General features: G+C 49.7%; 7 protein-coding genes across 13 annotated transcripts in view; 3 read left to right on the top strand and 4 right to left on the bottom strand.

Moving 5' to 3' along the window:
• Nucleotides 1-9,338: 9,338 nt before the first annotated feature.
• Nucleotides 9,339-51,333, bottom strand: LOC127586998 (pre-mRNA-processing factor 39-like). The gene is made up of 14 exons (XM_052045086.1): nucleotides 51,175-51,333; nucleotides 41,085-42,283; nucleotides 37,885-38,010; nucleotides 33,443-33,561; nucleotides 31,221-31,388; nucleotides 29,575-29,746; nucleotides 28,105-28,212; nucleotides 23,812-23,976; nucleotides 23,298-23,424; nucleotides 20,906-21,174; nucleotides 18,543-18,727; nucleotides 16,212-16,286; nucleotides 13,565-13,718; nucleotides 9,339-10,631 (listed from the first exon to the last, which is right to left on the bottom strand). The coding sequence occupies exons 1-14, from the start codon at nucleotides 51,233-51,235 to the stop codon at nucleotides 10,569-10,571; spliced, it is 2,991 nt and encodes a 996-aa protein (XP_051901046.1). The 5' UTR covers nucleotides 51,236-51,333; the 3' UTR covers nucleotides 9,339-10,568.
• Nucleotides 51,334-57,037: 5,704 nt separating this feature from the next.
• Nucleotides 57,038-108,935, bottom strand: syvn1 (synovial apoptosis inhibitor 1, synoviolin). 3 transcript variants are annotated; one of them, XM_052045099.1, is made up of 16 exons: nucleotides 108,726-108,935; nucleotides 106,591-106,904; nucleotides 100,675-100,767; nucleotides 95,392-95,544; nucleotides 91,734-91,782; nucleotides 88,936-89,039; nucleotides 81,914-82,040; nucleotides 80,347-80,446; nucleotides 77,820-77,885; nucleotides 75,989-76,105; nucleotides 71,905-72,044; nucleotides 69,802-69,963; nucleotides 66,063-66,209; nucleotides 64,381-64,567; nucleotides 62,892-63,052; nucleotides 57,038-60,173 (listed from the first exon to the last, which is right to left on the bottom strand). In XM_052045099.1, exons 2-16 carry the CDS (start codon nucleotides 106,720-106,722, stop codon nucleotides 60,022-60,024), a joined length of 1,890 nt encoding a protein of 629 aa, XP_051901059.1. In that variant the 5' UTR covers nucleotides 106,723-106,904; nucleotides 108,726-108,935; the 3' UTR covers nucleotides 57,038-60,021. The 3 variants fall into 3 exon arrangements, with proteins under 3 accessions (XP_051901059.1, XP_051901060.1, XP_051901057.1); XM_052045100.1 differs by having other exon boundaries at nucleotides 108,690-108,813; XM_052045097.1 differs by lacking the exon at nucleotides 108,726-108,935 and adding an exon at nucleotides 107,165-107,477.
• Nucleotides 108,936-109,257: 322 nt separating this feature from the next.
• On the top strand, nucleotides 109,258-123,629 carry LOC127587009 (speedy protein 1-A-like). 3 transcript variants are annotated; one of them, XM_052045113.1, is made up of 6 exons: nucleotides 109,258-109,282; nucleotides 112,718-112,966; nucleotides 116,837-116,895; nucleotides 118,687-118,772; nucleotides 121,959-122,130; nucleotides 122,290-123,610. In XM_052045113.1, exons 2-6 carry the CDS (start codon nucleotides 112,747-112,749, stop codon nucleotides 122,593-122,595), a joined length of 843 nt encoding a protein of 280 aa, XP_051901073.1. In that variant the 5' UTR covers nucleotides 109,258-109,282; nucleotides 112,718-112,746; the 3' UTR covers nucleotides 122,596-123,610. The 3 variants fall into 3 exon arrangements, with proteins under 3 accessions (XP_051901073.1, XP_051901075.1, XP_051901074.1); XM_052045115.1 differs by having other exon boundaries at nucleotides 109,281-109,310; nucleotides 122,290-123,629; XM_052045114.1 differs by lacking the exon at nucleotides 109,258-109,282 and adding an exon at nucleotides 109,575-109,846.
• Nucleotides 123,630-134,197: 10,568 nt separating this feature from the next.
• On the top strand, nucleotides 134,198-139,156 carry LOC127586931 (maestro heat-like repeat-containing protein family member 1). Its single transcript, XM_052044960.1, has one exon. It carries the CDS (start codon nucleotides 134,198-134,200, stop codon nucleotides 139,154-139,156), a length of 4,959 nt encoding a protein of 1,652 aa, XP_051900920.1.
• A 5,677-nt stretch (nucleotides 139,157-144,833) lies between these two features.
• LOC127587002 (glycogen phosphorylase, muscle form) lies at nucleotides 144,834-233,673 on the bottom strand. The gene is made up of 20 exons (XM_052045096.1): nucleotides 233,178-233,673; nucleotides 216,258-216,359; nucleotides 207,397-207,475; nucleotides 206,561-206,664; nucleotides 193,043-193,174; nucleotides 189,660-189,771; nucleotides 187,233-187,315; nucleotides 185,514-185,657; nucleotides 178,668-178,760; nucleotides 176,825-176,971; nucleotides 175,143-175,306; nucleotides 172,338-172,452; nucleotides 168,567-168,668; nucleotides 167,738-167,885; nucleotides 164,157-164,215; nucleotides 151,109-151,250; nucleotides 149,395-149,602; nucleotides 148,106-148,240; nucleotides 147,269-147,335; nucleotides 144,834-145,806 (listed from the first exon to the last, which is right to left on the bottom strand). The coding sequence occupies exons 1-20, from the start codon at nucleotides 233,418-233,420 to the stop codon at nucleotides 145,654-145,656; spliced, it is 2,532 nt and encodes an 843-aa protein (XP_051901056.1). The 5' UTR covers nucleotides 233,421-233,673; the 3' UTR covers nucleotides 144,834-145,653.
• Nucleotides 233,674-242,440: 8,767 nt separating this feature from the next.
• LOC127586932 (maestro heat-like repeat-containing protein family member 1) lies at nucleotides 242,441-247,330 on the top strand. The gene has a single exon (XM_052044961.1). It carries the CDS (start codon nucleotides 242,441-242,443, stop codon nucleotides 247,328-247,330), a length of 4,890 nt encoding a protein of 1,629 aa, XP_051900921.1.
• Nucleotides 247,331-247,840: 510 nt separating this feature from the next.
• Nucleotides 247,841-257,500, bottom strand: part of LOC127587008 (malate dehydrogenase, cytoplasmic-like) — a 26,417-nt gene continuing 16,757 nt past the window's right edge. The window contains exons 8-11 of one of the 3 annotated variants that reach the window (XR_007958735.1): nucleotides 257,004-257,093; nucleotides 252,664-252,784; nucleotides 250,691-250,891; nucleotides 247,841-249,213 (exon numbers count right to left, since the gene is read on the bottom strand). Coding sequence is in view for 2 of the 3 variants with exons in the window: in XM_052045109.1 (XP_051901069.1) it covers nucleotides 250,881-250,891; nucleotides 252,664-252,784; nucleotides 257,004-257,093 (222 nt within the window). In the remaining variant the exon portion in view is untranslated. Of the gene's footprint in view, nucleotides 249,214-249,367; nucleotides 250,892-252,663; nucleotides 252,785-257,003; nucleotides 257,094-257,500 lie in introns of those variants that run through there. The other 2 variants (XM_052045109.1, XM_052045110.1) reach the window with 2 other exon arrangements.

A 257,500-nucleotide genomic window follows, 5' to 3' on the forward strand; every position in this document is an offset into this window, starting at 1 on the left:
ATCCCTTCATTCTGAGTCTGTGCCCTCAGATCCATGACTCAAGCCTCCCTTCCTCACACCTCTCTGTCCAGTGCCCATCCTTTGGAAGTTCTGATCCTCCCCACAGAGTCCTGGACCATCGCTGTCCACTCCCCTCACCTTTGCCTTAAATCTCTATCCCCAGTCCTCGTACCGTGTGTCAATGGGAACGGATTCCCTCCATGCCCGCCACCCCCCCCACCCCCCCCAAGCCAGCCTACCTCTATCAAGCCTCTCAACTTTCGCTGCTCTAAGGAGAACGACCCCAAACAAAACCAGAAAATGCTGGACGCGGTCTGTGGAGAGAGAAAGGGTTAACGTCTTAGGTCGAAGAGACCCTTTGCCAGAACTGGGAGCAGTTTGGCTTTGCTTTGCCACGGAGTTTAAAAGTATTGCTACAACTTTACAAGGTGCTGGAGACTTCACCGAGAGAACTGCGTGCAGTTCTGGTCTCCGTACTTTAGGGAGGGATGTGTTTGCAAGAGAGGCAGTACAAAGAATTCTCATCAGGTTATCCATCAGGATGACGGCCTCGACGTAAGGTGGCCCAGCACTGATTGGGGTTTAGACAAATGAAAGGTGATCTTATTGACACTTTCAAGACTGAGGACAATTAACAGGGCTTACGTTTACCCCCTCTCCTCATGAGGGGAGAGTTTCAGAACATAAGCATTCCAGACAAGGATGAGGAATTTCTTCTTGGAAGTCATTGAGGCAGATCTTTGGTCAATGGGAGAGTTGATGGTGCAGGAAAGTGGTGTTAGTATTGGTGTTGGTTTGTTATTGTCACTTGTACTGAGGTACAGTGAAAAACTTGTCTTGCATACCGATCGTACAGGTCAATTCATTGCACAGTGCAGTTACATTGAGGTAGTACAGAGTGCATTGAGGTAGTACGGGGTAAAAACAATAACAGAGTACAGAGTAAAGTGTCACAGCTACAGAGGAAGTGCAGTGCAGGTAGACAATAAGATGCAAGGTCACAACAAGGTAGACTGTCAAGTCAAGAGTCCATCTCATCGTATAAAGGCGCTGAAACCAAGGTCAAAATCAGCCATACTCTCGGGGATGGTGCTGGAATTGTTAGCTGTACGGGCTACTCCTGTTCCTATGTTGTAATTTCCTCTGCTGGTATTGGGCACTGAGATGACAGTGGTTTGCTGTTTGTGGTAAGCGATCACATTATCAAGATCAGACATTGACGTGGTTTTCTCTGTGTTCGATTGTGGTTAGCTGTTTTCTGAATAATAGAACCGGTGCATTGTGAAACAGCAAGAGGGCTGGTTTTCCCCCAAACGCTGGTTCCTTCTGAGGAAAAACCCAACGTTTCTCCAAATTGGGGATGCTGGAAATCTGAAATAAAACCCGAAAATGCTGGAAACACTCAAGAGGGTCAGACAGTGTCTGTGGAGAGAGAAACACCGTTAACATTTCGGGCTGAAGACGCTTCATTCCGCTGGTCAGCCTGCACCCGTGGAGAGAGAGAGAGAGAGAGAAATGTTTCTCGGGACGTTACCTCTGCTTCTTTCTCCGTGGGCGCCGCCTGACCTGCTCGGTGTTTCCGGTATTTTCTGCTTCGATTTTCTGAAACTGCGCAGGGCAGAAGCAGCTAAAATTCCGCTGGTTCCCAACAATCCTGGACAAACACTGGAAATGTTTTGCAACTCCAAAAATGATGGTGAACGTAGTCCGGGAAAAAGAGCCAAACTAGAGTCAAATTAGAGCACACAGCACGGAAACAGGCCCTTCGGCCCAACTCATCCACGGTGCCTTCCTGAGCCAGTCCCATTTGCCTGTGTTTGGCCCATATCCCTCTAAACCTTTCCTCTCCATGTGCTTGTCCAAATGTCTTTTAAATGTTATACCTGTCTCTACCACTTCCTCTGGCAACTCGTTTGTCTACCTGCCATCCTCTCTGTGGAAAAAGTTGCCCCTTAAGTTCCCTTTAAATTTTTCCCCTCTCATCTTAAACCCTTTAGCTATTAGATTCCCCTAAAAGAGAGGGTGACAATTCGCCTTATCTGTGCCGCTCATGGTTTTATAAACCTCTGTAGGCTCTGTAGACATACACTCCTCGCTGCCTAATCAAAGACCCCACCCACCCGGGACATTCTCTCTTCTCCCCTCTACCATCAGGTAGAAGATACAGGAGCCTGAGGGCACGTACCACCAGGCTCAAGGACAGTTTCTACCCCACTGTGATAAGACTATTGAATGGTTCCCTTATACGATGAGATGGACTCTGACCTCACGATCTACCTTGTTGTGACCTTGCACCTTATTGCAATGCACTTTCTCTGTAGCTGTGACACTTTACTCTGTATTCTGTTATTGTTTTTACCCTGTACTACCTCAATGTACTGTGTAATGAATTGACCTGTACGATCGGTTTGCAAGACAAGTTTTTCACTGGACCTCGGTACAAGTGACAATAATAAACCAATACCAATAAGTTCACCCCTCAGCCTCCTTCACTCCCAGAACACAGTCCCAGCCTATCCAGTCTCTCCTTATAACTCGCACCCTCCAGTCCCAGCAACACTGTGACCCAAGGACAGTAACCAGATTTACTCATAGAATCATAGAACAGTACAGCACAATACAGGCCCTTCGGCCCACAATGTTGTGCTGACCTTTAAACCTCACCTAAGACTATCTAACCCCTTCCCCCCACATGTCCCCCTATTTCAAATTCCTCCATATGCTTATCTAGCAATCTCTTGAATTTGACCAATGTACCTGCCTCCACCACCACCCCAGGCCCCAACCACTCTCTGGGTAAAAAACCTCCCTCTGATATCTCCCTTGAACTTCCCACCCATTGCTTTAAAGCCATGCCCTCTTGTATTGAGCATTGGTGCCCTGGGAAAGAGGTGCTGGCTGTCCACTCTATCTATTCCTCTTAATATTTTGTACACCTCTATCATGTCTCCTCTCATCCTCCTCCTCTCCAAAAAGTAAAGCCCTAGCTCCCTTAGTCTCTCCTCATAATCCATACTCTCTAAACCAGGCAGCATCCTGGTAAATCTCCTCTGCACCCTTTCCAACGCCTCCACATCCTTCCTATAATGAGGCGACCAGAACTGGACACAGTACTCTGTGTGGTCTAACCAGAGTTTTGTAGAGTCGTAGAGTATTCTAAGTGTAGTCTAACCAGATTTATTCCCACTTCCCTGTTCCTTTCCTCTGTCCCTGTGACATTTCCCCTTCAGGTACATATCCAGGGGAAGCTCCTATTGGATGTGGTCTCACAGCTAGTTCATGGACTGTGTACAGTTGAAGGTAGCTTCTTGTGGGACTGAAGCACACAAAATCTGGTAGATAATAAACAAAAATTCTTCCCACACCCACAGCCAAACATTGCCCAGAGGCAATAAGAGCAGGGAACGTTCTGTGCTGGTCGTTTCTTGTGAGATGATTTAAGTGCAAGAGTAAAGATGTCTCGCTGCAATTAGGTAGGGCAGTGGTGAGATGCACCTGGGGGATTGTGGACGGTTCTGGTCACCTTACACCTGGGGGATTGTGGACGGTTCTGGTCTCCTTATGCCTGGGGGACTGTGGACGGTTCTGGACACCTTACGCCTGGGGGACTGTGGATGGTTCTGGTCACCTTACGCCTGGGGGACTGTGGACGGTTCTGGACACCTTACGCCTGGGGGACTGTGGACGATTCTGGTCACCTTACGCCTGGGGGACTGTGGACGGTTCTGGACACCTTACGCCTGGGGGACTGTGGACGGTTCTGGACACCTTACGCCTGGGGGACTGTGGACGGTTCTGGTCACCTTACGCCTGGGGGACTGTGGACGGTTCTGGTCACCTTACGCCTGGGGGACTGTGGACGGTTCTGGTCACCTTACGCCTGGGGGACTGTGGATGGTTCTGGTCACCTTACTGAAGAAAGGCTGTACTTGCCACAGAGAGAGTGCAGTGAAGATTCCCTAGTCTGGTTTCAGAGATGGCGGGTTTGTTGTGTGAGGAGATATCGAGTGGACTGGGACCGTATTCTGTGGGGTTTGGAACAATGAGACATCCCATTGCTTACAAAGTTCTGACAGGGATGGAGAGGCTGGACACAGGGAGGGTGTTTCCCTCAGTTGAGGAGTCTAGGACCAGGGGAGGGATATGAGGACAGGACAAGGTAGGTGGTGAGGTGGTAAGGTGGTAAATGGGGGAGCAGGGCTCAAGGGGCCAAAGAGTCTCCTTTTCTTGGTCGTACAGCAGCCCAGAGTTGATGTTTCGAGATGGTTGCTCTATTTGGAAGGGGGGTGGGGGGTGGGGGTGGCAGGGATGTTCCGGAAACCCCTGCCCGCTGACGATGCGAATTCCTCTTCCCGCAGACCGCCACCTGGGTGAACTTCTTCCTCTGGCTTCTGATCCTGACTGTGCTGATCGTCCAGCGGAGGAGGGGCGACACTTTCCGGATGCTGTCCGGGGCCGATCCCGAGTGGAGCACGGCCGTGACAGGGGGTGCGACGGCTTCGGGGCGAGCGTCCGAGACGGACCACCTGATCCCCTCGGGACCCAAACCGTGAAAATGGCCCAGGAGCAGTGGGAGGGGGGAGAGGGCTGCCTCCGTACCATCAGCCGAGCCACGACGTGGGGGTGTCCTGGATGGGCGCTTCTCTCTCTCACCCAGAGGGTCCTAACTACTGACGGGTGGGTGGGGAACTTCGACTGCAGGCCAGCCTGTGCTGATATTACTGACTCTGTGTGTGTGTGTGTGTGTGTGTGTGTGTGTGTGTGTGTGTGTGTGTGTGTGTGTGTGTGTGTGTGTGTGTGTGTGTGAGAGAGAGAGAGACTGTGCATTGCTGACCGTGCCCAGCACTGTGAGCAGGTCTGACACTGTGCATGTGTCTAACTGTATGTCTTTTTGACTGTCCAGTACTGCGTACAAGTCTGTTCCTGTGTGTGTGTGTGCAGGAGGTCTAACTGTATGTTTGATTGTGTGCGTGTGTGAGTGTGTGTGTCTGACTGTATGTCTTTCTGATTGTATCTGGCACCGTGTGTGCATGTATATCTGTCTTACATTCTGTGACTGTTTGCCAGGTTCTAACTTTTGATTGTCTTGGTGTGTGTGTGTGTGTGTGTGTGTGTGTGTGTGTGTGTGTGTGTGTGTGTGTGTGTGTGTGTGTGTGTGTGTGTGTGTGTGTGTGTGTGTGTGTGGACACCATCTGATTTGAAATGTTGCTTGGTGCAAATGTGAAGATCTAACCTGTGAATCAACCTACGGGAGGGGAGGTGGTCGCAGGTTGAGATGAGATTCGGATGCTTTGTGGTGGAAAAGCTCCAGCATTTGAACGGGGGTCCCAGGGGAGTGGGGCAGAGGCGGACCGGGATGGAGGGAAACGACCCGGCTCACCTCTGAGCCCCGTGGAGCCGCAGTGTGAACGGACACACGGGAACCAGACTGAAACATTGAACCGGCCAGCAGGTCACAGGACAGGGTGCGGACAGATTATGGTAAAGTCACCGTCCTGGCTGCACTCACCACATCTTCCAGCTCCGAGGGACAGGAACCAATGCAGTGAAGGGGCTCTCATTGCGTGACGACCTTCTGCTGCCTTGCTGAGGGTCTCTATGTGATAAAAGGCACAGGAAGGGGAGGCAGAGCCAATGGCTTTGAAGGATTTTGCGATCTGGTGTGGAAGGAGGGGTGTGGGTCCTGGATGGAGGGGCGGAAAGGAGGGAGCGGTGGGCTACAGAAGGGGCAGTGAGGAGGGAAGGACAGTGCTGAGGGAGTGTCACCCTGGTGGAGTGTCAGGCATCCTGGACTTGTGGAAAAGACTCTGGTCCTTATCGCTTGGGGCACGAACTGAAATGTCACTTTGTGTTTGACAAGCAGCCGCGGGAGACCATCTGACCTTGACTTCGAACTGCCCCAGCGGGTCCCACTCCCGGATCACAAGGGGGGTGGGGGGAGAAGCAGAGGGAGTGGGCCAGAGGTCGGGACTAGCTGCTCACCTTTCCTCACTGCGATAGATCCTAAATCAGACTCCAAACAGGGTAGTGAGTGGGGCTGGATGGGGAGGGAACCCGTGTCTACAGGACAACAGCATTTAACGTGGAGCTCAACAATCTGTATGTTCTTGAGGTTATTGAAAATTCTTGAGTTGTAATCCTTAAATGTACAAACCAAATGATTGTATGAGAATAAAATGTTCCTTATGATGCTACCTGTCTCATCAGACTGCACATGGTTGTTGAACTGACTGGGTGGGGGAGGGAGGGAGGGAGGGATGTAGGGCACAGGATGGCAGCAATGTATCGAACGCCAGAACTGGAGGAATTCTCGGAAGCTGTTGAGAAGTTTACAACAGGGGCAAAGGCGGGTTGGAAGCCAGTGTCAGGCAGGCAGCTGAACAAGACTCAAACTCTTCCCTGGGGCAGAGGGTGAAAGAGAAGGTTCAAAAGTGGAGAGTTAACCTGCTCCTTCACCCTCTGCCCCAGGTAAGAGTTTCTCATCATCTCCTGGGGTTCACTCAATCATGAACTCCATCTTCTTGTCATCTAGTCAGCTTTCTCTTCAAGACCAATACTTAAATCTTTGAGTGCCATCAGTTTGTGATGTCTTTGGACTTTGCCTTGTGACAAGATTATTAAAAATTAGCATACATGGATTTAATGGTTAACAATACTGGCATAGGCTGAAGATTGGTTAATGTACACTAACACAGAAGGATCGTTTCTGGGTTATGAGGCTGTGACTAATGACACAGGGATCAGTGCCATGGCCCCAGTTATTAACAACCTATTAGTGATTTGGATTAGGGGATCAAGTGTAATATATCCAAGTTTGCTGATGAGCTAAAGCTGGGTGACTGTTTAAAGGTGCGTGGAAAATTCAAGAGGCTTCTGGAGGGGGAACGGGCTCAGAGAATGTGCAACGACGTGGCAGATGGGGTATAAATGAGGTTATCCACGCTGGTAGATGTATTTCTCAAATGGTGAGGAACTGTATGAGGAGCTACAGCGAGTCAGTTACGAAGATGAATTGGCCTTTACTGCAAGGGCAGACATGCTGTGCTCCCAGTGGGACTATACCCAGAAGACTGTGTACAAGGTCTGGATCCCCCTACCCAAGGAAGGACATACATGCAGTGTGATATTGACAGGTGGGTCTGTGGGAAAAGTCTGGCCTACGGAGAGAGAGAGATTAAGCAGGCTGAAGTTTAAGAGGAGAGACTATTTCATTGAAACACAGAATTCCTACAGGGCAACAGAAACTGCAGAGAGTTGTGGACACAGCTCAGCACATCACAGAAACCAGCCTCCCCTCCATGGACTCACTTCCCGCTGCCACAGCAGAGCAGCCAACATAATCAAAGACCCCACCCACCCTGGACATTCTCTCTTCTCCCCCCTCCCATAAGGCAGAAGATACAAAAGCCTGAAAGCATGAAACACCAGGCTCAAGGACGGCTTCCATCCCGCCATTATAAGACTATTGAACAGTCCCCTCATATAATAAGATGGAAGTTTTGACCTCACAATCTACCTCATCATGGCCCTTGCACCTTGTCTACCTGCACTGCACTTTCTCTGTAACTGTAACACTAACACTTTATTCTACACTGTTATTGCTTTTCCCTTGTTCTACCTCGATGTACCGATGTGATGAAATGATCTGTATGGATGGCATGCAAAACAGTTTGTCACTGTATCTCAGTATGTGACGATAATGAACCAATTTATGTGAGTGGGTCAATGCTTCCCACGGTTGGGTTATCTAGAACCAGGGTCACCATCTCAAAGGGACTGAGATAAGAAACTACTTCACCTGGGTGTAGCCAATCTTTCCACTTCGCCACTGAAGAGGGCTGTGTTTTCAACTCATTAGGTACTAAGGAAATCAGGGGACACAGGTACAGTGCAGGAGAGTGGTGCTGAAGTACACCAGATGTGATCCCATTGAACATAGCTCCCTGAAATGGCTGCACAGGTTGACAGGATGGTAAAGAAGGCGTACGACACGCTTGCCTTTATTAGTCGAGGAACTGAGTTCAAGAGTCAGGAGGTTATGTTACAACTATAAAACTCTGGTCAGGCCACATCTGGAGTATTGCATTCAGTTCCATTACAAGAAGGGTGTGGAGGCTTCGAAAGAGGTTCACCAGGGTGCTGCCTGGATTAGAGGGCGTGAGCTATAAGGCAAGGTCGGATAAACTTGGGTTGTTTTCTCTGGAGTGGCAGAGCCCAAGGGGGAGACCTGATAGAAGTTTGAGAGGTGTAGATAGATAACTGGTATCTTTTACCCAGGGTAGAAATGTCTAATACTAGAGGGCATGTATTTATGGTGGGTGGGTTCAAAGGAGATGTGTGGAGCAAGTTTTTTTTTACACACAGTGGTGGGTGCCAGCAGTAGTGCTGGAGGCAGATATGATACAGAAGTGTTTAAGAGGCTCTTAGAAAGGCACATGAATGCAGTGAATGGAGGGTTATGGCCATTCTCTTGGCAGAATGGATTAATTTAGTCAGGCGTTTAGTTCAGCACAACATTGTGGTGTACATCGTTCCCACGCTGTACTGTTCCATGTTCTAACAGCAGATCAGCTGAATGGCATCCTCCTACCTCTGTTGCTTATGAACTCGCCCTTTTGTATAGTCTGTTCACTATCAGCAGAAAGTATGGGTTCCGCCTCACTGCACCTTCAACAGGAGTTTTCAGTTGATAAGCATTTTTTTTAAGACTGAGCAAGTTAACACTGATCCACAGCGGGTCCTAAGCACAGAATAAAATCACCACAGTTCAACAAACCCCAGCAGTAAGATTTCCAATTGCCAGGTAGGACTGCGGAGCAGAGATCACTGTATATTATAGGAAGGATGTGGGAGCATCGGAAAGGGTGCAGAGCAGATTTACCAGGATGCTGCCTGGTTTAGAGATTATGGATTATGAGGAGAGACTAAGGGAGCTAGAGCTTTACTCTTTGGAGAGGAGGAGGATGAGAGGAGACATGATAGGTGTACAAAATATTAAGAGGAATAGATAGAGTGGACAGCCAGCGCCTCTTTCCCAATACTCAATACAAGAGGGCATGGCTTTAAAATAATGGGGGGGAGGGGAAGTTCAAGGGAGATATCAGAGGGAGGTTTTTTACCCAGAGAGTGGTTGGGGCATGGAATGTGCTGCCTGGGGTGGTGGTGGAGGCAGGTACATTGGTCAAATTCAGCGATTGCTAGATAGGCAAAAGAAGGAATTTAAAATAGAGGGATATGTGGGGGGGGGGGGGGGATGGGGAGGGGTTGGTTGGGTTTTAGGTGAGGTTTAAAGGTCAGCACAACATTGTGGGCCAAAGGGCCTGTATTGTGCTGGACTTTCTATGATTCTATGATATTATCTTCCAATAACCCCCAGCCCACACTGAGACTGTGTGTTTTAACAAACAGAAATCACTCTACTACAGGAACGCCCTTAAACAATTCTAAGGGTGGCGTCTGCTGCATGTCCCCACAGAGATCGGCATACCTGATGATTCTTTTATTTACACCGTCTAGTCAAAAACAAAATGGAACATTACATTCATAAAAAAACGACGCGCAAAAATGCTTTGCTCCAACAAGAATCTGTACAGAAAGTAAAAGGTTGGCGTCGAGTTGTTTGGTATCTGTGGTCGATCTCCACGGCCTTGGCACAGGGTAGAGATGCCCCGATAGACTGTGTGCGAATCGTGGACGAAGGTCGATGCCAGCGCTCTGAATGGGCAGGAGCCAGTGTAAGTGTTGAGGGTGGGGTGAGGGAGGGTGGTGGAGTCCCTACCTCCTGTGAGAGGGCAAGGACTTGCACAGAACACCAATTGTTTGCCTGTGGTGTTGGTCAAGGTGAGGACCACAGCTCTTCTACATTAGAAAGCTGCCAGAGAAACAAGTGGCAGTTGAATTGTGCTTTACCAGTGTTTTAAAAATCCAGTGCTGATGCACACAGTGTGTCTGCCCGATGCAAACCCCCCCCAAAAAACCAGCTGGGAACCTTGGGCACCACCCTATTTGAGGTGGAAAGTCTTCAGCTGACCACCACCCTTCATTCCTGTGGGGCGGGGGGAAATTCAGCTTCAACCAGCCACGATGCCCTAAACTCTAGCAGAACAAACCTGACCACACCACAAACCAACACCGCAATGCTTTAAAACCGTGCAGCAGGCTCTACGGGACTGGTCGGTCCCACCGGCAGGCGGCTTGGGATTCACAGGTTTTTTTTTCCTGTTGGGATGTAGAGGGAGGGAGAGAGTGCTCCAGCTACAGGGAAGGTGGGGGGGGGAGAGAAAGAGGAACGGCAGGCACCTTGTAAACGGGACTGCACGGAAAGAATCCCAGCCCTTCCAGAACTTCACATTTTTTCGGGATCTCGTTACACCCAACAAGATGGACTCAACACCTCGCGAATGGGGGAATCCAATCCGGCTGTGTCTTGGAGCTCGTCAGAGCAGAGAGATGATGTTTGATGGCCGAGTTTAAAGACTGTGGGGGGGGGGGGGGGGGGGGCGGAGGTGGTGGAAGAAACAAGTCCCTTGGTTTTTGTATGTACACAGTTCCCATTCCTTCAACTGGTCTCAGCTGTGTGGGTAGTACTGACTGTAGTTCCAAGGGTTCTGATACCCATACGATCCATAGGGCTGCATGGACAGAGAGAAACAGCCAAAATTAACAAGGGTTCGTCTCAAATTCTCTGCCCTATTCCCAAGTCACCTACCTGTAATTTACTTTCTTTGGAGGTCTGGCCTGCTACCGAACACGCTAACAAACTTCTACAGATGTGCTGTTGAAAGTATCCTGACTGGTTGCATCAGGGTCTGGGACGGCAATTCAAATGTGCAGGAATGCAAGAAGCTGCAGAGAGTAGCAGACTCTGCCCAATACATCACGGGCACATCCCTCCCCACCATCGGGAGTATCTACAGGAGGTGCTGCCTCAAGAAGGCAACATCCATCATCAAAGATCCCCACCATCCGGGCCGTGTCATCTTCTCACAGCTCCCATAGGGCAGGAGGTACAGAAGCCTGAAGTCCCCACACCACCAGGTTCAGGAACAGCTACCTTCCTTCGACCATTTGGTTCTTGAACCAACCGGCACAACCCTAATCACTACCTCAGTACAGCAACACTGGGACCACTCTGATCACTTTGCACAAAAAATGACTTTTTTGTTCTAATTATGTTCTTTCTTGTAAAATTTGCATATAATTGATGTTTTTCTTGTGAATGCTGCTTATCTGATGCTCTGTGCCTGTGATGCTGCTGCAAGGAAGTTTCTCATTGCACCCATGCACACACGTACCTGTGCATATGACAATAAACTCGACTTTGACTTTGTTATAACAAGTCCCAACGCAAGCTTCGAGGAATAACACCTTAACTTCTGCCTGGGGGCACTGCAGCCTTTGGGGCTCAACATCAAATTCAACAATTTCAGGGAATTTCCTTTCCCTGTTTATAATCAGAATTATCTGGGTTTAACTGTTATCTCAGTGTTTCTCTCTCCACAGACACTGCTGGATCACCTGGGTGTTTCCAGCATTCTGCTTTTAGTTCTCAGAAACAACTCTGAGCTGTATTGAGAGCAAAAACTGAGCTGTTGGAGGAACTCAGGCAGTATCTGAGGGAAATGCAAACAGTCGACATTCTCCTTCTGGACTGAAGGAAAGAGGGGAGATATCCACTATAAAGAGGTGAGGGGGAGAGGTGAAGCACATTACAGCTTTAACACATCTCTTTCTGTTTTCGATGAGATTATTGAATGGTTCCCTTATACAATGAGATGGACTCTGACCTCACGATCTACCTTGTTGTGACCTTGCACCTTATTGCACTGCACTTTCTCTACAGCTGTGACACTTTACTCTGTACTGTTATTATTTTTACCTGTACTACATCAATGCACTCTGTACTAACTCAATGTAACTGCACTGTGTAATGAATTGACCTGTACGATCGGTTTGCAAGACAAGTTTTTCACTGTACCCCGGTACAAGTGACAATAATAAACCAATACGTCTCATTAAACTATCAAGGCAGCTTTGTAAATAGCATACCAGCAGAGCAACTCTGGCATCCTATTAGGAGCATACAGCATGGATATAGACCCTTCAACCAGGCATTCACACCAATCCCATTTCACTCCCCCCACATTCCCACTAAATACACCCCCCCCCCACCCCTTACCCACATCCAAGGGTTCATTTTACAGCGGCCAATTAACCCACCGACCCCCGCACGTCGTTGGGATGTAGGAGGAAACCGGAGCACCCGGGGGGAACCCACGGGGTTACAGGGAGAACGTGCAAACTCCACACAGACAGTGGCAGAGGTCGGAATCGAACCGAGTCATTGAAGCTGTGAGGTGGTTGCTGTACCCAATGCGCCACTCTGTTGCTGCCTAACAGAGATTCCCCGTTTATTCAGCCTTCTCATATTCTCTGTGCAACTTCAAAGTAATATTTCAGTTCTCCAGCTACGATAACAGGTCTTTGAACCAGGACATTAACTCCTTGGGGGTCCTTCGCAAGGACAATCAAAGAGTCAGAAAGTTATTTGAGATATTAGAGAGAATTTGTACTGGTCCAACCACGTAGATGCTACGGCCAAGAAAGCTCACCAGCATCTCTACTTAATCAGAAGGCTACGGAGATTCGGCATGTCCCTGTTGACCCTCACCAATTTCTATTGATGTACCATAGAAAGCATCCTATCTGGATACATCATGACTTGGTACAGCAACTGCTCTGCCCAAGACTGCGAGAAATAGTAGAAAGATGTGGACACAGCCCAGTCCAGCGCTGGAAATCACTCTGTCTACCCTTCCCGCTGCCTCGGGAAAGCCACTCCCACCCCGGACGTTCTCTCTTCTCCCCCCTCCCGTCAGGCAGGAGATACAAAAGCTTGAGAACACGTACCACCAGGCTGAAGGACGGCTTCTATCCTGCTGTTACAAGACTCTTTAGCAGACCTCTCGTACGATAAAAGATGAACTCCTGATCTCTCAATCTATCTCATCGTGGCCCTTGCACTTTGTCTACCTGCACTGCACTTCCTCTGTAACTGTAACACCATACTCTGGGGGGGGAGTCGATGGGAGTGTGGGGAGAATAAAATGGGATCGGTCTAAGTGGGTGGTTGATGGTCGGCACAGACTCAATGGGCTGAAGGTCCGTTTCTGTGCTTTTCCATTTTACTACCTCAATGTGTTTATGACCTGCCTGGATGGCATGCAGACAAAAGCCTTTCATTGTATCTCGGTACACATGACTACAATACACCAATCCAATAAACCAACCCAGATCCAGCATGGAAACGGACCATTTGGCCCATCGAATCCGTGCCGACCATCAACCACCCACTTAGACCGATCCCATTTTATTCTCCCCACACTCCCATCGATTCCCCCCCAGATTCTACCCCTCACCCACACACTGGGGAAGGGGGTGGGGGGGGCGTGTGAATAAACCTACCGACCCCGTTGGGATGGGGGTGGAAACTGTAGTGCCCAGGGAGTGGAAGCGTTTGTGGTTTACACCCGGCGCCACAGGGGGAACCGCGCCCACGCCGTACCTGATACCATGCGCTGTAGTTGTACGCCGCCTGGCCGCCACTGGCATCTCCGCTGACCAGGGCGGCAGTGCTGGTGGTGGTCACGGCCGTGGTCGAGGCGATCACCGCGACGCCGTCCTCTGCCCGCGCTTTCTTCTCATCTGGCTCCTCCATGCTGCAAAGGGTCAGGGATACATGGAGTTCAGAGGCAGCGCCTGGACGAGGGACGAGGCACAGACTCCGAGGGAGCACAACCACCCACCCCCCCCCCCCCCATCCGCACCCCCCTCAGGAGAGAGAGTGCGAGAAGAATGCCAGCCCACGGGAGGGGCAGCGCCCAGCAACACAACCCCAAGGTTGTGCCTTCCGTCTGATGAGATTGTAAAACAAGAACCCCTCTTCCCTCCCACGGAGGTCAAAGATATCTTCATTAGTCACATGTACATTGAAACACACAGTGAAATGCATCTTTTGCGTAGAGTGTTCTGGGGGCAGCCCGCAAGTGTCGCTACGCTTCCGGTGCCAACACAGCATGCCCACAACTTCCTAACCCGTACGTCTTTGGAATGTGGGAGGAAACCGGAGCACCCGGAGGAAACCCACGCAGACACGGGGAGAACGTACAAACTCCTTAAAGACAACGGCGGGTCACTGGCGCTGTAATAGCATCACACTAACCGCTACACTACCGTGCCTATGTGATCCCACAGCCAATGAAGATCAGGGAGTACAGGGCCAGTACAGATCCTTCAATCAGTGTGGACCATGGAGGAGAGAAGATAGCGTTATATGGGAGAGAGATTCAGTCAGGCTGAGTCTGAAGCTTGAAGGGACGATGTGATGTGGGACTACTTGGACATTTGGTTGGTGTCAGTGTAGAAACATAGCTACAGTAATTTTCTACCAGAGACAACTTTACAGTGCTGTGTGTTTTCCCCCACTATCCCTGGTACAGACAACTACTGTCTCCCGGGGACAGTCCTGTACAAGTCTGAACCCTGATAACTGCGGACCAGGTAGCTCAGGTGCTTATGAGAACCAGCAAGAATTTTGAAAGGTAAGCACAAGTGGAGAAGGAGGTGACTTATAAGACCATAAGACATAGGAGCAGGATTAGCCCATTCGGCCCATTGAGTCTGCTCTGCCATTCGATCGTGGCTGATTTATTTTTCCCTCTTGACCCAGTTCTCCTGCCTTCTCCCCAAAACTGTCAACCTCCGCTTTAAATACACCCAATGACTTGGCCTCCACAGCCGTCTGTAGCAATGAATTCCACAGATTCACTGCCCTCTAGCTAAAGAAATTCCTCCTCATCTCAGTTCTACAGGGACGTCCTTCTATTCTGAGGCTGTGCCCTCTGGTCCTAGACTCTCCCACTGATGGAAACACCCTCTCCATGTCCACTCTATCCAGGCCTTTCGATATTTGGTAGGTTTCAATGAGATCCTCCCTTATCCTTCTAAACTCCAGAGAGTACAGGCCCAGAGCCATCAAATGCTCCTCATACGTTAACCCTTTCGTTCCCGGGATCATTCTTGTAAACCTCCTCTGGACCGTCTCCAATGCCAACACATCCTTCCTTAGATACGGAGCCCAAAACTGCTCAAAATACTCCAAATGTGGTCGGACCAGTGCCTTATAAAGCTTCAGCATTACATCCTTGCTTTTATATTCTAGTTCTCTGGAAATGAATGCTAACATTGCATTTGCCTTCCTTACTGCCAACTCAACCTGCAAGTTAACCTTCAGGGAACCCTGCAGTAGGACTCCCAAGTCCCTTTACACCTCCGATTTCCAAATTCGCTCCGTTTAGAAAATAGTCACCACCTTTATTCCTTCTGCCAAAGTGCGTGACCGTACACTTCCCTACGCTGTATTCCATCTGACACTTCTTTGCCCATTCTCCCAACCTGTCCAAGTCCTTCTGCAGACTCCCTGCTTCCTCAGCACTACCTGCCCCTCCAACTATCTTTGTATCATCCGCAAAACCTGGCCACAAAGCCCTCAATTCCGTCACCCAGATCACGATAGCCAATTATAATTGGCTATAGAGTCAAAGCAATGTCTGGAAAGTTTACGATGTATAAAAGGGTGCCTCGATAGCCATAAACCCAACGATCGCAGAGGAAGATCCCTGAGTCAGGGAGGAACTCGCCACATCGAATCCTGGCCAGGAGGGGATAATGTCTGAATAGACGATGGGTTTTAGGGGGTTGTGAAGCTGCTGGAAGAGTTGTGTAACCGAAGAGTTATCTTCAGTGCTGAACTAATTGTGATTAATGAGGAAGTACAGTTAATGGACAAAGTCATTGCCTGGCGTGCTGTAATTAACAACACACTACAAACCAGTCACTAATCACACACAGCCAGTGGGATCTTGCTCTGCTACATTCCCCTGTGTACATGCAGGTCTGGCAGGGTGTTGAGACACGCAGAGGGTGTGAACGCGAGGCAGCGTTGCCTGAAATGTTACAGGATCCCCCCCTGGCGTTGCCCACGGCCAGTGATGGGTTAACCCAGGGTGCCTGCAGACACGCCACTCTCACCCGGAGTTTAATGTGTGGTCACCAATGGCCACAGAGCAGCGGGTGTTGACAGACAGGCCAGCTGCCCGCTGCCCTCTCACCCCGCATGGTCTCGGGGCGGCACGCACGTGCGCGCTACTCACCCATTCTCCGCTGCCCGCTTCTTACTGGAGTTCTGTTTGAGGAGTTTCTGGTGTTCGTCGTAAGCGTGGAGTAAACTGTGGCAGGGGGTGGAGGAACAAACAGGACAAAGTTAGCCACCCACACTGATTCACAAGCCCCAGAGCACTGGGCGACTGAAGCAGCCCTCATGTCACTGGGGTTTCCTCCCCTGGAGCGTAGGATGGTGAGGGGTGTCATTCGACAGAAAATATTCACAAGGATGTTGTCGGGACTGGAGGGCTTCAGTTATAAGGGGAGACTGGATAGGCTGGGGCCGTTTTCCCTGGAGCGAAGGAGGCCGAGGGGTGACATAGTTTATAAAATCACGAGGGGCATCGATAAAGTGGATGGTCACGGTCTTTTCCCCAGGGTAGGGGAGCCTAAAACCAGATGGCACAGGTTTAAGGTGAGAGGGCGAAGGTTTACAGGGGACCTGAGGAGCAACTGTTTCCATGCAGAGAACGGTCAGTATATACAGTGAGGAAGTGGTCGAGGCAGGTAGGTTAATAACATTAAGCAGACATTTGGACAGGTATATAGATGGGAAAAGGGTTAGATGGATAGGGGCCAAACGCGGGCAAATGGGACTAGTTCAAGTAAGCACCTCGCTCGGCATGGATGAGTTGGGCCGGAGGGCCTGTTCCTGTGCTGTACGACACTGAGAAGGGGAGCCTAATGTTGCGCAGATATCTCGGAGAACATGGTTAACACAGCGGGGCCCGATTTCTGGCAATAGGCAGCTGCTGCCACAAATCCCGGGAGAATTCAGTCCCAGGGGCTGCTAATGGCTTCCTGAAAACCACAGAGTTCACCTGCTCCCAGAACGACCCCCAGCATCCCAGCTGCACACCTGCCTGTCTCTTGAGAAACCAGATCTGTTCCTTTCTCATGTCACCCCACCAGCAGCTTCCTCTCTCCCTTGTGGTTTCCCCCAGCTTCTCATTAAACCCTTGTCTGGTGCTCACTCCTACCGTTCCCCTATAGGATGTTTTCACATTCACCCTGCTCCCTGGGTGAAGAAATTTCACCCAAAGTCTTCATCGGGTTTAATTACGGCCGTCTTACGACGACGGTTTTTGCTCTTACTGAGCGAGTGGGAATACACTGCCCTCTGCTCTGTTAAAAGGTTCCCACAGCTGCCTTCCTTCCCCAGAGGATGCCTCAGCTGTTGAGTCTTGTGTGACGAGTACCACACACACAACCCACGGCAGATCCACACACACAGACCTGCTCCTCCAGTCGTGCACGCACACACACAGACCTGATGGTTTGGAATCCAGCCCACCACGTGACGTCCGCCCTGGTCCCTCCTGGTTTACCTGTGGCCTCAGTTCTCACAGCTCCTGTGCTCCCTTCCCGCTCAATGGGTTCACTGGAAAATGGGCAGACACAAGAGACTGCCGATGCTGGAATCTGGAGCAACACACAAGATGCTGGAGGAAGTCAGCGGGTCAGGCAGCATCTGTGGAAGGCGATGGACAGTCGACGTTTCGGGTCGAGACCCTTCATCTGGACTGCAAGATAGAGAGGAGACGGCCGGTATAAAGGGGTGAGGGGGAAGGGGTGGAGAAAGAGCTGGCAGGTGATGGGTGGATCCAGGTGAGGAGGGGGTGATGGGCAGATGGGGGAGGGGAGAGTGGGAGTAGCGACAGAGGCTGGGAGGTGATAGGTGCAGGTGACAGAGGGCTGCAGATGGTGGGATCTGATAGGGGAGGGAAGGTGGGGCACGGAACCAAATAAGGGAGGTGGGGAGGGCAGGTGGGAACAGTGGGGGGGGGGGGGGGGGGGGGGGGGGGCGGGGACCCAGTGGGAGGGGTGTGTGGGTGATGGACAGATGGAGTGGGTGGGGGAGGGGAAAGAGAGAGTGATTTGGGGGGGGGGGGGGTGGGTGTAGGAGGGACTGGGTGGATCAGGGGAAGACAAACAGAGGGGAAGCAGGTTACCTGAAACGGGACGATTCAACGTTCATGCTGTCAGGTTGTAGACTGATCCTCACCCCTCCTATCACCTGCCAGCTCTTCCCCTCACCTCTTTATACTGACTATCTCCCCTCTATCTTCCAGTCCAGATGAAGGGTCTTGATCTGAAACGTCAACTGTCCATTTCCCTCCACAGATGCTGCCCGACTTGCTGAGGTCCTCCAGCACATTGTTTGTCACTGCAAAACTTAGTAAAATACAGTGCAATATTTTTTGGGGGGGGGGGGGAAAAGAGTGTTGGAATAGCATTCAATAATCTGGAAGCCCTGCCAAGTGTGCTGGACTAATTGGAGTGTCACTGCGCACAAGTGCAAAGTAAACGCCAACGCTCACCTGCGCACGCTGCAGCCAAAGTCCTCAAGGAATTCCACCCTGCGCTGGGAGAAGACGATTTTGATTTCCAGTGGGAGGGAGCTGGAGAGCACTTGGTCGAAGCAGCCCAGGATGTTGCTCTCGTTAGCTCGCACGTCGCAGCTGAACTCCAGTTCCAGGAGGTTGAGGTAGAGCTTCACATTATCCTGCGGGGGGGGGGGGGGGGGGGGGGGCCAAAGGATCCGGGTTAGAGCGCAGTTCAGGCGGAAAGGGCAAGCAGCTTCAAGTTCCTGGGCGTCGACATCTTGGAGGACCTATCCTGGACCCAGCACACAGATGCAACCATGAGGGTGCGCCAGTGTCTCTACTTAGAAGTTTGAAGAGATTCGGCACATCATTTTGGTAGGTCAAATATGTTGGCAGAATATAGTCTTAATGGTAGGACTCTTGGCAGTGTGGAGGATCAGAGGGATCTTGGAGTCCGAGTCCATAGGACGCTCAAAGTGGTGGCGCAGGTTGACACTGTGGTTAAGAAGGCATATGGTATATTGTCCTTCATCAATCGGGGAATTGAATTTAGGAGCCGCGAGGTATTGTTGCAGCTATATAGGACTGTGGTCAGACCCCACTTGGAGTACTCTGCTCAGTTCTGGTCGCCTCGCTACAGGAAAGATGTGGAAGCCGTAGACAGGGTGCAGAGGAGATTTACAAGGATGCTGCCTGGAATGCGGAGCATGCCTTATGAAAGCAGGTTGAGGGAACTCGGCCTTTTCTCCTTGGAGAGATGGAGGATGAGGGGGGACCTGATAGAGGTGTATAAGATGATGAGAAGCATTGATCGTGTGGATAGTCAGAGGCTTTTCCCCAGGGCTGAATTGGTGGCCACAAGAGGTGCTGGGGAGTAGATATAGAGATGTCAGGGGTAAGTTTTTTTTTACTCAGAGAGTGGTGAGTGCGTGGAATGGGCTGCCAGAGATGGTGGTGGAGGCTGATACAATAGGATCGTTCAAGAGACTGTTAGATCGGTATATGGAGCTGAGAAAAATAGAGGGCTATGGTTAAGCCTAGTAATTTCTAGGATAGGGACATGTTCAGCACAGCTTTGTGGGCCGAAGGGCCTGAGTTGTGCTGTAATTGTTCTATGTTCTATCAAAGACTTTGACAAGTTTCTACATAAGTGCAGCAGCAAGTATTCTGACCGGTTGCACCATGGCCTGGTGTGGAAACTCCAATGGACAGGAACTCAAGAGGCTACAGAGTGTGGTAGGACTCAGCCAGTCCCATCACGGGTACAGCTCTCCCCACCGTCAAGGACATCTACGGGGGGTGGGGACGTCTCAGGAAGGTGACGTCCATCATTGGGGACCGCCACCGTCCGGGCCTTGCCCTCTTCTCGATGCTGCCATCAGGCAGGAGGTACAGGAGCCTGAAGACCCCACACCTCAAGGTTCAACGATAGCTTCTTCCCCACTGCCGTCAGGTTCTCGAACCCACCTGAAAAACCCCAATTCTACCTCAGACTATATTTCCCTCAACTTCCACTAGAGTCGTTGTGTTTATTCTGTTGTGCAGGTTATGCATGATTTATTTTAAGTTTATGTAATTTATGTTTGTATTGTACTGCACTGCTGCTGCAAAGTCAAAGTCGAGTTTATTGTCACATGCACAAGTCCATGTGCGCACGGATGCAATGAAAAACTTACTTGCAGCAGCATCACAGGCACAGAGCATCAGCTAAGCAGCATTCACAAGAAAAACATAAATTAATCATAAATTGTACACAATTTTTACAAGAAAGAACACAACCAAAGTCCATTTTAGTACAAAGTGATCACAGTGTTGCTGTACTGAGGTAGTGATTAGGGTTTTGCCAGTTGGTTTAAGAACCGAATGGTTGAAGGGAAGTAGCTGTTCCTGAACCTGGTGGTGTGGCGACTTCAGGCTTCTGTACCTCCTGCCCGATGGGAGGTGCGAGAAGATGGCACGGCCCGGATGGTGGGGATCTTTGATAATGGATGTTGCCTTCTTGAGGCAGCGCCTCCTGTAGATACTCCCGATGGTGGGGAGGGATGTGCCCGTGATGTATTGGGCAGAGTCCTCTACTCTCTGCAGCTTCTTACGTTTCTGCGCATTCAAATTGCCGTACCAGACCATGATGCAACCAGTCAGGACACTTCCAAAAGCACATCTGTAGAAGTTTGCTGGAGTGTTCGGTGACAAGCCGAACCTACTCAACGTTGTAAGAAAGTAAAAACACTGACCCTAGGTATGTATGTCCGTGACAAAAACAACACATCGTCAACCCACCGTACCCTAAAGTAGTGCAGGGACATTGGTTTAAACAGAGACTGGAACCCCACCCTCTCGGGACCCCTGCCCCTCACCTTGTCCCTGTCGATGGCCTCCAGAAGCACCTTCCTGGCCTTCGTCAGGTTCCTCTGCACCTTCAGGAGCTGCCTCGAGAGCTTGATGGCAAAGAAGGAGGCGAGCGGCGTGTCCTGGTGCTGCTCAATGGCCTCCCGCAGCAGCGCCTCCGCCTGGTCCAGGTTCCCACACCGTCGCTCCAGGCTCACCCGCCGCAGGAGCACCATGGCCAGGCCCGGCATCACCATCTGGAAGGACTTGAGGATTCTCCGGGCTTCTTTCAGCTCACCTGGGGAAATGGGACGAGGGGAGGGAAGATCAGGGCAGGCCGTTGAGTGGAAGCAACCATGGCAAGCTGTCATGCAAAACTCAGTGTGCCTGTTTTATTGGCTGTTTGTCATGTGTTCTCCTTCAGAAACTTACCAACAACTCAGGTAGTGTTTTAGTGGGAATTCCATACATCTTAAACTGGGATTATCCTGTGGAGACTGAAGGAATATTGCACCATCACAGATACTGCCACTAGGAAGTACAAGGCACAACAAAGGCCACAAAGTCATTGGACAAATCAGTCTGATTGGGACTCAGGTGGGGAACAAGAAGGTCAGCCTGTGAACTGTTGGCTCCTCCACTTACTGACACAGCATCAAATCAAACCAAGGCCCAAACCAGCTGGGGACTGGAGAATTCCTTCACGGGGCACCTGTACCGACCACCAATACGCACCCGTTTGATCTGCCAATTCCCTTCAAAATGCTCTATGCTCCCCCCTCCCCCCCCCCCCGAAATTTGTCACTCGCTGCTCTGAGGATGCATGCGTGGAGTTTGCACTCTTGCCCTGTGACCATGTGGGTTTCCCCCCGGCTGCTACGCTTTCCTTCCACATCCCAACCATGTGCGGGGTCACTGGGTTAATTGGCTGCTGTAAGTTGCCCCTCGTGTGTGGGTGAGGGGTAGAATCGGGGGTGGGGGGGGGCGGAAATGTGGGGAGAATAAAATGGGGTCAGTGTAAATTAGCGTAGCGGTTAGTGTAACGCTATTACAGCGCCAGCGACCCAGGTTCAATTCCGGCCGCTGTCTGTAAGGAGTTTGTACGTTCTCCCCGTGTCTGTGTGGGTTTCCTCCGGGTGCTCCGGTTTCCTCCCACATTCCAAAGACGTACAGGTTAGGAAGTTGTGGGCGTGCTATGTTGGCGCCAGAAGCGTGGCGACACTTGCGGGCTGCCCCCCTGAACACTCTATGCAAAAGATTCATTTCACTGTGTGTTTCGATGTACACGTGACTAATAAAGAAATCTTAACTGTAACACTATCTTTTGCATTCTGTTATTGCTTTTCCCTTATATTACCTCAATATAGAAATGTTGTGAAATGATCTGTATGGATGGCATGCAAAACAAAGTTTTTCACTGGACCTCGGTACATGTGACAATAATAAACTAATTACCAATTAACCATGCCTTGTACAGTCTCAGCTTCCAACAGCCAATTTACTCCTTTCTGTGGCCTGACAGCCACCTGCACAGGGCTGCAAGGAGCATCATAGAGTCATACAGCACGGAAACAGGCCCTTTGGCCCAACTCGTCCGTGCCGACCGAGTTCCCTACCTGAGCCAGTCCCACTTGCCCACATTTGTCCCATGTCCCTCTAAACCTTTTGTATCCATGTACATGTCAAAATGTTTTTTTTTTAAAATGTCCTAACTGTCTTCACCTCTACCAATTCCTCTGGCAGCTCGTTCTATACGTGTGTGGAAAACTTGCCCCTCGGGTCCCTTTTAAATCTTTCCCCTCTCACCTTAAACCTGTGCCCTCTAGTTTTGGACTCCCCAATCCTGGGGAAACAGACTGTGCCCATCCACCTTATCTTTGCCCCTCATGATTTTATAAACCTCTACAACGTCACCCCTCAGTCTCCTACATTCCAGGGAAAACAATCCCAGCCTCTCCTTATAACACAAGCCCTCCAGTCCCAGTAACATCATAACTTTCTTCTGTACCCCTTCCAGTTTGATGACATGCCTCCTCTAGCTGGGTGACCAGAACTGCACGCAGAACTCCAAATGTGGGCTGTATATCTGTACAGCTGTAACGTGACACCCCAACTCCTGTAATGAGTCACGTAGACATAAGGGAGACTGCAGATGCTGGAAATCTGGAACAACGCACACACAAGATGCTGGAGGAACTCAGTGGGTAAGGCAGCGACTGTGGAGGGAAATGAACAGTCGACGTTTCGGGCCGAGACCCTTCATTAGGACTTCCGATGAAGGGCCTCGGCCCGAAACGTCGACTGTTCACTTCCCTCCACCGATGCTGCCCGACCCCGCTGGGATCCCCCAGCGCCTCGTGCGTGCGTTGCTCCCGTAGCGGACATTCCGACGTGGCGCGTGCGAGACCAAGAGCTCCCTACCTTGCTGCTCTTCGAAGGCGGCCCACAGCAGGTGAAGGGTGGGCTTCTTGGGCAGGTGGACCATACAGGCCCTCTGGAAGACGTTGCGGACAGCTTCCACGCTGTGGTTCTCCAGGTACTTGGCGTACTGTGGAGAGAAGGAGGTCAGAGAGGGATGAGGCCAGACAAGCACCAACCTACTCCGACGCCACTGCGCCGTGTTAGAAAATAAAAAGACATCATGGTACAGCTTATTGAGAACTGGAGGGGGCACTCACAGTGATAACACGCTTACACATTTCTTCAGCAATCCCTTAACTTCTTTAGTTTGAAGCAACACGTGCAGATAAAACAGCAATGGAATTAAAAGATTATGTTAGAAGTCAGATCATCAAAGTAAAACGTGAAATTCTTTTGTTGGAACACTTGCAAAAGAAAACAACAAACACAAATTAAAAAAAGCCCGAGAAGCCGCTGGTGGGAGAGACCGGCAGGGTCTGTCTCCCGGGGCGAGCTTCCGGGAAGGGGGGTTCACCTTGATCCAGAAGTCCTCGTACAGAGCACAGGCGATCACGCAGCGCTCGAACAGTACCAGAACTCGCTCGTTGGTGCCGCTGGCGATCTCGAAGTCCAGGTAGTCCTTCCAGTTCTTCAGCTGCACTCTCTCGAGGGGCTTGACGTGGAAGTACGGGCGCTTGATCTGGGGAGAGGGCAACGGAGGCGGCGATGACAAGAGGGTAAAGCAGAGCGCGGGCTACCGTGTAGAAACAGACCTGTGCGCTCCTCCGATTCCGCTCTCTCCCGCATCCTGTCGCAATGCAGTTCCTTAACTTGTAGGGACCCCTCACTCAACCTTCCTCCAATGTAACCCACCTCTCTGGGGGAGCTCAAGTGACTAGTGTTAATTTTTATAGAACACAGAACTAGCAAGCTCTGTGTATCTTGCAAATTCTTAATTGCCCTTGAGATATAGGATTATTTTCATAGAACATTACAGCACAGTACAGGCCCTTTGGCCCACAATGTTGTTCCAACATTTTATCCTGCTCTAAGATCTATCTAACCCTTCCCTTCCACATAGTCTGTCATTCATGTGTCTACCTAAAAGTCTCTTCAATGTCCTGATGTATCTGCTCCCACAACCTCTGCAGGCAGTGCATTCTATGCACCCACCACTAATAACTTACCCCTGACATCCCCTTATACCTTCCTCCAATCACCTTAAAATTATGTCCCCTCGTGTTAGCCATTGTCGCCCTGGGAAAAAGCCTCTGACTGTCCACTCGATCTGTGCCTGTTATCATCTTGTACACCTCTATCAAGTCACCTCTCATCCTCCTCCTCCCCAAAGACAAAAGCCCGAGCTCACTCAACCTATCCTAAGACAATTCTTTTCACTAGCCAGTTCTTTATTTCTTTTTTTGTTTAAAATACAAGAACATAAAACAGTACAGCGCAAGAAGAGGCCCTTCGGCCCACCTTGTCTGTGCCAACCACAATGCCAAATGAAACTAATCCCCTCTGCTTACAGTATATGTGATCCATCTCCCTCCATTCTCTTCACGTCTAAATGCCTCTTAAGCCCCACTGTTGTATCTGCCTCCACCACCACCACTGGCAGCCTGTTCCAGGCACCCACTACTCTCTGTGTAAAAACAAAACTTGCCCACCCACACCTCTTTTAAACTTTACTTCTCTCACCTTAAACACATGTCCACTATAATTTGACATTTCTACTCTGGGAGAAAGACTCTGACCGTCTACCTATCTACGCCTCTCGTAATTTTATAAACCTCTATCAGGTCTCCCCTCAGCTTCCGCCGCTCCAGAGAAAACAACCCAAGTTTGTCCAACCTCTCCTTGTAGCTCACGCCCTCTAATCCAGGTGAACCTCCTCTGCACCCTCTCCAAAGCCTCCACATTCTTCCTGTAAAAGGTCAAGAACACAACACTCCAAGTGTGGCCGAACAGAAGTTTCATACAGCTGCAACACAACTTCTGGACTTTTATACTCAGTGCCCCGACCGATGAAGGTAAGTGTGCCGTATGCCTTCTTTACCACCCTACCTTCCTGTGTTGCCACTTTCAGGCAGCTATGGACTTGGAAGCCAAGATCTCCCTGTACATCAAATTTGATATTTTGGCTTAGAGTTTTAGCTGTGAAGGCCCATTGATTAACAGGTGCTTATTGGAAAAACTAAACAGATATTCCATCCAAAAACATTGTGAGGTTTGGTTATCATTCCAATTGTGCTTGCTGCGTTGTCACAGAGATATACAGCAAAGAAACAGGCCCTTCGGCCCAATTCACCCATGCTGACCAAGATGTCCATCCAAGCCAGTCCCATTTGCCTGCATTTGGCCCGTATCCCTCTAAACCTTTCCTATCCATGTACCTTGTCCAAATGTCTTTTAGAACACTGTAGCTGTACCCACCTCTGCCACTTTGCTCCATGCACCTACCACCCTGTGTGTGGAGAAAGTTGCCCCTCAGGTCCCTTTTAAAATCTCTCCCCTCTCACCTGAAATTTATGCCGTCTGGTTTTTGACTCCTGGGAAGAGTACTGTGACTCAGGATTTTATAACCCTCTATAAGGTCACCCCTCAGTCCCCTACGCTCCAGGGGAAAAAAAAGTCCTAGTCTATCTTATAACTCCAGTCCTGGCAACATCCTCGAATCTTTTCTGTGCCTTTTCCAGCTTCATGACGTCCTTCCTATGGCTGGGCGACCAGGACAGCATACGTTACTTATAGTATGGTCCTTTCAATTCCTTTAAGCAAGTCTTTGCGCTCGGCTAAACCTGTAACAGTCTTGATCTGGAGTCATGGGTTTAAACACGTGATCCTGTAATCCAAGCCAGCACTCCGAGCTGGGCTGTTATAGATCTCACAACGCTATGGTATCTCAGTCAACACTCCTCCTGCAATCACCACCAGAAACAGGTTAACTGGTTATTTAACACCCTGCTATTTGTGGGATTGTGCTCTGTGCAAACTGACTAGGAAAGAGTAACCAGTCTTGATGCAGGATTCTGGACCCAATTCCACACCTAGTAAATGAATAAAACAAAGGAAATCACATGTTGTGACGTGCTTTGACAGGACTGGGACCTTTGGGAAGTCCAATTACATTTTATTCTCTGCTTCACTGAACATTTGTTGCCTGTGCCAGGTTGGGAAGACGAAGGCCAAGGTGCAAATTCTCCCTTAGAATCCCATCCCTCCGATTCTCCACTGGTCTGTGACTTGCCCCGTGAAACCCCACCTTCCTTTCACCCTCAATTTCTGTCTCTCTAACCCCTGAATGGCACACCCAGAGAACAGTTTGCAATCTGGGCTGAGAGAGGAGTTGAACAGGAAGTTCCGCCAGGTTCAAAACTGCCATTTCCATGTGACAAAAGGCCATTTGGCCCATCTCTGCTGGCTCACAGAGAAATCCCATTCCCCCACCAATGCTCCCTGTATTCTCGCCTATTTCCGTCTATTCTACCTCTCACCCACACATTAGGAGGCGATTTACAGTGGCCAATTAACCCACCAACCCCGCACATCGTTGTGATGTGGAGGCAGAGGTCAGGATCGAACCCGGGTCTCCGGCACCATGAAGCAGCATCTCTACCTGCTGTACCACCCCCATGAACGACCTCTCACATTGACGTCAGAACATCCCTGAAGAGGTCCATGCAACACTTCCTTGGTGCTGCCATTTGGTGCTGGTTTGAAGCCATCTCCGTCTAACTCGGCTGTATCTACACAAAGCCGGCAGGAGAGGAAACACCAGGAATTGTTTGAGGCGTTGGGAGGGTGTATTGTGGAGGGTCATGGCTGTCACGTGACAGCACTGCCCCCCCTACCTGGTCGGAAGACACACCACTGCCAATCAAGGTTTGGCCCCGCCCCACCCATCTGCGCACACCTGACCATTGGCCTTTGTAATCGATTGGTCCTTGCTGGCACTGGGCCATTGGCCTTTGTAAATTACCTGGGCTGGACCCCCCCCCAGCACTATAAAGAGCGCCACATGTGCTTGGCTCTTTCTCTTCGAGGGATCACCCTGCTTCACTCCAGGCTGAGTACCGTGGAACGGCGCTGGAGAAGTCATTGGTGAAGTGTGCACGGTTAAAGGGTTGGGAGCATTTTAGTGTCCCTACTAGCATAGAGCTGTGCCTGCATTGAGTCAAGGGGTGGCGGGTATCACATTGCTTTTCCTTGATTGTATGTACCTAGTCGCGTGTGTGTGTGTGTATCTTACCCCCGTTGTGATTTTCCCACACTCGCTATAAACCGTGTGTGTGTATCTTACCCCCGTTGTGATTTTCCCACACTCGCTATAAACCGTGTGTGTGTATCTTACCCCTGTTGTGATTTTCCCACACTCGCTATAAACCGTGTGGGTGTGTCTTACCCCCGTTGTGATTTTCCCACACTCGCTATAAACCGTGTGTGTGTATATATCCTACCCCCGTTGTGATTTTCCCACACTCGCTATAAACCGTGTGCGTGTGTGTGTATATCTTACCCGTTGTGATTTTCCCACACTCGCTATAAACCGTGTGTGTGTGTGTGTGTGTGTTATCCCTGTTACCATTTTCCTTGCTTGTCTTTTGTAAATAAATGTGTTCAGAGTCCTGTTTCACAACTGTGTCCTGTTTCACGAATCTGTTTCACAACAGAGGGGCAGCTTCCCTCTGAAGGGCGAGCCAACCTTCCCCCGCTGCTGCCTGCCCCGTGATCGGGCCGACGCACTGCTGCCCTCACTTCCGACACAGCTGTCGGAGGCAGGCACGACACTACACCTGGAACGGTGGCAGCTCGGCTGCAACCTTACCGCCTCCTCGAAATGCCACCTCTTGCTGACTTCCTCTTCGTTCAGGAGGTACATCTCGTGCCGTGTGGCCTCCAAGTGCGCCCTGATCTTCTCCAGCTCCGTGTCGGCCTGGACAGGGTGGGGGGTGGTGGGGTGGAGAAGGGACGCAGGTCAGCGGAGAGGACGGGCACAGCGCCTCGGTACACAGTGCAGTCACAAAACCTCACAAAGCAGGGAAACGGCCACCCCTGTACAAGCAACTCACAGCTTGGAAGATATAGGAAATGCTGCAATCTTCTGTATCTAACTCATTGAGCAGTGAACAGTGCAGCACAGGGACAGGCCCTTCGGCCCGCAATGTCTGTGCCAAACATGATGCTGAATTAAACTAAATTGTACCTGCCTCCACCAGCTCCCCTGGCAGCCCGTTCCCGGCACCAACCACTCTTTGGGTTTAACAAAAAAACTTACCCCACATATCTCCTTTAAACTTTCCCCCCCCTCACCTTAAATGTACGTTCTCTAGTACTTGACACTTCTAACCTGGTAAAAAGATTCCACCCTATCTATGCCTCTCATAATTTTATAAATTCACGTTGCTCCTGGGAATGTGTGTCAGGCAAGTGTAGAGGGAGAGTTTCTCCATATCCAACCTGTGCCATCCCTGCCTTGAAGGTGTGTAATGGGACTATGTGGAGGGTACTTTACTCTGTAGATCGTGAAAAGCAGCCTCCCCTCCGTGGACTCCGGCTACATTTCCCACTGCCTCGGTAAGGCAGACAACAGATCCCACCCGCCCCAGACATTCTCTCTTCTCCCCCCCCCCCCCCCCCCCCCCCCCCATCAGGCAGAAGATACAAAAGCCCGAAAGCACGTACCACCAGGCTCAAGGACAGCTTCTATCCCATTGTTATAAGACTATTGGATGGAACTCTTGTACGATAAGATGGACTCTTGACCTCACAATCTACCTCGTCGTGGTCCTTGCACCTTATTGTCTGCCTGCACTGCACTTTCTCTGTAACTGTAACACTATATTCTGCATTCTGTTATTGTTTTTCCCTTGTACTATCTCGATGCACTGATGTGATGAAATGTTCTGTATGGATGACATGCAAAACAAAGTTTTTCTGGGATAATAACAAACCAATTAGATACACCTCTCCTGAAAAGGCAGTTATGTCACACCACAGCCTTTGACAGCAGAGTCAATGAGCTGACATCGCCCTGTGATTCAAGGTGACATGTTGGCGGACATGACCTTGGGACAATCAACGTCGCACTGCTCTTACCGTGTACGCTTTTAAGCGAGCTGTAACACGCGAGTCAACAAGAGCGACTGGCTTTTCACCCAAGGCACCATCACCGCTCACCTCACAGATAAAAGGCAGGCAGAAAGGACAGAGATCGACTGCGAGACCACAAAGGCTGGGATCATCGAGCAGTTACGATCCCCTTAGTCCCAGAGTCAAGTAGTATTTGTGAAGTCACCTTTTCTTGGTCTGTGCTCCCGACGCCTGGCGGAGGGTCGTCGCCGGGTGGACCCTCGTCAGAATCCGCCTCAGTTGCGGCTAGGCTGGTCACCACCTCCGACCTCAGCCTGAGGAACTCGTCGGTGGAGAGGATGTCCTTTGGCGAATAACTCTGCACGTGCTCCTTGAACCTGTGCGAGCGACAGAGCTGCAGTTAGAGGCCAACTCCTGGCTGTGGCGAGAGGGTCGCCAAGGCGACCGACGGCAAGGGTAGCTCATTCCCCTTTGACACCCGCTTACACTTGACCTTGCAGCCCTGCATCCCAAAATGCACGGAGTCTCCACTGCCCTCCAACCCCACCCTGCGTCCATGGACCAACAATAGACCCCAGTGCACCAAAAAGCCATTTTAGATTTCTTGCCCAGACTAAAAGCCCCCTGCAGGCTTCTCCCCTGACTTTACAACCCGTGCAATCATTCTGCCTACCGAATTTTAGAGGTATGAAGTCAACACAAGAAAATAAAGCAGGGGTAGGCTACCTTGCTGTATTGTGAAGGATCGTGGCTGTCACGTGAGAGCACTGCTCATCACCTGGTCGAAAGACATCACCGCCAATCAGGATTTGGCTCCACCCACCCATCAGTGCACACTTGACCATTGGCCTCTTTAAACACCTTTGTACTTGGCCCCCCCCCCCCCCAGCCCTCCAGCACTATAAAGAGTGCCACATGTGCGTGGTTCTCTCTCTCTCGATTGCTTCGAGGAATCGTGAGACAATGCTGAAGAGACCATCGGTAAGAGTGTGCACTTCCACAGGGTTAGGAGCGTCCTAAGTTAATGTCCGGTAGTGCAGAGCCCTGCCTGCACTGAGTCAAGGGGTGGCAGGCATCGTATTGTTTCTTCCTTGATCGTTTGTACCCAGTTCGTTGTGTATGCATTTTACCCGTTGCGATCCCCCCATGTTCGCGATCACCAGTGTGCGTGAGTGTATGTGTGTTGCTCCCGTTATCCTTTCCCGCATTTGTTTTTATAAAAAAAATCATTTTAACTCCAAAGGGTGTGTCCAGAGTCCTTGCCCTTCGAGACCTTTAGAATCTGTTTCACAACACTGGCCCCTCAAGTTGGTGCTTCCTTTCAACTCCATTTACCCCATTGAGACCAGGCCAACCATCTCCCACCCACTTACACTGATCCCATTTTATTCTCCCCACATTCCCATCAACTCCCCCTATAGATTCCAACACGCACTCTCACACTAGGGGCCCTTTACAGTGGGAGGAAAGCCACGCGGTCACAGGGAGAACGCACAAACTCCACACACACACACACATAATGCCGAAGGTTGGGTTTGAACCCGGGTTGCTGGAGCTGGGAGGCAGTGGCTCTACCCGCTGCGCCACTAGGCTGCCCCCCTTCGTTCACCATAGAAATTCTGACATGCTGCAGAACTGTGTCTCTAAACCTCTCCACCTCCTTTAAGACAATCCTTATCTGGTTTTGACCCAGTCTTCCCAGGACCGCCTTACACAGCTACGCTAAGACCGACTCTGCACTGTGACCCACACATCACGCTGGGAAGCAGTACCTGTCCATCCATCACACCGCCCGTTAAGCGCACAACTGCCCACTTCCCCACCCCACCCCCCCCCCACCCCCTCACTCACTTCTCGAAGTGGTGGCTGTACAGTTGGGTGGGTATGGACAGCAGCCGGTCATAGATGGCGGTCACAGCCTTCAGCTGCCCCTGCTCCTTCTCCCAGCTCACATACAAGTCCCAGAGTCGATCGGAGCGGAAATCCGTGCCGGCAGCAGCCAGCGCCATCTCAAACACGCTGCGGAAAAAAAAACGAGAACCACTTGTCAGGCGTGACGCGGGGGCAAAGGAGTAGTCCTCAAGCCCAGCGCAGAGTGGGGAGTTTAGTACAGGCAAAGCTTATTCACCTACTCGAAGTTAAATCTCGACTGGGGAACAATAAGGACTTCCAACCCCTTCCCCACCCATTGATCATGACCGCTGTGCCGTCTGGGGCACGTTCATTTGTTTCCGAGTCAGAAGCTCATAGGTTGGAGTCCATTGCCAAAGACATTCCTGGTGCGGGACCGGTGGATCACTGTGCTGTCAGAGGGGTTGCCTTCCCCAGTCACCTGTTCTCCCGGGCGGATGGATAAATAAATATCCCACAGCACTATCTTGAAGAGGAGAGCTCGGACATTTATCACTCATTTATCAACATCCCTGAAGCAGATTTTCTGTTCGTTAACCTCGCTGCTGTGCTCAGGTTGGCCGCTGTGCTCTCCCCAAATGGCTGCATTGCAGAAGAAGTTGTCCAATGCAGGGGACCATTTTGAGATGTTCTAATGACATGGACACTGTGATGGAAGTTTAAGTCATAGAATTACACAGCACGGAAACCAGCTTGTCCATGCAGGCACGGCAGTGTAGCTGTTAGTGTAATGCTTTACAGCGCCAGCAACCCAGGTTCAATTCCCGCCGCTGTCTGTAAAGAGTTCGTACGTTCTCCCCGTGTCTGCGTGGGTTTCCTCCGGTTTTCTCCCACATTCCAAAGACGTACGGGTTAGGAAGTTGCGGGCGTGCTATGTTGGCACCGGAATCATGGCGACACTTGCGGGCTGCCCCCAGAACACTCCATGCAAGAAATGCTTTTCACTGTGTGTTTTGATGTACGTGTGACTAAAGATCTAATATCTAAGCTAGTACCATTTACCCATATTTGGCCCATATTCCTCTAAACCTTTCCCATCCACGTACCGGTCCAAGTGTCCTTTAAATGTTGTTAATGTACCTGCCTCAACCACTTCCTCTGGCAGCTTGTTCCACATACCCACCACCCTCTGCGTGAAGAAGTTGCCGCTCAGGTCCCTTTTAAATCTTTCCCCTCTCACCTTAAAACCAATAGTTTTTGATTCCCTTTCCCTGGGAGAAAGACTGGGAGCCAACTCCATTAGCTGCATTCACCTTATCTATGCCCCTCACAGGTTTTATATACTTCCTCAAGGTCACCACCAATCTGTCTCCTACACTCCAATGAATAAAGTCCTAGCCTGCTCAACCTCTCCCTATAACTCAGGCCCCGAGTCCTGGCAACATTCTCGTAAATCGTCTTTGCACTCTTTCCAGCTTAATAACGTCTTTTCTATGAGAAGGCGACCAAAACTGTATGCAAGACTCCAGGTGCAGCCTCACCAACGTCTCATACAACTGCAACATGAAGCCCCCATACTCAGCGCCCTGACTGACGACGGCCAGCGTGCCAAATGCCTTCTTCACCACCCTGTCTATCTGTGACACAGGGAGCTATGTACTTGTACTCCCTAGGTCCCTCTGTTCTACGACACTCCTCAGCCCCCTACCATTCACGGCGCAAGTCCTACCGTGGTTTGACTTTCCAAAGTGCAACACCTTGCACTTATCTGGATTAAACACCATTTGCCATCCCTCAGCCCACTTACCTAGCTGATCAAGGTCCCCTTGGAATATTTGATAACTACTGTCTACCATACCACCTATTTTAGTGTTATCTACAAGTCTATAATTTGACAATACCTTCAGTCAGCCTCCAAAGTAAGTGGCATTTACAAGCACTGGAAAACCCCACAAACAACATGTTTACAGTGGTACTCGACAACAGCTACCAAGGCACTGCTCTTCTTCCAACATCCATTTGAACCGTCTCCTTCGATGGAGCACCAGCCCGAAGCCCAGAATGGGACTCGCACCAGTGTTCCACTGGCTCGAGGGACGTGGGTGCTAATGACCGACCCCAGGAAAGATATCGTCGCCCTTGTTGGGGAGACGGGCTGCGTCACTTCTGGGACGGAAGGTCGCCTCCCGACTCCCATTTCCCTCCCAACCTCATTAGCTTACCTCCGGAGTTTCACTGAGGTATCAGGGCTGGTGGGCTCAAGGACTTCCTGCAGGAAAGCGATATAATGGATCCACAGATCCACACTGAGTGGGATGGACTGCAACCCCCGCTGATAAACCTGCACCAGAAGAGCAGCAGACAGTAGCTGTTAGACCATTGGACGGGGAAAACTGGAACTAAGGCATGCCAGTTTGACAGCACAGAGGGAGCTATAACTGTACCTAATCCCTCTGCACTCACTCTGAGTGTTTAATAGGACACAGTGGCGCAGCTGGTAGAGACACTGCCTCACAGCTCCAGAGACCCAGGTTCAAACCTGACCTCTAGTGCTGTGTGTGTGAGAGAGAGTTTGCACCTTCTCCCTGTGACCACGTGGGATTCCCCCCAGGTGCTCCTGTTCCCTCCCACATCCCAACGACATGAAAGGGTCGGTGGGTTAATTGGCCGCTGTAAATCACCCCTAGCGTGTGGGTTTGAGGGATAGAATCTGGGGGCAGTTGATGGGGATGTGGGGAGAATAAAATGGGATCGATGTAGATGGTCGGCACGGACTCAAAGGGCAGATTTCCATGCCGTCTCTCTCTATGACTGCAGAAGGAGCTTCATTCTGCACATAACCTGTATTTTACTACTCTACCATTTGTTTTACATACAGGAAAGATGTAATAGGCTTGGGAGAGTGCGGAGAAGATTTGCGGGGACGTTGCCGGGACTTGGGGACCCGAGTTGTGGGGAGGGGTTGAATAGAACCATAGAACAATACAGCACAATACAGGACCTTCGGCCCACCATGTTGTGCCGACCTTTAAACCTCGCCTAAGACTATCTAACCCCTTCCTCCCACATATCCCCCTATTTTAAATTCCTCCATATGCTTATCTAGCAATCTCTTGAACGTATTAGCCTCCACCACCACCCCAGGCAGTGTATTCCATGCCCCAACCACTCTCTGGGTAAACCTCCCTCTGCTATCTCCCTTGAACTTCCCACCCATTACTTTAAAGCCATGCCCTCTTGTATTAAGCACTGGTGCCCTGGGTTAGGACTTTATTCCCTGAAGCACAGGAGAATGAGGGGAGATCTTATAGAGATATACAAAAGTATGGGGAGTATAGATAGGGTGAATGCATGCAGTCTTTTTCTGCTGAGGTTGGGTGAGACTGGAACTAGAGGACATAGGTTTAGGGCGAAAGGTGAAATATTTAAGGGGAATCTGAGGGGGAGCTTCTTCACTCAGAGGGCAGCGCGAGTGCAGAATGAGCTGCCAGTGGAAGTGGTGGATGGGGGTTCAATTCTAACATTTAAGAGAAGTTTGGATAGGTTCATGGATAGAAGGGGTTTGGAGGGACATGGTCTGGGGGCAGGTAGATGGGACTAGGCAGAAGATCAGGCAGCATGGACTAGATGGGCCATAGGGCCTGTTTCTGTGCTGTAGTATATCTATATTTGGATACCCAACCTATAATACACCAGCCCTGGGAGGGTGTGACAGGATACTGTAGAGGGAGCTTTACTCTGTACCGAATTGCTACCGTCTCTGGCCTGCAAGTGTGTGATGGGATGGTGTAGAAGCAGTGTTATAGAGTTGTACAGCACAGAAATAGGCCCTTCAGCCCACCACGTCCATGCTGGCCTCTTTGCCCACCTACACTAATCCCATTTGCCTGCATTAGGACCAGATTCTTCTATGCCTCGCTCAATTAAGTGAAAGTCTAAATGCCTCTTCGACATAATGATTGCATACGATCCCAGCACCTCCTCTGGCAGCAAGTTCCAGATATCAACCACTTTCTGTGTCAGAAAACGTACCCTCTATCTCACTGTAAAAGGTAACTGGAAATGTAGGGGTTAAACTGAACATGTAAGGGTTAATGGTGTGCAGCTATTATTCCTTCAACCATGGGGTGACTATAGTTGTGGCTACAAGTTTGCAAGTGCTGGTGAGAAACAAAGAAATGTTGAAGGCATATCTTGTTTTGCTAAAAGTTTGCTGTAAGCAACTGCCCCAGTATGTGCAACTTCCCATGGAGGCTTCCCATGGATTAAGTATTAAAGAAGGGACACTAACTGGTAAATCTCTGAGTGGGGATCAGTACAGAGCTTGGGTTACACTGTTTACTCTTTCCTTGTGTTCCTCACTCCCGCTAGTGTTAAACTAATAAAGCATTAGTTGTACGCTCCTTGGTTCTGCTGTTGTCTGCTTTATTACAGCGCAGGTCGACTTTCACATAACCTGTGCTACCCCTGGAAGCTTTTGATGAGGCAGTTATCATGAAAGTTGGTACTTAACAGTACATTTGGCTGCAGTTGATCTGAAGTGGCTTGATGGGTGGGTCTTCAGCCTAAAGCTCTCCGAGAATGAGGGGGAGAAAGGATGAGTTTCACAGTGATATATGAACATACCGTCACAGGGAATACTTGACTAATAAATGGGTAGGTAGTTGTGTGGGTCTGAGGCATGGGAGAAGTTCAGGGAGTGTGACTAGGTTAGTCTATCCAGCAGTTTGCACGTACACAGACCCAACGTTCAGAGTACAGTGCTCTCGTTTAAGGACTATTGTGTTCGGACTGTTGACAAGATGTTTGAGTGCCACCATTTTCAAATTTGTTACATAAAATTGATAGAGGTGTATAAGATGATGAGAGGCATTGATCGTGTGTGGATAGTCAGAGGCTTTTCCCCAGGGCTGAAATGGTTGCCACAAGAGGACATAGGTTTAAGGTGCTGGGGAGTAGGTATAGAGGAGATGTCAGGGGTAAGTTTTTTTACTCAGAGAGTGGTGAGTGTGTGGAATGGGCTGCCGGCAACGGTGGTGGCGGCGGCGGATACGATAGGGTCTTTTGAGAGACTTTTGGATAGGTACATGGAGCTGAGAAAAATAGAGGGCTATGGGTAAGCCTAGTAATTTCTAAGGTAGGGACATGTTCAGCACAACTTTGTGGGCTGAAGGGCCTGAATTATGCTGTAGGTTTTCTGTTTCTAAAACTGCAGCAAAATGCTTTTTGCAATTACAGAACTACCAGACTGTAGTGAAAAGACACCCAAGTTCACTAGTGACCTTGGGGGATGGAAATGTGCTCTCTTTACCTGGTCTGGCCTCGGTGCATGTTCAGACCCACCAACGTGCTTGATGCTTAATCACCCTCTGAAATGGTGCAGCAAGCCCGTGGTAAATGAAGGATGGACAATAAATGCTGGCCATCCCAGCAGATACCTACACCCCATGAACAGGGAACATATGCACACTGGCTGCCTCCCATGCTGGCAACTCTGAGGATCTGAAGCCTCCAGTGTGAGGAGCACAGGAAAATGGAACAGCACCTCATCTTCTGTCTGGGCATTTGCAGCCTTCTGGACTCAAGTGCTGAATTCAACAATTTTGGGAAACTTGTTTGCATCAGAATTGACCACCCCTGCTGTAGGTCACAATCTGTAACACTGGCATAGTTCTTCTGCTCTCCACAGCGTCTGATGCATTGGGTGGCTGCTACAGCTTTAACATGTTCCTCCGCTTGTGTTATGGTACTCTAACTACCAGCTTATCACCATGGCAACCCTGGCCTTATCATGGCTTGGTACGGCGACTGCTCTGCCCGAAACCGCAAGAAACTGCAGAGAGTTTGTGGACGCAACTCAGCACATCACGGAAACCAGCCTCCCCTCCATGGACTCCGTCTACACTTCCCGCTGCCTCCGTAAAGCAGTCAATGTAATCAAAGACCCCCACCCACCCCTGACAGTGTCTCTCCTTCCCCCCCACCCCCCCCAATCGGGTAGAAGATACAAAAGCTTGAAAGCACGTACCACCAGGTTCAAGGACAGCTTCTATCCCGCCGTTGTCAGATTATTGAACGGTCCCCTAGTATGATAAAATGGACCTTGACCTCACAACCTGCCTCGTTATGACCTTGCACCTTATTGTCTGCCTGCACTGCACTCTCTGTAACTGTAACACTATATTCTGCATTCTGTTATTCCTTTTCCCATGTACTAAATGCACAGATGTAATGAAATGATCTGTATGGATGGGATGCATAGAAGTTTTTCACTGTACCTTCTGTCCCTCTCCTGCCCTCTCTGCAACTTGTTTGCTCCCTTTCCCAGTACTGACGTACGGTCTTTGAACTGAAATTTTAATTCTCTTCCCACAGGTGCTGCTTGACCTGCTGAACGTTTTTCAGCATTTGGAGTTTTTATTTCAGATTGCCAGGACTCGCAGTTTTTTTCCACGCAATTTTCACAAAGAAATGGCAAGTGCATTTCACCTGAGGAGGCCGGCTGTTTTCCTATTGCTACTTGGCAGCAAGCCCAGCAGCCACATGATAAATAACCTTCATGCGTAGATTCCAGTCAACTTAATCACGCAGATATCCTTACCAGTGTGTGATTAGTCATCGGGTTAAATAGTAGCAAGGAACAGAAGCCAGGATCAGCTCTCACCTCCTCCGCCTCTTTGGTGAATCCCAATCTCTTCTCTATATCGGCATACTTCTTCCAGTAGCCATAACAGTACGGATAGCGAGTGAAGAACGAATCAAATGCCCTCCGAACGGCCCAAATGTGATTCTGAAATGAAGCATGGTCCAAGCGTTAGACTAGCCCAGATAATGAGCCCTGAGAAACACAGTAAAATTGCACAACTTGTCCATGCCGACCAAGATGCCCAACTAAGCTAGTCCCATTTGCCTGCATTTGGCCTGTATCCCTCGAAACCTTTTCTATCAGTATGCCTGTCCAAGTGTATTTTAAATGTTGTTAATGTACCTGCCTCAACCACTTTCTCTGGCAGCTCATTCCATATATGCACCACTCCCTGCGTGAAGAGATTGCCCCTCAGGTCCCTTCTAAGTCTCTCCCCTCAAACCTACGCCCTCTAGTTCTTGATTCCCTTTCCCTGGGAAAAAGACTGTGTACATTCACCTTATCTGTGCCCCTCATGATCTTATATACCTCTATCCCTCAGTCTCCTATGCTCCCAAGGAATAAAGTCCTAGCCTGCCCAACCTCTCCCTACAACTCAGGCCCTCGAGTCCTGGCAACATTCTCGTAAATATTCTCTCCACTCTTTCCATCTTAATGACATCTTTGCTGTACCTAAACTGTACACAGAACTCTAGGTGCAGCCTCACCAACATCTGGTACAAATGCAACGTAACGTCCCAACTCCTATACTCAAGGGCCCTGACTGGCGAAGGCCAGCGTGCCAAACGCCTTCTTCACCACCCTGTCTGCCTGTGTCTCCACTTTCAGGGAAAGTGCTCTGCTCCAACCCAGTTTACTAGCTGAGGCTCTCACCCACCCATCGAGGGCAGCCCTGCTGTTTCAGCTGATCAGACTTCACCCGCAGCAAGCATGGGTGATCAGACTGGGGTTCGGTGTTTAATACCTTTCTTGCTCTGTAGCTAAAGCCGGCAGGTTTCCACATAATAGACAGGAGGAATCACTCAATGAGACAAACAGGACTGGTGTTGCTAGTACTGTAAGCACTGGCTCAGTGAGTTGGAGCATTGCTGGTCTTTTTATCTGGGGGGGAACAAATAGCCAGGAATCTGGGGCACACTACAATACGGCCAAATGCACAGGATACAGAGACATGAGGGACTGTAGTGGTATTGGTTTATTATTGTCACTTGTACCGAGGTATAGTGAAAAACTTGTCTTGCATACTGATCGTACAGATCAATTCATCACACAGTGCAGTTACATTGAGTTAGTACAGAGTGCATTGAGGTAGTACAGGTAAAAATAATAACAGTACAGAGAAAGTGCAGTGCAATAAGGTGCAAGGTCACAACAAGGTAGATCGTGAGGTCAGAGTCCATCTCATCGTATAAGGGAACCAACCATTCAATAGTCTTATCACAGTGGGGTAGAAGTTGTCCTTGAGCCTGGTGGTACGTGCCCTCAGGCTCCTGTATCTTCTACCCGATGGAAGAGGAGAGAAGAGAGAATGACCCGGGTGGGTGGGGTCTTTGATTATGCTGGCTGCTTCGCCAAGTAATCTAGAGCAACAAACAAACAGCCAGAGGAACTCAGCGGGTCAGACAGCATCTGTGGAGGCAGAGGGATGGTCAACGTTTTCAGGCGGAGATCCTGCAACCTCTTGTGTTTCCATTTATCACCTTCCAGCCTCTGTCTCTACCCCCCCACCCTCACCACCTCCCCACCTGGCTCCTTCAGTTCTCCCCTTTCTCCTTACCCACCAAATGCACCCCTCCCGGCTCCATCTGTCTGTCATCTCCCTCTTCACCTGGTTCTACCTATCAGCTACCAGCCCCTCCCCTCATCAGTCTGTACCGGCCACCTCCCCTCCACACTCTCAGTCCTGACAAAGACTCTTGACCCAAAATGTCGACTATACATTTTGCCTCCACAGATGCTGCCTGACCCACAGAGTTCCTCCAGCAGTTTGCTTTGCACAGAGGATCTACTGAGATTCAGGGTCAAGCAGAGTGGGTAGGATATAGAAGGCATATTAATATTGGTTTATATGTCACATGTACCAAGTTACAGTGGAAAAACTTTGCATGCCATCCAGGGAGATCATGCCATACATTAATACATTGCATCCTATCTGGATGTATCACAGCTCGGTCCGCCAACTGCTCTGCCCAGGACCGCAAGAAACTGCAGAGTTGTGGACACAGCCCAGCGCGTCACGGAAACCAGCCTCCCCTCCCCGGACTCTGTCTTTACCTCTCGCTGCCTTGGCAAAGCAGCCAGCATAATCAAAGACCCCACCCACCCGGGTCATTCTCTCTTCTCTCCTCTTCCATCCGGTAGAAGAGACAGGAGCCTGAGGGCACGTACCACCAGGCTTAAGGATAGCTTCTACCCCACTGTGTTAAGACTATTGAACGGTTCCCTTATACGATGAGATGGACTCTGACCTCACGATCTACCTTGTTGTGACCTTGCACTGCACTTCCCCTGTAGCTGTGACACTTTACTCTGTACTGTTATTGTTTTTACCTGTACTACCTCAATGCACTCTGTACTAACTCAATGTAACTGTACTGTGTAATGAATTGACCTGTACGATCAGTATGCAAGACAAATTTTTCACTGTACCTTGGTACAAGTGACAATAATAAACCAATACCAGGTTACAGTGAGAGGTTGGGCAGGCTAGGACCTTTTACCTTGGAGCGTAGGAGACCGAGAGGTGGTCTTACAGAAGTGTATAAAATCATAAGGGGCCTAAATAGGATGAATACACAGTCTTTCTTCCCAGGGTTGGGGAAAATTGAGAACTAAAGGGCATAGGTTTAAGGTGAGAGGGGAGAGATTTAATAGGAACTTGAGCAATTTTTTTCATTACACACAGAGTACAGTACATATATGGAACGAGCTGCCAGAGGAAGTGGTTGAAGCAGGTACATTAACAACGCTTAAAGCACAGTTGGACAGGTACATGGATAGGAAAGGTTTCGAGGGATATGGGCCGAACACAGGCAAATGGACGGGCATCTTGGTCGGTAGGGACCAGTTGGGCCGAAGGGCCTGTTTCTATTCTGTATGACTCTAAAATAGAATACAGAGGAAGCACAGTGCAGTAAAACAAAGTGCAATACAGGAGCAAACAAGGACGCAGAAAATGCATTTGCAGAGCAAACGGATAAATGACACGAGTGATTTACCTCCTGCTCCACGTACTGAAGCACATACGTCCACCCCGTGAAGTCATACGGATTGTCCTCCACAATCTTCCAGTATTTCTCGAAGTCCGCCGGATACGGCGGGACGCCGTCGTCGGACTCCACGGCCTCGTAGTCGCCGGCGCCACCCGGCTGATAGTGCGCCAGGCCGTCGGCGTACTCCGTGTCATTCGAATTCGCCAGTGCCTCGCCAGCCGCCGGCTCCAGCCCGCCCGTGGCCTCCGTGAAGTGTGCGACGGCCACTTGCCTGTCAGACAGCAGCAGGTTCGAGGAGTCCGTGGGCAAGTCTTCGGTGGTGCCCCACAGGCTGGGGAACGCGACGCTGGGCCCTCCCACACCAGGCACGTCCGTTTCCATCTCTACTGCGGCGCAGGGATGGTACGGAAGGTCAGGACTTTGCTCCAGTTCTTGTGCTGCAGTCAGACCAGCAGCAACATCGAGGTGGCCATAATGGACACTGGTCGACTCTTCCTCGACTCCATTGCTGTTGCACGGGATGGGGCTTCTGCCTTCTGGGACCTCTCCAGTTGGGCCAGAACTATCCTCTGTTGGCTCTATCCCAGTGTCCCCACCACAGGGGCCAAGACCATTCTCCGCCAACTCCCGGAAGTCGCACGGGCTGGTACCGTGGGCCGTTGGCTCTCTCAAGTCCCGGGTGCACAGGTCAGTGTCCCCATCAGCTGGGCCAGGACTATCGACCATTGATGCCCGACTCTCTCCATCACGTGGGACCAGACCAACTGCTGCTGCCTCCTCAGTACCACGCGTGTCATTGGTACTCGTGGAATCGGCAGACGAGTCCTCTCCAGTCTCTCCGTCGTTCGGGCCTGGACTATCTCCCACTGACTCCTCTCCCGTTTCGGCATCTCCCGGGCCAGGGCTGTCGGCCGCTGATTCCTCTCCCGTGTCCGCGCCCCATGGGCCAGGGGCCTCGAAGGCGTCCATTGCGCAGGGGGCAGGACCGTCGGCCGCCTTGCCGGCCGGGTCCCTATTACTCGGGCTTTGCGTATCTGCCACGGACTCCTCTCCCGTCTCTGTGCCACAAGAGTTGGGGCTATTGGGGCTACCCGCAGTGGCCTCGGTGGCATTCTGGTCACCGAGGGTGTCCATGGGCAGGGTCTGCATGATGAATGGACTGTTCCCATTCAGACTTCCTTTGTTCAGTAACATCTGTTCAGTATCTGTGAGTAAGAGACAAGATTAATTAAGTCATATGCATCTGGAACCATCATAACTTACACAGCAGAAGATCATCTCCACAGGAAATGAGAGATCCAGTGGTAAGCAGGACCAGAGGAAAAAAAACATAAGTAGAACATAGAAAACCTACAGCACAGTTCAGGCCCTTTGGCCCACAAAGCTGTGCCAAACATGTCCCTACCTTAGAAATTACTGGGCTTACCCACAGCCCTCTATTTTTCTCAGCTATCTAAAAGCCTCTTAAAAGACCCTATCGTATCTGCCTCCACCACCGTTGCCGGCAGCCCATTCCACACACTCACCACTGAGTAAAAAAAACTTACCCCTGACATCTCCTCTATATCTACTCCCCAGCACCTTAAACCTGTGTCCTCTTGTGGCAACCATTTCAGCCCTGGGAAAAAGCCTCTGACTATCCACACAATCAATGCCTCTCATCAGGTCACCCCTCATCCTCCGTCGCTCCAAGTTCACTCAACCTGTTCTCATGAGGCATGCTCCCCAATCCAGGCAACATCCTTGTAAATCTCCTCTGCGACCTCTCTATGGCTTCCATATATACAGTCCACATTGTGTATAGTTCTGGTTGCCCAGGTATGGGAAGGGTGCCATTAAGCTGGAAAAGGTACGGCAAAGATTCACAAGTGTGTTGCTGGGACCGAAGAGTCCGATTAGGCTGGGACTGTTTTCCCTGGTGTATCGGAGGCTGAGGGCTGACCTTATAGAGGTATGACGGGCATCGAGAAGGTAAATTGCCACTGTCTTTTCCCCAGGGTAGTGGAATCTAAAACTGGAGGGCATAGATTTAAGGTGAGATGGGAAAGATTTAAAGGGGGCTGTCTTCTACACAGAGGCAGATGGGGATATGGAACGAGCTGCCAGAGGAAGTGGTAGAGGCGGGTACAATTACAAGGTTTAAATAACATTTAGAAATGGGCCAAACGCAGGCAAATGGGACTAGCTCAGGTCAGGCAACTTGGTCAGCATGGACGAGTTGGGCCGAAGGGCCTGTTTCTACATTGTTTAACTCTGACTCACCTGCACATTGTTTACTCAGCTGTAACCAAGTGAGAGTGTCATCAACAGCTAGAGAAACAGTCAATATTTCAGGTTGAAACCAAAAACGTTGACCACTTCCCACAGAGGCTGCCCGACCTGCCGAGATTTTCCCCCAGCACATTCTGTTTTTTTTTAAATCTCAGTTTTCCAGCATCTGCAGGTCTTTAGCTTTTCATTATCAAAGGCTAGGCCTTACAAGCTACGAGGGCACGTGGAGCAGAGACACAAACTCTGAAAGCCCGCGGATAAGCCATTAAAGTTTTGAAAAGACCAAGGCTCGATTTGCATGACATTCTGACAATGAGCTGTTGCGGGGAATTAGACTGCTTTTATCTGCAGTGAAACATCTTCTGTTATTACCAAAGTTGAGATATACCTACAGAGGCCAAGAAGTTTTAGTTTTAAATTGTAGCACTAAATTGGTCATAGCTTCTGTAGCAGGCAAGAACCTTAATTCATCACCTCAATCACATGTTCCAGTGAAAGATCTCCAACCCTTAATCTGTCCCAGTAATGATGTAAAGGAGAACATGGTCACTAAATGAAAGCAGAGTCTCAAAACCCAGCTCGTTTTTTTCTGCAGAATTTTGGTTTTTTTGTAAGATTATTTTCACGCAAAGCCCCTGACCCAAGCTTCAGCGAGTTCTGATTATCCTTTCACTCTCAGGAAGGGACATGAGGCGTGGTTATTTCAGCAGCTCTGGGGAATAAGCAAAGCTAACCAGCTACCAAATATTTCATCCTGTAACAGAGGGAATCGTAGAAGCATGAAAAAGTTGCCCCTTGGGTCCCTTTTAAATCTTTCCCCTCTCACCCTAAACCTATGCCCCCCTAGTTTTGGACTCCCCTACCCTGGGGAAAAGACTGTTACCGTCCACCTTATCTATGCCTCTCATAACTTTAAACACTTCTATAAAGTCGCCCCTCATTCTCCTACTTTCCAAGGAATAAAGTCCTAGCCTGGCCAACCTCTCCCTATAACTTAGGCCCTCGAGTCCTGGCAACATTCTCGTAAATCTTTTCTGCACTCTTTTCAGTTTAACCACGTCCTTCCTATAACAGGGTGACCAAAACTGTGCACAGTGCTCCAGGGGCGGCCTCACCGACGGCTTGTACAGCTGCAACATAATGTCCCAGCTCCTGTACTCAGTGCCCTGACTGATGAAGGTCAGCGTGCTAAATGCCTTTGTCACCACCCTGTCTACCTATGATGCCACTTTCAATGAAGGTTCCTCTATTCCATTACACTCCCTAGTGCCCTACCATTCATAGTTTAAGTCCTACACTGGTTCAACTTTCCAAAAATGCATTACCTCACACTTATCTGTATTGAAATCCATTTGCCACTCCTCTGCCCACTTCCCTTACTGATCGAGATATCTACGATAACCTTCTTCACTATCAACACCTCCAATTTCACACGATCGGCAAACTTGCTGATCAAGCCTTGTGCATTTGCACCCAAATCATTTATATAAATAATGAATAACAAGGGTCCCAACACCGACACCTGCAGCACACCACTAGTCACCAGCCTCCATTCTGAGAAGCAACCTTCAACCACCACCCTCTACTTCCTATCCGAGCCAATGTTGAATCCACCCAACTCTCTTTCCCTGGCTTCCATGGGACCTAACCTTCCAGACCAGCCTGCCGTGTGGGACCTCGTTGAAGGCCTTGTCCAAAGAGACAACATCCACTGCCCTACCCTCACCTCCCTTCTTCATTACCTCTTCAAAACACTCTAAAAGATTCGGCAAGCACGACTTTCCACGCACAAAGCCATGCGGACTCCTCCTAATCAGACCAGCTATCCCAATGCTGCTTCCTCCACTACTGAGTTGCTTCCTTGAGTAATGGAACCAAAACCTGAACCTTTAATGGTCGAATGCCTGCTTCCTCAATGGTTCAACAACCGATTGGAGAAGTGCTGTCTATTACCAAGGAAAGAGCAACATTTTCCACTTCATCCTATCTGGATGCATCACGGTTTGGTACGGCAACTACTCTGCCCAAGACCTGAAGAAACTGCAGAGAGTTGTAGACACAGCCCAGCGCGTCACAGACACCAGCCTCCCCTCCTTGAACTCTGTCTTTACCTCTCGCTGCCTTGGTGAAGCAGCCAGCATAATCAAAGACCCCACCCACCCGGGACATTCTCTCTTCTCTCCTCTTCCATCGGGTAGAAGATACAGGAGCCTGAGGGCACGTACCACCAGGCTCAAGGACAGCTTCTACCCCACTGTGATGAGACTATTGAACAGTTCCCTTATACGATGAGATGGACTCTGACCTCACGATCTACCTTGTTGTGACCTCGCACCTTATTGCACTGCACTTTCTCTGTAGCTGTGACACTTTACTCTGTACTGTTATTGTTTTCACCTGTACTACATCAATGCACTCTGTATTGACTCAATGTAACTGCACTGTGTAATGAATTGACCTGTACGATTGGTTTGTAAGACAAGTTTTTCACTGTACCTCAGTACGAGTGACAATAATAAACCAATACACACAAAAGATTCACACCGAATGACAAAGAAATTATTATTTGGGCATCGAAGGACAGGCACAACACTTGCAAAGTCTGAAGACTGCATAAGGGATGAAGGGCATAGAGGGAAAAATCAGAAACAGTTTGTCCTCTTCTTTTAATGATAATTCTTTATTTGGGACATTGGCTGTACTCACTAGAATTTATGGCACATCTATAGTTGTCCTCGATGCAATCACAAACAAGGCATGCCAGCAGCTCGACTTTGTTTGAGATTCGGTATGTCACTAAAGGCTATTATAAATTTCCATAGATGTACGGTGGAGAGCATTCTGACTGGTTGCATCACCGCCTGGTACGGAGGCTCCAATGCACAGGATCAAAAGAGGCTACAGAGGGTTGTAGACTCAGCCAGCTCCATCACGGGCACAACCCTCCCCGCCATTGAGGACATCTTCAAGAGGCGGTGCCTCAAGAAGGCAGTATCCATCACCAAGGATCCTCACCACCCAAGACATGCCCTCTTCACATTACTACCATCGGGGAGGAGGTACAGCAGCCTGAAGACCCACACTCACCGACTCAGAAACAGCTCCTGCCCCTCTGCCATCAGATTTCTGAACAGTCCATGAACAAACACTACCTCGTTATTCCTTTGTAATCGCACTATTTATTGATTTTTGTAATTTATGGTAATTTTATATCTTTGCACTGTACTGCTGCTGCAAAACAACAAATTTTACATCATACAAGTCAGTGATAATAAATCTGATTCTTGAGAAGGTGGGGGTGAACTGATCCCTTAAACCACGATATCCCATTTGTGAAGGTGCTCCCACGGTGCTGTTGGGGGGAGTTCCAGGGTTTAGACCCAGTGATGGTAATGGAACGGTGGCATATTTCCAATTCAGAATGGTGTGTGGCCCAGAAGGGGTGGTGCTGCCCTTAACCTGCTGCCCTCGCCCTTCCTTCTTGGGCAGGCACGGTAGTGTAGTGATTAGCGTAACGCTTTACAGTGCCAGAGACCCGGCTTCAATTCCGGCCACTGTCTGTAAGGAGTTTATACGTTTTCCCCGTGTCTGCGTGGGTTTCCTCCCACATTCCAAAGATGTATGGGTTAGGAAGTTGTGGGCATGCTACGTTGGCACCGGAAGCGTGGGAACACTTGCGGGCTGCCCCCAGAACACTACGCAGAAAGATGCATTTCACTGTGTGTTTCGATGAACAGGTGACTAATAAAAGATATCTTATCTTACAGCAAAGACCACGGGATCAGTCAACATCCTTGCTCTAGAAATCAAATCACACAGCATAGAAACAGGCCCTTCGGCCCACCATATCAATGCTGGCCACCAAGTACCCACCTATAACAATTCCCATTTTCCAGCAATACAGCCCGTCCTCCCTTGTCGCAACTGAAGATTCTATGCTGAGGGAAGTTCTGCTGCCAGCCCTGCCCATCTTTCAACCACAAGGGTCGAGAGTTCAAGTTCCCAGGTGTAAATATCACCAATGATTTGTCCCGGTCCAACCTCATAGACGCCACGGCCAAGAAAGCTCACCAATGCCTCTACTCCCTCAGAAGGCTAAAGAAGTTTGGCACGTCCCCGATGACTCTTACCAATTTTTAAACAATGCATCATCGAAAGCAGACTATCCAGAGGCATCACGGCTTGGTACAGCAACTGCTCTGCCCAAGACCTCAAGAAATGGCAGAAAGTTGTGAACACAGCCCAGTCCGTCACGCGAACCAACCTCCCCTCCACAGACTCCGTCTATGTTTCCCACTGCCTCGGGAAAGCAGCCGACATAATCAAGGGCCCCTCCCATCCTGGTCACTCTCCCATCTCCCCTCTCCTGTCAGGCAGAAGTTACAAAAGCCTGAGAGGACATACCACCAGGCTCAAGGACAGCTTCTATCCTGCTAGAACGGACCTCTTCTCCGCTAAAAGATGAACTCTTGATCTCTCAATCTACCTTGTTGTGACCCTTGCACCTTATTGTCTGCCTGCACTTTCTCTGTAACTGTAACACTTTATTCTGCATTGTTTTCCTTTTGTACTACCTCGATGTACTTACGTATGGAATGATCTGTCCGGATGGCACGCAAACAAAAGCTTTTCACTATTTATTTATTGGTCACATGTACATCGGAACACACAGTGAAATGCATCTTTTTGCATACTGAGAATGTGCTGGGGGCAGCCCGCAAGTGTCGCCACGCTTCCAGCACCAACTTAGAATGCCCACAACTTCCTAACCCATACGTCTTTGTGGAATGTGGGAGGAAACTGGAGCACCCGGAGGAAACCCATGCAGACACACGGGGAGAACGTACAAACTCCTTACGGACAGCGGCGGGAATTGAACCCAGGTCGCTGGCGCTGTAATAACGTTACGCTGACCATTACACTACCGTGTACGTGTGACGGTAATGAACCAACCTCTGTGACAGCAACAATATTATATTCTCATAAATCATTATTCCCTTTCAGTTCGTCTGCTTTACTTGTCAGACTCCTTGTGTTAAAATGGTTACAATTCAGTCTCACATCCTCCCCTGTGCCTTCTCAGGTCTACATCTGCTCTATCTATTGGACTGACTTAGATTTCCTTCTATATTTGGTTGTTCCTCAGCCCCGACCTGTTCTCCTCCTGTGTCCCATACACTTGCCAAATTAGCTGAAACCCTCCCCAAGAGCACCTGCAAACCTCCCCACAAGAACGTTGGAGCTGTTCTGATTATCCCAAAGTAGTCCCTGTCATCCACAAATCTAAAGACTTCCTGCAGCAAATGACTTATTGTCTTCCTGTTCCTGTGCTACGTGCTGGACAGTATCAGAAATAATCTGGAGAATGCAATTTTAGAGATTGTGCTTTGTAATCTGCTGCCATAAATTCCAAATTGCTGGACCATATGCCTTATTAAATCATGACTGGCATAGATAGGGTGAACACACACAGTCTTTTTCCTAGGGAAGACTAGAGTGCGTGGGTTTAAAGTGAGAGGGGAAAGATTTAAAGGGGATCTGAGGGGCAACTGCTTCTCACAGAGGGTGGCGGATATGTGGAACGAGCTGCCAGAGGAAGTGGTTGAGGCAGGTTCATTAACAACATTTTAAAGACACTTGGACATGGACATGGATAGGAAAGGTTTAGAGGGATATGGGCCAAACGTGGGCAAATGGGACCAGCTTAGACAGGCATCTTGGGCAGCATGGACAAGTAGGACTGAAGGGCACTGTATTACTCTATGACTCCTGTGTCCACAACTCTTGTGGTCCTGGGCAGAGCAGTATCCATACTTTCTGGAGTAATGCCATTCCTCCATTCATTAGCATTCATTTTGTGAGGACTAGAATATAAAGGCATGGATGTACTGCTGAGGCATTATAAGGCGTTGGTCAGACCACATTTGGAAAATCGTTAGCAATTTTGGGCCCCATTTCTAAGGATGGATGTGTTGGCTCTGGAGAGAGTCCAGGGGAGGTTCAGAAGAACAATCCCGGGAATAAAAGACTTAACATATGAGGAGCATTTGATGTCTCTGGGCCTGTACTCACTGAAGTTCGGGGGGAATCTCATTGAAACATACCGAATACTGAAAGGCCTGGATAGACTGGATGTGGAGAGGATGTCTCCATCAGTGGGAGAGTCCGGGATCCGAGGACACAGCCTCAGAATAAAGGGACGTCCCTTTAGGACTGAGATGAGGAGGAATTTTTTTAGCCAGAGGGTGGTGAATCTGTGGAATTCGTTGCCACAGAGAGCTGTGATCACTGGCAATATTTAGAGGTTGATAGGTTCTTGAGCAGACTCGATGGGCTGAATGGCCTAATTCTGCTCCTATATCTTATGGACTCTTTTCACCTAGATTGTGAAGCACAACATCTAACTGTATTCTCTGCCATTTTAACATGTCCTGCAACTATTCTATAAGTTAGAAACTGTGCTCCAGAGCTAGCCAAGTTGTTCCAGTACAGTTACAATGCTGACATCCACCCGGTGGTGTGGAAAGTTGCCGAGGTATATCCATTTGATAAAAAGCATCCAGGCACACACACACACACACAAACGTGGAGCCACCGGTCCTGGAGTCAGGCACACAGCGGGAGAGGTGAGCATCTGGAGATATGAAAGCAGCAGCAAGCTTTGGACTAGACTTTTAGTGCAGGGGTCAGTGTGTGCCACTTTTAATACACAGGTCCTCGCCAGGTTACGGCAGGGCTCCGTCCCCGTGAAGTGTTTATAACCCAGACAGTTCGCAAGTTGGAAATACAGCCACGAACAGAGTTCGCAGACGGCAGCTGATGTGGGCAGCCAGCAAATCCATCTCGCTGGTCTACAAAATGCTCGTTTGTATTTACAGGCTATACATAAGTTGGGCGTTTCTAAGCTGGGGAGGACCTGTATAACTGGTTGGTGTGGCATTGTGTATTTTGGAGAATTTTAAGTAGAATTGAAGACACCGAAAGTTCCCAGGACTTTATTCCATCCCCACTGTACTTGCACAGGGGCCCTGTCTTTACACTATCTGTACAGTGTGAAGTGTCTGCATACAAGAACTTAGTATATTTGTCATTGTCCTGTCTGTCTGGACAGGAGGTAGTCCTCTCACACAAGGGCACTGCCACGAGCCTGCCTGCCTGTACAGAGGGAGACAATGCATGATGGTCTGTCTACTCGTACAAGGGGAAGTGTCCTCATACAGAGACTTGAGGCACATATCAGTCTGCCCCATAGAACCCTCACACACGTGCCCCAGTCTGCCCGCACAGGCTGCGCTGCCCTCACACACAAGCCTCAGTCTGCGCTGCCCTCACACACAAGCCTCAGTCTGCGCTGCCCTCACACACAAGCCTCAGTCTGCGCTGCCCTCACACACAAGCCTCAGTCTGCGCTGCCCTCACACACAAGCCTCAGTCTGCGCTGCCCTCACACACAAGCCTCAGTCTGCGCTGCCCTCACACACAAGCCTCAGTCTGCCCGTACAGGCTGCGCTGCCCTCACACACAAGCCTCAGTCTGCCCGTACAGGCTGCGCTGCCCTCACACACAAGCCTCAGTCTGCCCGTACAGGCTGCGCTGCCCTCACACACAAGCCTCACCCCCACGGCCCGGGCCGCCCTCCCCCCACCTTCCCCGGGCCGCCCTCCCCCCACCCCCCACCCCCGGGCCGCCCTCAGCCCGGGCCCGGCTCTGTCACCGCTCCCGTCCCGAGAGGCCTCGATGCCACCACATCCGCCGTCAATTTCGGCGCCGCCCGCTCCCCCGCCGCCCCCTGGCCGCCGCCCGCCACCCCGCCGCCCCCGCTCACCGGCCGCGGCAGCGGATGCCGGCCGATTCGGCTCCGGCCACCGATCATCCGCCGCCTCCATCACTCCGTCACCATCGCCGGCCTCACCGGATCCGGAAGCCGCCAGCGCTGGCCAAGAGCGGAAGTGGAGGCTGAAGCCTCGCTGGGCCCTGATCTCCCTGCCTCTGCTTCACTGGGAATAAACAGTCTTATAGGGACAGAGTCAGTGGTGCATTCATTTATTCATGCATTCATTTATTCTGTGAATGTTTCATTGGTATTGGTAATTACTGTCACTTGTACGGTGAAACACTTGTCTTGCATACCTGTTCCTGCAGACAGAATTCATTACACAGTGCATTGAGGTAGTGCAGGGTAAAATCTATAACAGAATTATTGGTATTGGTTTATTATTGTCACTTGTACTGAGGTATAGTGAAAAACTTGTATACCGATCGTACAGGTCAATTCATTACACAGTGCATTGAGGTAGTGCAGGGTAAAAGCAATAACAGAATGCAAAGTGTCACAGCTACAATTAGCCTTATACAATGAGATGGACTCTGACCTCACGATCTACCTTGTTGTGACCTTGCACCTTATTGCACTGCACTTTCTCTGTAGCTGTGACACTTTACTCTGTACTGTTATTGTTTTTACCTGTACTACCTCAATGCACTCTGTACTAACTCAATGTAACTGCACTGTGTAATGAATTGACCTGTACGATCGGTATGCAAGACAAATTTTTCACTATACCTCAGTACAATTGACAATAATAAACCAATACCAATACCAATACAGGGAAGTGCATTGCAGGTAGTCAATAAGGTGCAAGGTCAAACGAGGTAGATTATGAGGTCAAGAGTCCTTCTCATCGTATTAGGGAACTGTTCAATAGTCTTATCACTGTGTCATTGAACATGTTTTGTTTGCAATATTTCCCATGCAAATTTGCTGTAATGATGATGGATTATTTATCTTTGGAAATGTCTTCTTGCAGTATTACCTGTGCCAATTTGCTGTAATAATGATGGAATATTGATCAGAATCAGATTTATTATCACTGACACGTGTCGTGAAGTTTGTTGTTTTGCGACAGCAGTACAGTGCAAGACATAAAAATTACTAGAAGTTACCAAAAATAAGTGCAAAAGAGGAATAATGAGGTAGAATTCATAGACTGTTCCAAAATCTGATGGTGGAGGGGAACAAGCTATTCCTGTAACGTTGAGTGTGGGTCCTCAGGCTCCAGTACCTCCTCCCTGATGGTAGTAATGAGAAGGCATGTCGCGGATGGTGAGGGTCCTTAATGATGGATGCCACCTTCCTTAGGCACCGCTTCTTGAAGACATCCTCGATGTCTTTGGAAATGTCTTTTCTTGCAATATTTCCCGTGCAAATTTGCTGTAATGATGATGGAATATTTATCTTTGGAACTGTTTTTCGTGCTACTATTCCCCATGCAAATTTGCTGTGATAACAATTTTGGTAAATTTGTCACATCCCGCAGTGAAAAACTTCTGTTTGCGTGCCATCCAGGCAGATCATTTCCATAAATAAGTACATCAAGGTAGTAAAACAGAATGTTTTGCACGTCATGCATACAGAACATTTCATCACATCAGTGCATTGAGGTAGTATGAGGCGAAATGCAATAACAGAATGCAGAATAAAGTGTTACAGTTGCAGAGAAAGTGCAGTGCAGGCAAATGGTGTATCTTCCGCCCGATGGGAAGGGGCAGAAGAGAGGAAGTCCAGGGTGGGAGGGGTCCTTGGTAAATTGGTTTATTATTGTCGCATGTACCGAGGTGCCGTGAGAAACTTTGTTTTGCATGCCATCCATACAGATCATTTCATCACATCAGGACATTGAGGTAGTACATGGGAAAACAATAACAGAATGCAGAATAAAGTGTTACAGTTACAGAGAAAGTGCACTACAAGTCAAGTCGAGCTTATCGTCAGATGCACAAGTCCATGTGCGCAGCTGCAATGAAAAACTTAATTGCAGCAGCATCACAGGCACAGAGCATCAGATAAGCAGCATTCACAAGAAAAACATAAAGTAAACATAAATTATACACAATTTTTACAAGAAAGACAATTAGAACAAAACGTCCATTTTATTGCAGGCAGACAATAAGGTGCAAGGCCACGACGAGGTAGATTGTGAGGTCAAGAGTTCATCTTATTTTACTGATCTTATCGTACCGTTCAATAGTCTTGTAACAGTGGGATAGAAGCCATCCTTGAGCCTGGTGGTACGCGCTTTCAGACTTTTGCGTCTTCTGCCCGACAGGAGGGGGAAGAGAGAATGTCCGGGGTGGGTGGGGTCTTTGATTACGTTGGCTGCTTTACTGAGGCAGCGAGAAGTGCAGACGGAGTCCACGAATGGGAGGCCGGTATCCGTGATGTGCTGGGCTGTGTCCACAACTCTCTGCAGTTTCTTGCAGTTTCGAGCAGAGCAGTTGTCGTACCAAGCTGTAATGCACCTGAATAGGATGCTTTCTGTACAATGGAATATTTATCTTTGGAAATGCTTTTTTTTTGCTTAATATTTCCCATGCAAATTGGCTGTGATAATGATGGACTATTTATCATCAGAGTTGTGTTAATATTAAGATAGGTTGAGCAAGCTGGGGCTTTTCTCTTAGGAGCAAAGGAGGATGAGAGGTGACTTGATAGAGGTGTACAAAATGATAAGAGGCATAGATCGAGTCATAGATAGTCAGAGACTTTTTCTCTGGACGCAATTGGCTCACACGAGGGGTCATAATTTTAAGGTGATTGGAGGAAGGTATTTGCGGGGGGAGATGTTAGAGGCAAGTTTTTCACACAGAGAGTGGTGGAATGCACTGTCGGCAGAGGTTGTGGGGGCAGATACATTAGGGACATTTAAGAGACTCTTAGATAACCACATGAATGATAGAAAAATGGGGGGCTATGGGGGAGGGAAGGGTTAGATAGATCTTAGAGCAGGATAAAATGTCGGCACAACATCACGGGCCTGTACTGTGCTGTAGCGTTCTATTTCCCCATGCAAATTTGTAGTGATAAACATCGACAACAAGCACCAACGCCCCTCTCCACAAAGGTTTTAATGCAGCAAAAAAATTGCTTGTGATACAATCAGACGGCATCGTGGAGATATCAGGACAAGTGGCCACAGCTTCAGTCAAACAGGTTGATCTTAAGCAAAGTGCCTGTCAGCAAGTCAGGCAGTATCTGTAGGAGAAACAGTTAACATTTTGGTTTCCGGGACCCGTTATCACAACTGGGAAAGAGAAATACAAGTTAGCTTTCAGTAGGTGAGAAAGTGGGGGTAGAATATTTTAAGCAGCACCTTAAATGTGATGAGAGAGGGGGTGGTTTAGCGAGGGAATGCTGGAGCTTTAGGACCTTGGCAGCTGAAGGTACAATGGCAAAAACTGCAAATGCTGGAAATCTAAAGGCAGAAGGTGCTGGTCAGACCACATACGTGGGAAGAGAAGCAGAGTTAATGTTTCAGGTTGAAGACCCTTCAACTGACTTTGTTCCTCTTCCTACAGATGCAGCCTGACCGGCTGAGTATTTCCAGCAATTTCTGTGTTTATTGTAACACAAAAGATTGTAAGGTAGGAGCAATTTTTGGAGAATTGCAGAGCTTTGGAAGAAAGAGCAGGGAAAGAAGTACAGGAAGTCCCCGGGTTATGAACGCCCAACTTACGAACACCCGTACTTACGAACCGACCTCCGAAAGGGCAGTTAGTACAGTTCAGGCCCTCACCCGTTCCTGCGCAGAGCATTGAAATGAGCAAATTAATGGAAACAACCAAACAATTCCTCCAGGTGTAACTGGGCGAATGTGGCGGCTTCTTCAGGGATCGCTGCATTTCACAGAAGTTCTGCCTTTGGAACAGAGCGTGGCATTTTCCAGAGACCTCTGCTTATTCCAGTCACTGACATTTACCCGGGCTGGCACAGACACCGCAATTGATCCTCTTTCTCATAAACTTATTTGATAAAGAAATGCTAATAAGTGTTCCGCGTTCGGTTAACGTCAACCGTGACCCACTGAACCTTAACTCGCTGCATCCCGCACAGAATAAAAAGAAATGTAACGAAAACCGTCGAAATGGGTCCATTTAACTTGAATAATTATAAATACTGTACTATAGTTACATTTATTTTTACTGCATTATTATATGATGTTTTAGGTACAATATATACTATATACTAAGACAAACATTTGACTAGTTGACGCTAGATGTGGACTGTACGTAATTGTTCCGACTTACCTACAAATTCAACTTATGAACAGACTCAAAAAACGGAACTCGTTTGTAATCCAGGGACTTCCTGTATACAAAATTATGAGGGGCATATAATGTAGATGGTAGGAAATTCTTCCCCGTAGCACTAAAACTGTATGGCACAGAAGGGATTTGAGGAGGAATTTAGCTGAATCTGAGCCTGAGTAGGTGGTGGAGGCAAGTATTCTCACAATTTTTAAGAAATATTTTAGCAACACTATGACCATTTTGCACCAGAATGGATTTTTTTCTAATTATGTTCTTTCTGGTAGAAATTGTGTACAATTTGTTTTCCTTGTGAATGCTGCTTATCTGATGTTATGTGCCTGTGATGCTGCTGTAAGTTTTTCATTGCACCTGTGCACACATGTACATATGACAGTAAACTCAACGATGGACCTAGTGCTGGTAAAAGGGTATAGTATATATGGGTATCTGATGGACAGTGCAAGTCAAATCATGTTGGGAATCAACCAATATGGGCTTATAACAGGTTTCAATACTATAGCCCAGTATATCTCCGTCACTGCAGCCTGAATGAAGGTGCTGTAAGGAGTTCCAGGACTCAGGCCCAGCACTGATGAAGGAACAGCAAAATATTTCCCAGCCAAGATGGCGTGGGACTTGGAGGGAAACAGGTGGTGGTGTTCCCCTGCGCCTGCTCTTCTTGTCCTCATGCTGTTGGACTTGCTTAGTGAGAGACTGCAGCACATTTTGCAGATGATGGACACTGCAGGCACTGTGTGCCAAGGGTGCTAACCAAGCAGGCTGCCTTGTCTTGGATGGCATCAAGCTTCTCAAACACTGTTAGAGCTGCATGTATCCAGGCAAATAGGAAACCTTACATCACACTTCTGCCTCGTGCCTTGTAGGTGGTAGGAAAGCTTTGGGAGAGGCAGGAGGTCAGACAGACTGGGAGATACCCAGCCTGCAACCTGTTTCTGTAGCTACAAGTAAGCAAGCTACTGTTCTGGTTGAGATCCCGGTCAATGAGCACAATGGGATCCCGGGCACTTTGCAACCTTCTGCGATGAACATTGAATGTTCCATTAGACTTACATGATGTGAAATTTGTTTTATGGCAGTACAGTGCAAAGGCAAAGTTACTATAAATTAAATAAATAGTGCAAGGAATAACGAGGCATGTTCAATGGACCATTCAGAAAGCCGTTTCTGAATTGTTGGCTCCTGTACCTCTTTCCCGCTGGTAGTAACGAGAAGAGGGCAGGGTTCTGTGCCTGAGAACTGGCTATAACCCAAGCTGTTCACAAGTTAGAATTGAACAAAAGCAGCGAGGGAGAGGAGCACAGAAACAGGAGTGCGCAGGTAGAGGGAGAGTGACCGCCGGTCAGCCTCACTGACTCAACGAGCAAGTCTGCAGTTCTCGCACCCGTGTCACCCTCAGAAGGAAAATTACTTAGAGGACATCCATAGGTGTGAGTGACTGCAATAGTCCATCTGCAGCACCAAAAAGGAGACCATTCAAACCCATCATGCCTATGCTAGCAAACAAGAGGTAAAAAAAGATGAGCAGTGAAGAATTAACTCTTAATGAGAATCACACCCTTGGTTAGAAACAACACAGGCAAGACAGAACCAGCAGATTTTATTGTGCACTATGTACAATTCCAGCTATTAAAATTTTTATACAATATATACAAATTAAATAATCAACCACAAAACCCTCACCCCTACAGAGCTCTTAGACGTAAATGCAAGGAATCTATGCAGAAATCCCAACCTTGAAATGGCAGGGGGGGGGGGGAGGTTATTTCTGTGTCAGTCCATGCCCTACCCCCCCAGCCACACACCTTCCCTCTCCGCCCCCCCCCCCCCCCAAGTTGAAGGGCAATCTGGATTTAATCATCTGGAAGTGATGATGCAGAAGCACAAACTGCTCCCTGCTTAAAACCAGCAGGCAGCCCAGAACCACTATCCTTCATTCACTGCCAAAGTATGTGGCTTGAAGGGTGGGGGACAAAACCAAAGTGTCTTTTCCTCAGGAGTCAGTGTTCTCTTTTGTGTGAGACAGCAGGGCAGGCATCAACAGGGAGAGGATTAAAACCAACTGTGGATCCAAATGAGCAGCAGTTATTCATTAATCCCATTGACCTATCCCCAAGCATTCAGGCACCTCAAGAATACTCCAGCAGAATGAGAGACTGGTGGCACAGAACTGCTGATTCCAACCCTAGGCGTTTCCTGAATGCATGCGAGGACCCCTACACAGGGTAAAATTATTTGGTGTCCGTGTGGGTGATGACATGGGCTCGGCTTGGTGCAGGGAAAACAGACTTGTTTCAATATTGCCACAGATCTCATGTACTACAGCAAACTGTCAATTGCCACAGTAATTAATGTAAATCTTACCCAATCTGTGTTAATTTGCTCTCTGTTCCTCCCCCCATTTGTTCCTCCACATTACAAAAAAAAGCTGCACTCGCACAGGAAGGAAGGGTTTTCCTCAACAGCAGGCTAAGCAGATGTTTGTGGGGTCAAGGATTAACATGCAAATTCAATCTCCTCTGCAGGGAGCAGGAAAGCTTGTCCATACTCCGGAAGTCCATGAAGTGAAGCAAAACATCTCCCCAGACTGTCAACCACCACCTCCAGTCCCCTACACCAGCAAAACTTGAGTGGTAAGCCTCCCTCGTTGCTGGTACAAGCAAGACTGCTCCGAGTCAATAGATAACTATCAAGTAACCCTGAGGGGGCGGTGGGGGAAGGCAATGAAGAAGCAAACCTCAACATCCTGCCATGAAGTCAGTCAATTAAGCAGACTGTGGGAGGGAACTCAAATCTCAAAGTGCCCTGATTCAGTTGGTACCTATTGTTTGGGGAGGGAGCTGGGGGTGGTAATAAGGTGCATACTTTTGTTTAAGTGTTTAGTGAGGCAGTAGTTCCAACAATTCAAAAACATTAACACTTGAAAAATTCATGAGAGGGAGGGTGGGGGAGAGAGAGAGGAAGGAACACACACACACACACACACACTCCCCCTCTCAGATTCTGGTGTACAAAGTATCTCTTCAAAAGAACCCGGGTCCACAAGGAATGAAACATCCCTTTCCCTCCACCCACAATAGCGACCACTTGCCAATCAAATTCCTTTATGCCACACTCACTGACCCTGCTAGTTTCCAACACAAGACACACGCAGAACAAAATCTGTCATCGCCCTGGCCTGACTAGAAAAGGAATGCTTGCTGGGTGATCCTCAGGAGTGGGCAGTGAAAACCAGGTATCCCTGCAAACCCACACCCCCCACCGCCCCCCCCCCCCCCCCCCCCCCCCCCAAGCACCTTGCCCCACACTAAACACATACTATCAAAGGCAAATAATCTACCTTCAAAGTCAAATTTCTTCTACAAAAGGTTTAAACCAAAAAATAAACTGCTTGAAGCAAAAGAAAATTGAAATCAATTTAATCAACCAGTGATCTAAATCCCAAAGTCTGGAGCTGGTTTCATTCTGAGCCAGGAATCATTTCCATTTCATTATCTATGGGCAAATACCTGAACTGTTCACAGTCCCACTCTGGCCCCATTTCATCTCGCAAAATCCTTATCCAAGATTTTTCTTTGATAAGATTATCTGAAGTGCAGGAGAAAGTATTCCCACATCTCCCGTTTTCTCCCCACCGAACTCAAATAAAAATAAAAAGGCATCTACACATTTGTGACAGATTATTCCTCTGACATGGTCATACCAAGGACCCATTTGGAAAATATTTCTGGACCACCAGCTCTATGATTTCAACCAAGGACATTACATTTGTAAAGTGAGGATATTATGAATGACTGATATAGGAGAGGCCTGCGTAAGGATATTTATTGCAGTTTGATCTCACAGCATGCCAAAGCTTGCTGTCAAAAGCAGTTCCAGTGGGTTGCACTGCCAGATTCAGTCAGGCTATACACTGAAGGTCTGGGTTACCAGTAAGCGAGCAATTATAGCAGTTCTGGTCAGGGAGGTTTGGTGGGGGGGTGGGTGGGATGTTGGTGGGGAAGGAAAAAAAAACAGGACGTCACCACCAGATCCGAAAGGGCTGAAGTCTGTTCCAGCTCTTCATGCTGGAACAACGCTGCTGGATTCACACACAGGCCCTGTGTGGATGGGGAGAACCTGCTGGCTTCGAGTGAGAAAGTTAGCGCCGAGAACAGTGTCAAAAATCAAAAAGAAAAATCAGTCGCTTCAGAAAAAGCGAAGCCTCGCTGCGCTTCAGTATGGACGCGAAGCCACGCATGTGGAAAGGACCGGACAGGTGGCAGCTGGTGTACGTTTTCCCTTTACTGGAGACTCTTGATGCTTTCAAACCTGCTGCGGTGGACAGGCCAGTGACAAAACGTGGATCTTGGTAAATCACAGAATCAATGGCACTTGCTGCAAATGCAGTAGGTCAAGGGTTGGTGGGGCGGGGCGGGGGGTGTGGGGTTGGTGAGGAAGAAAACCAGAGGAGCAAACCTCCCCCCTCCTAGCTCAGCTGATTTTCTTGCGCTCACCACCCCCCCCCCCCCCCAACAAATATCACCACCCCTGACCAGCCTCAAGCCGTGCAGTCCAATCCGAGTGGTTAGTGCTGGGTGTCGGACTGCTCAAGCTTCCGTAGTCTCCGTCGGCGCAGCTCAGCGGCATCCGGCTCTCCAAGGGGGTCTTCCCCGTCTTCCAGGAGGTTGTCGGAGTTCGGCGCGGTGTAGCCCACTGCGCCTTCCAGATCGCTCTGCCCTACAAGCAGCAGACACTGGTCACGTTGGCACATAGAACAGTACAGCACAATACAGGCCCTTTGGCCCACAATGTTGTGCCGACCTTTAAACCTTGCCTAAGACTATCTAACCCCTTCCTCCCACATATCCCTCTATTTAAATTCCTCCATATGCTTATCTTACAATCTCCTGAATTTGACCAATGTATCTGCCTCCACCACCGCCCCAGGGAGCGCATTCCATGTCCCAACCACTCTCAAGGATAACTCCCCTGAACTTCCCACCCATTACTTAAAGCCATGCCCTCTCGTGTTGAGCATTGGTGCCCTGGGAAAGAGGCATTTGCTGTCTATCTATCCCTCTTAATATTTTGTACACCTCTATCATGTCTCCTCTCATCCTCCTTCTCTCCAGAGAGTAAAGCCCTAGATCCCTTAGTCTCTCCTCATAATGCATACTCTAAACCAGGCAGCATCCTGGTAAATCTCCTCTGCACCCTTTCCAACACTTCCACATCCTTCCTATAATGAGGCGACCAGAACTGGACACTGTGGTCTAACCAGAATTTTGTAGAGCTGCATCATTACCTTGCAGCTCTTAAACGCGATCCCTCAACTTATGAAAGCTAACATCCTATAAGATTTCTCAACTACCCTATCCACCAGTGAGGCAACTTTCAGGGATCTGTGGATATGAACCCCCAGATCCCTCTGTTCCTCCACACTACCCAGAATCCTGCCATTAACCTTGTACTCTGCCTTGGAGTTTGTCCTTCCAAAGTGTACCACCTAACACTTCTCTGGATTGAACTCCATCTACCACTTCTCAACCTAGCTCTGTATCCTATCAATGTCCCTCTGCAATCTTCGACAATCCTTCACACTATCCACAACACCACCAACCTTTGTCATCTGCACGACGCCCCTGGTGACGCAACAGTGCGGGAACAGGGGTGGGTGGGGAATCCCTGCCCTCTCCCTCCCCACAAGCTACACACTAAAACACTGAAGGAGCCCACTGCAACATCGCAGGGTTATTCCACCGACTCGGAGCAGTGTCTGCATTCGTGGAGGGAAATGGACTGTCAATATTTTGGGGGTCAAGAATCTTCATCTGGACTGAGACACAGCCAGTATAGAGGTGAGGGGGAAGGGCTGGAGCAAGGGCTGGCAGGTGATGGGTGGACCCAGGTGAGGGGGGGGGGGGGGGGAACCAGTGGGAGGAGTGTGTGGGTGATGGGTTGATGGGGGCCAGGGTGGATCAGGAGGAGAGAGGGGAAGGGATCGAAGGGGGGGGGGGGGGGGGGGGGGTGGGGTGGGGGAAGCAGTTTACCTGAAGTTGGAGAATTCACCGCTCATGCTGCCAGGTTGTACACTACACAGGCAGAATCTGAAGTCCACCTTCCTCTCCTATTGGATTCCATCTTCTTCAGCCTTTTGTCACTTCCATCCATCATCTCCTGGCTTCCGAGATCATTCCCACTCCCCCCTCCCACCCCTCCATCTGCCTAGCCACCTGGATCCACCAATCACCCGCCAGCTCTTACTCCAGCCCTTACCCCCCCCCACCTCTTTATACTGACCATCTCCCCTCTTTCAGTCCAGATAAAAGGGTCTCAGCCCGAGGTGTCGACTGTCCATTTCCCTCCACGGATACTGCCCGACCTGCCGAGTTCCTCCTGTGTTTGTGCTGCTCCAGATTCCAGCATCTGCAGGCTTGTGTCTCCTGTATAACCTCATCTCCCTCCCACCCGCTATACTGAATAGCCAAATATATGGATATTAAAGGCATGGGGTTGGAATGGGATCATGGTGCTGAGGTAAACCAAGCCCATGATCCTATCGAGCGATAGCAGGCAAGAGGGGCTGAACAGTCTGCCCAGTATGCTATTCATTTGCACCTTAAGCCACTAACTCCTCACTGCTCCCAGCAACTGTGCTTGGGACGAAGAATTCCCCAAACCTGCCCATTCCCAGATGTGCACCCTTGGAAGTGCAGCGGGGGGAAGATCGCACAGGTGAGATGAGATGGGGAGGGGTGGGCAAAAGCTGTGGTAGAGCACAGGAGCTGGCATGGAGTAGATGGGCAGAATGGCCCATTCTTGTTACAGAAGTGCCATTGCACACCTTGGGATTGACTTTCCCCTTCCTCTGGGAGGACAGAATTCCCATTGGCAAGCTCCGTGCTCCCAGGTACAACCTACTTTCACTACTTTTGTTAGATACACTCAGAACACTACAGCACAGTACAGGCCCTTCAGCCCACAATGTTGTCCCGATTTTATCCTGCTCCAAGATCTCTCTAACCTCTCCCTCCCACATAGCCCCCCATTTCTCTATCATTCATGTATCTAAGTCTCTTAAATGTCCCTAATGTATCTGCCCCCACAACCTCTGCAGGCAGTGTGTTCCACACACCCATCTCTGTAAAAACTTACCCGACATCCCCCTTATACCTTCCTCCAATCACCTTAAAATTATGTCCCCTTGTGTTTCAGTGCATCTGTTTCAAGGACACTAGCTACATGCTAAAGAAATTCAAGCGATTGACAAGCTGTCCCATCAGCATCTGTAAACCTCACAGAGGAGCCCCATCCGAGATTTTCCCCGGAGTTCCTCATCACTTGGTTCTATATCAGAGGAATATACCCTCCTGAAAACATCGAGCTTTGGAAAGGACACTGCTCAGTTTTTAAACATTTATACTTCAGTGACCCTGCACCTGCAGAAAGTTTTACCTATTTCTTCAGGCGTTAGGGTTGGTAGTGTAGAGGTGTTGTCAGCCACTGGAGCAGGAGGAGAGGGAGACTCTGCTGGGGAATCCACCGGTGATGCAGATGCCAGTTCTGCCGACTCTGTGCTTGGTGCTGTACTCTCAGTTGTCGTTGGCCTAGGGGGGCTAGAGAGAAAGGCAGCAGGATTAGCCCTGTACAAAAAAAATAAAAACGGCTCCCCCCACCCCTCCTCGACTCACAAACCAAAGCAGTCCCTGGTCATATCTGCCTCAGGCAAAAATGTAGAGGAATACCACTAACCTGGAAGCTGCCCTCCAGCCTCACGCTATCCCCGACTTGGAAATATAATCACCGTTCCTTCACAGTCGCTGGGTCAAAACCCTCTCTAACAAGCATTGTGGGTATACCCACACCTCAAGGACTGAAGCAGTTCGAGAAGGCAGTTCTGGTCACCTAACTATAGGAAGGACATCAGTAGGATTGAAAGAGTGCAGAGGAGATTTACTAGAATGTTGCCGGATCTTCAGGAGTTGAATTACAGGGAAAGATTGAACAGGTTAGGACTTTATTCCTTGGAGTGTAGACGAATGAGGGGAGATTTGATAGAGGTTTACAAAATTATGAGGGGTATAGACAGTTAATGTGAGTAGGCTCTTTCCACCTAGATTAGGAGAGATAAGTACGAGAGGACATGGCTTTAGGGTGAAAGGTTTAGGGGGAACTTCTTCACTCAGAGGGGTGGGAGTGTGGAACAGGCTGCCATCTGATGTGGTAAATGCAGGCTCACTCAGGTTTTAAGAATAAATTGGATAGATACATGGACGGGAGAGGTCTGGAGGGTTATGGACTGGGTGCAGGTCAATGGGACTAGCGGAATAACATTTTGGCACAGACGAAGGGCCGAATGGCCTGTTTTCTGTGCTGTAGTGTTCTATGGTTCCAAGACAGCTCACCACCACCTTCAAGGTGAATCAGGGATGGGCAATTAAATGCTGGCTCACATCCCTTGAATGAACAGAAGAGCTGTGGGCTAGCAGACTGGGAGGTGGGGCAGGGATGTACAAGCCAGCCCTGTTGTTACTCATGGGGAAAGGAATTAAAGGGACCATCTCCAAGTATTGGAATATGGGTGGCAAATCTCTGGAATTCCCTATAGCAGAGGGTTGTGGAAACTGGGCCACTAGAGGCAAATTTAAGGAGGTAGATACAGTTTTGAAGAATCAGGGAATTGAGGGGAACTGGTACAGCTATTGAGGGCCTGGAGTAGATTATACACGTCACAAGGTGGGAGAGTACGAGTGGCCTTCTCCTGCTCCTATCTGTTAGTACGAGAGACTGCACACTTGGAGGTATGAGCCAAGGAACGTGGATGACTAACCCTCCTGCTTGCCATTGGCTTTAAGGTAAATGGCCCGGACCTGCTCTGTGGCTGGTGAACTCTCACCGAAAGAGCCAAAGGGGGATCTGAAGCCACCACCACCAGTCAGCCTACCTGAGAGTCGCAACAACCGAGAGGTACTGGTGAATCTGGACCATGGCCGCATCCAGCAGCGTGTGAATGTTCTGGAGACACTGGAGCCGGGCTTCCAGGTTCTGGCGCTCCTGCCCTTCCATCGCCCGGAGCTCCTCTTCCGTCAGTCCGGCAAAACCCGATGGTGGCATCGGCATTGGAGGCATCGCTGAGAGGGAACACAGGACAGCAACAGTTCCAGTCAGGGCTTCGTATTGCGAAAACTGTGCCCAGTCTCTCCAGGGATACGATTCTGGGAATCTTAGGTTGGATGGGGAATCATTTCCCGGCTTCTGACATCATTCCCACTCTTCCTGTCACCTCTGCTCCCCCCCCCGGATCCACCGATCACCTGCTAGCTCTTGCTCCACCCCTTTTATACCAGCTAGCTCCCCTCCACTCTAGACCAGATGAAGGGTCTCGACCCCAACGTCAACTGTGCCCATTTCTCTCCACAGACGCTGCCTGACCCGCTGAGTTCCTCCAGCACCGTGTGTTGCCGGGGAATCATTTGTTCAGTTGGCCGTTGCCAGAAATAAGCCGGATTTCCAAGTGTTCCAGAGAGGATGTCCGCCTTCCAGCTGGCGGGTACAACTGATTGATGTGCTACCCACTACCCCTAAATTCTGCCAGTGGTTTGACACCAGATCCCCAAAACAGGTACTCTATTCTGAGCTCTGTCCCAGGGCATGGGATTCAAGGGAGTGTTCAAAGCATCCTTGGAGTAATGCAACACCCCTCACCCAATCCCTGGGAATCTCTGGCCTGTGACTGTTTAAAGAGGAGGAATATTCTGGATGGTGAACCTTGCAGCCATGTCAGGAGCACAGAGGCCCTGTGTTAAGTGGAGGAAGGCACAGACCACCTCATAAACCACCTACGTGCCCACCATGGTGTGGTACAACTCAAATGCACAGGAACACAAGCTGCAGAGAGTTGCTCAGCCCAATACATCACAGGCACATCCCTCCCCACCACTGGCAGTATCTACAGAAGGCACTGCCTCAAGACTGTAACATCTAAAGATCACCCCCATCTGGGCCGTGCCATCTTCTCGCAGCTCCCATCGGGCAGGAGGTACAGAAGCCTGAAGTCCCACACCACCAGGTTCAGGAACAGTTACTTCCCTTCAACCATTCGGTGCTTGAACCGACCTGCACAACCCTAATCACTACCCAGGTATGACCACCTTGCACTCCAATGGACCTTGTTTTATTTGTTCTGATTGTTCTTTGTAAAAATTGTGTATAATTTGTTTAATTTTTGTTTTCCTTGTGGATATTGTGTACCTGATGCTATGTGCCTGTGATGCTGCTGCAGGTTAAGTTTTTCATTGCACCTGTGTATACGTGTACCTGTGCTTATGACAAACTTGACTTTGCCCAGCTGACCCGAGAGAGGCTGTGGATTCCACAATGGCCTCATCAGCCACCTCAGAATCCACAAACTCAGTGAAAGCAAGTCATCCTTGTTCCCAAGGTACTACCTTTGGTGTACATAAAAAAAACTGCATGTAAAAACCCAATCCCTCAACCCTTCAGATAATAAGGCCTCTTTGGAGGAAAGTTGGACCTTTAAGACAGTGCATTGAATGTCTTCCGATGCCAACTGTAGGAATGAAGGACAAACCTCTGCAAACAAGCACACCCAGTGCTCACTCTTACCAAACGGAGGCGGCGGCATTCCCACCCAAGGAGCCGATGGGAACGGAGGGAAGGAGAAAGGAAATCCTGGGATTGATCCAGCAGGCGGTGGCTCCAAACTGGTCCCTGCCATTGGTTCACTGGTTCGTGATGAGTCGCCATTGGCAGCTGGAATTTAAAAGGCATCACACAGGCAGCAATTAGTGGGAATATGCCAGCGATTAAACAGAGGCATGGAGGACAGGCTTGCTGGGATCAGAGTACCTAGTTCCATTTCAGTTCCCTTATTACACCATGCCTGCAAAGCACCAACGTCCTGGCCTCGAGTTTGTCACTTCACATTACAGACCAACAACAGGGAAAGTGGTTACCCGTTGATAGTGGCACCAACGTTACACCTCGGGCCAGAATGTTTCCGTTTCTTCCCACCTTGCTGCAAAACCTGGGCAGGGTTTCCACGCCAGCTCTGCTCCAGACTGACACTTCACAAGCACCTATACTGTTTACGTGTCACATCCTGCTTGCCTGCATCAAAGACTAAGGCAGGTGCAGGACGTATCCCAGTACATGAACTCACACACGGTCACTTACTACACTGCAGCTGTGCCCAAATTGGTTGCTGCATTTCCTCTGCATTTCTGAAGTTACTCGCTGGCTACAAAGAGGGAGAGAGGCATGTAGATGCTATGGCCCAGAAAGCACACTGGTGCCTCTGCTGTCTCATCCAGCCAAGGAAATTCAACAGTTTTTATAGATGCATCACAAAGCATCCCATCTGATGCATCACTGCTCGGTAGGGCAACTGCCCTGCCCAAGGCCACAAGAAATTGCAGAGCTGTGGATGCAGCCCAGACCATCATGAAAACCATCCTCCCCTCTCCACTGACTCACTCTACACTTCTGCTGCCCTAGGAAAGCAGCCAACGTAATCAAAGACCCCCTCCCCTCCTGGAGATTCACTCTTCTCCCCTCAGGCATAAGAAACACAAGCTTGAGCACACATACCACCAGGCTCAAGGACAACTTCTATCCCACTGTTGTAAGACTCTTGAATGGACCTCTTACAATAAAGATGAATTCCTGATCTCAATCTACCTCATGGCCCTTGCGCAGTCTAACTTGCACTGCACTCTCTGTAACCATAACACGACATTCTGCATTATCATCATTTTTGTTTTACTATCTCAATGTACTTGTTTGGAATGATCTGTACAGATGGCATGCAAAACAAAGCTTCTCACTATCTCCACACATGTGACAATAATAAACTAGTTACTAATTACCAAGATGCCATACAGTCTTTGTACCGACAAATTGCTCATCTTTGGGTACAAGGACCAGGACCCCACCCACCCGGGTCACTCTCTCTTCTCTCCTCTCCCATCAGGTAGAAGATACAGGAGCCTGAGGGCACGTACCACCAGGCTCAAGGACAGCTTCTACCCCACTGTGATAAGACTATTGAACAGTTCCCTTATACGATGAGATGGACTCTGACCTTACGATCTACCTTGTTGTGACCTTGCACCTTATTGCACTGCACTTTCTCTGTAGCTGTGACACTTTACTCTGTACTGTTATTGTTTTTACCTGTACTACATCAATGCACTCTGTACTAACTCAATGTAACTGCACTGTGTAATGAATTGACCTGTACGATCGGTAAGCAAGACAAGTTTTTCACTGTACCTCGGTACAAGTGACAATAAACCAATACTAAATTTTCTTCATTGAAACTATGCTCCTGCCTTCAAGTTAACCTTCAGATCCCTTCCCTTAGTTCTCACATTATTCACTCCAGCCTCACTTCTAATCGATTTAAAACATCTTTTAAACAAAGGAGCAACAGACAAAACAGTGAAGGAACTCAGCAGGTCGGGCAGCATCAGTGGAGGGAAATGGACAGTCAACGTTTTGGGTCGAGACCCTTCATCTGGACTGCTTAGAAAAAGAATGAAGTGCTGGACGTGGAGGCTGGTGGGGTGAAAGACAAGGACCAGGGGAACTCTGTCCCTGTTTTGCTTGTGAGCAGGTGAGTGTAAGAGCAGAAGTGTGGAAAATAGAAGTGGGCGAGGGCTTGATCAACGAACAAGTGGGGGTGGTGGGGGCAAGGAGTGCCCCACTTTCCGAAAGAGAACATCTCGGATGACCTGGAGTGGAAGGCCTCATCTTGAGAGCAGATGCAGCAGAGACTGAGAAACAGATAAAAGGAGTGGTGTCCTTACAAGAAACAGGGTGGGAGGAGGTGTAGTCTAGGTAGCTGGAAGGTCCAGATACCTAGACCATTCATGTGTCGAGATGAAGGGTCTCGACCCCAAAACGCTGACTGTCCATTTCCCTCCACAGATGGTGCCTGACCTGCTGAGCTCTTCCAGCGTTTAGTTTGTTGTTTCCGATTCCAGCATCTGCCATCTCGTGTCTCCATTTTAAGTGAAGGAGTTTTTGTCTCACCACTGGTGCACGTTTTTGAGTAACTCTTTGGCTTTGCTGCCGTCTTTTCCCATTTATTGCGATGTCTGGCACTTTTTGCTTCCATTTGTACGTTGGAGAGACTGGGATTGATGGAGATAGGAAGCCAGGGCCCCAGTGCCTGGGCTATTGCCTGGCTCAGTGACATGTTAGAGGGTGTCATCCCTCTGTGACGTCACAAGGCTGCCAGGACCCTGGCTGCAACAGTACAGCAAGAAACACCCTCCAGGCTGCCACTGGAGTGTGCATTCACTACAGGTTTCCTCTTGCTTCAGGGGAATAAGCCAGGGAACCTACACCTGCTCCATCCCCTACCCAGTACCATGCTGTAGGATGAGATGTTATATCAATGCCTAGCCTCCCTTCTCAAGAATCTCATGGGAGAAACATCACAAAAAGATAGAGCCCTTTGCCTAATAGAATTTGCCTAGAAGGTACACCAACCCATAGATCGAGTGGACAGTCAGAGACTTTTCCCCAGGGTGAAATTGGCTAACACGAGGGGGCGTAATTTTTAAAGGTGAGTGGTGGGTGCGTGGAACACATTGCCGGCAGAGGTTGTGGGGGTAGATATATTAAATAAATTTCTTTAGCCAGAGGGTCGTGGATTTATGGAATTCGTTGCCACATACAGCTGTGGAGGCCCGATCATTGGGGGTGTTTAAGGAGGAGATTGATAGGTATTTAATTAGTCAAGGTATCAAGGGATATGGGGAAAAGACCGGGAATTAGGGCTAGATGGGAATAGTTTAGCTCATGGTGAGCTAGCGGAGCAGAATCGATGGCCTGAATGGCCTACTTCTGCTCCTTGTTCGTGATCAGGGACATAAGAGACTCTTAGATAGCCACATGAATGATAGGGAAATGGAGGGCTATATGGGAGGGAAGGGCTAGATAGATATTAGAGCAGGATAAAATGTCGGCACAACATTGTGGGCTGAAGGGCCTTACCGTGCTGTTATGTTCTATGTTAACTCACTGGTGGCCCCACTTCCTGTGACCCCATTAAACTCATTAGAGCAAACTTTTCCTGCTCTCCCTTTAAACTCATTGGGCTCGCTGGAAAAATTACACTACTGTGTAACATCTTAGAATGCAAATTAAAAGTGTGAAATGTGGTGTTAACAGTAGTAACAGCTGATAGTCAGGAAAATCTGCTAGTCAGGCACCACACCAAATTCCCGAGGGTGCCAGATTAACAGGTTTTCACTTTGGTAGTTCAGCACTTTGTTTAAACAATGTTTATCTTCGTCTTCAAACCTGGCCTCAGTGCCTGGAGGCGAGCACCTACCGTTAGTCTGGGCATCTGACCCAGAGGGAGCTGAAGCATTTGGCTGCGGTGTGTTGGGAGCTGCACCTGGAGCCTGAGGGAAGAAGTTCTGGCCCAAGTGGCCCATGGGTGGCCAGAAGGGGAACAGTCCTGGCGGGAAGGGTGGCATCATCCCCGGAGGTACTGGAAGCAGAAGGGAAATGGGATGAGTACGCAACCAACCCAACTCTCCTGTTCCCTCACATAACCATCTCCAACTGTGCCCACCCCATTGTCCCAGGTCCCCCTTGGCTCACTCTGGTAACTGACCCATCGAGATGTTGGCCTCAGGAGCTGAAGGCTATTACTTGCAAACCACTGTAGAATCGAGCCCAGGCAGGCATTCCCAGCACATGGTTGGTGGAAGAGAAAATCTGTGCCTCAACCCACAGAGAAAGGGCAAGGAAGTCTTCCCTGGTGTCCTGGATGGTGATTAACCCTTAGTGCATCACATTGCACTTGTGGGGTTTGAACTCCTCAAGGACATCACTGCACTCCTTGTTTGTGGGAGCTCCTGACGCTTTCTACAAGAGGACACTACTTTTGGATCTGTCAAGGTTGCAGGCAGAGTGCAAAAAGGGGCAAGAACAATAGGGTTGTAGTAGTGGGGGGGGGGGGGGGGGGAGGAGAGAAAGAGGAGGGGTTTTAAACTTTCTCAACATCAACTGGGACTGCCTTAGTGCAAGGGGCTTAGATGGGGTGGAATTTGTTTAGTGGGTCCAAGAAAATTTCTTCTTTGAGACAATGTGTAGAGTCCAACCAGAGATGAGGCAGAACTCACCTTCAGAAATAAAACTGGGCAGGTAGTTGAAGTGTTAGTGGGGGAGAGAGGGGTGGGGGGTACACTTTGGGAACAGTGACCTGTAAGCTTCAAGGTGGTTATGGAAAAGGGACAAGGTTTGTCCTCGAGTTCAGGTCTTGAGCTGGTTGAGTGGGAAGAAGGTGCTGGTTTCATTAACACAGGAGGGGACCTTGAAAAAGGGAGGTAACTATGATTGATGTATGGACGTTGAGGTATTTGACAAAGTCCCATGCGGTAGGCTGGTCCAGAAGGTTAAGGCACATGGGATCTGATGTGAGCTGGTTAATTGGATCCAAAATTGGCTTGGTGAGTAGCGGTGGAAGGTTGCCCAAGCTGACAGCAGGATATCGATCAGACGGAAAGCTGCACAGTGCATTGGCAGATGAAATTTAATCCCAACAAGTGCAAGGTGATGTATTTAGAGAAGCCAAAAAGGCAGAAGACATTAAAGGGTTGGGCACTAAAGAATGCTGATGGACAGAGAGACCTAGGGGTTTAAGATCATATTTCCTGGAAAGTGGCAGAGGTGGATAGGGTGGTGGAGGGATCCTTGCCTTCATAGGTCGGGACACAATACAGGAGTAGGGATGGTAGGTGCAACTTTAGAAAACACTGGTCAGACCACATGGTCCAGTCAGGAGTCTTTTACCCAGGGTAAGGGAGTCCAAAGCTAGAGGGGCACACAAAGTGCTGGAGGAACTCATTGGGTCAGAGGGAAATGGTCTCGACCTGAAATGTCAACTGCCCCTTTATCTGGTCCCTATGAAGGGTCTCGACTTGAAATGTTGACTGCTCATTTCCCTCCACAGATGCTGCCTGACCCCGAGTTCTTCCAGCATTGTGCACTGCTGCAGATTCCAGGATCTGCAGTCTCCATAAAGCTGGAGGGCACAGGTTTGAGAGAGAAAACTGAAGGAAATTTGAAACCAGAGTACCTGGGGGAATCCCACACAGTCACAGGGAGAACGTGGAAACTCTACACACAGAGCGGAGGTTGGGATTGAACTGGGGTTGCTGGAACTGTGAGGAAGTGGCTCTATCCGTGGCGTCATTGTTACTTGTTGGAGGTCACTTCCCAGTTGAGGTTGTGTGTGGGGGAGTTCCAGACTTCAGCAGAGGGTGGCTCGACTCTAAGAGAGGTTCTGCCCTGTTGTTCTGGACTCCCCCCACCACAGTCCTGTCCTTCCACCTGACTTAACCACCCCAATGACAGCCCCCACCCCCCCCCCCCACCCCCGAGGGAGCTCAGCCTGCATGAGCCGTGGGCCCAGACTGGCACTCACTGTTTGGCTGCTGGGGTACTAAGGGCGTCTGCGGCTGCGGCTGCTGCGGTGGGGGTGTCGGTGCGGGCAGCGTGGTGCGCAGGACATCCATGCGACATGTCGGGCACGTCTGCTGGCGTTGGAACCAGGAGCGGAGGCAGCTGCAGGGCAAACAGAGAGAGGTTACAACCAAGGCGGTGTCACCTAGCCGGGTGCCCAAACACGAACCTCAGTGCAGCGAGAACGTTGCGATTTTATTTTGGAGGGTGGGTTAATAAGGGTAGGAGGTATACCACAAATGGGAGAGCCTTGGGAAGTTTGGAGGAACAAAAGGGATCTTGGTGTACATGCAAAGATCTGGTCTTTGCATGTCAACACTGGTCTTCATTAGCTGCAGCATACAATACAGGAGCAGAGAGGTCTTGGTACAACTTTACAGTGGAGCAACGCACCATGCTGGAGGAATTCAGCAGGTCAGGCAGCATCTATGGAGGAAAATGGACAGTCCATGTTTTCAGGTCGAGACCCTTCTTCTGGACTGGAAAGAAAAAAGGGGAGGTGGCCTCCCTCCACCTTTTAAATACTGGCCATCTGCCATGCAAATAGCTTTGGCCCGAGACTACAAAACTCAAGCTCTAGTGGGGGCTTGAGGAAAAGGGGCAAAGTAGTAAAATGAGGGCCACACACGACGTAGACGATATGGCTGTAGATGGATCAGGATAGGCCAAGGTTACTTGCTCCATCTTTAGGCTTCCAGCCAGCTTGGGTGACAAATATTGGGGGAATGGGGAGGGGTTAAGAGAAATAATGGAAGACAGAGGACCCGAGGGGCAACTTCCCCTCTCTTCCCCCAATACAGGGTGGTGGGTATATGGAACGAGCTGCCAGAGCCAGTGGTAGATGTGGGTACAGTTATGACATTTGGACAATTACATGGATAGGAAGGGTTTAAGAGGGATATGGGCTAAACAGGCAAGTGGGACCAGCTCAGTTAGGCAACTTGGTTGGTACTTGATCTATAACTCTAAAAGGAGAGGGTAAAGGCTGCTTGGTGTGTGGGAGAGACAGTAATCAGTTGTTGGATTGGTACTACATGTGATCAGTTTGTCTGCTGTGTGTGGAAGATGGTCAAAGTGGGCAGAGGGGAAGCCAGGGAGAGAAAGGTTCAGAACAACAGTGCATTGTAATCCAATGCTATAATTATACTATTTTATATATGCACTAAAGCAATGGTGTTCTTCAGAACTGTAGTCACTGCAGTAATGTAGGAAACTCAACAATATGTATAGTGAGATACCACAGGCAGCAGTATACCATAACTGGATCATCCATCAGCATTGGGCACTACAGTGATGCAACTTGGAGAGCTGCTGCCTTACAGCTCCAGTGACCCAGGTTCAATCTTGACCTCGGGAGCTGCCTGTGTGGAGTTTGCATGCTCTCCCTATGACCCTGTGGGTTTCCCCCCACCCCCCTGCTTCTGTTTTCTCCCACATCCCAAAGATGCAGGTCTTTGGGTTAACTGGCCAAATTGGGTAAATTGTGAGGGGTAGAATCTGGGGTGGGGGGGGAAGAAGAAACAGTTGATGGGAGTGTGAGGGGCAGGAGGGGATAAACAACAGGATTAACGTAGGATTAGTGTAAATGCGTAGTTGATAGTGAGCACAAACTCGATGGGCCAAAAGGTCTGTTTCCTTGCTCTCTCTCTCTCTCTCTGACTAACCACCAGCAAAACCCTAAGTCAGTACAGTTTAGCAACACTGACCACTTTGCACTAAAATTGATATTTTCCTGTGTTCACTTGTAAAAACTGTGTACAATTTTAACTTGTTTTCTTTTGCTGCTTATCTGTGCCTGTGATACTGCTGCAAGTTTTTCATTGCATCTGCGCACACGTGGACTTGTGCACATGACAATAAACTCCACTTTGACTATCCCCTGACCTTTGATGTGTTGGCTTGATGCTCCATTTAATCTGATGCCCCTTGACATTGCTTCACTAGAGCAGTAACCTAGTTCACCAGTTAACCTCTCTGGAGTGGGCACGCAATCCTCTGATCACTTGACTAAGGCAAGTGCATCAAGGGCAGGCTGCTATTTGGTGGTCTCTGGGAAATGGAGGAGCTGCTGACTCAATGGATTGCTCCACCAGGAGCCAGCACCAGTCTCAACAGGCTGACTAGCCTCATCCTGTGCCATGACAATTCTACGATTCTCAGCTTCATGCCATAAAACCGTAAGATATGGGAGCAGAATTAGGCCATTCAGCCCATCAAGTCTGCTCCACCATTCAATCATGGCGGATTGTTTTTAAAATCTCAACCTTATTCTCCCACCTTCTCCCCACAACCCTTAACCCTACTTACCAATCCAGAACCTATCAATCTCTGCCTTAAATATACAAATGATTTCGCCTCCATGGCAACAAATTCCACAGATTCACCACCCTCTAGCTGAAGAAATTCCTCCTCACCTCAGTTTTAAAAGGGCATCCCTTTATTCTGAGGCTATGCCCTCGGATCCTAGTAGTTTCACCCCCAACAGGTTAAGGAGCAGAAAACAACCTGGCCACAGGTACATGTCCACTGGTCAACCGACCAACATCTCAATACGGACCAACATTGGGAAAGCCATAGCACTTTTCCCCCCATGGTAAATACCTCATTACCTACACTAAAAGAAGATTATGTCCAGAAAGCACTGGATGGCTGCTATGCTCTGTTGAACTCAGACCCAATCTGGAACAAAGAGGTGGGAAGGAAGCTATCTGACCTTCCATAGCATTGTCCAGCACTGAAACAGGCCTTGCACCCCTCCGAGCCCGTGCCTACTATTTACACTAAAACCACATTAATCCCAGTTTTATCCTCTCTATATTCCCATCATACCCACCCCCCCACAGATTCTACCCCTCACCCATGCACTAGAGGGGCAAATTACAGCAGTTGATTAACTCACTGACCTGCACGTCATTGGGACGTGGGAGGAAACTGGAAGCACCCGGGGGGGGGGGGGGGGGGGGGGGGGGGTGGGGGGAACCCACAGTCACAGGGAGAACATGCAAACTCCACACACAGACAGTGCCGGAGGTGGGAATTTAACCCGGGTCTCCGGTGCTGCGAGGCAGCAGCTCTACCTGCTACACCACTGTGCTGCCCTTGTGGTCTGTTGCTTCTGTACCTCAATTCCACTTGCTGTAAGACCCTCCCCACATCCCTTCAATTCTCCCAGTACTCAATAATCCAAACGCAGCTTTGAATATATTCAAAGACAGGATTTCTAGAATTCCAATGGCTCACAACCCTCCTGGTGATGCAGTTTTGCTTGACCTCAGTCATAAATGGTTGATTAAATCAGCCCCAGACTGTGTGGCCTCAATGTGGTTACCCCAAGGATTTCATGCAGCATTAAGTTGTAAAAGATAGTTGGGAGTGCAAGGGTTAACGGCTGGCAATGTAAGGGTTAATGGTATGCAGCCGGTCTCCTGATAGTCAGCTATTCCCATGGTAAGAAGTTACCTCAGCCATGGGGTGACTATAGTTAGGACTGGATTTGGGGCCAGGTGTGGGTAAGAAAGATAGTTATTTTAGACATATTTTGTTTTGCTAAAGCTTGCAGTAAGCAATTGCTGTAGGAAGCGCAACTTCCCACAAAGGTTTCTCACAAAGTCGGTATAAAAGATACACACTAACCGAGGCATCTTCGAGTGGGATCAGAACAGAGCTCGGGCTACACTGTTTACTCTTTCTCTGTAACCCCTCACTCCCGCTAGCATTAAACTAATAAAGCATTAATCGTATGTTCTTTGGCTCTGCTGTTGTCTGATTATTACAGAGCGCGGGCCGACTTTCACAAAGTCACTTTGGTACAGTCAGGCCTCTGGGACAAAAAGTTAAAGAAAATGGCAGTAACATTTACCTGGACAGGCCAAAGTCTCCCAGAGGAACGGTGCGCCATTTAATCAGGGCTTTTAAAATCGAAAAGGCTAGGATCAAAAAGGAGCCAATTGCAGGTGTCTGAGGTTTGTGTAGGTCCTGGCACAGTGTGAATACCAACTTGATGCAGCTCGTAGCTACACCCAGTGGGAAAGGTAGCCTGCACTCACCTAGTGTGGAAGATGTGGTTGCAGGGGAGTCGCTTGGCCCCGGTCACCATCTCCTCCCGGCAGATAATGCAGACGTTGTCCGTCAGCTGTAGCTCCTCTGGGCTGGCATCAGGGTATCTGAAGGAGAGGACAGGTTATACAGATTCCCCGAAAAAGAAAATCACAACACAAAACTGCAGCCACTGGAAATCCAAAACAAAAATACTCAACATATCAGGAAAAGAGAAACAGACATTTCCAAATACCTGGAAATGAAAAGGAGTAAAATGCTGGAAACACCAAGTCAGGCAGCGTCTGCTACTGAAAACCAACTTGTACTTCTCTTTCCTGGTTCGGACAAAGGGTTTCAGCCCCAATATGTTAACTGAGTTCACGTTTCCATGGATGGTGCCTGACTAGTCCACCATTTTCTGTTCACAGTTCAAGTCCACAGCTCCCTGGAAGTAGCTGCACAAGTAGATGGGGTGGTAAAGCCAGCATACGGTACGCTTGCCTTTATTAGTCGAGGCATTGAGTTCAAGAGTCAGGAAGTTATGTTGCAGGTTTATAAAACTCTAGTTAGGCTGCATCTGGAATATTGCATTCAATTCTGGTCGTCCCATTACAGGAAGAGTGTGGAGGCTTTGGAGAGGGTGCAGAAGAGGTTCATCAGGATGCTGCCAGGATTAGAGGGCATTTGCTACAGGGAGAGGTCAGACAAACTAGGATTGTTTTCTCTGGCATGTCAGAGGCTGAGGGGAGACCTGATAGACGTTTATAAAATTCTGAAAAGGCACAGATAGAATTGAAAGCAGGTATCATTTTAGAAAAAAAAGGAGGGCAGGAAGAAGTTCAAAGGAAATGCACAGTTATCTGGAAATGCATTGCCAGGGATACTGGTGGAGGCAGATACAATAGAGGCGTTTAAGAGGCTTTTAGATAGGCACATGACCATACAGAGAATGCAGGGATATAGATCATGAAAGGCAGAAGGGATTAGGTGTCATTAACTTAAAGAGTTCAGCTCAACTTAGTGGGCCAAAGGGCCTGTTCCTGTGCTGTACTGTACTGTTTTATGTTCTACAATAATTTCCCTCCACAGAGGGAGGTGTTACACCAGGTCTAGCACTGAACACGGAGCAACCAGAACATTCACCCCAGAACAAGCACACATTCCCTTCCCTACACTTTCACAGCTACCATTGGGCAGAGGGTACAGAAGCCCGAAGTCCCACACCACCAGGTTCAAGAACAACTACTTCCCTTCAATCATTCTGTTCTTGAAACAGCCAACAAAACCCTAATCACTAGTTTAGCAACACTATGACCACTTTACACTAAAATACTTTGTTTTAATTGCGTTCTTCTCGTAAAAATTGTGTATAATTTGTGTTTTTCTTGTGAATGCTGCTTATCTGATGCTATGCACCTGTGATGCTGCTGCAAGTAAGTTTTGCATTGCACCTGTGCACACATGGACGTGCACGTGACAATAAACTTGACTTTGACCAATCACACACGCAGCAACCCATCCCAGCAGCAAATGTAGACGTCCCCACATTGCAGGCAGAGTGCCTTTTGATGGTTGATTTGGTGCAAAGTGGTGGTGGTAGGGGGCCAGTGAAACCTGGCGTTATCTGTGGGGTTTGGAGTGCAAACAAAACATTCCTGCATTGCACCTTCTTTAAGCGCCTGACAGGTTCCACAGATCTCAAGCAGTCCCATCCCAACGGGCTGCAAGGTGCTACAAGACAACCCTAACATCGACGGCAAATACAATGTCCAGCGTCAACCACCCCCGCCCACCTGCTGGTAGGACCGAGGAGAAAACGGCCAGCAGCCCAGTACTCACAGGGTGTTCATGTTGCGAATAGCTCGTCTTGACATAATGGCATCTGTCACTGCCTTCTTGAATTGCCTAAAGGGAGACATTGGGAGAGCGTCAAGTCCAATCAGCGAGCAGCCAACACCAGCCCTGTTGCATTAGCACCACACTGCAAAGGCTCATCTATAAGTAGCTGGAGACAGAGGGATGAGGAATATTCAGAAAAGCCACTCAGCTTGATGTTTTAACGTTTCTAAGGCTAGTTTAATGGACAGGCCTGGTCCTAGCAGCAGTTCCTGAAGACAGGAATTCATTTGCCATATTTGGCCAGGCTTTTCTAACACATTCTTGGCTTGCGTACGAGGGAAAACAGCATCTGTTTAAGCAATCCTTTCCTGCGGTCGGTCTCTCGCAGAACTGTTTTATCAGCTCTTCTGAACTAGCCCATCATTCAACCACCTGTGTTCCTTCAAAGTAGCAGTGGAAGCAACAGAGAGAAATCTGGGCCACTGATCCAGAGATGAGAGTTTGAATCCCACCAGTGGCTGGGACTTTAAATTCAAATAAATCTGTGACTAAAGTCAGTCTCAGTAAAAGGTGCATGTGAAATTAGAAAACTTACATAAAAACTCATCTGATTTATAGTTTTCCTTCAGGGAAAGAAATCTGTCAAAATGACCCCATGTGGCTTAAAACACGACTCCAAGTGGTCGACTTAACTACACTTCAGGGGTAGTTAAAACACTGGCATTCCTATCCTGTGACTGGATGAATTAAAAAGGTAAAATGCCCTACACAACTCACCCTCCCTAGGTAACCCTACCTGCATTCTTTAGACATCAGTGCAGCACCACCAGACATGCTGTTCTTTGAATCATCAAATCTTACAGCCTACAGAGAGGCCATCCGACCCATCATGTCAGTGACAGCGCTCTCCCAGAGCAACCCTATAAATTCCACACACCAGCCCTTTTCTCTGTAGTCTTACAAAATTTCTCTCTCCAAGCGAGTTTGTCAACTGCTGCCGTAGATGTTCAAAGTTCCCATGACATTAGGGACAGGGAAGCAAGGTGGTTTCTCAGTCACCCAGCCAATATTCCTCAAGCCATCAAAAAACAGATCAGTAGGCTATTTGGCTTGCTTGCGATCTGTACAATGCTGCAGTCAACGGCTGTAGTCCGAGCCTCCCCAACAGAGCTTGCACTTTAAAGCAACGTAGGGAGGTGGCATAGCCGCTACCTCAGCCCTGGCAACCAGAATTCTATCCCAACCTCTGGTGCCATCTGTGTGGAGTTTGCACGTTCTCTCCCCATGACCACGTGGGTTTCCCCACGGGTGCTCCGGTTTCTTCCCACACCCCTCAGACGCAAGAGCTGGTAGGTTCATTGGCCTGTGAAGATCCTGGGGAGAGTTGATGGGAAGGTGGGGAGAGTTGATGGGAAGGTGGGGAGAATAAAGTCAGGATTAGTACACGCAGGTGCTAATTGGGCAGCATGGACCTGATGGAACAAAGATCCTCCTTCCACACTGTACGAATCTAATGGAGGGGCTGTGTAACGAGGATGGATTAAGCATTCAAGGCCCACACTCTAGTTTAAAATACACTGAAAATTCTTATGCACTTGACAATAGACATAGGGATAACTTTCCCCCGGAACCAAGCACCACACTCAAGTAGTTGTCCATCCTAGAAAGAGGGAAATTTCTTCACCTAGAAGTGCAGTGGTTAGTGTAACGCTTTACAGCGCCAGCGACCCAGGTTCAATTCCAGCCGCTGTCCGTAAGGAGTTTGTACGTTCTCCCCGGGTCTGCGTGGGTTTCCTCCCACATTCATAGAATCATAAAATCATAGAAAGTACAGCACAATACAGGCCCTTCAGCCCACAATGTTGTGATGACCTTTCAGCCTCTCCTAAAAACCATCTAACCCCTTCCTCCCCACATATCCCTCTATTTTAAATTCCTCCATATGCTTATCTAGCAATCTCCTGAATTTGACCAATGTACCTGCCTCCACCACCGCCCCAGGCAGCGTATTCCATACCATATTCCAAAGACGTACGGGTTAGGAAGTTGCGGGCATGCTACGTTGGCGCCGGAAGCGTGGCGACACTTGCGGGCTGCCCCCAGAACACTATGCAAAAAGATGCATTTCACTGTGCGTTTCGATGTACGTGTGACTAATAAAGAGATCTTATCTAGTAAATCTTTGGAATTCTTTACCCAAGGAGGCTGTGGAGGCTCAGTTTGTTGAGTTACTTCAACATTGGCATTGAAGAGAGGAGCAGGCAAGTGGGGCCGAATGGTCCACTCCTGATTCTAGTAAGACGAGGGCTCCACTGCACCGTGAGCACCTGTGACCCATTCTGTCCTTGAACATGAAGCCTATGGAACAACCTCTCAACCTCCTCCTGCAACTCAGATAAAACTCATGCCACAAGGAATTAACATTTGGCACTTACTTCACGGTCAACACTTCCCTCAACCTCTCCCCTTGCTCCTACAACTCAGATAAGACTCATTAAGAAGTCAGGAATTAACAGTGGACACTTACCTCATGGTCAGGTACATGGGACGAATGGCGAACAGAGGGAACGTGTGCACCTTGATCATTATGGTCATGAAAGCCATGTAGAGCAGAACCTTAATGAACCCTGAAGGGAAAGATCAGTGTCAGTGACAGTGTGGCAGCCAGAACGTCTACAGATTAAAATGCAGATATAGTACAATCCCCCTCACCGCAGTCAACAGGGCGTGGGTTCAATTCCTCCTTCAGGGACCTGAGCACAAAGAACACGACTCCCGGTGTACCAATTAACTTGAATGGTTTGTTATGAATAGTGAGGGGTTAATATGTATGTGCTAGCAAAATTGACAGATCATTTGTGGCAGCTTCCTTTAGTTGCTGATTTTCCATGTTACGTAGGTTATTGAAAGTATCCCAGCTGTGAAGTGCTTCGGAAAGTCTGAAAGGAATGTAATACAGTCCCAAATAGACTACAGGACCTTTCTGAATGTGCCCACAGTAGGCATGGCCCAGATGAAGGTGTTCCACACAAAGCTGTAGCCAGAGATAAGAAGTTAAGAATCTCATCAGGGTCAGTGAGCAGACCTCTTTCCAGCAAGGAGTTGGCTGAAGAGGTGCTGACTTAGAGTTAAGGACATGGATAAGGGAGTGGATGTACGATTGACAAGCTATCGGTATGGTATAGGAGGCTGAGCAATTAAATGGGAACAGATGTGAAAAGAGAAAACAAGTCCATAAATGGATCTGAGAAGGACGACAGGAGTGGATAGGAAGAACAAAGCAGCTTCTAGAAGATCAGAAGGAAATGTTTATATTAAAAGAAAACAAATTGTCGAAGATATCAGGAACAACTCCGGAGACCAACCGTCACAGAAGAGGTGAACCCGTCAGGGACTCAGGAGAACCCCTTATTGTAAGCCTAGCCAGTTCGCAAGTGTGCGGTGATATCCCAGCTTGGCAATGAAGAGTGGGTGCATGTAAACTCATCAGTATATCCAAGGGTCAATAAAAGTAGTTTGGAAACATAACTCTAGTTATATGACATGCCCAACTCATCCATGCTGACCAACTTGCTGAACTAAACTAGTCCCATTTGCCTGCGTTTGGCCCATGTCCTTCTAAACCTGTCCTCTGATGTACCTGTCCAAATGCCTTTTAAAATGTTGTAATTGTACCTGCCTCAGCCACTTCCTCTGGCAGCTCATTCCATATACGCACCAACCTCTGCATGGAAAAGTTACCTCTCAGGTCCCCTTTAAATATTTCCCCTCTCACATCAAATATATACCCTCTAGTTTTGGTCTTCACTACCCTGGGGAAAAGACTTTGGGTTTCCCCCATATCCACGTCCCTCATGATTTTTACAAATTCCGTTGAATGGGATTATTTGCCTGGAAGTGTTGTAACTGAGAGTTGAGCAACAACTAATACCATGAGAGTCCAGCGCCCTAACAACCTCTGGATGATCGAAGGGTCCCTCTCACACCACTACCAGTTTGTCACTCTACAAACCCTACCCACCTGAGCTGATAGCTCATCCAAAGCATCCCAAACCCCTGCGCACCCCACCACCCCCCCCCCCCCCCCACCATACCAGTCAGGAGTTCTGTGTAGAGCATATAAACAGCCTTGTTGTCCCAGGGGTTCTCACTCTGAAGGTCAATGCTGTGTAGAACGTATTTGATGAAAATGGTCAGTACCATGGTGAGAAGTATGGCATACTGTAAGGAAACAACACCACAGTTAGTGTGTGCACCCCAACAGAACCTCGGGGATAAATTACTTTCAGGAATGATGCAAGGTTAATAATTCTTACACAATTCCTTTATGGGCCAGCCCTTCCACTCCAGGCATCAACCCAAACCTTCTCTGCACTACTTCCAACACAAGCAAATCCTTTCTTAAATACAAGACCAAAATCAGACAATACTTCAAGCTGCAGTCTCACCAGCACCCTATAAACTTGCATTAAAAACTGTCTACTTTTATACAGCATACTCCTTGCAATAACTCAACATCCCACTAACCTTCATAATGATTTAGGACACTCAGCTCCCTATATCACAATATTTTATAACTCAATTTAAATAATAATTTGATTTTCCATTCTTCCCTCCAAACTGGATAACCACATATTATATTCCACTCAATTTCTTGCCCACTTTATATCCTTTAGTAGGCTCTATATATCCTCTTCACAACATGTGAATCTACCCAACTTTGTATCAGCAACAAATTTAACTTTATTCAGCTTCATCCTATTCATAGGAAGTAGTTAAGGCCCCAACACCAGTCCCTATGACTTACCACTAGTTACTGACAGCCAAGCCAAAAATGGCCCATTTATTCTAAGTCTGTATTTTTCATTGGTTCGCCAACCCACTAACCATGCAATGTACTACCACCAACCCCACGTTTCTCTTGTGCGGTAACCATCGTGGCACTTTAATCAAATGCCTTCTGGAAATTTAAATACACCACTCAAACTGAATTTGAAATTCCACTGTGCTAATGGTCACTCTTGGGGGAATTCTTTACAATGAAATCATTAATTAACCCCGTCTCATTAAAGAACATCAGACTTAAAACAGGCTGTTCCCTCTTAAAACATATTGAGCCAAAAACCTTTTCAAATACACACTGGACTTGCCCTCAGGGGTACCCTCACCAATTTGATTTGCCCAATCCATCAGAATGCCCATGAATACCACAGCTTCATTGTTTCTCAATTTATACTCTGTGCTAAAGTATAGCTTCCATTATGGGGGGCTACTTATTACTCCCACCAGTGACATCAAGCTGGAAAGAGTGCAAAGACTTACAAGGATGTTGCCAGGACTTGAGGTCCCAGGTTATATGGAGAAGTTGGGCAGGCTAAGACTTTATTCCTCGGAGTGCAGGAGACTGAAGGGTGACCTTATAGAGGTGTACAAGGGGCATAGATAGAGTGAATGTGCAGTTCTTTTCCCAGGGAATGGGAATCAAAAACTAGAAGGCAGAGGTTCAAGGCAAGAGGTGCAAAGTTTAAGAGCGACCAGAGGGGCAACTTCTTCACAGAGGGAGGAATGTACTGCCGAAGGAAGTTGTAGAACAGTGACAAGACAAAAGTATATGGATAGGAAAGGTTTAGGGGCCAAATGGGACTCTTAGGTGGGCATCTTGGTCAGCACAGATCAGAAGGACCCACTTCAATGCTATATTACTCTACAACTCTACTATTGCACATCTCCACCCAAACCAATTCTACACCTCCAACATGTCAATTACCCAGGAATATCTAGTTCCTAGCTCTGGTCACCTTGTAACCAGATCTCTAATGATTACAAGATTATACCCACATTTCTTTGTGCGTCATCAACTCATCCATCTTGTTACAAACGCTGAATACATTTAGAAAAAGCATCTTGTGAATTTTATCTTTTTGTTCCGTACTCTTTGCTGCTGCACTATTATGCTTGTCTGGTTGGTCCTTCCTGATCTCTCTGGTCATTGCTATCCATGGCAATGCCCTGCACTATGTCCTGCTTTTCCTTCTGAAATGCCCCTTCACCTGTTCCCCAGCTTCGCTTTGACTCCACCCATCCTTCTGCCAAGCTGGCTTCACATCCCCTCCTCAACCCCAAGGAATATTGAGGTACAGCCCATCCAAAGGGCTCTGACGAGATAGCAGTCATAGCAAGAGGGGTCAGCAGTGGGCTCACGACGAGCAGCAAAGCAACGATACAAACTCAGCGCCAGCATTTTGAAACAGTAACATCAGACATTAAGCTAGCACAAGGCAGAGGGAGGGAACTTGGAAGAACATAGGCAATAGGAATAGGCCATCTGGCCCGTCGAGCCTGCTCCGCCATTCAATAAGATCATGGCTGATCTGGCCGTGGACTTAGATCCACCTACCTGCCCTTTCCCCCCCATAATCCTTAATTTCCCTACTGTGCAAAAATCTCTCTTAAATGTACTTAAATGAGGTAGCCTCTATTGCTTCCCTGGGCAGAGAATTCAACAGATTCACTACTCTCTGGGAAAAGCGGTTTCTCCTCATCTATTCCCCTAAATCTTGAGGCCACGTCCCCTAGTTGTAGCCTCACCTACCAGTGGAAACAACTTTCCTGCCTCTTATCTATCCCTTTCATAATTTTATGTTTCTATAAGATCCCCTCTCATTCTTCTGAATTCTAACAAGTATAGTCCCAGGTGTCTCAATCTCTCCTCATAGGCTCACCCCCTCATCTCCTGAATCAACCTGGTGAACGTCCTCTGCACTGCCTCCAAAGCCAGTACGTCTTTCCTCAAGGAGACCAGAACCGCACGCAGTACTCCAGGTGCGGCCTCCCCAGTACCCAGTACAGTTGCAGCATAACCTCCCTGCTCTTAAATTCAATCCCTCCAGCAATGAAGGGCAACATTCCATTTGCCTTCTTGATAACCTGTTGCACCTGCAAACCAACCTTTTGCGATTTTCATGCACAACCACTCCCAAGTCCCTCTGCACAATAGCATGCTGCAATCTTCCACCATTTAAATAACTGAGGTCCTCATTCCCCCCCCCCAATCACATCCATATCATCTCTTTGGCACGTTAGATGTGTCCTCCACCGTGACGACAGACACAAATAGTTGTTCAAGGTCTCTGCATTTTCCACATTACCCAATATTAATTCCCCCTTCTCATCTTCCAAGGGACCCACTTTTCCACTTTTATAAAATATAAAAACAAGTTTTTATAATTGTGCTAGTTTACTTTCATAATCAACCTTCCCTTATTGCTTGCTTAGTGGCTCTGTTGCTTTTTAAAGTTTTCCCAATCTTCCAGTTTCCCACTACTCTTGGCGACTTTGTATGCATGAGCTTTTAACTTGATGCCTTTTTATTTCCTTGGTTATCCAAGGCTGGCTCTCCCCACCCTTATTGTCCTTGCTTTTAACTAGAATATACTTTTGTTGAGCACTGAAAAATCTTTGAAAGCCTTTCACTGTTCCTCAACTGTCCCACCATATAGTCTGTGTTCCCAGTCTACGCTAGCCGACTCCTCCCTCATCCTGTTGTCATTTCCCTTGTTTAGGCATAATACACTGGGTTTAGGTCGAATTACTGCACCCTCCATTTGTTGGAGAAATTCAATCATACTACGATTACTCTTTCCAAGAGGATTCCTAACTACAAGATTAATTTTACCTGTCTCATTGTACGGGACCAGGTCTAAGATGGCATGTTCCCTTGTAGGTTTACTAACATGCTGCTCAAGAAAACTGTCACAGATGCATTCTATGAAGTCCTCCTCAAGACTGCCTCGACCAACTTGATTCGCCTAATGTGGAAGTTAAAGTCCCCCATGACAACTGCCGTTCCATTCTTACATGCATCAAATATTTCTTGGTTTATTGCCTGTGCCACTAAGGTTATCATTCAGTGGCCTATAGACAAGTCCCACTAGAGATTTTTCCCTTTACTGTTCCTAATCTCTACCCAGATGGACTTAACATTCTACTCCCTAGATCTTATGCAGTCTCTCACTATCGATATGACCTCATTCTTATTTAAGAGCACTACCCCATCTCCCCTACCTTCCTGCCTATCCTTCCCTATTACCCAATACCCTTTGATATTTAATTCCTAGTCATCTCCACCCTGCAACCACATTTCTGTAGTGGAGACTAAATTATACCCCTTTGTATTGATTTGTGCCGCAAGTTCACTGACCTCGTTTCAAATACTACTGGTATTCAGATAAAGTGCCCTTACACTCATTGTCCTTTTAGAATCTAGTAACCTTTGTGTTTGACTGTTCTGTACACCACTCTTACTTTTCTTTTTTCTAACTTTTGCTCCAGTCTCTACTTTGCTTCCCTGTCTGTCTTTCTGCATGGATTCCATTCCCCTGCTATATTAGTTTAAACCCTCCCCAACAGCACTAGCAAACAATCCCCCTAGGGCATTGATCCCAGTCCTGCCCAGGTGTAGACTATCTGGTTTATACAGGTCCCACTTCCCCCAGAACCAGCTCCAATGCCCCAGGTATCTGAAACCCTCTCTCCTGCATCACTGCTGAAACCACATTCATCCCAACTATGCTGCTATTCCTACTCTGACTGGCACGTGGCACAGGTAGTAATCCTGGGATTAAAAAGTAGGACCTCAAAGGTGGTAATCTATCTCCTAGCTCCCTAAATTCAGCTTGTAGGACCTCACCCGCTTTTCCCTAAATAATTGGAACTTCGATGCACGACAACTGGCTGTTCACCCTCCCCTTCCAGAATGCCCTGCAGCCACGCTGAGACATCCCCGACCCTTGCACCTGGGAGGCAACACAACCGGGAATCCAATCTGCAGCCACAGAAGCTCCTGTCTATTCTCCTTACCATGGAATCCCCCACCACGATAGCTCTGCCACTCTTTTCCCTGCCCTCCCGTGCAGCAGAGCCACTCGCGGTGCTATGGTCCTGGCTACTGCTGCCTTCCCCTGATGAGCCATCTCCCCCAACAGTATCCAAAGCAGTATATTTGTTTTGGAGGGAGATGACTACAGGGGACTCCTGCACTACCTTCCTGCTACTGCTCTGCCTGTTGGTCAACCATTCCCTCAGCCTTTAAACTGCAGTATGACCAACTCACTAAACTTGTCACTCAAGTCTTTGTGCCTTTAACCACCACACTATGCAACAATTATTGGTGTACCTCCAGCCCTGGTTTCATGGCTAACATTAATGGGTCCACTGATGGCAGACATGCTTTCACCCACATGTGCCACAGGCATTGCCATGGTACAGTGGTTAATGTTGCTGCCTCACCGTTCCAACAACCCAGGTTCAATCCCAACCTCAGGTGCTGTGTGTGTGTGGAGTTTGCACGTTCTCTGGTGTAGGGTTTCCTCTGGGCACTTCTGTCCCCTCCCACGTCCCAACCATGTGCAGGTTGTTTGGTTAATTGGCCGCTGTAAATTGCTTCTAGTATGCAGGTGCATGGTAGAATCTGGGAGGGAATTAATGGGAGTGTGTGGGGATGATAAAAGAATCATTTTAATGTAGGATTCGTGTAAATGGGTGGCTGATGGGCGGCACGGACTTGGTGGGCCGAAGGGCCTGTTTCTGTGCCGTATCACAGTGTGACTCTACTTCATAAGGAGGTCACCAGCAAAAAAAAAAAAGCACTATCCACAACATTCTCAGCATCCCAGATGCTCCAAAATGAATCGACGTGCAGTCCGGTCATGCAGTCCGCCAGGAGCTGCAGCAGGACACCTCCTGCACACGTGGCCATCAGGGACACTGGCAGCCTCTGAGTTCCCACATTGCGCAGGGGGACATGACACGAGTCTGAGCTCACCTGCCATGACTAAAAAGCTTTGATGGAAAATAGACAAAAAAAATAAGAACCTACCCTCGTCTTAGTGTTGCTCACCCTCCTCGCTGAAGCCTGGTATTCAAAGCACACTTAGACAACCAGCAGCACTTTGACCAGACATCAGCCCCTCTCAAAATGGCCACTGCACTTGACCCTAACTTTTTATTAGCTGTTAATAATTAGCCAGTCACCTATTAACTAACAATTGTGTTCCGTTCTGGTTGCCTCCTTATAGGAAGGATGTGGAAGCTTTAGAGGGTGCAGAGGAGATCTACCAGGATGTTGCCAGGATTGGAGAGCATGTCTTAAGAGGATAGGTTGAGGGAGCTAGGGCTTTTCTCTTTGGAGTGGAGGATGAGAGGTGACTTGATAGAGGTGTACAAGATAAGAGGGATAGATCGAGTGGACAGTCAGACGTTTTCCCAGTGTGACAATGGCTAACACGAGGGGACATAATGTTAAGGTAATCGCAGGAAGGGGGATATCAGGGGTAAGGTTTTTTTTTTAAAAACAGAGTGGTGGGTGCATGGAACGCACTGCTGGCAGAGGTTGTGGGGGCAGATACTTTAGGGACATTTAAGAGACTCTTAGATAGACACATGAATGATAGAGAAATAGGGGGCTGTGTAGGAGGGAAGGGTTAGATAGATACTAGAGCAGGATAAAATGTCGGCACAACATTGTGAGCTGAAGGGCCTGTACTGTGCTGTAGTGTTCTATGTTCTAATTAGCTGACTTGCCTCTTAAATTCCTGCAAGTGAAACTCAAGCAAGGAGACTCACTTCTTTCCAATTCTCCTGCTCTTGCTCCAAGTCATTAACTGCTTAGCCTCCACCTCTTCTCACCAAAGCCTCGAGCCAAAGTCTCAGCTCCCCACTCCAACACTGGCACACTCACAGAATGGCTGCTGCCAAGTTGCTGCTGAGTGTTTATATGTTTGGCTTTTTCAAAGTTTTAAATTTATACCAGCCAGGTTAGTAAACACTCCTTTAGATGGTAAGGTAGTTCATATCCCTGCCACTCAGGTAGACACCTTTGGTCGAACAGATGCAGCAAGTTCACCAACCACATCTGATGTTTAAAGCAGGTGTTCAGCCAGATGTGTCCAGGATTTCTGGTTTAAAGCACTTTAACTGGGAAGAAGCTAAGTTCACTAATTTCAGGATCACTTATAGTCACACAACTCCTTTGAAGCCAATTTCACAAAAAGGTATCAGTTCTAGTCAACAGGTCACTCACTTTGACTGATAGCAGTTTAATGTGACCAAGTCTCACCTCAAAGCCAAACACCAGCTGGACAGAGGCTCCTCGAGTGATGATACTGTGACAGGCATGGTTCACAAACAGTAGATCCAGCACAGTGAGCAGGCCCATGAGTGCTGCAGGAGATACAAGAACAGCAGGGACAGGTTTTAGTTACTGAAGCCCAACATTTGAATGTTCTGAACAGAACTCATTTCAGACACTCCTAGGGCACATGGAGAATAAAGCACCCCTCTACACTATCCCATTCCACACTCCCAAAGCAGGGATAGCATTGGGTTGTGGTATCTATTAGGCAGTTGTGTGGTCAGCAGTGTATAAATACCAGTGTTGACTGTTTGGGTCAAATGGCCTGTTTTTCTATTATATAGATGGCCATCAACAAACTTTTCCGATTGTTTCGGCCTGCTCAAGTCAGAATTAGTACCACATCTCCGATTATCTCAGCTATTCCTTGACAATACTGTTAGCCTTCCTGAAGCAACGCACTGAACATACAGTCGAGGATGCTTGCCTGGCCATTTCCTTCTTTTTTCTACCTTCTGGGAGAGAGTATAGGAGCCTGAAAGCGCGGACATCCAGACTCAAGAACAGCTTCTTCCCCACGGATAACAGACTTCTGAACCAATCACCTCCGTCGAATCCCCTTCCCAGTGGTGCTGCCGTGTTCTTGAACCCTTCATTCTACACGTTATTCCATTAATGGCACCTCGGCACTTCTTTTACACTACAATCTTTGCACTTGCTGCATATATTGTATTTATTACCATGCATACTGCTTATTGAGAGCTTCACGCAAGCAAGGAATTTCATTGCATCTTAGTGTACATGACAAACTAATCTGAACTACTTTGTTGTTGTATATCAAATATTACCCTCCATTACACCATCGAATCACACCGATAGCTGTGCAAGGCTTTTAAATATTCCTTTTCACCTCAATCGCTGTCACTTGTGCTCTAAAAGCACAATCTAGTTAACTTTTTAAACCTTGAAAATTTAAATAAAATGACATTTGCTGTAGATTCTTCCTTTTTTTTTATTTTGACTTGAACTGCAGACGTGTCCCAGTGAGTGCACAAGGTGGAGTCAGAGCAAGATACACTGCAGTGTGCATCAAACTTAAAAGGCAATCCTGCTGACTCCAGCTGCAGTGACAGGTGTTAGCGACCTCCGGTGCAGGTGTGTCGACCAGGGTCAAGGCAGCACGCTCTCCTGCAACGCTGCACTGAAAGGCACTCGGCCCACAGACAACCACAAACCCAACCACTTCTCCAGGAGAGACGGCACATCTGACAGGACACGTCAACTTGAAGAAGCATCGTCACGGGGGAGGCCCCTGCATGGCAACTTTTAGAATCACTTATGCAAATCCTGAACAGCAGTTGCATAGGGTTTTTCTTTTATTATATAGAAACTCAGCCCTTCTGATTAGTACCACAGCTCACTGAGCAGTACTCAACAGCACAAAACGCACGCCTACAATCCCATGACTGCACTGATCATCACATCAGCAGTTCCATCTGCTGAAAAAGACTAAATACAGACCTCATCTATTCTCTTGAATGGATGCAAAAAAACCCTCAGTACTGTATGCAGAGTCACTGGCTTATCCCAGTGCCCTGGGGAAAATATTTATCACCATCAGTACAAGAAATGGTCTAGTCATTGTCTCATTACTGTCTACAGGAGCTTGTAATAGCTTCCTATATTACAACATGACCATACATCAGACATAACATAATGGCCTTAAAATACCACAGGGCAAGAGGTTGGGAAACGCATTGGATAATATCAAGGTTCTATTAAACTTCCGTCTTCAACCATTTAACTTGTTCCTCAAGTCACGCCGGACATTTGTCGGGAATTAATGGAGACAAGAGACTGCCGATGCTGGAGTCTGAAGCAACAAGCAAGAAGCTAGAGGAACTCAAGAGGTCAGGCAGCATCTGTGGAGGGAAATGGACAGTCATCATTTTGGGTCAAGACCCTTCATCTGGGCTTGAGGGGAGATAGCAAGTATGAAGAGCATGGAGTAAGAGCTGGCAGGCAATAGGTGGATTTCAAGTAAACTGCTCCCCCCACCCCTTTTCTCTCTCCTGATCTACACCCAGCCCAGCCCCCATCACCCTGTTTCTTTCCCCTCCATCTGCCCTCCCCCACTGTTACTATCTGCCCTCCCCACCTCCCTTCTTTGCTTCCATGCCCCACCTTCCTCTCCTATCAGATTCCCTCTGTCACCTCCACCTCTCACCCCCCAGCATCTGTCGCCACTCCCACTCTCCCCTCCTCCATCTGCCCATCACCCCCTCCCCACCTGGACCACTCATCACCTGCCAGCTTTTGCCCCAACCCTTCCCTTCCATACCGGCTATCTCCCCTCTACTTCGTCCAGATGAAGGTTCTCGATCCGAAATGTTGACCATCCATTTCCCTCCACAGATGCTGTCTGACCCACCGAGTTCCTCCAGCATCTTGTTAATTGCCAGGTATTAATTGCGTTAGAAGTGAATGGGAGGCAAGGACTGAGGGACATCTAAAAAGTGTTTGAGAATTACATTCAGAAATTCTGGCTAAATCCTGAAACAAGGGAGGACAATGCAATGACTGATAGTAGGAACGTCCTTCACAAATCTTTCAGGACATTTTGGGTTCAAAGCGAGGGGGGGGGGGGAAAAAAAAGTGATTTAGCATTGAACTGATTCGACTGAAGTGTCTGTGTGGGCTGCACTCCCACCCGGCTTCAGAGTTAGCCTGCTGACTCCCCCCACCCCCAATGCCACCAGAGCCTCTGACACCACGATACTCACAGGTGACACGGAAGTGAAACAGCACAGAGATGTTTGGACTCCTCTCCATCTGTACAGAAACACAAACAAACGGGTGAGGACAGTGGAACTTATGGGTTAGAAAACTGCAGTGTTGCTACTGACAATACAAACCCTTTAAATGACTCCACAATATTTTAGCTACAACAATACTATCTTAAAATCTACAAGGTTTTTGCCCTAGAATTAAATCTCAAAAAAAGAGTCGAGTTGACTATCCTGCTGGCTCCTAATGGCCTACAGAATACAATGTAATGATGTTACGCAGACTCAGCTTGATAATAGGGCAATTCACAACACAAAATAACCCCAGTTGCTAACTTCAGAGTGTGGAGGTGACAGGAACTCTCTCACTGGCATGGAACAGTCTTGTATCCTTCAGGTCAGAGGGAGGTTCTCCAATGTGCAGTTTCTCTGTTCGGCGAGAGTTTGTTGGGACAGTGTAGACAGGGCTTTACTAACGTCTAATCTGTATTGTACCAACCCTTGCAAGTTCTCTGCACCAGCCCGTGCCCATGTGTTTCATTTGACATAGCCAAGATTCCCTCCCACTGCAAGACCAAGGAATTTTGACCATCAGATTGAACAGGGGAATGATGGGCAGTGTCATCCCGTCATCTCTTTTAATGGAGAGGTTAAAGGACACCTTGCACCAGAGGCAGCAACAGACGGCACAGTCGAGGCTTAGATGGCGCTGGGGTGGGTATTTTAGTCATAATCATAGCACAGGAACAGGTCCTTCTGCTCACCAAGTTTACACCAAGAATTATGCACTGATTTACACTAAGCCCATTTTATTCTCAACTTTCCCTATTGGCAATTTACAGTAGGCAATTAACCCACCGATCTGCACATTGTTGGGATGCAAACTGAACCCGGAGCACGCGGGGAAACCAACTCGGTCACAGGGAGAATGTGCAAACTCCACACACACAGCACCGGAGGTCAGGATTGAACTCTAGATCTGAGGCAGCAGCACTAACGGTGGCTCGTATTTTCTGACAGCCTTTGCAGCATACAAGCACAACAAGTGGCTATCTGCCACTTTACTCCTCTAGTGCCCAATCCTTGCACCAGGGGAAAAAACTTAAATGGGATTGGTACAAATGGATGGTTTACAGTCAGCATGGACCTTATGGGCCAAAGGGCCTGTTTCTGTGCTGAATGTTATTCCATAGAGACAGCAGTCTCCCCGATCTGGGCAACACAATCCCCTGCTTCCAGTGTTAGAGCATGCTAATACTCAGGAACATGCCCTCTTCTCGTGACTACCATCAGGGAGGAGGTACAGGAGCCTGAAGACCCACACTCAATGATTCAGGAACAGCTTCTTCCCCTCCGCCATCAGATTTCTGAACGGTCCATGTTATTCTTTTATTTTTGCATTTTATAGTCATTGTGCCTTTGCACTGTACTGCTACCGCAAAACAAATTTCACAACATTCAAGTCAGTGATAATACACCCGATTCTTCAAACAAATCAAAAGAACTCAGAAGGCCACTGAGTAGTACAAGTGGCAGCTGGATAAAAGCTATAACACAGATAGCACTCAGGGCACCTTGATGTTTTATTCTCAAGTTTGAAACACACATAGAACATAGAAAACCTACAGCACATACAGGCCCTTCGGCCCACACGACTCTGCTGAACATGTCCCTACCTTAAGAAATTACTAGGCTTACCCATAAGCCCTCTATTTTTCTCTGCTCCACGTACCTATCCAAAAGTGTCCTAAAAGACCCTATCGTATCTGCCTCCACCACCGTTGCCGGCAGCCCATTCCACGCACTCACCACTCGAGTAAAAGAACTTACCCCTGACATCTCCTCTGTACCTACTCCCCAGCACCTTAAACCTGTGTCCTCTTGTGGCCACCATTTCAGCCCTGGGGAAAAGCCTCCGACTATCCACACAATCAATGCCTCTCATAAACCTCTATCAGGTCCCCCCTCATCCTCCGTCACTCCAAGGAGAAAAGGCCGAGTTCACTCAACCTGTTTTCACAAGGCATGCTCCCCAATCCAGGAAGCATTCTTGTAAATCTCCTCTGCACCCTCTCTATGGCTTCTACATCCTTCCTGCAGTGAGACAACTAGAACTGAGCACAGAACTCCAAGTGGGGTCTGACCAGGGTCCTATACAGCTGCAACATTACCTCTCAACTCCTAAATTCAATTCCACATAGATGATCATATACTACTCGTGGTACATTTTTCTGCTGTCAAGGATGGAGTGGGTCTTATGTACAACTGTTTGCATTGGCCCCTTTGTTGGACGACCTACGCAGTCAGTCAAACCCCCACTGTTCAGCCTTCAAGCAGTTATCCATTGAATCAGAGTTACACAGCATGTAATCAGGCCCTTTGGCCCAACTCATTTACACCGACCAAGGTACCTACCCCAGCTAGTCCCATTTGCCTGCATTTGACTCACATCCCCTATACTGTCGATGTACCTGTCCAAATGCCTTTTAAACATTGGCATTGTACCTGCCTTTACCATCTCCTCTGGCAGCTTGCTCCACATACCCACCACCCTCTGTCTGAAGTTGCACCTCACATCCCTTTAAATCTTTTCCCTCTTACCTTGAACCCATGCCTTCTGGTTTTAGACTCCTCCACCACCCCCCTCCCCCCCAACCCACCCTGGGGAAAAAGACTGTCCATTCACCTTATCTATACTCCTTGTGGTTGTATACACCTCTACAAGTTCACCCCTCAGCCTCCTACACTCCAGGTAAAACAGTCGCAGCCTATCCAGTCTCTCCTAATAACTCGAGCCCTCCCAGGAACATCCTTCCAAATCTTTTCTGTACCCTCTCCAGCTTAATGACCCCACTCACCCAGGTCATTCTCTCTTCTCTCCTCTTCCATCGGGTAGAAGATACAGGAGCCTGAGGGCACGTACCACCAGGCTCAAGGACAGCTTCTACCCCACTGTGATAAGACTATTGAACGGTTCCCTTATATAATGAAATGGACTCTGACCTCACAATCTACCTTGTTGTGACCTTGCACCTTATTGCACTGCACTCTCTCTGTAGCTGGGACACTTTACTCTGTACTGTTATTGTTTTTACCTGTACTACATCAATGTACTCTGTACTAACTCAATGTAACTGCACTGTGTAGTGAATTGACCTGTATGATCGGTATGCAAGACAAGTTTTTCACTGTACCTCGGGACAAGTGACAATAATAAACCAATACCGATCCTTCCTATAGTATAGCAAGTGGAAATGCACACAATACACCAAGCGCAGTCTCACCAATATCTTGTACAGTTGTAACATGACCTCTCAAGTACTCAATACCCTGACCGATGAAGGCAAGTGTGCCAAACACCTTTCTCAGCACCTTCATGCCAAACACCTGCCTGTGCCAATTGCTTGTTGAAAGTTCATGTTGAATCTGTTTTCACCACCCCCTTAAGCAGCAGGTTACACAGTTAACAATGATTCAGTGCCACTTATCGCTGCTGCAATCAACAGGCTTTTGCAGAACTACTTCGCCCAGAGGCCAATACAAACTGAAGAGCTACAGGCACTGGAATTTGCATACTGGTATTTCCACTTTGACAGCTGCCAACCAAGCAACCCCCACCCCCTACCCCCGAAGTGGCTGCACCAGAAGCACTTACAAAGTCTACCCGGTCCTCAGCCAACCAGTGGAAGCACTTGAGGAAGAGGAGCAGGGTGAAGATGGCCACAAAGCGCGGGCTGAAGTCATCCCTGAAGACGGTGAATGCCAGGCAGGTCTCAGTCACGGCATACCAGGAACGCTCAATTAAGTGCTAGGAAACAGGAAGGAACGAGCCTCATTAAAAAAAATCAATGTCCCATGGTTCTGATTAAACCCCTCCCCCCCTCCAAAATCAATATGTCAGAATTCAGAAATCAGAGGTACTTAGGAGTCCTAGTGCAAGATTCCCTGAAGGTTAACTTGCAGGCTGAGTTAGGAGTAAGGAAGGCAACTGCAATGTTAGCATTCATTTCGAGAGGAGTAGAATATAAAAGCAAGGATGTAATGCTGAGGCTTTATAATGCATTGGTCAGACCACATTTGGAGTATTGCAAGCAGTTTTGGGACCCCATATCTCAGGAAGGACATGCTGGTGTTGCCGAGGGCCCAGAACTTTACTAGAATGATCCCAGGGATGAAAGTGTTAATGTATGAGGACTGTTTGATGGCTCTGGACCTGTACTTGCTGGGGTTTAGAAGGATGGGGGCGGGGGATCTCATTGAAACCTACCAAATATTGAAAGGCCTGGATAGAGTTTCCAGTAGTGGGAGAGTCCAGGACCAGAGGGCACAGCCTCAGAATAGAAGGACATCCCTGAATCTGTGAAATTCATCGCCTCAGATAGCTGTGGAGACCACGTCAGTGGGTATATTTAAAGCAGAGGTTCTTGATTAGTAAGGGTGTCAGAGGTTACAGGGAGAAGGCAGGAAAATGGGGTTGAGGGGGAAAAAATAAATCAGCCATCATCGAATGGTGGAGCAGACTCAATGGGCCAAATGGCCTAATTCTGCTCCCATATCTTATAAGTCACCTCCTCCATCCAGTTTTGGAAAGGGAAGGGCAACAATACAAGCATTCAGATCCTGGATTCTAATTATACAGGAATCCAACTGGAGACAAGGCTGATCGTTTGTAGACAGCAGCATGCTGGTCAAGGTGCTGGAGGAACTCAGCAGGTCAAGCAGCATCTGTGGAGGCATTTCAGGTCAAGACTCTGCATGTGGTGCTGATGCAGGGTCTCCACCTGAAATGTCAACCTTCTCTGCCTCCACAGACACTGCTGGACCCACTGAGTGCCTCCAGCAGTTGTTTTCTCCCCACTCCAGATTCCAGCATCAAGGTCCCAAAACTGCTTGCAGTACTCCAAATGTGGTCTGGCCAATGCATTATAAATGCACCATGCTTTTGATGGTGCAAGCAGCTGGCCATTCAATGGCATGGGAGAGGTTTAGCTGCAGATAAACCTCCTCCTACTTGCTAGTAAGTTTGCAGATGATACAAAAGTTGGTGTTGTGGATAGTGTAGAAGGTTGCTGTAGATTACAACAGGACATTGATAGAATGCAGAGCTGGGCTGAGAAGTGGCAGATGGAGTTCACCCCGGTTAAGTGTGAAGTGATACACTTCGGCAGACTGAATTTGAAGGCAGAATACAAGGTCAATGGTAGGACTCTTAACAGTGTGGAGGAATAGAAGGATCTTAGAGTCTACGTCCATAGATCCCTCAAGGTTGCCGCGCAGGTCAATAGGGTTGTTAAGAAGGCGTATGGAGTGATGGCCTTCAGTTGTGGTATTGAGTTCAAGAACGGCAAGGTGATTTTGAGCTCTATAGAACTCTGGTTAGACCACACTTGGAGTATTGTGTTCAGTTCTGCTCGCCTCATTATAGGAAGGATGTGGAAGCTTTAGAGAGGGCGCAGAGGAGATTTATCAGGATGCTGCCTGGATTGGAGAGCAAGTCTTATGAAGATAGGTTGAGCGAGCTGGGGCTTTTCTCTTTGGAGAGGAGGATGAGAGGTGACTTGATAGAGAGGTACAAGATGATAAGAGGCATAGATCAAGTGGACAGTCAGAGACTTTTTCCCAGTGTGACAATGGCTAACACAGAGTGGTGGGTGCGTGGAACGCACTGCCTGCAGAGGTTGTGGGGGCAGATACATTAGGGACATTTAAGAGACTCTTAGACACATGAATGATAGAAAAATAGGGGGCTATGTCTGAGGGAAGGGTTAGATAGATCTTAGAGCAGGATAAAATGTCGGCACAACACTGTGGGCCGAAGGGCCCGTACGGTGCTGTAGTGTTCTATGGCCTTCTCCTTCACATGCTATCCACGTTCCTGCCAAATCTTTAATACCTCAACCACTCCATTAAAATATCTTGCTTGCTTTTGCCACTCAGATCTTCCTTCAAATCTTCCATTGGGTTTATCAGCAACTAATTCTTGAGAGCCTCTCACAAGAGTATCTCACTTTTAACATTTGCAGTTCCACACCTATAACTCACTAACAATGTGACAGAAGGGAGGAACTGCTTTCAAAAAAAAAAGAAAAGCACTAAAAGAGCAGCCAGCACCAGGAAGCTCGATATGATGATGCCCAGCAATAGCTCAATGCACTATCGTCTTGGGGATCTATCACTTGTAATATTTACACAGAATTGACTTCTTGACCATTTTTATCTTCGGAAATTTAAGGCAACAATATTCTTTTCTGTCCCTCAGACATGGAGTTAGAGACAGAGCTACTTTGGCTTAGGGCAATTCACCGAAGCCCTTGCTCTGGTGATGAATGAAAAATTCATTGAAAGTAACGCTGCTTCTGGGGGGTGGGGGGGGGGGGGGGGGGAGACAGGAGGCAGAAATGGAGTGAAAATTATTAACTAGCATCTGAGCCTGGAAGTCCACCTTCAGCACACAGACTGCAGCTGCTCGAGAAGGCAGCTCACCACCACCTTCAAGGGGCGATTGAGACTGGGGGATAAAAAAAAACACCCACATACCACGAATGAATTAAAAAAAGTGTTCAAATACAAGAGCAGGACTAACTTCTCCTTCATGTCAGTTACTGAATTATGATCAGAGGAGCTGTTCTAATCTTATGGGGTGCTTGAAATACGATATCTTTAGTCACATGTACAGCAAAACACAGTGAAATGCATCTTTTCTGCGTAGTGTTCAAGTGTCGCCACATTTCCCGTGCCAACATAGCATGCTCACAACTTCCTAACCCGTACGTCTTTGGAATGTGGGAGAAAACCCAAGCAGCCAGAGGAAACCCATGCAGACACTGGGAGAACGTACAAACTCCTTATGGACAGTGGCCAGAATTGAACCCGGGTCACTGGTGCTGTAATAGTGTTACACTAATCGCTACACTATATACCACTGAAAATTATCAGGTTCAGGAGGGAGTGAGTGTTGGCTCAGCTATGTGTCAATGTTGATAAACGTTTTAAACTAGAACACAAAGAAGCCGGAATTTACACAGATATGAGGATAGAACAACCCATCTCAGGAGTGTTGTTTGCGCCACACCTTCATTGAAACAGTTGCTGTACCACTGGGAGTGAAGGGACCAGAGGCCCAAGGAACTACGCTAGTGGTATGCAAGGGCAGGAGGAAGTAGTTGGCACAGCTTCGACTGGGTCAGAACCTGGACAAACACTTTGCAGTACAGGGATGCAAGACATTTTCCCCTTCTATAGCTCAAGGGCATGAACCCATGACTAAACAGGTCAGGTGTCCAATCTACACGCATCACTGCTAATAACCGCCCTATGGCTCAAACTGGAAGCGTCTGCTCTGACTCACGAGCAGCCGCAGGGGAAAATTGGTGAGGAGCCAATTAAATAGATTGGACCTCTGGTTTCTCTGCAACTGAAGCAACCTGCAAGACAAGTGGAGTGAAATCTTTCACCCACTCTCTCCAACTAGTGTTACTCCTGGAAGGGGAAAAGACACAAGCCATTAACTAGCTACACACTGGACTATGATCTTCTGCGTCAAACTCATTTGTTATAGCAGTGACCTTGCAAAAGGGCCATTAGTGGCCATTTCAGCAAGGCAGCCCTGTTGACTAACCTTGGTGGCAGGTGATTAGTGATTCCATTTGTCACCTTAGATCATTAGCGTATCAAATAGAACAGGTTAAGTTTTATTTTAGGTTTTACAATGTTCTATTTGCCTGAATGGGACTGAACGGCATTCGCTTGCTGACTAGTTTCCTTGCACATGCTTATAAGATAGTTCATGGATGAATGGCTGTCATCATGTACCAGCTGCGTTAGACCTGCCATGGTGAAGAGGTAGCAACACACACACGCAAAATGCTGGAGGAACTCAGCAGGTCAGGCAGCATCTATTGAGGGAAATGGACAGTTGGTGTTTCGGGCCGAGAACCTTCATCAGGACTGGAAAGGAAGAGAGCAGAAGGCAGAATAAAAGGGGAGGAGCACGAGCTGGCAGGTGATAGGCAAGTCCAGGTGAGGGGGGGGGGGGGGGGGGGGGGAGAGAAAAGGGAATGGTGTAAGAAGCTGGGAGGTGATAGGTGGAAGGGGCAAAGGGCTGGAGGAATCTGATAGGAGAGGACAATAGACCATGGAATAAAGGAAAGGTGGGTAGGTCTTGACAGGGGAAAGAGAAGGGCTGTCGAGGTAGTCCATTAGGTCCACTCCCACTGTCCCGTCCCACAACCCTCACACTTTCACCCAATTCCCTCCGTTACCTCATCCATTAACTTTCAATGGAGCTTTCCTGCAGCAGCCTCCAGGATTTGCAGGTACAGGGGCCAGCTATAACTGGAGGTAACTGTTCTCTGGACACCTCTGCCAGTCATGCATCTATGATTTTGGCTTAGTTTTTCCCTCTCCATTGATATACCCACAGCCCTGTTATTAACAGCCATAACACAAAGAAGCTTTAAGTGCTTCTTGCTGGTACAACAACTTATTTGGTCTCACCCTATCGGAGATGATCCCCTTCTACCCTCCACGTGGCTGAAAACTTTTCTTTTTGAAGACAAGAGATGGCAGATGCTGGAATCTGGAGCAACACAAAAGGCACTGGAGCAACTCAGCAGGTCAGGCAGCATCCATGGAGTTGACACAGTCCAGATGAAGGGTCTTGACCTGAAACGTTGACTGTCCATTTCCCTCCATAGATGCTGCCTGACCTGCTGAGTTCCTCCAGCGCTTCGTGTAGCTCACCCTCCACTTCCACCTTCCGCGCCCCCCCCCCCACCAGGACGAAGGATCCCAGACCTGGAACATTAACTGTTTCTCTCTCTCTACAGATGCTGCCTGACCTGCTGAGTGTTTTCCGGCAGTTGTTATTTTAACTCTATTCCAAAGTTCAGTGCTTCAGGCAGTACCAGCACACACAACACACACCAAGCACTCTCACCTCCATCTCTGCAGCACGCAGCTGCCCAAAGAACACCTTTCGCATAAACTTGCCGATGAGGAAGACCAAGACAAACGCCTGGATGTACAGCACCTGTCCAAAAAAAACGAAACAAAATCCATCAGCACATCAGGTAAATCAACATGACCACCTGTAGCCAGGTCACATTACTGTCCTTATTACTGTGTCACCATCCCAAGCAGGCAACTGGTCGTTCTTTTACTCATCTGCCTGGCTCAAGTCACTCCGGTCTACAGGTTGTAAGTTCAAGTTCTACTTGAGGATCACAAGCCTTTAAACTATGCTTCCAACGCAGTACTAACAGAATGCAACATTGTCACAGGGAGAGGCACTGAGCCGAGGGTGTTTCTCTCTCTCTGGCGGTTATCGCAAAGCTGGCAGTGCTGCTGCTGAAACCACGGGGATGGGGAAAGTGCTGGTGACTGGTTTTCCTCCTCATGTCTGAGACCAATATTCCATCTTAATTATTAAGAAATATTACCAAATTCAGGGCTCTATTTGCTTACAGTTAATTCTACGGATATATACAAGAGAGACCGCAGATGCTGGAATCTGTGAAGCACAAAAAAACTACTGAAGGAAATCAGGTCAGGCAGCATCTGTGATGGAAATGGACAGCTGATGCTCCAGGTCAAGATCTTTCATCTGAATTGGTGCACAGCCTAGTACAGATGAAGGATCTTTATCAGTTCAGCACAACATTGTGGGCTGAAGGGCCTGTTCCTGTGCTGTGCTGTACTGTTCTGTTCTGCGTTCTCTCTCGATCCTAAATGTCGACTGTCCATTCCCTCCTCAGATGCTGCCTGACCCACTGGTTATAAAGCAGGTTTCCTGTGAAATCAAGCTGCTGGAGGAATTCAGTGCTGTATTTTGTAACAAAAAAATACAGTAACACATTGTGTGAAGAGGCAGATTAGTTTGTAACACTCACCCCATGTCATATACTACAGTCTCTTGAATGATTTCTCAAGTGCAAACTCAGGCCTTCCTCATCTTCCTGCCATCATTATAACAGGTATCAGTGACACCAGCTCAGCACCAGTACTTGTAACGGCTGTACAACATCAGCTCATTTTTGCAGAATTTTTAAAAAACTTATTCTGAACTTTTCATTCTGCAAGTGTCGACCTTTGGTGCTAAAGCTCAGGAAGAAAGGTTTGTCCAACATGTAGCATCATTTCCAGAGATATCTTTTACTGCAGTCTGAGCCCCTGCCCCTTTCAAAGTACTAACTCAACCCAACAGATGAAATATTCACCACATTCAGAGGACCCTTCAAAGGTAAAGCTTCCCTCAGTCTGGTGCCCACTCTGATTTGTCTTGGTCTCCTTAAGAATGCTCAAAAGTCTAATTAACCAAAGCCACAAGTGAAACTGTGATGAGAAGGGCCATTCGGCCCATTTTTAGCCACCTGGTTCAAGGTGCCTGACATCATTCTGGTTTTGCAGCTCCCATTATTACAACTCCAGGGTCTGCACACCCCAGTTTAGTTCGGCCTTTCATTGCATTTCCTACTGCCCAGCACCCAAACACCACTTTCAACCTGAGCTCCACCTTTCCCAAATACACCACGTGAACCTACCAACTCGGGCTCCAAGTCCAGTGGCTTGCACGATATCAGGGTGTCACCCTGGCCCTCATCTCCACCCTCCTGTATTCTGCAAGGAGCAGCTGAGCCAATGGTTTGACACTGAAAGTACAAAGGCCAAGGTGCCATCTGGCAAAAGCACCAGCAACCATCTGGTAACAGCACTGGCAAGTACCTCCCTACCTAAAAGTTGGTGTGGTGGCTTTAAAGAGCAACAACAGGCAATACAATGAATGCACACTGCACTACTACACACATTTAGAAGCACTCCCCACTTCAATGGAACAGCACAGTGATGTAGTCAGTAACACTGCTGCCTCACAGCTCCAGTGACCCAGGTTCAATCCCGACCTCCAGCGCTGTCGGTCTGTGTGTGGAGTTTGCACGTTCTCTCTGTGATCGAGACACTTCATCTTGACAGGAAAGAGTGGAGATGACTGGTTGAGGCTAGGGGAAGGGGTGGAGCAAGAGCTAGCAGGTGAGAGGTGGATCCAGGAGGGGGAAAAGATAGCCAGGTGGGGGAGTGGAGAGTGGGAATGATGCAAGAAGCCGGCAGGTGATGGGTGGAAGTGACAAGCGGCTGGAATCTGATGAGAGGACAGTGGACCATGGGATAAAAGGAAGGACGTGACGAGGGGAACCAGAGGGAGGGATGAGTGGGTGTAAACCATTGGTGTCATTTATTGCATCTGGTGCGACCTCCTCCACATCGGTGAGACCCGATACAGATTGGGGAAAAAAAAAATTGCTTCGTTGAGCACTTTTGCTCTGTCTGCTGTAACAGCTGGGATCTCCTGGTGGCCAGCCATTTTAAATCCATTTCTCATTCCCACACTGACAGGTCTGTCCACAGCCTCCTCTACTGCCAGGGTGAGGCTAGATGCAGATTAAGGAAAAGCACCTCATATTCCACCTTGGTAGTCTCCAACCTGACGGCATGAACACCAATTTTGCTCACTTCCGGTAACCACTTCCCTCTGCTCCCACTTTGTTCTCCGTTATCCCACGGGCCCCATCACCCCTCCTCTCTCCCCCCTCCCCCACACTCTCGTTCTGACCACCACCCAGACACCCCCCCCTCTGGTTCCTCCCCTCACCTCCTGCCCTTTCACAAGATAAAGGAGAAGTAGGCCATTCGGCCCATTGAGTCTGCTCTGCCACTTCACCATGAGCTAAACTATTCTCCCATCTAGTCCCAATTCCTGGCCTTTTCCCTCATATCCCTTGATACCCTAACTAATTAGATACCTATCAATCTCCTCAAACACCCCCAATGATTGGGCATCCACAGCTGTATGTGACAACGATTTCCATAAATCCACGACCCTCTGGCTAAAGAAATTTCTCCTCATCTCTGCTCTAAATGGGTAACCTCTCATTCCAAGACTGTGTCCTCTTGTCCTGGACTCGCCCACCAAGGGAAACAACTTAGCCACATCTACTCTGTCCAGTCCCTTCAACATTCGAGATGTTTCTGAGGTCCCCTGTCATTCTTCCGTACTCCAATGAATACAGTCCAAGAACCAACAAACGTTCCTCGTATTGTCAGCCCTTTCATTTCGGGAATCCTCAAATCTTCTCTGAACCCCCTCTAACATCAATACATCCTTCCTAAGATTCTATGGTCCACTGCCCTCTCTTATCAGATTCTACCTTCAGCCCTTTGTCACTTCCACCTATCACCTCCCAGCTTCTTGCATCATTCCCACTCTCCCCTCACCCCCATGTCCCCCTCAGCTGGATCCATCTATCAGATGCCAGCTCTGGCTCCACTCCTCCCTCCCCTTTTATACCGGCTTCTCCCTCTCTTTCTAGTCCTGATGAAGGGTTCCGACCCAACACCTCAACTGTCCATTTCCCTCCATTAGATGCTGCCTGACCTACCGAGTTCCTTCAGCATCTTGTGTTGCTGAAAAAGAAACAGGCTGTACAACGAAGGTAGTATTGGTTGAACAGCTGTCCTGGATGTACCGGAAAGTTATTATTTGGCCTAAATACAGCAGAGAACGCAAGGAGCCACCTTCAAGCAGCAACAGAAGAGGAAATAGAAACAGACCACCTAGAGCACAATTCAGGCCCTTGGGCCCACAAAGTTGTGCCGAACGTGTCCCTACCTTAGAAATTACTAGGCTTACCCATAGCTCTCTATTTTACTCAGCTCCATGTACCTATCCAAAAGTGTCTTAAAAGACCCTATCGTATCCACCCTCCACCACCATTGCTGGCAGCCCATTCCACACACTCACCACTCAGTGGAAAAAAAACTTACCCCTGACATCTCCTCTATACCTACTCCCCAGCACCTTAAACCTGTGTCCTCTTGTGGCCACCATTTCAGCCCTGGGAAAAGCCTCTGACTATCCACACAATCAATGCCTCGCATCATCTTATACAACTCCATCAGTTCCCCCCTCATCCTCCATCACTCCAAGGAGAAAATTCCCTCAACCTGTTTTCGTAAGGCATGCTCCCCAATCCAGGCAGCATCCTTGTAAATCTCCTCTGCACCCTCTCTATGGCTTCCACATCCTTCCTATAGTGAGGTGACCAGAACTGAGCACAGTACTCCAAGTGGGGTCTAACCAGGGTCCTACATAGCTGCAACATTACATTGCTTGCAAAATAAAACTGCAGATGCCGGAAATCTAAAACAAAAACAGAAAACACTGGTGATACTTAGCCGGCAGGCAGTATCTGTGGAGAGAGAAAAACAGTTAACGTATCAGGTCAATAACTCTTCACCAGAATAGTAGGTACACACATGCATAGAGTGAAATTGTCACATTTAAAGCTAACAGAACTTTACTCCAGGGTCAATGCATTCCCAACAGCATTACATCAGCTCATCCCATACTGGATTTTAAGTTTCAGCAACAGCCAGAGAAAAGGCTGGCCTTCCGAGTACCCTACCTGGCCATTACAGAGAATATGATTAAACTCCACCACCTGTGGGTCCAGAGACACAAACAGACCTGGACTTACTTCCATAAAGAACTTGATGCTCTCCCTCCAACCCTTTGGTGGCTTTGTGGTCATCTCTACAGATTTTTATTCCAGGTTTATTCAATGAACTAAATTTAAATTCCACAGAAGGAATTTCGGAATTCAGACCGCACGAATTAAAAGACGCTTTAGAAACTTTTTGGAAAATCAGTGTAAATCTCTGGCACAACATGGATGGATAAGTTCTCCAGCATCACCCAACACAAGCTCTTCCAAGTGGATCTTTCAGCCCTTCGGAACCCCTAACCTGTTTCAGTCCATCCTTCCTCTTTACTGTTACATTGCCAGAAAAAGGTCCCTTAAATCAGAAGGAACAAGCCCATTCAAAACAGCAGCAAAAAGCATATACAATGCCAACACTCAGCACAGTGCCGGGGTGTAAAGAATTGCACCACTGAAAGATCCTACTTCAGATTCCTGGACAAACCAGGCCCTGACTGGGTTCTGTCATGGAAATGCAAGTAAGATCTTCTGGTCTTAGGAGAGCAGGGGTACTTGCCCCAGTGCAATATCTATCCTTCACAAACATCACTCGAAATATCTGCTCATTACCACACATTTTTATGGGATCTTGCTGCATGCAAATTGTTTGCCAGTAGTTTATATTACAACAGCACAAAACTTCCTGCAAAAAAAATCAGTCTATGAAAGGCACTCAAATTGCAAGCTTTAGTTTTATTTTTCCACAACAATGTAATAAAACATGACTGTTGTATCTATTCCCTGATTTGGTTTGTCACCAAAGACTTGCAAATTTCTATAGATGTACAGTGGAGAGCATTCTGACTGGTTGCATCACAATCTGGCATGGAGGGTCCAATGCACAGGATCGTAAGAGGCTGCAGAGGGATGTAGACTCAGCCAGCTCCATCATGGGCACAACCCTCCCCACTGTTGAGGACATCGTCAAGAGCTGGTGCCTCAAGGAAGCATCCATCATGAAGGACCCTCACAATCTAGGACGTGCCCTCTTCTCGTTACTACCATCAGGGGGGAGGTGGTACAGGAGCCTGAAGACCCACAATCAACGGTTTAGGAGCAGCTTCTTCCCCTCCGCCATCAGATCTCTGAACAGTCCATGAACACTACCTTATGGTTTCTTTTTTTTGCACTATTTCAAAATGTATAGTTTTGTGTCTTTGCACTGTACTGCTGCCGCAAAACAGCAAATTTCACGTCAAACAAACAGTGATAATAAACCTTATTCTGATTATACTTTTGATTTGATGATGTCTTGATCAAGAGCTCCACAGCTACAGGATAATAACTTCAACAGCCCCCTCCCTCGCATCCCTAATACTCACCGCCATACTGGGGCTGGACTTGGTGAGGTACACCACAGTGGGGTAGAACTGACGCTTCAGGTAGTAGGCATGGGTGATCACCGTGGTGGTGAGCACAAGGCTGGTGGCTGTCGCCAACATCGATCGGACCATCTTGTTCCTCCCCGCAGGAAACAGTTTGCTGGACGATCCCCGGGAACCCAAGTCCCCAGAACTGGACAGTGGCAGAAATTAAACCGGCACGCTGTTGTCCCAACACCTGCTGCAGGTGGGTATCTCAGCAAGTCCCACCACGGGGCAGTCAGGTCTGTGTCTCTTTGGCTGGGATAACAGAACTGCAAAAGGGAAGAGAGCGAGAGGGAGATTATACACACCATAACGCTGGAAATACACTACAAGCAAAGCCTGGAACTTCATCAAGGTGTGGCGTGCCTATAGGTAGACTGGGGTGGGTGGAAGAGGAGGAAATGGGATGGGGAAAAAGCAGGGATGATATTTAATTGATCAAAGCAGGTGGAAATTATATTATGTAGGCACAAGAGACTACAAATGAGACAAGAGACTGGAGGAAATTAGCAGGTTAGGCAGCACCTACTGGGGGGAATGAAGATTCGATGTTTTGGGTCAAGACCCTTCACATTACGTCAGCTGAAGGGAAAGGGAGGGGCTGAAGTTCCAAGTTCACGTTTATTGTCATGGGTGCACACACAAACCCAGAGTATAAATGAAAATTAGCTTTTTTGCAGCAGCATAGTACATGACAAGCTTAAATAAACATAATATTTAAGCGTGCTAAGTTTTATGAACTAGGGAAGATTATCATTAGAAGATCCCCAATTTCTCACTCCCTGTGGGTCTCTAACTCGCCTTAAGGCGAGGGCTCCCCCCTCCTCCTCCCAGTGCCAGGAGCGCCACCTCCTCCCTCCTCACCCCAGTGCCCAGAAGTGACCCCCCCCCCCGCCACCTTACGCAAGTGCCTAGGAGCACCCCCCTCCCCCCTGCACCAGGAGCACCACCACCCCTCCTTACCCCAGCACCCAAGAGCGCAACACCCCCCTCCCTCCTCCTCACCCCAGTGAACACACCCTTCCCTCCTCACCCCGGCAGACTCTCCACCACCACCCCGTACCCTGGCACCCAGGAGGCCCCCACCCCTGCACCCAGGAGCGCCAAGCCCTCCATCCTCCGCTCCTCCTCCTCCACACCCCAACAGCCGGGAGCGCCCCCCTTACCCTGACACCCAGGAGTGCCACCCCCTCCCTCCTCACCCCAGTGCCCAGGAGAGCCCCTCCCCATCCCCCGGTGCCCAGGAGCACCCTACCCTCCTCACCCCGGCACCCAGGAGCGCCCCCATTCACCCTGGCGCCCAGGAGCATCCCCCTTCCCTCCTCACCCCAGCGCCCAGGAGAGCCCCTCCCCGTCCCCTGGTGCCCAGGAGCACCCTACCCTCCTCACCCCAGCGCCCAGGAGCACCCACCCTCCCTCCCTCCCTCCTCCTCCACACCCTGGCGCCTGGGAGGCCCCCTTCTCCCTCCTCACCCCAGCTTCCACAGAGCCCCCCGCCTTGCTCCTTCTCCCGGTGCCCAGGAGTGCCCCCTCCCTCCTCCGCGCCCCCTCCACACCCCAGCACCCAGGGGCGCCTCACACCTCCCTCCCTCCTCCCACTCCCCCCCCAACCCCGGTACCCAGGGGCACCTCATACCTTCTCCTCCTCACCCTCCCTCCCCCTACACCCTACCCACCCCCCCGACCCCGGCGCCCAGGAGCGCCACCCCTCCACACGCCAGGGGCGCCTCCTTTACACCCGGGACACCCCCCACCAACTACCCCCCCCCCCCCGGCCCCTCACCCCCGCCCGACAGGCCCCCCCCGCAACTACGCCGCGCCTGCGCCGACCCGAAGGCGAGGAGATGGCTTCAGACACCTCACTTCCGGCCGGGAGGCGTCCGTCCCTTTCACTTCCCCCCCCCACCCCGCGTCAGGGACTTGGTTCCACCCCCCCCCCCCCCACCCCGGAATCCGCTCCCCCTCTCCCACCACCCCCGGCATAAACGGTCCGCGCTCCCGCTAATGTCCCGCCGCCACCGCCCACTCGGAGCGCGGGCCTGGATCCCGCGTACGTTGCTGCCCGTCGACGCCCGGCGCCGTTCCCTCACCGGCGGCCCCGCTCTCCTCCTCAGTCGCGGATCCGCCGCCGCCGACCCTCCAACTTTGCGCCACGGCTCCCCAGCACCGAGTCCGTGGCCTCTTCCCATTGGCCGCGCTGCCACTATCTACAAACACCTCCACCCAATCAGAACAGAGCCCTCCTGGCAACCTCCCCGGGGTCTCGCCCAGTCAAAACTCCGCACCGCCCACAGGACCACGTGGGTTCTACCCAATCAGAATACGTATTGTATAATAATCCAGCCAATCAACAGTGGGGATGCCTACCTGCTGGGACCAACGAAATCGTACCTGTTTACCTCACGATTAAAAGCAAACACTATCGCGGGCCTGTATAAACATCAAACTGCGCTGTTTAAACACAACAAAAAATCAAAGATTGTATTTTGAACATCGCGATCGCCCAAACCGACAATTGACAGCTGGTTTCCTTGGAAACGACGCCGCGCGGCTGGCGGATTTAGATGGTGATTGGGCGCGACGCGCTGACGTAAACGAGGCAACAGCCAGTAATAAAGCGAGACGGGCTGCGCGCCCCGCCCCTCAGGTGAGCGGCCCGGCCCTGCGGGCGGCAGGTGATGGTGTCCGCTGGGCTTCGAGCCCGGGGCGGGGGAATCCTGAGGCCAAATGGGGGCTGGGGGTGTGGGAGGAGGGGTATCAGCTGGACTGTCAACCTTCATGCCCGGGGGGGGGCGGACAGTGGGTGGTATCGCTGGCAAATGGGTCCCATTTTAGCGGGACTCCTAAAATCGAAATTGTGCAGATGCTGGAAACCTGAGATAAAAACGGGGATTTTTGGAACTTCTCAGTAGATTTATTTTGACATCTCAAGGGTTGCTGCCTGATCTAAACGTTTCCAGTATTCTCTAATTTTAATTTGGGGTGCTGGGTGGCTTATTTTTTCTTTATTTTCAGTTTTTGCAGTGCCAGCATTTATTGCCCATCCTTAACTGCTCTTCAGAAGGCGGGTGCCTTACTGGTGAAGGTGATCCCAACTGTACTATAGGGGTGGGAGTTCCAGGACTTGGATGTTGCTATGGTGTATGTTGAGAGAAGGAGAGTCCAAGTATTGATTGGGCAGTGAAACTAATTGTAATTGGTGGGCAGCCATGTGAGTAAATTGGTTGGGAACCATAGCTAATTTACAAAAGTCACCAATTTTGAGTGTGTAAATGTATTTATAAAATCAGTCCTAATGCGGTGTGGGTGGGGGAACGAATTGTTGATGTTTCAGGTCAAAATCCTGCACTGGTCCTAATTCAGGGTCCTTGACCTGAAATGGTGACAATTCCTTTCCTTCCCCGTCCCTCCTCCTGCCTCACAGACGCTGCTTGACCTGCTGAGTTCCTCCAGCAGATTATTTGTTGTTCCTGGTTACATCATCTGCACTCTCCTGTGTCTTAAGGTTAAAGTAAGTGTGGGAACAGGGTCCTGGTGAGCCAGAGCTGACCTCTCAGGATTTCTGAACAATGGTTTAGCAGATTATTAGAATTTTGCTGTATTTAGTGGATAAGAGATTTGAACCATATTGTGGGAAGGTTCAGATATCAATGTTTTCGATTAAGTAAGAATGATTGGTTATGCTGTCACAGTTAGCTAATGCGGTAAATTCACCTATTCACAATTTAAACCTGCTATTTAGAAATTTCCATGCTGGGAATGGAAGAAGACTGAGAGGGGATTTGATAAATCATAGTAGGTTTAGCTGGGGAAATAGAAGGAAACTGTTTTCATTTAGAGTACTGTGTCCCGTTCTGGTTGCCTCATTATAGGAAGGATGTGGAAGCGTTGGAAAGGGTGCAGAGGAGATTTACCAGGATGCTGCCTGGTTTAGAGAGTATGCATTATGAGGAGAGACTAAGGCTTTACTCTTTGGAGAGAAGGAGGATGAGAGGAGACATGATAGAGGTGTACAACATATTAAGAGGAATAGATAGAGTGGACAGCCAGCGCCTCTTTTCCAGGGCACCAATGCTCGATACAAGAGGGTGTGGCTTTAAAGTAATGGGTGGGAAGTTCAAGGGAGATATCAGAGGGAGGTTCTTTTACCCAGATAGTGGTTGGGGCGTGGAATGCGCTGCCTGGGGTGGTGGTGAAGGCAGGTACATTGGTCAAATTCAAGAGATTGCTGGATAAGCATGTGGAGGGATTTAAAATAGAAGGATATGTGGGAGGAAGGGGTTAGATAGTCTTAGGCGAGGTTTAAAGGTCAGCACAACATTGTGGGCTGAAGGGCCTGTATTGTGCTGTACTGTTCTATGATAGTTCTAGGATTGGGGGCACAGATTTAAAACTTTGGGCAAACAATATAAATGGAATTAGTAGAAAACTACTTTTTGTGCAGGGAGCAGTGATGATCTGAAGCTGATTCTTTCCATCACTCCTGCAATCTTTAAACAAGAATTGGATAGGCACTGGAGAAAGAATGACGAGTCTATGGGGAAAGAGTGGAGAGTGGTGGGGTATCACCAATGGGATTTCTCTAGTGGGTACCAGTAGAAGCACAATGCACTGATGCCTCTTTTTCTTTAGCTTTTGATGCTATGAGTATGTCTCTGAAGGTTGCAAAATTGTTATCAAAGATGAAAAGTCCAGTTTAATGATAAGATATCTTTATTAGTCACATGTACATCAAAACACAGTGAAATACATCTTTTTGCGTAGTGTTCTGGGGGCAGCCTGCAAAGGTCGCCACGCTTCCGGCGCCAACATAGCATGCTCACAACTTCCTAACCCATACGTCTTTGGAATGTGGGAGGAAACCGGAGCACCCGGAGGAAACCCACGCAGACACGGGGAGAATGTACAATCTCCTTGCAGTGGCTGGATTTGAACCCGGGTCGCTGGCGCTGTAATAGCTTTACGCTAACCGCTACACTACCGTGAACAGGATCACCTGATGGCATAGCAATTAGTGCTGCAATCTCGCAGTTCCTGGGACCTGTCTTTGGTCCTGACCTCGGGTGCTGTCTATGTGGAGCTTGCATGTTCTCTCCACGTCAGTGTGGGCTTATTGTGGGTGCCTCAGTTTCCTGCCACATCCCAAAGATGTGCCGGTAGTTTAATTGACTGCTGTGAATTACTCCTTAGTGCAGCTCAATGACAAAAGACTTAGAGCGAGACGATGTGAATGTAAAAGAATAAGTGAAGCAAAGAGAGAGGGAATGGGACTGATGGGATTTCTCTGGGAGCCAGTGGCCTCCCATGTTATAATAAGTAAATACACTTGACAAATAACTAACTTTGGAGACATGAGTGACCGCACACGTAATCTGGAGCAAAAAATAAACTGTGAGTGGAACTTGGGTGAAACAGCATCTGTGGAGGTAAGGAGGTGGTTGACATTGTGGGTTGAGACCCTGCATCAGGACTGAGGGTATAGAGGAAAGATTGGCCGTTAAAGAGGTGAGAGGGAGGGGGTGAGACGGTGGGGGGGCTGGAAGGTGATAGGTAGAACCAGGTAATGAGCAGATGGATCTAGATGGGGAAGACGATATAGGAAGGGAGAAGAAACCCAGGTGGATAGATGTGTGGCTGATGGGCAGGTGGAACCAGAGGGTAGGGTAATGAATAAGCTTTGGGGGGGGGGGGGGGAAGAGGAGGATGGAAAAGGGGAACAATGGGAGAGAGACCCAAGGTGGATTGGTAGGAGTGGGAAAGGAACACGAGGTGTGTGCTTACCTGGAAGTAGAAAACTTCATGTTCATACCATTGGGCTGTAGGCTACCTCAAGAGGAATATGTTCTTCAGGTTTGCGTTTAGCTTCACTGTGGCAATGCAGAAGGCCGAAGACAGGCCGCTATGGGAAGGGGAGTTGAAATGACAAGCAACCGTAAGCTCAAGATGGCTGTTGCGGACAGGAGCGTAGGTGCTTCGCAAAGCACTTGCCGCGTCTACGCTTGGTCTTGCCGAAATAACTAACTAAAACTGCAATGATGTCCTGATTTTTTTTTGTTTTGTTGTTTGTTTGTCTTCATCACAGACCACTCCTGACTAGCCTCATTTACCATCATGAGGCACCACAAGACCCGATCACAGAATCACTCTTCGATCACCATTCAGGTGAAGCCAGGGGTTTCGAAACTGTCACGTCACAGCCGGGATTTAGTGCCTCGAAAGCCTAGGCTGCAGGAGAGGGGTGAAGGGGAAGCAATCAAGATGTCAAAACTTTCAAAAGATTCTCCATTTGTTATAAAACACCAAGAGCTGGATGCCTTTCTTAAGCTGCTTGGTATGTTGGGTAAATTCTCAATCTTGTGAATTTTATTATTTGTTCTGGGCCTTGGTGCATTTTTTAAAAGATTTTTTTTTCTTCAATATATAGTCATTGTCTTAGTGAATATGTTGACATTGGATAAAGTTAGCATTGTAAATGTATTTAATTGAAAGAACTTGGTAATGAAAGTATTCAGTTAACATTTTGACAGGGGAAAACTTGTTCGATGAAGTAAGGAAAAATGGAACTGAGACCATTCAGCCCATCTGCTTCCTCAAAGAACAATCCAGTTCCCCTATAACCTGTGCTCCCCATAATCCCATCAACTCTCCCCAGACTCTACCAGTCACTTACACACCAATTAACATGCCACCCTGCACATTTTTGGGATGTGGGAAGAAACTGCAGCATTTGAGAGAATGCACCCTCCATTTAAAGACAGCACAGAGTGTCAGGATTGAACCCAAGTCGCTGGAACTGTGGGTCAGCAGCTCTTCTAGTTGCAACACTGTACTTCCCTTATTGAATGGAAACTTCTCTAAATTTTCAGTGTAAAACCTGAGACTTTTCTTAACTTTGTTCCTGTTTTCCTATTGGGGCACAGATGATCTGTATCATGGTTTAGTTCTGGAGGTACCAGACTTGTCCATATTGGACAATATTCCCCATAAACTGGTGTATATTGAGAGACTCTTAGAATCATTGGGTGATGATTTGGAGTGTTATTTCTCATCTTCCAATCTCCTCCCCTACCCCCAACCTCCTGTCTTCCTGATATTGGCTCAGTTGCTACTTAACAATTGTCAAAAGCTGTCAAGGGAGCCCACTTTGGACATGCACATTGAAGTACCTGGAATGAATACACTGTCCAGTGCAGATACACTGAGGGGGGAATGTCAGCCATGTCTTCCTGAGCTGATTCTTCTGGTACCAAGTGAGGCACCTGAAAAACATTATATCCCATGGACATTTTAAAGAAGCATCTGTTAGTTTTGTACCTAGACAACAAACTGGTTGGTGAGGAGTTGCTCCTCTTTTCCATTGTTATTTTGCCTTTTGAGTATTGAACTGTACATGGCAAACCGTTCTAAGATGAGGTCAAGAATACGTATCTGACCTTGCATTGTACATCTTATTCCTGCTCGTAAGGGCACAAGTGGCTGACATCAGAGGAAGGTTTTTTACCCAGAGAGTGGTTGGGGTGTGGAATGCGCTGCCTGGGGCGGTGGTGGAGGCAGGTACGTTGGTCAAATTCAAGAGATTGCTAGATAGGCATATGGAGTAATTTAAAATGGATATGTGGGAGGAAGAGGTTAGATAGTATTAGGCGAGGTTTAAAAGTCAGCACAACGTGGTGGGCTGAAGGGCCTGTATTGTGCTGTACTGTTCTATGATTCTAAAACTTGAAACCTCAGATGAAGCATGAGATTCTTGATCTAATTCCCACAGCAACTCAAAATCAAATCCAACCTGTGCCCACCACATCATAACGATGGCATGAACAAAATGTCTGTTTGTGTCTCCTTATTCTGTGGCTTGCTGCATTGTTCTTGATGTTCATCAACTGGGCAGCACAGTGGTGCAGCGAGTAAGGCTGCTGCCTCACGCTGTCAGTGACCAAAGTTCAATCCTGACATTCAGTGCTGTGTCGAGTTTGCATGTTCTCCCTGTGATCTTGTGAGGGTCCTCTTGGTGCTCTGGTTTTGTCTCCCATCCCCATGATGTGCTGATTTCTGGGTTATTCGGGTACTGTAAGTTACCGCAAATGTGCAGGTGGATGGCCAGAAAATCAGGGGGAGTGAAAGGGCTTGTGAGAGACAATGGGTTACAGTGAAATAAGTGGCAGGAGGGAGGAGAAATGGGATTACTCTGAGAGCCAGCATTGACTTGGTGGGCTGAATGGCTTCCTTTTCCACTGTGAAATATGGCAGAGTTCAGGACTGGTGTCCCAAAATAAGCAACCTGCATTTCTGTAGTGTGAGGCGGAGATGACCAGACACTATTTCATGAAGTGAATTAATGGTTAAAGCTCTGATTACATAGATGGGAAGCAATATTGTAGATGCTGGAAATCCTGAAGAAAGGAGTGCTAAAAGCATCTGGGTCGGGCAGCATGTGTGGAGGAGGAGGAGTTGAGGTTTAGGCCTGATGACTTGTGTGATTCTGAGATGTGACTGTCATTTTATGCCTGCAGTCCCCCAGAAAAGGCAAGAAGCTGTCTGACGATTCTGGTAGTGAAGAGGTTAATTAAGAGCACCTCTAGTATTTTATAGCACCATCAGCTTGGTAAAATGTTCCAGGGTATTTTGTAGGAATGTGGTAAATGTAGCACCATGTCGTGTGAAAAGCTAATATAGCAGATGGTGAGAGGTGGAATTCTTTAAAGCAGGGGTCTGAGAAGGGAATTCCAATCCCTGGAGAGAAGACTGCAGCAGGCATGGTCACTGGTGCTGGAGATTAAAACATGTTTACACCAGAGGCCAGAGCTAGAGCAGTGGCAATGTCCCGCGAGGGTTGTGGAGTTGAGATAAGTAGGGTGAGGCCAGAATGGATCTGAAAACTAGTGTAAGAGACTTCAAATTGATGCAGAAAGCATTTGTGTGTCTTAGAAGCAATTTTCCACCTGAACTGTTTTACTGCATTTTTAAAAAAAAATGTCACCTTGACACTGTTTTAGCCTCAAATGTAAAGATCTTCGGTTGTGATGTTCATATAACAATGTGTCAGGTTTCCCTGTGTTACACTGCACTGTCTGTTTCAGCACACGCTGCTGTAATAGCTTTTTTTGCAAGATCCCCCAGTTGTTGGCATGTGGCTTTGCAACTGAGGATGCATGAGGTTTTTTTTCAGTGGTGGGTGCCTGGAATGCGCTGACAGGGGAGGTGATGGAAGCAGAAATGTTTGAGTCATTTAGACAAGCATGTGAACAGGTAGGGAATGGAGGGGCATATCCCTCATGCAGGCAGATGGGATTAATTTAGATTGGCATCATGGTCAGCACAGACATAGTGGGCTGAAGGGCCTGTTCCTGTTCTGTTTTGACTCATTGTGAGACTACAGGAGAACAGAAATCAGCCACGTTGCCCTGTGAACAGCATTCTAGCTAGCTAGCTTTTTATTAATCTATGCTTGTTCAAGTGACTGCTCATTTTGTCTGTGATTATCTTAACCCATCTCCCCTGTTTCTGAGTGGCGCAGTGGTTTGGGAGTTGGTGCTGCTGCTGTACAGCCCCAGGTTCGATCCTGACCTCCGGAGCTGTCTGTATAGAGTTTGCACATTCCCCCTGTGGCTGTGTGGGTTTCCCTCGGGTGCTCTGGTTTCCTCCCATAACCCAAAGGTGTGCTGATAGGTTAATTGGCTACTATAATAGAGTGTAGATGGGCAACAGGGGAGTTGATTGGCGTGTGACAGGTTACAGGAAAATAAGTGAGCAATGGGATCGATCTAAGAGTTGTCATAGAGACAATGGACCAAAAGTGAGAATTGAATTTGTAGTTGTAAGGTTTGTATAAATGTTGCCTTTCTATGAACCCATCAAAATAACACTCCCAGAGATGAGCCGTTTGTCACTTATTTCCCAAGGTCTTTAGTGTCTTGGCAGCTGGGCAACATTTTCTAAATGGAAGGTCACTACTCTGCCCTTGGTAGAAATCCAGTTGACAGGAATCTGCATTTCATTGTTACAGGGCTGGATTTTGGTCAGAGCAGCCTAGCTTGCTCCAGCTTTGCTGTTTGCTTCTCTGGTTTTTGACCCTTCAGTACGTTGCACTCCAGGAATTAATTGATATGCCTGTGAGTCATCTAATGGGTTTAATGTTCTGCACTAAATCTGTATTGGTCAGTGATAGCTGCTTGTATTCTAACCAACCTGCTGTTACTTACAGATGACGAGGTGATTCAGGACTTCCTATGGATGGACAGTTGCTGTAGAATTGCAGACAAGGTATTTGGAGAAGGTTGTTAATCAGAGTCAAAGTCAAGTTTATTGTCATATGCACAAGTGCATGCGTGCACTGCTGCAATCAAAAGCTCGCTTACAGCAGCATCACAGGCACAGCATAATATAAGCAGCAGTCACAAGAAAAACATAAATTAAACATACAATTTTTACAAGAAAAAAAACAATTAGAACAAAAACAAAAGTCCATTTTAGGGCAAAGTAATAAAACCTATGGAATTCTAAGGGTATAGAGATGAGGTCAGTTCTGGCTTCGAACGTCCCATGCATAGTTAAGATATGTCCACCTCTGTGCATAACACAGCCATCTGTGCAATGGAGTTTCCCTCAGCACCTTCCTTCCTTGGAAAATGTTTTGGTAAAATTCCATATGCAATGAGTTTTGGATTATATTCTGTTGTGAATTAGTTCCTGCATCAAAAGTCCCACGACTTCACGGTTCTGAAACTGCCACAGTGTGCTAAACGTTCATGCACTGCCTGAGAGAGTGGTTGCAGCTGGGTCACTGACAGCATTTCAGAAGTCTTGATGAACACTTGAATCACCTAGGCATAGAAGGCTGTGGACTAAGTGCTGGGAGATAGGATTATTACGGAAAGGAGCCTGCTGGTTGGCATGGACCAGTTGGGCTGAATAGTCTGTTTCCATGCTGTATGATTCTATAACTACAGTGTCCTGTATAGTTACTGTGCTTCCAAAAGTTAATGGAGCTGAAATTCAGAATGGAATACAACACATGGCCATAGTTACAAACGATAGCACAGCAACAGAGGATGCACTAATTTTAACTTGAATGAACTGGAGTACCTTTGTAGTCAAATGCAGTCCTGACTGGAAGTGATGATGGGTTCTTTGGTGTGGTTCTGTGTGGGTGGCATCAACCTTGTTGATACTTGGTGGAAGAGCTCATTCTCCTAAATTCCAGCAGGTTCCAGTGGCTAAATAACAGCCAGACTAGACTGTGATCAGTAAGAGTCATTGAGTACTAAAGAGGAAGGGCTCAGACCATCGATGTGATTAGGCTTGCAAATATTCTCAGAGGCCAACTAGTTTGGCTCCTTCTCTCTCCAAATCGCTTATTACTGGCCCCAACACTGAAGTTGTTCAATGCCCCTGGGTGGAATAAATGTACCAGCTGCAAGGAGCTGTCCATTTTGTTTCAGCTTCAGATGGAAGTTGAGGCAGGGAATGCATTTAATGACCGTACATCTTGACTAACTGGCTGAGGAATTGTTGAGTCTGGTTTAAAACCTTGCACCTTTAAACTGAAGTGGGGGTGGGAGAGAAGGAAAAGGAAAAAAACCTGTAGATCTGAAAACCTAAAATAAAAACAATGCTGGAAACACTCAGCAGGTCAGGATGCACCTTCCCACAGATGCTCTGAGAATTATCAGCATTTCTTTTCCTTTTTGACTGAAGTTTGGTGACCCATGATTTGATTTGTTTACACCAGATGCAATTTAAGTGATTTACCAATGATATCTTGATAACTTGCATGTTTACATCCACTTTTTTTTTTCAGTGCTAAACTCTGTTCTAATATCAGTCTGGGAAATTCTCTCTAGCTGCTTAAACCAGTAGGGAGCTGATAGTATGTTAATCATAGGAGGTATTGGAACCAAGCCCAGCAATCCTGGCCAGGCTCAAGGGTCTGACGAAACCCTAAGCAGCCATAGTACCCAACTGCTAGTACGTTTAGCTCTCTGCACAGTGAACTATTGGAAGGGGATGGTTACACGCAGGTCTCTTTTGTCTGACAATCCCATTCTCTTTCAGTATTTGCTGGCCATGGTCCTGACTTATTTCAAACGCGCAGTTCTTCACACAAGTGAATACTCAAGGATGAACTTCTTCTTGGCTCTGTAAGTACATGTGTATAAACAGTGGTAGATAGGTCACCTGCCAGTGGGGCTGAGCTTGCTCTGTGTGTGTGTGTGCGTGGCTTGCATCTGTAAATATGGGGCTCTAAGATTTTCTTCTGTTAGGCTACCTCTAGCAACACTGAGAAAAGCCAGCCCACAATACTGTAAAAGTAACGGAGATTGTAAGGGTTAATGTTGTTCAGCTTGTCGTGGCCTAACTATAGATGAGATGCATGATGTCCAGGTGTCCTGTGTAAATCAAAGAAGTAGTTAGTTAAAGGAATGTCCTGTCTTTGTGATAAGCGGTTATCCTTGGAGCCTGGAGCTGTCTGTGACCAGATTGTAACATGATGAACTGCTGCTGAGTTACAAAGTGCTTAAAGATAAGGAAAATAACAGATAATGAAGCAAAGAGTAAATCATCCTAATTAAGAAAAAATAAATCCTTAGAATAGCTTGGTATGTGAAACTTAGCACGTAGGCTTCTTTGTTTTAAGTATAAAAGAGGGACCATGGCATTGAATCTTTGAGTGAGTCTAATACAGAGCTTGGGTTACACTGTTTATTCTTTCTCGGTATCCCTCACTCCCGCTAGCATTAAACTATTAAAGCATTAATTGTAAATTCTTTGGTTCTGCTGTTATCTGATTTATTAGAGTGCGGGTCGACTTTTACAATACTTTCGGATGTGCTATAATATGGACTGCTGGTCAATGAGATTCTTGAAAGCATGAAAGCTGTCGATCACTTTTTTAAAATCATACTGAAGCTAGATTACAATTTCCATCTAGTATCAAATTTTGCTTGAACCTTTTATTTATTTATGGGATGTGAGTGTTGCTGGCTGGACCAGCCACTCCTGATTGATCCTTGAATTAGTGCCTTGCTGGGCCATTTTAGTGGGCAGTTAAAAGTAAACTCAATCACTGTGGGTCTCAAGTCCCACATCAGCCAGATTTCCTTCTCTGAAGGACATTCATACGGGAGGTATGTGACAACTGATATTTTCAGTTATTGTTACTGAATCTAGCTTTTTATTCCAAATTTGTTAATTCAAATTTCCCAACTGCCATGGTGTGGTTAGAACTTGTCTCCTGATGAATAATCCTGGCCTCTTTTAAACTACTGGTAATTTTAACTGCAAATCCTACAATGTACACTTACATATTTCCTTGTGCCATAGACGCTATGGTCCAATGGACACCTTTACCGGTTTGCAGAACAATCCCACTGTCCCACTGATTTTTCTTGTAACCTATAGTTCCCACATTCTCATCAACTCCCATCAGATTCTGCCACTCATTCACGCACTAGGGCCAATATACAGGGGCCAATTAATGTACCAACCAACACGTGTTTGGGATTAGGGAGACTGGATAGGCTGGAGCTGTTTTCCCTGGAGTGAAGGAGGCTGAGGGATGACCTTATAGACGTTTATAAAAATCATGAAGGGCATTATATAAGGTGAATGGTCAATCTTTTTTCCCAGGTTAGGGGAGTCTAAAACTAGACAGCGTAGATTTAAGATGAGACCCAGGGGCAAGGTTTTTTTCCAGAGAGGCGGTGGGGATATGAAATGAGGTGGCAGAGGTGCATACAATTACAGTGTTTAAAATACATTTGGGCAGGTACATGGATAGGAAAGGTTTAGAGGGATATGGATCAAATGCAGGCAAATGGAACTAGCTCAGGTAGGCACCTTGGCCGGCATGGACAAGTTGGGCCGAAGGATCTGGTTCAATGCTGTGGAACTCCCGACTGAATGTAAACCAGAGCACCTAGGGGAAAGCCACGTGGTCATAGGGAGAATGTGCAAACAGCACCAGAGATCAGGACTGAACGTGTCGCTGGAGCTGTGAGACAGAAGGGACGAAGGAGCATATTACACTTCAGTGAGAGGACTGCACATTGACTGAACTTGGAATGGAGGAAAAATGATTTTCTTTTAAGCTCCCAATTGCCCACTTTGCATCCTATTCAAATAGCATTGTCTTGAAGATGATTCAATATTTACTCCCGTCTCTTGAAGTGGGGACGAGTGAGGTGCTTGGGGAGTCGGGGTGGGGGGGGGATGAGGGGAAGAAGGATGAATGGATAATGAGCGGAGGTAGAGGGCTGCATCCTTGCTTGCATAATTTTGTAAATTTGTTATTGTGGCTAGCTTCAGTGGGAAAAATTCATCAAGGCTGGTTAGCTGACACTTGGAGTATTGTGTGTGCAGGTCTGGTTGCCACACTGTAAGAAGGATGTGATAGTGCTGGTGAGAGAATGCAGAGGAGATTCACCAGGGTGCTGCCAGGATGGGAGCACTTCAGTTATAGGGAGAGATTGGGTAGGGTGGGTGTTTCCTCCTTGGGGCACCTGATACGGAATTGAGGGGGATAATGAGAGTCAATTTCCCATGGTGGGGATGTCTAAGACAAGAGGGCACAAGCAAATGTGAGAGGTAGGAGGTTTAGAGAGGAGCTGAGGGGGATTTCTTTCACCCAGTGGTTGATATTTGAACATTGAATTCTCCCACTTTAAGTAATCCTGACCCTCACCCCCCCCACTTCCCCACAATACCTCCCCCCCACCACCACCACGCTGCTTCTCTTCTTCCCCTTCTACCCTTTTTTTGTTCTCTACCCTTTTTCTTTCCCTCCTCAGCTTTGACCCATCCCCCAATGGATCTGCTCTCCCCTCCTCCCCCCGCACCTGCCCATCACCATCTCTTACCTGCATCTACCTATCACCACCCTGAGCCCACCCCGCTTCCCCTCTTTTGTCCACCTCTCAGTGCTCTGCTTTTCCCTCCTACATATCGGGCTTCCCCTTTTCGTACCTCTAGTCCTGAAGAAGGGTCCTGACACCAAAACGTTGACCGCCTGCTTTTCTCCACGGATGCTGCCTGGCCTGCTGAGTTCCTCCAGCATCATCGTGTGTTTCATCTAGATTCCAGCATCTGCAGTCCTTCGTTTCTCTGATATTTGGAGTGCACTGCCTGAGGGGGCGGTGGAGGCAGAGACTCTCAACACTGAGAAGAACTCTTGAACCCCCATGGCAGAGAAGGCTATAGACAATGCAGGGGAATGGTTTAGTGTAGGTGGGTGCAGAGGTCAGCATAGATTTGATGGGTTGAATGGCCTGTTTCTGGGCTAAATGGAATGGAATCGGGTTATTGTAATCCAATTTTCCCCCCCTCAGGTACCTGGCGAATGACATGGAGGAGGATGAAGAACAGTACAAGTATGAGATTTTCCCATGGGCACTGGGTGAGAATTGGAGGAAGCTCGTCCCAAATTTCCTCAAGCTCCGGCTGGACCTCTGGGCTCAAATGAATTACAGGGCGGCTGTGAGCCGGCACTGCTGTGAACAGGTGAGATGTCAGTATGGTTGCTGCAGCATCTATTTGTGTGGTTTGTAGCTCCTTAAACCCACCATTGCTTGCAATTGATGCAGGGCAGGTGCAGCTTGTCATTGGTTGGGTCTTTCCATGCCTTGTAGCTCGTCTTCTGATCTGAGCTCTCTGTTCTAGGTGATAGCCACCATTCCTTCTCACTACATATGGCACAGAGACCGCCCGGCTCACCACAGCGGTGCGACTCGCAGTTACTTGCAGAAGGAAATGTTGCCTGCTCCACCAGGGCCAAATGGAACACCCCCGTTCTGCACCCTCTGTAACGACTCCAGGTGCTACCTGGGCCTGGATTTGGACTCTTCATCCTTGCCAGAAAATGCCACCTTGTTTGATAATGATTGGCCCCAAGATCTATTTATACTGTCGCCAGCTGTACTGATAGACCATGGCATAGAAGGTATGACCTCACTGGACTCTGTATAATACCCCAGGGTTTGAACGTGGGAGGAGTCTTTCTGGAGATTTTGACAAGGGGGCTTTAATCAGGAGCAGATTGAACTCCGGGTTGGCAGTGTTTTCTAGTTCAGGAGAGACTGGGACTATTCTAGCATGTGCAGGTAGCAAAGTGCACACCGGTCTTAATCCTTTCCTGAGTAACACCTTGCAGTCACAGGCAAATTTACTGATCACTCCGCCGTGTTCCCCAATAAAGTTTTGCCAGAATCCAACTAATGATTCTTGAAGAAGCAAAGGATTGCTTGATTCGGTTACTGAGCTGCCTGCTGCCTTGGTGAGCATTAGACTGCACTGCACTGACTCTTCAGTTTTAGTTAAGAACTCACAGGTGCCTCACCTAGATTGTCCTGTGTAACCTCACTGCACCATTGCATCACAAGGTGCAGTCTGTGTTTAAATACAGCTGGATTTGCCTTGTTGTTACTGGAGCTTTGTGCTTACTTCCAGGGTTTCTGTTGTTGTTAGTGTTACAATGCCATTGTGGTTAGGGAAGGGGCATTGCAATCTCCTGTACTACTGGGGTAGAGCGAGGGGAGGGTGGAGGCTCAGTGTGGCATTTGAAAGCTTTGGTCCTATAGGAAGTGTTGGCCACTGGCATACAACTGGTATTTGTCAAGGGACGACTTAAAATATCCTTGCACGTGTCAAGAGATCCAACAGTGTAAGTGCTGGCATTCCTGCCTAAACCTGTTTGGCATTTTAAAGATCCACCAGTGTAAGTGCTGGCATTCCTACCTAAACCTGTCCGGCATTTTAAAGATCCACCAGTGTAAGTGCTGGCATTCCTACCTAAACTGGTCCGGCATTTTATGACCTGAAGCACTTTCTTTTCCTTCGTTCCCGTTGCCCTGTGAAACTGACAGGAAGGGAATTGTTGCAACTGACTTGTTACAACTCAAACGTTAAGAGCATTTGTCTGCAGTTGTACATGTATTTATTGCTGTGGAAATGAGAATGTGTAGAATAAACATTGCAACATGAATGTGTGGCTGTAATGTGAGCAACAAGCCCTCTGAGTCATTGATCTGGGTAAAAACCAGTAAATTTAATGAGCTGGCCGTCTTGGGCAACATCAGATGTTGTAGGTAGCACTTGAGATGAAGACTGCATCTAAAACAGAGGTCTGGCCAGAGAGTTGCAAGCTGACATACAACCTTCATTAGATGGTATTTTCAAAGGAGGAGTCTTACTTATCATAGAACATAGAACAGAACAGAACAGGCCCTTTGGCCTATGATGTCTGGCTGAACATGATGCAGATTTAAACTAAATCTCTCCATTCCCTCCATGTTTGTATCTATCTAACAGCCTCTTAAATGCCAGTATCATATCAGCTACCACCGCTACCCCGGCAGCCCATTTCAGGCACCTACCACTCAGTACAATTAAAAAAAACTTTTCCCCCCACCCACCCACCTTAAATGCATGTCTTCTAGTACTTGACATTTGTGTTGTAACAGTACATCACAGGAACAGGCACTTCAGTCCACGATGTTGCACTGAACTAATTAAATGCCTAACTAAATTAATCCCTCCATTCTCTACACATTCCTGTGCTCTATCTAAGAGCCTCTTAAATGCCTGTATCATATTTGCCTCCACTCCCACCCCTGGCAGTGCATTCCAGGCACATAACTCTGTTTTTTTAATATAAAAAATAAACTTGCCCCACCCATCTCCTTTGACCTTTCCCCTCTCACTGTAAATGCATGCCCACTAGAATTAGACATATCAACCCTGCGAAAAAGATACGGGCTGTCTACTCTATCTGTGCCACTCATAATCTTAAACTTCTATCAGGTCTCCCCTCAGCTTCCAATGCTCCAGAGAAAACAACCCAAGTTTGTCCAACCTCTCCTTGGAGCACATGCCCTCTAATCCGGGCAGCATCCTGGTGAACCCCTTCTGCACCCTCTCCAAAGCCTCCACATCCTTCCTGTAACAGGGTGACCAGAATTGCAAACAATAGTCCAAATGCAGCCTAACAAGTTTTTATTTAGCTGCAACATGGCTTCCTAACTCTTGTACTTGATGCTATGACCAATAAAGGTGAGCATGCCAGGTGCTGCCATTACCACCCTATCTACTTCTGTGGCCACTTCCATTCTCCTTCCCTGAATCCAGCTGCCAGCACAATTCAGTGACTCTACATTGCTGTCTTTTGAGTCTGGCAGCAAAAACCAGCTGCCACGTTTCAATTTCACTTCTGATCTGAATTAATTTTGCTTTCTTTCTACACCTGTTTATAATGACTGGTGTGGTGTGCCTGGGATTCTGCCTGGTGCAGTGTAGTAGAGTTAACAGTAGCAGCTGATGAGTTCAGCTTTATTTTGAGGGTGCACTCCAATATGTCTTCCCATGAGCTCCAAAATCGGTTAGAGAGTGTTCCTTGTATGGTGATTGGATAGAGAAGTAAAATTAAAATGGGTGGGTATCAAAGGGTTGGAGTCATCCCTTTCATTGAAGGAAAATTGTTGTGGTAGTTTTTCTGGTCAATCGTCGCAAATGCAGGACATCATCTCAGGGCAGTGTCCTAGTCCCAACCATCTTCAGCTGCTTCATCAGTGACCTTCCTCCCATTATGGTCAGAAGTGGGGGGGGGGGTGATCATAATTGGACGAGGTTCAATTCCATTCACAACTTGGCCAAAGAAGCAGCCCATTCCTTCATGTGGAAAGACCTGGACCACAATCAGACATCGGCTGATAATTGGCAAGTAGAATTCGTGTCCCAAAAATGCCAGGCGATGACCATCTCCAACAAGACATCCACAACCAACCATCTATCCTTGATATTCAACAGCATTACCAGCACAGGGTTCCCCATCATCAACATCCTGAGGGCTGTCATTGACTGGAAACTCTGAGCAGCCATATAAACACTGTAGCTATAAGAGCAGGTCAGAGGCTGGGTATCGTTTGATGACCAATACATCTCCTGAACCAAGGCCTTTCTGCTATCTCAAGGCAGAAGTCGGGAATGTGATGAAATGATCAGTTGTACAGCACAGAAGCAGGGCCTTGGCACAACTCGTCCATGCTGATTAGGATGCCTATCCCCACTTGGTTGTGTTTGGCCCGTATCCCTCTAACCCTTTGCTATCCATATGTTGTTCTGGTACCTGCTTCTACCACCCACTGTGTGAGCCCACTTGCCTGAATGTGTGCAATTCCAGCAATTCCAACAACTCCCTGGAGCTCAACTCCATCCAGGCCAAAGCAAGCTACTTGGTTCACCACCCTAAGCACTCATTCCCTTCTCCACCGGCGCACAGTGGCTACAAAAATGCTCTACGGTTGGTCTACTGTGAAAGCACCTTCCCAAGCTACGACCTCTACCACCAAAGGGGAGAAGGGCAGCACCACCACCTGCAGGTTCCCCACCAAGTTGCACACACCCTGACTGGATTGCCATTCCCTCATCATCACTGAGTCTAAATCCTGGAAGTCCCTCCCCAACAGAAATGTGGGAACACTTTCACCAGAAGATCAGAAGACAGAAGTAGGAACACAAGGAGCAGAAGTAGGCCATTCGGCCCATTGAGTCTGCTCCGCTACCTCACTGTGAGCTAAACTTTTCCCATCCAGCCCCAATTCCCGGCCTTATCCCCATATCCCTTGATACCTTGACTAATTAGATACCTATCGATCTCCTCAAACACCCCCAATGATCGGGCCTCCACAGCTGTACTTGGCAACGAATTCCATAAATCCACGACCCTCTGGCTAAAGAAATTTCTTCTCATTTCTGTTCTAAACGGGTACCCTCTAATTCTGAGGCTGTGCCCTCTCACCCACTAAGGGAAACAACTTGGCCACATCTACTCTGTCCAGTCCTTTCAACACCTGAAATGTTTCTGTGAGGTCCCCTCTCATTCTTCGGTGAGTACAGGCCAAGAGCTGACAAACGCTCATCATATGTAAGCCCTTTCATTCTGGGAATCATCCTCGTAAGTCTTCTGAACCCTCTCCAACATCAGTACATCCTTCCTAAGATAAGGGGCCCAAAACTGCATACAGAAGGACTGCAGCAATCATATGTACAGGGTGTCCTAAAGTCAGGCATTCATAAACCAGGGGGGACCTGTATCGGAAATAGAGTTTGATACTGAATCTGGGAGGCTACAATTTGCCCTGATGGAAGACTCGCTCGTGTTGCGTCTTGTGTGGCATTACAAAAGGCTACAGACCGATAGGTCAGAATGGGAGCTGGAGGCTACACCCCTGCAGCCTGCCCCTGCAGCCTGACTGCAAGTGTCCTGCCAGCAGGACTTGGCTTCTCCAGTGTAGAGGAGACCACTTTGTGAACACTGGATGTAGTACACTAGATTGGAAAAGTGCATGTGAGTCGCTGCTTTCCTACAGACTGTTGGGGTCTCTGGATGGTACGTTCTCGAACACACACACTTGTCCACGCAGGTCTTGAAGAAGTCGGTGGTGACCGTGGCATATTCATTCAAATCCGAAGATGAACCTCTGAACGTGGTCCAGTCCACCAATTCAAAGCAGTCCTATAAACGCTCCTCCGCCTCCCTGGTGGGAAGGGGTAAAAGGACAGATGTTGCATCTCCTGTGACTGTGTGGGAAACTGAATAATCACCCTAATACTCCCCGTACATAAACTAATGGAAAGTGTACCGTGTCCACTCATTAATGAACATGGATTTACATAAAACTAAGATCTTTTGTAAGTCGGGATCTTTGTATCCCTGGGATCCCCTGTATTTAAGGAGGAAGATGAATGTTTGAAAGTTTGTAAAATTGAGAGCAGTGGGGAACTCGCACAGAAGAGATGAGCCCTGGGACAAATCGGCTGTGATCATGTTGAATGGTAGCACAGGCCTGAGGGCCCAAGTGGCCTACTCCTGCTCCTATTTTCTTATGTTCTACATTCTGTCTGGAAAGCTTTTTCTGAATGCAACTTAGGAATTCTGTGCCCTGCATACCTCTGACGCTGACTGTGCCCCCTGCCACCCCCCCCCCCCCCGGTTAACAGGGTAAATGATACTCTCAGTTTTTAATTATTCATTCAAGGGATGTGGGCTTCGCAGGCTGAGCCAGCATTTAATTGCCCATCCCTAATTGCCCCTGAAAAGGTGGTGGTGAGCTGCCTTCTTAAACCGCTGCAGTCCTTGAGGTGTGGGTGCGCCCACAGTGTTGTTCGGGAGGGAGTTCCAGGGCTTTGACCCAGTGGCAGTGAAGAAACAGCGATTATATTTGCAGGTCGGGGTGGCGTGTGGCTCGGAGGGCAACTTCCGGGGGTGGTGTTCCCCGTGCCTTTGTCGTTCTAGTTGGTAGAGGTTGTGTATTTGGAAGGTCTATCTAAGGAGTCCTGGTGAGTCGGTGTGGTGCATCCTGTAGATGGTACAAACTGCTGCTACTGTGTGTCGGTGGTGGAGTGAGTGAATGGTTGTGGATGGGGTGCCTATCAAACAGGCTGGCATGTCTTGTAGGATGTCGAGCTTCTAGAGTGTTGTTGAAGCTGCACTCACCCAGGCAAGTGGAGAGTGTTCCACTATGGAACCATAGAACCATACAAAAACTACAGCACAGAAAACAGGCCATTTGGCCCCTCTCGTCTGTGCCGAAACATTATTCTGCTAGTCACATTTACCTGCCCCCAGCCCATACCCCTCCAGATCTCTCTCGTCCATGTATCTATCCAATTTACTCTTAAAAGTTAAGAGCGAGCCCGCATTTACCACATCAGATGGCAGCCCATTCTACACTCCCACCACTCTTTGAGTGAAGAAGTTCCCCCTAATGTTCCCCCTAAACCTTTCCCCTTTCACCCTAAAGCCATGTCCTCTCGTACTTATCTCTCCTAATCTAGGTGGAAAGAGCCTACTTGCATTAACCCTGTCTATGCCCCTCATCATTTTATAAACCTCTATCATATCTCCCCTCATTCTTCTCCGCTCCAAGGAATAAAGTCCTAACATGCTCAGTCTTTCCTTGTAACTCAACTCCGGAAGACCCGGCAACATTCTTGTAAATCTCCTCTGCACTCTTTCAATCTTACTGACATCCTTCCTGTAGCTCGGTGACCAGAACTGCACACAATATTCTAAATTTGGTCTCACCAATGACTTATACAACCTCACCAAAACATTCCAACTCCTATACTCAATACTTTGATTTATAAATGCCAGGATGCCAAAAGCCTTGTTTACAACCCTGTCTACCTGTGACGCCACTTTCAAGGAATTATGTATCTGAACTCCCAGATCCCTTTGTTCCTCCGCACTCCTCAGTGCCCTACCATTTACTGTGTATGTCCTCCCTTGATTTGTCCTTCCAAAATGCAACACCTCACACTTGTCTGCATTAAATTCCATCCGCCATTTTCTGGACCATTTTTCCATTTGGTCCAGATCCCTCTGCAAGCTTTGAAAGCCTTCCTTGCTGCCCACTACACCTCCAATCTTAGTGTCATCCGCAAACTTACTAATCCAATTTACCACATTATCGTCTAGATCATTGATATATACAACAAACAACAATGGCCCCAACACAGATCCCTGAGGCACACCACTAGTCACAGGCCTCCAATCTGAGAAACAACCATCCACAACCACTCTCTGTCTTCTCCCACTCAGCCAATTTCGAATCCAGTTTACAACCTTTCCATGGATACCCACTGACTGAACCTTCTGAACAAATCTCCCATGTGGGACCTTGTCAAAGGCCTTACTAAAGTCCATGTAGACAACATCCACAGCCTTACCTTCATCTACTTTCTTAGTGACCTCCTCAAAAAAACTCCACAAGATTCGTTAAACATGATCTACCACGCACAAAGCCGTGCTGACTATCCTTCGTCAACCCTTGGCTGTCCAAATACTTATATGTCCTATCTCTCACAACACCTTCCAATAATTTACCCATTACTGATGTCAGGCTCACTGGCCTGTAATTACCCGGTTTACTCTTCGAGCCTGTCTTAAACAATGGAACAACATGAGCTATCCTCCAGTCCTCTGGCACCACATCCGTGGCTAAGGACATTTTAAATATATCTGCCAGGGCCCCTGCAATTTCTACACTAGTCTCTCTCAAGGTCCGAGGAAATATCTTGTCAGGCCCTGGGGTTTTATCTACCTTTATTCACTGTAAAGCATCAAGTACCTCCTCCTTTTTAATCTCTATATGTTCCACGACACTAGTGCTTGTTTCCCTTCCTTCCATATCCACGATGCCAGTTTCCTGAGTAAATACTGATGCAAAAAAACTGTTTAAGACCTCCCCCATCTCCTGAGGCTCCACACATATACGACCACTCTGATCTTCTAGGGGACCAATTCTGTCTCTTACTATCCTTTTCCTCTTAATATACCTGTAGAAACCCTTTGGGTTTACCTTCACATTATCTGCCAAAGCAGCCTCATGTCTTCTTTTTGCCTTCCTGATTTCCTTTTTTAGTATTTTCTTACATTTCCTATACTCTTCAAGTACCTCATCCGTTCCTAGTTGCCTATACCTGCTGTACACCTCTCTTTTTCTTAACCAGCTCACCAATATCCCTTGAAAACCAAGGTTCCCTATGCTGGTTACCCTTGCCTTTAATCCTGACGGGAACATACAAACTCTGCACTCTCAAAATTTCATCTTTGAAGGCTTTCCATTTACTGAGCACATCCTATATGGCTACTCCAGTTCAGTTTCTGGTCAATGGGATCCAGTGGTAATGCCACTGAATATCCGGGGGTGATAACTGGATTTTCTCCTGTTGGATATCGTCATTACCTGGCACGTGCGGAATGAAAGTTACTTGCCACCTATTATCCCAGGCCTGGATGTTGTCCGTGTCTTGCTGCCTTTGGATGTGGACTGCTTCATTATCAGAGGAGTCGCGAGTGGTGCTGAGCATTGCGCAGTCAACAGCGAACAACTGACCCCTGTCCCTATTTTTGCACGGCAATAATGTGCCGACATATTTGTGCTCCCACCTCCCTTTGGTCTGTAGCACACTTCCATGGATTGGAGAACAGCGGTAGCCTCATTTGCCGATTCTTGTGATTCCCTCCACACAGCTGATTGATTGTCATTCCTGCCCCTCTTCACAATGTGCTTCAGGATTGAAGCCTTGTTCTGCCCAATTCTCTCTGTGCCTTCAGCTCCCCCTGTAGTTGATGAAACTCCTTGCATTTAGCTGTATATCTTTAAAGCAGGAGCCTGGCTGTGTTTATCTGTCTTCCAACTTTTCATGGAGGTGCAGAGAGAGACAACATGGAAACAAGCCCTTTGCCCCACCGAGTCCATGCCTACTATTTACATTATACCCACTTTCTCTTTTTTTAAATTCTCCCCACATTCCTGTCAGCTGCCCCCAGATTCTACCCTGGGGGGGGGGGGGGGTGGAGGATTTACTGCGGCTAATTAATCTACTGACCTGCGCGTTGTTGGAATGTAGGAGGAAACCGGAGCACCCAGGAAAAACCCACACAGTCACAGGGAGAACGTGCAAACTACATACATGCACAGACAGCGCCAGAGGTCGGGATCGAACCCGGGTCTCTGGGGCTGGGAGGCAGTGACTCTACCCGCCGTGCTGCCCATATCATTGTTTGCTTCATTTGCTCACTCACAGCTTTAAGGTGAATCATACCTTCAAATGTTGGGAGAGTGCTTGCCTCTTTCTCAGGCAGTGCGTTCCAGATTCCAACAACCCTCTGGATGGGGTAAAAAGATCCCCTCTTACCCCATCCCCCTAGGCTGGTGCCCTCTGGTTATAGATGCCCCCATAATGGGAAAATGTTTCTCACTATGCACCTTATCTGTGCCTCACATAATTTTGTATGCATCCATCAGGTCTCCCCTCAGTCTCCTCCACTGCGAGGAAAGCAGACCCAGCCTATTGCAGTCACTGCTCACAACTGAAAGGTTCCATCCCAGGCAAAATCCAGGTGAATCTCCAACTGCACCTTCTCTAGTTCAATCATCCGTGCACAGGACTGCACACAACTGCTGTGGCCTAATCAAAGTTTTGTAACACAAGTGGATAGGGTGGTAAAGAAGGCGTACGGCATGCTTGCCTTCACTGGTCGGGACGTTGAGTATAAAAGTCGGGAAGTTGTGTTGCAGCTGTGTAAAACATTGTTTGGGCTGCACTTTAGAATATTGTGTGCAGCTCTGGTTAACACACTACAGGAAGGATGTGGAAAGGGTACAGAAGAGGTTCACCAGGATCTTGCCTGGATTGGAGTGTGTTAGCTATAGAGAGAGGTTGGACAAGCTTGGGTTGTTTCCTCTGGAGCGGTGGAGGCTGAGGGGAGACCTGATAGAAGTTTATAAAAATTATGAGAGGCATAAATAGGGTAGAAGGTCAGAGTCTTTTGTCCCCAGGGTAGAAATGCCAAATTCTACAGGGCATAGCTTTAAGACAGTGGGGGAGAATGTTTAAGGGAGATTTACGAGGCAAGTTTTTTTTACACAGAGCGATGGGGCCTGGAATGTGCCGTCAGGAGATGTGGTGGAAGCAGATACAGTAGTGGTGTCTAAGAGGCATTTAGATGGACATAAACAGGCAGGAAATGGAGGGATAGAGTCAGAGCAAATCGGTACAGTTACAGGCCCTTCAGCCCAACCAGTCCATGCCAACCACGGTGCCCACCCAGCTAGTCCCAATTTCCTGCGTTCGGCCCATATCCCTCTAAGCCCCGCCCTTCCATGTACCTGTCCAAGTGCTTTGTAAATGATACCGTTGTACCTGCCTCACCCACTTCCTCTGACAGCTGGTTCCATGTACTCACCACCCTCTGCAGGGGGAAAAAGTTGCCCCTCAGGTCTGTTTTAAATCTTTCCCCTCTCACCCTAAACCTATGCCCCTTAGTTTTGGACTCCCCTACCCTGGGGAAAAGACTCTTACCGTCCACCTTATCTACGCATCTCATAATTTTAAACACTTCTGTGAGGTTGCCCCTCATCCTCCTACCTATCCTGCCCAACGTCTCCCGATAACTCGGGCCCTCCAGTCCTGGCAACATCCTCGTAAATCTTCTCCGCACTCTTTCCAGTGTAACCACGCCTTGCCTCTAACAGGGTGACCAAAACTGTACACGGTACTCCAAGTGCAGCCTCACCATCGACTTGTACAACTGCAACATCATGTCCCAGCTCCTATCCTCAGTGCCCTGACTGATGAAGGGCAGCGTGCTGAATGTCTTTTTCACCGCCCTGTCTACCTCTGGCGCTGCTTTCAACGAACTGTGCCCTTGTACTCCTAGGTCCCTCTGTTCCATTACACTCCTGATCATTCACAGTACAAGCCCTACACTGGTTTAACTTTCCAAAATGCATCACCTCACACTTATCTGTGTTGAAATCCATTTGCCACTCCTCAGCCCACTTCCCTCACGGATACAGACAGATGTGCAGTTTAAATTGGCATCATGATCAGCACAGACATGGTGCGCTGAAGGACCTATTCCTGTGCTGTACTATGTTCTAAAGCTGTGCCGTGATCTCCCTGCTGCTGTATTCTGTACCACAGTAAATGAAGACAAGGATCCAATGAATCCAATGAGTGGATCTTTATGTATGGTACGTAAGATGAGCTTTTTACTGTACCTCAGTACACGTGACAGTAATATTCCAATTATAGGATGCCACCTCTATGGATGTTTGGACTCGAAGACCACACTCTCCAGACTGAGTTTCATTTGGCTCAGTGGTCCAGTCTGCGGGGGAGGGTGGGGTGGGGGGTTGGGCAGTGAGATCACAAAGGGCGACCCGCTGCCTCGCTCCAGGAGCAGGCGACCCAGGGCTGAAAAATGCCCCCCACCTCTCACAGTCGAGGGGGTGATATCACAATGAGGCCGTGGGTCACACAGAGCCTGGGCAGGGCCTGACCGGTGGTGGTGGGGGGGGAGGGTGCGGGGGGAGAGAGCGAGGGGGGGGAGAGTCCAGTCGACACCCGGGAGCTGAGCGCCTGCCGGAGGCGAGGTATCGAGCACGGAGCCATGCGCTGCTGCCAGATGTTTGTGGCCAGCACCAGGGAGAGGCAAGGCGAGGAGGAGTGGGAGCCCTCCGCTTAGGGCGACTAGTGGTGGTGGAGGGACGGAAGGGGTGGAGTACAGGATCCACACTGAATCACCATCAGGAAGAAAGGGGGGGTGGGTGGGGGGGGAAGGCCTTAAAGCCCAGCAGGAGGTCCCACTGGGGGAGGAGGTGCAGTGGGTGCTGACTTCACTGTGTCCCAGAGCTGAGCGTTGAAGGAGGGGAAGTCACTGGAGAGAGAGAGAGAGAGGGAGAGAGAGAGAAAGAGAGAGAGAGAGAGAGAGTGAGAGCGTGAGTGGGTGATGGATGAATAAACGGGGTCCTTTTTCCTCTTTCTGATTGGTCGGTGGACCTCAGGACTGAGGGTTGCAGTTGTTTTGGGGGGAGGGGGAGTGTGTATGGTCGTGTTGGGGGAACCTTCCTGGCCAGGCCTTCAAAGTTTGTGTGGGGGGGAGAGGTGGGGGGAGAAGAGGTTTAGCTCCTGTAGTCGCCTGTAACTGCCTCCGAAGCTGTTGGGTGCTTCCCCCCTCCCTCCCCCTCCGCCCAACACTCCCTGCCCCATCCCCCGCTCCATGGAGGTGTGCAAGATGGAGTCCTGCAAGGCGGAGGCTTCCCTGGCCGCGCTGACGGATGCGGCCTTCGATAAGGATGAGGGCGTGCGGAAGCAGATCGCCCAGTCCCTCTATGAGCTGGGCTGCCACAACCCGGAGCAGGTGCTGGGCTCCTGCCTCGAGTTCCTGCTCAAGCACAGCCAGCTGGTGCAAGGGCACCGCACGGCCTTGCTGCAGTCGATGGAGCGCATCACTCGCGACACCATCGGACTGATTGGCCAACCGCTGGCCAAGAAGATGATCGCCCTGGCCTCCGAGGAGATGATCAAGCCCGGCGAGGCGGAGGTGGGCTGGAAGGAGGCGGCCAGCAACCTCCTGGTGGCCCTGGGCTCCAGGTTCAGCGACGAGATCCTGGAGGAGGTCCTGCAGAAGCTCCAGCCCGGCACCCTGCCCCAGTTCTTCGTGGTGCAGACCCTGGGCAATCTCTCGGTGGCCAACGTTCAGGGCATCGTGCCTTACCTCCCGACCACCCTGCAGACCATGCTGCCCATGCTCCCCTTGGTCAAGCAGGACAACATGAAGTGGGTGTTCACGTCCGCCATGGGGCTGTTCAGCAAGAGCATCCTGCAATACCTCTCGAGCTTGGACAGGACCACCAAGCCAGTCCTCAACAAGGACGTGTTCTCCCAGGAGATCTACGCGGCCTATAAGATCCTCTTCGGGAACTGGCTGCGGAACAAGGACACCAAGCTGAGGACCGCCATCGTGGTGGCCCTGAGCTACATGGTCCACCTGCTTCCCAGCGAAAGGATGGAGGACGAGCTGCCCCGCTTTGTGGCCGGCGTCCTGGCCCTCTACAAGAAGCGCTGCGAGCCCTTCTACGTGACCCAGTGCCTGCGCAATGTGCTGGAGACCGGGGTGGAGATCACCAGCCACATGCTCGAGACCCAGATGGACAGCCTGCTGCCTCAGCTCCACCACCAAGTGTGCAGCCCTGTCGAGCCGGCCAACGAGCTGAGCTGGAAGAACCACGGCGAGGTGCTGCAGTGCTTCACCATCCTCTCTCACGTCTCCATCGACGGGCTCATCAAGTTCCTCCTGCAGAAGCTGTCCAACAACAGCGAGAGGGTGCGTCTCGGCACCCTGACCGTGCTCGACCACATCATCAGCTCCGGCTTCAAGCCCCTGGAGACCAAGAAGGCCCTGATCGTGTGCGGGGTGAAGCAGGCGCTGCAGGACAATGATAACAAGGTGAAGAAGATGCTGGCCCAGGTCATCAGGAGCATGGGGGAGCATGGCTACCTCCTGCTGGAAGGAGGGTGCACATTGGTGGAGTTCCTCATCCAGCAGTGTGGGTTACCTCCTGCCGAGAGCCCCTCCTGGCTTCAGCTGCAGGAGTCGGAGGCAGTCAGTGATGAGGAACTCCGGCGCCTGTGCGAGGGCATCATGGGCTCCCTGGTCACCCTGGACACCATGGAGGACGTCCTCTGGCCCTTTCTCCTGGAGTTCGTGGTGCCCACCCAGTACACCAACGCCCTGACCACCATCTGCCGCTGCCTGGAGCGGGTGGGGGCGAAGAAGAGGCAGGAGAAGCAGCAGAGCCCCATCCTGAACTACAACGAGAGGCTGGGCATGCCCAAGCCCCACACCCTGCTGGCTCGCCTGCTGGCTGTCTCCGCCACGCCCTACGCGGGCCAGGGTAGGGGGTTGGCAGCTCTGCGGCTGATGCAGGTGCTCAGCCCCAACGTCCACCCGGAGGTGGTGAAGCTGTGGGACGAGGAGCTGCCCCAGCTCACTCAGTTCCTGGCCGAGAACCAGGAGGACACCCTCCCCCAGAAGCTGTGGGAGGACAAGCTCTTCTTCTTCCTGTCCCGCACCCTGGAGACCATCACGGACGAGAAGTGGACCTGGCAGCTGAGCGAGGAGATGACCCGCCACATTCACAGCTACCACGGCTTCCCCAGGGAGAAGGCCTTCCTCTACAAGTGCGTGGGCATCGTGCTGGGCCAGACCAGCAACAAGGACGTGATCAACAACGAGCTGCAGGAGATGCTGCTCAGCGTCCAGCACAGCGAGGCGCTGGAGCGGGAGGGGCTGGCCACGGGCATCGGCTTCTGCGCCATGTCGCACCTGGACGACACGCTGGCCAAGCTGGACGACTTCGTTAAGATGGACATCGTGAAGAAGACGGCGAGCTTCTTCAACATCCTCAAGGAGAAGCTGGACGGAGACATGGAGCGGGTGAAGAGCACCCTCATCCTGTGCTACGGGTACGTGGCGCTCTACGCACCCGAGGGGCTCATCCTCCAGCGCATCGACATCCACATCCTGGACCACATCATGAGCCTCTCCAACACCAAGGTCCTGGGCATCAAGGTGGAGACCAAAGACCTGATGATAAAGTTGACCCTCATCAAGGCGGTGACCCTCATCGCCAAGGCCGTCTACGCCAACAAGGGCAAGCACCACTTCAAGTTCAGCCGGAGGGAGGAGGTGCTGTCCTACATGCAGGACCTCATCGGGGGAGAGCCCAAGGCCCACCTGAAGACCCGGGTGCGGCAGTCGGCCATCAACGCCTGCACCCACCTCATCCGGCTGGAGCCCCGGCTCAACGAGATGGAGTCCTCCGAGCTCATCCGCAACTGCCTGGAGGCCGTCTTCACCTTCCTCCCGCCGGACACTGACAGGAGGAAGGACACCAAGAAGCTGAAGGAACGCGAGGTGCTGCACGGAGAGACGGTCGCCGCCCTCCATGAGCTGCTGAAGGAGTTCCTGACCCAGAACCTCAGCTCCGAGGGCCTGGAGTTCATCTTCAAGCATGTGCAGGAGTGGATGGTGTCCATCAAGGACTACGAGCGGGAGCGGGCTGTCCACGCCATGCTGATGCTCCTCAACTTCTACCGGGAGAGGTTCAAGGCGGTCAACGCCGGCACCTTCCACAACCTGGGCGTGCTGGTGGGCCGCTTCGTGCCGCGCTGCGCGGACCCCGTCCTCTCCGTCCGCTACGCGGCCATGGAGAGCTTGTACACCCTCCTCTGCATCCAAGTGCGCTACGAGGGCTGCGCGGTCAACCCGCTGGATGACCCGGTGGATCAGCTCCGCACCATCAAGGACCAGCTGCAGAACCCCGACTGCCACATGCTCTTCCAGATCTGCTACGACGTGGCCAAGGTCATCTCCAGCAAGCTGCCCAGGAGTCAGCTCCAGCCGCTGCTCTATAGTCTCTTCGAGGGCCTGTCCGACTTCCACGCCACTTGCTCCAGCGCCACCTCCGTGGTCATGAACACCCTGGTCCGGAGGCACGGCGAGGTCCTCCGGGACCATGTGGCCGACATCCTGGACCACCTGCAAGCCCGCATGCAGACCATCAGCCTGGAGCAGGTCCGCTTCTCGGTCATCTACTTCATCTCCCTCCTGACCTCCCAGTGCATGCCCGGCGTCCTGACCTACCTACTGTTCCGGCCCCTGCCCCACGACAAGTACACCAGTGCCATCTGGCAGTCGCTGGCCCGGGAGACCAAGTTGGCGGCCGCCACCATGGACTGCCTGGTGAGCAAGCTCAACGACTACCTCTCCCACGACGACCAGAAGGACGTCCCCGGCAAGAAGCCGCAGGCCACCGGCGCCTCGGAGACGGTGGCCGCCGTCTACGGCCTGAGCGAGATGGTCTCCAATCCCGAGTCGGTGGAGGCGGTGGTCAGCCTGTACCCCAAGCTCTTCGGCACCTTGGTCCTCTACCTCAGCTCCGTGGTCAGCGAGAAGGTGGCCGAGAGCCAGGGCAAGGGCTCGTCCAAGAGGAAGAGGTCGGGCCTTCAGCAGCAGAGCAACCAGCAGGTCAACGTCTGGGACTCCTCGGTGGAGACGCTCAAGATGACGCTGGTGCGGGGCAGGACGGAGGAGGTGGTCGGCTTCATGGAGGACGAAGGGGCCTGGGAGCTGATGAGGAGCGCCGAGGAGCACCAGCACGGCGTGGCCCTCCTAGCCCGGGCCACCTGCAGGCACGCCGCCCGCTACTTGGCGGACATCGTGCGCTTCCTGGAGCCCATCCTCTTCAACGTCCATGAGCACCAGCGGGTGACGGTGGCCGCCTTCTTCAGCGAGCTGCTGGCTCAGCCCGTGGCGCAGGAGCTGAGGCTCACCGACGGTCTGGTGGACAACCTACTGAGGAGCCTGGAGGATCCATCCCCGACCGTCCACTGGCTCTCCACCCGGGGGCTGGGCAACGTGGCCGTCGGCTCCCCCCAGAAGGTGCCGAAGCACGCCGACAAGCTGCTGGCCGCCCTGGTCAGCGGGCTGGACAGGAAAGCCGAGCTCAACGACCTGGTCGTGCTGGAGGCCATGTCCGGCCTCGCCAAGGTCCTGAGGCAGCTGGGCGAGGAGGACACGAGGCCCGTCCTCATCGGGGTCATCGCCGCCGTCCAGCCCTTCTTCGAGAACGGGAGCGAGCGGCTGCGCGCCGCCGCCTTCACCGTCTTCGGGAGCCTCTCCCGCTTCGCCGACGGCGGCTCCCGGGATGTCTTCATGGAGCACGTCCACTACAGCCTGGTCAGCCTGCTCCTGCACCTCAACGACAGCAGCCCCGAGGTGACCAGCGCCTGCAGGGCGGTGCTGCGCCTCATCGGCCCTCACCTGAGCTCGGACAGCATCTGTGCCATCTTCCAGACCGACCTGCTGGAAGAAGCCAACAGCCGCTACTGGGACTTCATCGGCGCACTGACCAAGCTCATCGTCATCGACTTCCCGGACAAGGTCAGCCTCTACCTCTCCAGCAGCGTGTCCTTCTTCAAGAGCATGCTTCCCGAGATCCGAGGCAACGCCGTCATCCTGGCCGGCTTTCTGCTGCAGTACCTGCCCAGGGAGTACGCGGAGGCCAGCGCCGACGAGAACGTCTGCGTGGCCATCATCATGATGCTCCACGACGTCTCGCCTTGCGTCCGCATCAAAGCCGCCAAGGTGCTGGGTCTCTACAGGGGCTTCTAGCTGCAGCCGGCCCGGAGATCCCCGATCCCAGCTCCCAGCTCCCAGCTCCCAGCCCACCAACACAGGAGAGGCGCCAAGTGATTTTTTTTTGAACTCCTTACGATTTTTTAGGCAAGTAAGGCGGGGTGTGGGTCTCCTGGGCTGAAGCAGGAGTTTCCCCCGCGAGCACTGAAAGCGTGTAGAATTAATAAAGGCACCCATACAAAGAGCCTGGGCGTCTTCCGTCCCTGGGTTCACCCTCACCCGCCCACTGTCAGATGGTTAGGCGATTGGGGAAGGAAGGGCGAGTCGGTGTCCTGATGACCTCCAAGCTTCCAGTTGTGGGGAGGCTGCTTGCTGCACTCGGGAGAAGGAGCTCAAACCACACGTCAGTCAAAGGGGGAGGGGAGGGGGAGACCACCAGGGGTTGGGGAAGGAGGGAGAAACCTTGCCCAGTGGTGAAGGGTAGTTCAGTGTTCCAAGGCGAGGTGCTGGGATGTGGATGAGGGAGGGTAACTACTGATAGATGTAGAAGTTCCCACGGTGAGCAATGGTGCGGTGAATAGGATCATCCTTTTTCCAGCAGCACTAACAGCTTTTATCTTAGGAAAACCTTTCTGCCATTCAGCGTGGGTGATCTGTATTATAACTTGTTGTAGATAACTTTATTCACAGCTGGTGGTAAGGCTGGTATGTGCTGCTCATTCCCATCTGCCTTAAGTGATGGGGGGGGGGGGGGTTCTTGAACCGCTGCAGTCCTTCTGGTGAAGGTGCTGTTGGGGAGAGTGTTCCAGGAGTCACCCTGAAGGAACAATATATGTCCAAGTCAGGCGTGTGTGTGGCTTGGAAAGGGAACCTGCAGGGGATGGTGTTCCCCCGAATAAAATTCTGAGAGGCTGAGACGAGGGGGGACAGGAAGGGCCGATTTTTCCCTCGGCAGAGAGGGCAGTAACTGGGGGCACAGGCTGCAGTGAACGGGTGAGGGGGTATTCACTTAGTGAGCACCCGGGGTCTGGAACTCACGGCCTGGGGGGCGGGGTGGGTGGAGGGTGAAGGCAGAAACCCTCCACATTTCCACAGCACCGGGACCCACAGAAGCAGAAACGGCCCATTCGATCTTTCACACCACCACTAACCCCACTTCTCGCAGGTTGAAGAATTTTCTCATTTGTCCCGAATGGCAAAGTTTATTCTGAGACAGTGACCCCAGGTTTGAGACAGCCCAGCCAGAGGACACATCAACCCCACATCTACCTGTAAGAATTTGGTAGGTTTCAATGAGGTAATTTCTCATTCCTCCAAACTCAAGCTAGTAGGCCCACTCTGTGTCATCTCTCATATGGTGACGGTGTCTCATCCCAGGAACCGGTCTGGAGAACCTCTCCTGAAATTCCTTGATCACAGCTACACCCTACCTTAGGGAGACCAGACCCGTACACAGTCTTCCAGACACGGTCTCTCTGAGTAACTGAAGAAAGGTGACTTTATGCTTACTCTTGGAATAAAGACATTTACCTTTTTAACTACTTGCTGGACCTGCACCTCACCTCTCAATGAGTCAGGTACATGGATATGCAGCTCCTTCAGAATCTTTCAATCTCTTGATACTTGAAAAAAAATACTTTGATAGAATAGAAAACCCTTTTTCCACATGATATTCAATTTGCCAGGTCCACAACTATTCAGTGATCCTGTACGTTCTCCAAAAGCCTCTCTGCATCCTCCTCATAGCCCAACACCGCCGCCTGGTGCTGGACCATCAGCAGACTTGGCTATACCACACCCGGTCCCCTCACCAGAGTCGATGTAGATTGTGACCAGTGGGTCCAGCACTGATCTCTGTGGTACCCTGACTAGTCACGGTTCCCCTGACCCAGAAATGACCCAGTTATTCTGTTTCCTCAGTTTACCAGCCCTCATCCATTCCTCTATCCCCCAAACACGTGCTCTAATTTTCTTTAATGGTCACTTGTGTGGAACCTACAGAAAGCTGCCTGAAAGTCTAAATGCAGCACGTCCATTGGTCCCCACTTATCTATTCTGCCAAAAAAACCGAATTGGTTTGTCAAACATTTCTCTTTCATGATACCATGCCAACCGCTCTACTCTATCTACACATGACTGTGTGGCTAAGCACAGCTCAAACACCATCTATAAATTCGCCAAAGACACCACTGTTGTCGGTAGAGTTTCAGGTGGCGACGGTGAGACGTACGGGAGTGAGCCAGATGGGCTGGTTGAGTGGTGTCGCAACAACAACCTCACATTCAACGTCAGCAAGACCAAGGAACTGACTGTGGACTTCAGGAAGGGGAAGTCGGGAGAACACACACGAGTCCTCATTGAGGGGTCAGTGGTGGAAAGGGTGAGCAGCTTCAAGTTCCTGAGCATCAACATCTCAGAGGATCTATCCTGGGTGCTGGATTGCAATGCATCCCATTGATGCAATCATGAAAAAGGCACATCAGTAGCTCTACTTAGTTAGGAGTTTGAGGAGTCTGTCACCAAAGACTCTTGCAAATTTCTACAGATGTGCAGTGGAGAGCGTTCTGGCTGGTTGCATCACCGCCTAGAATGGAGGCTCCAACGTACAGGATCGCAAGAGGCTGCAGAGGGTTGTAGACTCAGCCAGCTCCATCACGGGCACAACCCTCCCCGCCATCGAGGACATCTTCAGCAGGTGATGCCTCAAGAAGGCAGCATCCGTCACTATAGGGCCCTCACCACCCGGGACATGCCCTCTTCACGTTACCTACCATCAGGGAGGAGGTACAGGAGCCTGAAGACCCACACTCACCGATTCAGCTTCTTCGCCATCAGATTTCTGAATGCTCCATGAACCTTGTTAGTCCTCGTTTATGCACTGTTGTTTTTGCAATTTATAATTTTGTGTCTTTGCACTGTACTGCAGCAGCAAAACAGCACATTTCACGCCATATAAGTCAGCAATAATAAATCTGACTCTAATCTTTGCCCAAGCACCAATCTGCTGGAGGAACTCAGCAAGTCGAGCAGCGTCTGTGGGAAAGGGATTGCTGACATTTCGCTTTGAAACCACACAGCCTTGTTCGACCTGCTGAGCTCCTCCAGCAGATTGTTGCCCCAGATTCCAGCATCTGCAGCCTCTTGTGCCTCAACTTTTCCCGCCCCTTCCTTCAGTGCTGCTGCCACTTTACTGGCAGGTGCCATCGTTTGTATTTCAGCGCCAGCGATCGGGGTTCGATTCCCGCCGCTGCCTGTGAGGAGTTTGTACGTTCTCCCCGTGTCTGCGTGGGTTTCCTCCGGGTGCTCCGGTTTCCTCCCACATTCCAAAGACGTAGGTTAATTTGGGGTTTAAAATGCGCGGCGCGGACTCATTGGGCCGGCTGTAAATAACATTTAAAAAATTTACGTTAGGCCAGACTCCACACAGACACGGGCCCCACAGCTTACTCCTCGAATCGGTGATGCTCCAGGGAGAACGGACACTGTCAGCGAGCACGGAGGTAGGAAGTGTCTGGGAGTTGCTGCTCTGGTTTGGGCCAGTCCCGGTTGGTTGGGAAGGCGGATGGCTTCGAGCCTCTATGCTGGAGATGAGCTCCATTATCCAGGGGAGATCTGCACCTTCTGTGGGGTCTAATTTATCCACGTTCTCCAGCTGCCCTGAGCTCAGAGATCCTGTTCTGATCAGTTTATTGCCACACACACAGTGTGCAATGAAATTCCTTGCTTGCCTGAAGCTCAAATATAACTACTGGAAGGAGGATAGGGGGAAAGTCCCCCAGCACCCTGGGCTGGTTTAGCCCTTTCAGCCAACGTCCCCAACACGGTGGGTGAGAAGGCATCACAGGCTCTAGCCCCTTGTTGGAGCCTCTTTCCCTGATTTGCAACACAGACCAACTCCGTTCCCGCCAAGTAAAACAGCAGATCCCAGCACTTAAACCGTCACTTTTAATACTGGGGTGCAGCAGAAATGTCAACACGATATTGCACTGGAGAAACATGCAGCTCACACGACGTCGGCAATAACAAATAGGATACCTCTCGGTGGGTTGGGGGGGAGGTTTGATGGGGGGCTTCGGTTAAATTCTGAGGGGGCAACGGACAAGGGGATGGTGGTGGGGGGAACAGGCAGATTCCGTTATCTTTCTCTGCGCCTCAGTGAGGGGAGACGGCTGCTGTAAACGTTCCTTTTAAGTGGGGTTTTATCTCTGGCCTGTGGGCAAGGAGTCAACTAAATAAAACAGGGGTAAACTTCGGTAAGTGTGGCGCGACAGCTGTCCCACACTCTCTGAGGGAGGAAAGGCCTCTGTTGAAGATGCAGGCACCACAGCGCCCTGATCTGGCTTGGCAAGAACAGGCTGCCCTTGTAAACCTCTGAGCCAAGGAGAGGGGGAGGAGGTGGGGGGAGAGAGAGGAGGAGAAAGAGAGAGAAGAGGGGGAGAGAGAGAGGAGAGAGGGTAGAGAGAGAGAAGGGGGGAGAGAAGGGGGGAGAGAGGGTAGAGAAAAGGGGAAGAGAGAGAGGGGGAGAGAGTGAAGGGGGAGAGAGAGCGAAGGGGGAGAGAGAGCGGGGGGAGAGAGCGAGAAGGGGGAGAGAGAGCGAGAAGGGGAGAGAGAGCGAAGGGGAGAGAGAAGGGGAGAGAGAGAGAAAGGGGAGAGAGAGAGAAAGGGGAGAGAGAGAAGGGGGAGAGAGAGAAGGGGGAGAGAGAGAAGGGGAGAGAGAGAGAGAAGGGGAGAGAGAGAGAGAAGAGGGGGAGAGAGAGGAGAGAGAAGGGTAGAGAGAGAGAAGGGGGGAGAGAAGGGGGGAGAGAGAGAAGGGGGAGAGACGGTAGAGAAAAGGGGAAGAGAGAGAGGGGGAGAGAGTGAAGGGGGAGAGAGAGCGAAGGGGGAGAGAGAGCGAGAAGGGGGAGAGAGAGCGAGAAGGGGGAGAGAGAGCGAAGGGGAGAAGGGGAGAGAGAGAGAAAGGGGAGAGAGAGAAGGGGGAGAGAGAGAGGAGAGAGAGAGAAGGGGAGAGAAGGGTAAGAGAGGGGAGTGAGAGGAGAGAGAGAAGGGTAAGAGAGGGAGAGAGGGGAGAGGGGGGGAAGGGGAGAGGGGGAGAAGGGGAGAGGGGAGAGAGAGAGAGGGGGAGAGGAAGGGGGAGAGAGGGGGGAGAGAGGGGGAGGGGAGGGGGAGAGAGAGGGGGGGAGAGAGGGGGAGAAGGGGAGGGGGAGAGAGGGGAGAGAGGGAGATGGGGGAGAAGGGGAGGGGGAGAGAGGGGAGAGAGGGAGAAGGGGGAGAGAGGGGGAGGGGAGAGAGGGGAGGGGGAGAGATGACGCAGATTGTGGGTGGGGTTAGCTGGCAGAGCGCACAGGCAAGAGAAACGAGGCAGAGAAATAGAAAACAGGGCAAAGAAGGTCGGAGGAGCAGCGTTAACCGAAGGCCGACAGCCGCCCTCTTGGGCCGACACAAGGTGCAGCCCACATCTGAGCACGGCCCGGGGACGGCGTCGGATTTGACCTTATTCAACAGCCCGGGCTCACCAGAAACTGCGGGCGGATTCCCCGGGCTGAGGAAGGTGGGAGGTTGGGAGTGGGAGGGGTCCCGTTTGGGTATCCCTGCCCGTTCAGAGTGTCGCTGAGGGGAACCTTCTCTCAAGCCGGGCGAGGTTACAGGCAAATCGCCCTTCCACTGGCAACTGCCCCTCGCCTCGAGTAATTTCCCCTGGACAGATATTCCGCAGTTAAATTTAATACCCGTTTAATGTCAATATTTACACTTAAAATAAGTTACTCACACATTAGCTGCACACGGGGGAAGATTTAACTGACTGGAGCAAGTTCAATAGGTTAAGTTGGGGTTGTGGAAAGGGGGCAGTGGGAGGCGGCAGCTGCAAGCATTGCGGAGGCAAATGTTCCCCATCCCCTAGTGACCCGCGTCTTTAAAAGAAACCACCTGGCACTTACAAACCACCAGGCTTTGCCTGCAGTCCGCTGGAAACTGCAGGGAAGCGGGGGTGTGGAGCACCGGGCAGAGCGGACTCGGCTTCTGCCCGCTGGCCCACACCCGGAGCCCAGGGGAAGCTGGCTTCGTCCATGGACAGGGACGGCCAGTGGCTGGGGAAACTCACTCAGTCCGCCGACCACTTACTGCACCGTTCTTTGGTCTGGGGGTGGGGAGTGGAGGGAGGGAGAGGGAGGGGGAGAAGAGGTGAAGGAGGGCTGAGGGAGAGAGCAAAGGAGATGGGGAGAGAAAAGGGGGAGGGCGGGAGAGGGAGAGACTGAAGGAAACTGTTCACCCTAGTACGAGGTGGGAGCCCTCTCTGTGGGCTCCCTCCCTGGGTCAGTGGGCTGGCTGCCAGGTTGAAGGATTTCAGGGATCACATCATCAAAGCATGCAACAGCCAAAAGAAACGAAGCCTGGGTCACGTCAGACAGACGGCTGAGAGGTAGCCCCACCCTCCGACTCGCACCGCCCCAGCCGGCGCCGTGGCTCCGGGGACTGGGGGTCGGGAAGGAGGGAGAGAGGCAGGGGCGGGAGAGGAGGGACGTGCGGAGGGAGCCTCACTCCCGGGGCTCGCTGGGCGGCGGGATCTTGTGTTTGCTCGGCTCCACCCCCCAGATCTGCTGGGCGTACTCGGCGATGGTCCTATCGCTGGAGAACTTCCCGGAGGCGGCGATGTTTTTGATGACCATCTTGGTCCACTCCTTGGAATTCTGCAAGGCAGCAGCGGAGAGGGGTTGGGTTACGTCCGGAAGACCCAGACCCACTCCCACCCCAAGGGAGCTGCCTCTTCCCCCTCCTCGGTCACCGACTGACCTCCCTCCTTCTCAACACGGAAACCGGCCCTTCGGCCCATCGAGGCCGTGCCGACCATCAACCATTTACTCCGATCCCATTTTACTCTCCCCACATCCCCATCCACTCCCCACAGATTCTACCCCTCACCCGCACACTGGGGGCAATTAACCCACCGACCCCGCGCATCGTAGGGATGTGGGAGGGAACCGGAGCACCCGGGGGAAACCCACGCGGTCACAGGGAGAACGTGCAGTCTCTACACAGACATAACCCCCCCCCCCAGACCACACACACCACACCCCCCCACATATACAGACCACACACCACACCCCCCCAGACCACACACACCACACCCCCCACATATACAGACCACACACACACACCCCCAGACCACACACACCACACCCCCCCACATATACAGACCACACACACACCACACACCCCCCACACATACACACCACACACCCCCACATATAGACCACACACACACCACACCCCCCAGACCACACACACACACCACACCCCCACATATACACACACACCACACCCCCCACACATACACACCACACCCCCCCCACATATAGACCACACACACACACCACACCCCCCCACATATACAGACCACACACACACCACACCCCCCCCCAGACACACACACACCACACCCCCCCACATATAGACCACACACACACCCCCCCCACATATACAGACCACACACACATCACCCCCACACACACAGACCACACACACCACACACCCCCACACACACAGACCACACCCCCCACACACACACAGACCACACATACGAGTCCCCCCACACACACCACCCCCCACACACTCACCATACCCTCCGACACACTCACAATGAGACCAGTCACCACCCCCCCACACAGACCACACACACACCACAGTAACCCCCCCCGCCCCGCCCCCCCCCCCCCCACACACACATACACAGCGTCAGAGGTTGGGATTGAACCCGGGTCTCTGGAGGCAGGAGGCAGGGGCTCTACCCGTTGCGCCACTGAGCCGCTGCCCATTTGGGTCTGTTGCTTCTGTACCTCAATTCCACGCTGCTTGACCCCCACCTCCCTACCCCACCCCACCCCACCCACCCTCCCCTCCAACATCCCTTCGATTCTCCTGGTACCCAATCACCCAGCAATCTCAGCGTTGAATATCGAACACCGTTGCACACAGCTCACTCTCTGCCTCACACACGTGCCCCGCACGTTGTTGCGCACAGATGTGTGCAGACAGAGGTGGACAGACACATGCACACGGACCTCTCTCTCCTTCCCATGCTCTCTCTCTCTCTCTCTCTCTCTCTCTCTCACACACACACACACACACACACACACACACACAAAAACTAACCATGTATAGGGCGCTAACACGGTCCTGGCATTTGATGTAATCCTCATAATCGGCAAACACCTTGAACCTGCGGAGGGTGAGAAAGGCAGGGATATAAGATAAGATATCTTTATTAGTCACAGGTACATCGAAACCCACAGTGAAACACATCTTTGGCGTAGAGTGTTCTGGGGGCAGCCCGCAAGTGTCGCCACGCTTCTGGCACCAACACAGCACGCCCACAGCTTCCTAACCCGTACATCTTTGGAATGTGGGAGGAAACCGGAGCACCCGGAGGAAACCCACGCAGACACGGGGAGAACGTACAAACTCCTTACAGACAGCGGCCGGAATTGAACCCGGGTCGCTGGCGCTGTAATAGCGTTACGCTAACCGCTACACTAAATGCAGGGGCTCCTTCGGTGTACTGCCCTCACCGAGGACTGTCACCCCGTGACCCACTGCTCCCTCCTCACACTACCCTGCTCCTAATCCAGCAGCATCATTCGAGTTGAAACTCCCAACCCCTCCTGGGTCTCACACCCAGTCCCTCCCTCCCCCCCCCGGCACCTCTTCCACCCCCACGCTCCGCCGAGGTCTCCAGCCTGGTTTCCACTGCTCTGCCATTTGCCGCTGTGCCAGTAAACATCTCCTCACCCGCCCCGAAAGAGAAACATCGGCTGTTCTTGAGAGCAATAAACAGGACTGCACACACCTCCCCAACACACACATCTCTTCCACAGTCCCCGCCAACCCATCATGGACCCCGCTCCCGCTACAGAAGCCCCCTGCTCCCCGGGTTTATGGGGCAGCAGTGAAGGGGTGGGAGGTCTCTGGTAACTCCCCCCTCCACCTCACCTGTCGTGGTGCATCAGCATGTTGACGATTTCTTTGAAGAGATGGGGCTCCTTGGGAGAGAAGAACCCGTTCTTGATCTGGTCGATGGCTTGTTTCAGCTCGGGGATGCGCTCGTAGTAGGACCAGGCGTTGTATCTGGCGGTGAAAGGGATGCGTGAGAGCACAGACCCTGGTAACGCCGGCAAACACGCCCCAGCAGGAAGATTCTGCCCCTCCACCACCCCGTCCCACAATGCCTTGGGAAAGCAGCCGACATAATCAAGGACCCCTCCCACCCCGGTCATGCTCTCTTCCCCCTCCCATCGGGCAGAAGATACAGAAGTCTGAGAGCACGTACCACCAGGCTCAAGGACAGCTTCTATCCCATTGTTATCAGACTCTTGAATGGACGTTTTGTACCATAAAGATGGACTCTTGATCTCCCGATCTACCTCATCGTGGCCCTTACACCTTACTCTGTCTGCCTGCACTGCACTTTCTCTGTAACACTATATTCTGCACTCTGTTTGCTTTTACTATGTACGGAATGATCTGTCCGGATGGCACGCAGACAAAAGCTTCTCACTGTATCTCGGTACAGGTGACAACGATAAACAGCTTACCCTCCGGTTCTAGAACTGGCCTGGGGAATCTCCCCGACCCTGGGTAGAGCTGGAGACCAAGGGACAGGGCAGACTGGCTCCTGTTAACTCTGCCAAGCAGCCACAATTAACATGGCCAACTCCAGACTCCACGACACTGGACAGTGGCTGAGGGCTGGATTCTGGGCCATAAGTAGGGAAGTCACAGTCCGTCCAACAAACCCTTCCCCATCCCACCACATGGAGAACTCTCCTGCCCCATTCTGTCCAACAAACCCTTCCCACCACACGGAGACCCCTCCTGCCCCAGTCCGTCCAACAAACCCTTCCCCCTTCCCACCACACGGAAGACCCCTCCTGCCGCAGTCCATCCAACAAACCCTTCCCCTGTCCCACCACATGGAGACCCCTCCTGCCCAGCTCTGTTCAACAAACCCCTCTCCCTGTCCAACTCAGCACAGAGACCCCTCCTGCCCCAGTCCGCCCAATAGACTCTTCCCCCTCACCCACCACCCAGGGGCCCCCCCCTGCCCAGCTCGAGCCGTCAGACCCTTCCCCCGTCCCACCACATCAGACACGGGCGAAGGGTTTGTTGGATGGACTGGGAGATCCCCCTCCTGCCCCAGGACCCTGGGCTCTGCCTCCACCTCTGAGCATCCAGGACCTGCCAATTTTCCGACAGGAGGCTGTCGGACGCCCTTCCCTTACCCCTGCTTGTCCATGGCTTCCACTTCATCCACCCGCATGCCGAAGATGAAGAAGTTGTCCATGCCCGCCTCCTCGGCCATCTCCACATTGGCTCCGTCCATGGTTCCAATGGTCAGTGCTCCGTTCAGCATGAACTTCATGTTGCCCGTGCCTGACGCCTCGGTGCCAGCTGTGGAGATCTGCTCGGACAGGTCAGAGGCTGGGATCACTGTGGAGAGAGGCAGGGTTCATCAGCAGCCAGGGAGGCAACCGTGCCATCACAGTGTATAGAGGGATGGGGGGGAAGGAGGGCGGGAAAGGGGGGGGGGGTGGAGAACGGAGCAAGGGGGGAGAAAGATGGGGGGGAGGAGGAAAGGAGAGAGGGGAAGGAGGGTTGGAGGACCTACTTAGCCACTGCTGACTACAACGGTGATAAATGCAGGACAAGCACAGAGAGGGTGCAGATGGAGATAGGTCAGGAATAGACAGTGTTCCCCCCAGAGATCCACCCACTAGGATATCAGCACAGCTAAACTCCAATTCTTCAGAAATCCGGATGGTCCGGAATGTGTCTCACCCATTAGTCCGGGGTGGGAGCCGGGGCGAGGTGGAGTGGGGTTCCTGAGTGCAAGTGGGAGTGCGGCCAGAGCCAGGGGATCTGGAGTGCGGCCGGGGGGCAGGGATGGGGCTTGCAAGACCCGGAGTCAGGAGCCGGAGTGGGAGTGCAGCCAGGGGATCTGGAGTGCGACCGGGGGGCAGGGATGGGGTTTGCAAGACCCGGAGTCAGGAGCAGGAGTGGGAGCGCAGCCAGAGCCAGGGGATCTGGGGTCACTGTTTATTTCCCCACTCACTGGTTCACTGGAAAATTGATTATCCAACTGTGCAACAAGTACCGTGTTTGGGTATTCATTGGAGTAACATCCAATAGTCCGGAACCAGCACTAACATCCCAAGGATGCTGGATTATCGGAGTTTTATCACAGGCAGTGTGAAAACAGACTGAATTAGATAAATGGTCATGCTGTCTAGCAATACGCACAGATGTATTAATATTTGCCCAGAACAAGCAGGACAGAGGGATACGGACCATGTGTAGGCAGAAGGGATTAGTTAGATTGGTTTCATGGGCCTGTTCCTGTGCCGTACAGTTCTATGTAACACTCTGGCTGAAGTTCAGCTGGGTAGATTTGCCGCTGAGCCCGATTCCATCGCACGTGTCGGTCCTGGGTCGGGTGTTTTTAGAGGAGCAGTAAGGCACAGCTTGAACGAAGAACAACCCTCGACCCTCACTTGTCACGGCACAGACTACAGGAGTGCTGGGGAGAGGGAGTTGACCCACTGGCCTTTTGTAGACACAGCCTCAACAAGCCAAGGAACCTCCTGCAACATTTCCTTCTGTGATTTATGGCAGACATTTCTGGAAGAGTGGCGTTCTCCGGAGCATTCTGGCCAACCTTGCTACCTGTTGTAACCCAGACAGCATCACCAGGACTGAGTCTTTATTCTGGGCTGGGTTTCCAACACTTCAAAGCCTACACTGGTTGTTGTAAAACATTGGGGCACACTGCAGACGAGGCCCAGCATTCTGCACAGCTCAGAGAGAGATAGCGAGAGAGAGAGAGAGAGAGAGAGAGAGAGACAAACAGAGAGAGAGAGAGAGACAAACAGAGAGAGAGAGAGAGAGAGAGAGAGAGAGAGAGAGAGAGAGAGAGAGAGAGAGAGAGAGAGAGAAAACCTTTCTCAGCCAGGGACACCCGATAGTTCTCCAGGTAGATAACCTTCAGCCGATCTCCCACCATGGGGTCATTGTTCACCACGTCTCCGATGCCAGTGATGAGCCTGATGATGAGTTTGGCCATGTGATATCCAGGCGCAGCCTGTGGGGCAGAGAGGGGGCAGGAGTCAGAGAGAAGAGTCGACACTGTGTGGCCAAACACTCCCAGGGCAGGAACAGCACAGGACAGATAGAACCCCTGAAGGTTTACAACACAGGAGGGGCCTTGCCCCACTGTCACCAGGCACGGTAGTGTAGCGGTTAGCATAACGCTATTACAGCGCCAGCGACCCAGGTTCAATTCCTGCCGCTGTCTGTAAGGAGTTTGTACGTTCTCCCCGTGTCTGCGTGGGTTTCCTCCAGGTACTCCGGTTTCCTCCCACATTCCAAAGACGTAGGGGTTAGGAAGTTGTGGGCATGCTATGTTGGTGTCGGAAGCGTGGTAACACTTGCGGGCTGCCCCCACAACACTCTATGCAAAAAGATGCATTTCGCTGTGTGTTTTGATGTACGTTGACTAATAAAGAAATCTTATCTCTCAGCCTGGAGCCCTGGCAGTCACAGCTCTTTCAGGACACACCCAGGCACTGTGGGTTTCTGCCTCTCTCAGCCTTTCAGTTCTAGAACCCACACCAAAATCTGGATGGTTAAAGAAAAGTTTCCTCAACTCCCCCACCCCCAATCCCATCAATTACTTTAAATCCACGTCTGCTTGTTTTTTTGACACCTTTATCATGGAATCGTACAGCCCAGAAATGGGCCTTCTCGGCTCACCTCATCCTCACTGATCTATAGTCCCCACACGACGCCTATCTACGCTGATCTCCCTTGTCTGCGTTTGGCCCGTATCCCTCTACACCTTTCCTAAGTACCTGTCCAAAATACCTTTTCAACTTTGTAACTGTACCCCACCTCCACCACCTCCTCTCGCAACTTGTTCCAAAAGCCTGCCCTCATGTCCCCTTTAAATCTTTCCCCTCTCACCTTAAACATTTTCCCTCTAGTTCTAGACTCCCCTCCCCTGGGGAAAAAGGCAATGACTGTCTACCCTATCCACGCCCTTCATAATTTTATGAACCTGTATAAGGTCACCCCTCAGCCTCCTACGCTCCAGTGAGAATAACCTCAGCCTATCCCGTCTCTCATTAGAACCACAGCCCTCCATTGCAGGCAGCATCCTGGAGAATCTCTCCTGCACCCCCTCCATCGCGACCACATCATTCCTGCGGTGTAGTGGCCAGGAATGTACACTGCAAGTCTGTCTATCCAATGTCTTACATAGCTACAAGATATGAGGCAGGACTCTTAGCAGTGTGGAGGGACAGAGGGATCTTGGGGTCCACGTCCGTAGATCCCTCAAGGTTGCCATTACAGAATATATAGAAAGTAGAAGCTATACTTTTTTTTATTCATAGTCTGCTCTGTGTTTAAGATGGCTGCTGATCTCCTTAAGATGGCCGCTGGGCCTCCTTCTTCTTCAGCTCGAGCGCGGGAAACTCTTAGTGCAGGAAACACGTAGCTAATTAAAGAAACAGTTAGCCCATTCCTAGGGAGACACTTTTGATTTAGTGTAGCTCATTAAGCAGATGGTTAGCCCATTCCTAGGAAGACACCGGTGATCTATTGTGTAGCTAATGGTCGTTAGGGCTAGTGTGGCTAATGATTTTGTAGCAGTTCTGTAGCTGATAGTTTTCGTAACTGATAAGCCAGGTGCAAGCGTGTCTTAGAACTCACAAGTAATAGAGACGCATTGTAATGTTTTATAACTGTTAGCCTTGTAGCTAAAGCCTGGTATTGTTTTATAACTGATAGTTCTGTAGCCTAGTACCAGTACTCCCAATGCCCATAAATAATTGGGGCACCCTGTGATTGAGTCATAGATCTGTAGCCTAGTACCAGTACTCCCAATGCCCATAAATAATTGGGGCACCCTGTGATTGAGACAGGAAATGACTGTGGCGAAAGGCAAATGGTTGTGAGCCAGGAGACAACTGTGAAAGGAGGCAAATGGTTGAAGGATGAAACTGTGAAGATAAGAGAGGACATGATGGATTGTAACAATGGAATTGAGCTATGAGAAAAGGTATAAAAAAAGGCCCTCGAGCTTTGCTCGGGGGCAGACAGAGAGAGCAGTAGTCAGAGGGTGACTGGTAACTGACTGTCTGGCTGTCACAACTTTTTTTTGCAAATAAAAGTTTAACCTTGAGGAATCCTCTGCTTTTCCTGGTCATCTATTTATTGTGGGTAACCACGACAAATTAGGCGCTGCGAGCAGGGTCGGAAAGAGACCCATAAGAAAATAACGACAAATCAAGGACACTTCCTAGTCCCTAGGGGACCCCCACGAGACCAGCAGGGTGACGACCCAGAAAAAAGATAAGTGTTTTCGCTGTTAATTTGGACCTAAACTCTGTTGGGTGTGGGAGGTCTCCGGACGCAGGAGTGTTAAACGATTGTCAAAGGGTCTCTCCGATCCAAAGAATCTGGCATAACTTGAAATTAGAGACTCGGAGGATTGATCAAGAAAACTGCGCAGTGGGGTGAGTAGAAATAAGATGATAGAAATTGATTAAAGTAAGAATTCCACGTGGTGTTGGTAAGTCCCTGTGGACACTGCCTCGTAGGACACAAGGGTCTGAACAGGCAGGGCCCCTGTGGATAGCGCCTTGCAGTGAGCAAGGGTCTGCACGGACAGGGTAAGGAGAAGTCCCTGTGGCTACCGCCTCGTAGGAGACGAGGGTCTGAACGGGCAGGGCCCCCGTGTATACCACCTCGTAGGAGACGAGGGTCTGAATTGGCAGGGCAGAATAAGTCCTCGACGAGGTGTAAAGGAAAGTTCTGCGGATACTGCCCTAGGAAGGGGTCTGCACGGGCAGAACAAAAGAGGTAAGAATCTTTTGATAGATTGGATAAGATTAAATAATACAAAAGCTGGCAAATTGGGCAGCAAAAACTATAGAATTCGGTGTAGAAGTGGTATAGAGAACAACAGCACTAACAAGTGAGTTAGATTCTGAGAAACACCCTGTAAAACAACATGACGGGGAAAAGGAGCTGCAGTTGAAATATTAAGTAAAAAATTTCCAGTATCTAAACGTGATATCACAAAAATTTCGGAAAAATGGGAAAAGGGAACCAAAGATCTAGTTACGAAATGGAACTTTTGACGTAAGTCTGTGTGAGGAGATGGAGGGGTTAATCAAAATCTACAAACCAAAAGACAAATCTGAAGAAGAATCCAGGAGAGGGAGCGGGAGGCAGAGATACTCAAATTTTTCAGGACGGAAGGAGAAAAGTTGAGAAAAACATATCAGGCGTCACGAGAGGGCGCCAAGAAACCAGAGAAGCAGCTTCACATAACAGGGGAGGAGGGAAAGTCGACTTTATATCTGGACTTAAAAGAGGTAGAAAAACCCCCTCCCTATCCAGACCAAGGGAATCCAAAACAGTGCCCAATAATGAGAGGAGTAGTGGGGGTAGAAGGGGAAGGAGAATTCTATGACGATGAGCGGCAGATAAGGGAATTCAGAGAGAGAAGGGAGGGAGAAAAGGGAGTGTTGCAGGCAGCAAAGGAGGAAATGGAAAGGCACAGGTTAGAATTACAGGAAGACAGCAGGAAATTGCGGGAAGATAGAGAACGGAGGGAGTTTGAGGAATTCCGAACGTATAAAAAGTACGCTGAGCTACTTCGGATGGAGAGGGAACGGGAAAAAGCAGAAGGGCGAGGGAGAAAAGAAACCCCGGCAGAATTGGGGATGCAGAAAATAGAAATAGAACCAGGATCAGAGGCTGATGAGGAATCGGACAGTGGACCAGCAGGCCAGTGCTCGGAAGGGGGAAGGGGAGGGGATCCACTGTTAGTGAAAGGACCAGGACAGAAACAGTACATTCCTTGGGGGACCCAGGACCTGTAAGGGTTGATAAATGCATTACCCAGTATATATGAAGGAGCAGGAAGATGGATTAGAGCCTTTGAGGACAAGACCCCTGGACGTTTACTGGCAATTGGTGGCTTGAAGGCACTACTGGTGAAGGTGGAGGGAACCTGAAAACTAACAGAACTGATGATTTCAGCTGGCTTAACGAATGTGGCAGACAACCCAAATGTTGACGGAAGCAGTTTTGACCGAGTGAGGCAGAGGGTATGGAGGGCCCTCAGAGACTGCTATCCACCCAAAGTGGACCCCAAAGCTTTAACAGGGGATCCACTGGGAGAGACTGAAAACCCGGCAGTGCACCTAGAAAACCAGTTGAAAAAGTGGAGACTAGAAACAGAGCAAGAGGTGGAGGGCGACTAGTTGATGACCACGTTGTTTTGGGCTGCTATTGTAGATGCAATGCCCCCCCAAGTCAAGGCCAGACTCGAGGAGGTGGTAGGGCTGATGTCGATGTCCCACCAAAAATTTAGGGACCACGTAGTCCACGCAGTCGAGAAATACCAAGAAAACAAACAAAAGCTGATTGAGCAGCAGGAGGAGGTGAAAAGAAAGCTGACACACATGCAGCTCGAGGAGCTTAAAAAGAAAGAAAAAGTAAAAGGCAAAAAGATGTTGCCAGCAGCAACCGATCTGATTGTGCCGACCGAAACGAACAAAGCGCCAGCTTCTGGAAAAACCTGTTATCCTGCCAGACAAGGGCCAGAAAGCCCCATGCCAGTAATAATCGTCTTTGGGGGAGCGTTTCCTCAAACGCCATATCAGGGGCAAAATAAATTTAGACAACAGTCCAGACAGGACTGGAACTTCCAAGGAAGGGGGCAGAGAGGTAATTGGCAAAAAGGGCCTGTGAACAGACAGGTAGAAAGAGGGACAGGAGGATTGTGCTGGGGATGTAATCAGCCAGGGCATATCAGGAGAGACTGTCCTTACAAACCTTGGCCTGCCACGTTTCAGCAGGAATCAATGAGTAGAGAGCAGCAGTTTAATCAAGGACCGGCCCCAGCAGGTCCAACCAGACCTGTCAACCCCTGTGGAAGGTGCTAGGGGTGCCCAGAGAACGCGGGTGGGAAGGAACAGTACCCAATGATAACATGGGAGGCAGAAGAAGAGCCCATTGTTCAGATCATTCTAGAAGGGCAAATAACACCAATGATGATAGATCCTGGAGCCACGTCCACTTGTGTACAGCCACAATATGCCTCCCACCTTCCCATGTCAGGAAAGTTTGTTAAAACTGTAGGGTTCTCGGGAAAAGCACAGTTAACACGATTTACAGCTCGAGTGAGTTTAAAGATGGGAAATAATGAAATAGTTTTACTGATTTTAGTGTTCAAAGGAACCCCGATCAATTTGTGAGGCAGAGATGCACTGCTAAAACTGGGATTGAAATTAGAATGCACCCTGAAGGGGTTAAGCATGGGAAAGATAAGCACTCAGCTAATGGTGCAGGCAGCTGAAAGACCGAATGTGTATTGGATAGGGGACATAGAAGATCAAGTCTGGGAAACTTGGAGAAAATGGAAAGAGGGCGCTCTAGCAATATTACCTAAGGCCAAGCCGCCTAAGACTGAGTTGCATTGTACAGTGATTTTTGATGAGACTCAGTGTAAAGAAATAGAGAGAGAATGGCACAGTGAAGTAAATACTCAGCAGCATTTAAAAGGTGAGGCAATAATAATAGGAAAGCAGGGAGCAGACTTACAAATAAAACAAAATGCATTTCTGGAGAAATGGTGCAGGGCGCCAGGAGCTGCACCCCATGTAACGCTGTTAGTGAATGAGGGATACCAGTCCAAAGATTTGGGGTCCATGGTAAAGCAAGCAGGAACAATTATTGATTGGCAGACAGTGACACCAAGGGTTTAGAAGTCTGGGGACGATAATTATGTCAGAGTAGCAATAGACGTAGAGATGGTAGGAAACCCTAAGGAGGTCGAGGTAACCCCTCAACGACATATGACATTGCTGGTAGAGGAAGAGGGCCAGCAGAAGGATAAAAGGCTTGAGGCACTGCCAGCCGTTTTATGGTCACAACACAATACAGATGTAGGAAGAGTACAATCAGCGAGCCCAGTAGAAATAAAACTAAAACAGGGAGCGATTCCACCTAAAAGGCCACAATATCCCTTGAAACCAGAAGCAGAAGAAGGAATAGCGCTAACAATACAGGGATTGCTTGAGGTAGGAGTGCTTGAGAGCACGAGTAGCCCCTGTAATACTCCGCTGTTACCTGTCTTGAAAGCAGATAAGTCCAAGTGGAGACTGGTACATGATCTGCGAGCAGTGAATGAGGTAGTGGAGGATTGGCAAGCTATAGTCCCAACCCCACATACGCTGTTGACTAATGTGCCACGGGAGGCAATTTGTTTCTCGGTGATTGATCTGTGTTCGGCTTTTTTCAGCATTCCTTTGGCGAAGCAATGTCGCTATTTGTTTGCTTTCACTTACAGAAGTAACCAGTCTACTTATACTAGGATGCTGCAGGGATTTAAGCATTCACCGCATATTTTTAACCAGGCACTGAAGGCAGACCTAGAGGGTATAACATTGGAAAGTACACTGATACAGTATGTGGATAATTTGTTGGTTTGCTCCGAAGGCGAGGAACAGTGCGAGCGGGATACTCTGGCCTTGTTGGAAGGATTGGCATGTGGAGGTCAGAAAGAAGCTGCAGTTTTGTAAACGGCAGGTGGAATATTTGGGTAGATTAATATCTAAGGGAGCAGTCGATAGCGCTGGATCAAATTGCAGCAATAACTAAGGCTCCTAAACCTCAGACAGTAGGACAGATGATGACATTTTTGGGAATGGCAGGATACAGTTCAGACTGGATTGGAGAATATGCTGAAATTGTGATGCCATGGAGGAAAATGATGAAGGAAGCTGGACATACAGACCTGAAGGGTGTTTTGCAATGGAATGAGGAGGCAGAAATAGCTTTTAACACTCTTAAGCAGGAATTGCAGTCAGCCCCGGCACTAGCTTTGCCTGATTATGAAAAGGTCTTTCATCTCTATGTGTCTAACAGGCAGGAAGGTTAATGTTGCAGCAGTGCTGACATAGGAGACGGGCATAGGGAAAACAAAACAGCCAATAGCATATTATAGTGCAAGACTGGATGAGGTGGCACAGGGACATCCACCTTGTTATCAGGGACTGGCAGCATTGCGCTATGCTTATGAGAAAGCATCATCTGTGACCATGGGTTATCCTGTGATTCTGTACACGCATCATAAGGTAGCAGAATTATTGGAAAAGGGAAAGTTTGTACTGACACCAGCTAGGATAGTTGCGTTTCGGATGTTATTGACATTTCCAGACATAACTATACAAAGGTGTACCGCAAGTAACATAGCTGATTATGTTCCACTGGGTTATGAAGGAGAGCCCCATGAGTGTGTGAGGGATACGATGATACTTGCCAAATTAAGAGCGGACTTACTGTTGGATGATGAGGAGACAAAGATTTTGCTTGTGGACGGCTCTTGCTACAGGGACCACGATGGGAACCACGCAGGGTTCTCGGTGGTGCAATAGGATCAGTCTCAGTTTAAAACAATTAGGCTGGAAGCTTGTCCGCAACCCTGTTCAGCTCAATTAACGGAGATTAAGGCTCTGACAGCAGCATGTGAGATGATGGAGGGTGAGAAAGTTGATATTTATACGGATTCAGCATATGCTCATGGAGTATGTCATTTGTTTGGAGCAGTATGGAAACAAAGAGGTTTCCAGAAAAACAATGGAGATCCTATACAGCTCTAAATTTTAGATTTAATAACAGCGATGATGAAACCTAGAGCATTGGCTGTTATAAAGTGCCAGGTGCATAAAAAGGGAAATGATACGGTGGCAAAGGGAAATCAGGCTGCGGATGAAGCAGCCAGGAAAACCTCTGGGTGTCGTTCGGCTGTTATTGCACCTCAGGTGAGTCTGAGTCCAGAACCCGTAATGGAGGACATAAATGAAATACAACTCTAGCAGAACAAACAACGTGGAGACAAAGAGGGGCCAAGCGGAACCAGGAAGGCTGATGGAGCACAGATGACGGTTTGTTGGTAGCACCCACCCCTGTGTCGACTACCCTCATTTCAGAGGGACATAGGCTGGACCATTGTGCAAGGGGGGAAGTGATGAGAAGGATAAAAAAGGATGTTTTCTGGTCACCCTACTTACAGGCTTTGGTGGATCACATCTTGTCGCCATGTGAGGTGTGCGCACAAAGCAACGTTAGGAAAGGAATTACGACTCCTGTAGGTCATATACCCGCACCCGAAGGGCCATTCAAACATTTAGTGATTGACTATGTGGATACGATAAAGGCAGTAAGAGGAAAGAGATACATGCCGGTGCTGATTGATAGATTTAGTAGGTGGGGAGAGGCAGTGCCCTCTAAAGACTTAGGAGCAGGAACTGTAGTAAAATTTTTGACAAAGAAGTAATTCCAAGATTTGGAATACCTTCAGAGATTAGCTCCGACAATGGGTCAGCCTTTATCCAAAAAGTGGTAAAATTGGTATTGCAGGCTCTGAGGATAAAACAGAGATTTGGATGTGTATATCATCCCCAGTCACAGGGTCTGGTGGAAAGAATCAATGGGACTTTGAAAACTAAACTGAATAAGATCCGTGCAAACACTAAACTCAATTGGGTTGATGCCCTGCCTTTAGCGCTGATGAGCTATCGCATGCAGACTAATCGTATAACATGCCTGACACCACATGAAATGCTCACTGGCAGACCCATGCCAGTGCCCAAATGGAGAGGCCCATATAAAGGACCTAGTTTGGAACAGTTAGAACTGGAACTGAAACAGTACATGCAACAACTAACTATGATACATAAGTCAATCTATACACAGAAAAACAAAAGGAGACAAAGACAGATCTGGAGGAAGGACCTGTTAAACCCGGAGGTCAGGTTTATGTGCGGGTATTCAACGATGTAATGTGAGTCAGACCTGTGTATCCGAAAACCCCTGTGTGATTAAAAACACATGCCACCAGTCGTGTATCAAGGAAATACCATACTGTCCTTTCTGGTGCATGTTGTTCCAGGGGTCCTCCCATTATGACCAGGACTCACTCATTAAAAAATGAAATTATAGTAGGCCTTGGGCAGCCATCTGTAATAATCAGACGCTTCCAGTTGAGAGTGTACACCTGACAGAGGGAGTTAAGTTCGAATGCTGTACGCGAAAGGGAGATGTCCCTGTTGGTAACTTTACAGGCCCTTGCAGTATTACTTGGAATGTGACTGCAAAACGCGCGATTGGTGCACTGGATGTCCAGGATATCCCATTGGCTGATATCTGGTGGCTGTGCGGTCTGGGAGAAGGGTTGAGACTGACACTTCCGCTTAGGTGGGATGGGACTTGCACTCGCGTCATGTTACTGCAGCCCCTTCCTTTATCTCCAAGTGTAAAACTGGACACACCACCACAGCAGGCACTACAGCATAGTAAGAGAGAGTATACCCCTGACCCGGCAGTTCGCATTGACAGTATAGGTCAGCCTAGCGGTATCCCCAATGAATTTAAGGCAAGGAACGAGATTGCAGCTGGATGGGAATCGATAATCCCCGTTATTGAGATCAGTAAGAATGTGGAATGGATAACTTATATCTACTATAATCAGCAGCGATTTATCAGTTGCACTGAGGATGCCTCTCCGCATTAGGGGAGCAATTGGATGTGACCAGCAAAATGGCATGGCAGAATAGAAAGGCATTAGATTGGTTACTAGCAGAGAAAGGAGGTGTCTGTGTACTGTTTGGGGAACATTGTTGTACTTTTATACCAAATAACACCAGCCCAGAGGGATCCTTTGCTAAGGCGATGAATAAACTGAAAAATTTGAGGAAAGAGGTTAAACAGAATGCAGGGTTTGGACATCAGTTTTTTTGATTGGCTGGAAAGTAAGTTAGGTGTCTGGGGAGCCTGGTTAACCAAAATTGCAATGGTTGCGGGTATAGCATTGCTTATGTCTACACTTATTTTGTGCTGCTTCCTTCCACTCTTTAAGTCCTTTCTAGTGCGTGCCACAGCGAAACAGTTTCCGATACTTCGGGCAATGGCTGAGTCAAACCCCCCAGAGAAGGAAGTTGCAACGACATACTTCTATGATCTGACTCGGGGAGATGTGCCGGATGGTGAAGATAACACTGCAGACAACAATTATGTTTGTGTTGAGAATAGTCTGTGAGGGCCTCAGGGTCTTTTTCCTCATCTCCATTACGGAGGGATGGGTTTTTGGCCCTTTGGCCCAGGAAATAGAGAGTGAATCCATGGGGCTCGTGCACGAAAAGTACATTATACTTGATTTTGGGATGGTTGGCTTTAGCATCTAAATGCCGTGCCCTTTTGAATTCTCTCTCTATGTGAGACCGTTGGGTCTCAAAGGGGGAAATATATAGAACATATAGAAAGTAGAAGCTATACTTTTTTTTTATTCATAGTCTGCTCTGTGTTTAAGATGGCTGCTGACCTCCTTAAGATGGCCGCTGGACCTCCTTCTTCAGCTCGAGCACGGGAAACTCTTAGTGCAGGAAACATAGCTCATTAAAGAAACAGTTAGCCCATTCCTAGGGAGACACTTTTGATTTAGTGTAGCTCATTAAACAGATGGTTAGCCCATTCCTAGGAAGACACCGTTGATCTATTGTGTAGCTAATGGTTGTTAGGACTAGTGTGACTAATGATTTTGTAGCAGTTCTGTAGCTGATAGTTTTCGTAACTGGTAAGCCAGGTGCCAGAGAGTCTTAGAACTCACAAGTAATAGAGACGCATTGTAATGTTTTATAACTGTTAGCCTTGTAGCTAAAGCCTAGTATTGTTTTATAACTGATAGTTCTGTAGACTAGTACCAGTACTCCCAATGCCCATAAATAATTGGGGCACCCTGTGATTGAGTCATAGATCTGTAGCCTAGTACCAGTACTCCCAATGCCCATAACTAATTGGGGCACCCTGCGATTGAGTCAGGAAATGACTGTGGCGAAAGACAAATGGTTGTGAGCCAGAAGACAACTGTGAAAGGAGGCAAATGGTGAAGGATGAAACTGTGAAGATAAGGGAGGACATGATGGACTGTAACAATGGAATTGACCTATGAAAAAAGGTATAAAAAAAGGCCCTCGAGCTTTGCTCGGGGGCAGTCAGAGGGTAACTGGTAACTGACTGTCTGGCTGTCACAACTTTTATTTGCAAATAAAAGTTTAACTTTTTGAGGAATCCTCTGCTTCTCCTGGTCATCTATCTATTGCAGGTAACCACGACACCATGCAGGTCGATTGGGTTGTTAAGAAGGTGTATGGAGTGTCAGCCTTCATTAGTCGGGGTATTGAGTTCAAGAGCCGCGAGGTGATGTTGCAGCTCTATAGAACTCTGGTCAGACCACACTTGGGAGTATTGTGTTCAGTTCTGGTCGCCTCATTATAGGAAGGACGTGGAAGCTTTAGAGACGATGCAGAGGAGATTTACCAGGATGCTGCCTGGATTGGAGAGCATGTCTTATGAGGATAGGTTGAGCGAGCTAGGGCTCTTTTCTTTGGAGAGAAGGAGGATGAGAGATGAGTACAAGATGATAAGAGGCATAGATCGGGAGGACTGTCAGAGACTTTTTCCCAGGGTGACAATGGCTAACACGAGGGGACAATTTTAATGCGATTGGAGGAAGGTATAAGGGGGATGTCAGGTGTAAGTTTTTTTTTTACACAGAGAGTGGTGGGTGCGTGGAACACACTGCCGGCAGAGGTTGTGGGGGCAGATACATTAGGGACATTTAAGAGAGATAGAAAAATAGGGGGTTATGTGGGAGGGAAGGACTAGATAGATATCAGAGCAGGATAAAATGTCGGCACAACATTGTGGGCCGAAGGGCCTGTACTGTGCTGTTCTATGTTCTAAGATAACATCCCCTGGGCCCCTCATAATCTTATACACCTCAATTAAATCTCCCTTCAGCCTCCCCTATTCCAAAGAAAACTCGGTCTCTCCCACCAATCCTCATGGCTTAATATTTTTCCAACCTGGAAACATCCTCGCAAATCCTGGCACCCTCTCCAATGCAATCACATCATTCCCATAACATGGTGACCAGAACGGTACACAACTCTCAAACTGTGCCATAACAACTGCTGTATACAGTTCCGGCATAATCTCCCTGCTATTATAGTCCATGCCTCAGATAGAAAGCAAAGCTCCCTCTATACTGGCTCTGAGGGCAAGGAAGCACATGTTCAATATAGACTTCCCTTGACATTGTCCCATCAAACACTCCCGGGTCAGACACAGGGTGAAGCTCCCTCTGCACCGTCCCATCACACACTCCCGGGTCAGACACAGGGTGAAGCTCCCTCTGCACCGTCCCATCACACACTCCCGGGTCAGACACAGGGTGAAGCTCCCTCTGCACCGTCCCATCACACACTCCCGGGTCAGACACAGGGTGAAGCTCCCTCTACACTGTCCCATCACACACTCCCGGGTCAGACACAGGGTGAAGCTCCCTCTACACTGTCCCATCACACACTCCCGGGTCAGACACAGGGTGAAGCTCCCTCTGCACCGTCCCACCACACACTCCCGGGTCAGACACAGGGTGAAGCTCCCTCTACACCGTCCCATCACACACTCCCGGGTCAGACACAGGGTGAAGCTCCCTCTACACTGTCCCATCACACACTCCTGGGTCAGACACAGGGTGAAGCTCCCTCTACACTGTCCCATCACACACTCCCGGGTCAGACACAGGGTGAAGCTCCCTCTGCACCGTCCCATCACACACTCCCAGGGTCAGACACAGAGTGAAGCTCCCTCCACACCGCCCCATCACACACTCCTGGGGTCAGGCACAGCGTGAAACTCCCTCCACACCGTCCCATCACACACTCCTGGGCAGGGCAGCAGGGTTGGACACAGAGGGAGCTAAACTAGACACAGGTTTCAGTAAACGACAGTACATAAGGTGAATGTTGTTGTGTCGCTCTGCCACTATGAGACATCTGGACCATTATTTGATCATCTACTGATACCTTCTACACACAGCAGCTAGACACAGCACGCTGGAACATACCTTGCCTCCAATCATGATTGTGCGAGGTGTGTACTGCTTGTTGGGCTCCCTCTTTATCCCTGCAAAGAACAAGAGAGAAAGACTGGAAATAGAAACCACTTTAGATACGTTCTCTCCTTCCTGCTTCCTCACACTTCTTTCCGGGGATTTATTCCAAAATCTTACACTTGACTACACAATGTTCACACTGCAGTTACCTTTGAACGGGGGAAGCCAATGAAAGTTCAGTCTGCGCACTCCTAGGGTAGCGGTAAGATGTAAAGCTCCCTCTGCACTGTCCTGGGCTACTAACCTCCACCTCCCTGCCTCTCCAGCTGTGGCTTCAACCCCTTCCCCTGCTCCAGTTCAACTCATTGGGTCAAGGATAACACCTCCACTTTCCCCCTGCTTATAGCATTTCTAATTCAAGACACAGCGAAGCATCACTGACGCGAAACCACAGCTCTGTGTCTCTCTCTGCCTAATCCGTCCGGCATTTCCCATTCCGATTTCCGATCTCCAGCACCCGTGGTGTTTGGTCTTTGCCCAGCTCCTAACATATTGGGTGCAGTTCTGGTTGCCCAGCTATAGGAAGGGATGTCATTAAGCTGGAAAAGGTGCAGAAGAGAGTCACGAGGATGTTACCAGGACTGGAGGGATAAGGAGAGACTGGGACTGTTGTCCCTCGAGTGAAAGAGGCTGAGGAGTTTATAAAATCATGATTGGTATTGGTATTGGTTTATTATTGTCACTTGTACCGAGGTACAGTGAAAAACTTGTCTTGCATACCAATCGTACAGATCAATTCATTACACAGTGCAGTTACATTGAGTTAGTACAGAGTGCATTGAGGTAGTACAGGTAAAAACAATAACAGTACAGAGTAAAGTGTCACAGCTACAGAGAAAGTGCAGTGCAATAAGGTTCAAGGTCACAACAAGGTAGATCGTGAGGTCAGAGTCCATCTCATCGTATAAGGGAAACCGTTCAATAGTCTTATCACAGTGGGGTAGAAGCTGTCCTCAAGTCTGGTGGTACGTGCCCTCAAGCTCCTGTATCTTCTACCCAATGGGAGAGGGGAGAAGAGAGAATGACCCGAGTGGGTGGGGTCTCTGATTATGCTGGCTGCTTCACCAAGGCAGCGAGAGGTAAAGACAGGGGTAAGATGAGGGGCGTAGATAAAGCGGGGTGGGTGACAGGGAGACACCCTGCACACCGCTGGAACATCTGGGGAGAGTTCCACCTTACCAGCTCCTTGGGGTTCAGGGAGGGTGATGGGGGTCAGCAAGGAGGACGGATCTGGAGCTCAGATCGATCCCAAATCTAGAATGCAACCACAGCACAGGATGGGCGTGCTGCTTAATACAGAGTCAAACAGACCCTCCAGCCCAACTCATCCATGTCGACCAAGTTGCCTACCTGACCTACCCTCATTTGCCCGCGTCTGGCCCCTATCCCTCTGAGCCTCTCCTATCCATGTACCTGCCCAAAATGTCTCCTGGACGTTGTAATTGTACTCGCCTCTACTACTTCCTCTGGCAGCTCGTTCCACGTATCCACCTCCCTCTGCGTGAAAAACCTGCCCCTTGGGTCACTTTTAATCTTTTCCCTCTCACCTCAAACCTGTGCCCTCTAGCTTTACGCTCCCCTATCTTGGGAAAAAAAACACTGTGACCATCCACCTTATCTACGCCTGTCATGATTTTATAAACCCCTCAGCCTCTTTCACTCGAGGGAAAACAGTCCCAGCCTCTCCTTATCCCTCCAGTCCTGGTAACTTCCTTGTGAATCTCTTCTGCCCCTTTTCCAGCTTAATGACATCCCTTCCCACAGATCACTGCAAGTTGCCTCACAGGTGGATAGGGTAGTTAAGAAAGCTTATGGGATGTTAGCATTCGTAAGTCGTGGGATCGAGTTTAAGAGCCGCGAGGTAATGATGCACCTTTACAAAACTCTGGTTAGACCACACTTAGAGTACTGTGTCCAGTTCTGGTTGCCTCATTATAGGAAGGATGTGGAAGCGTTGGAAAGGGTGCAGAGGAGATTTACCAGGATGCTGCCTGGTTTGGAGAGTATGCATTATGAGGAGACACTAAGGCTTCACTCTTTGGAGAGGAGGAGGATGAGAGGAGACATGATAGAGGTGTACAAAATATTAAAAGGAATAGATAGAGTGGACAGCCAGTGCCTCCTTCCCAGGGCACCAATGCTCAATACAAGAGGGCATGGCTTTAAAGTAATGGGTGGGAAGTTCAAGGGAGATATCAGAGGGAGGTTTTTTACCCAGAGGGTGGTTGGGGCATGGAATGCGCTGCCTGGGGTGGTGGTGGAGGCAGGTACATTGGTCAAACTCAAGAGATTGTTAGATAAGCATATGGAGGAATTTAAAATAGGGGGATATGTGGGAGGAAGGGGTTAGATAGCCTTACGTGAGGTTTAAAGGTCGGCACAACATGGTGGGCCAAAGGGCCTGTATTGTGCTGTACTGTTCTACGATTCTATGATTCCTATAGCTGGGCGATCAGAACTGCACCCAATATGTTAGGAGCTGGGGTTTATAGCAACAGCCCTTCAAGCCTGTTCCACCAATGAGATGAGATCACAGGCTGACCCATGACCCAACTCAATGCACCCACCTTTGCCCCAGTTACTTCAATACATTTCAACAGATTTAATTGCAACTGACCTGATACTAAGTGCAGTCTGATCCCTATTTTTACTCCTATACATGCAACTTCACTACTGAAACCCTGGCTCTAATTCCCTCGACCCAGACCCCAAAACTGCAGAAAGACTTTCTCCCTCTCCACCCGACATTCAGTTTAAGTTATTTATTTTTGTAACTTATAGACTTTTATGTCTTGCACTGTACTGCTGCTGCAAAACAACAAATTTCACGTCATACGTCAGTGATAATAAATCAGATTCTGAAAACTGATGAAAGTTGCCCCGTTGTCTCCTGACTTCCAGGGGACACAGCTGCAGAGTGCAGTGTTCCTGCTCAGAAGTGTTGACTGCAGTGAGCTTCAGCTCCCTTCATCTGGCACTGTGGGGTGGGAGGAGTGGATAACAAAATTCAGCCAGTGCACTGAGCGGACAGCCCATGACAGGGGCTTGAAGTGTGCTGCACATGGAGGTCAAAGTGCCTGCCCACTGCCATCGCACAGAGTAGAAGCACGGGGTGACTCTGGATGTCCTGGGACCGACACAGGGGATTGAGGGGAGGGAGGAGAGAACACCCCAAGCACACCTGGAACAGCTGGAGAAGGGTGGGGTCACAGGGAGGCAGCCTGTGACACCCATGAAATCGCTGGGGGTGGGGGGGATGGTATGGTGATGGAGACTCTATGCACCACTGAAACAGCTGGCTAGGGGTGAGATGGGTGAGGGAGACATCTGGAACATCTGGGAAGAGTGTGGAGTGATGGAGACACCCTGAATAACCCTGGGACATCTGGGGAGGGTGTGGGGTGATGGGGGACACCCTGCACACCCCTGGAACAGCAGGCTGGGAGGGAGTGGTGTCGGGGAGGGCGGTGGGGTGGGGGCGAGGGCAGCGGGGGGCAAGGGCGGCGGGGTGGTGGGGGGCAGCCTGCACTCACGGTTGTAGAAGGTGATGACGTGCAGGCAGTTGAGCAGCTGCCGTTTATATTCGTGGATCCGCTTGACCTGCACGTCGAACATGGAGTTGGGGTTGATCTTCACCTTGTACGTCTTCTCCAGGTAGGCCGAGAACTTCAGCTTATTCTCCTGCAGCACAGGGAGCCGCTGTCACCGAGTGGCCTGCTCAGGGGGTGGTTCCTCCCCCTCCCCGCACCTTTGTCTCGACCACCTCTGCCCATCACCTCACTTCCTCCCACCCACCTACAACCCCCACCATCCCATCACCCAAATCCTGCTCCTGTCCTTCACCCCTCTCACAGCCCCTCTACCCCCACAACCCCTCCCTCTCTCCCCCACACCTCCCTCTCCCCTTCACACCCCCAGCCCTTCTCCCCCTCACATCCCGTCCCTCTCCCCCAACACCCCCAGCCCTTCTCCCCCTCACATCCCCAGTCCCTCTCCCCCAACATCCCCAGCCCTTCTCCCCCTCCCCTGCTCCCTCACACCCCCAGCCCTTCTCCCCCTCACACCCCCAGCCCCTCCCCCCTACACCTCCAGCCCTTCTCCCCCTCTCGCTTCCTCACATCCCTACACACTGGTCCCACCGTTCTACCAACAGGTGCAACGCTTAGGATCCGGTAGCTGGGCAGCCAATCAGGAAGCCAGCAGATTACTCTGGGAGTGGTCATTCGTTCTAAGTCACTGAGATGTCCCGAGCTGGTGACAGAGGCTACAGACGTTAAACTTCCCTCACTTTACTACTGGCTGGGCTTCAGTCAGAATAAATGCCTTCATACTGAGGAAATGGGAGATGAAGTGTTTGACTACCTGTTTGACTTTAGCCACAGCCCGGATGAATCCTTCATCATTAACGAACCCCAGCAGCTTCTTCAGCTGGTCCAGATCGCAGATGTAGTCTTCACCGATTTTCTGAGGCGAGAGAGAGAGAGAGAGGGAGAGAGGGAGAGAGAGGGGGAGAGAGAGAGAGAGAGAGAGAGAGAGAGAGAGAGAGAGAGAGAGAGAGAGAGAGAGAGAGAGAGAGAGAGAGAGAGAGAGAGAGAGAGAGAGAGAGAGAGAGAGAGAGAGAGAGAGAGAGAGCGGGTCAGCCCTCAGTGAGGAGGGGGTAGAGGACGCTTGTGTCTATGGTGGAGCAGTGGGAGTCATCGGGACGGACAACTCTGCACTTTAACTCAGCCTGCATGTTAAATGGGTGGGAGCATGCACAGCACCAGTTATACTGAACGTGGTAGAAGCGGGTACAATTAAAAAGAAATTTGGACATGTACACAGGATAGGAAAGGTTTAGAGGGATATGGGCCAAACGCAGGCAGACAACTTGGTCAGGATGGGTGAGTGGGGCCAAAGGGCCTGTTTCTGTGCTGTACAACTCTATGATACAAGACCATAATAAGAATGGGATGAGGCCACTCGGCCCCTCAAACCTGTCCTACCATTCAATATGATCATGGCTGATCTGCCCCAGGCCTCAACTCTTCCTTCTGTGCCAGCTCTCATCTCCCCCCCCTTCAATTCCCCCCAGTGATCCAGCCCCCACAATGCCCCAGGGAAGAGAATTCGTGAGATTCAGCAACACCACCCCCCCAACCCTCTGTGAGACGTTCCTACGTACCACAGTATCAGACGACCAACGCTTAGCTTGAAACTACGTCCTCTGGTTTGAGACTTTCCCATTAGTGGACTGATCTCAGCATTCACCCTGTCGAGCCCCGTCAGGATCGTGTATGTTTCAACAGGATCACCCCTCATTCTTCTGAACTCCACAGAATACATTCCATCAGATTTCCCCCAGCCCTATGGAGTTCAATACTGGAGCAGAGTACAAAAGGTAGGGTTCCAACTGCTCCCAACAGTTTCCTACTCCTATTGAATGGTCCCCTAGTACGATAAGATGGATCCTTGACCTCACAATCTACCTCGTCGTGGCCCTTGCACCTTATTGTCTGCCTGCACTGCACTTTCTCTGTAGCTGTGACACTTTACTCTGTATTCTGTTATTGCTTTACCCTGTACTACCTCAATGCACTGAGTATTGAATTGATCTGTACAAATGGTATGCAAGACAAGTTTTTCACTGTATCTCAGTATATGTTACAATAAGAAACCAATTTTCTTATCAGGCAGGGTTCAATTTATGGAACACAGGACAGTACAGCACAGGAACAGGCCCTTCAGCCCAACACGTCTGTGCCCAACACAATGCCGAATTAAACCAAATCTCTTCTGCCTGCACGTGATCCGTATCCCTCCATTTCCTGCATATTCATGTGTCTAACAGCCTCTTAAACACCATTATCATAACTGCTTCCACCCCCACCTCTGGCAGCGCATTCCAGGCACCCACCACTCTCTGTGTAAAAAAAACTTGCCCAGCACATCTCCTTTAAACATTCCCCTCTCACCTTAAATGCATGCCCTTTAGTATTTGACATTTCTACCCTGGGAAAAAGACTCTGTCTACCCTATCTATGCCTCTCACAATTTTATAAACCTCCATCAGGTCTCCCCTCAGCCTCCTACACTCCAGAGAAAACAACCCAAGTTTGTCCAACCTCTCCTTATAGCTCACACCTTCTAATCCAGACAGCATCCTCTCCAGCACCCACTTTATCCCCCACCACTGTTGTCCAGAGGTAGCACTCCCTCTGCTGCCTGCAATGTAGCATCTTGGAAGTTCCAGTCCAGATACTCCGGCCCGTGATCCGATGCTCCCAGGCTGCGCTGCTAGAGATCGGGCAAACTGAGTCCCCGAACACCCTCCTGAGTGAATGTAAAAGACCCCACAGCGCTAACTGAAGAGCAGGCCCCTTGGTACACTGGCCCCTCAGTGACCGTTTGTGGGAGCTTGCAGTGTTGACACTGCCTGCTATCTTTGCTACATTAAAAAAGTAGTTGACTGGGCATAGAGCAGATGAGAACATGGAATATTTTACTTCAATGTTGCCTGTGTCACAAGGATTAATCTAGTAAGTGCTTGAATCTACAAAGTTTCCAGAACCTTGCCGAAGAGCATGATATAATGATCCCTGGCTTAGTGGAACAGGTCGGGGGTGTGAGAGGCAAGTGGAGCGGGAAGGGAGATCTGATGAAAATACCTTCCTATCTCTGTGAGGGGTAGGAGGAGGCAGTTGTGTGGCTGCATCCGAGTGGCTGTTCTACCACAGAAGGATCACGGTCTAACATGCCCACAACAGCCAGTGGAGGAAGATGGTAAGTGGGTAGGTGGGGGGGGGGGGTGGTGGGGGGGGAAGGCATTCAGAAATAATAGTTGGGACATCATGTTACAGGTGCACAGGACGTTGGCAAGACTGCACTTGGAGCATTGTGTACAGTTCTGGTTGCTGTACTAAAGGAAGGATGTGATTCCTTTGGAGAGGGTGCAGAAGAGATCCACAAGGATGTTGCCGGGACCGGAGGGTTTGCGCTACAAGGAGAGTGGACGGGCTGGGGCTAGTTTCCCTGAAGCGAAGGAGAGGTAAAGATAAGGTGGACGGTCACAGTCTTTTCCCCAGGGTAGGGGAGTCTAAACCTAGAGGGGGTATAGATTTAAGTTGAGAGGGGAAAGATTTAAAGGGAACTTGAGGGGCAAACTTTTCCACACAGACGGTGGTGGGTGTATGGAACAAGCTGCCAGAAGAGATGGTACAATTAGAACATTTAGAAGATTTTAGACAGGTTCATGGATAGGGAAGGTTCAGAGGGATATGGATGAAATGCATGCAAATGGGACCAGCTCAGGAAGGCAAGTTGGTCGGCATGGACGAGTTGGGCCGAAGGGCCTGTTTCCGCGCTGTATAACCCAATGACTCTAATGTGTTACCTATTCCGTTTTACCCCAGGAACACAGCACAAGCCCACCCACTCTCCTGGGCTAAGCAATAGGACTATTGAACAGTTCCCTTATACGATGAGATGGACTCTGACCTCACGATCTACCTTGTTGTGACCTTGCACCTTATTGCATTGCACTGCCTCTGTAGCTGTGACACTTTACTCTGTACTGTAATTGTTTTTACCTGTACTACCTCAATGCACTCTGTACTAACTCAATGTAACTGCACTGTGTAATGAATTGACCTGTATGATCAGTTTGCAAGACAAGTTTTTCACTGTACCTCGGTACAAGTGACAATAATAAACCAATACCAATACTTTGCTAGTGTTATCCAGTGTCCTATAACCAATTCCTTAATAATAGATTCCAGCATTTCCCCTACAGACGTCACGTTAACTGGTCTAGACCACCTTGTTTTCATTCCCTTCCCTTTTTAAATAAAAAGCTTCAAATTTGCTTCTTCCAATCTACACCATTTTAGAATCTGTGGAATTTTGGAAGCTAATGCTCAATGCGTCCTCTGTCTCCATAGCTACCTCCCAAACCCTAGGATGCAGGACATCATTCATGGAGATTTATTGGGCTTTTGGTCCCAGACATTTCTCCAAACTATTTATTTGTTCACTAATGAACCTTAAAACCAGGGAGCGAGGCTCAAGGACAGGCTAGCCTGCACTGCCCAATGGCAGCCGGCAAGGCAGCCACTCTCAAGGACCTGGGAGGGAGAGGGTGGGAGGAAGAATTACCTCAGCGATGACGTCTGCAAGGCCTGAGTTACAGAGCACCAGCCAGCGGCGTGGAGTGATCCCGTTGGTCTTGTTCTGGAATTTGTTGGGCTCAAGCTCGTAGAAATCCTTGAAGCTGTGTTAAAAAAAAAAGTACTGGCATTTAAATACAGGGCAATTATGGACTCACTGTGTAGCTGGCAGGACAGGCATGGTAGGATTATTTCCCTGGGATGGAGTGATTCAACACAAACTGCCTGTGGAAAATTAATTCAAGACACTTAAAACCTTGGATGGGGCAGTGGATCTGAGTTTCCATTTTGCAGGTATTGATATGATTGTCAATAAGTACAGGCTGCTTGCCTGAATGCCACAAGTTTTATAGAGGTCATTATGGAGTCATTAGATTTAGCAAGCCGAGGTCAGAATCACGAGGAAAATCTGGCGGGACATTATAGTTCGACCGCTGGAGCAGGCTAGCGCATCAGGGAACAGGGGTTCATAATGATAAGAATGACCCCCAATCCAACAGGTGGATTGAGGGATTTACATCCCTTTGACAGTCTGAGGATATTACAGCCCTGCTCCTGCTGACAGACTCATACCCTGTCAGAAATGCATTAGCCCTTGCTGGACCTGATGTATTTGGACTTGCACACACAAAATGCTGGAGGAACTCAGCAGGTCAGGCAGCATCATAGAACCATGGAACACTACAGCACAGAAAACAGGCCATTCGGCCCTTCTAGTCTGTGCCGAAACTTTATTCAGCTAGTCCCATTGCATAACCCTCCAGACCTCTCCCGTCCATGTATCTATCCAATTTATTCTTAAAACTTAAGAGTGAGCCCACATTTACCACGTCAGATGGCAGCCTGTTTTACACTCCCACCACTCCCCCTAAACCTTTCCCCTTTCACCCTAAAGCCATTTCCTCTCATACTTATCTCTCCTAATCTAGGTGGAAAGAGCCTACTCGCATTTACTATGTCTATACCCCTCATAATTTTGTAAACCTCTATCAAATCTCCCCTCATTCTTCTACGCTCCCAGGAATAAAGTCCTAACCTGTTCAATCTCTCCCTGTAACTCAACTCCTGAAGACCCGGCAACATTCTAGTAAATCTTCTCCACGCTCTTTCGATCTTACTGATATCCTTCCTATAGTTAGATGACCGGAACTGCACACAATGCTCCAAATTTGGCCTCATCAATTTATTTCCCTCCATAGCTGCTGCCTGACCTGCTGAGTTCCTCCAGCATTTTGTGTGTGTTGTTCCAGATACCAGCATCTCTTGTGTCTTTGTTATGGTTTGGACTTGTAGGACAGTATGCAGGCATGAATGAAGAGGTAAACTACTAAATTGGTACAGGAACGATAGTGGTTAAGTTACCAGACTAGTAACATGGATACAGGTTGAAACTCTCTAGTGGTGCACCCTTGGGACCCGACTGGTACCAGATCACAGAAATTGTCCCCCGACAACCTTCCCCTAAGCAGGAGGACTGATTTTTTTTTAAGTATAGACACTCGCAGGGTCATGCAAGGGTTCTGAGAACCGTCCCCTAACCTGAACCTTCCCCAAGTTGGAAATGCTGTCGGCTGAGGTCACGAAAGCTGCACTGGTAGGTTAATTAGCTGCAGACTGTGGTTGCCCAGCTATAGGAAGGACGTCATTAAGCTGGAAAGGGTGCAGAAAAGATCCACGAGGATGTTACTGGGACTGAAGAGCTTGGTTTATAAAGAGAGAGACTGGATAGACCGGGACTGTTTTCCCCGGAATGAAGGAGGCTGAGGGGTGAGTTTATAAACTCATGAGGGGCATCGATAAGGTGGATGGTCACAGTCTTTCCCCCAGGGTAGGGGAGTCAAAAACTAGAGGGCACAGGTTTAAGGTGAGAGGGGCAAGATTTAAAAGGGACCTAAGGGACAAATTTTTCACACAGAAGGTGGTGCGTATATGGAACGAGCTGTCAGAGGAAGCTGTAGAGGCGGGTACAATTACGAGATTTAAAAAACATTTGGAAGGGTACATGGATTAGAGGGACATGGGCCAAACGCAAGCAAATTGGACTAGCTCGGATAGACAGCTTGGTCGTCATAGATGAGTTGGGCCGAAGGGCCTGCTTCAGTGTTGTATAACTCTATGACTCCCCAGAGCACGGGTAAAGCTCCCTTCACTGTCAGAGTGAACCACTGCAGAGAGTTGTGGACGCATCCCAGTGCATCACGGACACCAGCCTCCCCTCCTTGGACTCTGTCTTTACCTCTCGCTGCCTTGGTGAAGCAGCCAGCATAATCAAAGACCCCACCCACCCGGGTCATTCTCTCTTCTCTCCTCTCCCATCAGGCAGAAGATACAGGAGCCTAAGGGCACGTACCACCAGGCTCAAGGACAGCTTCTACCCCACGGATATAAGACTATTGAACGGTTCCCTTATACAATGAGATAGACTCTGACCCCACGATCTACCTTGTTGTGACCTTGCACCTTATTGCACTGCACTTTCTCTGTAGCTGTGACACTTTACTCTGTACTGTTATTGTTTTTACCTGTACTACATCAATGAACTCTGTACTAACTCAATGTAACTGCACTGTGTAATGAATTGACCTGCACGATCGGTTTGCAAGACAGTTTTTCACTGTACCTTGGTACAAGTGACAACGGTAAGCCAATACCATCACATACACCTCATAGCGGGTACAGCATGGGGTTAGATACAGTGTGAAGCTTCCTTTACACTGTCCTGTCACTTACCCCCAGGGCTATTAAAGTACTAACTGTGTGGGAGGGTTTGGGAGCAACATGCTGCAGAACTTACATTGTTTTTTTCAGGATATCGGAGTGGATGCGGGCAACTCCATTGACAGCGTGCGAACCAACAATGCACAGGTGAGCCATGTTAATCCTCTTTATGGATCCCTCTTCAATCAGGGACATGCGACGCAAGCGGTCGTGGTCTCCCGGGTACAGTTTGGAGACGTTCTGTGGGGACAAGGAATTAAGACGGTCCTCATCCGACACACGAAGGGTACAAACCTGCCATGTGACCCGGGCATCCAGGATTGGCTGTCCCACTGAGTCCCCAGTGCCCCTGGATGGGGGTTGCTAAAAGTGCACCCTGCACAGCATAGCAGGGAACACCCGCTTCACCCCACCCACCCACGTCTCACAGTAATGGCCCGTCCCAGAGAACGCACTCTCCCAGTGAGAGGCCATTGCAGGGAGACCCCAGCCCGCAAAGAGGGGCTGAACCAGAGGGTATCCACACCACCCTCCCCCCCACCCCCAACAGAGGAGCCGGGTTGGACAAGAGCTCCCCACCCCACCCCAATTGAGGTCTGTTCCAGTGGGGAGAGCATACCCGCCTGTAGGTATCCCTCACCCATCCGAGAGGGGCCACTATAGTGGCGTGTGGCTAACCAATCCAGAGTCACTTTTGTGGTAAGAATTAGGGGGAGGAGGGCGAACATGCGTCAGTCTACACTGGGGGAAATCGGCAGTGGAAAGGGTCAGCAGCTTTAAATTCCTGGGGGCTAACATATCGGGTGACCTGTCCTCGGCCCAGCACATAGATGCAATGACAAGGCAGGTGAGCCAGCATCTTAGAAGGTTTGGCCGAAAACTGTTGAAAGTATGCTGAATGGCTGCATCGCGGTCTGGTACGACAATTCGAATGCACAGGAACGCAAGAAGCTGCAGAGGGCAGTGGATTCAGCCCAATACATCATGGGCACAGCCCTCCCCACCATCGGCAGTAATCTACAGGAGGCGCTGCCTCAAGAAGGCAACATCCATCATCAAAGATCCCCACCATTCGGGCCGTGCCATCTTCCCGCAGCTCCCATCGGGCAGGAGGCACAGAAGCCTGAAGTCCCCACACCACCAGGTTCAGGAACAGCTACTTCCCTTCAACCATTCGGTTCTTGAACCAACCGGCACAACCCTAGTCACTACCTCAGTGTAGCAACACTGGGACATCTTACTCTGTACTGTTATTGTTTTTACCTGTACTACATCAATGCACTCTGTACTAACTCAGTGTAACTGCACTGTGTAATGAATTGACCTGTACGATCGGTTTGCAAGACAAGTTTTTCACTGTACCTCGGTACAAGTGACAATAATAAACCAATACCACTTTGCACTAAAATGGACTTTTTTTGTTCTAATTATGTTACAAAAATAGTGCATAATTTATGTTTAATTTATGTTTTTTCTTGTGAATGCTGCTTATCTGACGCTCTGTGCCTGTGATGCTGCTGCAAGTAAGTTTTTCACTGCACCCGTGCACACACGGACTTGTTCATCTGACAAGAAACTCGACACTGACTTTGAAGGAGGATCACCCGCTAACGGCGGAACTCTCCGCAGAGGACAAACGGCCTCTTCGGCTCCTGCGGCAGAAGTGGAGCCGGCGGCCGAGTACGAGGATACGGTAATGGGGGAACGGCGGGCATGAGCGACACCAGACCCCCTTCCAAGGGAATGCAGACGTCTCACCTCCAGGTGCCTCCGGTTGATCTCATAGATGATGGACAGGTGACGCGGCAGCAGGGACTCGAAGAGGTGCACGGGCCAGCGCTCCAGGGCTTCCGGCAGCACTGTGTGGTTGGTGTAGGCGCAGGTGCGTTTCGTGATTTCCCAAGCCTAGAGCAGCACGAGACGGAGACAACCTGATCAGATGTTGTGAACTGGTGACAACCTCCAGCTCAGTCCACACGGGATATCGGGTGGTTGTACGAGATTTAGTCATTTATTCCTTGCTGCCTTTGTGGAAGTTTTTATGGATACTGTCACACATATCAAACATCTTTCTGCAGTGCATAGAGCAATACTGCGTGGAAACAGGCCCTTCGGCCCAACTTGTTTGTGCCAACCAAGATTCCTATCTAAGTTGGTCTGATCTGCCTGCGTTTGACGCACATCTTTCCCATCCATGTAGCTGTCCAATGACCTCACGATCTACCTTGTTGTGACCTTGCACCTTATTGCACTGCACTTTCTTTGTAGCTGTGAAACTTTACTCTGTACTGTTATTGTTTTTACCTGTACTACCTCAATGCACTCTGTACTGACTCAATGTAACTGCACTGTGTAATGAATTGACCTGTACGATCAGTTTGCAAGACAAGTTTTTCACTGTACCTCGGTACAAGTGACAATAATAAACCAATTCCAATTCTCTGTACCCACCTCAGCCACTTTCTCTGGCAGTTTGTTCCACAGACGCACTCCCAACAACGTGTGGGCCGGTGGGTTAACTGGCCGTACTAAACTGCCCCTCAGTGAGTGTGGGTGAGGGGTAGAACCTGGGGTGTGGGGGGTGGAGCTGATGGGAATAAAGTGGGATCAGTGTAAACGGGTGGTTGGTGGTCGGCAGAAGAACCTGTTTCTGTGTGGTATCCCTCACAGGCAGAGGGTGATTGGAGCTTGGAACAACACTGCCTGACGAGGTGGTGGAGGCAGATACTCTGGTAGCAGTTCAGCAGCATTCAAATAAGTCCCTGAAATCGCCAAGACATGGAAGGCTATGGACACAATGTGGGTAAATGGGATTAGTGTAGACAGGTACACCATGGACAATGATGGGCTGAAGGGCCTGTTTCTGTGCTATGTGACTCTATGACTTATGGCCCATTATTATTGTTTGTTCTGGTTGTGGACACAGCCCAGCACATCACGGACACCAGCCTCCCCTCCTTGGACTCTTGTCTTTACCTCTCGCTGCCTTGGTGAATAATCAAAGACCCCACCCACCCGGGTCATTCTCTCTTCTCTCCTCTCCCATCGGGTAGGAGATACAGGAGCCTGAGGGCACGTACCACCAGGCTCAAGGACAGCTTCTACCCCACTGTGATAAGACTATTGAACGGTTTCCCTTGTACGATGAGATGGACTCTGACCTCACGATCTACCTTGTTGTGACCTTGCACCTTATTGCACTGCACTTTCTCTGTAGCTGTGACACTTTACTCTGTACTGTTATTGTTTTTACCTGTACTACATCAAGGCACTCTGTACTAACTCAATGTAACTGCACTGTGTAATGAATTGACCTGTACGATCAGTATGCAAGACAAGTTTTTCACTGTACCTCGGTACAAGTGACAATAATAAACCGATACCACTAATTCCTCCTGCTCTCTTGTAAGCAGAATGACTGCCCGTTCCTTCCTCAGCTATCCTCCCCACACACACATACAACGGTTACCATGTCTTCCTACTGAACAATGCTGGCTAGATTTCAAAAGGAGCCCTTCGGGGCATCCCGAGGAGACGAGGACTCCCTTCTTTCTCAGCTGAAATGAGGTGTCACGAGTTGATGACCACGGTCGGTACACACCTTCTCCCAACTCAGATGTTCGATGTCAACGAGGATCCTCATGAGCTCTGGGATGGCCAGTGCTGGATGGGTGTCGTTCAGCTGGATGGCAACCTGCAAAAGCAAGGAGAGGATCAACACCGGGCTCAAGGCGAATCCTAAGGCACGTGTCCCAACCCAGTGGCTCAAACTCCACAGCCCCAGCCAACACTTTATAGTCTACTCTTTGGCTTATTTAAAACATAGAACAGTACAGCACAGGGTCAGGCCCTTCGGCCCACAATGTCTGTGCCGACCATGATGCTATTCCAAACTAATCCCATCCTCATCCCTCCGTTCCCTGCCTGCTCACGAGCCTGTCTAAATGCCTCTTAATCGTTGGTGTTGCATCTGCTTCCTCCACCTCCTCCGGCAGCCTGTTCCAGGCACCCACCACTGTGTAAAAAACTTGCTCCCCCCACCCCCGCACATCTCCTTTAGACTTTCCCCCTCGCACCTTAGATCAGAATCAGGTTTATTTTCACTGACGCATGTCGTGAAATTTGTTGTTTTGCGGCAGCAAGACATAAAGACATAAAAATTACGATAAGTTACAAAAATAAGTAAATAGTGCAAAAAAGGAAATAACGAGGTGGTGTTCATGGGTTCATGGACCATTCAGAAATCTGATGGCAGAGGGGAAGAATGCATGTCCTGTAGTATTTGACATTTCTACCCTGGGGAAAAGATGTGCAGGAACACCTTCACAAGCTGGGGAATATCAGGAGTTCTCTACCCCACAGGATTGTGGAGGGTAGATCATTCAAGAGGAGGGAGATACATTTTTGAAAGATCGGGGAGTTGAGGGCTGTGGGGAACTGGGAGAGGAGGAGATGAGACCTGGGGCAGATCAGCCACGATCATATTGAACAGCAGGCAAAGTTTGAGGGGTCAAGTGGCCTACTCCTATCTCCTGATGAGACTGAGTCAGCTGTCTCGGGTAAATATAAAGATCCCACAACAAAGAAGAACAGGGGAGTTGTTCCTGTTGTCCTGACAAGCACTTCTCCTCAAGCTACCTTTACTCAATCGGATTATCTGACCTTTGCTGTTTGTGGGAGCTTGCTGTGCTCAAATTCGATGCCATATTTCTCACACTGCATTACCTTGGAAAGACTTCATTGGATCTAAAGAGTGCTGGATCACACCAAAAGGTTTTTCATTAAATTAGGAGCCAAATCCATTTACATCTCATTTCATCCGCACTTGGAGTATTGGGTACAGTTCTGGTTGGCACACTACAGGAGGGATGTGGTAGCAATAGAGAGAGTGTGGAAGAGACTCACCAGGATGTTGCCTGGAATGGAGGGCTATAGTTATAAGGAGAGATTGTACAGGCTGGGTTTATTCCCACCGGAACATAGGAAGTGGTGACCTTATAGAGACTTATAAAGTTACGAGAGGCAATAGATAGGGTAGATAGTCACAGCTTTTTTCCCCCAGGGGAGTCTAGAACTAGAGGGCACAGGTTTAAGGAGAGAGTGGAGAAATTTAAAGGAGATCTGAGGGGCAAGTTTTTCCACACAGAAGGTGGGGGTTATCTGGAGTGAGCTGCCAGAGGAGGTGGTGGAGGCAGATACAACTACAACGTTTAAAAAGGCACTTGGACAGGTACTTGGATAGGAAGGATATTGAGGGACGTGGACCTAATGTGGGCTAATGGGATTAGTACAGATTGGCATCACAGTGGGCTTGGATGAGGTGGGCTGAGAGAGCCTGTTTCTGGGCTGTACGCTTCTCACAGCAATGATAAGGATGAACTCTTGATGTCTCAATCTACCTTTGATAAGATTTCTTTATTAGTCACACGTACGTTGAAACACACAATGAAATGCGTCTTTTTGCGTAGTGCTCTGGGGGCAGCCCACAAGTGTCGCCACGCTTCCGGCACCAACGTAGCACGCCCACAACTTCCTAACCCCGTACGTCTTTGGAATGTGGGAGGAAACCGGAGCACCCGGAGGAAACCCACGCAGACACAGGGAGAACATACAAACTCCTTACAGACAGTGGCCGGATTTGAACCCGGTTCGCTGGCGCTGTAAAGCATTACGCTAACCGCTACACTACTGTGCCTTGCATGGCGCATGTGTTTTATTTGTCGACCTGCACTGCACTCTCTCTGTAACTGTAACACCATATTCTGCATTCTGTTTTGTTTTCCTTTTGTACTAACTCCATGTACAAATCTGAGTGTGATCCGTACGGATGGCAAGTAAAAGGAAGCTTTTCTCTGTATCTTGGTACATGTGACAATAATAAACCAATTATCTGGCAACTGGGAATGTGGGCATACTACATCATCTCATCCTCTGGTAACTACAACACTTAGAACATAGAACCAGTCCAGCATAGGAACAGGCCCTTTGGCCCATAATGTTGTGCTGAACTAATTTAGCTGTGACCCCCCCCCCCCCCCCCCCCCCACACACACTTCTGCCTGCACATGGTCCATATCCTTGCATTCTCTGCATATTCACTTGCCTGTCTACGAGCCTCTTAAACCCCTCTATCGCATCTGCCTCCACCCCCACCCCTGGCAATGCATTCCAGGCACCCACTACTCTTTGTGTAAAAAAAACTTGCCCCGCACATCTCCTTTCAACTTTCCCCCTCTCACCTCAAATGCACACCCTCTAGTATTAGACACTTCAAACCTGGGGGAGAAAGATACCGGCTCTATGCCTGTCATAAAGGGTGCAGAGGAGATTTACAAGGATGCTGCCTGGATTGAGGAGCATGCCTTATGAAAGCAGGTTGAGGGAACTCGGCCTTTTCTCCTTGGAGCGACGGAGGATGAGAGGGGACCTGATAGAGGTGTATAAGATGATGAGGGGCATTGATCGGGTGGATAGTCAGAGGCTTTTCCCCCCGGGCTGAAATGGTTGCCACAAGAAGACACAGGTTTAAGGTGCTGGGGAGTAGGTATAGAGGAGATGTCAGGGGTAAGTTTTTTTACTCAGAGTGGTGAGTGCATGGAATGGGCTGCCGGCAACGGTGGTGGAGGCGGATACGATAGGGTCTTTTAAGAGACTGTTGGATAGGTACATGGAGCTGAGAAAAATAGAGGGCTATGGGTAAGCTTAGTAATTTCGAGGGTAGGGACATGTTCAGCACAGCTTTGTGGGCCGAAGGGCCTGAATTGTGCTGTAGGTTTTTCTATGTTTCTATAATCTTATAAACTTCCATCAGGTCTCCCCTCAGCCTCTGCCACTCCAGTGAAGACAGCACAAGTTTGTCCGACCTCTCCTTATGGCTCCTGCCCTCTAATCCAGAGTGCCAGTGGGCTATATGATTGGGTTCATATTGTAGCCCAGACCCCTCCACAACTGCCAGAGAGGAGGCAAACCCTTCTCGCACACTCACCGGTGTCCCAGGGTAGTGAAAGGACTGCACGGAGGTAGGGGTGGAAGATAGGCAGGTGGAGCTTTGTGGCTGGTCACTGGAGGCAACAATGTGATGCAGCTCAAGGGCAAACGATCAACGTGAAGCACATCAGGACGTTCTGTGTGGCTGGGGGAAGCGGGGGGGGGGGAGTGGGCAAATTCAAAACTAATCTGCAGAAACAGTACAAATTGTTGAAAATAGTCGGTAGTAAGGAAGGCAAATGCAACGTTAGCATTCATTTCCACAGGACTAGAATATAAAAGCAAGGATGTAATGCTGAGGCTTTATAAGGCGTTGGTTGGACCAAATTTGGAGTATTGTGAGCAGTTTTGGGCTCCGTATCTAAGGAAGGATGTGCTGGCGTTGGAGAGGGTCCAGAGGAGGTTTACAAGAATGATCCCGGGAATGAAAAGGTTAATGTATGAGCAGTTGATGGCTCTGGGCCTGTACTCGCTGGAGTTTAGAAGGATGGGGGGGACCTCATTGAAACCTATGGGATATTGGAAGGTCTGGATAGAGTGGACGTGGAGAGGACGTTTCCATCAGTGGGAGAGTCTAGGACCAGAGGGCACAGCCTCAGAATGGAAGGACATCACTTTAGAACTGAGATGAGGAGGAATTTCTTCAGCCAGAGGGCGGTGAATCTGTGGGATTTATTGCCACAGACAGCTGTGGAGGCCGTCATTGGGTGTACTTAAAGTGGAGGTTGACAGGTTCTCGATTAGTAAGGGTGTCAGAGGTTACAGGGTGAAGGCAGGAGAATGGGGTTGAGAGGGAAAAGTAAATCAGCCATGATTGAATGGCGGAGACCACTCGATGGGCCGAATGGATGGTACGGAACAGAGAGAGTGTCTCAGGTTGGTGAATTTATATCAGAAGCCTTATTTAAATCAGTTCTGAAGATCATTAACCTGAAACGTTGAATCTGTTTCTCTCTGGAGGCTACCTGACCTGCTGTTACTTCAAGCATTCTGCAGATACAGTGGTTTCTCTGCCGCTATGCACGCTGGGGGAAAAATTCCCCATTGCACGAGAGCTGACTCACAAAACCTGCTGCTGCCGCCTCGTGCTGACTGGCATTCATTGCCCTCACAACACCTGCTCCCAACAAGTGCTTAAGGAGGAGAATGAAAAATAAAATTAGAAATACTGGAAACGCGAATTCATAACAGTTTCTGTTATTTCAGATTTCCCAAATCTGACAGTTTTTTGATTTTCTTTTTTGTGAAGAAAGGTAATCATGTCCTCTTTTGCTTTCATACCCTGGGAACAATATTTTGGTGACGATGATAACTGTTAATGATTTTCCCATGCTGTTTTGATAAAATTTCAGCTAGAAAATAATACTTTGGGACATGGTGTGGAATTAAGTTGAAACGGGTGCAAGTGTGGGTTGATTAGGAGGAATTGGGGTCTGTGACCTAATTGTCCAAAGCTCTCCACTCCTGGGGATTCCCTCACCTCATGTCAATTATAGACATGTTATTTTTAATCAGGTTGCAGGGTATGGGCCTTGCTGGAAAGGTCAGCATTTCTTACTCATCCATAACTGCCCCTTGGGAAGGTGGAGGTGAGCTGCCTTCTTGAAGTTCTTCCAGTGAAGGTGCTCCCATGGTGCTCATGCGTAGGGAGTTCTAGGATTTAGACGCAGTGTCGATGAACGATTGGCGATACATTTCCTATGGTGTGTGACTTGGAGGGGAACCAGCAAGTGATGGTGTTTCCATGTCCTTGGATGCTGTGCTTAGGAGTAGCCTTAGTGAGTAACTACAGTGCATTTTGTCGATTTTAATACACTGCAGCCATAGGGCTGGATGGGGTGAATGCTTAGGATGGTGGATAAAGTGGGCTGTTTCGCCCTGGATGTTCTTGGGTTGTTGGAGCTGCATTCATCCATGCAAGTGGAAAACAGTCTGTCGTACGCCGGACCCCTAGAAGGTGGAAAGGCTTCAGGGTGTCAGGAAATGAATCAGGAAATGAATTCTCCCTTCTCCCATCAGGCAGAAGGTACAGGAGCCTGAGGGCACGTACCACCAGGCTCGGGTGCAGCTTCTATCCCACGGTGATAAGACTATTGAATGGTTCCCTTATACGACGAGATGGACTCTTGACCTCACAATCTACCTTGTTGTGACCTTGCAGCTTATTGTCTACCTGCACTGCACTTCCCTGTAGCTGTGACACTTTACTCTGTATTCTGTTATTGTTTTTACCCTGTATTGCCTCAATGCACTCTGTACTACCTCAATGCACTGTGTAATGAACTGATCTGTATGAACGGTATGCAAGGCAAGTATTTCACTGTACCTCGGTACAAGTGACAATAATAAACCAATACTTGCTACAGGATATCCAGCCTCAAGATCTGCTTTTGTAATCACAGTATTTAGGTGGCTAGCTCAGTGGAGGTTCTGGTTAATAGTGATGCTCCACAATGTCAGAACATTGTAGAGAGTGTAATGGAACAGAGGGACAAGCACATAGTTTGTTGAAAGCGGCATTACAGGTTGTCTAAGTGTTCAGCATGCTGGCCTTTATCAGTCAGAGCATTGAGTACAGGAGTTGGGACATTATGTTGCAGTTGTATAAGTTGTTGGTGAGGCCACACATGGAGCACTGTGCACAGTTTTGGTCACCCTGTTACAGGAAAGACGTGGTTAAACTGGAAAGAGTGCAGAGAAGATTTATGAGGATGTTGCCAGGACTCGAGGGCCTGAGTTATAGGGAGAGGTGTTTATTCCTTGGAACGTAGGAGAATGAGGGGCAACCTTATAGAGGTGTTTAAAATTATGAGAGGCATAGATAAGGTGGACAGTAACAGTCTTTTCCCCAGGGTAGGGGAGTCCAAAACCAAGGGGCATAGGTTTAGGGCGAGAGAGGAAAGATTTAAAAGGGACCCTGAGGGGGAACATTTTCACACAGAGGATGGTGAGTACATGGAACGAGCTGCCAGAGGAAGTGGGTGAGGCAGGTACAACGGTATCATTTAAGAAGCACTTGGACAGGTACATAGAGGGGCGGGGCTTGGAGGGATATGGGCCAAATGCAGGAAATTGGGTGTGTGCACAGTGGTCGGCATGGACTGGTTGGGCCGAAGGGCCTGGATCCGTGCTGTGTCTCTATAACATGCTCCAGAACAGTTGGAGATTAAACTGCTGTGATCACCTATCTGCATCAGTGTACCATGCAACGCCCAATGTGGTAGCCGGCACGTTTAATGAACCTTAGATCATTTTTTTTGTTAAACAATCCCTAATATCCTCTTACCCTCTCATTCAATCTCACCAACAAGCATGGATACACTTTGACACTCCAATACCATTAGGAGGAGTCGGGGACATGCACGTCTCTCACACACACACACACACACACACACACACACACAGACACACACACAGACACACACACACACACACGCCCAGGTGCCAGACCTTTGCTTACCTTATCAGGGAAAGCCTCGAATGTAGTTCGGACGGCAGCGCGGGTGCCGAACTTGGAGGACTTGAAGCGGCGAATGATGTCTTGCAGGGTGGCGGCGACCACAAAGTACTCCTGCTTCAACCGCAGCTCTTTCCCTTCGAAGAACTGTGGGGGGGGGGGGGGGGGGGGGAGAGGGAATGGGAGAAGTGTGAGAGAGGAAGAGAGCGAGGCAGAGTTAGGAGCAGGAAGGACATGATAGCGGGAGAGTGTCGAACGAGGGGACATAGTTTCGAGATAAGGGGGAGGGGGGTGCAGTCATTTAAAACCGAGGCGTGTAGAAATTTCTTCTCACAGACGGTGGCAAATCTCTGGAGGGTTGTGGCGGTTGGATCATAGAAGTACTTAAGGTGGAGGTGGATAAACTTTTGAGAGATCAGGGGATTAAGGGCTAAGGGGAACTGGCAGAGAGGGGCAATTGAGGCCAGGGGCAGATTAGCCACCATCACATTGAATGCAGGACCAAGCGTCTGATTCCTGCTCCGATTTTCTTGTGTTCTTGAGAATAAAGGGAAACAGAGGGAGTGAGAAAGGATAGAGAGGCAGATGTGAGGAATGAAACAAGAGACCAAATGAAAAGGAGGAGGACAAATCAGAGAGGTGAATGGTGAGCGTGTGATGAGAAAAGAGGGCAAAAAGGGTAACGAGACAGGAAGAGGAGGAAGAGGAGAACGCAAGGTCTGCAGAATCATAGATGACCCTTCTCATCCCTCCCACGACCTATTTGTCCCACTGCCGTCTGGCAAGCGGTACCGGAGCATCCAGGCCAGAACTACTAGACTGTACGACAGTTTTCTCTCCACCACCCCCCCCCACCCACCCAAGGCTGTCAGGCTCCTGAATACCCTGGAGGCAGTCTCAGACAAATGCCGCGTCAAAAGCCCTGGTTTGCACAACGGCGTATAAGAACTTCGGCTGCTGCTGAGCACGTTTATACAATTAGTGCAACACACCGAGTTCTGTATTTTCTTCGTCCAACTCGGTTTTGCACTAACCCTGCACTAATTTTGTATCCTGTATATATCGATTTTTGCACTATTTGTACTTGCACAAGTTTTTTGTCTGTGTTTATTGTATGTCCTCTGTTCTATGTACGTCCTCTGGTGTGAGAGTCTGGGGGAAACGACATTTCGTTCCTCCATGTGTTTTTACAGCATCTGGGTGAATGACAATAACTTGAACTTGAACTTGATTTGGGGAGGGTTGGTTTACAGAAAGAAAGAGGAAATGATGGATGGCAGAGTGTGTGGAAGGGGGCGAGAGAGCACAAGTGTGGGAGAGAAGAAACTCTAGAGAGTGAATGGCAATCAAAGAGCGGTTGGGAGAGTTGGATCAGTCTTCACCTGCCTATAAAAAGGCAGTATAATTGAACTCGGGGCTTTGAGGAGCAGATATGGTGAGGGGAGGGAGGAGCTCTGCCTGCACTGCAGTGCCACGCAGAGGCACCGAGCCAAGCATGAGGGAACGCGAGGTAGTCAGGAAGATCGACAGATATGGTGCACGGTCAAGAGCTTGCCCTGCCAGTGCCTGGGTGACCATGTCCCCATCTGTCCTCGTCGGCCGCAACCTGATGGCACAGTTCGGCTGTCACCCTCAGGGGGTTTTGCGCTGCTGGTTTCCACAGCTGCTTCTGGCCGACGCATCCCGGCAGCCCCTGTCCAAACAAATAAATCATCGACTCACGTTGTCATTGGGGTAGAGGACTCGGGAGATGTTCTCAGCCAGGTTCCTGTCGAGCACAGCCTGGATGTAGCCACCGACATTGACTGAAACACAAGAGGGAAAGGATTGAGCGCTTGGGACGGCAGTGATGTTTATACGTGATGAAACAGTCGCAGGCACTCCGCTGCAGTGCCACACCAGCAGAGACTGGGTCAGGAGACGAAAAGCTTGGTCAAAGAAATGGGAAGGTCTGAGAGAGGTTTGGGGAGATCAGACACTCATTACCGCAAATAATAGCACACCTTCCACCCTTTGGCTCTTCACAACAGCCCCATCAATATCCAAATAATTTTGAAACATCTACCTCCTTGGTTACAGTATCGATTAGGATCTTGCTTGTGCAGAGTTTAAATGACTTGCTTGGTAGTGTAGCGGTTAGCGTAACGCTATTACAGTGCCAGCGACCCGGGTTCAATTCCCGCTGCTGTCTGTAAGGAGTTTGCACGTTCTCCCCGTGCCTGCGTGGGTTTCCTCCGGGTGCTCCGGTTTCCTCCCACATCCCGAAGACGTACGGGGTAGGAGGTTGTGGGCATGGTATGTTGGCGCTGGAAGCGTGGCGACACTTGCGGGCAGCCCCCAGAACACAGATGCATTTCACTGTGTGTTTCGATGTACACGTGACTAATAAAGATCTTATGCAGGCAAATAGCGTTCTATAACTCAATAGCATCACAAGAAGCTTGAGAGCTTCCCGTTGCTGCTACTGGTTCATTGCGGAACTTCAGAGGAGGTTTGGAGGTTTGCGTGACTCTCACCATGACCTCCACTGCTGCAGTGACAGAACGATTGCTGAGGATGAACCAGTGAGCTGAGTGAGGCTTAAGGCAGTCTGATCCCATGGCCCTTCTCACCAATGGCTGGGCACCAGATCAGACAGTCAGAGAGGGACACAGCACAGAAACAGGCCCTTCAGCCCATCGAGTCCATGCCCATCACCAACCATCCATTTACACCAATCCTATTTCTTATTCTCTACACATTCCTATCAACCCCCCTCCAGACTCTATACCACTCACCCACAGACTTGGGTCCATGGGAGGAAACCCACGCGGTCACGGGGAGAACGCGTAAACTCCGTGCGGACGAGGTCAGGATTGAACCTGGGTCTCTGGGACTGCAAGACAGCGGCTCTACCAGTTGTGCCACAGTGCAGCCCCTCAGATGCCGAGACCACATTTGGAGCACTGAGTGCTGTTTTGGTCTCTGCACCTAAACCACCAGCCACCTTTACTACCTAGGGGGACGTGGGCAGCCAGCACAGGGAACACCTCGTGCAGACTCCCTCCACCGCCCTGGTTTGGAAGCAAGTCGACTGCCTCTCCCATTGCAGGGTCCAAATTCCAAAAAGGACCATGGGAGCACCCTCACCACACGGACTGCTGCAGCTCAGCAATAATAAAAACTCTTAAAAAAAAGACTTCAATCCCACAGATTGGAAACACTGCCAAGGCCAAGGAGAAAATTAGGGGTGCGTTAAAGTTGGCTTTCAGATGCCCAATAGTGATTTGGTGGGGCCAGGGGCGGGGGGGGGGTTCTCCCATTATTGCCCTCGTGGGCCAGATGAGCAGAGTTCTGGGAGGTCCAGGTAACAGCTTCAAGGGTAGAGCAGGAGGAGGTAAAAGACTGGGCCCTGGGCTGTGCCAGAAGAGCGGAAAAGTGCCAGTGGTCCCAGCTATGGGCAAGGACAATGGGGAGGGTATTTAATAGTTCCTTATAATTTGGGAGGCCATTTGGTCCATCAAGTCTGCGCCGGCTCTCAGAGCACCCTGAGCAACTACTTTCACAACCCCAAGATGGAAAAAGAGGCACGGCAGTAACACTTTACAGCGCCAGCAACCCCGGTTCAAATCCGGCCACTGTCTGTAAGGAGTTTGTACGTTCTCCCCGTGTCTACGTGGGTTTCCTCCGGGTGCTCTGGTTTCCTGCCACATCCTAAAGACATACAGGATAGGAGGTTGTGGGCGTGCTATGTTAGCGCCGGAAGTGTGGCGACACTTGCGGGCCGCTCCCTGAACACTCTACGCAAAAGACGCATTTTACTGTGTGTTTCGATGCACATGTGACTAATAAAGAAATCTTATCTTCATTGCAACCTATTCAATCGCAAGTAGCCATCAACTCAGCACCTTCCTATTCTGCACCAGCAGCAATTTACAGTGGCTAATTAACCCACCAACCATCCTGGGGCAGGGGTTATGTGCGGGAGGACCTTCCTGACCATTGTTGGGAAGGTTAAGGGCATCTTAGCATGGAAACAACTTTAGCCGTGGTGCCTTCCCACCACAGCTGGTCATCCATGCTTGCACCTGGTGACTGGTTCCAGACAGGAAGGCCACTCTTTCCTCACCCTCTAACGGACAATTGATTAATAAAAGCCAGGGAACTCACAGTCTTCCAGCTTAAACTCATTGGGAGCTTTGGCAGACCACAGTCGCATGGTGTTGACGGTGTTGTTCCTGTATCCCGGCACCGGAGTATCGTACGGCAGAGCCAGAACAACCTAAGGTGCACAAGAACAGGGTTACAGCCGCGCACAGCGCCACAGGAACGTTCCATCCTTGACTAGAACATAGAACAGTACAGCACAGAACAGGCCCTTCGGCCCACAATGTTGTGCCGACATAGCTATTCCCTCCTACCTACAGGATGCCCATATCCCTCTATTTTCCTCTCATTCATGTGCCCATCCAAGCCCCTCTTAAAAGCCCCCAATGAATTTGCCTCCACTGCCCTATCAGGCAACACGTTCCAGGCATCCACCACTCTCTCAGTAAAAAAACATATGCCTCACGTCTGTTCCGAACCTACCCGCTCTCACCTTAAATGCATGCCCTCTGGTATTGGATCACTCAATAATGGGGAAAAGATATTGCTTGTCCACCCTATCTATGCCCCTTATAATTTTATACACTTCCAACAGATCCCCCCTCAGCCTCCGCCGCTCCTGAGAAAAGGGCCCAAGTTTGTCCAGCCTCTCCTGACAGACTAGTGGGCATCCATCCTGGCCTGTAACCTTCTGTACCTGGGTGATTCAAGTGCTCGTCTAAACACTCCTTAAGTGCTGTCCGTGACTCTGCTTCCACCACTCTCTCCGGCAGTGTGTTCCAGGTCCTCACCACTCTCCGAGTGAAAATGGTGACCCATAGATCCCCTCTAAATCTCTTCCCCATTACCCTAAATCTAGGAATACGGAGAAGAATTTCCTGCAGTCTATCTATACCCCTGATAATTTTATATTCCCTCTCATGAGGAGAGACTAAGGGAGCTAGGGCTTAATTCTTTGGAGAGAAGGAGGATGAGAGGAGACATGATAGAGGTGTATAAAATATTAAGAGGAATAGAGTGGACAGCCAGCACCTCTTTGCCAGAGCACCAATGCTCAATACAAGAGGGCATGGCTTTAAAGTAATGGGTGGGAAGTTCAAGGGAGATATCAGAGGGAGGTTTTTTACCCAGAGGGTGATTGGGGCATGGAATGTACTGCCTGGGGCGGTGGTGGAGGCAGGTACATTGGTCAAATTCAAGAGATTGTTAGGTAAGCATATGGAGGAATTTAAAATAGGGGGATATGTGGGAGGAAAGAGTTAGATAGTCTTAGGCGAGGTTTAAAGGTCAGCACAACATTGTGGGCCAAAGGGCCTGTATTGTGCTGTACTGTTCCATGATTAATGTCCTCCACTCCATGGCGAACAGATCTAGCTCTCCAGTCACCCCATGAAGAGATTTCCTCCATGGGCTCCTCTTGTACATGTTCCACTTCATGCCTGTTTTCCGTCTAGACACACCTTGGTGGTCTATTTTGGCACCTGGCATTAAGCAGGAGCCGCCAGCGGCAGCCTGCATGTGGGAATCCTCCCCCTTTACATGGGGACCTGGGATGGAGACTGTCACACAAAGCAGTTCCACACAACAAGTTTTAAGCTGGTTCATGGACTGCGAGGCTGCTCGTCGCTTGTGCGGTCCGGATAAATCCACATACCATGTAGGGAATGGAACTTGCAAGGTTGCAGTCCTTTGAGTATCTGAAGGGGCTGCTCCTTTGAAGTGCAACCAGAACTTAAGGAGCAGCCCCTCGCTGGTTCTGGTCGCACCTCACTCCCACAGTCCTGGTCTTCAGACAGCTGGTACGGAGAGGCGTGGCTCCGTCAGGGGGACCTCCTTATAGAATCATAGAACAGTACAGCACAATACAGGCCCTTCGGCCCACAATGCTGTGCCTACCTTTAAAGCTCACCCAAGACTATCTAACCCCTTCCTCCCACATATCCCTCTATGTTAAATTCCTCCATATGCTTATCTAGCAATCTCTTGAATTTGACCAATGTACCTGTCTCCACCACCGCCCCAGGCAGCACATTCCATGCCCCAACCATTCTCTGGGTAGATAACCTCCCTCTGAGATCTCCCTTGAACTTCCCACCCATTACTTTAAAGCCATGCCCTCTTGTTTTGAGCATTGGTGCCCTGGGAAAGAGGCGCTGGCTGTCCACTCTATCTATTCCTCTTAATATTTTGTACACCTCTATCATGTCTCCTCTCATCCTCCTTCTCTCCAAAGAGTAAAGCCTTAGTCTCTTCTCATAATGCATACTCTCTAAACCAGGCAGCATCCTGGTAAATCTCCTCTGCACCCTTTCCAACGCTTCCACATCCTTCCTATAATGAGGCAACCAGAACTGGACACAGTACTCTAAGTGTGGTCTGACCAGAGTTTTGTAGAGCTGCATCCTTGTTGGCCTGCTCCTGGGCCTGGTCAAGGTGCCCATCCACGCATCCACGCTGACTGACTGCACTACTTCTGAGGTTCTGCTTAGCCTGAGTATCCCTGGGGAGGTGCATTCAGTGTCCACTGGTCCCACAACCCTTGGGTACGGCAACACATCCTGGATGCATTAAGATGTTCTGCTCTGCAAAGTCAAAACAGAAAATGCTGGAAACACCCAGCAGGTCAGGCCACATCTGTGAGAGGAGAAACAAAGTTAATGTTTCAAGAGTTAAGATCTTCAACCTGAAACACCAACTCCATTTCTCTTCCCAGATGCATCCTGACAGGTTGAGTACTTCCAGCATTTCCTGTTCTTATTTTAGATTTCTGGCATCTGCAGATTTTTTTTTGATTTTGGTTTTGATGTAGTTAATAAATTTACTTTAAAGCATGACACACTCACTCAAAATAAGTCCCAAAAGAAAAAACAAACCTGCCTGCCATCTCGGAGAGATATTGTGCTCAGTGGAACGAGAGCCCACCCACTGCAAAGCTGATAAGAACAAACTGTCATCTCTCGCTATAGTACGGGAGATTGGGCACCACCTGAGATTTGCTTCTGCTGTTTGGGCCGAAGCTCCCAGGTTGGGTTCTGGTTGGAAAATTCCGTTGGATGAGGCCTGACCTGCTGAGTACTTGGCCTCTGGGCGGATGCTAACGACCCCATGGCTACGACAGCAGGAAGATAGTGGGCGTTCCTCTGCTCATCCACTGGCCAACATTCACCCCTCACCTGGAGATTACCTGGCAAGGAACTCCCTTGCAGTTTAAGGAATCGTGCAATTTGCTTCCTTGACTGTAATGGTGTCTAGACTTCCAGAGAGGTCTGGACACCATATAGGAAATGGTGCCTAGACTACTCCAGAAGTCTAGACACCATTTTGGGGTGTGCAGAACGTGCTGCGTTGAGGTGCACTTTGTTTGGGTTGTACCCGGGCGTACTCTGTGTTGCCTGGCTTGGGATAGCATCGCTATTGGTGAATAGAGGCCAGGGCTCTCCTCTTACCTGTGTGTCCGCCCACTTGACCCCTTCGGGGGTATACTCGACCCGGCCGTAGAAGTTGACGGGGATGGTGTACTCTGGGCGTGACTTCTCCCAGGGGTTTCCGAACCTCAGCCAATCGTCGGCTTCCTCCACCTGTTGACACAGCGCTGGGTCAGGGTATCAGCCTATCACCGAGCGATGAGCCACACCACCCCCCACCCCCCCACCCCAGCATCCCATGCAGGGAGGAAGGAGCCCACCCACTGCAGAGTTAACGAGGGCACATTGCCACCCCTCATATACCCTCATCACGTGCGGGTGTTTGATGACAGACACCCCTCTCATTGTTATTACCCTCTCCTGACTGAGCACAGGGCAAAGCCATTGGGTAACCAGCTAGAACTGCTTAAATGACATCAGGTGAAAAAAAAGGGTTCAAAGAACTGGGAGCTTAAACCCAAAAACCCACAGCTAACAGCAAGGTGTCCATGAAGGAATTGAATAAATATTGGACAAGAAGTTTTAAAATTTTTTTTTAAATTTTATTTACAGCGTGGTAACAGGCCCTTCCAGCCCAATGAGTCCGCGCCGCCCATTTTAAACCCAATTTAACCTACCTGTATGTCTTTAGAATGTGGGAGGAAACCGGAGCGCCCGGAGACACGGGGAGAACGTACAAACTCCTTGCAGACAGCGGCGGGAATCGAACCCCGATCGCTGGCGCTGTAATAGCATCGCACTAACCGCTACGCTACCATACCATGTGGCAGCAAAAGGTTACGTGTTGCAGCTGCAGTATGTGGGAGCTGATGGAAATCAATTGGGATGTGTGACAATGTGTAGCTGCAGTAAGGGTCTGTGGCTCGAGGAACTTCAGGTCAGTGTTGATGAGCTGGAGCCTGAGATTTGGACACTCAGGGAGGGGAAGTCACTTGGGCACTTGGCTCCAGGAGGCAGCCATACCCTTGGATTAGGACTGGTCAGTCGACAGTCAAACAGGTGCAACTATGAGCAAAAGGTATAAAAAACAGAATGAGGGCATTGTAGGGGCATCAGTCCTTGTACTTGCCCAATAGGTATGAAGTTCTTTACGAATTAGAGCAGAATCTGCAGCATGGACAGGTAAACTGGCCACTATTCGATTCATACAGGTGAAAGTAATGACAACCATGGTAAGGGGGATAGATACTAATCTCTGCAGCTACAAGGGTGAACCTGCCTGATGCCAGGGTTAAGGACATCTCTACAGCCCAGAGGGAGAACTTGGAGTGAGAGATCCTGTCATCCAGATGCAGGTGGGAACCAATGAGATGGACAGGGCAAAGGAGGCGGTTTTGTGAAGGAATGCTAACACCAAGGATTCAGAAAACCAAAGAGGGTTGTCGACTCAGCCAGCTCCATTACAGGAACAACCTCCCGCCATTGAGGACATCTTCAAGAGGCGGTGCCTCAGGAAAGCATCATTAGGGACCCTCACCACCCGGGACATGCCCTCTTCTCATTACTGCCATCGGGGAGGAGGTACAGGAGCCTGAAGACCCACACTGAATGATTCAGGAACAGCTTCTTCCCCTCCGCCATCAGACCTCTGAACGGTCCGTGAACCCTACCTCATTATTCCTCTTTTGCACTATTTATTTAAGTGACGTATAGTAATTTTTATGGCTTTAAGTCTTGCTGCGGCAGAACAACAAATTTCACATCAGATGTCAGTGATAATAAACCTGATTCTGAAAACCACAGAACCGTGAAAAGTTATAATTTCTGGGTTGTAACCAGAGCAAATTGGCAGAGGGTAAACAAGATCAAGGAACAGAATACCCAGCTTGAAAACTGGTGTGGGAGAGATGGATTTCAATTCATGGGACAGTGGTTCTAGTAGTGGGGGAAAAGGTAGCTGTTCTGCTGTGGTAGCTTCACTTAAATGGGGTTGGGAACAGGGTCCTGGTGAATCCTTGATCTATAAGTAAGGGTATAAACCAAATAGTTGTGGAGGGAAGGGGAAATGAACGGAACAATGCTGGGGAGTAAAATAAGTGATAACAATTAGAGGGGCCCCACAGCAAACAGCGCAGTGTAACCTGTAAGGGACAGTGTACACGAACATTAGAGTATACCTTGAGTTCGAGTCAGAACAGGGAAATGTAAAACCTGTTGGCCCTTTATCTGAATACTCACAGGTAGGTGAATTAATAGCAAAATAAATAAGTGGGGACCACCGAATAGACGTTACAAAGACTCGGTTGCAAAGACCCTCTGCACAACAGCATGCTGCAATCTTTCACCATTTAAAATAATAATCTGATCTTCTATTCTTCCTTCCAAAGTGGATGAGCTCGCATTGTGCTCCATCTGCCAGACCCTTGCCCACTCAATTAACCTATCTATATCCCCCTGCAGACTCTCCGCATCATCTACTACATCTATTTCTTGGTTTGTTGCCTGTGCCACTGTAATGTTATTATTTGGTGGCCTGAAGACAACGCCCACCAGTTATTTCTTTCCCTTGACTATTCCTAAGGGCAGGCACGGTAGTGTAATGGTTAGCGTAACGCTACTTCAACGCCAGAGACCCGGGTTCAATTCCGGCCACCATCCGTAAGGAGTTTGTACGTTCTCCCCATGTGTCTGCGTGGGTTTCCTCCATGTGATCCGGTTTCCTCCCACATTCCAAAGACGTATGGGTTAGGAAGTTGTGGGCTTGCTATGTTGGCGCCGGAAGCGTGGCAACACTTGCGGGCTGCCCCCAGAACACTCTACGCAAAAGGTGCATTTCACTGTGGGTTTCGATGTATGTGTGACTAATAAAGATGTCTTGTCTTATCTTGTCTAATCTCTAATCAAGGTTTGGATACTTGATCAGGAAAGTCATAGAAAAAGGAGGTGGGGAGCCCTGATCTTAAAGAGAAGGCTAAAGGTGGGAGAGAGGAAGGATCTTAGCTCGGAAAATCGAGGGGTTTGATCAGGGTGGGTAGAGCTGAGAACAGCAAAGGACAATGACATTGGTAGCAGCTGTTCACAGGCACCCAAACAGTGACAGTAGGGCAGGACATCAGGAGACTGGAGGTGCATGTAACAAGGGTAATAGCCCAGACATCAGGGACGTTAATCTACGTATAGAGTGGGGAAGCTGAATTAGACCATAAGACAAAGGAGCAGAAGTCGGCCACTCGGCCCATCGAGTCTGCTCCGCCATTCTATCATGAGCTGATCCATTCTCCCATTTAGCCCCACTCCCCCTATTAGCAGTAATAATGTGGAGGATGAATTTGTGGAGTGTGTAAAAGGTTTCCTCAGTAGCCCTGCAGCTTATTTTTTCTCACAGCCATCAACTTCCCTTTGATTCACTGATCACTTACCTACACTAAGGGGTCATTTACATCGGCATAACTATCGAATGTAGGGGAAAACCGGAGCACCCGCGGAAAAACAGTTTTCCAGATTAGTATGTTGAGGAACTAATGAGGGAACAGGCTCTTTTAGTGTTGTGTAATGAGATAGGGTCAATTGATGACCTGGTAAGTAAGGGAGCTTTGGGGAAGAGTGATCATAATTTGGTTATATCTGAAATCAAGTCTTAAACCTGAATCAACTACCAAGGCACAAGGTGTCAATTGCCTCTGATAGACTGGGAGGTTACAGTAACAGCGAACCAACAAAGGGCAACTTTCAAAGAACACATAATTTACTATATAAATCTTTTAAAAACAACCGGAAATGGGTCCAGCCATGGTTCTGAAGAGAAGTTAAAGACAGTATTAGAGCAAAGGAAAAGGCTCATAATGTCGTCAGAGCAAGAACAGAAAGCCTGATTAGGAAAATATGACAGTTCGCAAAAGTACCAAGCCTTATAAGAAAACGGAAGGTAGAATACACTAGAAGCCCAGCAAGGAACATGAAAACAGAAACGCACAAAGAAAAAGGAAAACAAACTATTAATGTGGGACCAAACCGAGATAGGAGAAATTGTGCTGGGGAATAAGGAAAGGACAGCGAAGTTAATCAAATATTTTATGGCAGTCTTTGCAGAAAAAGACAAAATCTCTTGGAAATAGTGGATTAACTCAAAGAAATTATTATCATTAGTGAACAAATAAATAGTTTGGAGAAATGTCTGGGACCAAAAGCCCAATAAATCTCCATGAATGATGTCCTGCATCCTAGGGTTTAGGAGGTAGCTATGGAGACAGAGGACGCATTGAGCATTAGCTTCCAAAATTCCACAGATTCTAAAATGGTTTAGATTGGAAGGAAGTGAATTTGAAGCTTTTTATTTAAAAAGGGAAGGGAAGGGAATGAAAACAAGGAGGTCTAGACCAGTTAACCTGACGTCTGTAGGGGAAATGCTGGAATCTATTATTAAGGAATTGGTAATAGGGCACTGAATAACACTAGCAAAGTATTGGTATTGGTTTATTATTGTCACTTGTACCGAGGTACAGTGAAAAACTTGTCTTGCATACCGATCGTACAGGTCAATTCATTACACAGTGCAGTTACACTGAGTTAGTACAGAGTGCATTGAGGTAGTACAGGTAAAAACAATAACAGTACAGAGTAAAGTGTCACAGCTACAGAGAAAGTGCAGTGCAATAAGGTGCAAGGTCACAACAAGGTAGATCGTGAGGTCAGAGTCCATTTGTTGTATAAGGGAACCGTTCAACAGTCTTATCACAGTGGGGTAGAAGCTGTCCTTAAGTCTGGTGGTACGTGCCCTCAGGCTCCTGTATCTTCTACCGAATGGAAGAGGAGAGAAGAGAGAATGTCCTGGGTGGGAGGCGTGGATTTATGTATGGGAAATTACATCTGACAAATCTACGGTGTAATTAAAGGTGAAACAAGAAATTATTACGCTTGGTGTTGGAGGTAATATAGTGGCATGGATTGGTTGCAAAGGCACAAAGTAGGAATAAATGGATCATTCTTGGGCTGGGAGGTTGTGTCCAGTGGGGACCACAGGGATCAGGGTTGGGACCCCTGCTGTTCACGATCTAGATCAAGGATTTGGACTGAGGCGGGGGAATCTGGTGTAACATGTCCACACTTGCTGATAGTACAAAGCTAGATGGCAGTGTTGGCTGTGAGGAAGAGGCAGAGAGGCTCTGGTGGATATATTAAAAAGTAAATGCTGGAAACACTCAGCAGATCAGGCAGCTGCCATGGAAAGAGAAACAGAGATAATGTTTCAGGTCAAAGACCCTTCATCAGGAGTTAAGTATTTAATCAGATTTCCAGCATCTGGTGTTTTTTTTTGATTTACAGGAGGTACAGGCAACCTTTCCGAGCTGTCAAAGACTTGCCAGATGGAATATAATGCGGAAAAAGTGAGGTCATCCAATTTTGTATTTAAATGTTGAGAGGATAAATGTGTTGGAGCTCAGTGGGGACTGGGTGCCCTTGTACAGGAATCACTTAAAGTTAATGTGCAGGCTCAGCAAGCACATAGGAAGGCAAAATGCATCTTGGCTTTCATGGCAAGAGGAATTAAGTGCAAGGGTGGAGATGGCTTGCTGCACTTATAGAACACAGAAAACCTACAGCGCAATTCAGGCCCTTCGGCCCACAAAGTTGTGCCGAACATGTCCCTACCTTAGAAATTACTAGGCTTACCCATAGCCCTCCATTTTTCTCAGCTCCATGTATCTATCCAAAAGTCTCTTAAAAGACCCTATCGTATCCGCTTCCACCACCGTTGCCGGCAGCCCGTTCCACACACTCACCACTCTCTGAGCAAAAAACATACCCCTGACACCTCCTCTATATCTACTCCCCAGCACCTTAAACCTGTGTCCTCTTGTGGAAACCATTTCAGCCCTGGGAAAAAGCCTCTGACTATCCACAAGATCAATACCTCTCATCATCTTATACACTTTATGTGGGGCTCCAGTGAGAACGCATCAGGAATACAAGCCTGATGCCCCTGTGTAGTGAAGGGGTCGCATGGGATACACAGAGTGCAGCGAAGCTTCACCAGATCGATTCCCAGGATGGCGATACACAAAGAGATGCAGAAAAGGAGGCCTATATTTTGTTGCGTTTAGAAAAACGAAAGGTGGTCTCATTTGAAATGTACAAAATTCTCAAGGGACTCGACAGGGTAGGTGCAGAATCGAGGTTTCCAGTGGTTAGGTTACCCTGAAGCAGGGATCACAGTCTCAATTTATGGGGTGGGTCATTCAGGACAAAGAAGAGAATTCTTCACCCAAAAAGGTAGAGAATCTTTGCAATTACCAACCAAGAAGTTCAGTTACTGAGTATATCCAAGATTACTATGGATAGATTTTTAGATATTAACAGGATCAAGGGACATGGTGATAATGCAGGAAAGTGGTGCTCAGGTAAAAGATCAATAGAATCTCATTAAAAGATGCAGTCAAATGGCCTACTCCTGCCTCTACGTCTGTAGCACAAGAGAGATTTTGCCCAGCAACACAGATTTATTATTGTCACGTGTATAGAGATGCAGTGAAAAGTTTTTGTTTTGTGTGCTATCCAGACAGATCATTCCATACAAAGTTACATAGAGGTGGTAAAAATGAAACAGAATGCAGAACATAGTGTTGCAGCTACAGAGAAAGTGCAGTGCAGGTAGACAAATAAAGGTGCAAGGGCCACGGCGAGGTAGATTGGGAGATCAAGTATTCATCTTTAGCATATGAGAGGTCTATTTAAGAGTCTGAGAACAGCGGGATAGAAGTTGTCCTTGGTGGTGCATGTTTTGTATCTTCTGCCCGACAGGAGAGGGGAGAAGAGAGAATGACCTGGATGGGAAGGGGTCTTCAATTATGTTGGCTTGTTTCCCGAGGCAACGGGAAGTGTAAAGAGTGTCAATGGTTGGGAGAAGCAAAGGCTGCTTTGCATGATGCACTGGATTGCCTTCACAAATCTCCACAATTTCTTTTGGTCTTAGGCAGAGCAGTTGCCGTACCAAGCTGTGATGCATCCAGATAGGATGCTTTCTAAGGTGCATCCGTAAAGGTTGGTGAGGGTCATCCCTGGGATCCAGAGCAAGAACTACCAGAGGGCAGGGAGTGGAAATGTACTCAGGGTGATGAATTCCCACTCTTTGTATCTGCCAAGATTATGGATCTCAACTCCAGTGCTGAAGGCAGAGAGCAGTCAGAGGGACCATTCACCAGTTGGAGGTTTGGTTGTTCTCGATGGATAGATGCAGGTAGCAGGAAGGCTGTTCCCGATGGCTGGAGAGTCTAGGACCAGGGTCACAGACTAAGGAGAAGGGGAAGCCATTTAAGACCGAGATGACTCATCTCCCAAGACATGCTGTTATTAAATCAGCAGCCAGGAAGATGGAGGGAGAGGAAAGCACTGTGAACCTACCCCTTAGCTTCTCTTCATAGAGAAGGATCTGATTTTCTTTGGTGTAGGGAAGGAAAGCCGATATAGAGCAAAGAAAACACCTATACAAAGTAGGGGTCTGAATGTGGAATTCTTCACAATAGCAAATTCAGCAATTCTTCTGAAATAGAGGGTTATATATTTGAAAAATGTTGCAAGGGAATAGGGAGCAAATTATTGAAAGGGGAAGAAAGGAAGCAGAAGTGTTTAGGCGCGAGAACAGAAAATGCTGGTTAAAAAAATCTCAGCAGGCCAGGCAGCATCTGTGAAGGGAGAAACAGTTAACGTTTCAGGCCAAAGACCTTTCATCGGAACAAAGGAGAGAAAGCAAGTTCGTCCAAGAAGCAGAGAAGGTGGCGAGTGCAATGGGTGTAATGTCTGATGGGGTGGAATAAGGTAGCCATTGAATGGACAGTTATATTCATTAGTCTGTGTAATGTCAAAGTCAAGTTTATTGTCAAATGCACAAGTCCATGTGTGCACAGGTGCAATGAAAAACTTACTTGCAGCAGCACACAGGTACATGGCATCATACAAGCAGCATTCACAAGAAAAACCATGAATTATACACAATTTTTTTATATAAGAAAGAACACAATTGGAACAAAGAAAAAAAAAGTCCATTTTAGTGCAAATTGATCAAAGTGGTCATAGTGTTGTTAAACTGTGGTGATTAGGGTTGTGCTGATTGGATCAAGAACCGAATGGTTGAAGGGCAGTAGCTGCCTTGACCCTCGTGGTGTGGGACTTCTGTACCTCCTGCCCAATGGTAGATGGCACGGCCTGGATGGTGGGGATCTTTGATCAAGGATGTCGCCTTCTTGAGGCAGCGCCTCCTGTAGACACTCCCGACGGTGGGGAGGGATGTGCCCGTGATGTATTGGGCAGAGCCCGCTACTCTCTGTGTTGCTAGTGTTGTGAAGTCTGGGTGATGTTGTACAATCTGGGATATGGTGAGCAGGGCAGAATATACAAATGAAAGGGGGAAACAAAAAATAGCAAGCACAAATGGACAGTCCTGATACAAACAGAAAGAAAGGACTTGAATTTAAACTGGGCATGTTGCAGGCTGTAACACGCCCAGACAAAAAAAATTAGGAACTGTTCCTCGAGCCTTGTCAGACCTTGTCGTAGCAGTGCTGGAGAAGACCAGCAAAGAGGTCAGAGTGGGAGTTGAAGTGGCAGGCAGCAGGAAGCCCAAGGTCACTGGTACCGACCAAACAAAGCGATCACCCGATTGCAGTGAGAATATTCACGCAGGAGCTGGAAGGTTTCGTGATCTCAGGAACGTGCTTCCACAAGCCATGACACAAGGTTCAAAGAAGTAGACTGCAGAATGTTCACCGACCATTCAGAGAGGGAGCTGATGGGGGCGCCACATTTTAAGACAGGGTGTTAAACCGAGGGTCTGGGTGAATGTAAAAGATCCCATTTCGCTGCCTTGGTGAAGCAGGCAGCATAATCAAAGACCCCATCCTCCCGGGTCATTCTCTCTTCTCTCCTCTCCCATCAGGTAGAAGATACAGGAGCCTGAGGGCACGTACCACCAGGCTTAAGGACAGCTTCTACCCCACGGTGATAAGACTTGATAATGTGATACCCCACTGTGTATAACAGTTCCCTTATACAATGAGATGGACTCTGACCTCACGGTTTACCTTGTTGTGACCTTGCAGCTTATTGCACTGCACTTTCTCTGTAGCTGTGACACTTTACTCTGTACTGTTATTGTTTTTACCCTGTACTACCTCAATGCACCCTGTACTAACTCAATGTAACTGCACTGTGTAATGAATTGACCCGTACGATCGGTGTGCAAGTTTTTCCACTGTATCTCGGTACAAGTGACAATAATAAACCAATACCAATGTTACTGGGAGGCAGTCAGGGAGAGCTCCAGCAAGTAATCAAAGTCCAATGGTCTTCCCGCAACCAAGGTCACCAAACTAACTATCTCTTGGCTGTCTGTAGAGCTTACCATGCACAAATCATCTATAGCATTCCCTACATTGCAATAGTAGCTGTTCTTCAAAGTTAATGGGATGAAAAACAAGAAACTTGCATAAAAGACATTCCTGGCTTGGGAAGGGCAAACTAGGTACTCTGCTCAGTCATCACTCTATTTGAGCTGACAGGTTCAACCCTTGGCCATCACATTGGAGAAAAGGGACAGATGATGGGCAAGAAACACAAGGGGTAGGAGGGGTTTCGGGGGGGGGGGGGGGGGTGAAAATGGTGCTGGTCAGCACTGTGGTTCATCCTCGTATGGGTAACAGCAGCAAGGGCACAAAAGGAAGTTGGTCATCTGTTATGGTGAGGTTGTACGAGACATTGGTGAGGCCAAATTTGGAGCATTGTGTGCAGTTCTGGTCACCTAACTACAGGAAGGATAATCAGTAAGATTGAAAGAGTGCAGGGAAGATTTACTAGAATGTTGCCGGGTCTTCAGTTGAGTTGCAGGGAAAGATTGAACAGGTTAGGACTTTATTCTTTGGAGCGCAGAAGAATGAGGGGAGATTTGATAAAGGTTTACAGAATTATGAGGGGTATAGAGTAAATGCGAGTAGGCTCTTTCCACCTAGATTAGGAGAGATAAGTACGAGAGGACATGGCTTTAGGGTGAAAGGGGAAAGATTCAGGGGGAACTTCTTCACTCAGAAAGTGGTGGGAGTGTGGAACAGGCTGCATCTGACGTGGTAAATGCAGGCTCACTCTTAAGTTTTAAGAATAAATTGGACAGGTACATGGAGAGGTCTGGAGGGTTATGGACTGGGTGCAGGTCAATGGGACTAGCGTAATAACATTTCGGCACAGACTAGAAGGGCCGAATGGCCTGTTTTCTGTGCTGTAGTCTTCTATGGTTCTACCTGTATGAACAAAGGATGATATCATTAACTGTCATGGGAACAAAGAACATAAATAGGCTCCAAGACAAATAAACACGTCTCAGACAAACTTCGGAAGGTCGAGCTTATGGTCAGGTCTCAGGCAACAAGGCAAGGGCTGATGCTGATTTGAGCAGAGATAGCTCTGGTGAAGGGGCTATACCCGTCCCAAACATTATGGAAGTAATGGAGACACAAGAGACTGCAGATGCTGGAATATGGAGCAACAAACAATCCACTGGAAGAGCTCAGCGGATCGAGCAGCACCTGAGGGAGGAAAAGAACTGTTGACATTTCGGGTTGAAACCCTGCATCAGGATCACGTTAGAGCAGGTGACAGGGTACCTGTAAGTGAGCTACTGAATGGAGTTAAGATTTTAGCAGACAAGGGCGATTTCAGTGTGAAAAACAAGTGCATTAGCCTCATGAGCAGAGTTGTAGTTCTTCTCATTAAGGCGCTGAGCAAGTCTCAGTGAGGCTTGGCCCTTGCAGGTCCCCTATTTGAAAGGAAGAGGAAGGAACTGGTCAACCCAAGCGTCAGGAAGAGGTTTGTTAAATGCAAGAGTGAATGTATGAAGATGCATATAATGTACAAGTCAGGAAAGGCCTGCTAGACTGCTAATGGGTGGCCCTGATGTCATCAGCGGTCCCATAAGTGTTGAAGTTTTAGAAATGCATTTTAAATCCTGATTTGCAGCTTTCAATAACAAGTCAGGTATTAATAAAGTTAGCCTGGGCCTATCTTGGGCTGATAATGAAATTCTTTTAAAAACATTTCAGTGCAACCACAATTTTAAATACCCTTGACAGTTTTGATAAAAGATACTGCTGTGGGCCTGAACGGGGTGTCATTGGGGAGGTTATTAAAATGGACGTCAATATTTTAGCTTGAATACCTCATTTAACCCAAAAGGAATACAGAATCCCACCTAATATTAAGAACAGCTGCAGAGTCTTCATTCCCCAGTTGGGCAAGCTAATCAATCTTAAAACACTGATAACTGGAGGCCAATTACTATTGGGGCAATATTATTAAGGATGTTCACAAAAGTCTTAGCAGAAAGATTGGCCGATACAATCCCCTGAATGTCCGACCAAAGGGATTTGTAGTGACATTTCTGGCTGTAATCAAAATATTGCAACACTGAATAACCTGAAAGGACCCTGACTGGTTGCACTGCAGTCTGGTATGGCAATTCGAATGCACAGGAACGCAAGAAGCTGCAGAGAGTGGTGGACATCACAGGCACACCCCTCCCCACCACCTAGAGGAGGCACTGCCTCAAGGCAACATCCATCAAAGATCCCTACCATCCGGGCCGTGCCACCTTCTCGCAGCTGCCATCAGGCAGGAGGTATAGAAGCCTGAAGTCCCCACACCACCAGGTTCAGAAACAGCTACTTCCCTTCAACCATTCGGTTCTTGAACCAACCGGCACAACCCTAATCACTGCAACACTAGGATCACTTTGCACTAAAATAGACTTTTTTTTTGTTCTAATTGTGTTCCTTCTTGTAAAATAATTGGGTATAATTTATGTTTTTCTTGTGAATGCTGCTTATCTGATGCTATGTGCCTGTGATGCTGCTGCAAGTAAGCTTTTCACTGCACCTGTGCATGTGACAATAAAGTCAACTTTGACCTTATGACAGGGGGACAAGAGGAAGAGGAAGCTGCTTGTAATAGTTTATTTTAAAATAGATCTAGATGAGGCCTTCAACTCTGTCAGCCGTCAGCCAGTAGGATGTGGGTCTGAGACGGCAGAATAGAAAGACAGGCAGTGGGGAAGGGTTGGTGGTAGATAAGTGTTGCTACAGAAGGCCTGAGTAGCTTAGTAACAGCTCTGCCTTCAAGTGAAACACCACCTGTTTGTTCCAGGATTACCGCAGTGACCTTTAGGTGCTGAGAGTTCACACTGCTGCCATTTGACCTTCTTCAGTGTGCTATGAATATGTTCAGGAAAGCAGGGATAAGCTGTTTTCCTGTCTCAATTTCTCTTCCCTCTCTCCACCTTGTTTGATCTCTATTTTAGACAGGGTCATGATAGTCGGTCTGCTTCAGCCTTCATCTCTCTGGTTCCATCCTTGTGCGCTCCCCTTCCTGCTCTCTGAGACCAAACCAGCTCATCGTCTCTCCACTGCCACAAATCAGCTTGTGACCCTCTCCCACAAATCGACCCACCACAAATACAGCACCACTCTCAATGTCCTCCTCTAAAAACCACAGCCTGGCATCTCTAGCCTCTTGATTTACCAAATGCCTTCTCCCCTCATGCCAGCTTGGAGGAGCTTCAGTGAATAGCACTCGTCCCTCAGATCAGAAACCGGTGGTTTCACAATCTGATTTCAGAGGTTTGGCACAAATAAAAACTAGGCTGACGCTCCAGTGCAGTACAGAGGCACTGTCATTCTGCTGGAGATGCCCTATTATGGATGAGATGTTAAATTGGAAGCTACCATCACAGTGAACAAGAATGCTCCCATGCCATTCCGAAGAACACAAGAGCCTTCCGGGGCCAATGATTATCTCTCGGTGCTGCTTGTGTGGAACACAAGGAAGTAGGAGTAGGCCACTCGGCCCCTCAACCCTGCCCCACTTGATATGATCGTGGCCCCAGGCCTCATCTCCTCTTCCGTGACAGTTCCCCGGCGTTCCCAATTCCCCGATCTTTCTACCTCCACCTTAAATACGTCTGATGATCCAGCCTGCAAGTGGTAGAGAATTCCAGAGACTCACAACCTTCTGCCAGAAGAAATTTCTGCACACCTCAGTGTTAAACGACTTCCCCTTGTTTGTTTGTTTTCCCTGTAACTACATGGTCTAGTAGGTGCTCTAGTTTCCTCTCACATCCTAAAGTAGTGCTGGTAGGTTAACTGGCCACTGTCTAGGCAGGTGGCAGAGAGAACTGGGGAGAATTGATTGGGGTCTAAGAGTGAATGGGTTATAGGGAAATAAGTGGGCTAATGGGACTCGTGGGAATGATGGCATAGACTTGATGGGCTGAACAGCTTCTTATGTTGTGGGAGACACTATGAAAATATATTAAGACACAATAGGAGTTAGCGCCAGGCCACTATAACACTATTGGTGGGAGACTGCTCTACACATTAGCAGTGGTGTTTCCTCCATTACAATGGTGGCAGCATTTCAGAAGTTTCTCATTGGCTGCAAGGGGCTCGTGAGCATCCAGAAGGGAACGTAAAAGGCCCCACAGAAATGCAATCCTTTCTTTTCTATAGTCCGGCTTTCAGCTGCAAGACTGAGACGGACTGTTGGCAGAAGAATGAAGCAACTCACCTGCCAGCCATTGGAGATCTTCTGGTTGAAGATCCCAAACTCGTACCGGATTCCGTAGCCATAGGCGGCCAGTCCCAGCGTTGCCATGGAGTCCAGGAAGCAGGCTGCAGAGGAGGGGAAGGAACAGGTCAGCCACTTCAGGGTTTGAAACAAAGAAACATCAGTCCCCAATTTGACATTAGGGTTACTGGACCTACAATCCAAACATGTTTGATTGGAAAGCACTGGGATATCACGTGGTCATACAAAATACTTTGGAAATGCAAAATACTTTCTTCTCTTCTGAATGGTACATAAACTGTGCGGGGGCAGTCCTGCAATCGAACGCTGGAAGGGCAGACTGAAGTAACAGGGCGATGGTGTCCGCACTGCTCCCCACACCAGTGCATTACGTGGGGAGGGGAGGGAATGTGGTCTGCGATTTCAGTGACTGCCCTCCACATACAGGGGTCCTGCCACTCCCACCCACCATCCTGATACATAGCCACAGGACCCAGGAGGAGGGGGCTACCATTCCCACAGTAATGGGATAGGTGGTCTGTAACCTCTGCTTTACACACTGATAGGCTGTGTCCCCTGCACCCTGCCAGCAACAGGGATCCGCGATGTCCCCACTGCTCTGCAAGGCGTTGAATGTAGCTTGCGTTGGGGGAACGGGACCTGCACACTGTACAGGAGCTACTGGAAGTGCCATAGGGGGAGGGACAAGAGGACAGCTTCTTGGGGGTTTGGGGGGGGGGGGCGGGGGGGGTGCGGGCGGTGTGTGAAATGAGAAGAACTAAAACAAAAACTTACAACGGCAGCTTGATCAGAGTACAACAACGAGAGATCCTCACCTGCCAACCTGCCCAGACCTCCATTCCCAAGTCCCGCATCTTCCTCGATATCTTCCAGTTCTTCCATGTCCAGCCCAAGCTAGGAAACAGAGGGAAAAAAAATATCCAGGAATCAACCAGCAACCATCTCTCCAGGTACCACCATCAGATACACGGATCCACCGGGCAAAGCCAACTGCCCCGGGTCAGGTTTGTTGTATGACTGGCCTCGCTAGCACCAGGAGGGGGTGGGGAGTTAACACAGGAGCTGCCTTCTTCCTCTGTGGCCTGTACCCTTGCTTTTGAGGCTTGGGTGCTGCTTGGTTGCAGTAGGGAGGGAGTGCTGCAACTGTCAAGAGTTGCCATCCTTTAGGCTTGGCGTTAAACCAAGGGCCCCGTCTACTTTAACCCGATCAGAGGAATTCCCCCTTGTTCCACCCATCATCCGCTCCCACCTTCGCTGCTACCCAAGACCAACTTCTTCCTCTGTTCTCAGTTCTGATGAAGTCCCAGACCTGAAACATTAACCGTTTCTCTCTCCACAGATGCTGCCCGGCCTGCTGATCTTCCCCCCACCCCCCACAGCATTTCCAGTTTTTATTTCAGACTTCCAGCAGTTTTTTTTTGATCTTCAGCTCCATTTACTCTCCCAAGCCCACAGAAAAGAAGCTGTGGAGTTAATTTTGAAAGACAGAAGGCTTGTCACTGGCACCTAGGCCAATGTTCAGGCCTTAAGCAACGTCTCTACATGGTACAGACACCATCACACTGGCGTTGGAGGGAGCATGGCTCTTGCTTTGAGGGGAATGGGGCTTTGTTGTGATGCCTTCGCTTTGCTAATCCCACACAGCTCCCCACACAATAGGGAAGACTAACACAGCTCTCACAGAGGGCTGTCTGTTTCTCAGAGCAAGGGGAATTAGGGAGCTCTTCCACTGTGGAAGGAGAAGATGGGGGGTTTAATAAAAAGGACACTGGGACTTCACTGAAGGTTTGGAGCAAGTGGGGGGGAGAGGTGGGGCGACCTGTGCTGACATTGGAGTGGGTTCAGAGAAGATTCACTAGCATGATTCCAGGAATGAGAGGGTTAACATATGAGGAACATTTGATGGCTCTTGGGCTGAACTCGGAAGAATGAGGGGGGACTTCATAGAAATATTTCGAAATGTTAGAAGGCCTGGACAGAGTAGATGTGGCAAAGTTGTTTCCCATGGTAGGGGAGTCTAGTACAAGAGGGCACAACTTCAGGATTGAAGGGTGCCCATTCAGAACAGAGATGAGGAGAAATTTCTTTAGCCAGAGAGTGGTGAATCTGTGGAATTTGTTGCCAAGGGCAGCTGTGGAGGCAAAGTCATTGGGTGTGTTTAAGACAGAGATTGATAGGTATCTGAGTAGCCAGGGCATCAAAGGTTATGGTGAGAAGGCAGGGGAGTGGGGCTAAATGGGAGAATGGATCAGCTCATGATAGAATGGCGGCGCAGACTCGATGGGCCGAATGGCCAACTTCTGCTCCTTTGTTGTCTTATAGACCAATCGGCACAAGAAAAATGAAAGGAAGATTAAAATGGAGGGAGCCACTGGTGGAAGGGTTAAAATGGAGGGCGTCTTCACTGAAGGGACGTTCCTCTGCTGCCTGAGCAAGTATCACATTACCTCAAGGCCTTGCAGTGGGTTAGGAGGTCTGTAACAGGAGATGGTCCCGGAACAGCTGGGCCCAATTCCTGAGCAGTCAAATCAGACTCTTAAATGTCACGGGCATTTGGAAGGCAGACAGTCGCCTAATTGTCAGTTTGTCTGCCTCAACGCTTTGTGCAGAGGTTTAAATCCCCTCAAGCCTTTCCCCAGGGGTGCCTGCTGAAAGCAACAGCAGTTGGGACTGAGGTGCAGGGTGGGCTTGAGTGGGCCCTTATCCCATCCTCACACTTTTCAACCCCTTCTTCCTTGCACCCTTTCCCCAACAACCTAGGGATCAAGCAGCAGGTCCCCAATCCATCTCGGTCCACCCCTCATCCCGCTGACTTGTCTTGCCGTTTTGCCCTTCCCTGTGGTTCTCTGTGACCAAGTGCTAATTGAGCAGAGACAACAAACATTCTTCAAGGTTCAACCAGTGTCACAGCATTGTGTGTATCAGGTAACTCGTGGCCGTTTTGTTTCGTTAAATTCATTCACTGACCCTGGGCGGCCTGCATATCCCATTCTAGATGGACCATTTCTTTTTCTTAAGCTTAACATTGCCTGGCAGTGAATACGGCAGTGCCTTGAGAATGCATAACACTCTCCGTCCAATCATTTCCTCAAGAGTGGTGCCCTCTGTCCCTCCTCAAAGTACAACTGATTCACTGCCAAACAATGTGAGGCTTAAGAACAATGGAATGGGCAGCAGTGGTGCTGCTGCTTCATAGCTCCAGCTGTCCTGGTTTGATCCCGACCTCCAATGCTGTGCGAGTGTGTCTGTATAGTTTGCATGTTCTCGGTGTAACCACGTGGGTTTCCCCTGGGTGCTCCAGTTTCCTCTCACATCCCAAAGATGTCCAGGTTGGTAGGTTAACGTGCTGCTGTAAATTGCACCCCCCCCCCTCCCCCAAGTGTGTGGGTGAATGGCAGAATCTTGGGAGAGTTGATGGGAATTTGGGGAGAAAAGGGATAATTAGTTGGGGGAAAACAGGATTGCTCTGTGAGATGGCATAGACCTGATGGGCTGAATGGCCTCCTTTTAAACCTTCTGTGAGTATAGACAATTTCCACCCATCTCTAGGCTTGCTGGGTCACACTGGTGAGTCTGGAGTCAGTGCCAGGCCAGACTGGGCAAGGACAAGTACAAGTACAAGTACATGGATTTGGAGGGATATGGTCACCTTGGTCAGCATGAACGAGTTGGGCCAAAGGGCCTGTTTCCATGTTGTATTACTCTATGACAACAGATATTCTTCCCTAAAGGAAGGGAGAGAGTCAGATGGATTCTAATAATAATCTGGTAGTTCCACAGTCATTAGTTTTTTATGTCAATTGTAATTAATGAAGAATTTCCCAGCTCCCACAGCTCATTTCCAGATCAGTAGTCCTGTCCTCTGCAGCTCTACTCACCCAGAAACCCAAGTGTACTTTCAGAACTTGGTATATTTGGGCATAACGGAAAAGGAAAACCTTTTGAAGTAGAGCAGAATGTACAGCGGTCTATTTGTGGTCTGCCCCATAGCTATAGATGTTTTAGAGACCCATTTTAAATCTTGATTTGTAGCTTTTAAATAATAAATCAGATATTCCAAAGTTTAACCCATTTTGTTCAGGCTAGGAACAACAAACTTAAAATATTAGTGGGGTTGAGATTTTAGATGCTCTTTAACAGTTTTAGAAAAGGTTTTATTTTGGATCTTCACTGAAGAATAAATATTGGCTCCAGTTTACATCCAGCAGACTAGGCATCAGTTTAATGGTGAGTTCAAGAGACAGAACTTATTTTCAATCTTTCTCATTGCAATGCTGCACCTTAGCTCCAAAACTCTTCCTATCGGAGTAGAACTAATCAACAGACTAATGGGAAATTATTCACCCGACATCTCAGAACCAACGTCACTCCAACCTGCGGTATGTTTGCACAAGTTTATGCAAGAGGCCAAGCTTCCAGTTATCATCAACTATTCCCTTTCTCCCCCCAGGGAAAGGGAGTCTAGAGGGCATAGGGGAACTAGAAGGCATGGAGAAAAAGGATGTAGAGGGACAGGGGCCAAATGCAGGCAAGTTGGACAGTACGCAAGTATGAATGAATGAATGACGAGGTAATCTACTCAACCACTGTACCAGTTTAGTAAAGTATCCGCATTGCTAGTCTGGTAACAAGTTAAAACTCTATAGTCAGGCACCCTTGGGACCCGACTGGTACCGGACCACAGATATTGTTCCCCGATTATCTTCCTCTAAGCAGAGGAACTAGTGTTTTTAAGTATAGACACTCTCTAGGTCATGTAAGGGTTCCAAGAACTGTCCATAATCGGAAGCTTCCCCAGGCTGGAAACGCTGTTGGTTGAGATCACGAAAGTTGCACTAGTAGATTAATTAGGTGCAACCATGGTCGCCCAGCTATAGCAAGGATGTCATTAAGCTGGAAAGGGTGAAAAGATTCACGAGGATGTTACCAGGACGAGGGCTTGAGTTATAAGGAGTGGCTGGACAGGGTGGGAGTGTTTCCCCCCAGAGCGAAGGAGGCTGAGGGGTGACATTACAGAGGTTTATAAAATCAAGAGGGGCGTAGACAAGGTGGAAGGTTACAATCCTTTTGGCAGGGTAGAGGAGTCTAAAACTAGAGGACATAGATTTAAGGTGAGAGGGGAAAGATTTAAAAAGGGACCCGAGGGGCAACATTTACAAAGGGTGGTGAGTATATGGCTCCAATACCTCCCACCACTTTTCAATGGTTTTCTCAAACTATAGCATGTTTAAACTTAGAAAAAATTAGGAGTGGAACTGTTGATCCTTCACGTAAATTTGAGGAAGTTTGGAGTCCATTTATTCAATATTTCCATACGATATAAGCTGACCTCTTTCAGATTCCTTTCAATAACCCTTGAATACAGAGGAGCAGAGTTAACAACATAATAATGTTCTTTTTAAATCGAAGAAGTATCAGTCCAGTTTTTTTTAAAAAGAAGTTTTTAAGTTTGTTTTGGTTTATTATTAATATTTTTTTTGATTTGGGGGTTCTTTTTTCATACAATTAAATTTCTTCTATTTTCTTTTCGTATTATGTTCACTCGATAAGAAGAGCGGGAGGTCTAGATTACTTTTTTTACTCCTTGTGATTATATATATTAACTGTTAGATTGTTACCCTGATCTCTCTGAACATGTATAATTATTAATGTTATAGATATTAATTTGTACTAATTTGAAAATTAATAAAAAGATTGAAAAGAGCATACAGAATGAGCTACCACAGGAAGGTGTAGAGGCGGGTACAATTGCAACATTTAAAAGACATTTGGACAGGTACATGGATAGGAAAGGTGTAGAGGGATATGGGCCAAATGCAGGCAAATGGGACTGGCTTAGACAGACACCTTGCTCGGCATGGAAGAGTTGGATTGAAGGGCCCGTTTCTATGCTGTAGGACTCTGAGAAGCAGAAGAGATAAATCAGTCTTATCTCAACACTTGCGAAGTATAGATTCTCTATCAATCTGCCCCCACTGCACAAACACCATCCTCAGATAATAAAAGGTTGATACAAGACTTTGGAAATGTGGACTATTTCCTGTACTTGGAAGCAGAAGATAGACACCAATGATGACATTTGGTTTCACTATGCCAGCATACTCAATGGCTATCCAAAGGCAACAGTACTTGTTGGTCACAACAGAGGAAAAGACTTAAGAAGAGGATTCTTGGGGGGAAAAAAATAGAACAACCCCACTGATTCCCAGGAATCACTGTCCCAGTAGTAGTATTTGGGGTGGTATTTGTATCTTATAACTTAAGCGCTCCAGTGCTGGTAACATCCTTGTGAAGCTTTGCTCCATCGACTCGGTCTACACATCTCGCTGCCTTGGTAAAGCACCCTACATAATCAAGGACCCCTCCCACTCCAGACATTCTCTCTCTTCTCCCCCACCCTCCGATCAGGGCAGAAGATACAAAAGCCTGAAAGCATGTTACACCAAGCTCAAGGACAGCTTCTATCCCGCTGTGATAAGACTATTGAATGATCCTCTAGTACAATAAGATGGACTCTTGACCTCACAACTTACCTCGTCGTGGCCTTGCACCTTACTGTCTGCCTGCACTGCACTTTCTCTGTAACTGTAACACTTTATTCTGCATTCTGTTATTGTTTTCCCTTGTACTACCTCAATGTACTGATGCAATAAAATGATCTGTATGGATGGCATGCAAAACAAAGTTTTTGCACTGTACCTGGGTACATGTCACAATAATAAACCAAATTTACCAATTGAGAATCTTGAGTCCATTGCTCAGGAGCACACAAAACCTGGCTTGAACAGCATGGCATCTCACTGATTACTTGCCCATCAGAGACCTCCTGCCCCAGGGTGGTACAGACTACCAGGTTCACCTTGGCCTCATCAACTACTTCAGAACCCACAAGAGCTGGAGTGGAAGCAAGTTCAGAGAAGATTTACGAGGATGATTCCAGGAATGAAAAGGCTTACGTATGAGGAGCGTTTGTCGGCTCTTGGACTGTACTCACTGGAGTACAGAAGAATGAGAGGGGACCTCATAGCGACATTTAAAATATTGATAGGAAAGGACAGAGTAAATGTGGCTAGGCTGTTTCCCTTGGTGGGTGAGTCCAGGACCAGAGGGCACAATCTTAGAATTAGAGGGTACAGTTTCAAAACAGAGATGAGGAAAAATTTCTTTAGCCAGAGGGTGGTGAATTTGTGGAACTCCTTGCCACGTACAGCAGTGGAGGCCAGATCAGTGGGGGCGTTCAAGGAGGAGATAGATAGATATCTAAATAGTCAGGACATCAAGGGATATGGGGATAAGGTCGGAAATTGGGATTAGAACAGTTTTTTTTTTACTTCCCCCATTCCCCATTTCTCATTTCTATTTCTCTTTCCTTGGAGCAGACTCGATGGGCCGAATGGCCTGCTTCTGCTCCCTTGTCTTGTGATCTTGTGATTTACAAGGATGATTCCCGGAATGAAAGGGCTTACATATGATGAGCGATTGTCGGCTCTTGGACTGTACTCATTGGAGTACGGAAGAATGAGAGGGGACCTCATACAAACATTTCGAATGTTGAAAGGACTGGATACTCTTAGATGTGGCCAAGTTGTTTCCCTAGGTGGGTGAGTCCAGGACTAGAGGGCACAGTCTTAGAATGAGAGGGTACCCATTTAGAACAGAAATGAGGAGAAATTTCTTTAGCCAGAGGGTCATGGATTTATGGAATTCGTTGCCACGTACAGCTATGGAGGCCCGATCATTGGGGGTGTTTAAGGCGGAGATTGATAGGTATCTAATTAGTCAAGGTATCAAGGCATATGGGGAAAAGACCGGGAATTGGGGCTAGGTGGGAGAATAGTTTAGCTCATGTGAGGTAGCGGAGCAGACTCAATGGGCCGAATGGCCTACTTCTGCTTTGTCTTGTGATCTTGTGAAGTCATCCTCAATCCCAAGGGATTGCTCAAGAAGAACTCTAAATTATCAGTCTGCTCAGCCTTCCGAAGGTGTGAATGATAGAACCAACACAACAGGTGACGATATTAAAGGGTGGACCTCTCCAGGTCAAAGGGAGGATATTAATGGTCATTGACAGAAGCCCATAGGAGGTCCCCACTCTGTGGGGAATGCGGAGCAAGGAGTCTTCTGCTACCTGCAATCCCTAGAACCACTAACAGGAGAAGGAGATGGCCTACTCTAGACTGTAGAGAAAATTCAGGTGACATTTTAAAATCCTCATCCTGCTCCATCACAAACCTACAAGACCAAAGACAAAGCGAAACCAGGAGAGGCCATTCAGCTCCTGCTCCACCAGCCACAAGTTCATGGCTGGCATTTTACCTCAGCACTACTTTCCTGCACTAATCCCTTGATACCCCCCAAATATCCAATCTCCATCTCAAGTTCATTTTGAGTAGGCAATTCCCAAGACACACCACCTTCTGGGTGAAGAAATTCCTTCAGTCCTGAATGGCCATCCCTTTGTATTGAGACGGTGGTCTCCGGATCTAGTCACCCAAGTTGGGGTGGAGGGGGAACGTTAACACTGCATCCACCCATCAAGCTCCTTAATAATTTTGGACATTGCAACCCCCATAAATGCATAGCACGCACACAAAATGCTGGAGGAACCCAGCAGGGCAGGCAGCATCTATGGAAGGAAATGGACAGTTGATGTTTTGGGGTCGAGACCTTTCATTAGGACTTCGCCACCTGAAACATTGACTGTCCAATTCCCTCCATAGATGCAGCCTGACCCGCTGAGTTCCTCCAGCATTTTGTGTGTTGCTCCAGATTTCCAGCATCTGCAGTCTCGTGTCCCCATAAATGCATTCTCCCGACACCTAGATGATTAGGACAAGAACCCGATGTGGAAGTTTTTAAACAAATGCATCTGGAATGCACTGGTTGTATAGAGTGAATGTTAACTTGGAATTGGATAAAATAACTCAAAAGGACAAATTGCAGGGCTTTGTTGAGAATTGAGAAATCGATGGGGGAAAGAGGGGGGAAACCGGATTGCTCTGAGAGATGTGGGTCTGATTTAGCAAATAAAAGTTTGTAACTAATGATCTAGAAGTCTAAATAAGTGAATGCAGACATACAAGCTTGTGCCACACTAGAGCAGCTGGGGAAGTTTAATTTATTTAATCTAATAAATTCAGTATGGTGATTGTGGAACTACTGGACCGTTATAAAAGTGTCCTGGTTCATGGATGTCCTTCAGGAGGAATGTGTTGTCTTTGCTCAATCTGGCATGCCTGCAATTCCAAGCTAACAGCTGAATTGCCCTCTGAAGTGACACTCAGTTCAGGGGGCAGTTAGGGACAGGCATAACTGTTGGAACTCGCCAGTGGCACCCATTTCTTATGCAGGGAAACTGAAAAGCCACTGATGCGGGCATGTCGAGTGGAAGCACCTCTAGCTGCACAGCTTCAGGTCACTTGTTCCACAAGCGGGCCACACTGGAAGTGTTGATGAGACCTAGGAGGGTTAAAACTCTCAATGGGGGAGTATTGGCAGACAACATGGACTGGACTGTCCAATTTCTTTGCAAAAACTGGAGCTAAAGATCAAAGCGTAAATTTTACTGGGGGATGGATTTCTGATCAAAGCACCAAAACAACTCTGAGGAATGCCGGATCGGTATACCACACGGAACAGGGGTGGGGGGGAATGAGGGTAGCCTTGCGCCTCTTACCTGATAGATGGCTTCATCGCAGCTGCTCTGTAGACCCAGGTTCACCATGGTGTTCTGCAGTGTGCGGCCCATGTAGAACTCCAGCGACAGGTAGTAGATACGCTGAAGGGAGGGAAAGTGGGAGAGGACAAACTTTAATAATCCCAGCAAAACATTTGGAGACCTGACAACGAAGGGAAGAGCTGGAAATGGTCAGCAGGGCAGAATGGTCTCTGGCTCACTTGCCTGAAGCAGAAAAGGTCTTGCTGACTAAAGTATATTACCAGAACAGGTTGCGTGGCCCAGCTACATATTAGAAGGTTTACCAGATTAATGCCTACAGTGGGAAGAAGCTGGAGTTTAGAAGAATAAGAGGGGATGTTATTGAAATCTATGGGCTGTCCCCAGGTTATGAACATCTGACATGGACACCCCCTACATACGAGCGAGCTCCCATTATGTTATTAAATTCAAAAGTCCGATGTACGTACATCCTTAGAAACTGCTGAACTAGTTTGCTCTCTCTCTCCATTTTTAGTAATTGTCCTTTCTCATCAGTCTTGTGACATCATTCCTTGATGCCATTCATTACAATACTGTGGAGGCATAGAAAGTACAGCACAAAACAGGCCCTTCGGCCCACAATGTTGTGTCGACATTTAAACCTTGCCTGACTATCTAACCCCTTCCTCCCACATATCCCTCTATTTTAAACTCCTCCATATGCTTATCTAGCAACCTCTTGAATTTGACCAATGTACCTGCCTCCACCACCGCCCCAGGGAGCACATACCAAGCAACCTTCCTCTGATATCTCCCTTGAACTTCCCACCTATTACTTTAAAGCTATGCCCTCTTGTATTGAGCATTGGTGCCCTGGGAAAGAGCTGTCTACTCTATCTATTCCTCTTAATGTTTTGTATACCTCTATCATGTCTCCTCATCCTCCTTCTCTCCAAAGAGAGAAGCCCTAGCTCCCTTAGTCTCTCCTCAATCCATACTCTCTAAACCAGGCAGCATCGTGGTAAATCTCCTCTGCACCCTTTCCAACGCTTCCACATCCTTCCTATAATGAGGTGATCAGAGCTGGACACAGTACTCCAAGTGTGGTCTAACCAGAGGTTTGTAGAGCTGCATCATTACCTCGCGGCTCTTAAACTTGATCCCACGACTTACGAAAGCTAACATCCCATACACTTTCTTAACTGGTTACCATATTGAATGATTTTTCTGTATTTTCTGACTAAGTCGGAAATCGACTGAGGGGCATCTGTTTGTTACCCAGGGATGGTCTCTACAAGATCCTCGAGGGACCTTTATAGGATGGATGTGGAGAGGATCTTATGGGAGAATGTAGAACTAGGGGTCACTCCCCCCCCCCCACGAGGACGAGCTCTGAATATCTTTAAGACTAAGCTAGGCAGATATTTGACAAGCAAGGGAGTGAAAAGAGGTTACAGTCAAATCAGCTGTGAATGACAGAGTAGACCTGAGGTTGTATGTTCATAGAAGGTGATTAAGAGGTGAACTAATCAAGATACGAAGATACTTAAGAGTTGAGAAGAAGGATAGGGAGTCTTCCTTTGCTGGAGGGGAAGGTGCAACCTTGGTATCAGAGCCAATCATTTTACAACTGATGTTAGGAAGTTCTGAACTGAAAGGAAAGTTGAAATCTGGAATTCTTTTCCCCTTACAAAAGTTGCTGAGAGTGGTAGGGGGTCAACTGGAAGTTTCAAAACTGAGACAGAGATTTTTTTTTAAATTGGGAAAGGATGTTAAAGATTAGGGAACCAAGATGGGTAGTCGGGAGTTTAGATCACTTACAACCTGACTGCAAAGTAGAACAGGCTTGAGGGGCTGAATGACCTCTTCTTGCTCGTGCGTGAAGGGTAGACACAAGCCACAGCCTAGGTACCGTTGATGAGCAGAGGCAGACCTCTTGTCCCGAATTGGAGTTGATCTCCTGCAGAGATATGGGGGTTTAGGTATCCAATCCCCAGTAACCCACCACACCCTCTGTTTGAGAGGGTGCCCAGGGTCTCTTTAGCCTTGGTTGCAGCTACCCAGAGGTCAGAATGTAATTCTGTTTTGGTGCTTCCCAAGTGGTTGCCTCAGAAACGTCATGGGCGAGAAGGAGCCAGGACCTGTCCTGGGATCAGAACACAAGCGATGGATGGACATATTAAGGATGGGCTTGTTCCTCCAAAAATGCCATCCAATCTACTGGGTGTTTCCAGCTCTTTCTTCTGAGGGATTCATAATTGATGTTCTGACATTTGCCAATGACATAATTAGTATCCTGCTTCAGGCAGGAAGGTGAATCATTATTGATTATGAATTTGTCAGCACTAATTCTCCAATTCCCAGTCATAGACCTGTACCTGGCACCCATGTTATACAGTGACAGACCCGTCCTCACCAGTACTGTATCCCAGTGTTACACAGAGACACACCTGTCCCCAGTATAAGGTACCCATATTAAATAATGTTACATCCATACCACAGTTAAGCTAAAGCTTCAGCACTACATCCTGGTCACCATGTTACAGGAAAGACACAATTACATTGTAGAGGGGACAGATGAGATTTACCAGGGTGTTGTCAGAATTGCAGCGAAGAAGAGGTGGTTGAGAATAGATTTATTTACAGGCCCTCCCCAGATTACAACAGGGCTCCATTCCCAAGTACCCGAAAGACTGTACAGTTTGCAAATTGGAAATGCAACTGCCCATCATTATATTTAAATAAAAACATAGGCGAACCAAGGGCAACGTGTAGTTAAAGCAGGGTGTTTAACTCAACCATTCAGATTTCACTGCAAGATGCAATGATATTGCCACAAACCAAGTTCCCACATGGCAGAAGACGACAAATCCATCCCACTGATCTCCCAAAGGTTCATTCATATATACAGACTGTACACGAGTTTGGCATTTGTAATCTGGGGAGAAGCTGTACTGATGCAGGGCCTATAAAAGACTATATAGGAGCAATCTACTTCTTTTACCAGAGGGGTCAAAAATCAGAGAGCATAAAGCAGCCGTTGTAAGGATTAGAGCAGAAACAAGGAAACAGATTCTCGTTCAGAGTTTACACCTTACTACCCAAAAGAGTGGTAGAGGCAGAAATGCTCTGTGATACGGACCAATATTGTACCCCAGCACAGCGGTGCTGCTCAGAGAGCTGCTGTCTCACAGCTCCAGAGAACCCAGTTTGATCCCAATCTCTGTGTGAGTGTGTGTGTGTGAGTGTGTAGTTTACACATTTTCCCTGCGACTACATGGGTCTCCCTCGGATGCTCCCATTTCCTCCTGCATCCCAATGACTTGTGGGTCAGTGGGTTAATTGGCAGGTGTGAATTGCCCGAATGGGTGAGGGGTAAAATCTGGGGGGAGTCAATAGGAATGTAGGAAGAATAAAATGGGATCGGTGTAAATGGGTGGTTGGTGGTCAACACTGACTCGGTGGGCCTAAAGGTCTGTTTGTGAGTTGCATGACTATGACCCAGTATCAGAGAGAGTGAGAGAGAGAGACAGAGAGGCAGCTATTTACAAAGCATGTAGTCGGAGCTTTTGTGTACATGCTGATCACAGTTGCTATGGAAAATTTCCATTTGGCCCCAAGAACACTCCACTGCTTTTGCAGGATTCCCAATGATCCCATAGCTCCCAGAGTGCTTCTGTTGGCAGCTGATTTCGATTACATAGGTTAAGGAGGAACAGGATTATGGTCGAGGGTGGGTGTTAAAAGTTCTACACAGCCAGAACTCTGGGTCTCTAGAGCATGCTGCTCTCTTCAGACTGTGGAGTCACTGAACACCTCCCATCAGAGGTTGAGTTGGGAAGGGACGTAGATTCTACAAGGAGGCATCTTCGACAGAGAACTCAGGGGTATCTCCTGACTACTTTGATGGGACAGAGACAAGTTTCCAGATTTTAAATCCCTACTATCCCAAACTAAAGTCTGGTCCACTTGATTTTATTGCTTCTCCCCCAGAGTGGGTGAAATCACACATAATTTTGGGTACAGAGCGTGTATTGTGATACTTATGGACTGGGGGTCTTTTAATTGTCTATCACTGTTCATCTCAGAGGACTGCTGGTCAGAACACTGAGTGTAGAGGAAAATCTCCCACACACCCCTACACTCAGTGTTCTGGCCAACAATCCTCAGATGAACAGCAACAGACAATTAAAAGGCCCCCAGTCCACACTCCTCCAACAGGACATGTGAACCTCCCCAGAGTTCTTGGACGGTCAGAGGTGACCTATTGGTGGAGCCGAGCTGTACCCCTTTTAAGGATCACCGTCTGACAATTGGCTCAAACACAGTAAATTTGGGCTAGTGTTTACATCAGGACATCTTCTGACAACTACTAGCATTTATGGGCTGCTTTAACGTTGCAAGGTGATCCAAGGTTCCATCACAGGAGCACCAGCAGAGGAGAATGGACACCAAGCCTGCAGGATAAATGAGGAAAAGAAAACAGGCCAAAGGAGCAAGTTTTATGGAGCATCTTTGAGGAGAAGCAGAAGGTTAGGGAGAGAACTAGGAGGCTTAAGTAGGTGTGCTCACACCCTTACGGAACAACAGACAAGGCCAGAGCTCCTCCTACGACCTACGTTGGCGAGCCTCAGTTCATAATTCTCAGGTGTCTCTCCAGCTCCACAACCCTCCCAGATCTCCAACTCCCCCAGTTCTGACCTGATCAATTCCTACTACATCACATGGGAAATTTAAGTTCGTGTAATAGATTTGGAACCTAAATTATTAGTTGTTATTGTAAATACCTTCTGGTTCCATGCTCAACACAACAGGGCATGGCTTTAAAGTGAATGCACTGCCTGGGGCGGTGGTGGAGGCAGGTACATTGGTCAAATTCAAGAGATTGCTAGATAAGCATATGGAGAAATTTAAAATAGAGGGATATGTGGGAGGAAGGGGTTAGATAGTCTTAGGTGAGGTTTAAAGGTCAGCACAACATTGTGGGCCAAAGGGCCTGTATTGTGCTGTACTGTTCTATGTTCACTGATGTCCCTCTGGGGAGGAAGGCTGCCGTCCTTACCTGGTCTGGCCTATAACAATTACAAGCTCACAAACAAACAACCTGTTGGATGAGCTCAGCACGTCAAGCAGTGTCTGTGGGAGGAAATTCTTACCCCCCCACCCCCCGATGCTGCTCAACCCACCGAGTTCCTCCAGCAGATTGTTTGTTGCTCCAGGCTCCCAGCATCTGCACTCTCTTGTGTCTACAAACTCACTAACGTAGCTGACTCTCAACTGCCCTCTGAAGTGACCCAGCAAGTCACTCAGTTGAAGGGCAACTAGGAAGAGGCATTTAATGTTGGACCTTACCAGTGATGCTCAAGTAAAGGAAATGCTGATGGTGCAAGCTTGCTCTGTATAAGTTGGTTGTTAAACTTCCTATGTTGCAACAGCAACCACACTTTTATGAGCAACTTCACTGGCTGCAACGTGCTTTGGGACACCTTGAGGAAAGGGAAAGCATGATGCAAACAAATCTTTTAATTCTAAAGTTTGGCATTCCTCTGCCTGGTGAACTTGCTCTCCATACCACAACAATCATCGGCTGCAACACACACACAAAACGCTGGAGGAACTCGGCAGGTCAGGCAATGTCTATGGAGGGAAAAGGACAGTTGATATCTAGGGCTGAGACCCTTCACCAGTCCAGACCATTAGTCTCGGCTGGAAACGTTGACTGATCATTTCCCTCCACGGATGCTGCCTGACCTGCTGAGTTCCTCCAGCATTTTGTGTGTGTTGCTTCAGATTCCCAGCATCTGCAGAATCTCTTGATGCCTCCACAATCATTGGCTGGCTATGGTGTTCTCCTTGGCTATGGGTTCCAAGTACATCCTAGCTGCTTGCTCTTGTTGTATCCTCAGTGAGGAAATCATGCCATCAGCCACTCCAAGTCATTCTTCTCTCGTTCCTCAGAGCCAGTATGCTCCATTGGCCCCCCTTACCGAGTACCCTAACGTCTTATTTTCGAATGCTACTTGCCACCTTCACAGTAGCTAGAATTGCAAATGTGAGAACAGCGCACAGGAAATAGAAGTAGCAAGCCGTTCATTCTCTTGTGCTTGCTCGGCCATTCAATTAGATCCTTTATCTTCTCTCATCCCATTGTAGGAAACTTTTCCCCATAGCGGAGGCATATACAACCAGAGGGCACAGGTTTAGTGTAATGGGTAAGAGGATCGAAGGAAGACATTTTTCACTCAGAGGGTGGTTGCAATCTGGAACCCCTGGGGGGACAGTGGAGGCAGAGACTCTCACATTTAAGAAGTTTCCAGACAGACATTTGAATTGCCAAGGAATAAAAGGCTATGGAGTGGCGGAAAGTGGGATCAGTACAGATGAGTAATTGATAATTGGTAAATTGGTTTATTATTGTCACTTGTACTGAGGTACAGTGAAAAACTTGTCTTGCATACTGTTCATACAGATCAATTCATTACACAGTGCATCGAGGTAGTACAGGGTAAAACAATAACAGAATGCAGAATAAAGTGCTATAGTTACAGAGAAAGTGCAGTGCAGGCAGGCAATAAGGCATGAGGTAGATTGTGAGGTCAAGAGTCCATCTTATTGTACTAGGGGACCATTCAATAGTCTTACAACAGCAGGATAGAAGCTGTCCTTGAGCCTGGTGGTACGTGCTTTCAGGCTTTTGTACCTTCTGCCCGATGGGAGGGGGGGAAAGAGAGAATGTCCGGGATAGGAGGGGTCCTTGATTGTGTTAGTTGCTTTACCGAGGCAGCGAGAAGTGTAGACGGAGTCCATGGAGGGGAGGCACACTATATTGGCACAAATATAGTGTGCTGAAGGGCCAATTTCTGTGCTGTATGACTATGAACTCCTTTTTTTTTTTGCCACTGACAATACAGGGAAAGTGGGCAAAGGAGTGGTAGATGGAATTTAACTCAGACTAGTGCAAGGTGATGCAGTTTGGGAAGTTAAACCAGGCAGGACATTCACAGTAAATAGCAGGGCCCTGGAGGGAGATGCAGAACCAAGAGACCAAGGGGTACAAGTACATAGTACCCTGAAAGTGGCGACACAGGGTGGTGAAGAAGGCATATGACAAACCTGTCATCACAGGCTGGGGCACTGAGTACGACAGCTGGACATTATGTTACAGCTGGACAAGATATTGGTGAGACTGCACTTAAAGATTATTGTGCGCAGATCTGGTCATCATACAATAGGAAGGATGTGATTAAGTGACAGATTGTGGAAAAGATTCACAGGGACGTTGCTCCGACTCGAGGGCTTGAGTTATAAGGAGACTGGATAGGCTGGAACTGTTTTCTCTGGAGCGAAGGAGACAAAGGAATGAACTTATGGAGGTTCATAAAATCGTGAGCAGCACAGACAAGGCAGATGGTCACAGACTTTACCGCAGGGTAGGGGAGTCTAAACCTAGAGGCCACAGGTTGAAGAGTGTCAGAGAGCAACACAGCACGGAGACAGGCCCTTCTGCCCACCCAGCTAATCCCAATTTCCTGTATTTGGCCCGTTTCCCTCCAAGCACCTATCCAAGTGCTTCTTAAATGATACTGTTGTACCTGCCTCACCCACTTCCTCTGGCAGCTCATTCCATATACTCACCACCCTCTGCGTGAAAACGTGGCCCCTCAGATCCCTTTTAAATCTTTCTCCTCTCACCCCAAGGCAGGCACGGTAGCGTGGCTGTTAGCGTGATGCTATTACAGCGCCAGCGACCCTGGTTCAATTCCCGCCACTGTCTGTAAGGAGTTTGTACATTCTCCCCGTGTCTGCGTGGGTTTCCTCCGGGTGCTCCAGTTTCCTCCCACATTCCAAAGACGTACGGGTTAGGAAGTTGCGGGCATGCTATGTTGACACCTGTGGGCTGCCCCCAGAACACTCCACGCAAAAGATGCATTTCACTGTGTGTTTTGATGTACATGCGACTAATAAAGATAGCTTATCTTATCTTATCTACGCCCCCTAGTTTTGGACTCCCCTACCCTGGGGAAACGACTGTTACTGTCCACCTTATCTCTGCCTCTCATAATTTTAAACACTTCTATAAGGTCGACCCTCATTCTCCTACATTCCAGGGAATAAAGACCCAGCCTGGCCAACCTCTCCCTATAACTCAGGCCCTCCAGTCCTGGCAGCATCCTCGTAAATCTTCTCTGCGCTCCTTCCAGCTTAACCACATCTTTCCTATAACACGGTGACCAAAACTGTACACAGTACTCCAAGTGTACACAGTACTCCAAGAGAGGGGAGAGGTTTAAAGGGGATCTGAGGAGCAAGCTTCCCTACCACCCCTCCCCCCCCCACACACACACACACACACACACACACACACACACACAGAGGGTGGTGGGTATATGGAACCAGCTGCCAGAGGAAGTGGTAGAGGCAGGTACAAATAGAGCGTTTAAAAGATATTTTGACAGGTACACGGATAGGGAAGGTTTGGAGGGAATACGAGCCAAATGGGACTAGCTCAGGAAGGCAACTGGGTTGGTATGATAGAGGTGTACAAAATATTAAGAGGAATAGATAGAGTAGACAGCCAGTGTCTCTTTCCCAGGGCACCAAAGCTCAATACAAGAGGGCATGGCTTTAAAGTAGTGGGTGGGAAGTTCAAGGGAGATGTCAGAGGGAGGTTTTTTTTTACCCAGAGAGTGGTTGGGGTATGTGCTGCCTGGGGGTAGTGGTGGAGGCAGGTACATTGGTCAAGTTCAAGAGATTGTTAGATAAGCATACGGAGGAATTTAAAATAGGGGGATGTGGGAGGAAGGGGTTAGATAGTCTTATGCAAGGTTTAAAGGTCAGCACAACATGGTGGGCCAAAGGGCCTGCATTGTGCTGTATTGTTCTATGATTCTACGGTATGGACGAGTTGGGCCAAAGGGCCCGTTTCCATACTGTACAACTCCATGACTCCACATCTCTTCCTCTGCAAGAGATATTGACTGGTATCTTAAAGACTCTTGGATATTTGTACACTGTCTGCTGTCATTTCGATTTTTCCCTCTGATATCTATACTGAGTAGAGGCTACCTGTCTTCAAGAACTCTCGTACTTCACAGTACCAGACTGATCAAGCATGTGCAACTTCTACGCTACATCAAATTATGATTACTGAGTGGGTAGGAAAGTGGAGAGTGGTTATGCTATTGAGAAAAACAACACAAAATGACTTCAAAATAAAAAAAATGTACTACGAGCCAGAAGCGAGAACACCTCCTTAAGCAGCACCAGGCAAAACCCTGACTCAGTGCAGAAACCACTTGCTGCTCAGCTGAGCTACGTTTTTGGCAGCTCTTCCAGGAGAGATTTAATGGTGCTGGCACTTTCTGACCTGCAGAGCATCCACTTACATTATGCAGATGGGCAAGGAATCCATCAGCGGCCTTTGGCAGCAGAGGACATCTCGTTCCTTGCTCAGTGCCTGTCTGCATGGGGCAAAAGTCCATCTCTACTGCAGCACCAACTGCGGCTCGGACAAACAGATCGCAATGGAAGGGAAAGGAATTTCGTTGTTGCTAATCGAGTGGCTGAGACAATAGCGGGAAGCTCATGTATCCAGGGCGAGGACAGGAGTAATCAGGGGAAGGTTTCTACAAGACGTGCGCGTAGTTGCTCATTATCAGAACTCCAGTTCTACAGTCACAAACCCCTCAGTCACCCAACACAGTTATACTTCTGCCCCAGTTGGCCTTTGATGAGGGTTCCAAGTGGTAGGTGCCACTTATCACAAGGGATGCCTCCTCAATAGATCATCACCGCTGTTACACCCCAGCAGGGGTTAACTGCAGCTGAAGCACACCAATATAAATCAAACGATTATAGCCATTCAGCCCCTGGGAGATCCATCCTTTAACTCCATCTGTCCCATGTAGTTAATCCTATTTTAATATCTTTGGGGTTCAATGAACAACCAGGCTGACACTTCCAGCGACACAAGGAATTCTGCAGATGCTAGAATCTGGAGCAATACACAAGAAGTCCTGGAGGAACTCAGCAGGTCAGGCAGGATCCATGGAGGGAAATAAACAGTTGACGTTTTGGGTCGGACACTTCCGGCAATGTCTGAGGTCCAGTTAAAATAGGGCCCCAATCTGTTTTTCTGGTTAAATGCATGAAATCCCACGGTTATTGTGGAAGAGGAGCAGGGGGTAGGTGTCCCCAGGGTTGCTGAGCTGATATTTATCCTGTAACACAGCGAAAATAACAGATCAATTGTCATTTACCACACCTCTGTCTGCGAGATCCTGGCAGCCACCATCACTGCAGCCCAACTGACTTCGCTTCCCAAGTACTTCATTGACCGCGAGGTGTTTATTGGGATGTACCAAGGTGGGGAAGGGTGCTACATCATAGAATCATAGTACATTACAGCACAATACAGGCCCTTCAGCCCACAATGTTGTGCCGATCTTTAAACCTCGCCTAAGACTACCTCGCCTAACCCCTACCTCCCACATATCCCTCTATTTTAAATTTCTCCATATGCTTATCTAGTAATCTCTTGAATTTGACCAATGTACCTGCCTCCACCACCACCACCCCCAGGCAGTGCATTCCATGCCCCAACCACTCTCTGGGTGAAAAACCTCCCTCTGATATCTCCCTTGAACTTCCCACCCATTACTTTAAAGCTATGCCCTCTTGTATTGAGCATTGGTGCCCTGGGAAAGAGGCACTGGCTGTCTACTCTATCTATTCCTCTTAATATTTTGTACACCTCTATCATGCCTCCTCTCATCTTCCTTCTCTCCAAAGAGTAAAGCCCTAGCTCCCTTAGTCTCTCCTCATAATCCATACTCTCCAATCCAGGCAGCATCCTGGTAAATCTCCTCTGCGCCCTTTCCAACGCTTCCACATCCTTCCTATAATCAGGCGACCAGAACTGGACGCAGTACTCTAAGTGTGGTCTAACCAGAGTTTTGTAGAGCTGCATCATTACCTCATGGTACATAGGCCCTACCTGGAGTGGTTTGTGTCTGCAGGATACTCCATAGGGGGATGGACATTTTCTGGCCATAGGGGCCACAGCTAGCAAATGCCCCATCCCCTACCAAGCAAGATTGCCAAGCAGCAAGTCACAGAGACAGAAACCAGGAGTGGGTAGGTCTTGGCCAACTGCATTCCCTATTCCAGCTCCTTTCCAGGGGATGCTATAGAGAGCAGTGTGTACTGAAAGCGATTGTGTCAGAAGTGCCGTGCAATCCTGGCCCCCAACTGGACCCTAACCATGTGTGTTCCCTGCATGTCTCTGGGTTGTGCAGCTTTATATTTTCCTTAAAAGGGAGCCTTAGATCTGTGCCAGCTCAGAGCAATTCCATTCTCCCATTCATTTTCCCTGATATCTTTATTAGTCACATGTACATCAAAACACAGTGAAATGCATCTTCTGCGTTCCGGGGGGGGGGGGGCAGCCTGCAAGTGTCGCCACGCTTCCGGTGCCAAAATAGCATGCCCACAACTTCCTAACCCGTACATCTTTGGAATGTGGGAGGAAACCGGAGCACCCGGAGGAAACCCATGCAGTCACAGGGAGAACATACAGACTCCTTACAGACAGCGGCTGGAATTGAACCCGGGTCACTGGTGCTGTAAAGTGTCGCGCTAACTGCTACACTACCATGCCTGCCCTGCAACCTGTTCTCTCCAAATTCCCATCAATTCCACCACACTGCACCCCTCGCAAAGTTAGGGGTAATTTACAGTGGCCAATTAACCCACCAAGCCACACATACGTGGAATCTGGAGCTTCTGAGGCGAAGCCCACACATGTGGGAACTCCACACACAGACAACTCCGGAGGTTGGGATCGAACCCGGGTTCTTCGGACCTGCAAGACAGTGGCCCTGACAGCTGAACGACCAAAGGAATGGTATTGGTATTGGTTTATTATTGTCCCTTGTACCGAGGTACAGTGAAAAACTTGTCTTGCATACCGATCGTACAGGTTACAGTGCAGTTACATTGGGTTAGTACAGAGTGCATTGATGTAGTACAGGTAAAAACAATAACAGTACAGAGTAAAGTGTCACAGCTACAGAGAAAGTGCAGTGCAATAAGGTTTCGAGAATGTTGCAAAACATCGGCAAAAACCAAAAAAAAGAGGGTGGATGGGCAGTTGGGGGGGGGGGGGGGTGGTGTGGTGGGGTCCATGGTCAATGAGAGGAGGAGGAACCAGGGCCACTGGCCAAGTCAATTGACGGCAGCTCTGAAGCTCGGATCCTGCAACCTTCCGACTCAATGGACTGCGAGCAGGCAGAGCTCGGTTTGCATGCATGCCTCAATGCCAAGCAGTGATCAGCAATTAGTTGCAATGCAAGGAGGAAGCCCTGACCCCTGACATTCAGTTCCATTTCATCCTGCCTGGGTTCACGACTGCAGAGCATAGAGGGGGTAAAAGGAAAAATAACTCCCTCCCTCCCACCCAACACATTGCATCCCCGGAGCAAAAATAGGTCTCCTCTGAACTCCAAAGGTCAAAGGGCTTGAAAGGCAGCTTCCCCAAGTATCAGGCAACCACTTCACCAGATATTGAAAGGCATTGGGTTTCCTATTCCTCTCCCACCTCTCCTCCCATCGCAAGAGTGAGCTTGCCTCAGGGGGAAGTGGTTCTGTCTTAAAGGCACATTCACGTTACTCTGCACTCAGTGCAAATGCACGGCTAGAGATCCCCATGCGAGATGTGGGGACGACAGAGCTGCTTTGATGGGCGCTAAATCTCCCACCCAGGAACGGTCTCCAGCTCTCACTCCCATAGCTATCCCCACACCGCGCTCTGTCACATCTCCCCTCGTCGCTCTCTGATATACAAACTCGCCCACTCTCTTTCACATTGTCCATCCAGTCCCTTGCACACACCGTACCTCCCCCTGCAACCCTCTCCTCATCCCTTGCAACCAGATCTCCCTATGTCACCTCTCTGCCCGTGAAATCTTTGTAAAAATTGTGTACAATTCATGTTTTCTTGTGAATGCTGCTTAAATGATGCTCTGTGCCTGTGATGTTGCTGCTTTTCATTGCACCTGTGCGCACATGGACTTGTGCACGTGACAATAAACTCCACTTTGACTCTTCCCTCCATCCCCCCCCCCAAACACCTCATTTCCCTTCGCCTCTCTCACACATCTCCCCGACCTCCCATAAGATCAGATCTCTTTATTAGTCACATGTACATCGAAACACACAGTGAAATGCATCTTTTGCGTTCTGGGGGGCAGCCCGCAAGTGTCGCCACGCTTCCGGCGCCAACATAGCATGCCCACAACTTCCTAACCTGTACATCTTTGGAACGTGGGAGGAAACCGGAGCACCCGGAGGAAACCCACGCAGACACACGGGGAGAACATACAAACTCCTTCCAGACAGTGGCCAGAATTGAACCTGGGTCGCTGGCATTGTAAAGCATTATGCTAACCGCTACACTACCGTGCCTTAGCCTGCACCTCCGTCACACACACACACACACACACACACACACACACACACACACACACACACACACACACACAGGTAGAGCCTTCAAGAAGTGCACAAGGGATGGAGGTTGGGAAGGGGGAGGCAGGGGCCGGGAACTCGATATCCTCAAAGTCCAAAACAGCATGTGCTTGCCTCAGATTTGCTTAAATGACTGTTCAGTGGCTAATGCCCCTGAATGACCTTCAGGACGAGCAGATTCCTTTTCACGGACTGTCGCCTAAGACTGATGAAAAGTGTTTGTGTATGCACGCATGCTCCCAAGCAGACTGCATTGGCTTCTTGGATGACATCATAAGGGGCTTCAGTGCAGAGACAACCTGCTTTTGCTTCTGATCTCTTAATATCCCTGGCTAGCAAAAACATATCAATTTTTAAAAAAATCTGAGCTCCTTAATAATTAGAATGCTCTAAAATCTAAAATGGCTGTACATAACATATCTCTATTCCTCTCCTTTGCAAAGGAACATTAGCAGGCCAGAGTCTGACTTTAAAGTTATGCTTCTTACCCCAGACAGCTCCACCAGCAGAAAAGGATCTTCCCTCACCGCCCAATCAGGTGCATTCAAAGTGCTAAAAATAAATTCAGTCACATTGACCCTTAACCTTCTCTGTTCCAGGGAATACAAGCCTGGTTGGTATAATCTGTCTTCATAATTTGACCTTTGGAGCCCTGGGTACCTTTGCAGTGAGGCTGCACTGGAATCCAAGGGCAATGTACCTCCCACAGGGTGCAGTGCCAGGGAGGTACAGAGCACTTAAGGTGCAGTCTAACTTGGGCTTTATACAGCCACAGCAAGGCTTCCTCTGCTTAAGATCCAGGATGGCGATTTTTGAAGCTAATAGTCCTATCTCCACCATCCCAACCTCCGTTGTCCCCAGGTTCAACAATCATAGATTAACCTCCCCGAATTTTCCAGAATTAAATCCGAGCTTTCCAGTCTTCTTATCAACCCACCCTCCTCTCCCTGACTCAGCAGGGAAGCCAAGCCATGTCTTGCTACACTCAGAGGCACGTGGAAATGTGGTTATATGGAGCTGTACCCCAAGGCTATGAAAAGACAGACCCACCACCAGTAGTGTACCCTAGTGTTATACAGTGACAGACCCATCCCCACCGGTACTGTACCCCAGTGTTATACAGTGACAGACCCATCCCCACTGGTACTGTGCCCCAGTGTTATACAGTAGACTTCTGTTTACCAGCACTCTACCCCAGGGTTGTTCAGTGATAGACCCGTCCCCACCAAGCCTGTACCCCATGGTTAAACAGTGACAAAATGTACATCCCATAGGACTCCCTATTAATACAGCAACAAAGCTGTACCCATCAGCAGACCTACAATAACAGATCCATACCCACCCGTTCAATACCCAGAGGAACAGAAAGACACAGCTGGATCTACCAGTCCTATCCCACCAGTTATACTGTGACAGACTTGTACCTCCACACGTACTGTTCACCAGATTATGAAAGCTCGATTTATGCCAGTTGGGTGGGGTGTACTGAGTTTTTACAAAGATTAGTGAATGATCACCCATTCTCATAACGGTGCTCAATTCTGTTGCAATCAAGACTAGTAACAACCTCCGTGGTCCCCAGTACTGGTACCCAGGTTCACGTGTTCAGAGTTAGAGTTAAAGTCTCAATGACAGGCCCCTATCTCTCAATGTCCAGTGCCAGTGTCTGGGTTTCAATGACCAGTGTCCAGTGGTAATGCCTGGTTCCCCATTCCAGGTGTCCTGTGCTTGATGTTTGGTGCTCCTGTGCTCGCTGGCTCTCATTGCCCAGCTGCCTCAAGCCCATATCCCAGTGTTGATGCCTGGATCCCAATATCCAGCTGTGCTGGCGCAGGAGTCCAATCTTCAATGGCCAGCGCCAACATCCAGTCAACATTCTGGTCTCGGTCTAGTGCCCACCTGCCCCAGGATCAGAGCCCAGGTCACTGTGTTCATTTCTCCCAGTGTCCACCTCCCTTAATGTTACGATGGTCTACGTCATCCAGTGCTGATCCCACTGCAGATATCCAGTGCCCAATTGCCCCAGAATTCCATGCTGATGTGTCCAGTGTCCACACTGGCCAGTCCAGTTCCCCAGTGTTGATGTCCAGTGTCAAGTTTCCACAATGCTGTCATCCAGTGTTCCCACCCACCAAATCCTGCTGGCACCCAGAATACAATGGCCAACAGCACTCACCCTACCCCAGTGTCCACTGGCACCCACAAGCCTACCCAGATCCCACTGACACCCTACCCAGGTGTCTTGGAGCAATACAGCATGGAAACAGGTCCTTCAGCCCAACTGGTCCATGCTGACCAAAATTCCCACCAAGCTGGCCCCATTTCCCTGCTTTTGGCCCACATCCCTCTAAATCCCTCCGTTCCATGTACTTATCCAAATATGGTGTGTCCCACCACACCCTAGTGTCTACTGGCGCCTACAACCCTGCCCAGTGCCTACTGACACCACACCCCAGTGTCCACTGGTACCCCCACCAAGGTACCACACCTACCAGTTCCCACTGGCACCCCTACCAAGGAGTCACACCATGCCCCAGTGCACACTGGCACCCAGATCCCGTGCCCTCTGGCACCGACAGACACTCCTAGTGCCTACTAGCACCAGCCACTCAAACCAGTGCCCACTGGCAACCACACACCATGCCCACAGGCACCCACACTAAACACACCCCTCCAGTGCCCACTGGCACCCCCTGCCCTATCCACTGCCCACTGGCACCCCCAACATCCCCAGTGCCCACTGACAGCTCTCCCTAGTACCCACTGGCACCCCCTGCCCAGTGCCCACCAGCACACACACACAGTGGCCAATGACACCCCACACCCCCAGTGCCTACTGGCACACAACACACACACATCCCCAGTGCCCACTGCCCCCCACACCCAGTGCCCAACCCCCCCACACACACCCAGTGCCCACTGCCACCCCCACACACACCCAGTGCCCACCGGCACACAACACACACACCCAGTGCCCACCGGCATCCCCCACACCCCCAGTGTCCACTGCCACCCCCACACCCCCAGTGCCCACTGGCACACAACACACACATCCCCAGTGCCCACTGCCCCCCACACCCCCAGTGCCCACACACACCCAGTGCCCACTGCCACCCCCAGTGCCCACTGCCACTCCCCACACCCCCAGTGCCCACCAGCACACACAGTGGCCAATGGCACCCCACACCCCCAGTGCCTACTGGCACACAACACACACATCCCCAGTGCCCACCCCCCCCACACCCCCAGTGCCCACTGCCACCCCCAGTGCCCACCGGCACACAACACACACATCCCCAGTGCCCACCCCCCCCACACCCCCAGTGCCCACTGCCACCCCCAGTGCCCACCGGCACACAACACACACACCCCCAGTGCCCACTGCCGCCCCCCCCCCCCCCATCCCCTCACCTTCGGGTCCTTCTCATAGTAGTACTGCTGGGTGCGGATCCACCTGCCGACCAGGTGGTCCCGCACGGTGTGGGCCAGCGCCTGGTAGTAGTCGCGGGGCGTCGCCACATTGCGGTCCTTCACCAGCGTGAAGTGCAGGTGCCGGTTGAAGTTCTTCTTCAGGTCGGCCACGCTCTCGACGCCCGCCAGCCCCCGCACGCTGATCTGCTTCCTCCGCTCCATGTCGGTCAGCGGCCGCGACATGTCTGCCAGCTGGACGGGGAGCCCCGGGACACGGAGAGACAGCGGGAACCCGACCGGCCGTTAGCCCCGCAAGCGAGCGAGTGAACCGCCGCCGCCTCCTGCAACCGCCTCCAACCCCCTCATTAATATTCAGCGGGACGCCTCATTAATATGCATCTACTCATCAATATTCAGTAGGGGGGGTCCTCCCTTTCCATAGTCATCCGCCCGGCCACGCCCCTGGCTCCTTCCCGCCCTTGCGACCAACCCGCGCTCTTCCCTCTGGCCACGCCCCTCGGTGAATCCCCGCCCCCTGAGCGGAGCGCAGCCAATCCGTTCGCTCCTCCTCCCAGCGCCCTCCACCCTCCTCCAATCCAGCCCGCCCCCTGCTCTGACCCCGCCCCTCCTGACCAATCCGCTGACGGATCCTCCACCGGCCGCGCCTCCAGGCACTGGCGTCACCCACGCTTCCTGGCGCTCCCCTCCTCGGAACGGGCGGTGCGTCACTGACACCTCCCTCCCCCACCTGACTACGCCCCGCCCCTCCCTGCGCTGCACGCTGGGAGTTGCAGTCCAACATGGCCGTGCTGGCCTCACTCGCGCATGCGTGGTCGGCGCCGGGCCGCTGATTGACAGCCCGGCTCCGGGCCGCTGATTGACAGCCCGGCTCCGGGGTCCAGGAGGGGACGGCCGTGCATTCTCTCACGTCCTCGGCAGCAGCCGGCTGCTGCGGCAAATCAAGGAAGGACACCAAAAGGGCGAGCTATTTAAAGTCCAGAATGTCAAACCTTTAAGGCCAACCTTTGGAAATGCACCAGCCGCTAGCAACCTCACCCATGCAAACAATCCCAAACCAAACAGCCTCCAAATGCAAAATGCTATTTAGCAGTGGGTTAGCGTGGAGGGGACGTGTCGGTGCTTCGTAGCACTGATGACCAGTCGTATTGCTTAAAGATGGATCTGGTGAATGGCCTTGCATTGCAATACAGTCTAAATTCGGCAAAAGCACAGATCTGGTGAATGCCTTTGCATTGCAATACAGTCTAGATTCGGCAAAAGCACGGATCTGGTGAACGCCTTTGCATTGCTATACAGTCTAGATTTTGCAACAGCACGGATCTGGCGAATGCCTTTGCATTGCCATACAGTCTAGATTTTGCAAAAGCACGGATCTGGTGAATGCCTTTGCGTTGCGATACAGTCTAGATTTCGCAAAAGCACGGGCTTTATTGTCTTAAGGGTGCTTTGAGATTTCCCCCCCCCCCCACCCCCCGAGGGGATGTGAGAGGCATTTAGGTGAATCATCGTTGTGCGCAGGGCCAGGCAGTCAGAAAACATTTCGCTGCTAATGATCCATTATGTTGGCCGCACCGTGTTATTACTGTGGCGATCGGGAAAACACACAGCAAAGTCCCACACACGACAATCTGCGTCGTGATGGCAGCAACAGGGGGAGGGACGAGGGGCGGGCAAGCAATGTTAGCAGCGCCCACGTTCCATTAATGAGGATGAGAAAATGTTGGCAGACTGAACTAGCCCGTTTTTGTCCTAATTCACAGCCGCACTGGGGTCCTGAACTGCAATTGTGAGGGTTTACCTCACTTAAAGACAGATCCTCCAAAAAAGCCGTGCATCCTCAGTAGTGGTAGTGTCAACCGGGAGGGTAACTGCAGCTCATTTTGTAGATGGCGCACACTGCAGTCACTGTGCCAGGTGGTGGAGAGAGGGAGCTTTTAGGGTGTTGGATGGGATGTCAGTCCAACCTTCACAAACTGTTAAGAGGGCTCAGATCTCTGGGTGTGGATTGAACCCACGAACCTCCGCTTCCAGGGTTACATCCCCAGCCTGCAGTTACGGCTGTGTCCAACAGTAGTCTACCATCGAAGACGCAAGTGACTGCAGACGCTGGTGCAAGGTCTCAACCTGAAACGTTGGCGTGCAAAGTTTACCAGAATGTTGCCAGGACTCGAGGACCTGAGTTATAGGGAGAGGTCGGGCAGGCTGGGACTTTATTGATTGGAGAGTGAAGGATGACCTTATAGCGGTGTATAAAATCATGAGGAGGCATAGATAGGCATGGGCCTTTTCCCAGGGCAAGGGAAATCAAAAACTAGGTTTAAGGTGAGAGGGGAAAGATTTAAGAAGGACCTGATGGGCAACTTCTTCATGCAGAAGAATCAGAATCAGGTTTATTATCACTGACATATTTCACTGTGTGTTTCGATGTACATCTGACTAATAAAGCTGAGGGGCATAGATAGGGGGGACAAGCAATATCTTCTTCCCATTATTGAGCGATCCAATACCAGAGGGCATGCAATTAAGGTGAGAGGGGTAGGTTCAGAACAGACGTGAGGGGTACGTTTTTTTACTGAGAGAGTGGTGGATGCCTGGAATGTGTTGCCCGATAGGGCAGTGGAGGCAAACTCATTGGGGGCTTTTAAGAGGGGCACATGAATGAGAGGAAAATAGAGGGATATGGGCATCCTGTAGGTAGGAGGGATTAGCTACGTTGGCACAACATTGTGGGCCGAGGGGCCTGTTCTGTGCTGTTCTATGTAAATGTTGTGACATTTGTTGTTTTGCAACAGCAGTACAGTGCAAGACATAAAAATAACCCTTATTTTTAAGGACACTAGGAACGAGCTGCCAGAGGAAGTGGGTGAGCCAGGTACAATAACAACATTGAAAAGACACTTGGACAGGTACACAGATAGGAAAGGTTTAGAGGGATAAGGGCCAAACGCAGGCAAATGGGACCAGCATAGAAAAACATCTTGGTTGACACGGATGAGTTGGGCCGAAGGGTCTGTTTCCATGATGTCTAACTCTGTGACTCTTCCCCACAGATGCTCTTCAACCTGTGGAGTTTCTCCACTGTTTCTTTGCTCCAATGTTCTACTAACGTTCTGTTGCAAGGGCTCCCCGAGAGAGTTGATCGTCTCCCTGCGGTTGGGTAATAACAATGGATCAATGAAGAGATAGCACCACATGACGGCAACAAATGATTCACCAGTTTATCTCTGTCGTAGCTTCCAAAAAGGAGAGCTAATGTGCTCTCGGGGTCCAGTGAACAGAACGCTCAACAGCTTCTCAAGAGGATTGTGGGTCTGAGCCCTGCCTCAGAGACTTTAATCCATATTGCGAATGTGCAGAGAACGGAGGGATATGTACAGTGTGTGCGCAGACGGAACTAGTTTAGTTGGGCATCTTATTACTAATGTAATTGGTTCGGCACAAGATTGTGGGCTGAAGGGCCTGTTCCTGTGCTGTTCTACATCCTTGATCCGAACACAGAAAGATGAGAAGCATTAAGGAAAGGCTAAGAAGAAATTCAATGGAGGCGTTTGGAAGGATTTTTAAAAGGACACAGGAGGCCCTTCAGCCCATCTCTTCTCAGGCAGTCCCACAAAAGTCGAGGACGGCATATTCGGGGGTTCTGAAGTGGCCGATGAGGCCGTTTCAGGAGCCACAGCTGTTGGCCGGCAGCCGGTGGCTTGTGACATGGTCTCACCTTCTGCCGCTTCCCCAGGACCTGCACATACTCCCGATACGGTCCGTCAAACCTGTGCTGGGCCCTGGCAGGCAGATCCTGTTGCTCCCTCTCCCACAGCCGTGAATGTTGTTCCCTATCTGGTGTCCGTCTGACTCCAAGTGATTCCGATAGAAGCAGCGGGTCCCAGATTATAATAAAGCCCCCTCCCCTCCCCCCCCCCCATAAACATCAGATGGATTCCAGGTTATGATTCCAGAACATAGCCTGTTCCTGCCGGGACCAGGGCTCCAATCCAAGGTTGTATCCTATGAAACGAGCTGCCAGAGGAAGCAGTAGAGGTGGGTGAAGTTGTAGTATTGGAACAGCATTTAGACAGGTACGTGGACAGGAAAGGTTTGGAGGGATCCGGGCCAAACACGGGCAAATAGGACTAGCTTGGATAGACATCGTGCACGAGTTAGGCTGAAAGGGCCTGTTTCCGTGCTGTATGACTCTGTGACTCGATGATGTGGGTGGGGGAATGGGGTTGAATTTTTAAGAAATCAGCCATGATTGAATGGCGGAGCACATTCGATGGGCTGAATGGCCTAATTCTGCTCCCATGTCTTATGGTCTCTACAAAAGGCATTGGCTGAGTCCAGGTTGCAAATGGACACCCCTACATACCAACAAAGCTTTTGAGTTTAGTAATATAATACAATTATTATTAAATTCTAAAGTCCGATGCATGTACATATGTTCCTATAAATGATAGAACTAATCTCTCTCTCTCTCCACTTTTAGTAATTGTCTTTTCTTATCAGTCTTACGTGCTTTTGATGCCACTCACTACAATACTGTGGAGGTGCAGTGTCTAGCGATTTTGGTGTATTTTCTGGCTTGTGGACAAAATCGAATTCTGTGCAAACGGGAATAGCCTATACTTACCCAGGCTACTCCGACAGCACCTTGCGAGACAAGTTTTTCACTGTACTTCGGTACAAGTGACAATAATAAACTGATACCAATACCAAACCTCTACCACCTAGGAGGACTCAGGGGAACACCACCACCCCTGCAAGTTGTACACCATCCTGACTGGGGCTGAGCTGAAATCCTGGAACTCCCTCCCGCAACAGCCTGCCACTTTTCCGAGGATACGTCCGTGCCCGGGTGTCCCCTGGAGAGGGAGCACGGGGTGTCCTCTGGCTCTCTGGAGGCCTTCCAAAACCGGTGGGCGCTGCAGAGGCCAGAGTATGTCCTGGACAAGGGTAGCAATGGTTTAATTTCTGGTGCATTTTATACATACTGAACGGAGAACAATGTAACTATTGTAAATATGTTAATAAACTATTCTTTAAAAAGAAAAGCATGGTGAAAACCTTCACCAGAGGCTGTATTGTGGAGGGTCAGGGCTGTCACGTGACAGCACTGCCCACTACCTGGTTGGAAGGCACACCACTGCCAATCAAAGTCTGGCCCCGCCCCACCCATCAGCGCATACCTGATCATCGGCCCCTTTAAGTACCTTTGTACTTGGCCTTGGGCCATTGGCCTTTGTAATCATTTAGTCCTTGCTGGCACCGGACCATTGGCCCCCTGTAAATTACCTGGGCTGGACCCCCAGCCCTCCAGCACTATGAAGGGCGCCACGTGTGCTCGGCTCGCTCTCTTTTGCCATCTTCGAGGGATCACCCTGCTTCACTCCAGGCTGTGGAACGGTGCTGGAGAAATCGTTGGTGAGGTGTGCACTGTTAAAGGGTTGGGAGCATTTTAGTTGGTGTCCCTAGTAGCATAGAGCTGTGCCTGCACTGAGTCAAGGGGTGGCGGGTATCGTATTGTTTTTCCTTTATTGTATGTACCTAGTTTGTGTGTGTGTTTTATCCCCGGTGCGATTTCCCCACGCTTGCTATAAACCGTGTGTGCGTGTTATCCCCGTTACCATTTTCCCCACTTGCCTTTTGTAAATAAAATCATTTACTGCCAGACTGTGTTCAGAGTCCTTGCCTTTCGAGACCCATTGAATCTGTTTTCTCACTCACAACAGGGGCGGTTCAAGAATGTGGCTCAGCGTCCCTCTGCTCTTTAATCCCTCTCCCTCTCTCCCTTTCACGTTTATACTGCCTTTCCCATTCTGAAGGGGCTTGTCAGTTGTCCTCTCTGCTGTATAAATATCACCAACAATTTGTCCCAGTCCAACCGGGGAGACGCTACGGCCAAGAAAGCTCACCAGCTCCTCTACTTCCTCAGAAGGAAATTCAGCACATTCCCGATGACCCTGACTGATTTTTAGGGGTGCGCCATAGAAAGCATCCTATCCGGATGCATCACGGCTTGGTACGGCAACTGCTCTGCCCAGGACCGCAGAGAGTTGCGGACACAGCCCAGTGCATCACGGACACCAGCCTCCCCTCCGTGGACCCTCCCTGCACACTCCTCGCTGTCTCGGGAAAGCAGCCGACATAATCAAGGACCCCACCCACCCCGGTGAATCTCTCCTCTCCCCTCTCCCGTCAGGCAGAAGATACAAAGACTGAAAGCAGTAACCCTGTCTCTGAGTGAATCCAGCTGTGCCTACTGTCAACCCCTCTCTGCACCTCTCTCTCAGTACTCCTCTCACCACCTCTCCCTCTCACTACCTCTATCTTTCTCTCTTTCTCCATCAGTACCTCTCTCTCTCAGTACCTCTCTCTCCCTCAGTACCTCTCTCTCTCTCTCTCAGTACCTCTCTCTCTCAGTACCTCTCTCTCTCTCAGTACCTCTCTCTCAGTACTTCTCTCTCTCAGTACCTCTCTCTCACTCTCTCAGTACCTCTCTCAGTACCTCTCTCTCTCAGTACCTCTCTCTCTCAGTACCTCTCTCTCTCTCTGTACCTCTCTCACTCTCTCAGTACCTCTCTCTCTCGGTACCTCTCTCTCTCTCAGTACCTCTCTCACTCTCTGTACCTCTCTCACTCTCAGTACCTCTCTCTCTCAGTACCTCTCTCTCAGTACCTCTCCCTCTCTCTCAGTACCCCTCTCTCACTCAGTACCTCTCCCTCTCTACCTCCCTCTCTCTCTCAGTACCTCTCCCTCTCTCAGTACCTCTCTTTCTCTCAGTACCTCTCTCAGTATCTCTCTCTCTATCTCAGTACCTCTCTCTCTCAGTACCTCTCTCTCACTACCTCTCACTCTCTGTACCTCTCTCTCTCTCTCTCTCTCAGTACCTCTCTCTCTCTCTCATAGTACCCCCCCCCTCTCTCTCTCTCTCTCTCTCTCTCACACACACACACACACACACACACAAGACATTTTGAATTCTGCCATCAAGAGGGCTAGAACTTCCCTGGATTCCTCCTGAGTTTCCCCAAACAGGCTGCAAGTTCTCCCTCCCAGAGTTCGGAGAGGGGCTCACGGACTCGCTAACAAACACAACCGTCTTATATCTCTACGACTGGGGTCCCAGATTAGCGAGAGAACAACGGCTAACACGACAAAAACAGGAAACACGAAACCATTTAGTCCCTCAAGTCTGACCTGTACCCTCACTTACACTGCCTCCTCAATCTTGAAAATTGACCCTGTGACCTTTCTTTCGCAGAAGGAAGGGGTGAGAGTATAGATGTGACCTGGATCCCAAAGTTAGGTCACCATTTGTCCTGCGCTCAGGACTTACAACAAATTCACGAAACGTACCCTAAAGAGGTCAACATCTGTCCCAAGGTCTGCAACAAATTCAAAACCAGCACTCCAAATTCAGGACCCCATCTGTCTCACTCGGAGAGTCGACATTTCGGCTCGAGACCCTTCATCAGGACTCGAGTCCTGGTGAAGGATCTCGACCTGAAACGTCGACCGTTTATTTCCCTCCGTAGATGCTGCCTGACCTGCTGAATCCCTCCAGCATTTTGTGTGTGTTGCTCCAGATTCCAGCAACTGCAAACGTCTTGTGACAGCTGGCGGGTCTACTGTCTATCTTCAGTACATATCACAGGCCAGATTTGCAAACAGTACCACAAATTCAGGACAACATCCCTTCTTAGGGTTGGGGGATCAAGAACTAGAGGGCACAGGTTTAAGGGGAGAGAGTGGGGGCAACCTTTTCACACAGAGGGTGGTCCGTATATGAAACGAGCTGCCAGAAGGAGTGGTTGAGGCGGGTACAATAAAAGACACTTGGACGGGTACATAGATAGGAAAGGTTTAGAGGGATATGGGCCAAACGCGGGCAAACGGGACTGGCTTAGATGGGCATCTTGGTCGGCATGGACCGGTCAGGCTGAAGGGTCTGTTTCTGTGCTATATTACTCCCTGATTCTATAACACTGAGGGGCTTGACCCACCGCCATTTGGCCCATCCAGTCAATGCCTGCTCTCACGTCCCATCCCCTCATTCCCCAACTAATTTCTCCTGTAACCGGCTCTTCTCTACATCCCCATCAACTCCCCCCCTTGATTCAACCCCTCACCCACACACTGGGGGGGGGGGGGTCACAGGGAGAACGTGCAAACTCCACACACACACACACACACACACACACACACACACACACACACACACACACACACACACACACACACACACACACACACACACAGAGCCGGTGGTCAGGATCGAACCCAGGTCTCTGGAGCCATGAGGCAGCGGTTCTACCCGTTGCGCCACCTTTAAACCCCCCCCCCCCCTCAGCCATTCAGATCAACATCTATCTCATTTTGAAGGCCCTTGACCCCTTCCACAAATTCAGGCAACACCCATACCACAGGCACTCTTCCCTCGACCCACCGCGCCCAAACTTGAGGCAACTCTCGTCCCAATGACGGTTCCTGGTGCCACCATCTCAGGAGGGGCCGGGCTCCGGAGCGAGTGACCCCCTCCCCCCCATCAAGTCCCCCTGACCTATCCCTCACAAACCCTGTCAAACCTCACGCTGCGGGCAGTGACCTCACAGTGGGACTGGTGGTCACACAGCGGAGGGGAGGGAGGGGTAGGACTTGTTTGGAGAGATGCTGCGGGGGAGGGGAAGGGGAGAGCTTTCACGGCGAGGGGGAATGGGAGCGAAACCCTGGCGATCAGGTGACTGGCGGGGAGCGATTACTCTTCGAGGAGAACAATCCGGGAGGAGAAGACGGGGGAGGGGGGGTTAGGTGGGATTGAGAGCCCGAGAGATTAACTAGCTTTCTGCAGGCGATGGGGGCTCCATAAGGGTTGGCCACAGTGGCTGGGAAGGGCGTGAGATGTAATCGAGAGCAAGTGACCCAGGGCAAGGTTGGGAATGTCCAGTGAATCTCGTCTAGTTAAGAGTGTCAGTGAGGTGGGGTGCGGAGCAGAGTGGGTTTAAATGATCCTACTTGAGGCCAAGGCAACTAATAGGGAGAAATAATTATCTGGGGGAAGTTCCGGGGACGTGGTGATCAAGAGGCTCGGAAGAGACGGGAATGGGCTTAGAGCACAGGGCGCAAGGAGGACAGAGCTGCACAGGGAGGAGCCGCTGACATTCCCCGGGGGGACGGCCGACGGCCGGGCAGGTGGCGAGGGGGGGAGGGAGCCGGCGGATCTCGGGAGGGCCGCCGGGGGTGGGGTGGAGATGTCGGCCTGCAGCGCGGAGCACTCGCTGAGGGCGCTGTGTGACGCCGCCGGCGACGGGGACCCGGGGGTGAGGGGGCAGGCGGGCCGCTCGCTGCGGGAGATGGGGCAACGCCGGCCGGAGCTGGTGATGGCCGCCTGCCATGACTACCTGGCCAAGCGGAGTCAGCTGGAGGACGGGCACCGTGCCGCCGTGCTGCACGGAATGGTGGAGGTGGCCGGCGACGCCGGGCGGCGGGTGGGCGAGCTGCTGGCCAAGAGGGTGATCGCGGCAGCCCGGGAGGAGCTGACCAGGCCGGAGGAGGCGGGTCGGGACGCCTCGAGGGAGGCCCTCAGTGATCTGCTGGTGGCCCTCGGCCGCGCCTTCGCCGAGGACGTCCTGGAGGAGATGCTGCGGCTCTTCGGGCCCGAGGCCCCACCTGATGTCTACGCCGTGCGGACGGTCGCCCACCTGTCGGAGGTCAACGTCTACAGCGCCATGTCCTACATGCCTGCCGTCCTGGAGGCCGCCCTGCCCCTGCTGAACCAGGCCAAGTCGGACAGGATGAAGGCAGCCGTGGCCTCGGCCCTGGGCTCCTTCAGCCGGAGCATCCTGGCCTACCAGGAGAAGTTGCCTGACCCCACGCTGAGGAAGGAGGCCTTCGCCCAGGAGATCCAGGCCGCCTACGACGTCTTCTTCAACGCCTGGTTGCAGTTGAAGGACTCCAGCCTCCGCCAGGAGGTACTGTCAGCCCTGGGGGACATGGCGCAGGTGCTGCCCGAGGAGAAGCTGCGGGAGGAGCTGCCCAGGCTGCTGCCGGGGGTGCTGGCCTGCTACAAGAGACAAGCGGAGGCCCGGAGTGTCACCTGCTGCCTGCGCCGGGTGCTGGCGGCCGCCTCGGGCCTGGGAGGCCGGGCCCTGGAGCCCCAGGCTGAGGCCCTGCTCCGTTCGCTCTACCAGCAAGCCTGCGGGCCTTGCGGGCCCAGCTCCGAGCTGCTGGCCTGCTTCGCCACCGTGGCCGGCGCCTCCCCAGGCCCGCTGCTCCGTTTCCTGGCGCACAAAATGGCCGGCGGTGAGAGGGGCCGGGTGGGGGCCCTGACCGTGCTCCGGCACCTCCTCGGGTCCTGCCCGGCCCAACTGGGAGGCCGACGCGCCGCCATCCTGTCCGGCCTGAAGCCAGCGCTGTCGGACGCCAGCCCACGGGTCAGGAGGGCTGTGCTGGAGGCGGCGGAGGCCCTGGTCGCCGGGGGTTACCTGGAGGTGAATGAGGTGGAGGGTGAGGAGGAGGAAGGCGGGGTGGCAGCAGTGGTGGAGTTCGTGGTCGCCCAGTGCGGCCTGGGCCCCAAGGCCGAGGAGGCGGAGCTGAGGTCCAGGGCAGAGCAAGTGCTGAGCCAGGCCTCGGCCATGGTGGGCCTGGAGCGGGCGCTCTGGCCCTCCCTGCTGGGGTACGTCACCCCGCTGCGGTACACGGGCGCCCTGGCCCCCCTCTGCCGGACCCTGGACTGCCTGTGCTCCAGGAGGATCAAGGCCGGGCCTGAACCCTTGGCCTTTGACTCCAGGCCTGGCCTGCCCTCGCCTCAGGCCCTGCTGGCCCGCCTGCTGGCCGCCGCCTCCCTGCCCTACGAGGGTGGCGGGCGAGGCGTCCCGGCCCTGAGGCTACTGCTCGTCCTGGCCCCTGCCATCCACCCAGCCCTGGACAAGCCCTGGCGTGGGGAGCTGCCCGACCTGACGCAGTTCGTGGCCGAAGCCTCGGAGGAGACCTTCCCCCAGCAGCAGTGGGAGAAGAGCCTGCTTCTCCTCCTCTTCAAGAGCCTGGAGGCGGTGTCCGATGCCGGCTGGCGCCGCCAGCTGGGCGAGGAGCTGACCGCCCTGGTTGGCGCTTGGCAGGCTGCGGCGGCCTCTGCCCACCACGCACTGGCGACCAGGGAGAGGCAGTTCCTCTACAAGTGCCTGGGCATTGTCCTCCAGCACACCAGCTCGGGTGAGGACATCAGCCACAAGCTCCAGGAGATGCTCCTCAGCGTTCATCACCACGAGGCGCTGGAGAGGGAGGGCGCGGCCGTTGCCGTCGGCTTCTGTGCCATGACCCACCTGGACGAGACGCTGACTCGGCTGGAGGACTTCGCCAAGCCCGACGCCCCAAAGAAGATGGCCAACTTCTTCAACGCGCTGATGGAGACGCTGGAGGGCGACGTGGAGAAGATCAAGTGCACCCTCATCCTCTGCTACGGCTACGCGGCGCTGTACGCCCCCGAGGACCTCCTCTTGCCCAGGCTGGAGAGCGGCATCCTACAGCACGTCATCAACCTCTCCAACACCAAGGTCCTGGGCATCAAGGTGGAGAGCAAGGACCTGATGATCCGGCTCAGCCTCATCAAGGCCGTCACGCTGATCGCCAAGGCCGTGCTCGCCAATGGGCACAGGCACTCCTTCAGCTTCACCAGGAAGGGTGAGCTCCTCGCCAACATGCAGAACCTCATCAAGGCCGAGTCCAGGACTCAGCTGAGGACGCCCGTGCGCCAGTTGGCCATGACCGCCTGCGCCTCCCTCATCAAGCTGGGGCCATCCCTCAACAAGGCGTACGTGACCGAGCTCATCAAGACCTGCCTGGACAGCGTGGTGGGACTGCAGCCCCCGCCGGGCAAGGGGGAGGGTGCCGAGGAGAAGGAGAGGGAGGGGCTGTACGAGGAGACCCTGGCCTCCCTCCAGGGGCTCCTGAGTGAGATCCTCCTCCACGACCTCAGCCCTGACGGGCTCCAGGCCGTCTTCAAGCACGTGGAGGGCTGGGTCATCTCCACCAAGGACCACGAGAGGGAGAGGGCCATGGGAATCACCTACAAGCTGACGGCCCTCTATCTGGAGAAGATGGGCGCGCATGGAGAGATGGAGTTTGGGCACCTGGGCGCCATGGTAGGGCGGCTGGCTCCACGGTGTACTGACCCGGTGCCCGGGATCCGGGAGTTAGCCGTGGCCAGCATCTGTGCCCTCTTTGACATCCACCTGCAGCATCGGGGGCTGGCCCAGGACCAGCCGGACGAGATGGTGGAGCACCTGCGGATCCTGAGCAGCCGCCTCGACTGCTCCGACGGCCAGCAGCTCCTGCAGCTCTGCTCCCACCTGGCCCGGGTCATCTCGCGGCACCTGCCCCACGACCAGGTCGCCCCCCTCCTCTTTGCCCTCTTCGAGGGGCTGGAGGACCACTTCTTCGGCTGCTCCAGTACAGCCTCGGCCGTCATGAACACCGCCATCCTCTCCTGCGGCTCGGCCCTGCAGGGGAGGGTGGCCGAGATCCTCCGGGCCCTCTACGTCCGCCTCCAGTGGATCACGGGCGACCGGGTCAGGCTATCGGTGATCCACTTCATCTCGGTGCTTGCCTCGCAGAACACAGCTGAGGTGGTCTACTGCCTCCTCCTCTCCCCGCTGCCCTGGGACAGGAACACCACCGAGATCTGGCGCTCGTTGGGGGGCCAGACCCCCTTGGCCACCAGCGCCATGGAGCTGCTGCTGGAAGCCCTGGTCAAGCAGCCGAGCCCCCAAGGGGAGAGGCCGGGCTCCCCGGCGCCCCTCTGCTCAGCCCTGGACCCCCTGGCCGTCATCTGCGCCCTGAAGGAGATGCTGTCCAACCCGGAGTCGGCCGGGGCGGCGGCAGGCCTCTACCCCCGGCTCTTCGGGGCCCTCCTGCTGCAGTTGGGGGCCGAGCCGTCTCCGGCCCCCATCCCCGGCCCCAAGGAGTGGAAGCTGACCCGCCGGCCCCGCCAGCCGCCCCTCGATGCCCGCAGCCAGGCAGCCGAGGCCTTGCGGGTGGCGCTGGGAGCCGGCGGCACGCCCGGGGTGGCGGTCAGCCTGCAGGCCAGTGGCGGCTGGGACGAGCTGAGGGACCCCGAGAGGCATCACCAAGGGGCGGCCGCACTGGGCCGGGCCATGGCCGAGCACGCCAGGCCCAGGCTGGCGGCTGTGGCCCAGCAACTGGCTGGCTGGCTCCCCGCCGCCTCCACCAGGGCCCAGCGGGTCTCCCTGACTGCCTTCCTGGGCGAGCTGCTGGCCCAGCCCACCGCCGCCCGCCACCTCCAGCTGGCCGACGTGCTGCTGGCCTCGCTGCTGGGCTGCCTGCGGGACCCGGCGCCACTGGTCCGCCGCCTCTCCCTCCTCGGCCTGGCCAACCTGGCGGACGGCGATCCGGCCAAGGCAGAGATGCACTCGGCCCAGCTGCTGGGCGCCCTGGCGTCGGGGGTGAGGGACGCAGACGACCCGGTCAAGCTGGAGGCGCTGGCCGGCCTAGGCCGCCTGCTACCGCTGTTGAAGGAAGGCCCAGTGCGGGGCCTGCTGGGCGGTGTGGTGGCGGCCGCCCAGCCCCTCTTCGAGCACGGCAGCGAGCGGGTGAGGGCGGCCGCCTTCGGGTTGCTCGGCGGCCTGTCCTGCCTCGCTGGTGGAGGCAGGGAGGAGCTCCGGCATGTCCTGGCCGAGCAGCTCCACACCAGCCTGGTCAGTCTGGTCCTGCACATCGACGACGGTGACCCCGAGGCTTCCCGGGCCTGCAGGTCGGCCCTGAAGCAAGCCGGGCCCTTGCTGGGCTCTGAAGGCCTCACGCTGCTGCTCCAGAGCCGGCTGGACGTGGACTCGCCGCCCGATTACTGGGACTTCCTCCACGGACTCTGCCGGGTGCTGGTGGCCGAGTTCCCGGCCAGGGTCAGCGTCCAGCTGCTGGTGGCCGTCGCCTTCTTCAGGAGCCTGCAGCCCGAGGTCCGGGCCAACGCGGTGGCCCTGGCCGCCTGCCTGCTGCACCGCCTGCCCCGCAAGTACCACCGGGCCGCGTCCGGCGGCGACCTCTGCGCTGACATCGCCGACATGCTGCAGGACCCGGTGGCCTGCGTGCGGGCCAGCGTGGCCAGAGCTCTCGCCCTGCTGCACTGACTGTCCGGACCAGCCGCTCTGGAGGGGGAGAACCTCCACCGCCCCTCCCCTCATCCCTCCATCTCCCTCCCCACATCCCCCTCCCCATCCCTTCATATCCCTCTCCCTCCCTCCCTCCATCCTCCCCCTATCCCTCCATCTCCCTCCCCACATCCCATCCCCTCCCTCTTCCTCCCCTACCCCCTCCTCCCTCTCCCCTCCTCCCTTCCTCTCCCTCCCTCCCTCCCACCCTCCTCACTCTCCTCCCTCCCTCTCTCCTCTCCCTCCCCTCCCTCCCTCTCCTCTCCCCTCCCTCCTGGCCTGCCCAGCGAAGAGGGGAATGCGACGCGAGGATGCCGCGGCGGGAATGCGACGGAACTCTCTGCAATCAACCCCGAGGAAACAATGCGAGCCGATTCATTGCCGGGACCGGCACTGCCCCGTGGAAGTGTCCGACGTGTGTCCAAACCAGCCGACGTCACTGTGCAGAATGAATAAAAGGAACATCTTGGGAACTATTGTGCAGTTTATTGGTTGTAGCTTTATCCAAGTGTAGAGACTGCTCCAGAGACCGGGGTTCAATCCCGACCTGTGTGTGTGCAGTTTGCACATTCTCCACTCTGACTGTATGGGTCCATCCCCACCCTCCAACCCCTCCTGGTGCCCCAGTTTCCTTCCCGCGTCCCAAGGACGTTGGTGTAATATTCGACTGAAGTGTCTGTGGGATTGATGAAGAGAACACTCTTCAATCAAGAGTGTTGTGAATCCGTGCACTGTTCGACCGCAGAGCGCTGTGGGCTCTCGGTTGCCGACTTCTACAGATGTACGATGGAGAGCATTCTGACTGGCTGCATCGCCGCCTGGTACGCAGGCTCCCGCGCGCAGGCTCGGACGTGGCCGCAGAGGGTTGTCGACTCAGCCGGCTCCATCGCAGGCCAACAAACCCTTCCCCGCCATCGAGGACGTGTTCAACAGGCGGCGCCTCAAGAAGGCGGCATCCGTCACTGAGGACCCTCACCACCCGGGACATGCCCTCTTCTTGTTACTACCATCGGGGAGGAGGTACAGGAGCCTGAAGTCCCACACTCAATGATTCAGGAACAGCTTCTTCCCCTCCGCCATCAGATTTCTGAACGGTCCGTGAACCCATGAACACTACCTCGTTATTACTCTTGCACTATTTATTTATGTTTGCAACTTATAGTAATTTTTATGTCTTGCACTGTACTGCCGCTGCAAACAACACATTTCACAATATACGTCAGTGACAATAAACCTGATTCTAATTCTGATTCTGAGTTCACTTGGGAGTTGAGACCGGGACAACAGGATCGAGGAAGGGAGCCTGCCGCGATCTTCGTGAATAGCGGAGCAGGCTCGAGGGGTCTACCGCTGTCTCTGGCAGACTGACTGACAGGTATCACCGGGGCATTGACAAGCCGAATCACACCACAGAAACAGGCCCTTCGGCCCACCGAGTCCGCACCGACCACTCATTTACGCCGATCCCGTTATATTTTCCCCACTAACTCCCCCCAGGTTCTACCCCTCACCCACACAACTGGGTCCCGATTTACAGTGGGCAATTCCTCGATTTTTCTCGCCCCGATGGCCAGCGTCCCGAAATCCCTCCGTCTCAAGTCCTTGGTAAACTCAGCGACTGAGAATCCACAGCTCCCTGTGGTCGAACATTGTATGGATTCACAACGCTCTGGACATCTGTTCTAACTGGCCAGCCCCCGATCCCTGTGTCCTGGCTCCACACTCTCAGCACCAGTATCCCTCTTGGGTCCGAGTCAAGTCACGCGGCCAAACCTGGCTTCGGAAAAGTAATCCCATCATCTCCTTGACGGCTCAGTACTGAAGTGGAGCAGGATCTCTCCTGTGTCACCGGTATATTTAACCTGCATCACAAAAACTGGTTCCAACAACCCGTAAGGAGTTCGACACCATCCAGGACAAGGCAGCCCCCATCAATCGGGACCCCACCCGCCCCCCTCTAAGCACTCCCTCCCTCCACCACCGGCGCACGGTGGCTGCAGCGCGCACCGTCTACATAACGCACCGGGGTTACTCGCCCGGGGCTACTCCGACAGCACCTCCCAAACCCGCCACCTGTCCCCCCCCCAGGGGCAGGGGGACACCACCACCCACAGGTTCCCCTCCCCCTCACACACACCGTCCCGACTCGGAAATAGTCCCTTCACCGTCACTGGGTCCAAACCCTGGAGCCCCCTCCCCAACAGCACCGAGGGAGCACCTTCCCCAGAAGGACTGTAGCGGTTCAAGGGGGCAGCTCACACACCCCACCCCCACCTTCTCAGGGGGGGCAGTTAGGGATGGGTGATAGGTGCTGTCTTTACCTGCAAGTGCCTGGAATCTATGAGCAGGGACTGTGAAGGTGGTTATCTCACTGCTGTTTGCAGTACCCAGGTTTGCTGCTGTGTTTTCTACAACGTAACCAGAACTGGACTCTAGGAAAAAAACTTAACTGTCTGTAAAATGCCTCGATTAATTCTGTGGTCTTAAGAGTGACCTGTCCCACTGCTAAAGGACAATGCCCTCTCCTTCCCCTCTCTGACCCTCTCCTGCCCTTCCTCACCCTCTCCTTCCCCTCCCTGGTACTCCCCTTGACTCTGACCCTCTCCTGCCCTTCCTGACCCTCTCCTCCTCACCCTGACCCTCCTTTCCCTCCCTGGTACTCCCCTTGACTCTGACCCTCTCCTGCCCTTCCTGACCCTCTCCTCCTCACCCTGACCCTCCTACCCCTCCCTGGTACTCCCCCCTGCCTCCCTGACCCTCTCCTTCTTGCTGGACACAACGCCTCTTGGGATCGCAGGTCCCAGCGGCCAATGACCAGGGAGAACACGCCAGTGCACGCAGCCTTGGTGATAACAGGCAACCCTCACCTTACTCCCTTCTCTCTCTCTCTCTCTCCCCACCTCCCCCACCCCCCCCCAACCCGCCTTAAACTAGCAACTATACCACCGGGTTGATGGAACCTCCCAGACCACAGGCCCTGGACTCCAACTGACCCAGATGTAAGATGGTTCCAGGGGTGGGGGTCCCGGTGGTACTTGTCGCACGTCTGTGGAGACCCGCCAGCGGCAACACCAGTCCTAACCCAGTGGACGAGAGACCAGAGGAAATATCCTGGTTGAGCACTCCAACTCTTAGTAGCTGGGATGTCCCATGCTCGGGGTGGAGTTGCTGGTGAGGACATCCAAGGGGTGCTTTCCTTCTCAATGCCTCTTGCTGGGACAGAGATTGAATTCTCTCTCTCTCTCTCTCTCTCTCTCTCTCTCTCTCTCACTCTCTCTCTCTCCTCTGCTGCTGACCTGATGGAGCATCTCAGTCCACTAGGAAAACTCCAAGACTGACCAGACATGGTCCTTGCACGGTGAATGAAAGCCTTTGCCCGCCTTCCGGCCGAGTCCAACAGCCCGTGTGTTGATGTTGGTTGGCGGGGATTCAATCTGGGGAGACCACCTCATCACTGGCAAGTTCCCTGGGGCTGTTCTCTCCAGCTTAGACCTCCTGTTCCTCTCCAACTTATCCCGTCAGGGAACCCTCACAGATTGCCTGCAAAGAGAGGAAACAGCCGTCACGTAAAAAGAGAATGCAGGAGACAACAGAAGCAGTAGGCCACTCGGCCCCTCAATCCTACCCCAACATTCAATGCGATCGTGGCTGTTCTGCTCCAGGCCTCAACTCCTCTCCTGCCCCAGTTCCCCACAGCCCTCAATCCCCCTCCTCTTTAATTCCCCCCCGCCCCCCCAAGTGATCCAGCCTCCACAACCCTCCGGGGGAGGGAGTTCCAGAGATTCCCTACCCCTCCTCCCCGTGAGAAGAAGTCCCTCGGATTGCCCCCTAATCCTGTAACTACATCCCCTCGTTCGAGACTCTCCCACTGGTGGAAACATTTCCACATCTCTCCTGTAACGATCCCTCAAGGTCTGAGATGTTTCAGCACGACCACCCCTTGTTCTGCTGAATTTAAGGAAGACAGATCCAAACGCAGGGCAATCCAATTAATTTTAACTTCATGCTCTCAGCACGGGTTAGACACAGAGTGAAGCTCCCTCTACACCGTCCCATCACACACTCCCGGGGTCAGACACAGAGTGAAGCTCCCTCTACACCGTCCCATCACACACTCCCGGGGTCAGACACAGAGTGAGGCTCCCTCCGCACCGTCCCATCGCACACTCCCAGGGTCAGACACAGAGTGAGGCTCCCTCCGCACCGTCCCATCACACACTCCCAGGGTCAGACAGAGAGTGAAGCTCCCTCCACACCGTCCCATCACACACTCCCAGGGTCAGACACAGAGTGAAGCTCCCTCCACACCGTCCCATCACACACTCCCAGGGTCAGACACAGACTGAAGCTCCCTCTACACCGTCCCATCACACACTCCCAGGGTGCAGGTTAGACACAAAGTGAAACTCCCTCTACGTGACAAACTCCCAGGGCAGGAACAGCATGGGCTAAACATAGAGTAAAACCTTCTTGCTGTTCCATCAAACACCACTTCTTTGACAGGAAATTCTAGAACTTAGACCCAGTGACAGTGAAGGAACGGCGACATTTTTCCCAGTCGGGACGGTTTGTGAGGGGGAGGGGAACCTGCAGGTGGTGTCCCCCGTCCCTGCTGCCCTTGGTGGGAGAGGTGGCAGGTTTGGGATGTGTTGTCGGGGTAACCGCAGGGCGTTCTGTAGACGATGTGCACTGCGGCCGCTGTGCACCGATGGCGGAGGGACTGAGTGTTTCAGGGGGATGGGGGGGCCGATCGAGCAGGCTGCCTTGTCCTGGAAGGTGTGGAGCTCCCTGAGGGTTGTTGGAGCCACACTCACCCAGGCTGGTGGGGAGTGTCCCGTCACACTCCTGACCTGATGGGGGAAAGGCCTTGGGGTGTCAGGAGGTGAGTCCCTCACTGCGGGATCCCCAGCCCCTTACCTGCTCCTGTGACCATGGTATTTATGGGGCTGGTCCAGTGGAGTTTCTGGTCAGTGGTGACACCAACCCCCCGACCCCCCCCCACCCCCGCAGGTTGTCGATAGTGGGGGAGCGTACTGTTGGGAACTTCACTGACGACCAAGGGAAGGTTCGTTGACTTCTCCAACTTTGCACAGTGGGAGCAGATACACACTCGGCAATGTCACGGGGCTGCCACAGAAAGGGTGAAGGCCAAGGACATCCGAAGCCAGGGGAGGATGAGGCAGCCAGGGAAGGAGGCAAGGTCAGACTGATGAACTGCCTCCTTCCCTGTGGCTTTCCTACTCCCCCACCCCCACCAGCACCAACCCTCCCAAACCCGCCCCCAAGTCCCAACGCCAGGGCGCTGCACTTACTCTTTGCCAGAACTCCCAGGGCTGTGTCCCGCTCAATGAGCAGCTCCCGAGCAGACAGTGCCATCTTCTGACGGAGCAACGGGGAGAGACTGAGGCCCGGGATTATCTTCCAGTGTCCGTCCTACAAACAGAACGGGAACGGTCCCTGAGTGTACACAGGACACAAGGAACCCAGTGTACACGGATAGGTACACAGTACTGGACACCAAGGGACCGATGTATACAGGCAGGTACACGGTACTGGACATCAGGAGACTGGCGTACACAGACAGGTACACGGTACTGGACGCCAGGGGACCGGCGCACACGGACAGGTACATGGTACTGGACGCCAGGGGACCGGCGCACACAGACAGGTACACTGTACTGGACGCCAGGGGACCGGCGCACACGGACAGGTACACGGTACTGGACAGCAGGGGACCGGCGTACACGGACAGGTACACGGTACTGGACATCAGGAGTCTGGTGTATACCAGGGTACTGGTGTATATGGATAGGCATACAGTACTGTACACCAGTATACTGGTGTATATGGATAGGTATACAGTACTGGACACCTGGAGAGGGGTGTACATGGATAGGTATACAGTACTCTATACCTGGAGAGGGGTGTACGTGGATGGGGATACAGGAAGGGACTGGTGTTTATGGACAGGGTAATCCCTACAGGAATAATAACCACATACAACGTTGGAAACACTCCTCAAGTCGGGCAGCACCTGCAGAGAGAGAAGCAGAGTTAACGTCTCTGCTTGAAGGCCCTTCATCAGAACCGGGTCCCTGGATACAGAGCGTAGCCAGGCCTGACGAAGGCTCTTCGACCTGAAATGTTATCTGTTTGTCTCTCCACTGATGCTGCCCGACCTAATGAGTGTTTCCAGAATTCCATGGTTTTATCTCAGATTTCCAACATCTGCAGGGATCCCCCCCCCCACCCATTCTTGGGGTCCAGTGAAACTCCAATCATCCGCCATCTGACTGTTTGGGGTCTGGCTCACTCATTAGTCTGCAGCGTGAGCAGGGTTTGTGGATGGAGCCGGTGCCCAGGCTGTGGGCTAGGAGTGCAGGACGAGCTACGTGTGTGGGACGTGGGACGTGTGTGGTTGGAACCAGGGTTGGGAACTCTGGGAATCAGGAACTTGGAACACGCTTTAACAAGCTGAAACACGCATTGTTCTAGTTCCCCCTGTATTTCAAATGCACTGAAACAATTTATTATATTACTAGAATGTTTCCGGGTCTTCAGGAGTTGAGCTACAGGGAAAGGTTGAACGTTAGGACTTTATTCCTTGGAATGTATGAATGAGGGGAGATTTGATAGAGGTTTACAAAATTATGAGACAGATGAAATGTGAGTAGGCTCTTTCCACCTAGATTAGGAGAGATAAATACGAGAGGACATGGCTTTAGGGTGAAAGGGGAAAGGTTTAGGGGAACATTAGGGCGAACTTCTTCACTCGGAGAGTGGTGGGAGCATGGAACGGGCTGCCGTCTGACGTGGTAAATGCGGGCTCACTCTTAAATTGGATAGATACATGGACGGGAGAGGTCTGGAGGGTTATGGACTGGGTGCAGGTCAATGGGACTAGCAGAATAACGTTTCGGCACAGACTAGAAGGGTCGAATGGCCTGTTCTCTGTGCTGTAGCGTTCTATGGTTCTACTGTATAAACAAGACATTGGTGAGGCCGCACTTAGAGTTTAGCTGTACAAAATGTTGGTGAGACTGCACTTGGGAGTATTGCTTACAGTTCTGGTCACCCTGTTATAGGAAGAATGTCATTAAGCTGGAAACAGCGCACAGGAGAGTTACGCGTTGCCAGGACTCGAGGGCCTGAGTCGTAGGGAGAGGTTGGGCAGGCTGGGACTTTATTCCGTGGAGCGTAGGAGACTGAGGGGTGACATTATAGAGGTGTATAAAACCATGAGGGGCATAGATAGGGTGAATGCACACAGTCTTTTCCCCAGGGAAAGAGAATCAAAAACTAGAGGGCGTAGGTTTAAGGGGAGGGGGAAAGGGACCTGAGGGGCAACTTCTTCACGTAAAGGGTGGTGGGTGTATGGAATGAGCTGCCGGGGAAAGTAGCTGAGGCAGGTATAATAGCATTTAAAATACATTTGGATAAGTACATGGGTAGGAAAGGTTTAGAAGGAAATGGGCCGAACGCAGGCAAATGGGACTGGCTTAGAATGGACCAGCTGGGCCAAAGGGCCTGTTTCTGTGCTGTATGACTATGTTAAAAAAAGCTAATCAAAGTGCGTTGAGGTAAAAATTAGGGTAACATCCAACAGACCGGACAGTCTGTCAGTCTAATATCTCCAACACTGACGGAGAGCCTCGCTCTTGGAGAGTCATCACTGAACAAGTGCCTGTCAGAGGAGCTGTACTGAAGGGGTTGCCTCACTGTCAGAGGGCCAGTATTAAGGAAATGCCACATTGTCACAGAACGGCAGGGCCCTGGGGAGTATTGTAGAATAAAGGGACCTTGGAGCACAAGCACATGGTTCACTGAAAGTGGAGTCACAGGTAGACAGGGCGGTGAAGAAGGCGTTTGGCACACTGGCCTTCATCAGTCAGGGCATCGAATATAGAATTTGGGAGGTCATGGTGCGGTTGTACAGGGTGCTGGTGAGGCCGCACTTGGAGTATTGTGTTCAGTTTTGGTCGCCCTGCTATAGGAAAGATGTTATTAAACTGGAAAGAGTGCAGAAAAGGTTTACAAGGATGCTGCCAGAACTCAAGGGACTGAGTTCTAGGAAGAGGTTGGACAGGCTGGGACTTTATTCCTTAGAGAGTAGGAGACTGAGAGGTGATCTTACAGAGGTGTATAAAATTACGAGGCGATAGATAGGGTTAATACACTCAGTCTTTTTCCCAGAGTTGGGATATCAAGAACTAGAGGGCACAGGTTTAAGGTGAGAGGGGAAAAGTTTAGGGGGAACATGAGGGGCAACTTTTTTTACACAAAGGGTGGTATATATGTGGAACGAGCTGCCAGAGGAAGTGGTTGAGGCAGGTACAGTAACAACTTTTAAAAGACGGTTGGACAGGTACATGGATAGGAAAGGTTTAGAAGGTTATGGGCCAAATGCTGGCAAATGGGACCTGTTTGGATGGGGCATCTTGGTCAGCATGGACCAGTTGGGCCGAAGAGCCTGTTTCTGTGCTGTATGACTTGATGACTCTATAACCCTGGGGATGCCAGATTACACATGGGTTCAGTACAGGACACGCCTGTATAAGGATGTGGAACGCAGGCATGGTGTACCACACTGTGTATGTACAGACCAGTGAATGTGAACAGGTATACAGTCCCCTCCAGTTGCTAGTATCTCCCATTCATTGAGTACAAGTGGAGGCACTGGGTTTTGCCAATCTATTCAGCCGTGAGTGCATCACATTGAGTCAAGGGATGTGGGAGAACATTTATAGACACTCCACCTGGGGAGTAATTCTCTTCTGTTCAGTGTTGCAGCTCAGGAGCTGAATTTCCCAGTGCCCTACCATAACTCAATGATGTCACCTTTAACGCAGCGAAGGTTGGGGCTAGACAGGAGGGTTCTCTGTTCCCTGTTGGGGGGGTGGCGGTGAAGAGGTTTCAGGAAGGAAATTCAGAGCTCCAGGTCTGGGCAGCTGAAGGCATGGCGGCCAACGGCAGAGCAACGGGGATTGGTGGATGGTCCGGAGGCTGGAAATGGAGGAGTGTGTGTGTGTGTGTGTGTGTGTGTGTGTGTGTGTGTGTGTGTGTGTGTGTGTGTGTGTGTGTGTGTGTGTGAGAGAGACAGAGAGATAAAGAGACAGAGAGACAGAGAGAGAGACACACACACACAGACAGAGACAGAGAGACAGAGAGAGAAATAGAGACAGACAGAGAGATCAGAGAGAAAGAGAGAGAGAGACAGAGACAGAGGGACAGATACAGAGAGAAAGAGAGAGAGACAGGCAGACAGAGACCAGAGAGAGAGAGAGAGAGAGAGAGAGAGAGAGAGAGAGAGAGAAAGAGAGTGAGAAAGAGAGGGAGGGAGGGAGAGGGGGAAATTGGGATGAGACAGGAAAGGAGGGCACGAGATGCGGAGAGGAGGGAGTCAGCCAGCGAGTGCAGAGTTGGGGGATGATGAGAGGGAGGGGCGCAGTACAAATGGCGCACAGCAAGATCCCACAGCGGGTCGAGCGACTCTGCTTTTACTGAGACGGGTCGGTGGTAATAACGTCAGCCCCATCAGCTGTGGGACTCCCCCCCCCCCAACCCCACCAGTGGGGGGACAGAGAAGGGGTCCCTCGCCACTGCGATTCCGAGGCCCCCCCCCACCCCTCGCTCACCCACGAGTCAGAGGTACCTGCACGGCGACGGGGAAGGAGTAGATCAGCCCCTCGGGAATTCCGTAGCCATTCTGATTGGAGATGACTCCCATGGACACCCACTCTCCCTGCGGGGTGGGGGGGGGCAGGACAAAAGATAATGGGATTAGTGTGGGGAAGTGCAGGACCCCTAACACTGTTGAAGACCAGAGAGACCTTGGGGTGCAAGTCCATGGCTCACTGAAAGTGGCTACACAGGTAGACAGAGTGGTTAAGGCGGCTTATGGAACGCTTGCTTTCAGTAATCGAGGTATTAAGTATCGGAGTCAAGAAGTTATGAGGCATCTCCATAGAACTCTGGTTAAGCCGCATTTAGAGTATTGCGTACAGTTCTGGTCACCTCACTACAGGAAGGATGTCGAGGCTTTAGAGAGGGTGCAGAGGAGGTTTACCAGGACGCTGCCTGGATTAGAGGGCATGTGCTGTCAGGACAGGTTGGACAAACTTGGGCTCTTTTCCCTGGAGCGGTGGAGGC

This window comes from Pristis pectinata, chromosome 38 (genome assembly GCF_009764475.1).
Source record: "Pristis pectinata isolate sPriPec2 chromosome 38, sPriPec2.1.pri, whole genome shotgun sequence".
Lineage (NCBI taxonomy): Eukaryota > Metazoa > Chordata > Chondrichthyes > Rhinopristiformes > Pristidae > Pristis > Pristis pectinata.

Excerpts from the sequence above, each read along its gene's own strand:
- LOC127587009 (XM_052045113.1), top strand. The coding sequence starts at position 112,747 with ATGAGGCACCACAAGACCCGATCACAGAATCACTCTTCGATCACCATT. Across the intron at positions 116,896-118,686 it reads GCTGTAGAATTGCAGACAAG|TATTTGCTGGCCATGGTCCT; the intron begins GTATTTGGAGAA and ends ATTCTCTTTCAG. Across the intron at positions 118,773-121,958 it reads ATGAACTTCTTCTTGGCTCT|GTACCTGGCGAATGACATGG; the intron begins GTAAGTACATGT and ends TCCCCCCCTCAG.
- LOC127586931 (XM_052044960.1), top strand. The coding sequence starts at position 134,198 with ATGGAGGTGTGCAAGATGGAGTCCTGCAAGGCGGAGGCTTCCCTGGCC.
- LOC127586998 (XM_052045086.1), bottom strand. The coding sequence starts at position 51,235 with ATGGAGGCGGCGGATGATCGGTGGCCGGAGCCGAATCGGCCGGCATCC. Across the intron at positions 33,562-37,884 it reads TCACCAAAGAGGCGGAGGAG|GTTTATCAGCGGGGGTTGCA; the intron begins GTGAGAGCTGAT and ends CTTCTGGTGCAG. Across the intron at positions 18,728-20,905 it reads AGGCCATCGACAGGGACAAG|GATAATGTGAAGCTCTACCT; the intron begins GTGAGGGGCAGG and ends CCCCCCCCGCAG.
- LOC127586932 (XM_052044961.1), top strand. The coding sequence starts at position 242,441 with ATGTCGGCCTGCAGCGCGGAGCACTCGCTGAGGGCGCTGTGTGACGCC.
- LOC127587002 (XM_052045096.1), bottom strand. The coding sequence starts at position 233,420 with ATGTCGCGGCCGCTGACCGACATGGAGCGGAGGAAGCAGATCAGCGTG. Across the intron at positions 207,476-216,257 it reads GCGATGAAGCCATCTATCAG|CTTGGGCTGGACATGGAAGA; the intron begins GTAAGAGGCGCA and ends TCTGTTTCCTAG. Across the intron at positions 145,807-147,268 it reads GTGTTAGCGCCCTATACATG|AATTCCAAGGAGTGGACCAA; the intron begins GTTAGTTTTTGT and ends GCTGCCTTGCAG.
- syvn1 (XM_052045099.1), bottom strand. The coding sequence starts at position 106,722 with ATGGTCCGATCGATGTTGGCGACAGCCACCAGCCTTGTGCTCACCACC. Across the intron at positions 63,053-64,380 it reads TCGGTTGTTGCGACTCTCAG|CCCCCCTAGGCCAACGACAA; the intron begins GTAGGCTGACTG and ends CTTTCTCTCTAG. Across the intron at positions 60,174-62,891 it reads CCTAACGCCTGAAGAAATAG|GGCAGAGCGATCTGGAAGGC; the intron begins GTAAAACTTTCT and ends TGCTGCTTGTAG.